The sequence below is a fragment of the Kogia breviceps genome, chromosome 4, assembly GCF_026419965.1.
Source record: "Kogia breviceps isolate mKogBre1 chromosome 4, mKogBre1 haplotype 1, whole genome shotgun sequence".
NCBI lineage: Eukaryota > Metazoa > Chordata > Mammalia > Artiodactyla > Physeteridae > Kogia > Kogia breviceps.
The window spans coordinates 90,468,451-90,712,243 of NC_081313.1; the positions used below are offsets into that span (position 1 = coordinate 90,468,451).

The 243,793-nt window shown below is 37.2% G+C and overlaps 1 protein-coding gene, 1 long non-coding RNA gene and 1 pseudogene across 3 annotated transcripts; 2 read left to right on the plus strand and 1 right to left on the minus strand.

The window, feature by feature from the left end:
• Nucleotides 1–51,948: 51,948 nt before the first annotated feature.
• LOC131754607 (probable ATP-dependent RNA helicase DDX4 pseudogene) lies at nt 51,949–52,843 on the plus strand (annotated as a pseudogene).
• A 48,282-nt stretch (nt 52,844–101,125) lies between these two features.
• On the minus strand, nt 101,126–200,975 carry LOC136794167 (uncharacterized). Its single transcript, XR_010840539.1, has 3 exons — nt 200,893–200,975; nt 198,827–198,934; nt 101,126–103,700 (listed from the first exon to the last, which is right to left on the minus strand). It is a non-coding gene; the product is annotated as an uncharacterized lncRNA (long non-coding RNA).
• A 171-nt stretch (nt 200,976–201,146) lies between these two features.
• Nucleotides 201,147–243,505, plus strand: WDR36 (WD repeat domain 36). 2 transcript variants are annotated; one of them, XM_059060435.2, is made up of 23 exons: nt 201,147–201,433; nt 202,697–202,724; nt 204,336–204,436; nt 205,839–205,956; nt 208,001–208,133; nt 209,637–209,691; nt 210,744–210,876; nt 211,416–211,591; nt 211,919–212,039; nt 212,527–212,592; nt 214,012–214,098; nt 215,306–215,451; nt 220,559–220,673; nt 221,182–221,347; nt 222,140–222,248; nt 224,224–224,303; nt 230,335–230,442; nt 233,118–233,215; nt 233,617–233,762; nt 236,317–236,436; nt 236,623–236,704; nt 238,196–238,383; nt 239,515–243,505. In XM_059060435.2, the coding sequence occupies exons 1-23, from the start codon at nt 201,272–201,274 to the stop codon at nt 239,662–239,664; spliced, it is 2,688 nt and encodes an 895-aa protein (XP_058916418.1). In that variant the 5' UTR covers nt 201,147–201,271; the 3' UTR covers nt 239,665–243,505. The 2 variants fall into 2 exon arrangements, with proteins under 2 accessions (XP_058916418.1, XP_066887533.1); XM_067031432.1 differs by lacking the exon at nt 208,001–208,133 and having other exon boundaries at nt 201,152–201,433; nt 209,612–209,691; nt 239,515–242,319.
• The last annotated feature ends 288 nt before the right edge of the window (nt 243,506–243,793 follow it).

A 243,793-nucleotide genomic window follows, 5' to 3' on the forward strand; every position in this document is an offset into this window, starting at 1 on the left:
ACTGAGAAAATATTTGAAGAGATTATAGTTGAAAACTTCCCTAATATAGGAAAGGAAAGAGTCAATCAAGTCCAGGAAGCACAGAGAGTCCCATACAGGATAAACCCAAGGATAAACACGCCAAGACACATAATAATCAAATTGTCAAAAATTAAATACAGGGCTTCCCTGGTGGCGCAGTGGTTAAGAGTCCGCCTGCCGATGCAGGGGATACGGGTTCGTGCCCTGGTCCGGGAAGATCCCACATGCCGCGGAGCGGCTGGGCCCGTGAGCCATGGTCTCTGGGCCTGTGCGTCCGGAGCCTGTGCTCCGTAACGGGAGAGGCCACGACAGTGAGAGGCCTGGGTACTGCAAAAAAATAAATAAATTAAAAAAATTAAAAAAAAAATTAAATACAAAGAAAACATATTAAAAGCAACAAGGGAAAAACAACAAATAATACACAAGGGAATCCCCAAAAGGTTAACAGCTGATCTTTCAGCAGAAACTCCACAAGCCAGAAGGGAGTGGCAGGACATATTTAAAGTGATGAAGGATAAAAACCTACAACCAAGATTACTCTACCCAGCAAGGATCTCATTCAGATTTGATGGAGAAATTAAACCCTTACAGACAAGCAAAAGCTGAGAGAGTTCAGCACCACCAAACCAGCTTTACAACAAATACTAAAGAAACTTCTGTAGGCAAGAAACACAAGAGAAGGAAAAGACCTACAAGAACAACCCGAAACAATTAAGTAAATGGTAATAGGAACATACATATCGATAATTACCTTAAATGTAAATGGATTAAATGCTCCCACCAAAAGACACAGACTGGCTGAATGGATACAAAAACAAGATCCATATATATGCTGTCTACAAGAGACCCACTTCAGACCTAGGGACACTTACAGACTGAAAGTGAGGGGATGGAAAAAGATATTCCATGCAAATGGAAACCAGAAGAAAGCTGGAGTAGCAATTCTCATATCAGACAAAATAGACTTTAAAATAAAAACTATTACAAGAGACAAAGAAGGACACTACATAATGATCAAGGGATCGACCCATGAAGAAGATATAACAATTGTAAATATTTATGCACCCAACATAGGAGCACCTCAATACATAAGGCAAATACTAACAGACATAAAAGGGGAAATCGACAGTAACACAATCATAGTAGGGGACTTTAACACCCCACTTTCACCAATGGACAGATCATCCAAAATGAAAATAAATAAGGAAACACAAGCTTTAAATGATACATTACACAAGATGGATTTACTTGATATTTATAGGACATTCCATCCAAAAACAACAGAATACACATTTTTCTCAAGTGCTCATGGAACATTCTCCAGGATAGATCATATCTTGGGTCACAAATCTAGCCTTGGCTAATTTAAGAAAATTGAAATCGTATCAAGTATCTTTTCCGACCACAACGCTATGAGACTAGATATCAATTACAGAAAAGATCTGTAAAAAATACAAACACATGGAGGCTAAACAATATACTACTTAATAACGAAGTGATCACTGAAGAAATCAAGGAGGAAATCAAAAAATACTTAGAAACAAATGACAATGGAGACACGACGACCCAAAACCTATGGGATACAGCAAAAGCAGTTCTAAGAGGGAAGTTTATAGCAATACAATCATACCTTAAGAAACAGGAAACATCTCGAATAAACAACCTAACTTTGCACCTAAAGCAATTAGAGAAACAAGAACAAAAAAAAAACCAAATTTAGCAGAAGGAAAGAAATCATAAAAATCAGATCAGAAATAAATGAAAAAGAAATGAAGGAAACAATAGCAAAGATCAATAAAAGTAAAAGCTGGTTCTTTGAGAAGATAAACAAAATTGATAAACCATTAGCCAGACTCATCAAGAAAACAAAGGAGAAGACTCAAATCAATAGAATTAGAAATGAAAACGGAGATGTAACAAGTGACACTGCAGAAATACAAAAGATTATTCGAGATTACTACAAGCAACTCTATGCCAGTAAAATGGACAACCTGGAAGAAATGAACAAATTCTTAGAAATGCACAAGCTGCTGAGACTGAACCAGGAAGAAATAGAAAATATGAACAGACCAATCACAAGCACTGAAATTGAAACTGATTAAAAATCTTCCAACAAATAAAAGCCCAGGACCAGATGGCTTCACAGGCGAATTCTATCAAACATTTAGAGAAGAGCTAACACCTATTCATCTCAAACTCTTCCAAAAAATACCAGAGGGAGGAACACTCCCAAACTCATTCTATGAGGCCACCATCACCCTGATACCAAAACCAGACAAAGACGTCACAATGAAAGAAAACTACAGGCCAATATCACTGATGAACATAGATGCAAAAATCCTCAACAAAATACTAGCAAACAGAATCCAACAGCACATTAAACAGATCATACACCATGATCAAATGGGGTTTATTCCAGGAATGCAAGGATTCTTCAATATACGCAAATCAATCAACGTGAAACACCATATCAACAAACTGAAGGAGAAAAACCATATGATCATCTCAATAGATGCAGAGAAAGCTTTTGACAAAATTCAACACCCATTTATGATAAAAACCCTGCAGAAAGTAGGCATAGAGGAAACTTTCCTCAACATAATAAAGGCCATATATGACAAACCCACAGCCAGTATTGTTCTCAATGGTGAAAAACTGAAACCATTTCCACTAAGATCAGGAACAAGACAAGGTTGCCCACTCTCACCACTCTTATTCAACCTAGTTTTGGCAGTTCTAGCCAGAGCAATCAGAGAAGTAAAAGGAATCCAAATTGGAAAAGAAGAAGTAAAGCTGTCACTGTTTGCAGATGACATGATACTATACGTAGAGAATCCTAAGGGTGCTACCAGAAAACTCCAGAGCTAATCAATGAATTTGGTAAAGTAGCAGGATAAAAAATTAATGCCCAGAAACCTCTGGCATTCTTATACACTAATGATGAAAAATCTGAGTGAAATTAAGAAAACACTCCCATTTACCATTGCAACAAAAAGAATAAAATATCTAGGAATAAACCTACCTAAGGAGACAAAAGACTTGTATGCAGAAAACTATAAGACACTGATGAAAGACATTAAAGATGATACAAATAGGTGGAGAAATATACCATGTTCTTGGATTGGAAGAATCAACATTGTGAAAATGACTGTACTACCCAAAGCAATCTACAGATTCAATGCAATCCCTATCAAATTACCACTGGCATTTTTTACAGAACTAAAACAAAATATTTCACAATTTGTATGGAAACACAAAAGACCCCGAATAGCCTAAGCAATCTTGAGAATGAAAAATGGAGCTGGAGGAATCAGGCTCCCTGACTTCAGACTATACTACAAGGCCACAGTAATCAAGACATTATGGTACTGGCACAAAAACAGAAATATAGATCAATGGAACAGGATAGAAAGCCCAGAGATAAACCCACACACATATGGTCACCTTATCTTTGATAAAGGAGGGAAGGATATACAGTGGAGAAAAGACAGCCTCTTCAATAAGTGGTGCTGGGAAAACTGGACAGCTACCTGTAAAAGTATAAAATTAGAACACTCCCTAACACCACACACAAAAATGAACTCAAAATGGGTTAAAGACCTAAATGTAAGGCCAGACACTATCAAACTCTTAGAGGAAAACATAGGCAGAACACTCTATGACATAAATCACAGCAAGATCCTTTTTGACCCATCTCCTAGAGAAATGGAAATAAAAACAAATGGGATCTAATGAAACTTAAAAGCTTTTGCACAGCAAAGGATACCATAAACAAGTCCAAAAGACAACCCTCAGAATGGGAGAAAACATTTGCAAATGAAGCAACTGACAAAGGATTAATATCCAAAATTTATAAGCAACTCATGCAGCTCAATAACAAAAAAACAAACAACCCAATCCAAAAATGGGCAGAAGAACTAAATAGACATTTCTCCAAAGAAGATCTACAGATTGCCAACAAACACATGAAAGAATGCTCAACATCATTAATCATTAGAGAAATGCAAATCAAAACTACAATGAGATATCATCTCACACCGGCCAAAATGGCCATCATCAAAAACTCTAGAAACGATAAATGCTGGAGAGGGTGTGGAGAAAAGGGAACCCTCTTGCACTGTTGGTGGGAATGTAAATTGATACAGCCACTATGGAGAACAATATGGAGGTTCCTTAAAAAACTAAAAATAGAACTACCATACAACCCCGCAATCCCACTACTGGCCATATACCCTGAGAAAACCATAATTCAAAAGGAGTCATGTACCAAAATGTTTATTGCAGCTCTATTTACGATAGCCAGGACATGGAAGCAACCTAAGTGTCCATCAACAGATGAATGGATAAAGAAGATGTGGCACATATATACAATGGAATATTACTCAGCCATAAAAAGAAATGAAACTGAGTTATTTGTAATGAGGTGGAAAGACCTGGAGTCTGTCATACAGAGTGAAGTAAGTCAGAAGGAGAAAAACAAATACCATATGCTAACACATATATAAGGAATCTAAGAAAAAAATGTCATGAAGAGATTAGTGGTAGGACAGGAATAAAACACAGACCTACTAGAGCATGGACTTGAGGATATGGGGAGGGGGAATGGTGGGTTGTGATGAAGTGAGAGAGTGGCAGAGACATATATACACTACCAAATGTAAATTAGATAGCTAGTGGGAAGCTGCTACATAGCACAGGGAGATCAGCTCGGTGCTTTGTGACCACCTAGAGGGGTGGGATAGGGAGGGTGGGAGGGAGGGTGACGCAAGAGGGAAGAGATATGGAAACATATGTATATGTATAACTGATTCACTTTGTTGTAAAGGAGAAACTAACACACTATTGTAAAACAGTTATACTCAAATAAAGATGTTAAATATATATATATATGAATACATATCATTCATTTATTAGTTCATTCAGCAAACACTTAGTGAGTGCCTACTATTCACCAAGTATTGTGCTGATATCTAGGGATTCAACAGTTTACTGTAGACAAGTGTCAGCCTTCATGGAGTTTTAAGAATTACTAAGAATGTGGAAAGTAAGTAAAATGTTGCAGTAAGTGTGGAATCTATAGAAACAAAAGTTAAATCCATAAAAACAAATATGATGTTCATTGCAAAACTAGTTTTAGTATCAAAAAAACAAACCATGGTAATAAATTCAACAAATTAAATGACCATCAATAAGGAAAGAGTTAAATAAATTTTGATATATCCAAGCTGTGACATACTCTGCATCCAGTAAAAACAATGGAATTAATATATGTCCTGACTAGAAAAGATGTTCTTGGCATGTACATATGTTAAGCAATTACAAGTTGAGATCAAATATAATCATATAATAATGGTTGTATTATCTCTGTCAAGCTATGTATCATGAAAAATCTAGGAGTATTAAAAAGAAAAATATATAGATCATTGGGAATCATTCATGATATGACTGAACTGAGTAGAAGCAGTTCAATAACTGGTCTGGTGACTAGAAAAGTATAACTGGAGAAGACAGCTACCTTATGACATTATTCCTCCAGGACTGATGATGTCAATAAGATTAACAAAGATTCCTATGTATTCACACTCTCAAATCTTTGAGGTGAGCAAGAACCCCTGTTATTGTATTCTAACTGAGATAAAATTTACATATAATGAAATGCACAAATCATAATTATACAGTTCAATGAGTTTTAACAAATATATGCACCCAAGGAACCAACATCCCAGTCATGGTATAGAACATTTCCTGCACTCTGGACATTTCCTTCATTCCCTCTTCTAGTCAAGTTCCCCAACTTACTGCAATAGCAACCAATGTATTCTTCCACCAGAGGTTTTACTTGTTCACAAGCATTATATAAATTGAACCATTCAGTTTGTCCTCTTTTGTGTCTGCTTGTTTCCCTCAACATAACATTTTTGTCATTCTTCCATGTTGTGTGTATGAGTAGTTCAATCTTTTTATTGCTGAAGAATATTCCATTACAACAAGTATTCTACAATTAGTTTATTAATTCTCCATATCCTTACCAAATTTGGTTTGGTCAAGGTTTTTGTTTTTTTGTTTTTGTTTTTGTTTTAATAAAAGCCATTCTAGTGAGATGCAGTGGCATCTCATTGTGGTTCTAATTTTCATAACCCTGATGACTACAGAGAACCTTTTCAAGTATTTATTGGTTTTTCAAATATCACATTTTATGGAGTGTCTTCTAAGACTTCTGTTCATTTTTAAACTGAGCTGCTGTCTTGTTACTTTTATGTTGTAAGATATGTTTATATAGTTTGGATATAAGACCTTCATCAAATATATGTACTATGAATGCTTTCTGCCAGGATTTTTCATTGGCTTAGGAGTATCTTTTCATGAGGAATATTTTCTTAATTGAAGAAGTCCAATTGTATCTACTTATCTTTACTGCTTTTTGACCACTGCAAAGTTGTGAAAACATTCTCTTATTTTTCCTAGAAGTTCCACACTTCTGGTTTTTACATTTAGGTCTATGACGTTTCCAAAATAAAATTTTATATATGGTATGAGGTAGAGGTCAAGATGAATTTTTAAAATAATTTTAATGAATTTATCCAGTTTCTCCAGCATAATGTGCTGAAAGGATTTCCTTACTGCATTGAATTGCATTGGCATTTCTGTCAAAAGTCAACTAACTCTATATATCTGGATTTTGAACTCTGTTCCATTGATCTCATTTCCTATTCTTATGCCAAAATCACACTATCTTGATTACTGAAACTTCACAGTAACTCTTTGTTACTGTGAGTTATTGTTATTGTGAGTCCTCAAAATTTCTTAGTCTTTTGCAAGATCGATTTGACTAGTCTAGTTCTTATGCATTTCCATATACATTTTAAACACAGCTTGTCAACTTCCACAAAAAACCTGATTGATGAGATTTCAATTGGGATTGTGTTCAGTTGATTGCTGAATTTTGAAGAATTGACACCTTAATAAATTTGAGTCTTCCTTTCTATGGACATGGTATATCTTTCCATTTATTTAGGACCACTTTCATTTATCACCATAATGTTTTGTAATTTTCAGTGTAATAGAGTTGAATTTTGTTGTCATTGTTCTTAAATTCATTCCTAAGTATTTTAGGTTTTCAGACAGTACAAGACTGTGATCCTTGAAAGGAGAATCACACAAGCCTAGCTTGATATTTGCTCCAGTTTTCTGTCTAAGGATACTTTTCAGACCAGAGTTTAGAGAGATAGAAGCTTCTCTAAATGGTACTTTGAAATGGTACTTTAAACGTTTTATTTTTTGCTTTATTTCCTCCATTACTGCTCTACATGAAATGTTTCTTTTTTCTCTGGCTTCTTCTAAGATTTTCTCTTTACCTATGATTTTCAGTAGTTTGTCTATGATGACCATAGGTGTGATTTTCTATGTATGTATACTTGCTGGGATTTGCTGAGTTTCTTGGATTTTTAAATTGGTATTTGTCAACATATTTGAGAACTTTGGGGCCATTATTTATCCAGTATTTTTGGCCTTATTCTCTACATCTTCTTTTTATGAAATTAAAATTACACATCTATAAATTGTTTGATATTGTCCTGCAGGTCACCAGAGCTCTAGTGACCTGTACTTTTTTCACTTTGCTCTTTAGATAATTTCTACTGACCTATCTTAAGGTTCACTGATTCTTCTATAGCACATAATCTTCTTTTAAGTCCATCCAGTGAACTTTTCATTTTAGATATTACATTTTTTTATTTCTAGAATTTTTATTTAGTTCTTTTTTATTGTTTGAATTTCTCTATTAGTATTCCATATTTAATGCATTTTGTCTATATTTTCCTTTAAATTCTTGAAGACATTAATATACTTGTTTGAAATTTCTGTATGCTAATTCTAATGTTATTTTACTAGTATTTTGCATGTATAGTAATTTTATATTTTATTACAGATACTGTGAGGTAGGTAGGGAATCTAGATTGATTTCTTCCATCAAGATCTGGAAAGTGGTAAAATTACTGGCTGGTCATCCTGCTTCTATCAAGCTTGGCTTTGGGTATGCAGCCCTTTGTCTTATAGCACAACTATTTGGGAGTCATGTCATGGACTGAATTGTGCCCTCCCCAAAATTTATATGTTGAAGCCCAACCTCTAATGTGTCTATATTTGGGGATAGGGACTTTAAGGATGTAAATAAGGTTAAATGAGGTCATAAAGGTGAGGCCCTAATCTAATAGGACTAGTGTCCTTATAAGAAGTGGAAGAGACACTAGGGTTGTGTGCATATAGAGGAGTGGTTTTGTGAAGACACAACAAGAAGTCAGCCATCTCTAAGTTGGAAAGAGTGGTTTCACCAGAAACCAATCCTTCAGGCACACTGAGCTTGGACTTCCAGGCTCCAGAACTGTGAGAAAGCAAATTTGTGTTGGTTAAGCCATCCAGCTGTGGTATTTTGTTATGGTAGCCCAAGCAGATTAATATAGGTCTTACCTGAATGCTCAATAAACTCAGTAAGTTCTCTCTGCCCTGATTGATTCAAATATTCAACGTTTACCAGCATTGTATGACTACTTGCATTTACTTTCATCTCTCTGCCCATCATCAGCCACTTTCTGCTAGATTCTATGGAGTCTTCTGTGCATACATAGCTCAGCTCATGGCAAAAGGCCAGAAAGCAAAAATTCAAAGACTTTTGGGATTTGTTTCTTGAGAGTTCCCTTTTTGGAGATACCACTCTATTTCAGCTGGACTGAATTCCAACCTTCACCACGTCTGCTCAGTGGCACCATCACCTTCCAGTTTAGCTTCTACCTCCCTGAACTCTGGTCTGGAAAGTACCCTTAAGTAGAAAGCTGAAGGAATGTGGGGCTTACCTTTTTTGTTATACTTTTCTTAAGGATCACAGTCCTGCATGGTCTAAAAAGAGTTGCCATATATATTTTGCCCAGTTTTAGAGTTGTTTATGATGAAAGGGTTAAGTATAGTACCAGCTATTCCAACACATCTAGAAACAGTGACTTCATAGGAATTTACCATTTAAAGGTCATATTATATAAAACATAAGAGATGGAATAAATGTTCTTACTATACCCGGCAGCTCATCATCACAACTGGGAGGTTGAGCAATACGTCCGAATTACTTGGCGGTTCTCATAAGTGCACACACAAAAAACACCCAAACTTTACAAACATTAATTTACACAGTACTACACATAGAAAAAACATTGTGTAATATAATACCACACAAAATGTTTTCAATTTTAAGCAGCTATCACAGTCCTTATATTGTAAAAAATAACAAAGTAACAGTCACAGCTAGATTTAATCTTCAACCATAATTCAGCTATAATAATCCAGCATTATTAAGATTTTGTTTGAGAATTTAAATCATTTTTTTCTTAGTTCATGTGGATACTAGCAAATATTTAATTTATGAAGGAGAGAGGCACTGTGAAGGTGGTGTAAATCTTGGTGTCAACAGATATGAGTTCAAATCCTACCTCTTTCTTCCTTAACTTTGTGACCTTGGGAAAGTTACTTGAACTTACTGAGTCATACTTTCTGCATTTCTGAAATGGGCTAATAAATCTAAAAGGACTGTTTTAAGGCCAAGTAAGTATCACTGGTAAAGAAGTTGACAGGTACTCAATAAATAAGCCTTAAATCTTATAAAGAAAACAAAGAACTGTAATCTTTGAGTATTTTTTAAAATTTTTAAAGTTAAAAAATAAAGCTAACTACTATCTGTTCATAGGGAGCCCAAAGAAACATTTAGTTAACTAAGAAAAGTGAAAGTAATGATTCACATCAAAGAAGTGATTCATACTTTCCTCTCAAAAATGAAGTTTAACAATGGTGAGCTAAGGAATATACTGAAATGCATATAGAAGTTTCAACAGGTTCATATTATTCTGATAAAGTTATGTGTTTACTTTCTCAGGGTAGTGGTTGTGGAGAAATCCATCAGAATCCTAATGCCACTAATATCTGGCTTGTGACATATCACAGTGTCATGATTAGTTTGTTCTTTTGGAAATACCAGACCCAGTACCTTAGAGTGCTTCTAGGTTGGTGGCTTTAATATTGGGTTCTGAGGAATCCTAGAGCTCTGCAGATGTACTTTAAAAGTTAAGTATTAGGGTCCTACATATGATTTCAGTGAAGGAAGGAAGGACTGGGGGGAGGAAGGGAGAGAGGGAGGAAGGGAGGAAAAAGAAGGAACGTTGGGAGAATTATTGCTCTTGCTGAACTCTGTGATATTAACTGATTTTAATAATAGCAACATCAACATTGTTATAGCTATTCAGAACTTAAATATATTCTCAAATAATTCTATGAGGAAAATATTATCCTCATTTTACACATGAAGATATTAAGACTCAGGCAGTTCAAGTTGAAGAACTGGTGTAGGGCTAGGATTAAAATAAGCAATTATGATTTCAATATCTGTTCTCTTTCCAACATGCTACACTGCCCCTTGTCATAGTGGCTTTCATGAGAGGTAGACTGCATAATATAAATTAGCAAGGAAGAAGTCTACGCTCTTGCAGTCACCATTTGTAAAGAATGAAGCAGGACTGGCAAGAGGGGAGAAGTTGGGTTGGAGTGAAGTCAAAATAATGCCTCAGATGACCTTGCAACATCATGTGATGTTGGAATGGCCCATTAGAATTGTCTGAGTTGTAATAAGGGGGCTGAGCCTTCATACTCATGTGTCAATAAGTCATTGAGTATGGTCTGCCCCCAGAAGGGGACTTGAACTTGGGCAAGGCAACTCTCCTCAGAGAAACCATCTCCAAAGAGGGCTGAAGGCTTCTAGTAATGTTGTTTATTCAACAACATTACTAGAAGCTTGGGAAAGAAGTCCTTCAGTCTGAAGGGGCACTGAGTGGCACAGCACAGAAGTACTGCATTATATCTCCTCAAGATACAGCAGTACTTGTTTCCAAATGCAGAGTCATCAAAAAGAAATCTGAGTTGGGGAAAAAAGGATATATTCAGAACAATAAGCCTGTGAGACCTAAAAGAGTTTAATTTAATTGTCTTTGCAGAGAGAAAGGAAACTTCAGAGGACATAACCACAGGGAAGGAAACAGCTAATGCATAATCAATTAAAAAAAGAGAAACATTCCTAGTAGAGAAAGCTTACTTTTTAAAAATCACACTTAGGCACTTTTTTAAGTCCTACAAATAAATAAAATAATATAATTAACATTTGTGTACTTGTGTACTCATCACCTAGCCTTGTTAATTTGAAATATTTTGTTCTTTATACTAAGTATTTAAACTAAATATTCAAACAAAATAGACAGTTGAATCAACTTGTATGTCCCTCCAAGATCCCACATTGCTCTTTGCTTTAGCCTAATTTCTCTAAACATCGGAGCCCTCAGCAAAGCCTCTGTGCTGATGGTTTATTGGAAATTGCAATCCTACAGCAGCTAGAACAAAGGAAAAAGGGCTGTGGGCCTGGCATGGAGGGAAAGAACATGCAGATATTTTCATATTGTCCCTAATTATTTTTAAAAATCTGCTGAATCTGTAGTTACATTCCATTTTCATCTCTATTGTTTATTTGTACCTTTTTTCCTTTAAAATTTTTTAGTCCATACAGTAGAATATCTGTCAATTTTATTAGTCCTAATCAAAGAACTCACTTTTGGCTTTGTTTACATTCTCTAGCATATCTTTGTACTCTCATTAATTTATGCTGATTATTTTTATTCCTTTTTCAATTTTTTGGTTTACTTTGTTGTTCATTTTTTAACTTCTTGAGGTAAATATTATTAATTTTAAGAGTTATTTTCTAACAAGAAATTTAAGGTTATAAATGTTCTTCTATGTACTGCTATAGCTGTGCTCCACACTTCTCCACATGTATTATTTTAATTATGATCTATGGCATTTAAAAATATTTTTGAACTTGCAGAGACTTCATTGTAAACTATCATTATCATTCCTTATAAATAAGCCTTTTCTCTTTATTATTATTTTGTTACTTTCAATTCCTCTCCCCACTCCAGCCACTTCTCCTTTTAGACATCCACTCTAATGTGTTTATATGTGTCTTTCAATATGCATGTATCTTTGGATACAGTGTTTGTAATTATAGTTTTTATTTTACATAGGTGGTACTCTGCTATAAATCTTATTCTCTTATTTAGTTTTGTTTTAGTCATATCTTATTTTTAAGATCTCTGTATGGTGCTATGTGAGTGTCTAGTTCATTTTTTCTCCTATGGAATGTGTCTACCACATATTATCTAGCTATTTCTCTTAAAATGTAAACACCTAGATTTCTTTCAATTTCTATACCCCACTACCATGGGGGTATAGAAGCAGTGTACTGATAAGATTTGTGCTAATTAGAAGAAATAATAAAAGTAATTTATTATTATTAGAGTTGCCTGCTACCCAGTAAGAGCAAAGTGAATGACAACTATTAATATTACTCTTTTTTTTAACTGAAAAACATTTTCATTAGAACTTCCAAGCTCACATGACCAAATGTGCCTCTGGTCAGGAATGAAGTGGAGAGCAACATGATGAATCCCATCCTAAGCACTCCCCAATTCTGTATTGAAGCCTTTTTCTCCATGACGTAGAGCTCCAGATGGGCTCAGAGTACATCAGCCTGCAGCTTGCAGCCCACACCTGAGTTAATTCTCCTGCCAGGAAGTCATGTTCCTTCCTGATTTTAGAGAGGAAGGAACTAGACTCTCTTCAGATAGGTTGCTACAAATCCTCTCCTGGAAGCCGAATTATAGACATCCAGGCTGCTGCTAAACTAACCACATCTCTAACCAAGAGTACACCAGAGAACTAACAAGAAACAATATGAGGGAAATAAACAGGTTAGGTTTTACGTAGCAGGAGTAGTCAATGTAATAAAGCAAACAGAAGAGCAACTCCAGATAGGCTACTCTTTGCTTCCAAAATCCTTTAGAAACTCTGCTGCCTACAAATATATTACACAAAATATAAGATAATGAAATAAGCAGTGGATGGACAGAGTAAATCCGCTGGGTCCTCTTGGGGCTCTGGAACCTCAGGGGTGTAATCTCTGCCACTTCACATTCCTCCTTGTGGCTCACAGTTACCATATCAGTAGCATGAAGAAATTAGATGAGATTTTCTCTATGTCTTCTTCAGAGTCTCAGCTTTTCTTTATTTTAAGGAATTAAGTTTTATGACCCATACTAATTTAAATGATATCTTTCTTTTTGCTTTTAAGTAGCATTTTCCATTAAATTGAAAGAGGAGAAGAAAGGATAGTCATAAAGGGATGCAGACAAATAACTGTTGGCTAACATGTGGTGAAGCACCAGTTGGTCTAAAAACATTTCTTATGTAAGATTTAAACCTTAGAATGAGGAGTTGGAAAAAAGTTTTAGACCATCTAGTCCAACCTCTTCATCTTACAGGTGAAGAGAATATGTGGTATGAAGCCATGAAGATATTGGCTCTATAATGACTGGCTAGTTAGATAAAGGGCCAGCACAAAACTCCAGGATATCTGAATGCCTAGCTGTGGGGTTGCTGCACTATCTCTGGGAAAGATTCAATGTCAGTTCTGTGTTGGATACAAAGATGAATCAGACATAGCTTTCAATTTAGGGGGAGAAAGAATCAGATCAAACATTTCAACATTACCTTCTTCTTATGTTCCCCCAGAGGATGTGCAAATTGGTACAAACCTTCTAAAGGGCAATCATGCCATATCTATTAAAATAAAACACCCATAATTTATGACAAAGCATAATGTATTTACCCTACTCCTTACCTACCATAGAGAAACAACAACATATGTGGACAGAGACTTGTACAAGAATGTTTGATTATAGCTTTATATGTAAGAGCAAACACTGGAAATAACCTCCTAGCCTTGAGCTTGGGTGATATCAGTGGAGGTGGAGGATGAATCAGTGGCAGATGAATTTAAAATCTGTTTTGATGGACACATTTAACAGGATGTGCTGATTGATGAGATACAGGTGGGAGAGTCCTGGATCTCAAACATCTTTGGCCTAACAAACTTGGGAGAATGGCGTTGCCATTTACTGAGATGGGGAAATGTGGTTAGAGCTGATTTGAGATTGGTGGTGGTAGAAGGGAGGAATCAAAAGCTAGTTTTTGGACAAGTTAAATTTGAGATACCTATTAGATATATGCATAGAGATGTCAAGTAGATATATGTTAAACATGTCAAGTGGACATATGAATCTGGAGTTCCAAAGAGAAATCTAGGCTAATGGCATAAATTGGGGAGTAATCAACAATAGATGGTATTTATAGACATGAGTTGGATGAGTGCATCTAGGGAGTAAACATAGAGTCTCAGAATTTAGAGGACAGAAAGACAGTGAAGTCAAACAGGAAGGAAAGGTAAGGTAGCAGCCAGGTAAGGTGGAAATTCAGGAGAGGTTATTATCTTGGAAGGTAAGTGAAGGACGAGGTACAAGGAGGGAGCAATCAAGGTGTTAAACCTTGAAAATGCTAAAAGTAGTGTTAAATGCTGTGTTAAATTTTGAAAACCACTTTTGTGTTTGTTTTAGATCAAAAATTTTTTTAAGTTCTAGCATATGTAAAGAATCTGAAAAATCTAAAGCATTAAGGTGTGGAACCAGTTAATCTGCGCAACCCATTGCCTCAGCAATTTCCCTACTCGCAAAGCAAACTGTGTTGTCAGAATTTTATTAGGGTACTTACAAAATCCATAACATATTATGAAGAAAAGAAAAATTTTCTTTTCATAGGTTTTCATGATTCTGGAACCAGTGTAGTAATTATAGATTAGATTTAAGGTTCCAGTTTAGTTTTTCAGAATGGTTATATAAATGAATCTGATAGCTTGGAGCATGTCTGACATGAGTAAACCTGCTTCTTAGATATTTGGGTGAACTTTGATTATCAGAGCTATAGAGACATTTTTGAAAGCCTTCCAATTTACCTGAATTTAACATGCATTTTCACATGTCAATAGGTAGTCAGTTTGTGCTTTTTCTAAAAGATTTTGATCCTATACCAACTACTCATTTGCTTATTGCTACCGGAGAAAATCATAAAGCTATGAACCTTAATGGCTCTGTAAATTCATATTCTCCAACTATAGCTTCATTTTGATGCTGCCTAAGAATCCTTCTAGGTTTCCCAATTCAGTTACTTTTTCCATTTTTGGTGGTTTCCATCAAATTCCTTTATACATCTTCTATTACTTCTCAAAATTAATAAAAGTCATCTTATGCAAACTTCCTTCCCCACCAGATCTACACACTTACTTACATCCATACCATCCTTTCTTCTCTCCCTCCTGCTTATGGAAATGATCTCCCCCTTCTGTATAAGGTGTACTCTAACAGCTATATTCTGGATGCCCCTTCACTCACATTCCTCAGTCTACCGAATGTTATTTTTCTTTCCTGTATCTTCAACATTTTCCTCTTTATTGGTTGGGTTAAGTTTCTATCATCTTAAAACAAAACACAAAAACAAATCTCTCCACGACCCTGCACTCTCCTCTACCAACTTCCCCAACATTCTCCTTTCTTCACGGATAAAATTCTTATCAACAATGATTCTCCAAACCACCTCCCCCTCAAATTACTATAGTCTACTTTCTGCTCCTGCCACCCCATTGAAATTTATCTTGCCCAAAACAGCAATGACTTCTTTATTCATAAATCCAACGTACATTTTCTTTTAACATAATTGAACCCTTTAGACCACTTTATATTTTTAATGAAATATTACCATCCTTTGTCTTCTGTGACATTGCACTCCCTCCTCTGGTTTGCTTTCTATTTATTTGGTCATTTCTTCTCCATTTGTATGCTGTCTACCTTTCCCTGAAATGTTGGTCTTCCTGAGAATCATCACTCAAGCCTTCCTTCTTTTTGCATGTAATACATACTCCCTGGGCAGTCTCATTCATTTTCATGGTTTCAAATATGTCATAGTGGCATTTACCTTTCAGGCAAAACCAAACTAAAATCATAACTACTACTAACAATAGTAGAGTACAAACATTATGGAAAAAGTGTTGAATTAAGAGTCAAGAGACCTTGATTCCAATATTGTTTCTACTATTATTAATAATATAATTAATAACATGACTTTAAGATAAATAACAAGCCTCTCCTTTAAGATTCAATGATTTTTTGGTAAAATAGAAATTAAAAGAACTCTACTTATACAAAGCACCTTTGGAAATAGAGTAAGATTATGAAAGTACAGTGAAAAGTATATAGAGGTATATGAATATAAATGACTTTTTATGATTACACATAGATTTGTATGTATGTATCTATAATACATGCATATTATACAGCTATAAAATGTGATTCATCATATGGACCATTACTGTGGCTTAGACTTTTGAAATATATCTTTTTCTAACCTGACTGAGTTTATTTTATTCTGTATGTGCGTAGAACATAATATATTTTGGAGAGCTGTGAGGTAGTTACTATATTTTCCATATTATATAAAAGAAAACTATAATAGAGATTAAATAATTTGTCTAAGATTACACATGTAGTAAATGACAGAGGTGTAGTTGGACACAAAACAACACAAAACAAGTCCTCCTTTATTTACAAGAGCCAGGACATGGAAGCAACCTAAGTGTCCATCAACAGATGAATGGATAAAGAAGATGTGACACATATATACAATGGAATATTACTCAGCCATAAAAAGAAATGAAACTGAGTTATTTGTAGTGAGGTGGATGGCTCTAGAGCCTGTCATACAGAGTGAAGTAAGTCAGAAAGAGAAAAACAAATACCGTATGCTAACACATATATATGGAATCTAAGAGAAAAAAAAAGGGTCATGAAGAACCTAGGGGTAAGACGGGAATAAAGACACAGGGCGACTAGAGAATGGACTTGAGGACACAGGGAGGGGGAAGGGTAAGCTGTGACAAAGTGAGAGAGTGGCATGGACATATATACACTACCAAACATAAAATAGATAGCTAGTGGGAAGCAGCCGCATAGCATAGGGAGATCAGCTAGGTGGTTTGTGACCACATAGAGGGGTGGGATAGGGAGGGTGGGAGGGAGGGAGATGCAAGAGGGAGGAGATATAGAAACATATGTGTATGTATAGCTGATTCACCTTGTTATAAAGCAGAAACTAACACACTATTGTAAAGCAATTATACTACAATAAAGATGTTAAAAAAAAAAAAAAAGTCCTCCTTTTTCTCCTGCCACATTTTCAGTCTTCAGTCCTTCTATTCTCCAGAGGTGTCCACTTTTAAACTTTTTTTTTTTTTCTGGTGACTTCTATCAAAATTCTACCCTATGTATTTATGCCTCCGTTACTGGATTTATCAACTTTTGACAATACCTAATGACTTTCCATTAGGAATGATGAAATATTTTAGCTCATTTACAGTTTTTCACTTAATTTTTTCTACTCCTATTTTATTATTTTATTCAATGGCATGGTAAATTAGAAGTTAACTTTTTTTTTTTTTGCGGTACGCGGACCTCTCACTGTTTGTGGCCTCTCCCGTTGCGGAGCACAGGCTCCGGACGCGCAGGCTCAGTGGCCATGGCTCACGGGCCCAGCCGCTCCGCAGCACGTGGGATCTTCCCAGACCGAGGCACGAACCCGTGTCCCCTGCATTGGCAGGCGCACTCTCAACCACTGCTCTGCCAGGGAAGCCCCAGAAGTTAACTTTTTTTGCTACAGCATTCCAGTGTGAGGCAGTTTCCCTCCATTTGTGTGGCATCCCTTCAGTCTTGTGGTTCTATCATCCCAGAGATCTTCACTGTCCTCTGCATGTAGCCAGGAGAAGGAAAAAAGAGTGTGAAAAAGCCACGCTCAGTTCTCAAAACCCTTGGCCTGGAAGGAACATACACATCACTTATGATCTCATGACACTGGCAAGTGCTAGTGATACAGCCACACCAAGAGGCAGAAGACACAAGCAAGGAGGTATAGTCCTAGCCTGAAAGCTGCTTCCCCAAGATAACTCTGTGGAAGGGGAAGCATGGATTTTGGTGAACAGCTAAATGTCTCTGTCCTCACTTATTCAGTAATAGTAAATCTCTTATTGGTATCTTATATAATTTTCATCGCTACACTAGATCCACATTTCTTCATCCTCAGCTTTAGAGTAGCTCTTAAATTTACAATGTTTAAGAGAATGACAATTATGTAAACTTCCTTCATCTTTTCCCCTTCACCTTGAACCTCCCAACTGTCACCAAAACTAGCATTACTTTTACATTTTATAGGATTTTAAAATTTATATTATATTCTAGATACACTGTATTTACATCTTCTGGGCTTGTCTAGGCTGATTCTAAAACTTACAAAGCAGTAACTTAAGAAGCAAGTATGTGATTAGATATTTAATATGCATAGTACTAATCCTGTGCACCTTTAGGAGAAAGTTGTAGGTCTTTGGTCAACTGATTCTTTTTACATGTTATCAAAGGCTCAAAATCAGGCCACCCTTAAATTTGCTTCATACTGAGATCACATTTTCCTTGCGTAGTTTTGAGTATACCTTGTATTTTCTTTGAATTCCTTTTCTCTTGTTGACAAATTTAGGACTTCACCTTACTACTAAGATTATTCAGCTTCTTATTCACAAAATGTGGGTAATGGGGTCCATTTTCTTCTTTTATTTTTCTTGGTACTATGTGACTTCCTTAGAACTCTGGGATGGCTCCCTTAGATTGCTATATAACTAACTTTCTAGATTTTCTTTTGCTTTTTATTCTAATTTAAATCTCTCTACTTAGATCTCATTTCTTCTTTTTTTTAAGTTCCTTTTTCATTTAAATTCAATAATACTTAAGCATTGTGGGGTTTGTCAAAAAGAGTGAATTGTTTGTTTGTTTGTTTCAAAAGAGTGAATTGTAGAAAATTTTCTGACATCTGAAAAAGGCTTTTACTTTGACAACTTATTGACAGCTTGGTTAAGTTGAAAATTCTACGTTCATTTTCTTTTCTTTCCCTCTTTGAAGACATTTCCTTTTTTTCCCACCTAACATTCATAAGGCTGATGTGAAGTCCAAATCTCATTACTTTTGGGGTGATTTGTTTTAGCCTCTGGGTGGTTTTAGGATGGCCCCTCTTTTATCTATAGTGTTCTGAAATTCTGTGAGGCTCTAAAATTTAGATAAGTGTATTTTAAATGTTGATTACTTCTTAAAAATTACACTCATTGTAGTTTTCATCTTTAAGAACCCTTTATTTGAAGCTTCTTTTTGTATCAGCTTTTAAAAATATGGTTGCAATGTCTATTCACATCATTTAGAGAGTGCAAGGTATAATTATTTACAAGTTCTCTTCTGTTTCTCAATATATCTCTACTTTCTACAGTGTCACTTAATCTATCTGTGCATATTGGACTTTCTATTTTGTGATGTATTTTTTTCCAAATGACTCATGGCCCTTATTTTTCTGTTTTGTTAATAAATGAAGGACTGGGTTTATTAATTTTGTTTCCTCTACAAATCAATCTGTCTGCTTTGACAGCCAGCCTCCTGCCTGTTTGGGAGCATTGGCTTTGAATGTTTTGTAGGCGGGGTTTATTTCTGTGACAGTCAGGATACAATCAGGAGGTAAAACAGCCCCACTTATTTTAAGAAAGATTATTTAATATAAAGAATTATTAACCAGATATTATAGAACTAAAAACACAAATAGAGAATACTGACTTATCACAAAGGTAATAACTTCAGTAAGCAGTTATAGTACAGGTGCCGCGAGAGCTCAGAAGAAATTGCTGGGAGCTGGGATTCAGAGGAGGAGGCACTCCTCAGCTTGTTCTGGTGCTTTAGAAGCTCAGAGGAAGGCAGTGTGGAGCCAAAATCCAAAATGTCTGAGGAGGGGATTTACACAGCTGGGGTTGAAGTCTGAGGGCACACAATAAGGTTGATTTCTCTGAGTGTTAGAAAAATTGCAAACTAGAACTGACAGCTACTACTGGAAAAAACTGCTGCAGTCCAGGTGAAGTGCTGCTGGGATGATGCCACCAGAAATCCTTCTACAGCCTCCACTTAATGCCCCCCTATTGGCAGAGCCTAACAGGAAATAAGCCAACAAAGGAGAAACGTGGTTTGCAATACCAGTTCCAGTACCACAAAACAGAGTGGAGATGGGTGGATTTGAAGCCAAGCGATAATAGCTCAATAACCTAGACAATTTAGAGCAGCTGTTTCTTGGCAAATCTCATTCACTTTCATGCCAAAATAAAATATTTCATACCAAAATAGTTTAGGTCTCACATTAGAGACCCTAACCCCCTTTAAACTGTACATCTGTTATGTCCACTCTATTTACTGCCACAACTGCCCTCTCTCTATATCTACAAGGATGGGAGTGGTGGACTACATGCAGGACACTGAAGTTCAGGATATAGGTTTTGAAATAATAACCTCAATTTTCACTGTCCCACAACACAATCCTTTTCCTTACAGTTGCTGATTCTTTGTGGTCCCTCTAGGATACAGATTGGTTTTCATTTCTGCTCATATAAGGAACACCTACTTCATTTGCTTTAGGCCTTCAGACTCTCTAGTCTAATCTATTGATGTCCTACACTTCCTGTTAATTCTACTGTGGATTTGTTTCCTTCAGTGCATTTTCATGTTCACTGCAGTGGGATTCAGGAGGGAGGATCAATAAATGTGTGTGCTTCATCTGTCATGCAGAACTGGAATCCAAACCAATGTCTTTTCAAGGACACAGATACTTAACTGTTCTACAAAAATATTTGCTTGTGGTTGCTTATTTTATTATTTGTCATTTAAACTAGATCTATTAGGAAAATTCTGAAGTGCCATTTAAATTCTAAAACTCAGTATCATTTGATACTATATTATGGTAGTAAGGCAAGCAGGATCATAAAAGGCACCCAATCTAGTTTATCATTTTTGGGTTTTGCTCTTATCTTTTCAAATAAAAAGTAGCATGAGTAAGTAGCTCTATGTCCATCAACTATGATTTTTGTATTTTTATGACCTTCAGGTCATATCAAAATGCTATGCCCTTCTATGCCTTTACTAGATTCCATTGTAATTTGGGCAAATGAGTCCAAATTAGAAAATGAAATTACAAAGTGACTCACATTAAATAGCTCACATTCCATTCAATACCTTACAGGAATGTAGAAGGGAGCCAAATTTGAATGTATGAATGCTTAACAGGAAGCAGTATAAAATGCATTCCTTTACCTGATTATGGCAGAAAAGTCATTCAGAATTTTTTTTCTGAATACCAGTCAGATTTATTTGATTTTATTGAAACTATTAATCTTCCAGTTATTTGGACCCTTTCAAAGAGCTATCAGATACATAAGTGATCTATAAGAATAATACGGGAATGAAGTAACTTCAATAGATAAATTTTGACGTAGGTTAGGAAATTCAGCCCACATCACTATAGTGTCAGAAATTTTAACTTATTTGTCCATGGTAACATAAAAGTTCTATAAATGATTATTACTTTCCTTCTGCCATAATCAACCTAATTTTAAACATTAATTACAGCTTTATCCCCCAACAAAAATTAATATCTTTAAGTAACATGGGCAACCCAATTTGCCATGTAAGAAAAGTGTCAGGCTCCAACTTTTCCCAAGTAAGACAAAGGCAAAAACTAGTATTAAGAGACAAAGACTAAGTAATAATTAATATAATAGAATTAGAAACCAATGATGATTTTAACTAAAGAAATAAGTATATTTTTGTGAGTTCTGCTAAAGTTATTAAAATTCCTGAATCCATACACTACATTGCCTGATTTTGAACCCCAACTTTGCCATTACTAGCTGTGTGTCCTTAGGCAAATTATTTAACATCTTGCTACCTCAGTATCCTCATCTTTAAAATCGGTATAATATAATAATAATACCTGAGTCCTAGGGCTACTGTGATGATTGCATGAATTAATCAAGTAAGCACTTAAAACTATACCTGGAATATGGTGAGGAGCACACAGTAAATATTAGCTGACTATCATGATGGCAATGATGATGATGATGCTATTAAAATTTCAACCCATTAAATATTACAGTTCTAAATCAAGATTTAGATAGCGTTTTGGGGTCTGACTGATATTCAAGTGTTGAAAATAAAGTTGATGTTCATGATACAGTGCTCATGAATTCTGAGATGGACTATGGGTATTGTGTAAGCAACCACTGACCATTCATTACATTGATCACAATCCAGGCTGGGAAATACAAGGTTTTTAAAAATTGCTCCAAAATGCCTCATCTTATTTGTCCATTTGGCTGCCACTTCAATTTGGGCAGAATGAGAAAAACTACTGCAAAGAATACATTGTGGAAAAGGAAAGTGAAATTTAAGATAAGGTGAGTTTGTTGGACTACTTAGGTTCAAACCTCAATATTTCAATTTCATATAAATAAGTTACAGCTGTGAATTATACTGATCCCACTCTGAGCATTAGTATTCTTTCAAGTTATCTTTCTAAAAGTGGTCATAAATTGAAATCCAATCTTTTTCTGGGAATGATGAAAAATTGGTGGTTTACTTTAAAACGTACAGATTCTAAACTACTTGTGTATATAGGTACTGGGTATTACTCAATTAAATAAGTATTAAGTACTTTATTTACATGGTTTTCCAGACATAGAGAGATAATCTAAATGATTTAGATCCAGAGAAGGGCTAAATCAATAAGGACTGCTAAGGCCAGAAAAAAGAGAAATGAAGCTTGAGTTGTGCTTTAGAGGATGGGTAGATAGTTGTAGAGACCTGGAGATGGAATTTGAGATCTTGGGACCAGAATGAGTAAAATATCTGAGTGAGTATAAACAACAGTGAGAAACCTAGGGAGAGTTTGGGATGGTGTAGAGGTGAGGTGATGAGCAGACACTGAGATTCTGGATCTAATATTATAGGCAAGTCAGAGGCGCTCAAAACAAGGGATTAAGAAGATGAAATAAAACATTTAAGATAATTCATTTGGTTAACTAAGCAAAAAACTGAGCACAAGAAGTCCAAGAATGAGAATCCTATCAAAAGTGTGATCATTTAAAGGCTTTGGTTGGGCTAGAAAGGGAGGGATAGAGGGTTTGCTGGAGGAAATAGAGAAATATATTAGGTAACTAAACATAGAAAGGAATTGCTGAGATTTGAGCATGGCTGTTATTGACAGAAGTGGGACAGTTTAGAGAGACAGCAGATTTGTTGGTCTAGATAGTAAGCTCCTTTTTGAATTAGATAAATTTTAAGTGACATGTGCCTGTTGAAATATGAATGTCCTGAAGACAAAAGATTTTTTTTCTTATGCCTCTCAGCATGTAGCTTAGAGCTACAAGCATAAGAAGTAACGATACTTAGATAATATTTATTTTAAAAAACTAATGTGAAGATTTTTATTTGAATTGTGACATTCTGTCATTATGCACATAATTTGCATCATTAAAATGGATTTCTTTTGTGTAAAAATTAAGTAGCCTGTAAACTAATATGCCACTAAGAAATCATTTAATTCCTTATTTTATCAGATTGAGCTTCTTCCATGCCCTTCATATGAAATCATTTCCAGAAACACCACAATTTACACCTACATTCAAGGTTCTAAGACTGCATTCTAACCATTTCTCTTCTGACCATGAAAGATTAAACAGTTTAGCACTGGACTTAACCGCCTCACATAAATAGCTGTATATTTACTAAACAATTCAATAAACAATTTATGACATGTCTTAACTGTCTAGACAAAGAATTTTTGCAGTGACAGGCAGTGACAGTTTTTGGATTCTAGATTGTTTTACTATAATACTCATCAGGACATGGTTTTTAATAATTACATCTCATAACAAAAATCAGATGAGATAGAAATTGGACTGTGGAGAGGTTCCAATGATATCAGACTGTCAGACACAATACAGCATTAGAACTCTATTTAAAGTTTCCTTCAGAAGAAGCATCCTATCATCTTGCCAGCATGGTGATGTTATATATTACTAGTAGTCTAAGCTTGTAGTACATGAATCCTTTGATTTTCTTATGGTCAACTAGCTTGATAATGCCAAATAATATAAATTATTGTCATGTGGAAATCATAAGCTATTCAATAGAATCTAAAACCTGTTACTGTATGTGGGAAAACTTTCCAACAATTCCATGTCTAGACAATTAACACATGTAATAAATCAGTTAAGTTGGCATAAATCTCACAGTGATGCAAGGAATAAAATGGCATATGAAAAAAAAAAACTTGACAAATTTTTTCCATTACTGACATTAAGGAATTGATGACTTACCCTAATACATCTGGAATTAAAGGTTTAAGCAAAAAGTCATTAAACCACTGCTTTAAAAATTGTCTGATTAGAACAATTTAAGTATGTAAGTATGTAAGTGCTTAAGACTATAAAAATTAGAGTATGATTTAGATCCACGGACATTCAGACCAAATGATCTATGGCCAATACTAAGCTCCAGAGCATGGACGTTCTCCCTGATGACAATTTTTAATGGGGTATATCCCTGACTCTTTTAAGGGGATGGTTCTTCCATTTGTAAATTTAGCAAAACATTTTAGTTGAGGCATTTTTTCGTGTTTGTAGTAATTCTTGGATCAATTATTTTCATTTGCATATTATTCGAGAGAAATAGCACTTACTTTCATTAGTTACATTTACCTCACTTCAGTTTCAAATGCTACTTCTTTGAGCCATCTGAAAGTTTCTGTTCACCTTATCCACCTTATTAATTGAGATGTCTAAGTCTCCAGTCATGATACCCTTCTCAGGTTATGGCTACTGCACTTGTCCATTTACCATCAAAACCAGACAGGTATGAAGAAGAATTCTGTGGATAATTTTGTGGATTATGTAGCCACAAAACATACACTTCCCTATTCCCACTATGTAAAAGCAGCCCTAATTCAGGGTCAGTATTTCAATGTGAATTACTCTGCCAGCATGGGGTCTCCTTTAACTGCCAACATTCTAGGTCAGAAGCATGAAGTGTGAAGCAGCATGAGATCTGCATTTTACTCTGAAATAATTCAGGAAAAAAATTCTCTTTTTCTCTTTTCTGTAAAGTTTGTGGTTGTTTCACACACACACATACAGTTTACTCTTGAATAACATGGGTTTGAACCGCATTGCTCCACTGATACATGGATTTTTCTCAATAAATATATTGGGAATTTTTTTGATTTGCATAATATGAAAAAAACTCACAGATGAACCACATAGCCTAGAAATATAAAAAAACTAAGAAAAAGTTATGTATGTCATGAGTGCCTAAAATATATGTAGATACTAGTCCATCATTTATTACCATAAAATATACACAGATCTATTATAAAAGTTAAAATATATTAAAACTTATGCACACACTTACAGACCATACACAAGGTCTTTCACAATAGAGACATGTAAAAAACCATAAAGATGCAGTATTAAATCATAACTTAATAAAAGTAACTATAGTATATACTGTACTACTGTAATAATTTCATAGTCACCTCCTGTTGTTATTTCTATGAACTCAAGTATTATGAGTATCTGCTTAAAACACCATGTGATGCTAATCATCAAAGTGAGCAGTTCGTCTCTCCAATAAATTGTGTGTGGCAATAAAAAGAGATCTCTCACAGTTCTTGCATATTTTTCATGCGTTTAGTGCAACACTGTAAACCTTGAATAACACCTTGGGACCCATATGAATTGCCACTAATGATGCTGGAAGTACTCCTAAGAAGCAGAAGGAGTCGTGACATTACAAGAGAAAGCTGAATTACTTGATGTGTACTGTAGATTGAGGTCTGCAGCTTCAGTTGCCAGCTATTTCAAGATAAATAAATCCAGCCTAAGAACCAATGCAGAAAAAAGAAAAGGAAATTTGCGAATCCATCACTGTAGGTACACTGAGAGGCAGGAAAACTTTGCATTTTTTTTGTTAAATACCTTCTTATCTCATATTGAAAATGCAGCTTTTATGTGAGAGCAGGATTGCTAAAGAAAGGCATACCTATAGACTATAATATGATTTAACAAAAAGTGAAGTCATTATACGACAACTCAAAACAAAAGGAACGTGAAAGATCTAAAGCTAGAGAATTTAATACCAGCAAAGTCTGGTTTTATAATTTTAGAAAGAAGTTTGGCTTAACAAAATATAAAGATAACAGGAGAAGAATTCCCAGATGTCATTAAGAAAGCCATTGAGGAAAAAGGATATCTGCCTGAATAGGTTTTTAATGAAGACAAATATGCCCTATTTTGGGAAAAAACAAATGTCATAAAAGACATTTATTAGTAAGGAGAAGAAGTGAGAACCAGGATTTAAGGCAGGAAGGGATAGATTAAGACTGTGTTTTGTAAAAATACAGTTGGGTTTATGATCAGGATTGCTCTTATCTATAAAGCTGCTAACTCCCAAGCCTGGAAGGTAAAAGATAAACACCAGCTTCCAGTCTTTTAGTTGTACATCAAGAAGACCTGGACAACGAGAACGCTTCTTCTGAATTGGTTCCACCAATCTTTTGTTCTTGAAGTCAGGAAGTACCTTACCAGTAAGGGACTGCCTTTTAAAGTTCTTTGGATTTGGGGCAATGCCCCTGGCCACCCAGAACACTGTGAGTTCAACAACACTGAAGGCTTTGAAGTGGTCTTCTTGCCCCCAAACACTATGTCTCTAATTCAGCCTCTAGAACATGGGGTCATAAAGAGCTTTAAGGCTCATTACACATGGTACTCTATGGAAAGGATTGTCAATGCTACCGAAGAGAACTCTAATAGACAGAACGTTGTGAAAGTCTGGAAGGATTACACCATTGACGATGTCATATTTGTTATAGAAAAAGCTGTGAAAGCCATCAAGCCCAAAACAATAAATTCCTGCTGGAGAAAACTGTGTCCAGATATTGTGCATGACTTCACAGGATTTACAACAGAGCCAACCAAGGAAATTATGAAAGAGATTGTGGATACGGCAAAAAAAAAAAAAAGAAAAGGCCGGGGGGAAGGGTTTCAGAATATGGATCTTAGAGTAATTCAAAAGCTAAAGGAGATCACACCAGAGGAATTAACAGAAGGCGACTTGACAGACATGAGTGCTTCCAAACCACTGCCAGACAAGGAGGAAGAAGATATAGAAGAAGCAGTGTCAGAAAACAAATTGACATAATCTGACAGAAGGGTTCTGGTAATTCAAGACTGCTTTTGACTTCTTTTACAACATGGACCCTTCTTTGATATGGGCACTGAAACTAAAGGAAACGGTTGAAGAAGAATTGGTACTGTATAGAAACATTTTTAGAGAAGTGAAAAAGCAGTAATAACATCAGACAGAAATTATGATGTATTTCCATAAAGTTACACTGAGTGTGTCTGCATCTCCTGCCTCCTCTTTCCCCTCCTCCACCTCTTCCGCCTCTGCCACCCCTGAGACAGCAAGACCAACCCCTCCTCTTTCCTCTCCTCCTCAGCCTACTCAACGTGAAGACAATGAGGATAAAGACCTTTATTATGATCCACGTCCACTCAATAAATAGTAAATAGTCATCATGTCACACATCTAATAAATATATTTGTTGTATATGTGTGTGTCTTCGTGTGAAAATCTAAAAACTGTACAGCAAGACTGCATGACATGTTTTTGTGTCAGCGTCATCATTGCCTAAGTATTCATCATGTAGAACATCATGTGCAAGACTTGTATTGAAGTGGATAGCCTATCCTTACATAGGTATAAGGTGAGTGATATTTAATATAAAATTAACAATGTGTTAGTTTTCTTACTGTTTTATAAATTTGCTTTTAAAAATGAATTACCATACAGTATGCCTCTCCCTCTCATGATTGGAGAAACTGTATATCATCACAGGTAAGTGGATTTTTTTAATATAACAATGTTTCCAGTACTGAACTATGAATTATGAATATGGCTGTAATAATGTATGACATAAAAAATTTGATAGTGATTTAGTCATTAGTGTATAGGCTATGCCATCATGAAACAATAGTATGGATTACACTAGCTTACCATAAAGCAATCGTACTGTTGCTTCTTCATTATCAATGCATGAATCATTATACCTATAAATATGGATTCCTTTTTCACATTATCTTTTCACTTTTGATGTCTAGTACTACTAATACAATATAACATCTACAGTGCTTTGTATCATTTAAGACAATATTGATATAGGTACTGACAGATGATTCATCCTGTAAACAGATGATGTAAATAAACTTATAGTATCAATAAACACAGTTTAATACTGTAAATATATTTTCTCTTATGATTTTCTTAATAACATTTTTTTCTCTAGCTTACTTTATTGAAAGAATACAGTATAGGGCTTCCCTGGTGGCGCAGGGGTTGAGAGTCCGCCTGCCGATGCCGGGGACACGGGTTCATGCCCTGGTCTGGGAGGATCCCACATGCCGTGGAGCGGCTGGGCCCATGAGCCATGGCCGCTGGGCCTGCGTGTCCGAAGCCTGTGCTCCGCAACGGGAGAGGCCACAGCAGTGAGAGGCCCGCGTACCGCAAAAAAAAAAAAGAATACAGTATATAATACATATAAAATACAAAATATGTGTTAACCGACAGTTTATGTTATCGCTAGGCTTTCAGTCAACAGTAGGCTGTTAGCAGTTATGTTTTGGGAGAGTCAAAAGTTATGCTTGAATTTCCAGCGGTGTGGGGGGTCGTTGCCCCTAAACCCTGCATTTTTCAAGGGTCAACTGTATATATTATAAAAGCAAATGTGGATGTCTTGTGGCCTCCTCTATTTTTTGAGAGTTTGTACAAGACTATTATTAATTCTTCTTTAATATTTGTATAAGATTATTATTATATGATAGAATTCACCAGCAAAACTATGAGTCTGGAGGCTACTTCTGAGTAAGGTTACTGGTTTTGAATTCAATTTCTTTTTTTTTTTCCTCCACTGGATTAAATTTATTTAATAGATACAGAACTATTCAGATTGTATATTTCATATTGTGTCAGGTTTGGTAGTTGAGTTTCTCAAGAAATTTGTCCAGTTCATCTAAGTTTTCAAATATATTGGTAGAAAGTTGTTTATACTCTTTTCTTATTATCCTTTTAATGTTCTGCATTATGGACAATTAAGGCATATAGCCTCTTTCGTGGATGTCCCTGAGAGTGTTAAAAGAAAGTTCTCACAGTGGACAACATTCTGACTGTTCATTTTATCTGACAGGAGAGATGACCAGAATTACACTTTTATAATAACTCATGAGCAAGGACTGATGGTTTGGCTGGGAGATTAGACTTGAGAGGAGAATGACTAGAAAAATGATGATAAGGGGACCGGAGGAAATGCTACATGGAAGAAACTTTCCAAGTGTGTATAGACTGTGAAGATATTTCTGAATGCTCACCAAACAGAAATCTGAACAAAGCTGCATCTTAATAATCAGGTGGACAAGATAATCTTTTCTGTGGATATCAATCAGTCTCATTCCCCAGCTACCCCTGTACTTGTTAAGTGGCTGATGAATAAATTGGCCATGCAAGCATGCTCAGAAGTTATGTAAGGGCTCATTAAATTATTTCCTACTCACTAAGGCTGGTTTGGCTACAGCCACTGCTGAGTCCCTAATCTCCCAATAGCAGAAAGCAACAATGAACTCTTGATATGGCATCATTTACCAGGGGGACCTGTAGCAGATTAATTACATTAGACCATTTCCATCACTAAAAGGGCAACACTTTGTTCTCAGTGGAGTAGATATTTACTCTGAAAAGGATTTGCCTTCCCTGACCATATTACTTCTGCCAAAACCACGATCCATAATCCTACAGAATGTCTTCTTTACTGTCAGGTTATTCCACACAGAATTGTTTCTAACCATGGAACTCGTATTTCAGCAATTGAAATATGGCAATCAGCTCATGCTTAGGAAATTTATCATGTTCCTTGTCACTCTAAACAGATGACCTGCGTCAACAGTGAGATATCTTAAAAACTGAACTGTGGTGCCAGCTTGGAGGAAACACTTGAGGGGCTGTAGTAATGTCCTCCATAATAGAGTATATTTTCTGAATCGATGACCATTTTTGTCCTTTTTCTCCCATGGCCAGGATTTCAGAGGCTTAGAGTTAAGACTAGACATGGGAGTGGTTTCCTGTCCTCACAGCTCTAGACTCTGCTTGTTTAGAGGTCTTAATTCACGAAGACGTAATGTTTCGTCTACCAAGAAAGGTAATATGGATTCCATTAAACTAGGAGATGATATTGCCACCTGGTGGATTTAGAATACTCATGTTAATGAACCAACAGGTCAAGAAGGGGTTATTTACTGGTTAGGGTAATTGATCCTGACTGCAGAAATGATGATAGGTTGCTATCACACAACAAGGGCAGGAGAAACTGTGTCTGGAATGCAGAAATTATCTGGATCCTCTCTTAATACTTTCATATTTTGTGGTACAAATTAAGGGAAAATTAAAACACCCATTACAGGCATGAATGCTAATGGAACAACCCTTCACCGATGAAAGCTTAGGTCACCTCTCACAAGACAATAAACTATAACCAACCAAAATTACAATAATGAAGACTTGAGATGTTATGAATATTTATGTCAGGATGAATATAATTGCATATATATTAACAAATTTTTCTTTATTCTCTCTTCTATTCCTTTGCTAGCTAACATAAAATATGTTGTATTTATGATATATATATTACCTATACCATCCCTAATATACAATGCTTTAAATGGTCATATCTTTTAAACAGATTAAGAAGATTAAGCAGATTAAGAAAGAATATATAATAATTTACATTGCTCCACATATTTAATACTTCTGTTGTTTTTTTTATATCTTTCAAGTTTCTATCTGGCTTCCCTCAGTCTTAAAAAATTCCCTTAGCAATCTTTGTAGTGTATATCTACTGATGTCAAAGTCTCTCTGTTTTTGTTTATCTGAAAATGTCTTTTTTTTTTTCAATTTTGAAGAATATTTTCACTGGATATAGTTTCAGGGTTCACACTTTTTTTCTTGTACATTTTAAAGAAGTCCCATTTTTTTCTGACCTCTACTGTTTCTGGTTAGAAGTTATCTGTCACTTATATCAATCCTCTCCTGTATTTAATGTATTTCTTTCCTGTGTATGCTTTCAAGATTTTCTCTTTGTTCTTTCTCTTCAACAGTTTGACTATGATGGGCATGATTTTCTTTATATTTATTCTGCTTGAGATGAGCTGAGTTCATTATATATGTAAGTTCATTATTTGTTTAATATTTTTTGTTTCATTTTCTATTTCTTTTAGGACTCCAGTTACATTTATGTTAGACAGCATTTTAACTTCCCATAGGTTCCTGAGGCCTGGTTTGTTTTTGGCACAATATTTTTTCTTCTATTTTCCAGTTTGGATAATTTCTACTGCTCTATTTTCAAATTCATTGGGCATTTCTTGTTTTGTTTCCAACATTTTTTTAAGCTCATTCCATAAAGTTTTCATTTTTGTATGGTAATTTTAGATCCAGAACTTTGGTCCTTTAGTGGAGTTTTCTCTGCTGAAATTCTCTATCTGTTCAATAATTATAGGCATATTTTTCCTTATTTCCTTGAACATACTTATGATAAATGTTTTAACGTTCTTGTCTACTAATTCCAACAGGATCAGTTTCTTTTGACTACATTTTCTTTTGACTGTGGTTCATATTTTTGTGTTTATACTTATGATTTGTAGTTTTTTATTATATATTGGATGTTGTAGAGAATACATTTTGGACTCATTCTTTTTGTTTTTGAAAATTGCAGAGTTTTGTTTTGGCAAGCAGTTAACTTGGCTGTCTTAAGCTCCAAACTCTGTGCCCTACATCCACATCAACTAAAAATCACTGCTCAGCTGTTGTCTTTATTTATTTTGGTCTGGGCTGCATGAGACTCTATTGTGTCTATGCACTTCAGGGATCACCTAAGAATTCTCACTGAGTTTATATACCTAATTTTGGGCTGCACAATCTGTGGATCTCTTCTTCCCCCAAATTCCCCTTTCTCTTTCCAGCCACTTTAGTAGCCCTGATGTCCATCCGGACTAGTCAAGCTAATAAACGGCCTGAGTTCTTAACTACCTTGTGCCATAAGTCAAAAAGTCATGCATTTTAGAATCTCACCCAGAACAATTACCTCTTTTTCAACGGTCATACTCTATTTTAATCACACTCCAGGGGCATCAATACATATCTTTAAAATTTTGTCTATAGCTTATAATTGTTATCTGTGTTAGGATTAGCCCCATACAAGCTCCTCCACCATTACAAAACTCTTTGGTTTTATTTTTAAATTCTTTTTCTAATTTCCTCACATGAAGGCATTGCTCATTAATTTTCAGTCTCTTTTCTTCTTACTCATACATGTAAAGCTATGGTTATCATTCTAAGTGATGTTTTAGTAAAAACCTACAAGTGTTGATATGTAATATTGTTATATTAAATTAAAATGTTTTTGTTATTCTGTAGATTTTTAAATTGAATCTGTGAATTAAAAGAGAATTTCTAATTTTTTAATTAGAAAATTTTGTTACTGATTTCTATTTTAACTTCAGAGAACATATACTATATGATTTAAGTCTTTTAAATGTATGTGGACTTTTTGTGTAAGTTTTGTGCTTTAAAAGAAAGTGTAATGTGCAATTGTTGGATGAGTTTTCTAATGTGTACTCACTTAAGGAAATTTGTTAAATGCGTTGTTTAAATATTCCTTAAGCTTACTGCCTTTTTGTTTTCCTTTTTTTTTTCCTCCCATATACTGAGAGAATTGTGTCAAAACCTCCCATAATTATTGTGGATTTCAGTATTTCTCTTCAAGTCTCCTTATAGAATTCTCAATCTTGGTTTTACATATTTTGAGGCTATGTCATTGACTGCATATAGATTTAATATAACTTTATCTCTCTGGTAAATTGAAGCTTTTAGTATTATAAAGGATTTTTTAACTCTAATAATTATTTTCTCTTAAAGTCTTTTTTTATGAAGTATTAAGATAGCTATGTAAGCACAGGGAGATCAGCTCTGTGCTTTGTGACCACCTAGAGGGGTGGGATAGGGAGGGTGGGAGGGAGGGAGATGCAAGAGGGAAGAGATATGGGAACATATGTATATGTATAACTGATTCACTTTGTTGTAAAGCAGAAGCTAACACACCATTGTAAAACAGTTATACTCCAATAAAGATGTTGAAAAAAAAAAGAGAGCTAGGTAGCTTTTTTGTTATAATTAGTCATTTTCCATACTTTTAAGATATCTGTATTTTTATGAGTTGTATGTATCTAAGGTAAGTAGCGTATATATTTTTTGGTTTTTCAATCCAGCCTGACATGTTTGTCTCATAACTCAAATATTTCATTCATTTACACTAAGTGTACTAACTGATATATTTGGGTATGAATTTACCATTATATTTTTTGCTTTCTTTATATTCCATCTATTCTCTTTCTTTTTGCTTTTATTTCCTTCTTTAGGATTTTATTATTATTATTATTATTTTGCTTCCTAGTTTGTAAATTATGTATTCTATTTTCTTTCTTTCAATAATTTTGCTCCACAAATAAAAATATTTACAGGTAGCTTATTAATGTCTGTTTTTATCTATTATTTTATCTTCATTCTGGATAAACACAATGACCTTAAAATCGTTTAACTTCATTTGTCCCACTCGTTCCCTTATATGCTAACATTAATTCTCTCTGTATCATGGTATTTAAGCACCATGATACATTACAGTTATAATTTTATACTACCAGTATTATTTGTATTTTCTTACATCTGTACCACAGTGTTTTTTCTTCATTCTTTGCTCATTTCTGACTTAATCTGGAATTATTTTCCTTCTACTTGAAGCACATCTTTTTTATATTTTATAATTTCCTATAGTGTGGATCTTCTGTTGGCTACCTCAGTTATTATACTGTAGATGACATTACATTATCTTCTGACTTTCACTCTACCTGTTGAGAAATCAGCTTCTAATGTTACAGTTAATCTTTTGAAGACAATTCATCTTATTTTTCTGGCGGATTATGAGATTTTTCTCTTCACTTTTTGCTTTCAGCAACTTCACTACTATATTTCTAGGTGTAGATTTCTTTTTATTTGCTTTGCTTTGGATGTTTTCACCTCTGAATTTGCATACTGACATTTCCATCAATTCTAAGAAATTATCAGGCATTTCCTTAAATATTGCCTCTTCCGCATACCCTTTCTTCTGCGCTTCTTAATTTAGTGGTCTACATTTTTTGCCCTCCCTCTCCTATTTTCCATCTTTTTCCTTCTCATGTGCATTTTCCATAGTTTCTTCTGACCCATTGTTGTCCTTCATCTTCTTCTATGTACTTCTGAAAATCACCTTAAATCTATTTTGGAGGGATGTGGGATGAAAATACATAATTCTCCATGTTTCCATGTTTCACAATGTCTTACAAAATTATTATTACTTTCCTCTGGATTTCTGTGAATGTTAATTGAAAAGTAAAGCAGATGCATAGGACAAGAAAAAAAAGCAATAGCTTAAAAAATGGTAGTGTCAGCTTACTCATACACATAAGTATGTGAAGAAAAGCAAAACAGATCAGAAACAGCATAAAGGAAGCAGTGACTTGAGATATGAAAATGTTATCTTACTCAAAATATGAGTAGGGATGAAAAGTAAAAATAGGGAAATCAAAAAAAAAAAAAAAAATAGGGAGATCAAAAAGTACTAAAAAGGAAGAAATAACTGGAAACACAGCAATTTTATCTTAGTGTACAGTGATACAAATTTTACACAAGTGTTTAACAGTAATCAACTTGGAGGAAAATATTTAAATGTTTCCTTTTAAAGTTTTACTCATGATTACAATATCTGGGATGGTTTATGTAGCGCATTCCCTCAATTCCTGATAAGCACAAATTATTTGAATCATTGACAATTTGCTGCTGCCCTCTAACAACAGGTGTTAGTGAGTTATACCACACTGAGTACTGTATGTAATGAAACATATCTATTGAAATACATAATAATGACATAAGAAGATATGTTCTTTCAAATCATCAGATTGGATACTTCACCTTAATGATCAATAACATGCTTGAGGTATGTTTTCCTGAGTACTGAGAAGAGGTTTCTTCCCCACCTTGTCTTTAGCATTTCCCCCTCATATTGAAGGAAAATAGTATAGTGGTTAAATGTTATACTTCCTAAACTTACTGAAATGGGTAGATGTTTAAAATCTATTGTTTACTATCCATGTTATTTCGCCTCTTTAAGCCATAGCTTCTTCACTGGTAGAATGAAAATAAAATGTTCTCACCACATACACACAAAAAAGATAATATATAAGTTGATGGAGATGATAGCTAATGCTACAGTGGTAATCATATTGCAATATATAAATGTATCAAATCAATATACTGTACACCGTAAACTTACACAATATTGTATGTCAAGTATATCTCAATTAAAAAAATAAGACAAAAATCCCCAACTCATAAAAGGATCAATAAATTTGTCTACAATAAAATTTAAAATTTCTGTAAGACAAATAATACCAAAAACAAAATGAAAAATCAAGCCATTGACTAGAACAAGATATTTTAAAATATGTAACTTTCAAAGAATTAGTATTAAAGTATATTTTTGAAAAAATAAAATAATAAGAAACAAGCAATCTAAAGAAAATAATCAAAGTATATGAAAATATAATTAGTAATAAAAAGCCAAATGACTAGTGAAGTTTTTTTTAAGTGCTCAAACTCAGTTATAAAAATAACAACCACTTTGAAATTCTATTCACATCAATCAGAACTGAAAAAATTAATACATCTAATAACAAGTATCAGTAAGAATGTGCAGAAACACAATCTCATATCCTAATGATGGAAATGTAAATTGGTTTAAGTCCTTTGGAGAAATAGTTGGTTATACTTATTAAAGTTAGATGTGCAGATCCTGTGATCCAGCAATTCTGCTTCTATGTATCTGCCCTTAGAAAAAGTCCCACAAAGAAAATGTTTACTAATATATTCATAGCATATGAATATATATGAATATAAAACTATGATGTTCATAGTAGCCAAAAAATTTGATAAATCCTAACTGTCATTCTATAGGGTACTGAATAAATAACCTTTTTTTAACAATGGAAAACTATGCAGTAGTTAAAATATATTAAATGATTATACATACAACACTGGAAGTAACTCTCTCAAAGTAACTTTGATATTAAAAAGTCAAATTGCTAGAAGAATCAGTATGATACCATTTTTAAACTCTTGATTCAAAAAACAATTAGTTTATCTTGTTTATGAAGACAAATATTTATATTCATAGTTCAAAAACATGCATGGATGTGAAATTTGATAATACCAGGATAGTAATAAACTTGTGAGCCACAGAGAAGAAAAGCATGTACTGTTAACAATTAATTTCTCAAAAAGAAATCTGAACCAAATGTCAAAATATCAACTACTTTGTGTTATTTATTAACATATTAGTTTCTGTATTTGTGAACTTTGCCATATGTTCATAATTTATTTTAAAATAAACATTAGAAAGATTGTGCAACAAAACAGTCAAAATCTTCACCAAGATCAGTGCTTTTGGAATCAAAGAGCTTAAAGGAAATGTGCTACTTCTCTTTGATCTGTGAAAGAAGAGATATACAGGCTTAGGAAAGAAGTGATAGGGTAATTGAAAGGGATGAAAAGTGACCTGACAGGCCTCAAAAATCAAACACAAGAAGAAAGAAATGTGAATTTTTTAAATCATGAAAATGTAACAAGTTCATGTTACTGGGAAGTCAGGTAGAGTCACTTTTTATTGAATACGACTAAAGCAGCACTGCCCAACAAATAATGTAAGCCACACGTGTAACTTTAAATTTTCTACTAGCCACATTAAAAAGTAAAAAGAAACTGATAAAATTGATTTTAGTGATATATTCTATTTAGCCCAATATATCCAAAATATTACCATATGATCAATATAAAAGTTATGAATAAATTATTTCATATTTTTTTCTCTAAATCTCTGAAATCTAATGTGAATTTGGCACTTAGAGTACATCATCAGACACATTTCAAGTGCTCACTAGATACGTGAAGAGGGAGAGTCTACTGTATACATAACAACACAATTGTCTAAAAGATTACCTCAAGAAATCAAGGATTAAGCATATTATGAGAATTATAATGGCAATCACTAGATGACCTAAAAAATGGAAACTAGACAAGTCATTTTTTAGTCACTGAGCCAATGAATTGTATCAAACTGATGTTCTTACTGCAGCAGAAGAAAATTTTTCCTCTGCCATTCAAGATTCTTTTGGCTGGTCTAATAATTAAATTGACATAAGAGAGATTAACAGGGGAAAAACAAATTTAATTTTGTACTGATGGTAGCCTCACATAGACATGAGAAGCTCAAAGACAGTCAGGCAATTGAAGCTTATTTGCCATCCTGAGCTAAGAAGAAAAGGGTAGCGGTCTGGGGCTTCAAAGGGAAACAACAGTTCACAGGAAGGTGGGAAGAGCAGATGTTTAGCCAACAAATTTTTGTCATGCCATGTAGAGACACTGAGGATCGAGAGGACCTTGAAGAAACAGGCCCTGCAGAGCTCCCTCCATCTTCCTGTACCTTGCCCATTCTCTTTGTAATTATCCTCTGGTGACAGCCCTATTCTTGCAGCAGGCCCTCTGTCTAAATTCTTTTAGGCAGTTGAATGGGAGGTGAAAAGCTCTGCTTGAGTCTGTTGGGCCTTGGCTGTCTTCAGCTCAAAATAATCCACATGACAAAGTGGCACATCCTGGGGTAGCCTGCCTTGAACCCCATCATACTAAATAGTTACCCAGTATAAAATGTGTGTAAGAAATTCTTTTTTCATTTATTTGGATTATACTTTCTTTTTTTTTTCTGAATAGATTCTTTGGCTATTTTAGGATAGTATTTATTATTGAGGGACCAAACACTCAAGAACTAATGGATCCCATGACGTCATTAACTACCTTCATTACACTTAAAATGGGTGCATTTCATTACATGTTAATAATATCTTATTTGGAAAAAGTGCTTTGTTTAAAATATAGAAGAACTGACACCTTTAAATACGAATACAGTTTTAAGATCCTTTGCATTTACCCTTCCTTATTTTTGGAACATGTTTCTCCCACTTCCTTCTGGCTTTTACTCAAATGTATCCTTTATAGAAAGCTTTCTTTCCCTACCTAATCTAAAATGGCAATTCTGTCAAGCCCTATTCCCCATGTCTTCTTTATTTCTTTATTACTTGCTGTTTCCCTCTGACATACCACACACTTTGTTATTTATCTTGTGTGTTGTCTCTTGCTCCTCTGGAATGTAATTTCTGTAAGGGCTAGGATTTTATTTTTTGACCTGTTTAGTCTACTGTGGTACCTCTAGAGCCTAGAATTATGTCCTGTGTCTGATACTGAATATATACTTGTTAAACTTGTAAATGAATTTGTATATTTATTTCATTATTCTATTTTAACAATTCATTTCTTCATTCAACAAACATTAATTATGTCCTTTGAAGCATTATACTAGGCTCTGGAGAATGGGGGCTTGAATGCAAATACAAGAATAATTTAAACCAGGGGTTGGCAATTGTAGGGGAGCAAAACTTGCCACACTAAAATGTCTTTTTGGCATGCGGATTAATTTAAGCTGAAACAATCAAGAAACAGAAGACTCAGGAAGTCTTTCCTTTTACCTTTCTCTTAGCTGCCTAAAGAATCTGGATAAAGGGAATAGAGCTATCGTCAGAGATACCTGCAAAGAACACGGGCTATAGGGTTGGTGGGGGGCAACTCTAAGCAATTCCTAAAGATCAGAGTCCACTCTGTGTCCCATTGTCTCTGCATGGCCCAGCAAACAGTTGTTTACCAAACATTTGCCTTTTCATCTTCAGGTCAGTTGCCTTCCTCCCATTTGAAGTCTCAAACCTCTACTTGCCAAATCCTCTTCTGTCTTTAGCTAAAGATGGTATATAATGTGAAGCTTTCTGCCATTTTGATAAATTACTCAGTTTTCCTGGGTTTCTCCTATGCATACATCTCATTAAACTTTTGTTTGATTTTCTCCTGTTAATCTTGTCTCAAGTCAATTTAATTCATAGGCTAGCCTAGAAGAACCTAGAAGGGTAGAGGAAGATTTCTTCCTCCCTGACAGAATCTATAGCTCACTGGCCAAATACAGGTGAGAAATAAAATATTGCCTGCCATGTCAGTAAACACAGAATGTCACAGTCATAAGCAATTGCAGCCACTCGTGACGGTGAGCCCCGAGGGAACTCAGGAAGGAAACAAAGAATACCTGCCATCTACCAGTCATCAGACTACAGCCACCCCCAAGGGTGCAGCTTGAGGAAACTCAGGATGTGAAAACACAGGATACTGGCCCCAGAAAGCTGGGGTGCATATCAAAGGAATGACTTCAGTGAGCCTGGGACTCTTGCATCTTCCCATGCATAGAAAAGTGCTAAATTCCATAACCTGAAATATCCGGCTTTCTCTAATTAACAATAATCTTTTGACGTTCAGACTACCTGCCCTTTGTTGCAAAACTCCTATATATCCTGGCTTCCCCCCCTCACCTCCTGGGAGCAGTTTTCTCAGGGTTACTTGAGATGCTGCCTCCCGGGCTTGAAGTTCTAAGAATGTCCTCCGAATTAAACATAACTCTCAACTTTTAGGTTGTGCTTTTTTTTTTCAGTCAACACAGTCTGTAATCTGATTTTGTAAATAAAGTTTTACTGAAACATAGACATGCTCAGTCATTTATGTCTTATCTATGGCTGTTTTCACACTACAGTAGTAGAGTTGTGTAGTTGTGACCAAAACCATACAGCTCTCAAAGCTGAAAATATTTGCCATTTGGTTCTTTATAAAACATTATGAGAGGGCTTCCCTGGTGGCGCAGTGGTTGAGAGTCCGCCTGCCGATGCAGGGGTCATGGGTTCATGCCCCGGTCCGGGAGGATCCCACATGCCGTGGAGCAGCTGGGCCCCTGAGCCATGGCCGCTGAGCCTGTGCGTCAGGAGCCTGTGTGCTCAGCAACAGGAGATGCCACAGCAGTGAGAGTCCCGCGTACCGGAAAAAAAAAAAAAAAAAAACATTATGAGGATCAGGGCCTGATGAACCCTGCGCTAGAGAGGAAAATTCACCTCAACCTCTAAAGCCTTTATGTTTGCAGATCAAACTTTTGATTACTGAAATAGCATTTTTAGCAAACAAATATCTTGGTTTCCTATGAAACCAAGCTTTGAACACATCAAACTGGAAGTTGTATACTTTATTATTGACTGCACTCTAAATGAGTACATAGTCAAATATTTCTTATCTAAATCTGCCTGGACCTCAGCTAAAAGTTAGTGCTAACAGTCAAATTTAATGATTCATATAGTAATTATTTACCAAAATCACTTAATAAACCATGATTCCATTACTAAAACATTATATATAGCTACACATTCTGGGAGAATACTTTGTGGAGTCCAAAGGAGTTTGACATACAAGACTAATAAAATAATAGCAGAACGTGTGAAAAACATGCACTTTAAAAAAAACTGCCTACCAACTCTGTTGTTTACACTTTCCTTTATTCAAATAAATTTTAGATAACTTATTTAGCAAAAATAAAAGTCATTGGTTGAACCTGATTTTGGCTCCGGCTGGAGCCTCCCACTATTTAAAAGCAAAGTTTCAAAAAGTTGTATTTCAAATTCCAATTGAAGTATTACTGTTAGGTAGCTGGTCAGTCATGAGTGGGTCCCCCCCCATCCTGGACAGGGTCATCTTTCCCTCCCCCACCAGGACACTGGTGACCAGAACATGCCCAGAGATCCTCCCTCTTGTGGCCAAGGACCACAGCTAAGTTTCCAGACACAGCAGGGCCAAGCAAGACAAAACCGCCAGCACAGGTTAGCACAAGCGCATCAAGACCTAAAATGTGACTCAAAGTAACCGGGGTTCATGACGCCATATTTGTAATAAATTAGCATTGTGGTTCCCTCCTCCCTGCCCCACCCCCTCTGGTTACACTTGGACGTTTATAGGTAAGAAGCTGCGCATTAGGAGAAAAGTTATATAATCTAAAGCTGTCGATCAACTTGTCAGTCAAATGATGCAGGACACAGGGAAGAACAACCACTCTAAAAAACCCAAACTTACCCCATTGCGGGGTTGCTTCTGGTTTCCAGACAGCCTACTCTCATCCTTTCTCAGGAGCATACTTTCGCTTTGCTTAATAAAACTCTTGCTACTTAAAACTACTCTATGCCTCTCATCTGAATTTTTCCCTCGAGAATATAAGAAGTGAGGAAATCACGTTCGGCCAGTGACATATTTGGTGCTGTGACTCAGATTGCTGCCAAGGTAAACTGCATGTCTCACCTGACTTCACTCTCTCTCTCTCTCATGAGAACTTGCTTGCTCTCAGTCTCTGCTTTGTTTGCATTCCAAGACCCACAGGGCACAATCTCAGTCCACTTACTGTGTTATGGCTATCCCCAATCAAGGGTGGCGGGTGGGTATCCCCCAGGCCGTGCAGATCCAAATAACACTCCGGTGGCAGCTGACGCTGTCCTTGGGACCTGGTGGAAATACAATTTCCAACCATGAAGGAGCTCACTGAGGCCAAGGCTTTTCTCCCCTTGATCTTTCTCCTACTCCTCTATCACTCTATCTCTTTGGACTCAAGAAGATCCACCCGAGATGACCACCAGACATCCAAATTAAGACCGCGCAACAAATAATTGGCAACTTGGTCAGGTGAGTTTCCCCTCTGTGGCTGCTGGAGCCCAATTCCCCCTCTCTACTGAAACCAAGCAGGACCCAGTGGGGCTCCTGGGTAGGGGAGCCTTTCAAACAGTCACTAATCAGGGAAGGGAGGGCATGAAGAGATTAGGGAGGAGCAGCCAAGAAACAATAAAGCAGCCTTGGGGTCGGGTCCTGGTTCCACCTCAAGGGATACATATAACAATATCTTTGAGCTCTTTACAGAACTACCCCCCCCCCCCCCAGCAAATGGAAGTTGTTAGCATTCTTCATTCCAGAGAAGACCACCTGAGGCCAGATTAAAGGAACCAGAAAAGCTCATTAGGAGACTACCTGAGGCCAGATTAAAAGAGTGAAGGCCATGCACACAGCCTGATCCTTATCAGCAACCCCACCCTTGAACCATTGCTATAAAACTCCTCACCAAATCCTCCCAGGTGGGGACACGCAGTTTTGAAGGGCATGAGCTCGCTGTGTCTCCCTTTGCCTGGCAAAGCAATAAAGCTATTCTTTTCTACTTCACCCAAAACTCTGTCTCCGAGATTCAATTCGACACCAGTGCACAGAGGCAAAGTTTTAGGAATCACTACTTGTTCTTAGTCCCAGTCTGGTTCCAGGACACTGGAACTGCATTAGTGGCCCAATTTGGGGGACTCTGTGCATCCTCCTCTAGATTTGCAACCCAGCCCTTAGTGGTCAAGCACCTTTCTCAGCAGGCTTACGAATCTCTCTTGGGAAGCTCATGGCTTCATACCTTCCCTCCTGTCCTGGATTTCTCTTATACCCTCATTCTCTTCTAACTTCTTAGACTGTCTATTGATCCTTGAGCCTCCTTGCCAGCTTTGCCAGCAGGTTTTGGAGGTTGCCTTTTTCACTTCTGTGGAGAGGTAGCCCTCTTCAACAGCACAAGGACCATACCTGAGGGGAACTTTTGCCTTGTATTGTTATCACTGCCTTGTGGCACTCCAGCCCTACCACTACTTGCTTCTTTTTCTTTTGTTTCAATGATAAAGGTAATCCATTTAGTCTGCTCAGGGTCTAGGCCTCCTCCCTCCCCCTTTGAAGAATTTAGGCCCTGGGACTCTGGTAGCTTTTTCTCCCACTGGCTCTTGTTTGTTTCCTTGACTAATCCAAAATTCACCAACACTTTACCACTCCCCAACCCTCCCCTACTTATTTTAAGAGGCTTGTAAGTATTGAGGGAAAAAAAGCAAAGCTTTTTTTCTGGCCTTAAGGAAACAAACAGACATCCTCTTAGGAGGAAGTTGCCTTTCTCCTCCTATGTCTTTGAAATGCAAATGTCCTACCAGGTCTTTTCCTGGAACCCTTATCTCCCCCATCTTTGTAAAATGCAAATTTCGGAAAAGGGGGTATATAATTTAAAACCTGACTTGCCAAGGACCAATCGAAATCTTAAGTATCTTTTCTTAAGTTTGCCAATCAGAAAATGCTAATATAACAGTTCAATGATTTGTTTCTTGGTTTTGTTAAGATCTTTTAAAGGTTAAAAATTATAATACTTAATTAAAGCTGCTAAAGTGATAAGGGAATTATTTCAGTGTGTAAAACTAGTAGGATATGTTGAAGGCAAGAGAAGGTATAAAGACTGGACATATATTTTTGTTGAGGACAAAAGGAGAATAATTTTGCCCTAGGGCTGGTTGCTTAGGTATGGGGAAAAGATGGGACAAATTAATATGGATCCAGAAAGTGATAAAAAGGTTTGTGAAAAAGGAACTTTCAGAAAAGAATTCTGTAAATTGTCAGGATTAAGACTAGACTGAATTTAATTAGGTAATTGAATTTTGTTATTAATAGTAAGCTAATATAACACTGGAATTTGATTTTTTTTTTCCTCTCTCTGTTAAGAGAACAAAGTTCTCTTGGCCACTTCTATGAAAAGCTTAGCTCCTCATTGTCAGACTTTCAGCCTCCTGTTGTCCTTGTAGCATAGCAACAGTCTACACCTAAATCAGAGAATTTACACGGGTAAACAATAACTGTAACTAAAACAGTCAGGGCTATGGGAAATCCAGGATGGCCACTTGGCTTTTCCCAGCTCCCTAGCAAACCTCATTTTTTAATTTGATGGGTTAAAGCCTTCCCTGGCTGCAGGGCGAATGCCCTCACAATGAAAAGGAAATGGTTAGAAAATGTGTTTTCCATCTGGGGTATACTTTCTACAGTCTCAGTGATCAAGGCACCCAGTTCACTGGACAAATCATACAATCCTTAACAGAAATCTCACAAACTTCTTAAAATTATCACTGTCACTATCATCCTCAATCATCAGACAAGGTCAAGAAAACTAACAGAAAAGCTGGACTCAAACAGAACAAAATTAATCACATGGGATTAAATGAACTGCTAAACATGATTATAATTTTTATGACTTTTGTCTTACATATTACCAGTTTCTAATCTTTGTTTTTCTGATCTAGAAAAGCCCTTTTCCTCAAGCTATTTATGATTAACAACAATTTGGTAATTTACCCCTACTGGTAACATTAAAACATTTTTCTTTTCTCTCTGTCTGGTCCCTCCAAAAACTGGAGACCCTTGGGTTATGAACAGCCTTATCAGGTAAATAAAAAAGACTGTCTCCTGACATGTATAGGAATCTCTAAATATTTTGGGGACCTCTAGAAGAGAGAAATTCACCTAGGCAAAATCTGATGGCAAGCATTTGGCGTGGCTTTCTTAGCCTTGAGACGCCTTTTGGGAATTTAATCTCAGACTCCTGAGGAGTTACACCGGAGTCAGTATGGAAGAGCCTATGTGGTCAATGGACCAAACTTATTTTGAAAACAAATTAGTCGTGGCTATGTTTGATGGAGATGAGGGTAATTTAAAAAAATAAGAGAGAGAGAAAATTATGTTTCACTAAATATTAAATCCTGGTTTCATTCATTAAGGTCTGTATTTACTAAGACTCACTTTGAAGATAGTTCCTTGTTGTTCCTTAAGATCGTCCTTAAATGGGGTCAACAGGACTTGAGGAGAGGATGAAATTGGACAGATGCTAAATCCCAGGGACTACATCCCAATCTGGGACCTTTGATGATTGGACATAAGGCATACAGGCAAAGGACTCAGGGAAGCCACAATGGCTTCAGGATGGGGCATGTGGTAAGGTGCACTAGACAGTAGCCCCGGGGTGAGAACTGAAATGTGTTCTGCCCGGCAGGATCAGCGGTAAGGGATGCCTCACCCACAAAAGGCCATAAGGGACTTGAGGGACTCTTCAAGACCCCTATGCACATTTGTCTTTTCTCTTTGAGATGGGCAACCAACTGTCCATCCCTCAAGATTCATCCTTAGGATGTATCCTAAAGAATCTGGCTAAATTTGATCTCTAAACCTTAAAGAGGGAACAATTAATTTTCTTTTGCAACACAACATGGTGCTAATATAAGCTAGGAGAGGGAGAAATCTGGCCTGAAAATGGGAGTTTAAATTACAATACCATTCTCCAACTTGACCTCTTTGTCAAAAGATGGGCAAGTAGAGCAAGGTCCCTTATGTCCAAGTCTTCTTTTCCTTGAGGGAAAACCCCAACTTCTGCAAGACTTGCTGGGTAAACTCTGCTGTCTTGGCAATCCTTAATTTGTCTACCAAAGTTCCCTCCCCCTCTCCTGATGATACAATCATCAGCCAGCCAGTAAGTCCTGTCTACAGGAACTACCTTCTGGGGAAAAAAAGGAGGTTCAACATCATCAAACCCTTCTTCACTATACCCAGAGTTGGACCCCCTGATGCTTTGCCCTCTTACCCAGGATCCCATAACTCCTCAAAACTTTGTCCACTCCAGGAGGTAATAGGGCCTGCCGGGCTTCCCATAAAAGTCAGAGTTCCAATTTCCATGCAGGATCTCAGTCAGATAAAACAAGATCTAGGGAAGTTTTCAGATGACCCTGAAAAATATCTAGACAAGTTCAGGCAACTAACCGTGACCTTTGAGTTAACCTGAAGGAACCACTTTCTCTTCTGCTCAATTGAGGGAATAAACAATGAACAATGTAAACTAACTGTAAGCAGTATAATTGTTAACTAAAACCTGTTAATTATGGTCAGCTGGCCACTTATGACCAAGGACCACAAGAAAATCTCTCCACTTTCTATGAGTGATTGAGAGAAGTGCTCATAAAATACACTAATTTGGATCCTGACTCAGAGGCAGGGAAACTGGTTTTAAATGACCACTTCATCACTCAGGCTGCCCCAGACATAAGGAGGAAAATACAAAAGATGGCCTTGGGACCAAATACCACCTCCACAGAGCTCCTTAGGGCAGCCTCCTCTGTCTTCTACAATGGAGACAGAGAGGATGAGGAGAGGGAGAAAGAAAAACACAAAGTTAAAAGGCAGGCTCAACTACTGGCAACATTACAAGTCTGACAGCCAATACCGAGGCTCCCCCCAGCAAGTGTCATCACTGTGGGAAACCAGAACACTGGAAGACAAACTGCCCAGAGACAAAGGGGCCCCATAAGTCATGCCTCAATACAACAAGTTTGGCCATTGGAAGAGGGACAGCTCCAAAGTCAGAAGGGACCTTTGGTTGGCCCCTGACCAAATCATGGCCTTGAACTGAAGGGGCCCTCAGCTCTGGCCAGCTCCCAAATCAAGGACCATCATCACAGGGACAGAGCCCAGGGCAACTTTGGATGTGGAGGCAATAAAACCTCAGATAGTCCTCAGTTAAGGGTATCAGCCCATCAATACCCAAGAGACAAAATTATTCTACATGGGACCTTTGGATTGACCCCCCAGGACAAGTGGACAGGAACCCAACAGTCAGCAAGAGGAGGGACCCTAAACCCCTCGATGCCCCTTTTCAGCAGGAAGCAGCCAGAGATAGATGAAGTCCATCTTCCCAAAGATTTTAGGGTCCCAACTTTTGATGGGGGAATGTTAGGTAGCTAGTCAGACATGAGCAGGCCCCACCCCATCCTGGATGGGGTCATCTTTCCCTCCCTGACCTGGACACTGTGATCAGAACACACCCAGAGAGCCTCCCTCTTGTGGACAAGAACCACTGCTAGGTTTCCAGCCATATCAGGACCAAGAAAGATAAAACCACTAGCAAAGGTTGGCACAGGCACACCAAGATCTAAAAGGTGACTCAAAGTAACCTGGGGTTCATTATGCCATATTTGTAATAAATCAGCATTGTGGTTTTTGCTGTCGGTTTCGTTTTGGTGCTTATGGGTAAGCACCTGCGCACTAAGAGAAAAGTTATATAACCTAAAGGTGTCAACCAACTTGTCAGTCAAATGATGCAGGACACTGGGAGGGACCACTATTCTAAAAAATCCAACCCTACCCCATTGTGGGGCTGCTTCCAGTTTCCAGACAGCCTGCTCTCATCCTTACTCAGGAGCATACTTTCTTTTTGCTTAATAAAGCTCTTGCTACTTAAAACTGCTCAATATTTCTCATCTGAATTCTTTCCCTTGAGAGTATAAGAACTGAGGAACTCGCCCTTCCACTGGTGACATTACCATGGCTAATTTCATACTTGTAATGAAAAAGAAATACCCTTACTTTCATATTTAAACATTCAAACTGTCATTAAGAATATTTCTATACAGTAATTTCAGGTGTAAATTGCATTGTACAGTGATAAATAAAGAAATCACCCCGTCAAGTGTTCACTTCTACCATGTAACAGCTCCCATTTTGCTATTATTTCTCTCTCTCTTGCTTGTATTTGTGTGTGTGTGTGTTTCCACCAAAAAAAAAAAAAAAAAAAAAAAAAACCACTTGAGAATGAGTCAGTTATTAGGCAACATACCTGAATGAATGAACATTGGTTTACATTCAGCCAGTTGTCCTTATCATTAAGTGAGAAATTTTATCCTGGCATTAGTGGTGGTGGTGAATCAGCCAGTTAACTGGAGCTCTGACTAAACAGTGATCTAAAACTTGCTATGCACATATACACAATCTTTTCACTTGACAAAAAGTTTTGTAAAATAATTTTCTTTTTCATTTTCAAAGAAAAGCTATGTTTTCTCAAAGTAATAGAAGTCACTTAAATCCACAGATGGTATGAATCATTCAGGCTTTATTTTTACAAACAAGAATAAAAAAATAAGTAAAGTTAACCACCAAAGTTAAAGAAATGTTGGTCTTTTTCCTGCTCATGAGCACCCTTGCTTCAAATCTTTTCCGGGACTCAATTTTTGGAGGGGGTTTTGGAGAGAAATGATGAGAGGGTATAGAAAAGAAGAAAATCTGTCCACTGTTTTGAGCCAAAATTATTTAGTTGGGGAGAGAAATTATTATTTCAGTAAGAAACTAATAACTAATTAGACTAAATGAAATACAGTAAAAGGTTGAGTGGGTAAATTAGCATTCTAATCCTTCTTACAATGTCTATTTGTGACCAAGTCTGTTGCCCTGTAATCATACCTCTTCCTCTCCTTCCCCTCCCTTGAATGGAAACCAATTGCTCTTATCTAAGTTTCAGGAGGAAGCTGCAAAGAGAAAAACAAGAACTGGTTAGAACCAACTAGGCCCACGATGGCAGAAGACTTGACTTCCAGTAGACCTTCATCCTCATTATATGCTCACTGTAATATACTAGCATGCTAAATGACACACCAGTGCCAAGACAGTTGACAGTTGCCATGACAACAACTGGAAAAGCTCATACAGGACTGAAAAGGAGTGTTGCATTAGTTCCAGGTTCAAACCATACCCCTGTTCTCAGATAGGTCATGAATATTCCTCCCACTCTTTCCAATTCCCTCCCTTTTACCTCGACCCTCATATGCATATGGTATCTCCATCCCAAGTGGGCTGATAAGTTGATTTGTGAACTAAGTTTCTGCTTCTCCATTCTTTTGCCATTGAATAAAACGTGCTATTTCAGTCTCATCATTGGTTTTGTTATGCTGGCTGTGCGAATCTAGCAGATAAAGAACTTCCCTGGCTAAGACAATGGGTCTCAGCCCTGACTAGGACCCCAGCTCAGGTCCAGGCAACCAACTTGGTAACATTTTGTGTGTGTTTTTGTTTCTTACTGCAAGATAAACACCTTCGTTAAATGCTGTCTCACATCTGCAGGATTTTATGATTTAAATTATTAGGCTGTAATTACCAATGAAAACAATAATCTGTCTACTCAATGAAAAACTGAACATCTCTTATTCCAAAACTTATCTTCCATAAAGCAAAAGCTGCCTGAGATTTCACTATCAGAAATTTACTGTTTTTCGTCTCATTTATTTTAGAAACTTAATAATGTTACCCCTCAAAATTCCTTAACTAGAATCACCTATCTCAGTTCATTGAAATCATCTAGTCATCCAAGCTATAAACCTCTGTGCCAGTTTTCTAAATCATTTCACCTTTATAATATACTACACTTCCTGGATACATGTACATGTATTGCTGAGTTGCCTTGCTGTGCACCTGAAGCTATCACAACATTGTTAATCTGCTATACTCCAACATAAAGTAAAAAGTTAAATAAATATATACTACACTTCCAAACTCCATTAATTATTCTCTCTTCTCCATATACCCAGTTCCAGGCCCCTTAAAAATGCTCAAGTGGAGCATTACAGTTATCTTGTAACTAGTCTCACTCTTCCCAGACTACACCTGTCAAAAACCTCATGCTGCTTCTAAATGATGGACTTGATTAGGACATCTTGACCTAAAGGAAAAAGCAAAACAGACAAACAACAATAAAGAAAAAACCCAGATGGTTCCTGATGTTACCTACAGAATAAGAATCAAACACTACTCACTGAGTGGCTGAAGAGAGTATGGAAAGAGCATTGGTCTTACATCATTGCTGTAGTATTTATTAGCTGATTATTCTTAAAGAAATTATTTAAACTCTCTGATTCTTAAGGGCTACTAATACCTAACCTAAGAAAGTTGCTGTGCTAGTAAAATGAGACTGTTTACATGAGACTGCTTAGCAGAGCAGAAAATTCAGAAATCAGTTTTTCTTCTTTCTTTACTCAATATATTCCCAGACTGCTTTGTAGATTACCTCCTGCCACACCCATCCCCTTGCAATCTGAGCTCTAATATTCCAATTTCTCACAAACATATGCATACCTACGTCTCATTTCTTCCTGAAATTCTTCTCTTAGCCTTTCTCACTTAGCCAACTTCTACTCATCTTTCAAAATGCAGTTCAGGTATTACCTCTCTTGCAACAATTTCCCTAAGCCACCTGCACTCCCTAATCAGAAGAGATTCCTGAGTCCTCTGGCCTGACAACTGTACATTTCAGTGTTTTCACATGCTCTGCGTCAAGAACTGTAAAGGATGTGAATTTTTACCTACTCTCAAGCTAACAAGTTTGCCTGTCACAGTTTCATGCTGGCAGAAGACAAGAGAATCCTGGATGAGAGATGATGGACTTTACTAATCACAGCACAGCAAGCATCATGAGATTTATGTTCAGATTGGTTCTCCTTACTCCCCAAGTCCCAGGGTGTTGAGGCAGAGGTAGCCCAAGTGGATGCAGAGCAGGTGGTGGAATGCTGAGCATAGAGAATGTGAATCTATTTATGGCCTTAGAGCAGAACTGTCAGCCTTAGCCCCAGAGGGAAACATTGGGCAATATGCAAGGCTGTGCTTTGCTCCACGTGGAGACACCAGCTCTATCTTCCAAGGCTTTCCCTCTACAAAATCTGTGAGAAGGGCTTCCCTGGTGGCGCAGTGGTTGAGAATCCGCCTGCCGATGCAGGAGACACGGGTTCGTGCCCCGGTCTGGGAAGATCCCACATGCCGCGGAGCAACTAAGCCCGTGAGCCATGGCCGCTGAGCCTGTGCATCCGGAGCCTGTGCTCCGCAACGGGAGAGGCCACAGCAGTGAGAGGCCCGCATACCGCAAAAAAAAAAAAAAAAAAAAAAATCTGTGAGAAGATAAACTAGAATGAAAGGGCAGTTAGTCCTGCTTACCAATTTTGCAGAAACCTGAGAGATCCATGGGGAACTGTCTCTCAAGAGACAGTTTTCACGGGAGTTTTCCCTTTGTTTCCAAGTTGGAGGAGGAAGATGGACATTGGACAGTCTCCTATTCCCAGCACGACCCCAGTGCCAACAAAAAGGAAATCTGCTAAAGACAGTCTGCTCCAATCTCATTTTCCCAATAGAAAATCTCCAAAGAGGAGTAAATTAGGGTGACAATCCAAAGTAGGCAAGGTAAGCCCAAATTGAAGACTAGTTCCAAATGTACATATTTTTTCATTTTAGCTGAGGTGACTATAAATTATTTAAGTAAATACTTTTGACTTTAGTAAGATCATAAATCCCTAAAATTTTTTCTTCTATTTTTTTTGTTGGAAAAGTACAGGCTTCATATCTACCAAAAATTCAGCTACGAGCTGTGAGTCATAGCTGCGTCTTAATGGCACCTACTGTGAGCCTTACCCTTCATTTACGTCATCTCTAATCCTCATACCAACCATGTGAGGAAATTTCCATATTCCAAATTTTTAGAATGAGTACTTAAGTGCTTTATCCAAAGTGACAGAACTAATAAGTGGAGGACCTATGTTTTTTGAACCCAGTGTATTTGTTTCCAAATTCTATAAACTAAACTTCCTCATGACATTTCTCTTCTGAGATTACTTTCCCTCCATGATCACCAGCTAAGACTGCAGCACTAAGGGAAGTGGAGTTTAATTCTGGAAGTTGGCCCAGACTCAGGTCAGATGTGACCTCATGGGTCGTGCTAAGGGGGAGCCACCTAGCACAGAGACAGAAAAGCCCCTGAGTCTCACCTCACCTACCTTGCAGTTTTGGCTAAAGCCCATCCTCAATGTAGATATAATGAAGCACAGTGTTGCTCTGATCACTTCATAGGAAGTTTGGGGCAGCCTCTCTTTGGCAGAAGAGACAAGAATGCTTCAAAAGGCAGACCAATTTTATAAAGATTCCTATTAGCATTTTTAGTTCTCAGATTAGCATTGTCCATAAAGTCCCAGATGGTTTCATGCCTCTACCACTTAGAAGATAAATTATCTAACCTCTCTGAGCCTCTGTTTCATTGTATGTAAAGTAAAAATAATAATCCCTATCTCTAAGAATGTGTAAGGATAAAAGCAAAGAAGTATGTCAGTTGCCTAGCAAGAGTTCCTGAACCAAGAATGGTGTCCCCTTTTGCTCTCACCCAGACATTACAAGGCTATGATTATTATGTGCTACTCCTGGAAGATGAATGGATATCACAGATAAAGAAAACACTGGTCTCAGATAACTCAAATATTTAATTTTAGATGAAGTTGACTGCATGCTGTATATGGATTCTGGACCAGAAATGAAGAAGCTAATTTCCTGCCCAGCAATCAAAGGAACATCAAACCCTTTTGCTCAGTGCAGTTTTCCCAGAGGAAATTCAAAGCTTGGCTGAGGAGTTGTAAAAGTTAAACTATTTGTTTGTGGCTGTTGGATAAGTGAGCAGAGCACGTAGACATGTTCAGCAGACCACTCTCCCAGCTGGCTAGTACTGAAAAAGAGAAAAACTTGTAGAAATTCTGTAAAACATAGGTGATGAAAAAACTATAGTTTTTGCTGAAACTAAGAAGAAAGCAGATTTTATTGTAACTTTTCTTTGTCAGGAAAAAAATAGCAACATACGTATTCATGGTGGTCTGAAACAGACAGAAAGAGAGCAAACTCTTGGGGATTTTCATTGTGGAAAGCGCCCAGTTTTTGTAGCTACTTCAGTAGCTTCCAGAGGGCTAGATATTGAAAATGTTTGATATGTTATCAGTTTTGATGATGTGTTCACTGAATCCAGTGTACTGGTCATTGTGGAAACGCTGGCAGAGATATTTCCTATTTTGATGCTCAGATAACCATACAGCACAGCCTCCAATGAAAGTACTGCCAGACGCTCAACAGGGTGTTCTGCACAGTTAGAAGAAAGTGCCTTGAGCACATGTGTTCCTGGCTTCAGTGACAGAATGAGAGGAAATGTGTTTGCATCTGATGATACTGAAAAGAATCATCAGGGCAAGAGCACCCTGAACATAGCAAGATTTTCTTTTTCACAAGCTCCCAATCCAGTAGATGATGAATCATGGGATTAAAGCTAAAACACTGAAGTTTGTGGTATAGTTTTGCTGCAAAGAAAACAATTTTAATTTTTGAGTTTTTGATACAAGTGTGAAGTCTGACATTCTGTGTCTCCTGTCTTCCTGTTCTTACTCATACCCTCAAAAAAATTAATCTTTACGGACTAGGTAATGTGAGATGCTAAAAATTACAATATTGCAGTTACTGATACAAATGGTGTTAACTGGAAAAATTAAAGCATTCTAAATGTCTTGAAAAAAAATTTTTTGAAAAGAGCTTACAGTTTACTTGGGGAGAGAATAGAGAATGACCAGAATAGATGACAAAATATTCTTCAGGACCTAAGATGGAAAGAAATTTCACGCAATGGGAGTAGAAGGAAAGCTCTTACTTCCAGCCTGTGAGATTGAGAATTTCATTAAGATGAACTTGCCCTTCCTGAATCAATAGGAATGACCTATGGAGATGTCCTTCCCTCTATCTCATTTACTTGCTCCCTCTTGTCCTGTTCATTGGCTTCAGCATGATTACAGGAAGAGGAAACAGTCACAAGGAAACAAGAAAAGGAACAACACAAGAGAATCAAACTCCTTTGCCCTTTCCAGAGAGAAAGGTATTTATATCAGTTTTCCACCCAAATGTCTACCCTGTGAGTTTGCTTGGCTTTTCTGTGGTATTTGCCTAATTTTCCTTAAAGAAAAATTGCAAATTGCCTCCCAACTAAGGATTACTAAGATCTCTTGGTAAGGAAAATTGAAGCAATGAATATCAGCTAGGCAACTTAGCCTATCTGCCAAAATGAATTTTGCTTTTCTCACTTAACAATACACCTTGCAGTCTTTCCCATGTTAATGCATACCTCATTATTTATTTATTTATTTTTTTTTTAAATTTTATTTTTTTCCGGTACGCTGGCCTCTCACTGTTGTGGCCTCTCCTGTTGCGGAGCACAGGCTCCGGACGTGCAGGCTCAGCGGCCATGGCTCACAGCCCTAGCCGCTCCGTGGCATGTGGGATCCTCCCGGACCGGGGCACAACCCGTGTCCCCTGCATCGGCAGGCGGACTCTCAACCACTGTGCCGCCAGGGAAGCCCTATGTTTTTAAATTAATTAATTTATTTGTATACTTTTGGCTGCATTGGGTCTCCATTGCTGCACACAGGCTGTCTCTAGTTGTGGCGAGAGGTGGCTACTGTTCGTTGCGGTGCTCAGGCTTCTCATTGCGGTGGCTTCTCTTGTTGTGGAGCACTGGCTTTAGGCACACAGCCTTCAGTAGTTGTGGCACACAGGCTCAGTAGTTGTGGCACATGGGCTTAGTTGCTCCACAGCACGTGGGATCTTCCTGGATCAGGGCTCAAACCCATGTCCCGTGCATTGGCAGGTGGATTCTCAACCACTGCGCCACCAGGGATGTCCATATCTCATTATTTTAAATGACTTTTTGGTATTCTATTGTATGGATGTACCACTATTTTTTTTTAACAATTCACCTACTGAGGCACATAGCTATGCTTTATTTTGTTGTCTTTTCAAACAGTGCTAATGTGAGCATCCTTCATTCTTAATTTTATTTTTTTTTAATTTATTTATTTTATTTATTTATTTTTGGCTGTGTTGGGTCTTCATTGCTGTGAGTGGGCTTTCTCTAGTTGCAGCACACGGGGGCTACTCTTCGTTATATTGTGCAGGCTTCTCACTGCAGTGGCTTCTCTTGTTGCAGAGCACAGGCTCTAGGCATGTGGGCTCAGTAGTTGTGGTTCACGGGCTCCAGAGTGCACGGCTCAGTAGCTGTGGTGCATGGGCTTAGTTGTTCTGTGGTATGTGGGATCTTCCTGAACCAGGGATCGAATCCGTATCCCCTGCATTGGCAGGTGGATTTTTAACCACTGCACCACCAGGGAAGCCCCCCATTCCTAATTTTATATTTGTACGTTTGTATTTATCTTCTGATGAAGGGCTCCCCAAATTGTATAAGTTTCAGGCCTCACAATACTTAGAATCTATTCTTTAAATATTTGACAATATCCTATTTTTATTGCCTTCTAAATTTCTGAGTTGATTTGCTTGATATTTTTTTTTTTTTTTTTTTTTTTTTTTTGTGGTACGCGGGCCTCTCACTGTGTGGCCTCTCCCGTTGCAGAGCACAGGCTCCAGACGCACAGGCTCAGTGGCCATGGCTCACGGGCCCAGCTGCTCTGCGGCATGTGGGATCTTCCCGGACCGGGGCACGAACCCATGTCCCCTGCATCGGCAGGTGGATTCTCAACCACTGCGCCACCAGGGAAGCCCTTGCTTGATATTTTAATTGTTATCTCACATTATCCAAAGAGGATATAATGATTTCTGAGTTGATTTGTTTGATATTTCTAATTTTCTAAATTTCTTTTTGTTACCTCACATTATCCAAAGAGGATATAATGATCAATATTAATAATAGTTAATACAGGGCTTCCCTGGTGGCACAGGGTTGAAAGTCCACCTGCCGATGCAGGGGACACGTGTTCGTGCCCAAGTCCGGGGAGATCCCCCATGCCGAGGAGCGGCTGGGCCGGTAAGCCATGGCTGCTGAGCCTGCGCGTCTGGAGCCTGTGCTCCGCAATGGGAGAGGCCACGTACCGCAAAAAAAAAAAAAAAAAAAGCTAATACATATAATTCAGTGATAGGCACTGTTCTACATGCCTTACTTTACAATTAATTTAGTCCTCACAAAGACTCTGTGGGATAGGTACTGTTATTATCTATATTTTACAAATGAAGGAACCTAAATGTAAAAAGATTAAGGCATTAAAAAAAAGACTAAGGCATAAGGCCAACAATTTAGTGGTAGAGGCATTTTCTTCAGTTTAGATAACTATATTCAATATCCTGTGATAAACCATAATGGAAAGTATGAAATAGAATATATATATATATATATATATAACTGAATCACTTTACTGTACAGCAGAAATTAACACAACATTGTAAATCAACTCTACTTGAAAAAAATAAATTTTAAAAAATATGCTGAATGTTGAAACATAGGTGAATCCATCTCATATTACAACTTAAATCTTAATAAGAAATACTATAGGACCAGAAAATGTAATTATATTTTCTTTAGGCTTTTTGGTGTAAATGCAATAATATGGAAACAAATTATTCATTAGATATTATTATTATTCTCTAAAAAACAACTTATTTAGGGTCACTTCAAATGGTGTTATGGTATCAGCTAGAGGTCTGGTCTCAGAATGCCTATCTCTCTACTCTTCTGTGTCCCCCAAACCAAGAAAACAAGAATATTTAGAATTGTGACTATCATAGACATCAGTAAGTAGGTAAGTTCATGAGCTTTTTATTGGGCTTTAAAGAATAGAAATTTGGAGACAACTATTCCAAAGCCTCAGAGGTTGTTTTAGTTAGGCTGGACTGCCATAGCAAAATACCATAGAATGGGTGGTTTAAACAACAAAATGGTTCTGGAGGCTGGAAGTCTAAAATCACGGCGCAAACATGGTTGGGTTGTAGTAAGAACTCTCTTGTCAGGGCTCTCTTCTTGTTTGTAGACGGCCACCTTCCTGCTCTGCTTTACCTGGTGCTTCACACTTAAACTACAACTCAATTTTTAACCAGATTGCTTATATTTAGATGAAAATAGAATTGGTAAATTGGTAAATATTGGGGGTAGGACAACCTTATCATAGCACTGAATGTCTTTTCCCCCATTCTACTCATTTTCTTTACTGTCTCTAAGCTGCCATGGTTTTATATTTGTTAAATAGGAAAAACAATATTTCCTTTTCAACATAATAGTGAAAATAAAATGAGAAAATGGATATAAAGACACATTGTTAAATGCAAAGCATTCCACAATGCTTTGTAAACACAATAAAGTAAAATAAAGTAATATTATTATATTCTATAGCTACTGGCTATGATAACAATTAAAATATGTTAAAGCTTACCAAATATCTTATTTTGAGATTTTCCTAAGCAAATCACATATCCTATATGTACTGTGTGTGTTTTAACTTTCTTGCCAAAGTTTACATAGAAAGGATTCCTGATGTTGTAGACATGTTTATCTTGGAAAGTTTGTGCCCAAGAAAGACTGGCACAGAATACACTTGGTGTCACTGTGTCTTCTGCACACTGTCAGTCCAAGTTGGGCATTAATCACAACAAGAAATTGTGAGTCTTACAAGACACAGTTAAGGAAAAAACAATAAGGAAAGCAAAAATCTGCTACCTCTATACACGTACATTGTGCCAATGCCAAATTCCTGGTTTTGCTATTATAGTATAATTATGAAAGATGGAACCATAGGGAAGGACTGGGTAAAGGGTATATTGTAAACACCTGTGAATCTATAATTATTTCAAAATAAAAGAGTAAAATAAATTTCTGCTACCTCAAAAAGGAAAGAGGCTGGAGCAGAAAGAACAAGAATTGAGAAACAAATTACTGATATCAACTAATGTAAAAGTAGAGATAGGAAGGTAACTATTATATTTTGGCTGTTACATTTTGATAGGACTTGCACTGCCATTGAGGTAAAGTGGTGCCATCTCATAGGTGCTAAGAGTCCATGTTAGCTGCGGTTTGCAAGCTCCATGTGGCTCTCAGGCACACAGTGGTTTTCAAGGGGTCATTACCAAAGAAAAGTCATTGCTCTTTGCCCTTTTACCTCCTTCCATATGGAATGTGAGAAAATGCTGCAGTAGCAGCTATTTTGGAGTCTTTGAGTTGACATGTGTGGGCAAAAGCTACAACTAAGGATAGAAATAGAAAGAGAGAAAGAGCATGGGTTCCTCATGGCATTGTAGATCTTCCTAGCAGTCTTGGACTTTTAATTATTTGATGAAAATAAATACTTAAATGGTTAAGTGATTTATTTTTGAACTTGCAGTTAAAATTAAATCCTAACTGATACATATTGTTTAATCTAGGTATAATACATATTAGAAAAAATAATAAAGGAAAATATAGATGTCTGTGTAAAATTGGCTGAAAAGATGACCAGCAAACTTGGATGTGTAGTTACCACTTGGGAAAGAAGCTAGGTAGAGGGCAAATGCTCCCATTGTGTTCAGTATATTTTGTATACTATTCAAATCTTTGCATTCAAATCTTTTACAATGAATGCATTTATAATTTTAAAACAAGAAATTAGCGTTTTCAATACCTTTATTTGTGTGTGTGTGTGTGTGTGTGTGTGTGTGTGTGTGTGTGAGATAGTGCATTCTGTTTTTCAAGTTATGGTAGGAAAAACAAGTGAACAACTTTGGAAATTCAGGATACAACCTTCATATGATTTTAAAGGTATGTTCTCAAGCCGAAAATAATACCTTACTCATCTTTACCCGGAGCCATCACCATTTAAAAATCCACCAAGCAAGCACACTCTCACACTGAGCCACCTGCTGTGATCTGTGCTGCTCCAATCACTGTGGTTGTATTTAGGGCCATCTGTAGAGGATTGCAGGGTCTAGGATAAGTCACACGTTGTACTCCTCTCCAACATTTTTATTGAGAATAAATATTTGTAAATCATTATCAAGAACAGCATTCAAGGGGAAAACCAGGCTAAATACACAGTGTAAATAAGAGGTTTGTACAGATATGAGTGCTGAGTTGTAGAGCCAAGCTGGTAGCCCCAGATCTGATCTGGAATGCCAGAGATCATTTTCAGTATCATTGCAATCTCTCTATGGGTAGCTGCAGCTGACTCTACAGCAACAAAGGCTGAGAGCACGATCAGCTTTGGCTTAAAAAGAAAACTCCCTATTTCTAAATCATTCTCAAGCATTCAGTAAACCAACAAACACATGTTGAAACCTATGATGTCCCAGGTACTGGACTAGGCTTTGGGTAAAGAGCATGGGATAAGGAAATGGGGGACACAGTGTAATAACCTTCAAGATACATTTCTCCATTGGTCTCTCTAAGCCACAGGGAGCTGGCAAATTTAGTTGTCGGATAGGCATCCATGAGTGGGAAAAAAAAGTAAGAGAGGGAAAGGAGAAAACAGATATCAAGAGTCAGAGGCAGGCTAAGAATAAAAAGCAGAATTATGAGTCCAATTCAAAGTACATCCAAGACATTCATTCTTCTCTCTACCTTCTATTTTATTTGGCAATAACCAAAAGTCTCCTAAGCACAGGCATCATGCTACCCATTGTGAGGAACACACAGATATGAAAACCACAACTCCTGTCCTCAAGGGACTTACAGTCTAATGAGGATGATAAGTATAATCAGATCAGTATGGATTAAATGTCATAACGGAAGTTCAAGTCAAGGGCCAAGAACCCCAAGGGAGTGAGAAGGAAACTCTGGCAGGGAAATTTAAGAAGTCCTCTTGGAAGAGGTAGTATTTGAAAAAGAATAATTTTAACAGGACCAAACAGTGACAGAAGCAGAGGAAGGGCATTTTTAGTTAAGCTACTGGCAGAAACAAGGACATAAAATCACTCAAGAAGAAAGTAGCAGCGCTCAGTGCACTAGAACCAGTGAGTAGGCCACGGACCCAAAAAATAGAGTATCCATGTGACTTCCAACAGATCCTGAGGCAGGGGGACTGAATAGGTTATCTTGACCCAAGCTCTACCAAGGTCTTGTCTTTATTTGATTTGTAACTTGGGTTTCTACAGAACATTTTATTTAGGAAAAACAAGGCTCTGCTTGCTTAAAATATTTTAAAGTCTGAAAACCTCTGAGCTGGCACAGGGATTGGTTAATAAAAGGAATGATAGAAATGCACTCAGAAGAACTTATGGGCCAGATCCTGGGAGGCATTAAGTGCCCGCAAAAATGACTTTTATACAGAGAGCAATGGTAAGGTCTTTAGGGAATTTTTAAACCAGAAAATTAACTACCAGAAAAAAACTGAATTATGAAGTGACTGTTGGGTCCAGGGTCTGGAGGGAGAAGAAACTGAGGCACAGAGACTAATCAGAAGGAGACGGCAGCAGTTCAGGGAAAATACTCAGGGCCTGTGTGACGGAAGAAAGTGAAGGGAAGGGGAAAAAGAATTGTCATAGGACATTTGTGTAAGTAAGTACAGGCAGGCTAATGATTTGCATCTCTTTAAATATTTCTTTAATATTTATATCTGCAAGTGGTACACACACACACATTTTTAATAGACTTTATTTTTTAGAACACTTAGAATCACAGAAAAATTACTGTTTCAAATATGGTACAGAGAGATCCCATATACCGGTTTCCCCTATTTCCCTTATTTCCTGCACCCAGTTTCCCCTAGTAACACCTAATATTAGTACAGTACATTTATTAAAATTGATAAAAAATGTTGACATATTATTATTAACATAAGCCCATACTACATTCATATTTCCTTAGTTTTTATCTAAGGTCCTTTTTTTGTAGGATCCAGGATACTACATTACATTTAGTCAACATATCTCCTTAGGCTGTGACAGTTTCTCAGACTTAACTTATTTTAAATGACCTTGACAAGTTTGAGGAGCACTGGTCTCATATTTTGTAGGATGTCCCTCAATTAGGGTTTGACTGATGTTTTTCTCATGATTAGACTGGGTTATGAGTCCTTAGATGGAAGGTCATAGAGGTAAAGTACCATTTCTCACCATATCACATCAAGGGTACATGCTGTCAACATGACTTGTCACTGATGCTATTAACCTTGATCACTTGGCTGAGGTAGTCATTTGTCAGGTTTCTCCACTGTACAGTTATTCTTTCTCACCCTTTGCAATTTTCTCTTTAAAAGGAAGTCACTGTGTAAACAGAAGCACTGGCTAGCTAAGAAATGCTTTCTTCAATTCAGCTCTGATGGCCACTTAGATACTTCATTCAGTCACATAAGTCCAGAAGCAGTTTAAGTTCATAAGACTTAGAAGTCACTTTAGCAAACATCTGTTGTGACTTGAGTAGGTTCTTGGGGGTGTCACTCCTAAACAGCCTATGAAGTATCAGTTTCAGCCATAAGCAGTGTTCTTTCCAAGGACTTGAGATGGATGCACTTTCTCTCTGTAGTTCCTCACCTTTCCAGTTATTTTTTGGCTCTAGTGATAGTGGAGGACCCTTTTAGACTGACTCCTCAAGTCACTTGGCCAAGGCACACAAGTGAAATCTGAACCCTTCCTAGCGGCCTGCCCCACCCCTCCCAGACACCCCACCTCTGCTCTTACATCCCACAAAACTGCTGCCTTTCCTGCCACAGCTCCACCCCTCAGTCTGAGGTTGGGATCAAGCCTCTACTGCCACCCTGCCTTGGGAACAAAACAATCTCTCCACCATCCTATTTTTAGGCCACAGCTGAATCAAGAGAGGAAAGTTTCAAATTCCTCTCTGCCATGTCTGGGGAACTGTAGGGCTTCTTTTTCTTGGCACACTTGCAGCAAATTGAGCCCATAACCCTTTCTGCCTTGCTGATCATGCAAAACATAAACTCTTCTGATGTTAGAATGAAACCCTTTCTGTCTTAGTTTCAACCTAGGTGCCAATACATTATATGTCATAAATCAAACTCAGGGTGAGACAAATCCCATGCACAAAATTTACAAAGGAAATATGTCAGAATCATTGCACAACTCCTGGAACCATCAACCAAACAAGGATACCATTAGGTATTAGAGTGTGGGGAGAGGGGAAGATTAGTGAAAAGATTTCTTTAGAGACAGCTGCTTTCCTTCTGTGAGTCCCTACTCCCACCTTCAGTTTTTTTTGTTGATTTTTTTTTCTTTTAAAAAATATTTTATTATCATTTAAATTTTATTTTATTTTTTCATACAAGAGGTTCTTATTAGTTATCTGTTTTATACATATTAGTGTATACATGTCAATCCCAATCTCCCAATTCATCCCACCACCACCAACAACCACAGCCACTTTCCCCCCTTGGTGTCCATAAGTTTGTTCTCTACATCTGTGTCTCTATTTCTGCCCTGCAAACTGGTTCATCTGTACCATTTTTCTAGGTTCCACATATATGCGTTAATATACAGTATTTGTTTTTCTCTTTCTGACTTACTTCACTCTGTATGACAGTCTCTAGATCCATCCACAGCTCTACAAATGACCCACTTTTGTTCCTTTTTATGGCTGAGTAATACTGCATTGTATATATCAATATACCACATCTTCTTTATCCATTCGTCTGTCCATGGGCATTTAGGTTGCTTCCATGACCTGGCTATTGTAAATAGCACTGCAATGAACATTGGGGTGCATGTGTCTTTTTGAATTATGGTTTTCTCTGGGTATAGGCCCAGTAGTGGGATTGCTAGGTTATATGGTAGTTCTATTTTTAGTTTTTTAAGGAACCTCCATACTGTTCTCCAGAGTGACTATATTAATTTACATTCCCACCAACAGTGCAGGAGGGTTCCCTTTTCTCCACACCCTCTCCAGCATTTGTTGTTTGTATGATGCCCCTTCTAACTGGTGTGAGGTGATACCTCATTGTAGTTTTGATTTGCATTTCTCTAATAATTAGTGATGCTGAGCAGCTTTTCATGTGCTTCTTGGCCATCTGTATGTCTTTTTTGGAGAAATGTCTATTTAGGTCTTCTGCCCATTTTTGGATTGGGTTGTTTGTTTTTTTTAAATATTGAGCTGAATGAGCTGTTTAGATATTTTGGAGATTAATCCTTTGTCCATTGATGCGTTTGCAAATATTTCCTCCCATTCTGAGGGTTGTCTTTTCATCTTGTGTGTAGTTTCCTTTGCTTTGCAAAAGCTTTTAAGTTTCATTAGGTTCCATTTGTTTATTTTTGTTTTTATTTCCATTATTCAAGGAGGTGGGTCAAAAAAGATCTTGCTGTGATTTATGTCAAAGAGTGTTCTTCCTATGTTTACCTCTAAGAGTTTTATAGTGCCTGGTCTTACATTTAGGTCTTTAATCCATTTTGAGTTTATTTTTGTGTATGGTGTTAGGGAGTGTTCTAATTTCATTCCTTTACATGTAGCTGTCCAGTTTTCCCAGTACCACTTATTGAAGAGATTGTCTTTTCTCCATTGTATATCCTTGCCTCCTTTTTCATAGATTAGTTGACCATAGGTGTGTGGGATTATCTCTGGGCTTTCTATCCTGTTCCATTGATCTATGTTTCTGTTTTTGTGCCAGTACCATATTGTCTTGATTACTGTAGCTTTGGAATATACTCTGAAGCCAGGGAGTCTGATTCCTCCAGCTCCGTCTTTTTCCCTCAAGACTGCTTTGGCTATTTGGGGTCTTTTGTGTCTGCATACAAATTTTAAGATTTTTTGTTCTAGTTCTGTAAAAAATGCCACTGGTAATTTGATAGGGATTGCATTGAATCTGTAGATTGCTTTGTGTAGTACAGTCATATTCACAATATTGATTCTTCCAATCCAAGAACATGGTATATTTCTCCATCTGTGTCATCTTTGATTTCTTTCATCAGTGTCTTATAGTTTTCTGAGTACAGGTCTTTTACCTCCTTAGGTAGTTTTATTCCCAGGTATTTTATTCTTTTTGTTGCAATGATTGTTTCCTTAATTTCTCTTTCTGAGTTTTCATTGTTAGTGTATAGGAATGCAAGAGATTTCTGTGCATTAATTTTGTACCCTGCAACTTTACCAAATTCATTGATTAGCTCTAGTAGTTTTCTGGTGGCATCTTTAGGATTATCTATGTATAGTATCATGTCATCTGCAAACAGTGGCAGTTTTACTTCTTCTTTTCTAATTTGCATTACTTTCTTTCTTTTTCTTCTCTGATTGCCATGGCCAGGACTTCCAAAACTATGTTGAATAATAGTGGTGAGAGTGAACATCCTTGTCTTGTTCCTGATCTTAGAGGAAATGCTTTCAGTTTTTCACCATTGCAAATGATGTTTGCTGTGGGTTTGTCATATATGGCCTTTATTATGTTGAGGTAGGTTTCCTCTATGCCTACTTTCTGGAGAGTTTTTATCATAAATGGGTGTTGAATTTTGTCAGAAGCTTTTTCTGCATTTATTGAGCTGATCATATGGTTTTTCTTCTTCCATTTGTTAATATCCACCTTAAGTTTTTTGATGGGGACTTTTATGGGATCACATGGAACGTTTTGAAATATGCCTGTGTAGTTGAGCGATACAGCATGCAGGAGCCTGTCTCTCAGAAGACAAAATTTAAAAGTGCTCTAGCATCAAAACAGAAATAGTGCACAGAGTTTTACCTGTACTCACAGAGCTTGTCAGTGGCTACGGTGGCAAAGGTGATCACGATTTTATTTTTTTAATAGTCCTCTCATGGAGAGGTAGAGGCTATATTCCTTCTCTTTGAATTTACATAAGCTCTGTGACTGTTCTGATGATAAAATACAATGGGAATGGTTAAGTGCCGATTTCTGGTCCACTTCCTCTCTTTTAGAACATTCTTTAGAAACCCTGCATTTCCTGTAATAAATTGTCCACCCTGAGACCACCATGCTAGAGAAGCCCTGGGAAAACACTCTGGATGACAGCCAACCTCCCAGCCAATCCCAACGAAAGCACCAAACATTTAAGTCTTAGACACTCAAGACCAATCCATCCTCCAGTTGTACCCCTGAGTGACTTCCACCAATGCCACACAGAGCAGAAGAAGTACCCAATGAGTCATTCCTGAACCTCTGCTGCAAAAAAATCGTGAGCTATAATAAAACAGTTGCTGTTTTAAGCCACTAGATTTGGGGGTAATTAGTTATGCAGCAGCAGATAACTGGAAAAGAGGCAAAGGAGTGTTTCTTGTGGGTAATATGGGGGCTCCCAGAAGAGAGTTGCAGCACAGTGTTAGAATTAGGGTTAGGGTTATGCCCAGAGCTGTGTCTGTCCAACAGCCGTTTCTAGAGATGCTGGTGGACCCAAGCATCAGGAAGCTGGAGGTGAACACCAAACTACTCAGGGCTATGGAAGAAGTTGAAAATGCCCACCCAGCATAGAGATTTGTCTGCCTCAGTCACAGGAACTGCAGTTGAATGGGTTTAGCAGTGAATTTTGAAAAGACCATGAAAGCGTTCCGTGGAGCAAGCTTTTCGTGGCCTCTAGACCAGAGAATGTGGCTTGCAGTACACTGCAAAAACAAAACAGGAAAAACCAACAGCCTGAAACTAACTCAAAGTACGCAAAAAGAGACGATTTGCTAACAAATCAACTTCAAACTTTTGAATATTACACAGACCTGGAAACTCCAATTGAAGAACTGAGCTGCTGTTTGTGGTTAAAGTGACTATTACTTAAAAGTCAGCAAAAGTTCATGGGACTGTCAGAGTTTTCCTTCAGTGTCAAGAGACTGTTACTCTTTTCAATAAAGTTTAAGAATATAGAGAGAGATAGAAGTTGTATTCTGTTTGACTAGATCACTGGTTAAGCTTTTCAGTAAATGAGTTATGGTTAATAATCTCATTTATGTCAGGCAATCTCTTCGGCATATACAGTATTTTAGAACTAGATTATTGTAGAACATATATCTGTAAGCAGCACTGTTTTAGGTGTCTAAAGACACCTCACTGTCTTTAGGTACCTTATGGTAACATATGGCCTCAATTTGCAATGCTATGTGGAATAGGATTCAGGGCCCTAAATGTACAGATTTACCTCAATTTGTCTAAGGAAAGCTACAGCTTTCCGACAAGTCCTGTGAGTGATAAATTTGATCATACTTCCTGAATTGCAAAGAAAGAGCTAAATTTAGCTCATATTTTCCCTTCACATACTTTATTCTATGGTATTCGTTTTGAGGAATAACTTTAGTTTTGGTTGCATTTTATGAAAACATGCCTATTTTTGCTCTCTAATATTATCTTTCTATATTTTATGTTTCTTTGAAAGCTTCCATATATACATAGCAGTAGAGCTTAAGTGCGTGGATTCTAGAGCCAGACAGCCTTAGTTCAAATCACAGCTCTGCCACTTCCTCTGTGATTTTTAGACCATAGGCTTTCCATGTTTGTTTTCTCATATGTAAAACACAAATTATAATAGTATCTATCTCATAGGATCATTAAAAGGATTAAGTTAGTGTTCAAGTAATGCATGTAGAACAATGCATAGTACTTAGTTATAAGTATCAACTAATAATAATGATAATTTTATCCTTGTTGGATATTAACAATTAAATGTAAAATAGTAAAAAGTAAAATATTGAATAAACTGAGATATTTGGAAACAGGCAAAGAATAGAATATTGTTTATTTTTTTAGGGATGGGTTCAAAGTGTCAAATTAACAAAATAGAGTATTGTTAATTTTTTTAGAGATGGGTTCAAAGTTCACACTTTTTTAGGGATGGGTTCAAATTTTTTTAGGGATGGGTCTGAAATTTATAGAATTTTTATTTTAAAAAATTACAAATACAAAATCAGAAATGAAAATGGGTGCAATTTGCTAACTTTTCTGAAAACTGATGACAGGTTTTGTGTGTTTTTTTTTTTTTTTAACAACACCAAAAAAGTAATACTGTCTCAGCCTTGTTCAGAGACAATATTATCTGGTCGTAGTGATCTACATTATAATTTATTTCAAAGTTTGAGAATAAAATTACTCTCAGAGATTTTAAAGTAACACTAGGGCTTATGTTGGTTTGTTCATAAATTTTTAGCTCTTATATTGACAGATATAATGACTTCACTTTAGTCATATCTGTTGGGATAAGGAATTAAAACGGCTCTCTGCTATTCCTTACCCCTTACTTTTTAAAGTGGAAAATGAAGGTAACGCAGCCAATTTGCAGAGGCAATTGCATTTATATACACAACTGAGAGTTATAAGAAATCAGTTAGGAACAAGGACTGGCCACCTATGTCCTCAACCAAGTGGGGGACTGTGGTAGATGGCCAGGCCTACTGTACTGAAATAAGTAGATCTAATGGCTCAGTAAGAAATAAAACACAGAAGAAATTAGTTTATCATCCATTCTCTTCAAGGGTCACATAATTATGCAGCTTGGCCCAGAAAAGAGCTAGGAACCCAGATTCCAGATGTTGGGGTACAAGGCTTAAGTAGAATAAAATCATATCCTTCTATGGTATTAATACCAATCCTTAAGGACTACATGGCCACCTTGCTATTCCCACCCACAACCCAGTGTAAAAGTGTAAACAGCATTGAGCCAGAAGTCCTAGGTGCCTCTAAGTGGATCTCTCACTCTATGAAGATGGAAAAGCCTGCTGAACTTTCAAGTGTGCTTCCATAAGCAAGAAGGAAGCAACGGGAGCTGAACCCATGCAAGCCATCAAGTATGCTAGATCTGGCTGTCTTATTTGCATTGCTTCCTCGCTTGATTTGGTAGCTGAACAAAGTGAATGCTGTGTTGCTCAAAACCAAGTCATCATACTTGAGACCAGCCTTGGTGGTATTGCCTTTCTCACCCCTTAATGGTAAAGAAGGTGAATTATATATGATCATATCCAGCTGTAGCGCCTAGCACTGGATCTAGCATGTAGATGACTGAAAAACTGCTCATCAATGGCACTTAGAGCATGTCCATAATTGCATATGTCAAATACAAACACCTAATTGTCCATTCTGGCAGTGGATGGGTTTTATGACCTATACAAAATACATCAATTTCATTAGTCTTCAACTGTAAGCTCCTGAGTAGCAATTATTGGGCCAAGTATTTCTCTTTTATTACTGTCCCATGTACTATAGCATAGTTATCAGTTTAATAATGGAAATGGTCTTGAAATCATTACATTCTGTCAATTATAGACTGAGGCTACATCACATGTAAGAATGCTCCTCCACAACAGGTTGCCATGCTTTGAGAATGCATTATTGTGACTACGTGGGAAATTTTTTGACACATTTCTAGGAAGGGTGGGGGTTTTTCACTTTGATGTAAGAGATGAAGCAGGTATGAAAGGCAAACAGGGCGATATAGGGGAATACCTGCTTCTGCTTCAGGGGAACCTCCCTTGCTCTTTTAATCTGAAAGATTCTATATGCACCATATGGTTGAGAAGTCCCATAAAAAGTGATCAAATCCTAGAAAAAGATGGGATAAGAATTTCATGTTCTAAGGACCTTAGTAGCGTTTAGAAGCAGTACAGGTTTTACCTTGAACAACTTACTCATTGAATATTAAGAAAAGCATCTTAGAGACATGTCCAGCATGTTCCTGGGGATTTTTTAAATAGCATGCAAGATTGATAAGGGAAGTATTAGTTTTTCACATTTGGTGGTTAAATATAAACAGGCTTTGGGATTTATTTTAATGCCGATTATCAAACTGTTGGTTTTACCCATCCATTCAGTCAAGATAATTTCAGAAATTTTTAGAAACCCTGTGGAGCATTCGTCAGGTGATAAAGTTTTATCAAAAATATTCACGAATAACGTCTCATTTTTTTCAGTGGGGTTTCATTGGCTTCATGAGCAAAACATAAATTTATAAAGCTTATAAAACTTTCAGACAGAATTCATAATTAGGAGAATTTGAAGTATTTATGTGTCTTATTAAATCATTGAGTATTCATTTTTCTTTCAGATATTTTTAGATTTAAAAACATTTTCCTTGAGGTTTTGAGGTCAAAGTCTCATGATTAGGTAATATTTGAATCATTTCTGGCAGGATTTCTACATAAAAGCCTCTTGATCTATTTTAGAATTCGACTGTATCTTTGCCTTGTCCTTAGAGCTACTTCCAGAACCTTGGAAACTGACATTATTTTACAGTGAAAGAGAAAGCTGTTTGGAAGCAATAATTTTTAATAAACTTTATTTTGAAATAATTTTAGATTTGAAGAATTGCAGTGGTAGGTCCCATATATTCTTCACCCAGCTTTCCCTAAGTTACACAGCTGTGACACATTCATCAAAACTAAGAAATTAACATTAGTACAATACTATTAACTGAACTTCAGGCTTTATTCTGATTTTGCTATTTTTTTCTAATCTTTACTATTTTCTTCTGTCCCAGGATCCAATCTAGGACTGCCCATTGATTTAGTCACCATGTCTCCTTGGTCTCTTCTGACCAAGAGAGATTCTTGATCTTTCTTTGTCTTCATGTCCTTGAAAATTTTGAGGAGGGCTAGTCAGGTAGCTTGTAGACTGTCCCTCATGTTGTGTCTGATGTTTTCCCACGACTAAACTTGGGTAATGGATTTTGGGGAAGAACACCATAGAAGTGAAGTGCTCTTCCCATTGTATCATTTCAGGGGGTGATGATATCAATATGACTTATTTTAGGTGATGTTAACTTTGATCATTTGATTAAAGTGTTAAGCACCCCATTCTCTCCACTCTACAGTTATCTTTCCTTTTCCATATTCTCTTCCAACCCACCCTCAAGGGGAGGGGAACTAATTCCATCTCCCGGAGAGAACAATATCAAACAATTTGTGGGAATTATTAAAACCACTCCAGTAAACTAATAAATATTTAGAGGAAACATTTTGAGGCTATGCAAATTTTCTCTTTCTTCTTAAAGTTGCATCTACTAATATTAGCATTTATCAGTGGATCTTGCCTGCAGCAGTCATTACTATGGTGTTCTAATGGTGATTTTCTATTTCCTTCATATCTTTTGAACTTATTAATCGGAATTCTTCTGGAAGGAATGTCCCTTCTTCCCCATCTACCCCATCTATTTGTTCATTAATTATTTAGTTACTCAATCATTTATTTTTATAAATATGGATTTATGTATGTTTATTTTATTTCTCTAGGTTATAACTCTATACTATTTTTACTTATTATATTGCTCAAATTATTCCAGCTTTAGCCATTCTAGCTATTTTATATTGGCTCCTGTGTCCTTTTGACATGCCCCTACCTTCCTTTTTTGTATTTTTCTTTTTTGGGGGCCTTACTTTCTGGAACTATATAAGATGCTCTAGAATCTTGTGTTTTCCTTGCCCCAGAATTTGAGTCAGCCATTTCTCTAAGGAGACCTGATTCTTTTTATTGAAGACTAGTATATACAAACCAAGATCTGGGAATTAGATATATTTGTTACTACTGGAGTGTCACTCTTTCTAGGTCCCCTTAGTAGACAGGCCTAAGAAATATATGTATGTATACTACTCCATGTATACACACATATGTATATTTATTTCTGTATTACTGTATAGCTATTAAAATAAATGAGTTCATAATGATATTGCCAACTCTATAATCTACCAACATAGGGTTCATTGTAGCCTTTCCCTTGCCGTCTCTAATTCCTTTGTAACTTCTTTCTCTGATAGTGAGAAATCTGGCTCTCATTATCAACAATATATTAATTTATTTGTTCATCCCTAGTACACCAATAACGTAGTTTCAGAATTGCTGAAATAGTGGTATAAGAAACAAATCTACCAACGAGAGTACTGCTTGTGAATAGTTCTTTTTTGTCTTTAGACTTAGATTATCCAATCAAAACACTACTTTCCAAAGTTCTTTATGTCAGCTCCTTTTATCCCTAACCCCTTACATTTGTTATACAGTTAAATTAATTTGTTACAGTCTGGGTTCTCCCAGTACCTTGGGTTCTCCTAACCCAAAATTCTGGTTGATTTTTTAAAATTTTGCATAAAGTTCACTTTTTATTGTGTACAGTTCTATGGGTCTTAACAAGTATACAGAGTAATCTGCCCAACACCCAAGTACCATACAGATCAACTCAATCACCCTAAACATCACCCCTTGTCAGAGCCAACCATTTTTAAAATCCCTCTAATAGTTCCAGTCTTTTACTTGGACACAGTTTACTAGTACCTTAAACCTCACAGAGTTCTAGAGCTCTAGCAAGCATGCTTCCCAAGAGGAAACAAACCAAAAAAAAAAAAAAAAAAAAAAAAAAAAGAAGAAGAGGAAGAAGAAGAAGAAGAAACAAAAATATTTTATAGGAATAAGGGCCAAGTTTGCTCAAAAATGAACTAAGATTCAATTTAAGGTATTATATTAGCATTGTTCTTATTTATCAGCAGAGAATGCAAACTGCTGAACACAACCTTGTTTGGTACGTATACATTGAGAGAATCACCAGAGATAATGTCAGGGAGAAAAACTTTTCCCTTCTTCCCTTCTAGGCTCTTTGGCTGGTCTAATAATTAAATTGACAAAGACAGATTAACAGAAGAAAAACAAATTTAATTTTCTAGGTACAGGATCCCTTAAAAATAGGAGACTCAAATAAGTGACCAGAGCAGGCAGTTTTACACCTTTTTGATGAGGAGACAATACATTTGTGAAGAGCTGACAAGACAAAGGGGTTTGGGCTTGGGGTAGCAAATGAGTGAAGTAATGTGATTTGTTTATACAGCCTTCTAACACTGAATTCCCTATCTCCAGAGATAAGCATGTCTCTACTTCCTGGTATAGAGAGGTACTTTTAACAAGGGAGACTTATCTCCTGCTTTCAGAGGGACAAAGGAGGTCAGAGTGTCCTCCTCGCACCAGTTGTTCCTTAAGTAACTTTAATTTAAAATAATCAGTATGTGAAAGTGGCATATTTTGGGGTGGCATATTCTGCTCCCCTTCAATAATATTTTGATTGCTATCAGCTTTACCTATTAATGTGTCTGACTGAGTTCTAGGGAAGTGACTCATAAAATCAAACCCTTTAATTTTCCTCTGTTTTCCCATTCTTATTGCTTTGATTCAACTCCTTATCATCTCTCATTTAAACTATTAAAATAATTTCCTAACTGGTTTCCCTCAGTCAAGTGTCTCCTAACTGAAAACCCCTGCCCACAAACTCTCTGAACATATCTTTTTAAAATCCAAATCTGATTATGTTTCTCCCTCAATTAAAAACCTATGTCAGTATACCCAGACAAAACTATAAATCAAAAAGACACATGCACCCCTATGTTCATAGCACTATTCACAATAGCCAAGATATGGAAACAACCTAATGTCCATTGCCAGATAAATGGATAAAGAAGACGTGTTACATATATACAATGGAATACTATTCAGCCATAAAAAAGGATGAAGTAATGCCATTTGCAGCAGCACGGACGCAACTAGAGATTATCATGCTAAGTGAATTAAGTCAGAAAGAGAAAGACAAATACCATATGATATCTCTTATATGTATAATCTAAAATATGGCACAAATGAACTTATCTACAAAACAGAAACAGACTCAACAGACATAGAGAACAGACTTGTGGTTGCCAAGGGGGGTGGGGGCAGGGAGAATGATGGACTGGGAGTTTGGGGTTAGTAGATGCAAACTATTACATTTAGAATGGATAAACAACAAGGTTCTACTGTATAGTACAGGGAACTACATCCAGTCTCCTGGGAGAAGCCATAATGGAAAAGAATATACAGAAAGAATGTATATATGTGTATAACTGAGTCACTTTGCTGTACAGTAGAAATTAGCACAACATTGTAAAACAACTATACTTCAATTATTAAAAAATGTGATAAAAAGCCCTCATAGATGCTCGCTCATGTGTAATTATGGGGCTATGTCATATCAAATTTACCATTGAGCTACCTATGATCATTATTTTAAAGCCTTTTGGCACTACATACTTTTTATTTTTGATTAAATGTAGGAGACACCTCAGTATCATCAGCCACATATTAAAATCATTTCTTAGAATGGGCTACTTTTGGGAAGATTTCAGAAATGACTCGTTTTGTATGTTTCTTATTGATCCAGGCTAGTTTAAACAGAAAATCGTATTTTCCGATCTTATCTCCTAATTATATGAATACATCTATGTTCATCAGTGTTCCCCAGAAAAGTGGAATCAATACAATAAAAATCTATCCATATACATATACCTAGAGAGAAAAAGAGAGAGAGAGGGAGAGAAAGAGATTTATTATAAAGAATTGGCTTGTATGATTATGTAGATTAAAAAAACCCCAGATCTGCATTTTGGAGAACTTAGAACCAGGAGACCAATGGTATAAGTTCTGGTCTGGGTCTAAAAGTCTGAGAACCAGGAGACTCAATGGTTTAGGTTCCAGTATCTTAGAGTGCCTAATTTAGGAGAACAACTCAGACACTCTCAAGAGGAACTTAAGCTCTAAAGGAGAGGCCTCTTGGATTGCAGACTCTGCAAAGGGAGTAGACTAGTAGCACAAAAGGAAAATGAAGAGGGCCATGATTCAACCAGTGACTTCTGCATGGAGAAATGATATGCCTGTCTTCAGGACTTCTCAAATGGTTTGGGACTAGCAGTGTCACCACTGCTTCTGATGGAGACTGCTATACACCAAAAATGCTTTAGATGGGAAAATGACACTATGTGAGATTTGAATTAAAACACAAATTTTGTGATCCATTTAAAACCTAACGGACAGTATTATTTATGTCACAGATGCTATTTGTCAGATTTTGGAGACAGTGTGAAGGCAAGGAACTCGTCCTTGTGCTTTCTACCTTGTCTCCATCCTTTCTCATCTGCAGTTATTACTTTAGAACACTGCTATGTTCAAAATTGCCCATCACGTTTTAAAAAGACACAATGTATTATACTCATCTTGCAGTCACAACAATCAAAATGGCATCTAGCAGAGTAATATAATACATTAGTTATTTGATGACAATTTATTTATGCATGAACCAGTTAACTAATTAATATGAACCAGTGGTTTTATCTGGTATTTGTCTCCAAATCTCTCACATCCTATGAGTTCACTTTTTCCCTTTGTGCAAGAGCTGGGACAAATAAGAGGATAAAAAGGTGGCATCTTTACCCTCTTAACACTTCAAGTGTTCTCCCTTCTTTGCTAATACCCTCCCTACAACATGGACTTCTATGGGGTCATGGTACTCAGAGTGAGTAGAGAATTAAAATTACTTAAGGAAGCTCTGAATGGACCTCAAGATTCGATAGTACCCTTTGCCCATTTAATCCTGGATCTTCAGATGAATTTACATATCAGATAAATGTTTAATTTTTAAAACTCCCATTCCAGGGGCAACTGTTTTCAAACTAAACAGAAAGGAAATCTGAGATCTGATTTCCGCTTTGCTTTTCTACTCTCCCCAACATCCACCCTACTCACAGCTACTTAAAATTACTATCAGGGGCTTCCCTAGTGGCACAGTGGTTAAGAATCCACCTGCCAATGCAGGGGACATGGGTTCGAGCCCTGGTCCAGGAAGATCCCACATGCCACGGAGCAGCTAAGCCTGTGTGCCACAACTACTGAGCCTGCACTCTAAAGCCCGCGAGCCACAACGGCTGAAGCCTGTGTGCCTGGAGCCCATGCTCCGCAATGAGAGAGGCCACCTCAATGGGAGGCCCGCGCACCACAGCGAAGAGTGGCCCCTGCTCGCCCTCATCGCAAGTGGAGGAAGCCTGCGCAGCAACGGAGACCCAACACAACCAAAAATGAACTAATTAATTAATTAATTAATTTAAAAAATTACTGTCAAACATGAAGATTATTAGTGTATATGACTCCGCTTAAATCAAAAAGAACTCTAAACTTTTGAACAGTTGTCCATAAAAGATCTGGAAAAGACCTTTCCTTGGGAATGTTAGTCATCTATTATTATTTTTAAGTAAAATTAAAACATACAAAAGAAAAACCATTTTAAACTATATGGAAATAACCTAGGTGTCCATCAGTGAATGAATGGATAAAGTAAATGTGGTACACACACACACACACACACACACAGAGGAATATTATTTAGCCATAATAAAGAAGGAATCCTGCCATTTGCTACAATGTGGTTAAACCGGGAAGACATTATGCTATGTGAAATAAGCCAGACAGAAAAGAGAAATACTATATGATCTTACTTATATGTGGAATTTAAATACATTGAACTCATAGAACCAGGTAGGTGAACTGTGGTTACCAGGGCTAAAGGGGTGGGGAAAATAGGGATATATCAGTCAAAGGGTACAAACTTTCAGTTATAAAATGAATAAGCTCTGGGGATCTAATGTACAGCATGGTGACTTTAGATAAATAATAGTCTATTTTATACTTGAAACTTACTAAGAGAGCAGTTCTTGAATGTCCTCACCACACCCCCTTCAAAAATGGTAACTATGTGATGGATGTGTTAATTAGCTTGATTGTGCTAATCATTTCACAGTGTATACATAAATCAAACCATTGCGTGTATACCTTAAGTATATACAATTTTTATTTGTCAACTACACTGCAGTAAAGTTGAGAAAAATAAGTTATTTATGTTGCTCTTTCATTAATTTTCAGTGGGCAAAGTTTCTAGTTGGTGATTCTTGGTTTCTATTTCTTTGTTTTCCCAGTTTTCTTCTTTCTATTAGGTACATGAGAGAACTTATTAAAACTTCATTGTTTTTGGAATTAAAAAAACATTTTTCCATTTCTATCTTCTTTCTGATTTTTCCTGGCATTGTCAGAGGGCTTTTAGTAATTTGTCATGTTAAGGAGCTGAGCAGTCCAAATCTGACTTCACACAAACAGTAAAAGGCATGAAACACAGAGACTACGCCATTTGATAAATTAATCATCTCTTATCTACAACTTTCCATAATCCATGTTTATGATAAGGAGGAGCAGAATGTGGAAAAGTCATCTTCACCAAAAATAGTAATACCCTCACACTCTTAATGCTTAACAGTGGAAGAAGTAGCCTCCAATGCACTACTGTGGGGCTGACCATCCAACTGCTCTCTCATTTTGAACACTGCTCCCGTCTTCCCCATTCATATGTCTGTAGGAGTAGCCAATTTATTGCTTAACCCTTGCTTTCGGTGGTTTCTGAGTGTTGATCTGCATCTTAGCATCTTACCCAAGTTGAGCAGTAAGTCCCTACCCTGGGATTTTGCAATGGGACTTAGAATTTGATCATACCATGTACTCCAAATGTCAATTTCCTTCCCAGTTTATTTTTCCCGTCTCAAGTCTATGTGTAAAGGGGTTTTCTTATGTTTTATCTTGTATTGGCCACACAGCCATTACACCACATTCCTCATTGTGGTTCATTCCAATATACCCAGTTCCTCCCTAAGAAAACTTCACATCACTGCTGGTCACCTATTTGTCTGCTGGGACATAGTGACCTCAATAGCATACTGCTCTCTACACTGGCACCAAAAAATGGGATTACTCTGTTTCAGTAAGCATTTCCTGTACTGCCCATTCTTTAATTCCACAAAGTATCGCTACATGAGGTTGAACAGCTGTATCAGTCTTTACAGAGGATTGGGGTAATTAAAGAAGATTACAACATAAAAAGGGAGAAAATTTAACTAAATAATTAATATAACATCTGCCACAGTATTTTGTAACTCTATGTGGATAAGACGTCCAGACCATGAACCATACAAAGCCCATTGTTCAAAAGTATGAGTAAGTGGATTACGTTACAGATGACTTACTTTTGGTCAAACATGTATTCTGCTAAGTTAAATGTGCTTAAATATATCTTAGTTAATAGGGCATTGCAAATACTAATGTGTTTCTGACTCATGCACAAGGGAGGGATATAGATAATAGTAAAGGAAGGTGACGAGGAATTCCTCAGATTTGCAAAAACCTACTCTGGGCAAGTCACTCCACACATCTGATGAAATAGGGTCTCCTGGCTTGGGAATCTCTGCGGGACCAAGGAATAGAAAGGGATCTTCCCTGTATCCTATTTGCTGTACTCTATACCCATGGTGTTGTCACATTGTCTTGTTTTTTCTACAGACAGATATTCTTGAAGCAAAGTAGCTTTCTAGGATGTTATATTTGTTGACTGTCATCTGTTGTGTACAACATCTAAAGGAAAAGCAACCAAGAAGTTAAAAATGGACAGAGTAGCCTCTCATGGATGGTGTATGTCTCTTATCTATAACCTCATGTCCTTCTCTTCAGGTTGTCCCTCTCTGTGTTGCCCTGTATGCTTTTGGGAAAGTATGACGGTAAACTATTTTGCTTTAAGATGCATCTGATTTTTCCCTGCTATATATTCTTGCAGGTCTGAGTTATTCAGTCTGAAATAATAACCCAAAGGGTCTAAAATTCTCTGAAACAGTAGCCATCACAGAACTTGTCTCATTATTCTTCCTATTTCTAACAGGTAATGGTAGAAACACACACACACACACACACACACACACACACACGCCTCCAAAGTAAAAATATCAATTCTTATAAAACAGAATAATCTCAAACTGTAAGGCAGAAGATATTTATTTTTCTTACTAGCCACAGACTTTGTAAAACTATTAATCTCACAATGATGTATTTAATATTCTTACTGTGCAGATCAGTGCTAATTCCTTTCTTTTATCTCCAACTTACACTTTCAATTTTACCTCACCAACCTGCTGGAACTGAAAAAAAAAAGCTCCTTGTCAAAATATGCCTCTTAAAAAAAAATATATATATATATATATATGCCTCTTAGTAGCTGCTTATTTTGCTGTACAAAGCCCCAATAGAGACTCTGAAATTTGTTCTTGTAAGGTCTAAAATAAATTTTTGGTCAAGAGATATCCTACTCAGGTTGTCTTTTTTTTTCCCTTCTTTTTCTTGGCGAGGGGTGGGGAGGCGGGGTATGGCACACAGTTTCTTTCCTCCAATTATAAAATTACACTTAAGGTTCAGTGAGTGGTCATGTTTTCTACCTCATGGAGAAAGCCAATCTGTAGACAGAGGAAAAAGAATTACAGGGCAAAGAAAGAGTCCTGTGGACATTGTAGAGCCTGGGGCTAGCACTCCCCAAGACCCAGTTGAATTCCTGCCCTTCTTAAAGATAACTGGATTGTTCTCTTCCTTTTATCTCACCAGATACCATTTTATTTCTCCAAAGTCCTTACTAAATAAGGCTAATTCAAATTTGCTTTATGTCACTTACAAGTAAAGGAAATCTCACTGGTAGACCAAACTAACCAAAACAAAGAAACAAACAAACAAAAATCTTGTCTCAGATCACCTGGTCCCATTTAAGAAAAGGCAGACATTAACTCTAACTTTATTATTTGCATAGGTGTTGTAGAATGTTAGCTCAAAATATTAGTATGGTTGCTTTGTTAGGATTTCACTCCCTCTTTCACTCACTCTTATTCAAGAGCTAACTTTCCTCCTCCAGCCTACAACAAAACAGAAGCAAACAAATCTGAGAGGAAGATTCTGAGATTTGAGCTTGCAGCGCCAGCTTCCTAGTACAGAAGAGAGAAGTTGGGAGTAGTATGACAGAAAGCAAAGAGTAGTTCCAATATAGCACAAAAATAGATGAGAGGGGGGGAAAAAAAGATGGTAGTCCTTATGGAGGGAAGAAGAAACACCTTCTGTCAGTTTTTCCTCTAGCTCCTGTCGGTGAAGGGATTCTAACTACTTGCTGTTCGGTGCTGCCTGATTCAAACTGATTTTTGTTCAAATACACTCTGAAAAATTTTTAAAAACAAAACAAAAAAGAGAAACACATTTTGTCTCAAATGCCAGGAAGTAGAATAGAAGGGATGACAGTGACCAAATGGACTCAAGAGTTACCATCATCCCATGTCATCACCAAAGGACAACCTACAGTTAAACAAACCTGGAAATTTACTAGCCCTGTAACAGGAGGAGAGGCATTTGTACATCTTGTGTGGGATTGGAGGCATGAAGGAAACATCTTGCCCCTGGCCAGTAGTAAACAGAACAGAACCAATTGGGAATATTTCTATGTGAAACATCAGTAGACCCTGATACAGAGAAAAGCCAGTGACCAGGACAAAAGGAAGAACCCAAGATTTCAACCACATCTCTGTGAAATTAAAACCTCCTACAGGGGGTCCTTCAAGATGGCAGAGGAGTAGACGTGGAGATCACCTTCCTCCCCACAAATACATCAAAAGTACATCTACATGTGGAACAACTCCTACAGAACACCTACTGGACACTGGCAGCAGACGTAAGACTTCCCAAAAGGCAAGAAACTCCCCACGTCCCTGGGTAGGACAAAAGAATAAACAGAGACAAAAGAATAGGGATGGGACCTGCACTACTGGGAGGGAGCTGTGAAGGAGGAAAGGTTTCCACACACTAGGAAGCCCCTTCACAGGGGGAGTCCTGGGGGTGGGTCAAGGGGGAAGCTTTGGAGCCATGGAGGAGAGAGAGCGCAGCAACAGGGGTGCAGAGAGCAAAGCAGAGAGATTTCCACATGGCGGATTGGTGCCGACCAGCACTCACCAGCTTGAGAGGTTTGTCTGCTCACCTGTCGGGGTGGGTGGGGGCTGGGAACTGAGGCTCAGGCTTCCGAGGTCAGATCACAGGGAGAGGACAGGGGTCGGCTGTGTGAACACAGCCTAAAGGGAGCTAGTGTGCCACAGCTAGCTGGGAGGGAGTCCAGGAAAAATTGTGGAGCTGCCGAAGAGGCAACAGACCATTGTTTCAGGGTGCGCGAGGAGAGGGGATTCAGATCACCACCTAAACGAGCTTCAGAGATGGGCATGAGCCGTGGATATCAGCGTGGACACCAGAGACGCGCATGACATGCTAAGGCTGCTGCTGCAGCCACCAAGAAGCCTGTGTGCAAGCACAGGTCACTATCCATGCCTCCCCTCCCAGGAGCCTGTGCAGCCTGCCACTGCCAGGGCCCCGTGATCCAGGGACAACTTCCCTGGGAGAACACACAGTGCGTCTTAGGCTGTTGCGATGTCATGTTGGCCTCTGTTGCCAGAGGCTTGTCTCACATTCTGTACCCCTCCCTCCCCCAGGCCTGAGTGAGCCACAGCCCCCTAATCAGCTGCTCCTTTAACCCCCAACTTTGGGGAAAAGAACAAACGCCAGAGGGTGACCTACATGCAGAGGCGGGGCCAAATCCAAAGCTGAACCCCAGGAGCTGTGCGAACAAAGAAGAGAAAGGGAAATTTCTCTGTACAGCCTCAGGAGCAGTGGATTAAATCTCCACAATCAACTTGATGTACGCTGCATCTGTGGAATACCTGAATAGACAACAACTCATCCCAAAATTGAGGTGGTAAACTTTGGGAGCAACTATAGACTTGGGGTTTGCTATATGCAGTTGACTAGTTTCTGGTTTATATGTTTATCTTAGTTTAGTTTTTAGTGCTTGTTATCATTGGTGGATTTGTTTTTTGGTTTGGTTGCTCTATTCTTTCTTTTTTTAATTACTTTAAAATTTTTTTTATTTTAATATATTTTTTTTAATTTTAATGACTTTATTTTATATTATTTTATTGTTTCTTCTTTCTTTCTTTTTCTCCCTTTTCTTCTGAGCCATGTGGCTGACAGGGTCTTGATGCTCCAGCCAGGTGTCAGGCCGGAGCCTCTGAAGAGAGAGATCCGAGTTTAGGACATTGCTCCCCCAGACACCTCCCAGACCCACTTAATATCAAATGCTGAAAGCTCTCCCAGAGATCTCCATTTCAACACTAAGACCCAGCTCCACTCAACAATCAGCAAGCTTAAGTGCTGGACACCCTATGCCAAACAACTAGCAAGAGAGGACTACAGCCCCATCCATTAGCACAGAGGCTGCCTAAAATCATAAGTTCACAGACACCCCAAAATATACAACTGATGCAGTCCTGCCCACCAGAAAGAAAAGATCCAGCCTCATCCACCAGAACACAGGCACAAGTCTCCTCCACCAGGAAGCCTACAAACCCACTGAAACAACCTTAGCCACTGGTAGTAGACACCAAAAACAACAGGAACTACAAACCTGCAGCCTGCAAAAAGGAGACCCCAAACACAGAAAGGTAAGCAAAATGAGAAGACAGAGAAACACACAGCAGATGAAGGAGCAAGGTAAAAACCCACCAGGCCAAATAAATGAAGAGGAAATAGACAGTCTAACTGAAAAGGAGTTCAGAGTAATGATAATAAACATGATCCAAAATCTTGGAAATAGAATGGAGAAAATACAAGAAACGTGTAACAAGGACATAGAAGAACTAAAGAGCAAACAAACACTGATGAACAACACAATACATGAAATTAAAAATTCTCTAGAAGGAATCAGTAGGAGAATAACTGAGGCAGAAGAATGGAGAAGTGACCTGGAAGATAAAATAGTACAAATAACTGCCACAGAGCAGAATAAAGAAAAAAGAATGATAACAATTGAGGAGAGTCACAGAGACAACTGGGACAACATTAAATGCACCAACATTTGAATTACAGGGGTCCCAGAAGAAGAAGAGAAAAAAAGAGGGACTGAGAAAATATTTGAAGAGATTACAGTTGAAAACTTCCCTAATATGGAAAAGGAAATAGTGAACCAAGTCCAGGAAGCACAGAGAATACCACACAGGATAAATCCAAGGAGAAACATGCCAAGACACATATTACTCAAACTATCAAAAATTAAATAAGAAGAAAAAAATATTGAAAGCAGTAAGGGAAAAGCAACAAACAACATACAAGGGAATTCCCATAATGTTAACAGCTCATCTTTCAGCAGACACTCTGCAAGCCAAAAGGGAACAGCAGGACATATTTAAAGTGATGAAAGGGAAAAACCTAGAACAAAGATTACTCTACCCAGCAAGGATCTCATTTAGATTCAGAGAAATTAAAACCTTTACAGACAAGCAAAAGCTAAGAGAATGCAGCACCACCAAACCAGCTTTACAACAAATGCTAAAGGAACTTCTCTAGGCAGGATACAAAACAGAAGGAAAAGGCATACAATAACAGACCCCAAACAATTAAGAAAATGGTAATAGGAACTTACATATCAATAACCACCTTAAATGTAAATGGATTAAATGCTCCAACCAAAAGACATAGACTGGCTGAATGGATACAAAAACAAGACTAATATATAGGCTGTCTACTAATATATAGGCTGTCTATGAGACACCCACTTCAGACCTAGGGACACATACACACTGAAAGTGAGGGGATGGAAAAAGATATTCCATGCAAATGGAAATCAAAAGAAAGCGGGAGTAGCAATTCTCATTATCAGACAAAATAGACTTTAAAATAAAGACTATTATAAGAGACAAAGAAGGATACTACATAATGATCAAGGGATCAATCCAAGAAGATATAACAATGTAAATATTTGTGCACCCAACATAGGATCACCTCAACACATAAGGCAAATGCTAACAGCCATGAAAGGGGAAATCAACAGTAACACAATCATAGTAGAGGACTTTAACACTCCACTTTCACCAATGGACTTATCCTCCAAAATGAAAATAAATAAGGAAACACAAGCTTTAAATGACACATTAAACAAGATGGACTTAATTGATATTTATAGGACATTCCATCCAAAAACAACAGAATACACTTTCTTCTCAAGTGCTCATGAAACATTTTCTAGGATAGATCATATCTTGTGTCACAAATCAAGCCTTGGTAAATTTAAGAAAACTGAAATCATATCAAGTATCTTTCCTGAACACAACACTATGAGACTAGATATCAATTACAGGAAAATAAACTGTAAAAAATGCAAACACATGGAGGCTAAACGATACACTACTAAATAACCAAGAGATCACTGAAGAAATCAAAGAGGAAATCAAAGAATTTCTAGAAACAAATGACAATGAAAACATGATGACACAAAAGCTATGGGATGCAGCAAAAGCAGTTCTAAGAGGGAAGGTTATAGCAATACAATCCTACTTCAAGAAACAAGAAATATTTCAAATAAACAACCTAACCTTACACCTAAAGCAATTAGAGAAAGAAGAACAAAAAAACCCCAAAGTTAGCAGAAGGAAAGAAATCATAAAGATCAGATCAGAAATCAATGAAAAAGAAATGAAGGAAATGATAGCAAAGACCAATAAAACTAAAAGCTGGTTCTTTGAGAAGATAAATAAAATCGATAAACCATTAGACAGACTCATCAAGAAAATAAGGGAGAAGACTCAAATCAATAGAATTAGAAATGAAAAAGGAGAAGTAACAACTGACACGGCAGAAATACAAAGGATCTTGAGAGATTACTACAGGCAACTCTATGCCAATAAAATGGACAACCTGGAAGAAATGGACAAATTCTTAGAAAAGCACAACCGTCTGAGACAGAACCAGGTAGAAATAGAAATTATAAACAGACGAATCACAAACACTGAAATTGAGACTGTGATTAAAAATCTTCCCACAAACAAAAGCCCAAGACCAGGTTTCTTCACAGGCGAATTCTATAAAACATTTAGAGAAGAGTTAACACCTATCTTTCTCAAACTATTCCAAAATATAGCAGAGGGAGGAACACCCCAAACTCATTCTAGGAGGCCACCATCACCCTGATACCAAAACCAGACAAAGGTGTCACAAAGAAAGAAAAAAACAGGTAAATATCACTGATTATCATAGATGCAAAAATCCCCAACAAAATACTAGCAAACAGAATCCAACAGCACATTAAACGGATCATACACCATGATGAAGTGGGGTTTATCACAGGAATGCAAGGATTCTTCAATATACGCAAATCAATCAATGTGATACACCATATTAACAAACTGAAGAATAAAAACCATATGATCATCTCAATAGATGCAGAAAAAGCTTTGAACAAAATTCAACAGCTATTTATGATAAAAACCCTCCAGAAAGTAGGCATAGAGGGAACTTAGTTCAACATACTAAATGCCATGTATGACAAACCCACAGCCAACATCATTCTCAATGGTGAAAAATTGAAACCATTTCCACTAAGATCAGGAACAAGACAAGGTTGCCTACTCTCACCACTCTTATTCAACATAGTTTTGCAGGTTTTGAAACTTATAACCTTTTGCACAGCAAAGGAAATCATAAACAAGAGAAAATGACAACCCTCAAAATGGGAGAAAATATTTGCAAATGAAACAACTGACAAAGGATTAATATCCAAAATATACAAGCAGCTCATGCAGCTCAATATCAAGAAAACAAACAACCCAATCCAAAAATGGGCAGAAAACCTAAATAGACATTTCTCCAGGGAAGATATACAGATTGCCAACAAACAGATGAAAGGATGCTCAACATCACTAATCATTAGAGAAATGTAACTCAAAACTACAGTGAGGTATCACCTCACACCAGTCAGAATGGACATCATCAAAAAATTTACAAACAATAAATCCTAGAGATGGTGTGGAGAAAAGGGAACCCTCTTGCACTGTTGGTGGGAATATAAATTCATATAGCCAGTATGGAGAACAGTATGGGGGTTCCTTAAAAAACTAAAAATAGAACTACCATATGACCCAGAAATCCCATTACTGGGCATATACCCTGAGAAAAACTTAATTCAAAAAGAGTCATGTACCACAATGTTCATTGCTGCTCTATTTACAATAGCCAGGACATGGAAGCAACCTAAGTGTCCATTGACAGATGAATAGATAAAGAATATGTGGCACATATATACAATGGAATATTACTCAGCCATAAAAAGAAATGAAATTGAGTTATTTGTAGTGAGGTGGATGGACCTAGAGTCTGTCATACAGAGTAAAGTAAGTCAGAAAGAGAAAAACAAATACCGTATGCTAACACATATATATGGAATCTAAAAAAAAAAAAATGTTTCTGGGCTTCCCTGGTGGCTCAGTGGTTGAGAGTCCGCCTGCCGATGCAGGAGACACGGGTTCGTGCCCTGGTCCGGGAGGATCCCACATGCCGCGGAGCGGCTGGGCCTGTGAGCCGTGGCCGCTGGGCCTGTGCGTCCGGAGCCTGTGCTCCGCAACGGGAGAGGCCACAGCAGTGAGAGGCCCGCGTACCGCAAAAAAAAAAAAAAAAAAAAAAAAAAAAAGTTTCTGAAGAACCTAGGGTCAGGACAGGAATAAAGACTCAGATGTAGAGAATGGACATGAGGACACAGGCAGAGGGAAGGGTAAGCTGGGTTGAAGTGAGAGAGTGGCATGGACATATGTACACTACCAAATGTGAAAGAGATAGCAGCTGCATAGTACAGGGAGATCAGCTTGTTGCTTTGTGACCACCTAGAGGGGTGGGACAGGGATGTTGGGAGGGAGATGCAAGAGGGAGGAGATATGGGGATATATGTATATGTATAGCTGACTCACTTTGTGGTTTTGTTGTTGTTGTTGTTGTTGTTTTGCGGTACGTGGGCCTCTCATTGTTGTGGCCTCTCCCATTGCGGAGCACAGGCTCCGGACGTGCAGGCTCAGCGGCCATGGCTCATGGGCTCAGCCGCCCCATGGCATGTGGGACCTTCCCAGACCGGGGCACGAATCCGTGTCCCCTGCATCGGCAGGCAGACTCTCAACCACTGCGCCACCAGGGAAGGTCCTCACTTTGTTATACAGCAGAAACTAACACACCATTGTAAAGCAATTATACTCCAATAAAGATGTTTTTAAAAATGAAATAAAATAAAATAAAACCTCCTACAAGTGAGACCTTAGGGTTTACCCCTGAAAGGTTATAACTTCCCAGAAGAGATAGACCCAAATAGTAGTTGATTTCAAAAGAGAAAGCTATAAGTGAGACTTGGTTTCTGCTTTTTTTTCTCTGCTTTCCCAGTTGTCTTCACTATCCACCATTCTGTAAGAATTAACTCTAATATCAGTTTGCCAGTAGTAAACAGTCATGTGGTACTTCCCTCCCTCATCCTGCCTTTCCTGGGATTTCCCAAGGGCAATTTCTTGTTCGTTTGTCATGTCAAGGATGGTTAACAAAAACACAGGGTTTTGTGAGAGCATTCCAATCCTGTCTTCAGATTCACACCCCAAGAACAGCAAAACCACAGGGAATCTCCCCATTTAAAAATACAAACTTGCACTTATCTATGACCTATGTATATGTATGTACAGTAAACAGAAGATATGACAGCAAAGGTCAACATTGCCGACATTACCAAAAGGCTTGTGTTTCAACATCCTAATTCATTAGTGGCAAGTTCCTTGGAGTTCCAGGCTTTATGCTGGACAACCCCTCCTGCTTTCCAAAGAACACTTCTGAACTCCTTTGTTTACCTCTCTTTTCTGTCATTTACTTTTCTCTACCACCTTCCCTCTTAACTCAGTTTCCCGGAACCATTATTCCATATCAGCAGCCTAAAGACCATGTTTCATTTCTATTCCCAGATATTTGGGGTGGTGGCAAGAAGAGTGAAAAGAATGGGTTAGCTGACCTGATTTTTATATGAGAAAATAAGAGGAAAGATGGCAACATACAGTGTTATTCCCCTGGATTTAAGTGGGGCACATATGGGAAAGCACACTACTCTCTGAGCCAAGAGCTGTGGGTTCTCTTCCTAATTCTGCTACTGACCAGCTGTACGGCCTCCAGGAAAGGATGCACTACCCCTAGGCTCACAGACTCATACATAGTCTGAGCTAGAATGACTACCAATCTCCCATTTGTAAAAGACCCAGAAGTCCAAAGTTACTTACCTGAAGTCCGAGTACTAGACAAAGGGAAAATGAATTTGTTCAGGAACACTGAAGGACTCAGAGGTAAGAAAGAGTCTAACTCATTTGAAAAACAAAATTATAATCCTTCTGGAAACAGTTCACCACCTGAAGTTGATTTAATATGAAAGCGGATCCTCCCAGGTAGCAAATGGGGACGACTGTATTGCTGCATGTGGTGACAGATACAGGGCACTTAATTCACTGATACATTTAATTTTAGGTAGAAGATGAACATTCAGGTAAACTCTCCTGAAGGCAGTGAGTAATTCTAGGTTCTACATGCACATAAGAAAACTGAACCACCAATGTAAATATCATAGATTTAGTAATTAGAATAAAATGGGAAACTGAACCATTAAAGAAAAGAGAAGATCAAGAATAAGTCCAAGATCATACTGAATTTTGAGAGGTAGAAGCAGAAACTGTCAGGAAAACTAGAAGTAGTGATCACAGAAGTAATAGAAAAACCAGATTGGAAGGTCAAAGACCTGAAGAGAAAGGTGGAATCGACATTTGCTGAGCATTTACCAGACGTCAAGTACTATGTTCTGCACTCTGTCATGTTTCCTCATTTAACTTTCAAAGCAACCTAGAAGTACATTTTGTTCATCTCATTTTACAAATGAGAAATCTATATTTCAGAGAGGTAAAGTGATTTCTCTAAGGTCAGGGCTAATATATGGTACAGCCACTGTTCCAATTCAGATTAATCCGTCTGACTCAAAAGCCAGGTGGGGGCTTCCCTGGTGGTGCAGTGGTTGGGAGTCCGCCTGCCGATGCAGGGGACACGGGTTCGTGTCCTGGTCTGGGAGGATCCCGCATGCCGCGGAGCGGCTGGGCCCGTGGGCCATGGCCGCTGGGCCTGCGCGTCCGGAGCCTGTGCTCCGCGGCGGGAGAGGCCGCGGCAGTGAGAGGCCCCTATACCGCAAAAAAAAAAAAAAAAAAAAAAGCCAGGTGGATTTTCATTATAACTCTCTCTCTTTCTTCCACTTACCTGTGTCATAGTTTAAAGCCAGAAGAAGGAGCAGACCTGGTAGAAACAAAATACTGGTTTAGTTCCTTTGATTCCTTATTGATATCCTAAGAATAGAAACATCATACAGCTTTTTTTCAAAATATGTTTATATATTTATCCAATCTTTCTTCTTTTCCTCATCTATTCTCCATCTTCCTAAAACTCACTTGCATTTCTACAGTTTTCCTTCATATTTCTCATCATCTTCCTCCAAAAATTATTCCTTCTTTCTCCTTCTTTACTCATTTAAGGTTAAGTAGCTTGGACACTGAAAGGGTTTTAAACAAAGGAGATCCTATAATCAAACTGACATTTTAGAAAGGACCGTAAATAGAATCATAAAGAGACATTTCTCTCCGGGCTCATCCTGAGTGCAGTTAATCTCTGAATGCTTGAGCTTCATGTTCACTAGGGTAACATCAGCTATTATCCTGGCCACTGGAGAGTCAGAAATGTCCAGAGACCTCCAGTTTGGGGTTTTTGTTTTGTTTTGTTTTTTTGTTTTTTGGGTCACTGCCAATTAGATTTTCAGCCTCCTATATTCTCCTTCCTTTCCTCTTTATATGATTTATTTTCTATGGTCAAAATCCCCACTGATGAACTCACTCCTCAATTCTCCTTTGGGAATTCCCATTCCAAGATTTAAAAACCCATTCATCTTCATATTCTTCACTCAGATTTTTTAAAAATGCTTTTCATTTACTGAAATTCCATTCTCCCCAGGGGAAATGGATTCCCTGAATTTACTCAATCATTTTCCTATGTTTCAATTATATCAAGACCCCAAAATAACATCAGGATCCTCGTGCTCTCCACTGTCACTTCTGGACAATTATGCCCCTCTTTTCCTGTTAAACCCTACCTTCTACCCCTTCTCTTCACTGTCACATGCCAAAATCATTCTCATTTCCTTTTACTAATTGAAGCCTTTGGCCGTTTTCTCATCCCTAACTCCTATCATCACCCTGAGTGACACATAGCTAATCTATCTCAAATTTTTGCTCAGTAGATTTCATTACCTCCTTTCCCTAGGGACCTCTCCTCACTCTAGGTCACGTGCTCATTTCCACGGCCACATCCTGGGGCCTTGTTTTCACATGCAGTTACTTCACCACTGAAATGATAAATGCAACTCCTTTAAAACTACACCTTCGGGCTTCCCTGGTGGTGCAGTGGTTAAGAATCCGCCTGCCAATGCAGGGGACATGGGTTCAAGCCCTGGTCCGGGAAGATCCCACATGCCACGGAGCAACTAATCCTGTGTGACACAACTACTGAGCCTGTGCTCTAGAGTCCGCGAGCCACAACTATTGAGCCCGTGTGCCACAACTACCGAAGCCCACATGTCTAGAGCCCGTGCTCCGCAACAAGAGAAGCCACCACAATGAGAAGCCTGTGCACCGCAATGAAGAGTAACCCCCGCTCGCAGCAACCAGAGAAAGCCTGCACACAGCAATGAAGACCCAATGCTGTCAAAAATAAATAAATTGATAAAAAAATAAGATAAAAAATAAAACCACACCTTCTTAACTTTCCAGCTTGCTTTGTCTACTACACTCAACAGATCCTGCCCATCATCAAGATCTTCAGTAGATGAATACCTCTAATTATGTTTATCAACCATTTTTCTCTTCCCTCACCATTCTCCTTAAATTGAGAGAATTATGTTGACCAGACAGAAAGAAAAAAATATGTAAATTCAAAATGAATTTTATTTCACTGGGAGATTACAAGCTGTTTGGCAGCAACTCCTTCAATTTCTCCCCACCAAATATTCAAAACCATGGGCTCTGAACTCTGTTAGCTGCTTTCTCTCCTGCACAATGCAAGCATTATACATCCCCATCTCTTCTTACCTTTCCAAGGGCTCAATGCCTGTAATTATACTTTTCACTTTTGCATCATCAGTGTCTGCCTCTTCACTAGGTCAGTCCCAACTACAAGCACACATGATCTTCTATTTTTCACCTTTAAACATTTCATTAACATTTAATGCAGCTGACTTCCTTTATCTTCAGACACTTTCTGCTCATGGCTTCTGTGACTACGTAATCTCCTAATTTCCCTTCTATCATCTTTGCTGGAATATTCTCCTACTCTAAGTTTTAAATATTGGAGAGCCTTATGTCTCAGTCCTTGGCCCTCTTCTCTTTTTAACCTACAGTTTCTCATTGGGTAATCTCATCCAATCTCATGATTTTAAATACCTTGTATAAGCTGTATGCACCGAAAACTCCCATAGCCATATTTCTAACCCCTGACATTTCCATTTGGACATCAATGAAGCATCTCAAACTTAAAACTGCCAAACCAGAACTCTTGACTTCCGCCTTGTACAGTAAAAGGTTAAATCAGCAGTCCTGAACTGCCCAAATCCTGCATATTCCAAAGGTCTTCAGGACTGGCTCTTTACTGATCAGGTAAGGCAGTTCACAAGGGTCAGTATTCCATGGTACAGAGAAGGCAGAAGAGGGAAGATAATGGGGGGGAAGGGAGAGAAAAATCAGAACCTTCCATGTCCCTGCCCCACCTCTACACCCAGAATATTAATGTCTCATCAGTTGCTACATGTGATTGATCTTCCTTTTAAATACGCTCTTTAAAAATAAATCAAGTCTTTCCTTTGCAATTCTACTGCCAATACTTTTGTATAAGCCCAGATCACTAAGCTTCTAAACTACTGCCACAATTCCCTCCCTGAAAAATCTTTACCCCTATCATATTAATTTCCTTAAAACTCTTCTTTATGCATGTCATTCCCTCTCTCAAACACTTTTACTGGTTTCCTCTGCCTGGGTCTTCCTGTAACTCACCATCTCACATCAATATATTTTTCTAGTCTTAAATCCCACTAGTAATCTACGTGAATAGCAACAACAACAACACATACTAATTAATCACAATGTCCCAGGGACTGTTCTAGGTATTGGAATTCAAAGCATCCTACTTCCATGGAGCTTTCGTCAAGTAGGAAGAGAAAGACAATAACTAAACACACAAAAATAAGTAAATTACATGGTATATTAGAAGGTAATTAGTGCAAGAGAGAAAAAGGATGTGGAGTGTCAAGGAAGCCTCAAATTATAAATGAGTGATCAGGGCAGGACCCATCAAGTATGTAACATCTGGGTAAAGACTTGACAGAAATGTTTAGAGGAACATCCAGAATAAATATCTACGTGAAAAGTATTTGTAACCAAAGGAACAGCAAAGACAAAGGTCTTTAGGATGATGGATATCTGGAAGGTTCAAGGATAAGTGAAAAGGCAAATGTGGCTGGTGTGGGAATTAATGAGATAGAGACTGACAGGAAATGAGGTCAGAGACGTAATGGAACCCAGATCAGATAGGGCCTTGTAGGCCATTATAGAGAACCCTCAACTCCAACCAAACTGGCCACCACTTACATGTCCCACAGGTACATAACCATTCTTATTGACACAGATTTGCTTAGCAGGTCTCTCTTGCCTAGAAGGATTTTCCTGCTTCAGTCTGCCTACCTAAAACCTACCAGGCCAAGATCATCTCTCCCTTCCTTTATAACACCTCTAGAACTCCTGCAGCCTACAGTGACTTTTCACGTTTTATCACGCATCCAATACTTGACATATTTATCTTTTTTAATATCTCCCTGACTTGTCTATGTCTTTGTAATATCGCATCTTGAGGATGATGATAATATTATGTTAATTCATAATGATGATAATGATTGTACTTATAGCTTTGGTTGATAAGTAATGTTAGCTGTTGCCCCTCTGCCCCACCAATGAAAGATGAAATCATGCATACAATTAGAGTTAATATATGAAAAGTACCTAACATCTAATAGACACTCAATAAATAGCAAATTTTATTATTCATATCCTAAAATTAATTATCCCCATCAATGTTATATCTAACTGGCAAACAAAGAAGACCAACTATCTTTTTCATTGTCAAAAGTATTTGTGGGACTTCCCTGGTGGTCCAGTGGTTAAGAATCTGCCTTCCAATGCAGGGGATGCGGGTTCGATCTCTGGTTGGGGAACTAAGATCTCACATACTGCAGGGCAACTAAGCCCATGAGCTCTAGAGCCCACGTGCCACAACTAGAGAGTGTTCGTGCCACAACCACTGAACCCACGTGCTCTGGAGCCCATGCACTGCAACTACGGAGCCCACGTACAACAACTAGAGGAAATCTCCGCACCACAACAAAGAGACCTGATGCAGACAAATAAATTAATAAATATTTTTTTAAAAAGTATTTGTTAAACATGAGCAATTCTTGACCAACTCATGATGATTTCTTTCTCATACTCACTAAATATCTGAACCACTCAAGTCTCTCTCAATCATATGCAGTCTTGGTACAGCTCTTACATTCTTAATTTACCCTATTTTGTTTTTACAAATTTATCTCTTGTCTTCTCAACTAAATAGCAATCTTGAGGGCAAAATCCTATGTCTTGTGCATTCTTGCACATAACTCAGCATCTCACACCACAAACATTGCAGAATGGGTGTATCGAGAAGGAAGATAATCTTTCTCCAAGCTTTTTATATATTTGCCACATACATTCTTCTCTGTTGAGCAGGGGCCATTTCAATGAACTCTGAAGCATGCCAATTCAGGCACTGACTCAGTATTGTTGTTCTGATCACGGGGTGATGTCACTCCTACATAAGCCAAAGCTGGCTTTTTGCCAGGCAGGTCTTTGAAAGAGCAGGCAGGTTCATGATCTTTGCTTGAAGCAGTGCCTTGTCCTGCCTTAAGCTAGATGACAGAAAGAAGAACAATTCCTCATTTCTATTCCTTATCATAGATCTTTTGGAAGGTGGGACAAGCAAGTGTCACAATTTTTAGAAAAAACAAGAACAAACAAACAAGAATATACAGCTTTCCAAGGAACCAAATAGGAGAATTTCTTTATCTCAGACCCTTAGCATAATCTTGCTAAAAACACAGTATAGAGATGTCTGGTCTACAACTGAGAAACCTAAGGCAGAGAGAAGTCAGAAGCTTGTCAATATCACCCAGTGAGGAGAGGAACCAAGATGGTGGAGTAGAAGGATGTGCTCTCACTCCTCTTGCGAGAACACCACAATCACAACTTGCTGCTGGACAATCATCAACAGGAAGACACTGGAACTCACCAAAAAAGATACCCCACATCCAAAGACAAAGGAGAAGCCACAACGAGATGGTAAGAGGGGCTCAATCACAGTAAAATCAAATCCCATAACTGCTGGGGGGTGACTCACAGACTGGAGAACACTTATACCACAGAAGTCCACCCACTGGAATGAAGGTTCTTGAGCTCCACGTCAGGCTTCCCAACCTGGGGGTCCGGCAATGGGAGGAGGAATTCCTAGAGAATCAGACTTTGAAGGCTAGTGGGATTTGATTGCAGGACTTCAGCAGGACTGCGGGAAACAGAGACTCCACTCTTGGAGGACACACACAAAGTACTGTGCACATCAGGATTCAGGGGAAGGAGGAGTAGTGACCCCAGGGGAGACGGAACCAGACCTACCTGCTAGTGTTGGAGGGTCTCCTGCAGAGGCGGGGTGGGGGGGCTGTGGCTCACCGTGGGGACAAGGACACTGGCAGCAGAAGTTCTGGGAAGTATTCCTTGGCGTGAGCCCTCCCAGAGTCCGTCATTAGCCCCACCAAAGAGCCCAGGTAGGCTCCAGTGTTGAGTTGCCTCAGGCAAAACAACCAACAGGGAGGGAACCCAGCCCCACCCATCAACAGTCAAGTGGATTAAAGTTTTACTGAGCTCTGCCCACCAGAGCAACAGTCAGTGCTACCCACCACCAGTCCCTCCCATCAGGAAACTTGCACAAGCCTCTTAGATAGCCTCATCCACCAGAGGGCAGACAGCAGAAGCAAGAAGAACTACAATCCTGCAGCCTGTGGAACAAAAACCACATTCACAGAAAGACAGACAAGATGAAAAGGCAGAGGGCTTATGTACCAGATGAAGGAACAAGATAAAACCCCAGGAAAAACAACTAAATGAAGTGGAGATAGGCAACCTTCCAGAAAAAGAATTCATAATAATGATAGTGAAGATGATCCAGGACCTCAGAAAAACAATGGAGGCAAAGATCGAGAAGATGCAAGAAATGTTTAACAAAGACATAGAAGAATTAAAGAACAAACAAACAGAGATGAACAATACAATAACTGAAATGAAAACTACACTAGAAGGGATCAATAGCAGAATAACTGAGGCATAAGAACAGATAAGTGACCTGGAAGACAGAATAGTGAAATTCACTGCTGCGGAACAGACTAAAGAAAAAGAATGAAAAGAAAAGAAGACAGCCTAAGAGACCTCTGGGACAACACAATGCTGGTATTATCTCTTGTAAAAATAAAATTATCTGCCACTGTGCTCCCTATTCAGTGTTCTAAAATTAATACAGACCTTAAAATCTCTACCTAATCAGTATATAGAATTCAATTATTAGAGGAAATTAGGAGAGAAAACAACAACTTTCTTTTCAGACACCTTGGCCTTTGATAGTTTTCAAGTTAGTAAAATAGCTAATGGGTAATTTGTATTATTCTGTATATTTTTTCTGTTAGCCTCATTGTCTGCCTTAATCATTCTCCAAACACATGACAAAGAGCAATAATTCATGGGGATTTAGAAGAGGCTGGTGAGTATATATTGTGTTATTTGTCCCCAGATGATAGCATCACTCCCCTTGTTTTGGGAAACTTTTCTTAACTCAGTAATTCCAGTGAGAGGCTTTTATCCCATACTCCTACAAACCATGTGAGATAAACTAATTCCATCAGAGTAGTTTGACTTTCTAAAATTGGAACTAATGAAAACATCTTATCCTTTTTGGTAATAAGCCTTTATATGGCTATTGGCCATAGTTCCAGATACAAGGAAGAAGTTGTCCAAGACAACTCTGAGAGAGAAACAGAAACAGATGAGAAGCTTTCCAGCTCCAAGACAATTGCTGCCCTTCCCATTGTTCATGTAAATCAGCCAGTAAATTGTGTTTTTGTTTTTGGTCTAAGCTAGTTTCACTTGTACTTACTCACCTGCAACTAAAAGCATCAAAACTTTTACCAAGAAATGCCTTAAATCATAATTGCAACATCCTTGAAGACATGAGCTGAATCTTCTGTATATTTTTATCATTATTCTCACTCAGTGAAGCACCAAGCACATAGTAATTGCTTTTTAAAAAATGCTTGCTGGTTTTCACTAACAAATGATTGTAATCATTTGAGGCCTCGAGGCAGATTGGTGCAGATTTAGAGGGACAGGAGATATTTTTGATCAGGAGGAAGTTAGTGTGTCCCTCAACTCATCCTGCACAAGCAAATTTTTAAGCACAGTCCTAGCCCTCATTGAAAAATGCCAGGCCCCACCAAATACAATTTATGGTCTCAAATCACAGTCCTATAAATAAAAAGCTTCTAAAGTATTATTAAATTGGTAAACTTTTCCTTTCTCTCTGACTAAAACTGGCTGTGGTCACGAAGTCTTTACTAATTTGAACACAGATATTTAGGTATTATTTAAAGACTTGGGGTATGTGGTAAATAAATACGGTTGTTGGATGATTTCTCTAACTAGGAATACACAGTCTGATGAACTAATGACCAGGAAATAGTCTCACAAGATCAAATCCTGAAGAGGTCAGTGACCACTGGCCAAAACGTGTTTACAGAGACCATTTATGAACAGGATTTAACTCCAGATCAACATCCTCAGCATCTGACCTTTATTCTTTCTTCATTTCAAAGGCCTGTATCCAGCACTTAGCTTCTTGGCTCTTCACCAAAGGCATGATGATTTTCCAAAAGATAAACATTAATAGGCTAGCAAGCACATGTGCTTTGCAGAATGCAAAAGGCTAAGAGTTAGACATTACTAGTTTGTAAATTTGCTGAGAGTTTCCAGAACTACTTTAAAAGATATAATCCCAACCTCATAACACTTAAGGACAAATAGCGGGGACAAGAACATGTCAGTCACCAGAAAATGAAAGTACAAAAGTGTATTGATGGGGGGCTTCCCTGGTGGCACAGTGGTTAAGAATCCACCTACCAATGCAGGGGACACGGGTTCGAGCCCTGGTCCGGGAAGATGCCACATGCCATGGAGCAACTAAGCCCATGTGCCACCACTACTGAAGCCCGTGTGCCTAGGGCCCGTGCTCCTCAACAAGAGAAGCCACCGCAATGAGAAGCCTGCGCACAGCAACCAAGAGTAGCCCCTGCTCGCCGCAACTAGAGAAAACCCGCGCGCAGCAACAAAGACCAAAGGCAGCCATAAATAAATAAATAAATGTATTAAAAAAAAAAAAAAAAAGAACCCATTAGACTCCAAAATTTTTATTTTAAAGTATACTTGAAATATTTTAAAGCAGGTGATGCTGAAGCATTTGAATAACACTCTTTTAACTTTCCCTCCATGGTGTCACCTCTCTCCACCCCAGTTCTCAGTAAGTTCATCAAGGAAAATCTCACGTACAGAACACCAAAAGAACAGTTCATGAGTAAACTCATGTTACCTTGCCTATAATAAATGTCCATTCTTTCTTGCCTAATAGAAAAATCTATGAATATATAAATTTGTTTCAGGAAAAATAAATATTGTCATTCATGCTTTCATCTCAGAATACAAAAAGTTAGGTGTTTCAAAACATCCTGAATCATAGGTTCAGAAGAAAGAATGGAGTAAATGCTTGGAGGCAGGAAATTTGTCAGTCATACCTTTATGTTATTTTAAAGAGAAAAGAAAGTAAGCCCTTGGCAAGGCATACATCTCAAGGTTGTGGGATGGCAAGTAGGTGGAATTTTTCAAGAAGATGATCAGGTTTTTATTTGACTGTACTGTCAGAAACCTCTTCTTACTGCCCCTCCCTAATTTTATTGAGATATATTTGACATATAACATTGTATTAGTTTAAGGTGTACAACACAATGATTTGATAGATGTATATATTACAAAATGATCACCACAATAAGTTTAGTTAACATCCATCACCTCACATTTAACAATTTTTTTTCTTGTGATGAGGACTTTTAAGATGTACTCTCTTGGCATTTTTCAAATATACTAATATACATTGTTAACTATATTCATCATACTGTACATTATATCCCCAGAACTTAGTTATCTTATAACTGGAAGTCTATACCTTTTAACCACTTTCATCCATTTCCCCTATCCCTCACCACACATTTCTGGCAACCACAATTCTGTTCTCTGTTTCTATGAGTTTGAGAAAACTGCTTTGCTTTTCGTGAAGGCAAATATAGATAACCTGGCATCTTTCTAAAATTTAGTGAAATATTCTGGTTTTGTTTTACTATGACACTTTTTAGGAAGTCTACAATCCTAGTTCAAATAAAACTGAAAAGATAGTTGGAACAGAATGTCTGCTCTGATCTTATAATTCCATAATATAACTCTAGGGCTGGGAGTGCCCCTATGCTAAAAAAATCTGGGTCAAGTAAGCTTGAGCAGCACTATATGATGGACTTTTATTTCCTTTTTTATTTCCTAGGACTCTTACCTTCTTAGGGATCCCTTGGTTTCCATGTTTACACATGTTGTTCATGTATTCATAATATTGACCCCAATATGAAAATAACCCCCTTTTTAAGCTTACACACACACACACACACACACACACACACACACACACACATACACATTCTCTCTCTCTCTCTCTCTCTCTCTCTCTCTCTCTTCTCTCTCTCTCTCTCTCTCTCTCTCTCTCTCTCTCTCTCTCTCTCTCTCTATCTCTCTCTAATTATTTTTGGATGAGCAGATTTCACTGAAGAGAGCAGGATGGGATCATACCCCATACAGAAAGTAAACAACTTTAAAATCCATGTACTGTCTTCCTCTTCTCCATATTCCCTTTCTAAAACTCTGCTCCCACTTCTGCAGGTTCTGCTCTGTAACATCTCCCACAAAGAATCCACCCCCAACCCTTTACTCTCCACCATCTCTCTCACTCCCTCCTCCTGTCATCTTTCTGCTTCAAATCCTATTTCCCAGTTTTTCCAGGGAGCCCTAAATCCTTCCTCATCATGGCAGAATACCTTTTCCCTATCTTTAAAATCTGGTGCCATTTGGATTCCTCGAGGGACTTACCTTCTGCCCCAGGCACTTATCAAAGCATTTAAAAAACAAAACAAGACTCAGTTCTTTTACCAAAAGATATTCTATTCCCAGTTGTGAAGGTAATAACATTTAATAACATTTTTACTTCTCTCTCTCTCTCCCTCTCTCTCAAAACATAAACACACACACACACACACACACCCCACACACCCCTTCATTTTAGCAAGAAACTCTAAATGATTTTAGAGTTAAGCAAATATACACAGTTTTTTACATTTTTTTGTTCAATTCCCTGCTCAAAGGTATTGATATGTTTATTTCAGTTTGGGTTCCTTATTACATTAATCTTAATACTCCTTTCTCCTGACAAAGATAATGAGGAAAAAGGGGTAACACGGATGTAAATGGTACCATCTTGGGTATAGCAGAGAGAAACAAAGTAGCCATGAACCATGAGGGAAGAATTAAGTACATATACATCTCCCTGAACAACTATAGCAGAAAGATGTTACAGAGAGTTGAATATTGAACTAGAGGATCTTTATCAATTTTTTCCTCACATTTCACACTTGGATCTAGTATTTACTGACACTGTGTTTATTAATGACCACAAAGACTCAATTTATATTTTACTTTGATAAAATATTATATCTTCCATTTTAGGATGATCCAAACACCAGGAATAATTCAGGGAGAGAACACCATCACCTTTAACGTTTTCAGAATGTTATATTCACTCAAAGGAGACATAGTGCCATTATGAGATGTAAGATAGAAAAGGTTTTCCCCCTCTGTGTGGGGGAAATAAGTCAGTCAATTACAGATCTAATCGATAACTGATATACTCTGGTTGTAATCACTTATCTTCAATGATTACTACAAAATCCCTGAGGGAAAAATTCGAGGCTTATGCAAAGCAAGCTAAAACTCTTTGGAAAGAACTCATACAGTAGCATACAACTATCACCATGCAGGATTTTAACTCCAAGAACCAAAACATACTAAGAGCTACAAAGTTATTGTGATGGATAAATTGTTATAAAAACACAAAATATAATGCAAATATGAGATTGACCATGCCAATGAGAAGTCCATTTTTCAAAATCACAAGTACAATACATAACCAAAGACCACTGGAAGTAGACACTTTTGGGGGGAGACTGAACAGCTGACAATAATAACCTTTCCTTAACAACTGCTTTCCTCCTGCTCTTCATAGGGTCTGTATCATGTAATCCAAACCCCCTAGTTACCATTGATTGAACCAGGCATGGACACTTGTCCAAAGCTGGGTCACTCATAATCTCTCTCCTAGGAATTTAAAATTGGACTTTAGAAAAAGCCGATCACTTTGGATTTAACTCTTTAACAGAGGAAACAAACTTTCAAGCTGTGAGGTGGCCATTTCTGTGGAAAAGCTCCAAAAACCAGTGTGAGAGAATAAAAAAGAGACGAAAACACAGCCTGGGTGGCTAACTGCTTTCCACTTCTTAGCTGCAATGGAACATTTCCTGCTCTAGGGCTCCTTGCCCAATCTATCCCCCACCCCCAGATATCGACCTAATAATTTCCATCTCTCTGGCTTAAACTAACTTGAGTTATTTTCATTACTTGTGATCAGAAGAAATATGACTAGGATATAATCATTCTCCTGCTCACAGTGCACTTTGTTTTCAGGTCCAGTATAGGAAGGAAGGAAGTAAAACCCCCTGAACTGGAGCTATATATGCCTAAACCATTTTTGTGCCCTTGAACTTTACAATCAGGAAAAAAAGACATATGTCCCATTGATTTTCTATCTGAAGAGCTTAACACAGTTCACGGCACACAGTAGGCCCTTAAAACAATTTTTTGAATGAGTGAAAAGGAATATATTCTCATCAAATTTACAGATAACCCCATGGAGAGAATTCTGCTTCAGACTTTGGAAAGTTGAAATCTAAAGATTGGCTAACTGCATAACTCAATAAAAGAAAAAAGAAGTTATCAGACCAAAAGTCTGTCATGTTACTACCAGCACTGGATCTACAAACCAACCTGAATATACACCTCCAGATTTGAAAGAAGATGAATCCTTGCTATTATAAAACTGAAACCTTCCACTTACCTTCTGGGTCCCTCACCAGTCCTACCTTCTCTCTGAAGTTTTCTACTCTTTAATGAATCTTTAATTTCACACTCTTTACTGGATCATTCTCACCAGCATGCAAACACTCCCTTTTGCCTTAACAAACACACACATGTATTCACATACACTAACTTGACCTCATATCCTTTCCAGTTATTGATCCATTTCTCAATTCTCTTCATGGAGAAACATAAAATTTTCTATCCTCTCTGTCTAACTTTTCACATAGAATTGCATAAACCATTGCAGTAGGGCTTGCATCAACACTGCTCTTTGAAACTGTTCATCAAAATTATCAACAACATATATGTTACCAAATTCAAAGGATGTTGTTTTATCTTTTATTCTTATTAACTTCTTAATAGCAATTCACTTAGTTGACCAATCCCTCCTTCAGACTCTGTGACAGCATACCATTGGTATTTTCCCACCATCCCTGGCAACCCTGAGAAATTTCCTCTACTGGTTCATCTCATCTATCTGATATCTAAATTTTGGACTGCCTTAGAAAGAAGTCCAGTCACTCTTCTTCTTTCAATCTATGAAGAAAAAGATCTAGATTGCCTTGTTCAATGCCTACTTACAATACTGGTCAAGAAGTGTTGGTTAAATGGATAAATTAGTGCCATGTGTGCAAGACCTCCTTCTTTTATCTATTGCCTTTGCCATTAGTTCTTACATTAGTATGTGCCCACAGCTAGTTCTGTGGACACATAGTAATGTAAGAAAGAGGCTTTCTAAATTATGTTTCTAGGGAACACTGATTTTGGGTAACATTGAAGACAGTTTCCTGAGCTCTGACATCTGCATTTACAATGGTTGGCATCAGGACTTTGAGGTAGCAGTCAACATCATCAAAGGTATCCAGAGCCAGAGCAGAGAATTATTGAACGGTCATGACAATTGAGGGACTTGTTCCTAAGCATCCTTGAGATCTCCCTAGGGAAATTCCTGAAATATTTGAAAGAAACCAAAAGAGAAGCTAGAGTGCCAACAATTTCTATGGTAGAGAATAAAAATGGGCAAATGACACTGCTGAAATTGTAACCATCCTTACCTCTTGACTAGCGTGGCCTGAGAAATACAAATGATTTATCCGTTGTCTAGGTACTTCATCATCTGAGCACACTTGAGAATCTCTGACATATACCAAAGTTCTGGTCTATTTGGTTTACCCTACAGTACTTCCAGAAGGCTGAGGTCTAGATAAAATGCACATAGTGACCTTATGTCTATGGCAGGGCAAACATCTCATTACCAAACAGCTGCTCTTCTTATCATCCTATGAATAACCTTCTTGTCCTTGGAAGCCCCAGGCTCCTACCCCATTCCTTAGATAAAGATTGCATATATATACCTCATTTTACCTTTGAGGGGGGGAGGGTGTCTCTGAACCTCTCATGTATGTGGGAGTCCCATACACACAAAATTAAATTTGATTTTCTCCTGTTAATTTGTCTCATATCAATTTAATTCTTAGACCAGTCAGAAAAACCTAGAAGGGTAGAGGAATGTTTTCTTTCTCCCCAACAGAAGATTTTAGGATTTCTCTTTATCCTTGTGTTTTAGAAATGCATGAAAATGAGTTCAAGACTGGGTTTTTGTTGTTGTTGTCATTTTCCCTTTCCTCCTGTTCTATACTCTGTAGAATTTAGCTAAATTCCATAAATACCCTTTTCTTTAGCACTGGGTATTTTTCTATTACTTCTTTAATAATACTATTTTCTTCTCTTATTTTGTAATAAGAATTTTCATTCCAAATATACTGTTTTGACCTTGTGTCTTCTGGATTGATCTTCTAGAGCTCAACATTTTCTCTGTTTTTCATTTTTTTGTGTGTATTTTTTTTGTTTTCATCGTTGTTCTTTGTCTTGTTTTGCTATATCTTCTTGAGGTTTTTCTCAACTTTTTCTTCTGGCCCTTCCATTTCATTTTTATTTAAGTAATAATGTTTTTTAATTTTCAGGAGCTTCTCAGTCTTTGAAAGTTTGCTTTCACTGCAGCTGGTTTATTGTTCTTGCTTTATAATAGTTATATTACCTTCATATATCATTTTGAAACAATTAGTAAAATTCTTATAAATTTAAGAAGACCATATAATATGTTGTCTAAACTGGGACACTTTTGACAGTGAAAGAGGTGTGTTATCAATCATAAACTAGGAAAACAGAAAGCAACATTATCTGGCAAACTGGGAGGTATTATTAGAATCATTTTTATTTTCTGATGACCTATTTCCTCTAAGTTAGATGTTTTGTTTGCCCTTCTTGATATGACTTCTTTGTGCAGCTATTTTTCCCCAAATGTCTGGTTATCTGTTTTAAATTGTTTATAAAAGAGAATCTCTTTGACATAGTTTAGCATATGTAGGTTTTCTCTAACATCATTCACCTTTCCCTTAAATAGGTGAAGTAACCACAAACTCTGTGATCTTGGGTGGGTTTTTTGGCCTGCAAACATCACTATAGGTACACGGTAGGGAAGTGTCAAAGGCCAAAATATGGAGTCCTGTTCAGGAACTCTACCCTCACTATGAAAGCCTTGACCTTCTAGGGCAATTATTCAGTTGCCTTAATATTGTCTGATTTAAGCCTAAGGACAATCAAATCTCTCATTTCCTGTCTCTTCTCGCACACCTGCCATCCTTGCTCTCAGTATTTACTGTTTTGCATTGGTTTTTCTCTGGGGAAGAAAAAAACTGGTTCTCACTTCTGCTTCAGTCATTTATTGTATAGGCTTGGACTTCAGCTCCCTGTTCTGCAGCTTATCCACCACTACAAAACCGTCTACCTATCATCTTCCTGAAATGTACCAAACGCTGACTGACTGATGTCTCTGCTATCATTCTCAGCACTTTTTCGCTATAGTAATTTCTATGTTTTTCAAAAGGAAGAGAACCGTATTTAATGCTCTATTATTCTCAGTGAAAACCTACCATTTAGCAAACATTTCCCAATAATATTTACTGGTGAAATTTATTTCCCAAGTAAATTTAAGCACCAAGAACTATTTTATCATAGAGGTAGGTAGGGATACAATAATAAATAAGACATGGCACCTCAAAGTGCTCCAAATCTACTGAGCATTTTTTTTACTACTCTGAACTTTGATTCTTTAATATTTAAATGAGGAGGTAGGGCTGACTATGAATTTATCACTTTGTATGTATTTTTAGATCAAGAGCCTATAGGATCTTCCTCCAAAGTATCATCTCTCGAGAAGAATCTTCTTTAGGTCAGTGTCCTGCTTTCCAGCCCACTGGAGTTGCAGTCCTGCCCCCACTGTGGGAAGGAGGCAACCCTGCTCCTTCAGTTCCGTGGGGTGACCACAACCCTTCAGCTGTGGGAGGGGGGTGTGATCTGGTTCCTTTGGCTCTCACTGAAGGCCCCACCAATGTGGCCCTCTGCATGGGCCCTGCTCTCTGAAACCAAAGGGGAAACAGCCTTCTCTGCTTGGCCTGTGGTGGGAGTGGCCGCCCTAGGATCTCTGAGTTGCCTTCAGATTCATTCTTTCCCTTATTTGAAGAAGAGCTCACATTTACAGCCATAGAATCCATGAAGTCTGACAGCCTTCCTTCATTCTGTTCTACTTTCTCTGTCCCGTTTTGTTCAAACTGGCAATATCTCTGCTGGTATATTCCCATCTGTATTCCTGGCTTCTGCTTAGATGTCTGTTTAAGTCCATGAGTTACACTCATGATCTTTCTGTCAAACGGTTAATGTTCTCTTCAGAACATGCATTCTCATTTGTTTTTTTATTGTGGGATTTTTTTTTTTTCAATATGGATAGGTTGAGAATTTTCCAAATCTCCAAATTCTGGTTCCTTTTTGATTAACAATTCCTTCTTCAATTCATATGTCTCCTTTAGAATTTTACTGTAACGTAGTAAGGAGGACCCAAGCTACACCTTTAATACTTTGCTTAGAAATCTCTGTAGCTAGATATCCCATTTCATCACTTACAAGTTCTACCTTCTACAAAACAGTAGAACACAATTCAGCCAAGTTCTTTGCCATTTTACAACAAGGAGCACTTTTCCTCCAGTTTCCAACAAACTATTCATCATTTCTGCCTGAGACCTCACCAGAATGCCCTGTAACATCCATATTTCTACAAACAGTTCCTTCAAAGCAATCTCAGATATTTTCTAACAAAGCCTCAAAACTCTTCTAGCCTCTACAAATAACTTTGTTCCATGGCCACTTCCACATTTTTAGGTATTTATTACAGCAGCACCCCACTCTTAATACCGAATATGTCAGCTGGGGCTGACATAACAAAACCCCATAGAATAGACGGCTTAAACAACAGAAACGGATTTTCTCACAGTTCTGGAGGCTGGAAATCCAAGATCCAGGAGTCAGCTGATTCCATTCCTGGTGAGCTCTCTTCCTGGCTTGTAGACAGTTGGCTTTTTGCTCTGTCCTCACTTGATGGAAAGAAATAGAAAGAGAAAGAGAGAGAGCTCTGGTGATTCTTCCTATAAGGACATATCCCATCAGATCAGAGCCCCACTCTTAAGACCTTATTTTAATAATTTAAAACTAATTGGTCCCTGGGACTTCCCTAGTGGCACATTGGTTAAGAATTTGCCTGCCAATGCAGGGGTCACAGGTTCAATCCCTGGCCCAAGAAGATCCCACATGTGGCAGAGCAACTAAGCCCGGGTGCCACAACTATTGAGCCTGTGCTCTAGAGCCCACAAGCCACAACTACTGAAGTCCACATGTCTAGAGCCCATGCTCCACAACAAGAGAAGCCACCACAATGAGAAGCCTGCACACTGCAACAAAGAGTAACCCCTGCTCGCTGCAACTAGAGAAAGCCCAAGTGTGGCAACGAAGAAAGAAGGAAAGACAGAAAGAAAGACGGAAAAGAAAGAAAAGAAAGAAAAGAAAGAAAAGAAAGAAAAGAAAGAAAAGAAAAGGAAAGAAAGAAAGAAAGAAAGAAAGAAAGAAAGAAAGAAAGAAAGAAAGAAAGAAAGAAAGAAAGAAAGAAAGAAATTTATAAAAAATAAAATAAAATTGCTTCCTTAGTCCAAATATAGTCACATTGGTGGTTAGAATTTCAATATATGAATTTTGAGGGTCAGAAATATTCAATCCATAGCAGGCATGTTCAGGGCTTCCAAATAGTATTTCCTCTTGATTCCTCTCATATTGATCCAGTCACAGCTTGCATGCAGTATATAACAGGAATTGAAATACAATACCAAAGAGAGTAAGTTAGATTCTACCTTCAAAGAGAGATCAGAAAAAGAAACAATAACTACAATAAAAGACAATATTTTTTTTTCCTTAAGAGAACTGGAAACAATGTGTCATGAGGTTTCAGTAGAAAGAAAAATCAGTAGAAGGGATTCAAAAAAGTTTTGTGGAGAAGGTCATGCCTAAGTAGGGATTGAGATTTCAGGTGGGAGGATTTCAGGATTGGAGGGACAGTTTATAGTGAAAGGAAACTGCATAAGGAAAGGATAAAAATGAAGAAAGTGTAGACACAATAGGGAAACAAGTAATCCAATATTGCTAAAACACAGTTCGCATAAGAATGGAAGTGAGCAATAAAGCTAGAAAGGAAGTAGGTAACATGTTATGAAAGTCTCGAATGCTAGAGTGAGAAATTCATAATTAATTGAATAGGCAATGTGAAACAACTGAAAATTTCTAGAGAAGAACAATGTGACCAGAGGCAGTGTTCATATTTTATAATTAAGTAGCAAAAATAGGAGCACATCTGCCAATTATAATTCATCAGAGCAATGAAAAGGGTTGCAATTAAAAGTCTTTTTCAATGAAATTCACCTTAAACTCATGAATAACTTAAGTTTTATAAGATTATCCCATAAAGATGAAGCCTAACACCCTCAGTATTACTATTTCCCATTATATTTTAGCATTTAAAGCAGTGCCTGGCACATAGTAGAAATGTAATATATGTCTTCAATGAATAAGTGAACTATGAAACATTTACATAAAACCTTAGTTATTCCTTAACATCACATTTACTTCCCTCAAGAACACCAGATGAGCAGATAAGAAATTGTATTCTCCACTTTATCATAAAGACTTATCTGGTATTATTCATTGAGAAATATTATTTTCCACTATAAAGGTTGATGCAACTGGCTCCTAAAATCTGCCCCTCATATGTGTATTTTAAAATTATAAATCAAGCTAAAAAAACTCAAATAAAATGTCATATTTTCCTACATTAGAATATGTATCTTAATAATAACCTAAAAGTTTAGGTTTGTATTTTAGAAATCCAGATTTCCTTGGGATTCTGTACTGAGATGTGGTTACACAGGAAGAGTCAGCTCTGGCCCTCAGTCCATGGCACCCTCCCTTCTTTTTCCACATCCTGCCCCACAACAGGCCATTTGCTCATGCAGGTGGTCACCCAGCCTTCAAACCTAAGACTGTCATTCTACTTACCACACCTCTAACTGCTGTCCCTAGGCCACCCCTAAAACCAAGGTATGGAAACGCCAGCAGAACAGTCCAGCACTCAACAAGATGGACCAGAGAAGAGAACTGTGCAAACCCAAGAAGAGAGCTTAGGGACATTTGGATGGGAAAGCCTGGGGGTCCAGGTGTTCTTCATGTGTTTTACAAGAGAATGGATAGGCTACTTCTCTTCTGTTGACTGAAAGAAAAATGCACAACGAGAGAGCTGTGACTTAAGTTTTATTGAGGATCTTACTGAGGACTATATTCCCTGGGAGACATTCTCTCATATACCTCTGAGGAACTGCTCCAAAGAGGCAGTGGGGGAAGCCAGTGTATGTTGTAATTTTTTTTGGCTAGGGAATATGTGCAGTCAAGTATACATCTTGGTAAAAGATTATTGTCAATCACAAAGAACAAATATCTGAAGTGAATGATTCTAGTGCTTTTCTATGTTTGGGAAGATGCAAGGAGCTGGGTTCATTAAAATTCTTTCTGAAATACATCTAACTAAGGGTACCGTTTGTCCAAAGCACAGAGCATCCTGTAATTGTCTTTCATTTCCTGTCTAAAGCACAGAGTGCTTCTTGCTGTTATCGCCTTAACCTCTTCCATCTAAAGCACAGAGTGCACTGTTGCTACTGCAGCGGGTTAATCTTTGCAGACTTAATTGGTGAGCAAAATGCTCTTTGCTCTTCTTTGTTTGCACTTCCTATTGGCCCCATAGACACTTAGGCCTGTGGGCCTGAGTCTGGCTGGAAATGACTCAGAGTTGGGCTCTCAACAGCATACAGCCAAGGATAGCAGCCTCTTGCCCAAGTTGCGGAGTAAGTATCACCTGGAAGATAATTCAAATTTCAAAAAATACTTAAGTGGAAGGTAAAAGGAACCTGGAAATGTATTTTAATGGCTATGGTGCCCACAACTTAAGCACTTTAAGGGGAAGCAGAAAAGAGGAACCCTTGTAACAGAACATTTTGGAATTAAGTATTACACAGACGTCAGTTTGGATTACCATGCAGGGTGGGTAGAAAGAAGATCCAATAAATAAAACAGAGAAGAGGTACACTAGATGAAAGTCACCTATTAACTAGAAATATAACCAAAGATTTGTCCATCAATACAATCTTCAGTTGAAGATTTAAGCCAAGGATTCAATTTTTATTTCAAAAGACAAAGCAGTTAGATCAGGCTATATTTCACCTTTTTCAAGGATGCAAAAAGGAAAACAAAAAAATAAAGAAGAGACTTGAGGAGGAAAAAAATGGTGTAAGGTAAAAGGAAATACATCCTGAGGGGCTTCAAAAGGTGTATTAGCAGAATTAGAAGAATGTGTTTGAAACCTGGCTCACACCCTAGAAAGAGTAAAAGATCTGGCCTCTATAAATTGGGAGATGAACATATAAAGGGGAAAATAGTGAAATGAAAAGGAAACAGAAAAATGAAAATTAAATAAAAATTTAAAACAAAAATAAAATAAAAACAATGAAATTGAAACAGGAGGGAAGGGGAGAGGGCACAACCTTTAAAAGAATGACATTGCCATAGAACACAACATAAACTGATTAGAACCAAATGGGTCCAAGATGGTGGACAAGATGACTTCCACTAGACCTTGAGCCTCAGTATATGCTCTTTGTAACACATCAGCAAGTTAAATGACACACCCATGGGCTCCATGACAGTTCCAAAGCCAACCATAAAGGTCAAAACGTGGGCACTAGCCCAATTTCTAGAAATCCCCACCCCTTCCCCCAAAGAGCTGGAATACTCCTCTCACTCATTAGCCTATGAAATTACCCACCCCTATACAAACTGACAACCCCATACCCTGGTGCCACTCTCCCCTTCTGAGATGGTCCACAGTCTGTCGGTGGAGTGTGGTTCTCTCTAAGTAAATTCACTTCTTACCTATCAGTTTGTCTCTCACTGAATTCTTTCTGCAATGAGACATCAAGAACCTGAGCTTCATTAAGTCCTGAGACCAAGTGTGTGAACTCAGTTAAGACGGTGGGTTCAACTCCTAATCTGAGTTGCACAGTTTCAAAATGAAAGGTAACAGAATAAGATGAAAAAGAAGATGAGTGTGATAAAGAAGGATTTCAGAAAATCTAAAACCATAATATAACAACTAACCTAAAATGAAGGAAGTCAAGAGTAAAATCAAAATCTTGGACATGTGAATCACTGAATATGAGAAACTTGCTAAGAATACAGAAGAAAAATGAAAAGAAATTAAAACAATAAAATATAATATTGTTATTCTACTTAATAACTCACTCCTACAGTAAAACTGAGTTAGAAATTATCTAGATGTTAAAAACAATGAAAATGCTAAAACTGAACTCAGGAAAACTCAGAGCACTAAAAGTATTTTTAAATACAGTAAACAGAAAATAAAGAAGTAAATGTTGAGAATAACAGAAGTTAGGTAAAGAAAAACAAAATTTGCCCACAAAAAGCAGGAAAATAAAAAAGAATTAAAATTTAAAATTAATAGTTAATTAGAAAACATAGTAGGGTAAATATGTAAGTTCAAGAGCTGGTTCCTGTGGAGCAAATTACACACTATGAAATGGCAAGAGTAATCTTAAAAAGCGGGGAAAAAGGCACAAATATACAACAATTAGAGTAAGAAATAACGATGAAAACTACTGTCTACTTGATGGCTGTGTGCTGGAAACTTTGTTGACTGATTTATAATCATTAGCACAATCAACCTTATCAGATAGATATCATTTGTATTCCAATTTTCAGGTGAGTAAACAAGCCTCAGAGCATTAACAAATGTGTTCAAGCCACAAGGCAAGCAAATGATAATGCCAGTACTGAAACTCTGCAGATCTGTAGCCTGCAATCCCAACCATTATGGAGCCAAATACCAACTTAGAAAAAATTATTTAAGTTATGACAGAATACTGTGTGCCACTCAACTGAAAAAGACTTCAGAAAGAAAAGGATACATTGCTAAGAAAACATAAATTATCAAAATGTATGAAAAATTCAATAAAGAGACCAGCTGAATTTTAAAAACCAACTTAAAAACCTATACTTCAAAAGCTCTGAATCCAGGTATTTTTAGAAATAAGTTCTAGAATAATTTCAACCAGTAAATTATACCTATCCTACTCATTTTCCAGAGCAGACAAAGATATGAAAAACTACTCAACTGGTATAAAACCAATCTAATTAGCTGATGTCATAGACCAAACATGAGTGCCATGAGGAAAATGAAATCAAAATTTAATTATGAATACCTATATAAAATTTACAAATACGTAAAACGTTAGAAATTGAATCTACCAATGCAAAGCTTTCCCACTAGGAAATGTCCAGAAAATTGTTAATAGCTGTGCTGCAAACTGGATAAAGGTGTGCTGGGGAGCAGTGGTTTCTGTCAGCCCAGGAGACAGCAGGGCAAGGCTTGGGTAGCTCGAGCCCAACACTTTGTGCCCCAGACATTGACAGTCTTGTTGGCGGGGTTAGAAAATCTGAGCTAGGTAGATGAGTGGGGTGAAGGTTAGCCATAGGGGGTTTCCCTGGCAGGAAAATAAATAAGAAAAAAAATTTAAATTAATAGTAACATAGAAAACAAAGAGAGTAGGAGAGAACAACAGATCTGTTGCCTCTGACAGAAAGCAAAATGTGGGATGAGTTCTGCCAGCAATTGCTGTTCTGCTACAACCTGCTGAGAGTTGCCAGAGATGCCACCACCTGGATATTGACTTTAGCAGTCAGATGGCTGCTCAGGGATAGGCAACAGGTTCACCAAGGCAGGACAGAGGTATCCTGGGGGTACATCTCCAAGCTGTGGACCCAGTGTGCTTGTGGCTCAAGTTTCTCATAGGGCTTCAACCCAGTGATGAGGGACTGTTCTTAGAATGGATATATGTTCTTCAAATAAAAGCCTCACCATTATTTTGAAATATTTAATGTTAAAAAGTTTGAATGGATTCAAAATTCACTCTCAATTATCACAAGGAATGTCAACATTATATGTCAATGAAATAAAAGGTAGTAAATCTTTAGCTTGCAAAAAAATTTCAGTTGTTAAAATATAAACATTTTTAAATGAATATTAAATGTTTTAGAATTTAATTATCTACCTGTATGAATAAAGTTTCTGGTAGATGATAGTCTACAAGAATTTAAAGAGAACATCACCAAGCCTTCCTGAGGGAACTGTGTATAAACATTTCAAACATAAATTCCTGAAATATATTTTGCCACATAAATAAGTAGCTCATTTAAACAGCAGCTCATCGAAATAGATAAAATATGATTTACTACTACTTTCTGCCTTCAATTGGCAAAGATTAAAAAGGATAACCACGGGGGGAGCGAGAAGATGGCGGAAGAGTAAGACGCGGGGATCACCTTCCTCCTCACAGAGACATCAGAAATACATCTACACGTGGAACTTCTCCTATAGAACACCCACCGAACGCTGGCAGAAGACCTCAGACCTCCCCAAAGGCAAGAAACTCCCCAAGTACCTGGGTAGGGCAAAAGAAAAAAGAATAAACAGAGACAAAAGAATAGGGACGGGACCTGCACCAGTGGGAGAGAGCCGTGAAGGAGGAAAGGTTTCCACACACTGGAAGCCCCTTCGCGGGTGGAGACTGTGGGTGGCGGAGGGGGGAAGCTTCGGAGCCGCGGAGGAGAGCGCAGCAACGGGGTGCGGAGGGCAAAGCGGAGAGATTTCGCAGAGGATCAGTGCCAACCGGCACTCACCAGCCCGAGAGGCTTGTCTGCTCACCCGCCGAGGCGGCCGGGGCTGGGAACTCTACGTCCGGCGAATCCCAGGGAAAGGTCTGGAGTTGGCAGAGTGAAAACAGCCTGAAGGGGTTAGTGTGCCACGGCTAGCCCGGAGGGAGTCCAGTTGAAGTCCGGAGCTGCCAAAGAGGCAAGAGACCTTTTCTTCCCTCTTTGCCTCCTGGTGCGCGAGGAGAGGGGTTTAAGCGCGCCACTTAAAGGAGCTCCAGAAACGGGCGCGAGCCGCGGCTGTCGGCACCGACAACAGAGACGGGTGTGGGACGCTAGGGTTGCTACTGCCGCCACCAAGAGGCCTGTGTGTGAGCACAGGTCACTCTCCACACCGCCCCTCCCGGGAGCCTGTGCAGCCCGCCACTGCCGGGGTCCCAGGATCCAGGGACAGCTTCCCCAGGAAAACGCACGGTGCGCCTCGGGCCGGTGCACCGTCACGCCGGCCTCTGACGTCGCAGGCTCGCCCCGCATCCGTGCCCCTCCCTCCCCCTGGCCTGAGTGAGCCAGAGCCCCCGAATCAGCTGCTCCTTTAAACCCGTCCTGTCTGAGCGAAGGGCAAACGTCCTCGGAAGACCTACCCGCAGAGGTGGGGCCAAGTCCAAAGCTGAACCCCAGGAGCTGTGCGAACAAAGAGAGGGGGAGGTCTCTCCCAGCAGCCTCAGAAGCAGCGAATTAAAGCTCCACACCCAACTTGAAGTGCCCTGCATCTGTGGAAAACCTGTATAGACAGCGAAATATCCCAAGTTGAGGAGGTGGACTTTGGGAGCAAGATATACTATTATTTTCCCTTTTTTTCTTTTTGTGAGTGTGTATGTGTGTGCTGCTGTGTGAGATTTTGTCTGTATAGCTTTGTTTTCACCATTTGTCCTAGGGTTAGACCAACCCGTTTTTTTTTTTCTTTAATACAAATTTTTCTTCTTAATAATTATTTTTTATTTTAATAACTATATTTTATCCTACTTTATTTTGTCTTCTCCCTTTCTTCCCTCCTTTCTTTCCTACTTCCCTCCTTCCTTCCTTCCTCCCTTCATTCCTTTCTTCCTTCCTTCCTTTCTTCCTTCCTTCCTTCCCACTCTTCCTCCTTCCTTCCTTCCTTCCTTTCTTTCCTTTCTATTTTTTTCTCCCTTTTATTTTGAGCTGTGTGGATTAAAGGCTCTTGGCACTCCAGCCAGGTGTCAAGGCTGCGTCTCTGAGGTGGGAGAACCAACCTCAGGACACTGGTCCACAAGAGACCTCCCAGCGACACGTAATATCAAACGGCGAAAATCTCCCAGAGATCTCCATCTCAACACCAAGACCCAGCTTCACTCAAGGACCAGCAACAAACAGTGTGGGACACCCTATGCCCAACAAAGAGCAAGACGGGACTACAGCCCGATCCATTAGCAGAGAAGCTGCCTAAAATCATAATAAGGCTACCAACATCCCCAAACACACCACCAGATGTGGACCTGCCCACCAGAAAGACAAGATCCAGCCTCATCCACCAGAACAGAGGCACTAGTCCCCCCAACCAGGAAACCTGCTCAACCCACTGAACCAACCTCAGCCACTGGGGACAGCCACCAAAAATAGAGGGAACTACGAACCTGCAGCCTGCAAAAAGGAGATCCCAAACACAGTAGGATAAGCAAAATGAGAAGACAGAAAAACACACAGCAGATGAAGGAGCAAGATAAAAACACACCAGACCTAACAAATGAAGAGGTAATAGGCAGTCTATGTGAAAAAGAATTCAGAATAATGATAGTAAAGATGATTCAAAATCTTGGAAATAGAATAGACAAATTGCAAGAAACAGTTAACAACGACCTAGAAGAAATAAAGAGGAAGCAAGTAAAAATGAGCAACACAATAAATGAAATGAAAAATACTCTAGATGGGATCAATAGCAGAATAACTGAGGTAGAAGGACGGATAAGTGACCTGGAAGATAAAATAGTGGAACTACTGCACAGCAGAAGAAAGAAAAAAGAATGAAGGGAACTGAGGACAGTCTCAGACACCTCTGGGACAACATTAAATGCACCAACATTCGAATTATAGGGATCCCAGAAGAAGAAGAGAAAAAGAAAGGGACTGAGAAAATATTTGAAGAGATTATAGTTGAAAACTTCCCTAATATAGGAAAGGAAATAGTCAATCAAGTCCAGGAAGCACAGAGAGTCCCATAGAGGATAAATCCAAGGATAAACATGCCAAAACACATAATAATCAAACTGTCAAAAACTAAATACAAAGAAAACATATTAAAAGCAGCAAGGGAAAAACAACAAATAACACACAAGGGAATCCCCATAAGGTTAACAGCTGATCTTTCAGCAGAAACTCTACAAGCCAGAAGGGAGTGGCAGGACATATTTAAAGTGATGAAGGAAAACAACCTACAACCAAGATTACTCTACCCAGCAAGGATCTCACTCAGATTTGATGGAGAAATTAAAACCTTTACAGACAAGAAAAAGCAGAGAGAGTTCAGCACCACCAAACCAGCTTTACAACAAATGCTAAGGGAACTTCTCTAAGCAAGAAACACAAGAGAAGGAAAAGACCTACAAGAACAAACCCAAAACAATTAAGTAAATGGTAATAGGAACATACATATCAATAATTTCCTTAAATGTAAATGGATTAAATGCTCCCACCAAAAGACACAGACTGGCTGAATGGATACAAAAACAGGACCCATATATATGCTGTCTACAAGAGACCCACTTCAGACCTAGGGACACTTACAGACTGAAAGTGAGGGGATGGAAAAAGATATTCCATACAAATGGAAATCAGAAGAAAGCTGGAGTAGCAATTCTCATATCAGACAAAATAGACTTTATAATAAAGACTATTACAAGAGACAAAGAAGGACACTACATAATGATCAAGGGATCGATCCATGAAGAAGATATAACAATTGTAAATATTTATGTACCCAACATAGGAGCACCTCAATACATAAGGCAAATACTAACAGACATAAAAGGGGAAATCAACAGTAACACAATCATAGTAGGGGACTTTAACACCCCACTGTCCAATGGACAGATCATCCAAAATGAAAATAAATAAGGAAACACAAGCTTTAAATGATACATTGCAAAAGATGGATTTACTTGATATTTATAGGACATTCCACCCCCAAACAACAGAATACACATTTTTCTCAAGTGCTCATGGAACATTCTCCAGGATAGATCATATCTTGGGTCACAAATCTAGCCTTGGCTAATTTAAGAAAATTGAAATCATATCAAGTATCTTTTCTGACCACAACGCCATGAGACTAGATATCAATTACAGGAAAAGATCTGTAAAAAATACAAACACATGGAGGCTAAACAATACACTACTTAATAATGAAGTGATCACTGAAGAAATCAAAGAGGAAATCAAAAAGTACTTAGAAACAAATGACAATAGAGACACGACGACCCAAAACCTATGGGATACAGCAAAAACAGTTCTAAGAGGCAAGTTTATAGCAATACAATCCTACCTTAAGAAACAGGAAACATCTCGAATAAACAACCTAACTTTGCACCTAAAGCAATTAGAGAAGGAAGAACAAAAAAACCCCAAATTTAGCAGAAGGAAAGAAATCATAAAGATGAGATCAGAAATCAATTAAAAAGAAATGAAGGAAACAATAGCAAAGATCAATAAAAGTAAAAGCTGGTTCTTTGAGAAGATAAATAAAATTGATAAACCATTAGCCAGATTCATCAAGAAAAAAAGGGAGAAGACTCAAATCAATAGAATTAGAAATGAAAAAGGAGATGTAACAACTGACACTGCAGAAATACAAAGGATCTTGAGAGATTATTACAAGCAACTCTATGCCAATAAAATGGACAACCTGGAAGAAATGGACAAATTCTTAGAAATGCACAAGATGCCGAGACTGAACCAGGAAGAAATTGAAAATATGAACAGACCAATCACAAGCACTGAAATTGAAACTGTGATTAAAAATCTTCCAACAAACAAAAGCCCAGGACCAGATGGCTTCACAGGTGAATTCTATCAGACCTTTAGAGAAGAGCTAACACCTATCCTTCTCAAACTCTTCCAAAAGATAGCAGAGGGAGGAACACTCCCAAACTCATTCTATGAGGCCACCATCACCCTGATACCAAAACCAGACAAAGACGTCACAAAGAAAGAAAACTACAGGCCAATATCACTGATGAACATAGATGCAAAAATCCTCAACAAAATATTAGCAAACAGAATCCAACAGCACATTAAAAGGATCATACACCATGATCAAGTGGGGTTTATTCCAGGAATGCAAGGATTCTTCAATATATGCAAATCAATCAAGGTGATACACCATATCAACAAACTGAAGGAGAAAAACCATATGATCATCTCAGTAGATGCAGAAAAAGCTTTTGACAAAATTCAACACCCATTTATGATAAAAACCCTGCAGAAAGTAGGCATAGAGGGAACTTTCCTCAACATAATAAAGGCCATATATGACAAACCCATAGCCAGCATTGTTCTCAATGGTGAAAAACTGAAACCATTTCCACTAAGATCAGGAACAAGACAAGGTTGCCCACTCTCACTACTCTTATTCAACCTAGTTTTGGAAGTTCTAGCCACAGCAATCAGAGAAATAAAAAGAAATAAAAGGAATCCAAATAGGAAAAGAAGAAGTAAAGCTGTCACTGTTTGCAGATGACATGATACTATACATAGAGAGAATCCTAAGGATGCTACCAGAAAACTACTAGAACTAATCAATGAATTTGGTCAAGTAGCAGGGTACAAAATTAATGCACAGAAATCTCTGGCATTCTTATACATTAATGATGAAAAATCTGAGAGTGAAATTAAGAAAACACTTCCATTTACCATTGCAACAAAAAGAATAAAATATCTAGGAATAAACCTACCTAAGGAGACAAAAGACTTGTATGCAGAAAACTATAAGACACTGATAAAAGAAATTAAAGATGATACAAATAGGTGGAGAGATATACCATGTTCTTGGATTGGAAGAATCAACATTGTGAAAATCACTCTATTACCCAAAGCAATCTACAGATTCAATGCAATCCCTATCAAATTACCACTGGCATTTTTTACAGAACTAGAACAAAAAATTTCACAATTTGTATGGGAACACAAAAGACCCCGAATAGCCTAAGCAATCTTGAGAACGAAAAATGGAGCTGGAGGAATCAGGCTCCCTGACTTCAGACTATACTACAAGGCCACAGTAATCAAGACATTATGGTACTGGCACAAAAACAGAAATATAGATCAGTGGAACAGGATAGAAAGCCCAGAGATAAACCCACACACATATGGTCACCTTATCTTTGATAAAGGAGGGAAGGATATACAGTGGAGAAAAGACAGCCTCTTCAATAAGTGGTGCTGGGAAAACTGGACAGCTACCTGTAAAAGTATGAAATTAGAACACTCCCTAACACCACACACAAAAATAAACTCAAAATGGGTTAAAAGCCTAAATGTAAGGCCAGACACTATCAAACTCTTTGAGGATAACAGGCAGAACACTCTATGACATAAACCACAGCAAGATCCTTTTTGACCCATCTCCTAGAGAAATGGAAATAAAAACAAAAATAAACAAATGGGATCTAGTGAAAATTAAAAGCTTTTGCACAGCAAAGGATACCATAAACAAGACCAAAAGACAACCCTCAGAATGGGAGAAAATAGTTGCAAATGAAGCAACTGACAAAGGATTAATATCCAAAATTTATAAGCAACTCAGGCAGCTCAATAACAAAAAAACAAAGAACCCAATCCAAAAATGGGCAGAAGAACTAAATAGACATTTCTTCAAAGAAGGTATACAGATTGCCAACAAACACATGAAAGAATGCTGAACATCATTAATCATTAGAGAAATGCAAATCAAAACTACAATGAGATATCATCTCACACTGGTCAGATTGGCCATCATCAAAAACTCTAGAAACAATAAATGCTGGAGAGGGTGTAGAGAAAAGGGAACACTCTTGCACTGCTGGTGGGAATGTAAATTGATACAGCCACTATGGAGAACGGTATGGAGGTTCCTTAAAAAACTACAAATAGAACTACCATACAACCCCGCAATCCCACTACTGGCCATATACCCTGAGAAAACCATAATTCAAAAGGAGTCATGTACCAAAATGTTTATTGCAGCTCTATTTATGATAGCCAGGACATGGAAGCAACCTAAATGTCCATCAACAGATGAATGGATAAAGAAGATGTGGCACATATATACAATGGAATATTACTCAGCCATAAAAAGAAATGAAACTGAGTTATTTGTACTGAGGTGGATGGACCTGGATTCTGTCATTCAGAGTGCAGTAAGTCAGAAGGAGAAAAACAAGTACCGTATGCTAACACATATATATGGAATCTAAGAAAAAAAAATGTCATGAAGAGACTAGGGGTAGGATGGGAATAAAACACAGACCTACTAGAGCATGAACTTGAGGATATGGGGAAGGGGAAGGGTAAGCGGTGACAATGTGAGAGAGTGGCAGGGACATATACACACTACCAAATGTAAATTAGATAGCTAGTGGGAAGTTGCCGTAACACAGGGAGTTCACATCTGTGCTTTGTGACCACCTAGAGGGGTGGGATAGGGATGGTGGGAGGGACGGTGATGCAAGAGGGAAGAGATACGGGAACAAATGTATATGTATAACTGATTCACTTTGTTGTAAAGGAGAAACTAACACACTATTGTAAAACTGTTATACTCAAATAAAGATGTTTAAAAAAAAAAAAGGATAACCACATATAATTTGGAATCCTAACAACCACAATGACACACCTCTGTGTACAACCTGGAATTCTTAAGAACTGAACTTAAAATAATAGTTGGAAGAGGGAACAGAGATGTATATTCAAGGTTGTTCAACTATCTTTTAACAACAAAAACCTAAAAAAACAAACAAAACCCTCAATGTCCAACAATAGGAAACTGGTTAAACATTATATACCCATAATATTAAAACACTATATAGTTAATTTTTTTAAAAAATACATTAAAAGACTTTTATATGACTTTTAAAAGACTTTATATTTTAGAGCAGGTTCACAGAAAAATTGATCAGAAGGTATAGAGAGTTGCCAGTTACCCCAAAGTCCATGGTTTACATTAGAGTTCACTCTTGTACATGCTATGAGTTTAGATAAATGTATGACATGTGTCCATCATTATAACAGATACATTTAACAGATATTTTCTTATTTTACACAATCATCGGTAATTTCCTTTTTCACTAAATATAAGGAATATAAATATTCCTTCCAAATTTACCTTCCTCAATTCAGATCACCAACATTTCTGGTGGAGAGAAAAGGCAAAGTATTATATATAAATGCTTAGGCAAACTTCCAGCAAATATTACACATTGTGAATTTCCCGGTGTCAAAGAAGTATAGGGTTTGCTCCAGAAGACGACCCTGTGCAGAAACAATGTGCAAACCTCTGGCCTGGCCCAGGCAGAACTGAGTAGTTGGGAAAGTTTGTTTCAGGTGCCCTCCCTCAACTTCTTTGACTGTACTTTTTCACCATGGTCCTTCCTCCTATGACCTCATAGCCCAATGACCACATATTATATGCTTAGAGACCAGGATCTTCCTTGGCACTGCATTTTCTTAATCTGTCTTCCCAGGAAGATTCCCTGATTTAGGATCTTCCCAGCCCAGTTAATCCTTCCCATCACCTCCAACAAACATTAGTTGTCATATGAGTCAGTTTTCACAGGGTCTTTTTCTTTACTCAGTGACATCCAGAGGTAAAAATGAACTCACACCTGTGATGAGTGAGGGGAATTCTTAAACTCCTCACTTATGTCTTCACATTCAACTAGTGTTCATATATTACCTATTTTCCATGTTTAGGAATGGAGACACAGAGTTGAATGAGCCTGGCAGGCAAACATAGTTATAATGCAATTAAAGTACTATTAAGAGATAATTATTAATAAAGATTTATGAAAACAGGGAATGCTTATGTTTTTGGGGAGATATTTTAAAGGTTGAGCTGAAACTGGAAGGATGATTTCTTTTAACTTATTATTTCTATTACATTTCAGCATTTTTTAAATTCTGAGGGAAGGGACTTCCCTGGCAGTCCAGTGGTTAGGACTCCACACCTCCACTGCAGGGGGGCCCAGTTTGATCCCTGGTCGGGGAACTAAGATACCACAAGCAGCGCAGCGTGGTCAATAAACAAATAAAAAGACAAATTCTGAGGGAAGAATAAAATGGACAAGGATATTTAAGGAAGAGAAACTAGTACAGAAGCATGAAATAGTGTGGCATAATCAGTTCATCACAAGTATTCCTGTGTGGCCTGAAGGTATAGATAGAAATCCTGAGAGGTATATAGTAAAGTAGGCTAGAGCTAATGGCATCCTGTTGGACACTACAGGGGTTTATTAGCAGAGGAGTGAAGATGCATTTTTAATTTATTTAGTAAGTGAAGAAACTTAGATATTGGATCCATTGTGTAGGATGAATTGGATGTCACAGTGCCCAAGGAAGAGAGAAATTATAAGAGGCTGATGAAATAATCTGAGTAATAGATGATGTCAGCCTGAAACAAGGCAATGCAGTAGGTGTAGAAAAACAGATTCAAAATGTTCACAACTTGAATTCAAGAAGGCTACTGCCTAATTATATATAGTGGGTGAGGATGAGATAGTCATAGAACATCTTCAGTCTATCTTGAACAATTGAGTAAAATTACTGTTTTTCATGTAAGGAACCCATAGAAAAGAACAAATTCAGAAGGAAGGAGATGAAGAGTTTGGTTTGGACCATGCTGAATTTAACATGCTTCATAGACATTCACATTGACATATCCAGCATGAAGTTGGAAATGTAAGTCAGTAACTTAGGAGAAAAGTTTTTTTGAAAAAATAGGAGATACTCCTTTGAGAATTGATAATCAAGCAAGAGCTGGAACCATGGAACTGGATGATATCGCCAAGGGAAACAAATTGAGAAAACGTCCAAGGAAGAGTTATGGAGAATACCAATATGTGAGAGTGGGAAGAGAAAGGCAAATTAATGAAACATATTGAAGATAGACCAGAAAGATGGGAGGTGATCTAGGAGAGTGTGTGACATGGAGTAACAGAGAGAAGACAATATCAAGAAGGGAATGGCCGGACAGGCTATACTGCCTGAAGACAGAAAAGCATGATAAGAATCAAAGTCTTTGGACTTGGTAACCTGAAAAAAAAAAAAAAAAAAAAAACTTCACTGAGGGCAATTTTTTGCCCTTTTTTTTTTTTTTTTTTTTTTTTTTTGCGGTACGCGGGCTGTTATGGCCTCTCCCGTTGCGGAGCACAGGCTCCGGACGCGCAGGCTCAGCCGCTCCGCGGCACGTGGGATCTTCCCGGACCGGGGCACGAACCGGTGTCCCCTGCATCGGCAGGCGGACTCTCAACCACTGCGCCACCAGGGAAGCCCTGAGGGCAATTTTTTAAGAGATGTTAACAGAAGCCAGAGAATGATGGTTGAGAAGTAAATAAAAGCTGAAGAAGTTGAAAAGGAAAATGTGGATTATTAGTTCAAGATACTTAGTGAATGTAGGATCACAAGGAAAGCTTTTACAATATTGACTCAGGTTTTCTGATCTAGAAAAAAAGGCAATGGAAAGGGGGAGATCAAAATCGAGAAGAGATATAATTGACTGATTAAGATCTTGAAGGAACTAGAAGATAGGTTCAAGAGCTGGGGGGAAAGAAGGGGTAGGTGACAGAGGCAAGGAAATAATAGTTTAGGAACTGAAGAGCAAGAAAAGTTAGGTTATTCAATTCCTGTGGCCTCTATTTTCTCACTTAAGTAAAGGGAAAAGTTAGCTGCTCAGAATGAGATGTGCAAAAGAATGGGGCTTATGAGGTAGTTTGGAATATCCATTAAGGGGCATAAAAAGGGAAGTAACTAGGACCAGGTACAGGATATTCAAAAAGCAGTAGAGTTGAAATTCATTAACATGACGTGTCACCCATCTGCAGATTGTAGAGTTTTTCTTTTTCTTGGAGAAGCCTAAAGCTTTGGATCAAGAACAGAACATTTAAATAGCTCTTGGGAGGCAGCTCTGGGTGTGGCCGAACATTGGCGAGGGAAGAAATTGCGAGTGCTGACAAGTTTTACTGAAGTTATTAATCACGGTGGAAAGATGTTTAGCTTGAGGAGAAAATGATGTCAAGTCATAAAGGAATAACGGATTGAGAGGCTTGAAGAGTCTAAGAACTCAAGAGTTCAATCAATTTCATTTAAGACTTATTTGTTATTCATCTGCTACATCCTGAGGTCTGTATTAAACACGGGAACGAGCAGGGTCCCTCTAGAGATTTATAGTCCAGTAGAAATAAAGTCCGGTAGAAATAAACATAAAGTTCAATGCCAGGATGAAAATATGTTTGGATACAAATTGGGGACCAAAGTAGAGAGCTCTTATTCACCTGGGGAAGAATGAGCAGGAAGGTAGCTTAGTGGGGACAAAAAGAAAAATTTAAAGAACAGCAGTTGTGTTTTAAAGTTTATGTCTCCACAAGGACCTTAAGGAACAAATCTTTTGATGGGATTTCTAGCAGCCTATTGGGAAGATTATTTGAAGTTAGGATCGTTAATATTGTACCACAAAGGTCTAGCTTAAAGGGTCATTGATGCACCCAATATTTCACCAAAGTATCAAAGGAAAAGAATGACAGCTGATAGCTATTAGTATTTACTATATGGTAGGCAAGATTCAGATATATATATATGCAGAAGCTCATTCAAGGTTCACAATATCCTTATAATACTATTATTATTACTCCTACATTATGAATCGGAAACTGATGAACAGAGAGATTAAATAATTTGTCCAAGTTCACACAGCTAGTAAGTGGCAAAGCCAGTGTTCCATCCTAGACAGTTTGGTCCTCACACTGCCTCACAACTCATCATTTTGAAAACTGAGACCATAAAAGATATTTCCAGTTCCAAAGAGGAATTTCCAGGTACTTCAATCTTGATGGGGCTGAACTGAAATTGTTCACTGGTCACCTATTGGTGGTATCTCTGACAGTAGAGAGGAAAATCCTTATCACAATCCTCATTAAGGGGTTTAACTGAGGAAGAAGAGCTAACAGCTAATTGCTAATTTGCTTTCCAAAAAGGATGACTCCTGTTAACTTCAATTAACTTCGCTCTGGTGAGTCGTTGTTGGCAAGTTTACACTAGATTGCAGGAGACAGCTGAATTCTAGAAGTTAAGGGCTGCCACCCATAATTTTCCCTTTACCTTTTTCCCTATTCAGCCCTCAGCCTTCCAACCAAATATGTACTGGAAGAATGGTTTAACATTAGTTTGATGAGGTATCAGATAATTAGCCAACCTGGGAAGCCTATGTATTTCAGCTAAGTCCAGCCTCCATCAAGGACCACAGCTCATGACGGGGCATTTTGTTGGCATGGAAATTGAGTGCTCGGTTGACAGACTGACTTACTGAAAGTGCGCCCACAACACTGATGTCTATCCCTGTGTCAGAGTTCTGCAGCCAGGCTCCTGGCCAATGAACAGGCACCATCGGCCTGAAACAGACTCAGTTCAGGGCTCTGAACCAGAGAAACATGAGAAGAAATGTGCTGTGGGTCTGCCTGCACCAACATTTTCACCCTTCACCTCTCACCTCACTTGTGGGAGGAATACCTCTCTCTTCAGCTCTCTGTGAACCTGATAAAAAACATCTGCTGTCTGAAAGCAACAAAATGCATAACTGGTAGCAGTGCTCTCATCCTCACTCACCTGAATCATCCACCCAGGTGCACATAAGGCAGAGTCAGCCGGGTTAATGGCTATCGTTTGGGTATGTCTGGCTGTGGGGAGCAAAGAAGCAATGCTCAGAGTCTTAGAGTTTCTGGGAGCCTCACCTCTGCTCTCTCCCCTGTGAATTGAGGAGGGGCATCTGGGAGGCACATGGCTGGTCACCCCACCACTCCTCCAGCCTGAGGGATGGAGGGCTGTCCTCTCTCTCCCATATTCCCACTACAGATCATATTTCATTTGCAAGCAGTACTTAAGTTTGCTTTTCTATGAAAGTGCTAGAAGTCATGTAGTTCAAGCATGTTTCTTAGCATTTTCCAGTCAATAATAAGGTGAAAATAGGAATTCAAAATTACAGGGATTTTTCCCAAGAGAAAACAATTTTATATTCAAAAGTAAAACTATTGGCAAGGCATTATTATTTGTTCTCAGGTCATTTTATTTTTAAAATTATTTCACTTACAATAACTTTTTAACTTTTTATATTTTCTTCTCTTTCCTGTCATCTAGACTCAATTTCAGGCCAAGGTTTTGGGGTCACACTACTGAGATAGAACTGTGACAGGGAGAGTAAAACTATAATTTTTTAATTTGACTTCCTTAGTTGGAAGATTTAAAGAAATTATTAGTATTCACGTTTTCTTAACTTTCCCCCCTTACAAGACTTGCTGAGTATGAGGTAATTGTGATGACAAATATCCTTTTTACTATGGTGGCTAATTGCGATAAGAAAGATCCCCTTTTTTTTTCCTGAATTGAGAAGAATTTTCTTGTTGGCCAAAGGCACTATTGTCTGTGACACTGTTGACTATGCCATGGCAGGAGTTAGGCCCCGTGTCCTACAGTGGATCCTACATGACAACGTAGTAACCTGCTAAAAAGGCATTTTGGTTGAGGTTACTGCATATACTCCCAAATAGCCAGAGGGCATAAGTTTGATAAATGATGTAGTTAAAATTTTACTAACCTCTGTGAAAAACCATTTGATATTCTTCATGCTAAGTAGAGACTATAGGTTTCCACTCAGAGCATGAAAAAATTATTCCTTCAATTGCATGTGTATCAACAGAAATTATGAAGACATTGGGAAGAAACCAAAGGAAAAATCATTCTGTTAAGTTCAACTTATTTTCTGAGTTATTTTTAAAATGAATAATGCCTTTTTGAAATTCCCAAATCAGAAGCCATATACTTTGGAGAAAGGAAAGGATGAAGATAAGGATTTAGGAATTTTTCCTGAGTCAGAAAACTTAGAACATTACAGGCAATTAATGAGCACCTCAATAGAGAATGAAGAATACAAGGACATCTTGTTTTTGGAGAACGTATTTTCACCTTAGATGAAAAAATTATATATATATATTTCCAAACCATGCAAATAGAGGAGTTCCTAAAGTGGTCTTCATCATTCCTTTTCTTCTGAGTTCATACAAGAGCCTTAATAAAATTGGTCTATTCTTTCCCCAAACACTTGTTGTACACATTTACTCTCCTTTTCAACTTGCACCCTATACTAGTCCGTTATTCTCTCATTGTTTTGTATGCATACACCTGACTTTCCAAACTTTCAAAACTTTTTAAGGTCAGAGAATGTAGCTTCAATAATTCTCACAGTATCTAATACAAACTACATAATAAGCATTATATTAAATATACTCATGATTCATTAACCAATCTTCCCTCCAGTAAAATCCCTTTTTAATAAACTCCATATCCAAAATGTTGTGATGTTAAGATAAAAATGTGGCAAGAAACTACATTCTAGTCTGAAGACCCTAGGGATAAAATAGTTCCTGATCATCACTGTAATAAATTTAGCAAGGGCAAAGAAGTATACACCCTCTCAATCATTGACAGCTTTAGCATCTGTTTTAATGTCCTACTCTAACCCCAGACTTGCCAGTAACTTGGCAGATACCAGTGTCTACATGAATGACCCACCCAAAGCTCAATATCTGTTTTTTAACCTCTAATTTCCACTGTGTTTATTCTGCATCAGTAAACTACTTCTGTGGCTAGATACTAAAATTTATTATCCTGCATAATTTTCCCCTCTTGAAACACTGTCTCCAGTTGTCTGACCATGACCTCAGACCATTTCAGCCACATCACATATATTTTCCTAATAAACTTTTTTTAATCCTCTGTTTTCTCCCAGTCCTCCCTCTTCTCTTTACCTCCTTTCATATACACCTTTAACTATATCATCCATCCATCTCTTCATTCTCTATCTTGCCATTATCAACTGTCTTGGCCCACTGTTTTTCTGTCACATCTCTGAAAAAAACCCCAAATCTGGACCGTTGCAAAAGTCCATCTGCATTAGAGTTGCTGAGCATTGCTGCTGAAAATCATATAGAATTATATTATAGACTGTAACAACTAGAATTTCATGTTCTTTGACTTCAACCAGCCCTACACACTGTTCAGAAGTTATTTCCCTATTTAATTTTACTTCCTAATTTCCACAGCAGCAATTCTTTGAATAATGTGCTGGGTTTCTATCATTTTGCCTGCCCAGAATAGTATCTTTCCTTCTTCTGAGAAATTCAACTTTGAATGGGAGATGGCACCTTCTTACACATCCTACCATGCTGTCCATTGTGAATAGTCTGGGGTGGGCACCTGGGCCAAGCCTGAGCAGTCCTATCTTCTACTCACCAGCCATCTGTGATTGCTACAGAAATAGAAATGTTATCAAGGTCAGATTAAATTCAATCCTTCTGGAGACATTTTTGAACTGGAACTGGGGAAGGAGAAGGACAAGGGAGAAAGGAAAAAAGAAGAGGGGAAGAAGAAAAAGGAGGAGGAAACACAATTGCAATAGAACCATACAAACATCCACAGTACTCTCTGGGAGTCAGGACCAAAACCTGGATGTGTCTGTGTTGAGCCAAGTTCTTTACCCCCATCAATCAGACTGCCATGTCAGGCATTCATAGCTCGCCCCACACTTCCTGCCCAGTCACCACCCCTCTCATTCAGAGGATGACCTTGATTTCCACTTTGAAGAGAAAATAGAAGTCATAAGAGAAATTCCTCAACTTCCTGCCACCACGACTGCACAAGTTCCTTTCTCTCCTGAGAGGGTACAAGAGGATGTCCCCTCCAAAGTTATCTTTCCCCATGTTCTGGTGCCAGCCCTCCTGGTCAACACAACCTACTCTTTTGCCTCCTCTCCTTTTCTTCTATGTCCTCAGCCTCGTTCTTAATACTGCTTCTTCTTCATCAGTGTAGGATCATACTCAAGTCTTGAAATTCTTAAAAAGTAAAAATAACAAAAATTTCTCCAGCCTGTCCCCTCCAAGTACTATCTTACTGTTTTCCTCTCTACATTATGGTAAAATGTTTTTGCTTTAATTTGACCTCATGTGCACGAATTAATTAATCATAATTCTTGGTTCACGATGATTGGTGGTCATTGCTCCAAGCCTGGTTCACTTTGTTTATGTAGTTGATTCCTTACCTTTAATTCTGTAATAAGCTGTTCTGAAAGCGTCATCTCAAACAAAAGCCAGGTCGCTCAGATAAGCATCCAGCCTCTGCATTCCCATCTCCTTGCCTTCCTCTTTTCAAGGTGTCATCCTCCTGGATACCAGGTTAATCCTTCACTGGCTTTCCTTTTAATATAGTTTACTTGCATCTATGTATTCTTTAAAATGTTATTTTAACCTTATTTAAACGGTCATTAAATATTATAATTTTGAATTATCTATCTTTTTAAATGGCATTATAGTACTTTGGTTTGAGTGCTATATAATGTTTATAAGGTTAAATTCTCATTTACAAAGAGTTTTAAATAATGAATGGGAGGGAAGAGGAACCAAGATGGCGGAGTAGAAGGACATGCTCTCACTCTCTCTTACGAGAACACCAGAATCACAACTAGCTGCTGGACAGTCATCGACAAGAAGACACTGGAACTCACCAAAAAAGATATGCCACATCCGAAGACAAAGGAGAAGCCACAATGAGATGGTAGGAGGGGCGCAATCACATTAAAATCAAATCCCATGACTGGTGGGTGGATGACTCACAGACTGGCAAACACTTATACCACAGATGTCCACCCACTGGAGTGAAGGTTCTGAGCCCCATGTCAGGCTTCCCAACCTGGGGGTCCGGCAATGGGAGGAGGAATTCCTAGAGAATCAGACTTTGAAGGCTAGTGGGATTTGATTGCAGGACTTCAGCAGGACTGCGGGAAACAGAGACTCCACTCTTGGAGGACACACACAAAGTAGTGTGTGCATCGGGACCCAGGGGAAGGAGCAGTGACCCCAGGGGAGACGGAACCAGACCTACCTGCTAGTGTTGGAGGCTCTCCTGCAGAGGCGGGGTGGGGGGGCTGTGGCTCACCATGGGGACAAGGACACTGGCAGCAGAAGTTCTGGGAAGTACTCCTTGGTGTGAACCCTCCCAAAGTCTGTCATTAGCCCCACCAAAGAGCCCAGGTAGGCTCCAGTGTTGGGTTGCCTCAGGCAAAACAACCAACAGGGAGGGAACCCAGCCCCACCCATCAACAGTCAAGTGGATTAAAGTTTTACTGAGCTCTGCCCACCAGAGCAACAGTCAGTGCTACCCACCACCAGTCCCTCCCATCAGGAAACTTGCACGAGCCTCTTAGATAGCCTCATCCACCAGAGGGCAGACAGCAGAAGCAAGAAGAACTACAATCCTGCAGCCTGTGGAACAAAAACCACATTCACAGAAAGACAGACAAGATGAAAAGGCAGAGGGCTTATGTACCAGATGAAGGAACAAGATAAAACCCCAGGAAAAACAACTAAATGAAGTGGAGATAGGCAACCTTCCAGAAAAAGAATTCATAATAATGATAGTGAAGATGATCCAGGACCTCAGAAAAACAATGGAGGCAAAGATCGAGAAGATGCAAGAAATGTTTAACAAAGACCTAGAAGAATTAAAGAGCAAACAAACAGAGATGAACAATACAATAACTGAAATGAAAACTACACTAGAAGGAATCAGTAGCAGAATAACTGAGGCAGAAGAACAGATAAGTGACCTGGAAGACAGAATGGTGGAATTCACTGCTGTGGAACAGACTAAAGAAAAAGAATGAAAAGAAATGAAGACAGCCTAAGAGACTTCTGGGACAACATTAAATGCAACAACATTTGCTTTATAGGGATCCCAGAAGGAGAAGAGAGAGAGAAAAGACCAGAGAAAATATTTGAAGAGATTATAGTCAAAAACTTCCCAAGTTTTGACTATAATCTTCCCAAGTTTTTGACTATAAACTTCCCAAGTTTTTGACTATATGCACTTCCTGGACTTGGGTGGAAACAGCCACCCAAGTCCAGGAAGTGCATCGAGTCCTATACAGGATAAACACAAGAAGAAATACTCCGAGACACATTGTAATTAAATTGGCAAAAATTAAAGACGAAGAAAAATTATTGAAAGCAGCAAGGGAAGAATGACAAATAACATACAGAGGAACTCCCATACGGTTAACAGCTGATTTCTCAGCAGAAACTCTGCAAGCCAGAAGGGAGTAGCATGATATACTTAAAGAGATGAAAGGGAAGAACCTACAACCAAGATTACTCTACCCGGCAAGGTTCTCATTCAGATTCGATGGAGAAATCAAAAGCTTTACAGACAAGCAAAAGCTAAGAGAATTCAGCACCATCAAACCAGCTCTACAACAAATGCTAAAGGAACTTCTCTAAGTGGGAAACACAAGAGAAGAAAAGGACCTACAAAAACAAACCCAAAACAATTAAGAAAGTGGTCATAATAACATACATATCGATAATTACCATAAACGTGAATGGATTAAATGCTCCAACCAAAAGACACAGGCTTGCTGAATGGATACAAAAACAAGACCCATATATATGCTGTCTACAAGAGACCCACTTCAGACCTAGGGACACATACAGACTGAAAGTGAGTAGATGGAAAAAGATATTCCAGGCAAGTGGAAATCAAAAGAAAGCTGGAGTAGCTATACTCATATCAGATAAAATAGACTTTAAAATAAAGAATGTTACAAGAGACAAGGAAGGACACTACATAATGATCAAGGCATCAATCCAAGAAAAAGGTATAACAATTATAAATATATATGCACCCAACGTAGGAGCACATCAATACATAAGGCAACTGCTAACAGCTATAAAAGAGGAAATCGACAGTAACACAAAAATAGGGGGGACTTTAACACCTCACTTACACCAATGGAAAGATCATCCAAAATGAAAATAAATAAGGAAACAGAAGCTTTAAATGACACAATAGACCAGATAGATTTAATTGATATTTATAGGACATTCCATCCCAAAACAGTCGATTACACTTTCTTCTCAAGTGCGCTCAGAACATTCTCCAGGATAGGTCACATCTTGGGTCACAAATCAAGCCTCAGTAAATTTAAGAAAATTGAAATCATGTCAAGCATCTTTTCTGACCACAACACTATGAGATTAGAAATGAACTACAGGGAAAAAAACATAAAAAACACAAACACATGGAGGCTAAATAATACGTTACTAAATAATCAAGAGATCACTGAAGAAATCAAAGGGGAAATAAAAAAATACCTAGAGATGAATGACAATGAAAACACGACAATCCAAAACCTAAGGGATGCAGCAAAAGCAGTTCTAAGAGGGAAGTTTATAGCTACAAACCTACCTCAAGAAACAAGAAAAATCTCAAGTAAACAATCTAAACTTACACCTAAAGGAACTAGAGAAAGAAGAACAAACAAAACCCAAAGTTAGCAGAAGGAAAGCATACATAAAGATCAGAGCAGAAATAAATGAAGTAGAAACAAAGAAAACAATAGCAAAGATCAATAAACTAAAAGCTGGTCCTTTGAGAAGATTAACAAAATTGATAAACCATTAGTCAGACTCATCAAGAAAAAGAGGGAGGGGACTCAAATCAATAAAATGAGAAATGAAAAAAGAGAAGTTACGACACTGCAGAAATACAAAGCAACCTAAGAGACTACTACAAGCAACTCTATGCCAATAAAATGGACAACCTGGAAGAAATGGACAAATTTTTAGAAATATATAACCTTCCAAGACTGAACCAGGAAGTAACAGAAAATATGAACTGACCAAACACAAGTAATGAAATTGAAACTGTGATTAAAAATCTTCCAACAAACAAAAGTCCAGAACCAGATGGTTTCACAGGTGAATTCTATCAGACATTTAGAGGAGAGCTAACACCCATCCTTCTCAAACTCTTCCAAAAAATTGCAGAGGAAGGAACACTCCCAAACTCATTCTATGAGGCCACCATCACCCTGATACCAAAACCAGACAAAGATACTACAAAACAAGAAAATTATAGACCACTATCACTGATGAATATAGATGCAAATGTCCTCAACAAAATACTAGCAAACAGAATTCAACAACACATTAAAAGGATCAAACACCACGATCAAGCGGGATTTATCCCAGGGATGCAAGGATTCTTCAATATATGCAAATCAATCAATGTGATACACAATATTAACAAATTGAAGAATAAAAACCATATGATCATCACAGTAGATGCAGAAAAATCTTTTGACAGAATTCAGCACCCATTTATGATAAAAACTCTCCAGAAAGTGGGAATAGAGGGAAACTACCTCAACATAATAAAGGCCATATATAACAAATCCACAGCAAACATCATTCTCAATGGTGAAAAACTGGAAGCATTTCCTCTAAGATGAGGAATGAGAAAAGAATATCCACTCTCACCACTATTATTCAACATAGTTTTGGAAGTCCTGGCCATGGCAATCAGAGAAGAAAAAGAAACAAAAGGAATACAAATTGAAAAGGAAGAAGTAAAACTGTCACTGTTTGCAGATGACATGACACTATACATAGAGAATCCTAAAAATGCCACCAGAAAACTACTAGAGCTAATCAAGGAACTTGGTAAAGTTGCAGGATACAAAATTAATGCACAGAAATTTCTTGCTTTCCTATACACTGATGATGAAAAATCTGAAAGAGAAATTATAGAAACACTCTCATTTACCATTGCAACAAAAAGAATAAAATACTTAGGAATAAACCTACTTAGGGAGACAAAACATCTGTATGCAGAAAACTGTAAGACACTGAGGAAAGAAATTAAAGATGATACAAACAGATGGAGAGATATACCATGTTCTTGGATTGGAAGAATCAATATTGTGAAAATGACTATACTACCCAAAGCAATCTATAGATTCAATGCAATTCATATCAAGTTACCAATGGCACTTTTTACAGAACTAGAACAAATCATCTTAAAATTTGTATGGTGACACAAAAGACCCCTAATAGCCAAAGCAGTCTTGAGGGGAAAAAAAAAGCTGGAGGAATCAGACTCCCTGACTTCAGACTAGACTATAAAGCTACAGTAATCAAGACAATATGGTACTGGCACAAAAACAGAAACAATGATCAACGGAACAAGAGAGAAAGCCCAGAGATAAACCCACACACATATGGTCACCTTACCTTTAATAAAGGAGGCAAGAGTATGTAATGGAGAAAAAACAGTCTCTTCAATAAGTGGTGCTGGGAAAACTAGACAGCTACATGTAGAAGAATGAAATAAGAACACTCCCTAACACCATACACAAAAATAAACTCAAAATGGATTAGACCTAAATATAAGACCAGACACTATAAAACTCTTAGAGGAAAACATAGGAAGAACACTCTTTGACATAAATCACAGCAAGATCTTTTTTGATTCACCTCCAAGAGTAACGGAAATAAAAACAAAAATAAACAAATAGAACCTAATGAGACTTCAAAGCTTTTGCACAGCAAAGGAAACCATAAACAAGACTAAAAGACAACCCTCAGAATGGGAGAAAATATTTGCAAATGAATCAACGGACAAAGGATTAATCTCCAAAATATATAAACAGCTCATGCAGCTCAATATTAAAGAAACAAACAACCCAATCCAAAAATGGGCAGATGACCCAAATAGACATTTCTCCAAAGAAGACATACAGATGGCCAAGAAGCACATGAAAAGCTGCTCAACTTCACTAATTATTAGAGAAATGCAAACCAAAACTACAATGAGGTATCACCTCACACCAGTTAGAATGGGCATCATCAGAAAATCTAAAAACAACAAATGCTGGAGAGGGTGTGGAGAAAAGAGAACCCTCTTGCACTGTTGGTGGGAATGTAAATTGGTACAGCCACTATGGAGAACAGTATGGAGGTTCCTAAAAAACTAAAAATAGAATTACCGTATGATCCAGCAATCCCACTACTGGGCATATATCCAGAGAAAACCCTAATTTAAAAAGACACATGCATACCAAAGTTCATTGCTGTGCTATTTACAATAGCCAGGTCATGGAAGCAACCTAAATGCCCATTGACAGATGAATGGATAAAGAAGATGTGGTACATACATACAATGGAATATTACTCAGCCATAAAATGGAACAAAATTGAGTCATTTATTGAGATGTGGATGGATCTAAAGACTGTCATACAGAGTGAAGTAAGTCAGAAAGAGTAAAACAAATATCGCATATTAACACACGTATGTGGAACCTAGAAAAATGGTACAGAAGAACTGGTTTGCAGGGCAGAAGTTGAGACACAGATGTAGAGAACAAACGTATGGACACCAAGGGGGGAAAACTGTGGTGGGGTGGGGATGGTGGTGTGCTGAATTGGGCGATTGGTATTGATATGTATACACTGATGTGTATAAAATGGATGACTAATAAGAACTTGCAGTATAAACAAACAAAGAAAAAGAACTAATACTTAACTTTCTTTGGGTTATTTGTATGGAAATATGTTAATATGTTTCAGACATTAAAAAAATAAAAAATAAAAAAATAATGAATGGGTATGCTATCAAATGTTTCCTCTGAATTTTTTTGAGCTGATTCCATGAATTTTTCTCATTTAATCTATTAAGGGGTTATCTATATTTATGGATTTTTCTAATATTAAACCTTCCTTATACACTGGGATAAACCCAAATTGGCTATAGTGTATATCTGTTTTAAACACTATTGGAATTTATTTGCAAATAATTTCTTTGTATTTATAGTAATAAGTGAAACAGACCTATAATTTTCCTTTTTCATAATGTCCTTATCTTATTTTGATATCAGGATTATTCAAGCCTCATGTAAACAGCTTGGAAGTACTTTCTCTTTGCTACTATGTGGAAGAGTTTGTATTAAACTGTGAACATCTGTTCTTTGTTTACCCATTTAAAAATGAAGAATACAGTTTAAAAATGATTTCTTGGATATAATACCAAAAGCGCAGGCAACAAAAGAAAAAATAGATGAACTGGACTACATCAAAATTAAAAACTTCTTTGCATCAAAGGACAAAGTTAACAAAATAAAATGGCAACTCATGGAATAGGAGAAAACATTTGCAAATCATGTATCTGATAAAGTTTTACTAACCAGAAGAGGTAAAAAACTCCTATAACTCAAAAACAATAAAAACAACCTGATTAAAAAATGGAAAAATGACTTTAATAGACATTTCTCCAAAGAAAATATATAAATGGCCAATAAGCACATAAAAATATTCCTTGACGTCCCTAATCTTTATGGAAATGCAAATCAGTACCATAATGAAATACTACCTCACATGCTTTGGGATGGTTATCATCAAAAAAAAAAAAAAAAGAAAAACAAAATAACAAGTGCTAGCAAGGGTGTAGAGAAATTGGAACCCCTGTGAACTGTTGGTAGATATATAAAATGGTGCAGTTGCTGTAGAAAATAGTATGGTTGTTCCTCAAAATATTAAGAATAGAATTACCATATTATTCATCAGTTCCTCTTCTGAGTATATTCCCAAAAGGAATGAAAGCAGGGTTTCAAACAGATATTTGTATACCCATGATGATAGCAGCATTATTTACAACAGCCAAAAGTTGGAAGCGATCCAAGTGTCCTGGGACAGATAAATGATTGAACAAAATGTGGTATATATATATACAATGGAATATTTTTCTGCCTTAAAAAGCAAGGAAATTTTAACACATGCTACACATGGGTGAACCTTCAGGACATTGTTTTAAGCTAAATAAGCCAGTCACTAAAAGACAAATAATGCATGAATCTATATATATAGGGTACCTAGAGTATTCAAATGCATAGATACAAAAATCAGAATAGTGGTTACCAATAACTGTGGGGAGAGAAGAATGGGGAGATTCTGTTTAATGGGTACAGAGTTTCAGTGTTAAAGGCTGAAGGGTTCTGGAGGTAGATGGTGGTGATTCTTGCATAGCAATGTGAATGTACTTAGTATCACTGAAGAATACACTTTAAAATGGTCAAAATGGTAAATTTTATGCTATGTGTATTTTATCACAATTCAAAATATTTTTTAAACAAAGAATACAGATATTATTCTGTGTAGCTGATGTGGCTTTCCTCTGTTTCACAGACAGACTTGGAAGCAATTCCCCTAGTTTCAGCTCTATCTCCCACCCACTGCACCCATAGGACTTGCTAACTCTCAGCACAAACTCTGTGTGACTTCCACTAATACAATCACCTCCTATGTCCTCAACACAACTTCTAGAATATATTCTGTGCAGTGACACTTTTTGCTTTGTTTCATCCATCAACTTCTCTCCAAATACCTCCTTTCAGATCTGTTGAAGTGTCTTATTTGTTGATGTCTTCTGCTCTCATGTTTTTCACTATCTATTAGAACAGAAGATAGTCAGTCTCCATAAGTAAGGACTTTATTGCTACATACTACTGGAGAACATCACTCAACAGATTACACCTTAAACCAAGCACTCCCTTTTGGAATGTGCAATGTTTAGCCTCAGATAGATAAATTCAGGTTTTGTATGCCATGAATTTATATATCCCATGCAGTTACAAGTGTTCTGCAATATATACCACCTTCTTTGTTTAAAAAAGGAAACTCATCTAGCCCACTAGTTGACAAAGCTGAACTTCTGCAAGTAGCTTTTGTAAACAAGAAGAAATACTTTATTTTTTAAACAGCTCCTATAAACCTCAGCCACCCAGGTGTTTAGGGAAGTTCTGAGTTATAAGAAATTTTAAAAGAAAATTACCCTTAGAAGTCTGCCACCCAGCCCCCAAGCATTTCATTAAGATCAGTATTCATTCCCAAACTTTTTGGTAGGAAGGAGAAGGAAATTGGTCATAACTCCAAATTTTTCCTGGAACAATAGTTATGAGGGGTTTTTATTCCCCAATTTGTATTTCCTGTTGTAAAGATCCTAATAGACAGGGGAGACAAATGTCTGTGCTCAGTCTGCAATATTATACTGGAATCTCCTTTATTTTTAATTGGTACCTTATTGGCTTAATAATACTTTCTGATGATTTGTCTATAGTCTCCCTACCACCTGCTATAGAGAATAGAATAGGATACTACACGCTAAGGACATGGATTTATTGTTTGAACTAGGTAGGAATAACCTCACATTAGATTTTACCATTTAATTGCTACAATAAAAACAACAGCAACAAAAACAGCCTTAAAGCCAAGTTCAGCAAAGTCAAAATTAGTATTTTTGGTGGATAGCTTCCAACAAATAGTAGGTATACACCCAACAATCTAATATGGCAAGTCAACTGATTTAGAAATGAAAGGTACATTTTAAATCTAAATCAACTTGAAAGGATCACCAAGAAATTATGATAACTAAAGTTAGCCACTTTGTTCAATTACTTATGACCGTGTAAAGTGTTTTCTACATTCTCTTTTGAAAAGTTAACAGCTAAAATTATTTTAACTGTTCCTGGGATAAAAATCAGGAAACTATTGGCAGCCACTCTCCAAAATGCTAGAATAGACCCAGAACCTAGTTTAATCCTTGGCCAATCTCCATGTGGTGATGGGATGACCACCTACTCAGACATATGTCTTAAAATAAATTACGTAAGTACACCTCTGATTTTTGACAAAAGCATATCCACCTTATATTCTTTTCCATTGATAATACAATGTGAAAATCAACCTTAATGGACAATTTTTACTATCTGCTTGGTTGTGAGCCATAATATTATTGGGTGATTGCCTAAAATAATGTATAACTTATACACTCCTCCAGGTATACTAGGTTTTGTCTTGCATCCAGCAATAGCATTAAAGAGCTATATCTATAACACATTGCTTAGCTACTTGAAAATAATTCTTTCTGTATTATAAGTTCACATCATGTTATCTAGTTATTTTGAGGAATAATGAAAAGTAACAAAATTAATTCTTTCATCACAGTGTTTTGTTGAGAATTTGCCTGTCATACCACTTGGCTTACTGGGGAAGAGTCATGGTAGAAATGCCCTCAAGTATGACATTGTCCAAAAGCCAAATAAACGTGGTCTTCTCAGTACATGATTTGTGTTTAACCCATGAACACTATAAATTTTGCTTCTGGGCTTGTTGCTCTCTTTGCTTTGTTAGAGGGAAGCTCAGAACCACTTTTGTACCACACTTCCTGTCATATATGTAGCATTTTTGTGGTATTTTTTAATTAACTGTATCCCTGGTACATTTCCTATCTTGATTTTACCTTCACTAATACTTATTCACCAGTATTTTTCAATCCTACTATATATAATTTATGTGTATGTATAAATCACCTTTATTCTTTTACATAAAAAAGGTTAATATAAAACAAACAAAACAAATCACTACACAGGGCAAAAGCCAAGCAAATAGTTAAACTACTGCATCCTTTGCCGCACTGTCCTCTCTAACCTGGGACTTGTACTACAGTGGCTATTATAAAAACAGAGATCTGGGGACTTCCCTGGTGGTGCAGTGGTTAAGAATCCGCCTGCCAATGCAGGGGACATGGGTTCAATCCCTGGTCTGGTAAGATCCCACATGCTGTGGAGCAATTAAGCCCATGCGTCACAACTACTGAGCCTGAGCTCTAGAGCCCACAAGCCACAACTACTGAGCCTGAGTGCTGTAGTTACTGAAGCCTGCACGCCTATAGCCCATGCTCTGCAACAAGAGAAGCCACCATAATGAGAAGCCCGTGCACCGCAACGAAGAGTAGCCCCGACTAGCTTCAACTAGAGAAAGCCTGCATGCAGCAACAAAGACCCAATGCAGCCAAAAATAAATAAATTAATTTTAAAAAAATAAAAATTTCTTTAAAAAAATCAGAGATTTCAAAACGTATTCATCTTTCATTTGTTGAACCAGTTAGTGAGAAAATTTTGTGATATGCCTACTTGTGTGTCAGGCACCATGATCACAGGCAAGCTTGCAAAGAAATGTAAGTTATGGTCCTCAATATCCAGGAACCTCAAACTCTAGTAGGAAAAGCAGATAAGTGCCACAGAGCATGGTAAATATAACAGTAATACAGAATTTTTAAAAGTGACATGAAGACATAATATTTACATTACAATTGTCATTCTTAGTTTGATGAATTATAGAATTCAAAATGTACCTGAAAGAGAGGGGGCATGTCAGAAGGATGAAGCATGGAAGGACACAAAGCAAAAGTAACCACACGTGAAAAGATCCTGAAAGATTACTTGGTACATTCAAGGTTTTATAAATGGCTGGAATTTCTTGTGTTTATGTACGTGTGGGGAGAAGGAGCAACATGTGTGTCTCAGGTTGTGCACTGTATAAACCCAGGTAGCACCATTTACTTAGATTACAACATGAATGGTAGCCCCTAGGGAGGTGCAGTGAACCCGCATAATTACATGTGATAGCAGGAGTTTAGAAATGGCAAAGGGAGGAAGTACAATATCCATAAAGATTTGTTACTCACTACAAGGACACTAAAATCACTTCATTTTAATAGTTCATTCTTTGTAACATTATGTACCTTTGTGAAATTTTACCTACACTGCATGGCTTTGTCCATAGGACAAGAATCTCATCTGTTTACCTGATTTTGATTATATATAATCATCTAATCTGGGTGAAGCTGTAAACTATGAGAGAGTTTTTGAAATTTAAAAACCCTTGATGTGAATGCTTAGTCAGGGCCAACCTCCCTAAGGTTATTCCATAAAGGTAAGTCTCATATAGAGGGCACACAGGTAGGCACTAATTCCAGCATAATATATATTTATGAAATCATGTAACGGTCAGCTACATCTCTTTAAATGAAGAGGAGAGTGTCTAAAAACCAGGTCTAAAGATTTGGGACCAATGAGCTGGAAAATAGAATTTTAATAGAAGTACCATCAGAGAAGATGCAGAAATCTATCCTAGATGAGGCCATGAAGGCTTCGTCACAAATCTGGAGAGAACTCTAGGTTTTGTCACTGCTGAAGATCACAGTTGACAAGCAAAAGGAAAGGACTTATACTGTTCAAAGACCAGCATGACTGGGGGCCAGAAAAGAGTCTGGCCAAATGCAGAGAAAGGCACAAATTCATACGAGGATCTCAGGACTGATGTGGATAAGTCGATGAGGAATGTATTTGCAGAGTCATTTGGTGTTTCTAGATAAGCAACCAATAAAGGTATTCATTCCATCATGTTCCTGCAAGTGATAATTAATCATGAACCACCTTAAAACTACATCAAATATGAATGAGAAAAGGTAGGCTTTTTAACTGGTCGGACTTTAATTTTGATCTGTTTAAATCCCTTCTTTTACTTATGAGGAATCAGAAAAGCAAAGGGGTGAAGTGGTCTGGTTAACAGTGAAGAGAATTGCTTGAAAGAACAAAGCTAGAACTCCTTTCAATTTATCAGGCTGACCTTGAAACCAATTTCTATATTATTCAGTCTCTTCTTCCTAAATTTTAGATGGAGCTGAAGTGTAGTTCAAACAACATACGACCAAATATTCTGTCTTATCTCTTAGCAAACAGCCTAGAATCTAAATATCCAAATGAGGAACTGCTTTCTTTGGAGCTTCTAAATTTATCCTTACAACATGCTTGACCTGCATGGCTCTCTGCCCCTGAATTTCTGCAGCCCCTATTATCATATACATGCTGACTCAGCTCTAATCACAAAGAATAAATGTAAATATGCCATGCTAGTTTTGCAAAACTAAAACTAAACATGGTGTTAATGGCACAAGGTTATTAACTCATTCATTCAATAAGTGAATGGTTATTCAGTATCTATTATAAACTTTTTGGGGTGGTGTTGTTTCCCAATATAAGTTTTCCTTTCCTAATAACAATGTGATTTGGGGGGTTAGGAATTATCCCTTTCCTATCTAATATAGCCTGGCTAGACTTTAGTTAGTAAAGTCTAACCAAAGACTTTAGTTAGACTTCCTCGGTGAAATAGCATGAGATCTCAGCTAGGTCTTTCAGATGCTCTTTCCTCTCATTTGCATCTTCAGCAGAGAGTCTAAGAGACTGAAAGTGGTTGGAGCCCCATCCTGAGCAGCAGCAACATTCTGATCATTGACTGGAGGACCACTGCTGTGTTAGCTCCCATCAGCTGCAAGAGCTCCCCAAATCCTTACCGCAATTTTGATTTTGCTTTTATTAGCCACAGTTGTTTTCTCTTGTTTGGAGCCAAAGAACTTAGCTGATAAACTATCTATCATGTAGTCACCACTATGTTAGATGCTAAATACTAAAAACAGAAAGACAATATAAAGTAATTAAAAGGCAGAGCCCCATTTCTCCAAGAATTTTCTACACAGCTGAAAAGGCAAGACATGCGTTTAAGAAACAAATACATAATGCAATAGATCATTTATTACCAAGCTGATTGTTCAGGACAATAAAAGTTATAGGAATCCAGAAAAGAAAGGGGAGATCAGAAAAGGCTGGATTTTAAAAGATGGGTATAAATTCAATAGAGAAAGAAATGACCAGTTAGATGTGGGCAATCAAATCAAGCAGAACTTTGAATCCAGAATGAACAAACTATGTTACAAGAGTAGTAAGAATGGATCCTCAAAAAGATGATAATCTTATTAATAAAACAGGACCATTTTATTGAAGGCAAGTGAGTAGAGAGAGAAAATGAGGACAAATAGCTGTTGTGAGGAATGGAATGCTCACAGGAAAGTGGTAGAAAGGAAGACAGCAAAGCAGAAGCCAGAAAAGTAAGTAGAAATGAGAAAGCAAAGAACAGGACTTGAAGACAAATCCTTACCTTCTCCGGTCCCCAGTTTCCTCATCGGTAGAATGGGGGTAATCATGATACCACCTCATAGAGTGTGGTGATGACGGGATGAGTTATTATATGTAAAACACTTAAAAATATTTGGAATAGATTAACAAATGATACAGATCTGCAGTTTCAATGAGAACGTGATCTCCATCTCAAGCCTCCAAGAAGTTCAATCCAAGAACTGTTCCTGAATTTAGTTACTGGTTCACTGTTGACTGTCAAGAAAACAGTTTTGAGATAGAAGTGAGATTACAGCAGTTTAAAAAGAGAATAAGTGGAGAAAATGTGGAAGATGTAAGCTTTTAATTCAAAAGTTTGGTGGTGAAATGAAAGTCAGAGAAAATGTTTTATAAAAAGCAGGCAGGTTCCACAACATTTTGAAGGCACAGGAGAAGGACCAGTAAGGAGGAAGAGGCAAGGATGAGAATGACATGAGTTTGAGCCTAAGATTTTATTGGGAGTCAGAGAAAGATCTGGGACATAGAGTAGTTTATTTCAGGTAAGTGAATCCTTCCTCTGAATCTGGAGGGGAAAAAAAAGTATACTAAAAAAGAAAATGATACATTGAAGTGGAGAGTAAAGTCCATAATGAAATTCAGGGTCAGTAGACATGACCTTATCAGGAAAGCAGGAGAGACCAAATGAAGTGAAGATTATGAGGTTATGAAAAGCTGTAAAATGCTAGAAAATGACAAATCTTTGCACACTGTATTGAGACTCTCCACTATTTCAATAAGAAAATTATATGGAAACTACCCGTATTGAAAGAGTAAGGTAAAATTTTATTTTAAGTGGCCTGTTAGAATGAGTGTTTAAAATGAAAACCCTAATTCACGAAGAGAGGAGCCGTCACTGGGAGGGCTCAGATTGGAAAAGATATCATATGGAGTAGATTTCTACACAGAGTAAAAGGAAAAAAAAAGAGAGAGAGAGAACCTCCAATTTCCCGTACATTTCTTTGATAGTAAGAATTTCTATCAAGATTAGCAAATAAGATTTTATATCGAGAATACCAAATAGGAAGTCCAGGGAGCCAGGGGCTTCTGCATAATGCGTGAATCACAGGAAAAGGAGACACCATTCCCAGAAGGAGAATGAACTCTTTTTAGTCTCATAGCAATGCTCATATGTTCCTAGATATCCATTACATTACTTTAATCTGACCCATTGAAATGATATAATGCAACTGTCCAGGATTGGCTACTGGAAAGAAGTTTGCCAAAGGATATTGTGGCCAGGATTTTCCTACAGACTACTCTTTCTCTAGGATTCCCCAGCTTAACAGAAATATTGTAAGCCTCTTATCTCCTTCACTTCTATTTGAATGATTGAATTCTTATTTTGGATGTTAGTAGAGAGATGTAAAGATGGTTCTTAATTTTGTTTGGGTCATGGTACCCAATGAACATTTCATGACAGCATTTGAATATCTCCCAGGAAAAATGCACACAAAAAATTATATCAATTTCTTTGAGATCAAAGATTGCCTAAACACTATCCAGGGATTCAGTGAAGAAACCATTTCTATGCAGTTAGGAACCTGGAGAACTGGAAATTCTTCCAGAAATGTATATCCTAAAATTGCTTATGTCAGAAAGGATTTTAGTTGTTGTTTATACATTCGAGTTCCAGCAATATACAGTTAATTTACATAATTCATCCATTAAATTCTCTGCAAAAATAATTATAATAATAATGTAAATAACACAGGTGAAGATTATATCAGTCATACCGTAAGCCTAAGCTGCAGAGCAAGCACAACATGAGAGCTATGAACCTGTTTCCCTCAGTTGGTTTCAAAATGTTTCTCTCAACGTGGAACTCTCATTTTGCTGAATGTTATTCTAGTTCATACAACATGGCCCCTAAAGCCTAGCCAACTTCTCTATTTGGTATTTAACTGGAAAAAAAAACTGATTTTTTTAGGCTGAACTGGCAATATTTGTTGTTTCTCGGCTTCTTGGTATCCAACTGCTCTCCCATCACTTGCTAGTATCCTAGTTTCTCTTTGGGTGGAATTTCCCCATGATTAAGGTTCTCATGGCAGGGCAATTCCTAATTCTTGTTTCTCATGGCATCTCCTACCACAAAAGCCAAGAGAGTCTAATTATTTCTTTGTCTGCCTCTTCATATAACTAAGCAGTGAGCACATAACCTCAGCTTGACCAATCAGAAATTTTCATCATAAGAAAAGGATGAAGGAATGGAATGACTATTTGAAGGCCTAATCCACTGTACTAGAGCACTGAAGCATGGACCATACTATTCTTGCAGCCTAGTCTCCAAAGACCTCTTGGTTTTTGCCCATTTTCCAAATCGAGTTATCCACTGATTCCCAATAAAGTATAATAACCCATAATCTTCTGATGAATAACCGTGTTGCTTAAAAATGCCAGAGCAGTTTCTGTCACCTACAATTAAAAATACTGAAATTCTAGAGAAAATGTAGCCAAGATAGATTTACAAAGAGATGGAACCTCAGTGTCACTTGAGGTGACATTGCACATGGCAACTGCTTAAGAGAATTTCAGATACAATTTTGTCTGAGATTTTGTCTTACATGCTGACTTTAGAACCTAAGCTCCACATAAGTGACTCTAATGCAGTATCACACATCATAGTAAAATACTGGAAGCAACCTAAATGTTCTATAATAGGGGAATATCTAAAAATTAAAAGTTTGTAGGCTGTATATGGGTTATTATTCAACCAGTAAAATCATGTCATAGAAAAATATAAGATTGAAAAATATTACAGGTATATTATTACCAAATAGTTTGGCTAGTATGACTCCATATTTATTCATTCTTATCCTTAAAAAAATGGCTGAAAGTATTTATGTCATGTGGGTTTATGAGTGATTTTTCTTCTTTACACTTATCTATCTTTAAATTTTCTTGCAATTAACATATATTACCTTTGAGATTAGATTTTTAACACTCTTGAAATGTTATTGTAAATAAATAAGGAAAGTCCCTTGTAGTATCCTAGTGCCTAATGCTTTTCTCTTTTGTATTTCCCCAGATGACTCTTTACTTTTCCAATCCATTCAAAAAGGTAAAACCCTGTTTTTTAAAAAATACAGCTCAAGCTATGGAAGAATAAACTTATGAAGTGTCTCTTACAATTTATATTAGTTTGATGTGAATATCTTTCATCAATCTATTGGTTTAAAATTAATTTTTTTCATTCACTTTTATGTTTCAGAAATTAAGTTTCAGAAAAAGCTCAGATTTAGGATAGAAATTCCCCCATTGGATCATTCCTCTTTTCCTAGGTAACAACCCAACTGACACATGTCTTAGTAATCACATGCCCACATATGGAACTCACTTAGAAAATCAGTTAATTATGAAAATGATATTTAGCAATGGCTGGACATAATTTTCAATGGGCCATATCCTCTGTAAATCTCTTATAATCTTACTAATTAATTTTTGTTGTTTTTGATGGGTTTTTTTTAGTATGGGCAATCAACCCAGAGGAATATTCATCTGGAGTCCAGAATGCTCCATTTTATCACTGGTTTTCAGTAGAAAAATTTCTGCATGTAATAATTACCATCTATTAAATGTTTATGTCATGGAGTGGGAAATTTAGTTGATGTTTCTATCCGTTGTGTAGAATTGTCACAAAATCCTTGTCCTCTGAGTACATAATCCCTATTTTAGAGATGAGGAAAGGCAGGATCACAGAGGTCACATCAGTAGTAAGCAGTGGAGTGAGGTCTGCCTATCAGTCTTTCTGCTATAACTTACTGTTTTGCATAAGCTAGTTCTCATAATTTACTACAGTAGTGTAAAGTGGAAATTTGTGGAAGTATGTGTAGTAAAATGTGGGCACAGTTAGCTATACAAGCTGGGTCTTAGAAGGTGACACCTTAGAAATCTCCACCAGGGTCCACAGTTTGGTCTCTCCCACTCACGTGTCTGCAACTTACTAAGGTATCGCCTTCATGTTAAAACTCATACAAAGAAATGAACGCTGCTGGAACCAGCAGAGTTAAACCGAAAATAATATAAAGAATCAACTGCTATAAACCAGAATGTATAATATTATCAGATATTACAAGTCAGTTGATATGATGAGTTGTTTAACATATGTGAGATGTATAGTAAATAATATACTAATTATTCAGGGAAAAGTAGTACTATTTCTATCTCAAAAATATATTTTAGGAAAATTGAGTATCTAAATACTTTAGAAAATTAAGAACTATAAAAGTACTAGAACAAAATATAGATCAATATTTAATAAGTGTGATACGAAAGAGAAGAGAGAAACTGTAAAGTTTAAAATATCTGTAATCAAAAATACAATATACAAGGCAATTAGAGGTTATCATACTAAGTGAAGTAAGTCAGAAGGAGAAAGACAAATACCGTATGATATCACTTATATGTGGAATCTAAAATATGACACAAATGAACCTATGTATGAAACAGAAACAGAATCACGGACATTGAGAACAGACTGGTGGTTGCCAGTGGGGAGGGGCTTGGGGGGAGGGATGGAGTGGGAGGTTGAGGTTAGGAGATGTAAACTTTTATATATAGAATGGATAAACAGCAAGGTCCTACTGTATAGCAAAGAGAACTATATTCAATTTCCTATGATTAATCATAATGGAAAAGAATATATTAAAAAATATATATATATATGTAAACAAATATATATATATGTATAACTGAATCACTTTGTTGTACAGCAGTGATTAATGCAACATTGTAAATCAAGTATACTTCAATAAAAAATTAATTTAAAAATACAATATGCAAAAGAATATGACAAACTGAGTAAAACAACAAACTGGTAGCAAAAGGCTTACTATCTTTATATATAAGAAAATCTATGAAATTATTAGGAAGCAACTCCCAGGTAAGATGAAGCTGTGTGGGCACTTTTCACACACACACACACACACACACACACACACACACACACACACACACACACAATCTTCCTGCTCCCAACAGTAACTGATAAAATATTTTAAAATATAATAAAAATAAGACATAGCCTTAACAATTTTTTTAAGAAGGTAAAATGTCACCATAGTCCAGAAACAGAACTAAATACCAAAGTAGTAAATAGGACTGTAATAAGTAGTAAGCAGGAGCAGACAATTGAAATGATATTCCTGTGGGAAATGAAAACTCAAAGTGACCCATGTAGGCTCAGGAATCAGCATTAGGCTCAATGCTTGGTAACTGGAAATAGGTTAGGGCTCTCCTGTGTGCAAAGAGAAACATTTAAGAAAAAAAATAAAACATAAGAAAAAGCTATTACCACCATGTAGGCTATTGCATATTTTATACACATATATAGCTTTTTAATAAGGGAAGTAGGAGAAAGCAGAGACCTTCTGCTAGCCATGAACTGAATAAAATTACTCTTAACCTAAAAGGGGATAGAATCCTCAAGCCTTGAATATGACCTCATTTGGGAATGGAAGCTTCAATATTCAATATGAAGGAAAAATAGAAGAAAAATTTCTTAATCAAGATGAGCCTGCATATTACTTTTCCATTGCACATGAACAAAATTCATAAAGAAAGATAAGAAAACAAACTAGTAGATTAATGAATCCCAATAAAAAGAAAATAAAGCAACCTGAAAATAACCTTAAAATAAGTGTTTTTGGTCCTTGGGGAGAAAAAATAAAGGGAAATGAAGGAGAATATAAGAAATGAACTACTATGAAATCCAAAAATTGACATAAATATAGTTATCAATTGAAAATAGAACATGAGGGACTTTCCTGGTGGTCCAGTGGTAAAGAATCTGCCTTACAATGCCAGGGATGAGGGTTCTATCCCCCGTCAGGGAACTAAGATCCCAGATGCCGTGGGGCAACGAAGCCTGCATGCCACAACTACTGAGCTTGCACACCTCAACTAGAGAGCCCATGTGCTGCAAACTACAGAGTCCAGGCACCCTGGAGCCTGCGTGCCACAACTAGAGGGAAGCCTGCATGCCACAATGGAAAGATCCTGCACGCCTCAACGAAGATCCTGCGTGCTGCAACTAAGACCCGGAGGAGCCAAAAATAATAAATAAAACAAATAAATAATAAATCTTTTTAAAAAAAGAAAATAGAACATGAACCAAATTCTAAATAGACATCAAAGAGGGAAACATCAAAATAGATTACAGTAATAATGAATTCACAAAGGAAACATCACAGAGATAGAGATTAAAAGTTATGAAAAAGCACTTAAAATAGCTGAGTGAAAAATATTTTGAACATATTTTAATATTCACTCCAAAAGAACAGAACAGAAGGAATATGACAAAGCAACAATATTGAAAAAAAATAGTGCTGAGAATTTTCCACAAGGATATGAATATTCACAATGAAAGTGCATACTAGAAAACCATAAAGGCTACCAAAGAAGAAGAGAGCTTACTCACAAAGGTATGACTTATACTCAGAGCAGACATGTCATCACCAATGAAATAATTTAGAAGGAAATTACTCATATATATTCAAAATGAAGAGTTAAAAAAAAGGGTCAACCTCAAGTTCTTTTTCTGAATAACTATTATTCTCAGTCAAGGGAAAATAAATATATATTTAAACATTTCATGTGAGAGGGTTTATCTCCCACAGAAATTTGCTGAAAGAACAATTAATTACAATCCATCACAGAAATGCTTATTGTAGCATAGTTATAGAAATAAATACTAAAGCAAATGAAGTGTCTATCAACAGAAAAATAGATTAATAAATTTTGTTACATTATGAATATGTCATTGGACACTATGTAGCAGTGAAAATGAATAAGCTATAACTATAGAATCAACTATAATTACAGAACCTCACAAACTGCTAAGTGAAAAAAAAAGTCTCCAAAAATTATATATGTTGTGATTTCATTTTTACAAAAATCAAACAAAACTATATGTTGTAAGGAAATCTGAATGTAAAATCTTTTCAGATTTTTATTTATTCTTTTATCTTTTATAGTTATTTTGCTCATATCAAATTATTCAGTTCATGAGTATCACTATTAATCAAATTCTCTCAAAGTGTTCAACCTAGTTTTCATAGAATTTACATTTTTTTTTGCTCATCTTTTACATAACATTTAATTACATAGTTACATAAGTAAGAATTTGGTACGAACACAACTGATGATTCCCAGTGAGGACAGAGCTCAGCTGGAGGGAGGGGAAATATCAGAAGTCGGCCAATAGTGCTTGTCCAGCACACAGTGGCAACCAACGTTATACTATTTAGAAGGAATAGGGAGCACCAATAATCTCATTCAATGGATCTTCAGCTAAGAAAAAGTCAATTAAGTGATAATCTACTTGAACCTGAAATGATAACAATGGTCATCCTAATGATATTACTTTCATTTAATATATTTTCCTTTTGCAGAATTGTATTTTCTAATTCTGCTGCGATGATAACATAAATTAAACAAATTAATTTTGCCTCAATGAGGTTCAGACCCTGTAAAATGTGTTCCTATGCTTCAAAAATTACTTCTATACTGCCAACAAATTAATCTAAAATGAGAAAAATACCAGTGACAGACTACTGTTGTTCTATATGTAAGTTATTCCCTTCTTGGGATCAAAAATCCCTTCAAACCAAACTACCTGGAAAAGAGTCACAAGTCTTGACTCAGAGTTCATCTAGGCTGCAATAGAGTCTGCTCTACCTCATTGATTTTTATTGATCAAACTGCTCATTTGTGCCAGACCCAATCCTCTCTTACCTTTGTCCAATAATAAATAAACATCGACAAATTCATACTCTTTAAATCTCATTTTCTAGATTTTAGTGGATTTACCTTCCCTGCATGCAATGCTTCTGCCAAAACTACCATCTGTGGACTTATAGAATGCCTTTGCCTTATCCATTGTCATGGTATTCCGCACAGCACTGTTTCTGATCAACGAACTCACTTCAGTGTAGAAGAAGTGTGGCAATGGGCCCATGCTCATGGAATACATTGGTCTTACCATGTTCTCCACCACCCTGAAACAGCTGACTTGACAGAATGCTGCAATGGCTCTTTGAAGACTCAGTTACAGCACCAGGTAAGTGGCAATTCCTTGCAAAGTGGGGGTAAGGTTCTCCAGAAGGCAGCACATGCTCTGAATCAGCATCTGATATATAGTGCTATTCCTCCCAGATCCAGGATTCATAGGGCCAGGAATGAAGGGGTGCAAATGGGAGTGGCATCACTCAATATTACCCCTAGATACCCACTAGCAAAATTTTTTTCCTTCTGTTCCTGTAATCTTATGCTATTCTGGCCTAGAGGTCTTAATTCCAGAGGGAGGAATACTTCTGCCAGGAGACACAGCAGTGATTCCACTGAACTGGAAGTAAGACTACCACTTGGCCACTTTGGGCTCCTCATGCTTCTGAATCAACAGGCAAGGAAGGGAGTTACTGTGCTGGCTGGGGCAACTGATCCTGACTACCCAGAATTTGGATTACTACTCCAAAATGGAGGCAAGAAAGAGTATGTTCGGAGTACAAGAGATACTTAAGGTATCTCCTCCTCTCTCTTCCCTGCTTTTCACACTCTCCCAGCCTATCCTTTAGATCTACCATTTTCAACCATTGCTTTAGACATTCTAGGGAAAAAAAAATCAGAAAATGGAGTTTGTATCCTTATTCCAGAACTTGCAAACTTAGGCACATGTCACTGGTTTAGATGTGCCTAATTCAGACTTAGCTAATTCACAAAGGGTCTGAACTGATGACCACTTTGTCCATCTTAGGAACTGCTAAACATGTGAAGAGAAAAAAACACGATTATTGGTGTTGTGCACCCTGCAGAAGATGACTGTTTTCAAGTTCCAAACGCACTCATTTATTAGCAATATTTTTATTTCCTGAATTATTTATAATCCAGCCCTTATTTATTATAATCAAAATGCCTAAACAGTCTTCTAAAAATTTAGCTTTATACAAATTCAGATTGGCATTTCTTTTCTGCTGTTTCAACATTTGTCTCTTTCTTCTGTTTGTTAAAATTTACACTGCTCCCACCTTACACTGCCACATTTGGTCATGACCAGATTGGAGAGATGGGTGGGTGAGAATGATTCTGTGGTCAAATAAATTTAGAGATTCTAGTTTAAACAAAAATTAGAGGTTTCTCTAATTGCAAAATTTGTCAGACATTTAAAATGTTAGGGTGTACCATCATCCTCCAAAGAGGAGACACTACTGGTTTTGCAAACTCCATTGACCACAAGAGGGAAAACAAATTAAAGAGTACCTTGACAGATTGATATTACACAGAATAAATATGGCTTAGAGTTTTAGCATTGGAGATGATAAAGACAATAATCATGTGAGCCTCAAATGCTCTCCCCAGATCTCCTACCAGAGAATCCTGCAGTCCCAGGAGATTTACATCCTGTTAGCATCCTGCCCATGACCTTCATTGCCCTCTCCTCTCTGGAGCTCTATTTACCTCCCAGGGAAAACTCCACATTTTTTTCACATCAAGAGTTAGGGGGTTTCCCTGGTGGCACAGTGGTTAATAATCCGCCGGCCAATGTAGTGGACACGGGTTCAAGCCCTGGTCTGGGAAGATCCCACATGCCGCGGAGCAACTAATCCTGTGAGCCACAACTACTGAGCCTGCACTCTACAGCCCACGAGCCACAACTACTGAAGCCCGCGCGCCTAGAGCCAGTGCTCCGCAACGAGAGAAGCAACCACAATGAGAAGTCTGTGCACCGCAACGAAGAGTAGCTCCCCTTGCCGCAACTAGAGAAAGCCCACGTGCAGCAACTAAGACCCAATGCAGCCACAAATAAATAAATAAATTTATATTAAAAAAAGATGACTGAAAAAAAAGAATTAGGAAGGTATTAGATATCTTAAGTGGTCCTGCAATTTTCTGCATCTTCTGGTCAATGATGGTGATTAAACGGTACGAGAACATTCTTGTGAGCAGGCAGGGATGACGAGGGGAGACACAAGGTGGTGTTTGATGTTTATGTACCATTTAAATGTATTTATTTATTTTTGAATAGATTTACACTTGCAAATAGTATTAGACTCAAAATATACATAGGAGTACACAGTAGAAAGTCAGTCTCTTCTCTTTTCCATTTCCTCCAGTTACCCTATTTCCCGTCCCCCTTGCAAGAGTCACTGCAGTTACTAGTTTGTTGTGTATTCTTCCACAGATACTCTGTATTTTAGCAAATAAATACTAGATAGATAGATAATCCAGAAATTTTTATAATTTAATTTTTTTAATATTATGACTAAGAAAATCTAGAAAATAATATGATTATTTAATATATAACAGAGGTGGCATTTCAAACTTGTAGCAGTAAATGAGATTATTTAATAAAGAGTATAAGGTCAGCTGGATAGCAAACTGGAAAAATAAACTGATACCAAGCCCCCCAAAATTTAAACTAAAACTACAAAAGTGCTAGAAAATAATGGGTAGGTTTGTGTGTTTATATATGTATATAATTTGCATATATATACAACGTTAGCTAAACAAGACTTCTAGCTTTCCTAAGTCATGGAATAAAAGATTATTAAATGTGAATATGGAAAACTTTTTAAAAACAATATTTATAGACTAAATTCAATTAACAAATTTAAAAGACATATAGCAAATGAAAACTATTTTTAACTTATAAGCAGAAGAAAAGGCAGTTCAATTCAATAAGAAAACACAAATTACTAACAGAAAAATAGTCAAAGTACATATATAGGCAGTTCACAAAAAAATAAATATAAATAGCCAATATACACATGAAAACCTCATGGTCAGAGAAAATGGAATTTTAATAGTGAACTAGTATATTAATGGCAACAATCAACAGAGTGAAAAGGCAAACCAAAGAATGGGCAAAAATATTTGCAAATCATATATCTGATAAGGGATTAATATTCCAGAATATGTAATAAACTCCTACACTCAACAACAAGGGGTTGGGGGATGGGGAAAATAGAGAGAGGTTGGTGAAAAGGTATAAAGTTTCAGCTACAAGATAAATAAGGTCTGAGAATCTAATGTAAAACATGGTGACTATAATTGATAACACTGTATGTATAACTGAAATTTGCTAAGAAAGTAGAATTTAACTGTTCTTGCCCCAAAACGGGAAGAAATAATGTGAGGTGATGTATGCATTAATTAACTAGATGGGAGAAATCCTTTCACAATGTATATGTGTATCAAATCACCACTATGTACACTTTAAATATCTCACAATTTTATATCAATTATACTTCAATGAAGCTGAAAGAGAAAAAAGAATAAAGGAACCAGAACTTGGGGCCAAAAAAAAAATGGGCCAAGGACTTGAATAAACATTTCACCGAAGAAGACATACAAATGGCCAACAAGCATATGAAAAGATGCTCACTATCATTAATCATTAAGGAAATGGAAATCAAAACCACAATGAGATAACAACTATATCCACTAGGATGGCTACTATCAAAAAAAGAAAAAAAGGAAGGAAGGAAAGAAGGAAGGGAGAGAGGGAGGGAGGAAGTATTATTTAAAAAGAAAGAAGGAAGGGCTTCCCTGGTGGCGCAGTGGTTGAGAGTCTGCCTGCCGATGCAGGGGATACGGGTTCGTGCCCCGGTCCGGGAAGATCCCACATGCCGCGGAGCGGCTGGGCCCGTCAGCCATGGACGCTGAGCCTGCGCATCCAGAGCCTGTGCTCCGCAACGGGAGAGGCCACAACAGTAAGAGGCCCGTGTACCACAAAAAAATTTTAAAAAGAAAGAAAGAAGGAAAATAACAAGTGTTGACAAGGATGTATGCTTGTGTTTACCACATAAAGTGCGTGGTCCACAGAAAAAGAGCTCCTGTGTCTGTCTCTATTCCTTCCTACTCCCTTTAAGAAGTTTCTGAGATGCTTATTTACTGAGAAAGTAAAGATGACAGTGTGCTTTCAAATATAGAATCTTATGAACAAGTTACCAAGCAGCTTCATCTTAATCACTCAGTGGTCCTGGGCCTTCTTATCCTTCCTCAGCTCACTCGCACAAGGCACTGGAGTGTGACGGTAATTGATGTGATGATAATTATGCTATCTGGTCACATTAAAATGACTATAATGCATAACAGTCTAGGCCACTCTCTCCACTCCCTCTTCACCTCTCACCTCCCTCAACCACATACAGAGGAATCAATGCATTGTAACGAGTGAATATAAAGCACATGTCCTGTCAGAATTCCTAACAGTGACTAACATGCAAAATCATGACATTTATGAAGATTATGAATGCCAAACAGAAACTCAGAATGAGAAGAACTCCTGGAAGCTCAGCCAATCTTTTTCCTTCTTTACTTCCCAGTAGTACAGTCTTGAACTACCCCAAGAAAAATTTAAAGGTGTTCTTCAAAGTGTTTCAAAGTGTATTAGTCAGGATAGACCATGCACTACCAATGGGAGTAATGGGACCCCCACTGGAACAAAAATTGGTTCTTAGTGAGTGGATAGGTAGTAAAACAATCTTACTCTTCCTATTGAAAAAGCACAGAAACAGATGTACATACATCACATAAACAGAAATACACTATACCTGCAGTATCAAAATTTCATGAAGGGGGCAATTATGAAAAAGAGTCTAATAATTCTACTTTGAGAGGTAATAATAAAGATAATGTCAAGAAACACTGGAGTAGGCTAAACTACTAAAACAAACACCCCCAAAATAGTGGCTTTACAGAACACATTTTTTTTTCTCTAATATCACAGTCTCATGACAGTCAGTGGGGATTGTGGAGTGTGCTCTCCACCACACAGTCATACAGGAACCTAGACTCCTTCCATCTGGTGGCTCCACCATTCCCTAGGGCCTTTGAGAACTGCCAGGATCCTCTGCATCTGGCTGCCCAATGAGCAAAGAAAGAGCAAATAGAAGATAATACAAGATATTTCAGGGGCTAGGCTTGGCAGTAGGTGTAAAGTTTTCTCCTACTTTACTTTGCCACAGACTAGGCACATGGACTCTCCTAAATGCAAGGCAACTGGGAAATACAGTCTAGTGTGCAAGTAAGGAGAGAACAGAAACATGGGAGAAGAACAAGCTGGTTTGCCTCCTAAGACATGGATTTTGAAGCTTTACTGGAGTTTGATAGCGATAGGTTGATGAAAATTGAATTATATTTAACTCCTTCTGCAATGATAAAATATACCCTAGAAAAAAATGGAAAACAGCTTATTTTAATCCTATTCTTCAATTTTGGGTTCTCCTTCAATTCTCTCCAAGCTTTACTAGTAGTTAGCATTTTAATTGGTTAATAAACAGAAGAAAAAAATTAAAAGTTTGTTTACCAACATACTCAATGTTGGAGAGAATATGGAGGAAAAGGTACAATTATTCTTTGTTTAAGTTGTAAACAGCTATGAAGGGCACCTTGACAATGTCTATCACAAATTTGAATGCATACACTGAAAGATAGAGCAATTCCACTTCTGGAAGTTGATCCTACAGATACATTAACTCAAGTAAAAGTAGCTCACCCTTGCATACTGCTTACCTTGCGTCAGAAGACACAGAGTGTGGTCACTTTCCCACTAACTAAAATTGACAGAGCTGGGATTTGAACCCAAGCAGGTCATCTCATGAGTCTCTACCCTTAACCGTTATCTTTCTCACGCACTCAGACACTTCAAAGCAAAGTGTGAAAACAACTTAAATGTCCATCAATATAGGATTGGTTAAGGAAATCATAATAACATCCAAACATCCAATAGATCACTACAAAGCTACTAAAAATAATGAGGCAGTTTTATAGGTATTGATGTGGAACAATCTCCAGGATATACTGTTTAGCAAAAAGATTAGAGTGCAAAACAATATAGTAGGCTATCATTGTGTAAAACATTTAGAAATGAATCTCTTTGGGGAAAAAATCACAAGGAAAGGGTAATATTGATAGTCCCTTAAGAGAAGAACAAAATTCGGTGGGAAACTTTCTCTGAATACCATTTTGTACAACTGGAATTTTTAAATAGGTGCTAATAATTCTCATTTGAAACCATAATAATTACTTTCATTAATGTGCAAAAATATACAAAGCTGATTAAAATTAAGACAAGTATATATGTATTGGCTTAATATTTTCTAACCTATAAACTTCCTTTGCCTAAACCAGATAGAAGCAGAGTTGCTTAATGTCTATTCATTACCTTCTCTTTCCTCCTATTACCTATGAAGTAGCAATTCACAGTTTTATTAAACTAGGGGATGGGTGGGGGATTTGACTACATCAGCACATTACACAAGTCTGACCTATTGACTCAGCATATTTCTCATCCCCTTGGCCATGTTCATTATCCTTGGTACCTGCTCAGACCAAAATCCTAGCTGGGTCCTCTCAAAACTCTTGATTCTAGCTCCTGGGATTTCCCAAGGCCTGATTCATGTTTTACCTAATTCAATAACTTCTTCTTGTGAGTTCTCTATCAGTCTGGATGAAGGCTTTCCCTAGAGTTAATAGGATGTGAATCAGAGCTGGGTAAATCCCCTTTGATTAGAGTAAACTCTTTATTTACACACTTTTCAGCATGTTATTTTTTAAACCCCACAAAAATAGGAAGATGAAACTTTTGCCAGCACTTTCATGAAAGGAGCTCAGTTTTCATAAGGTGGAGACAGAGCAAATAGAAGGTCAACATGAGTGACAGAAGAATTAAGAAGCCCAATAGGGTTGGCCAATTGGATAAGACCTTATGACCTCATTTCTCTCTGTCCTCAAGGATCGCAACATCTGAACTTTCCAAACACGTTGCAAAATTCCTCATCAGTCCCACCTATCTAAATGCATAAGAATCATCTATATTGGATAGGGTACATTTCACCCCCATTTTTTCCATTTAAAGAACGTTATATTGTCCTTCCTCACCAGGTAAGAGCTTCCAGTGGTTTATGCTTTCAGACAGCCTTTTAGAATGTCCTAGCCACACTTATCAAACTTTTATGTACACTTATGGAGATTCTGTTAAAGTGAGGTTTCGATTCAGAGGTCCTGGGTGTGGCCTGAGATTCTGCATTTCTATCCAGTAGTTCAATGCTGCTGACCCACAGGCTGTACTTTGAGTAGGAAGGCCCTAGAGTGATCGTAACGTTAAGAAGAAACCAGAGCAAGCAGTCCCATTCCGAGTATGTGCAAACACGTGTGTGGACCTAAGGAAGAGAAGAATAGTATACATAGGCATATAGTGAAAAGTTGTACAGAACAGCATATGCAGAAGCAGGATAGCATTTTGGTTAAAAACATGAGGTCTGGATTCTGACAAACTTTATTTAAAGCTACCAGTGCCATCACTCACCATCTATGTAACCTTGGAAAAGAAGCATAACCATTTAAAGCGTCTGCTCTTTCAGTAGTTAAGAGTAACAATAATAGGTTGAACCTTATGATATTGTCATTTTTGTAAGTCAGAAATGATCAAAGGTGGGCAATTTTGTATGGTTCAATCTAATAGCACTACCTCCTGGAACAGTTGTGAATATTAAAATGGACAGTGTATGTGATGATCATCACATCGTTCTAGGCACAAAGAACACTATAAATTCTAGCATACACTATTTTATTCTGAATCATATTTTTGTGCATGTGTGCACTTTAAAGGATGAAAATAGGAAGCAAGTGGATATTTCTGTCCCTTGTCCTTTATCAAATGGAGGCTTCTTGAATTTTTTTCTTTCCTATTTTTTAATATCAGTATAATATTGTATTTAAAACCACTGACTCTGGGGCCAAACTACTTGAGTTGCATTCCACCTGGTACTAGCTGTGTAACTTTTGGAAAATGACTTTATCTCTCTATGCCCCAGTTTCTCATCTATAAAGTGGGGAAATAATAGTATCTACTTGATAGGATTGTCATGATACTAAGTGAGCTCATGTTTATAAAGTGATTAAAGCACTGTCTGGCACATAATAAATGTTATATAAGTAGATAGGCAAATAGATAGACACTCTACCTCTGACTATCTGACTACTCTTTCCAAAATTACCTGTTGATAATTGGTTAATTCTAATAAAACAATTATTACTAATTAATAAAACAATTATTACTAATCAATAAAACAATTGGTTAGTAACCAATATAAACAAACCAGTAAAAGTTTGATGTTTTTCCCTTTTCTCTACTCCATTCGAACACTTGTGTAGAAAAAAGACTATAGAAACACAAAATCTGAAATATAGAAGATATCTTACATACAATCTATTAAATTTATGTAAAGAAATTTGAAACATAGGAAAATGAGATATCTTAAAAAATGCCCCTAAGTATCTCAGGGATGGAAGATGTCCATGAAATCACCCTAAAGCTTCTCATCTCTCCTTAGTTATCACTGTCAACTTCCTTCCCAGCAAATCTTTGCCTAGGTGCTATCAAGTGACAGAATTTACTGGTTTTTCAATTTTACTTTTTTCTCTACTTTTACTAATCATTCTCTGTGGAAACAGCAGAATAACCAGTTACAGCCTTTGAAATAAATCTCCTGCAGTTGTATTTCAGTTGACCACACAATTTATACTGATGGACTCAAAAGTGGTCTTGAGATTGTGTAGGACGGCTCCAAGACCTCAGGACTGATGCAGTTTAAAGAACATACTTATATATTGGTGTCTGCAAATGCTCCAAAGAAAGTCTGGACTGGAGTCATGTTGAAATTACAAGAGACAGACTCAGTTATTCAGTACAAACATAGTTTAAGGTATTGGTCAGAACTATTACCTCTTCTTAAATATTTTGTGGTGGGTAATGTGGCTCAGAGAAAAGTAATAGAAAGCAAAATTGATAGGAAGCAAGAGTTGAAGCTGAGGAGGAAAGTTATCTTGGCTTCCTTGGATGTGTTGAGTTGACTGAGTTGTAGATGGTAGCCATGAGACTTGAAAGAAACCGTTGAAGTTGACAATTCTCCAAATAGAATACATCTTACCAAATTATATCAACACATATGGCAGTCTTACTTGGTACAGGAATTATTCTATGCTTGTACTCTGTTTTGGTAGAATGCTACTATGTTAATTAGGGTAGACCAAATGCTGAGCCAGAGATCAGTCACTTAAAGAGTAAAGAATTTATTTTCTTCTTATGTAACAGAGCATAACATCCTCAGCTACTAGGAGAGCTAGGAAATGCAGCCTCTAGCTGGAGAGTCACTTTCCAGTCCCAATTTCATTAACGTCAAGAAGAGAAGAAGAAGTTTTAGAGGACAGCTAGAAGTCTCCATTATATTCACAAATAGGATTTAATGAAATGATACCTAAGTGAATCATAGTGAGAACTTAAAAATCATCTGAAAGATAAGTATCTTTTTTTATTGAAGTACAGTTGATTTACAATGTTGTGTCAATCTCTGCTGTACAGCAAAGTGACTCAGTTTACACATATATACAATCTTTTTAAAAATATTCTTTTCCATTAGATAAGTGCCTTTTAAAATAAATATCTTCTAAGTTTTTTGTGAACTAGTTTATGTCAGATTCCATTATAATGACATTGCATCCAGTAAAACTAATTCCTCCAATCCTACTATTCCACCACTGTCAGAAGCGTTTTTTTCATGAATAATTCCAGTCCACATTGTTCTTCACTTTTTCCTGTACCCAACTATATTAACTCATACTAGTATCTCCAGTGCTTCATTATATATTGATGTCCTGTGCACACTTCTAAAAGACTGCAAACTTCTTAAAGATACCTTAGTATTAGTAGTACTCAGTAAAATGAAAAACTTAGAAGGTACTTAATAAAAATCATTGATTTGAAGCAAATGCATCTGAGCCAGAATCTGTTCATTAATGAATAAAATGGAAGAGCTGCTAACATTCCAATAGACACTAGCTGAATAATTCATTAATAATACTGTACAATTCTGTACTACTAAATAGGAGTGAAAATAAAATGAAGATTAACACCAAGCTGGACCACAGAGCAAAACTGGCCTAGGAAAGCAGCTAAAGCAAAAAGAGAAATGGTAGCAAAAGCAAAGAACAGAAGAAAGTAGATGTGGAATTTAAACAGTAAAAAGCAAATGGCAAAGGAAAATGGTTCAACCCAATGTGAATTTTGTAAAATACAAATCTAATGTTGGCCAAGTCAATCTTAAAGTTAAAAAAATTGCACGAAGACAATGTACATTTCAAGAAAGGAATAGCAGATTTTGGAAAGATAGCCAAATTTAACAGCAACTTGCCATCGCTACTCCCTTTCCACCCACCACTGACTTTTTGGCAGCAGATGGCCATTAGAATCCTATGGAAGGAGGCAGAGACAGAGGAAGGATGACTGTAATGAAGTGACCACAGATGGAGAGAGATAAGGCAGATGAGGCAAAAGGGACTAGAGCAGTCCAAAGCCAGAGTGACAACCAAATCAACAGATCCTCTTCAAACACAAGCTGTCCTATTATTCTCTACACAACATTGAAGCAGTGAAAACAAACAACATCAGCCAACATTTGAAATGAAGTGAAATGAAATAAAGCAAAGCAAGAGAAGAACAGAAACATGAGAACAGAACAAACAACAATGGTTTAACAGTCAATGTTGGAATGAAAAACAAACTGCATTGAGAGAAGAAACTTTTATAATCAAATAGAACAAGATAATAAAGCAGCAATAAGATCAAATTTCTGATTCCAAATATTGAAACTGTGCAGCTCAGATTGGGACTTGAACCCACATGGCCAGGACTCAATCAAGGCCAAAACCTACAGTCTTCCAACTGAGATCACACAGCTGGTTCTAGGACTTAATGAAGCTCAGGTTCTTGATGTCTCATCCCAGAAAGAATTCAGTAAGAGACAAAGTGATAGGTAAGAAGTAGATTTATTTAGAGAGAAACATGCTCCACAGACAGAGTGTGGGCCATCTCAGAAGAAGAGAAAGGTACCAGGGTATGGGGTTGTCAGTTTTTACAGGGGTGGGTAATTTCATAGGCTAATGAGTGGGAGAAGTATTCCAGCTATTTCAGGAAGGGGTGTGGATTTCCAGGAAATGGATCACTGACCACTTTTTGATCCTTATGGTCGGCCTTGGAATGTCATGGCACCTGTGGGTGTGTCAGTTAACTTACTGATGTGTTACAGTGAGCATATACTGAGGCTCAAGATCTAGTGGAAGTCTACTTGCCATCTTGGACCCATTTGGTTCTAATCAGTTTATGTCATGTCCTCGGGCTATGTCATTCTTTCAAAGGTTGTGCCCGGCCCCCTTCTCTCCTGTTTCATTAAATAGAACAAGATAATAAAGCAGCAATAAGATCAAATTTCTTATGTCAAATATGGCAAGGTAACCAAGGAAAGTTGCAATGACCAAGGCAACATAAAACCAAGCTAATCCTTTTAGAAAATTAATATTAAGATGGATGATTTAAGAAAAAATTCTTCAGATACCTTTAAACAAAAAATATTTCTACTTCCCCCAGTAAGGCTGCCTGGAGATGCAGAAAAATACCTGAATTCTAGTTTTAGTTCTGCCATTGGCAACTTGTGCCAACAGTAAGTAATTTAATCTTTTATATATACATATAAAATATTGAATTTGTTATAAAAAATACAAAAGAAAAATTTACATTTACTCAAGGTAAAATGAAAAGTTGCACTAAGATTTATTGAGTCTTCAAAGTGAAAAAGTGATTTTCTTTTACTTTTATCTCTTTTGCACATCTTTAACAAGAAGCTGAATTGGAAAGCTATAAACCTGTTATAATCAAATACAGACTATCTCTGAGAAATCTTTTTTCCAAGTTTTGAACAGTGTGCTTTACTTAACTACATTCTATTAACATTATTCACTACCTCCATTTACTTTTACAGTGGCATTTAAAACTTACCATGTGCCAGGAACTGTGCTAGACCCAAGCAACACTTATTCTCTCAGCCATCCTTCACAGTCATTATTACTGTGATTATTCCCATTTTTCACAAAGTTATTATTATTCCCATTTTACAAATGAGAACATGAGCAAAGAAAATTTAAGTAAGTTTACCAAAATTACACAGGTAGCAACTGGCAAAGCTGGAATTAGAATGCAAGGTTGTGTAACTCCAAGCATGTTTTCTTTATATGGCACTATGTGGGTTCCTCTGGAGCCTTCAGCTGAGAACTGATTGGCAAATGCATGGAAGGTTAATACCAGATGCCAGGAAAAGAATCACCCAAAGGAGCAGTGGGAAAAATCCCTAGGGTTCACACAGGGCTAGGAATAATATGTGAGCAAAATGGAAAAACTCATAATTCATAGGTCATCAAATACTCAGAAAATTGCAGTCATTGTCCCAGGGAAAAATTAGCCCTAGACAGCTCTGATCCTGCTTAACAAAGCTTAAATTCAGGGCCCAAAAGAATAAAGATTTCCTATTAACTATGTCACAGATCACAGCACAAAATATTAATTTTAAAAATCCAACTTTTAACAAGGTAAAATCCACAATATCACTGATCCTATCAAAATTACTAGGAGTATAAGAAAGAAGAAAATGGCACCAATAATGAGTAGAAAAAAAAATCAATCAATAGAAACAGATCCAGAAATAACAGAGATAATGGAATTATTAGAAAGGATATTAGTTAATAGAACTGTATTCGATATGTTTAATAAGATAGAGAAAAATTGAGTTTGCTAAATAGAAGCACAGGATATAAAAACAATTCCAAATCGAATTTCTAGAAACAAAAAATATGCAACAGCTAAAATTAAAAATACATTTAATGGCATTAACAGTATATTAGACTCGGCAGGAGAAAAAAAGATTAACTTGAGGATATGCCAATAGAAACAATCCAAAATGAAACACATAAAAAATGTTTTTAAAAATGTATAAGAAATCACTGAACTTCAGGACAACTTCAAGTGGCTCAACAGATATGTAATTGGTGCTCCCAAAGTAGGAGGAACAAACAAAAATATTTGAAGAAATAATGGCCATTTTCCAAATTTGATGAAAATTACAAACTCACAGATTCAAGTTCAACAAAACCCAAGCACAAGAACCATGATGAAAACTACATTAAGGCACATATCATAACCAAATAACCTAGAAGCAGTGTTGAAGATTTTATTCTTTGCGATGCTATTATAAATGGGATTGTTTTCTTAATTTCTCTTTCTGATAGTTCACTGTTAATGCATAGAAGTGCAACTCATTTTCATATATTAATTTTGTATCTTGTAACTTTACTGAATTTATTTATTCTAATGGTTTTTTGGTGGAGTCTTTACTGTTTTCTATATATAATATCATGTCATCTGCAAATAGAGACAGTTTTACTTCTTCCTTTCTAATTTGGATGCCTTTTACTTCTTTTTTTTATGAAGTTTTTTTTTTTATTGAAGTATAGTTGATTTACAATGCTGTGCCAATCTCTGCTGTACAGCAAAGTGACTCAGTTTTACCCATATATACATTCCTTTTAAAATTTTCTTTTCCATTACGGTTTATCCCAGGGGATTGGATATATTGATAATTTCTTGTGCTATACTGTAGGACCTTGTCGTTTATCCATTCTGAATGTAATAGTTTGCATCTACCAATAGGTATTCAGATTAAAAGGCAAGTGATTGTCAGATTATATAAATAAAAAGAACAAGAGCTACAAGAAACCAGCTTTAAAGGTAAGATGTAAATAGGTTAAAAATAAAAATGTGGATAAAGATATACCATGCTTTCATTAATAGAAAGCTGGGATGGCTCTATTAATATTAGACAAAGTAGATTTCAGAGCAAAAAATATTATCAGGAGTAAATTTTAATATAAAACTGTAATAATATAAAACTATTGTTTTATATTGGCACATATGCATCTAGGTATATGACAAGGTATCTTTTACAATCAATGGAAGAAAATGAATTATTCAAAAGTTAATATTCAGATAACCATCTGTTTAAAAAAATAAAGGTACATACCTGTCTTACACCTAACCCAGAGTAAATTCCAGAGATATCAATGATTTAAATGTAAAAATTGAAACCATGATAGTACTAGTGTGAACAAAAATTGTTTCCTTGTTTTCAACCCAGAATGGGTAAGGGCTTTCCAGCTATGACACAAAAGAAGACATGAGAAAAAATACTGATTAATTCAATCAGATTTTAAAAAATAAACCTGCACAGCAGAAACCATTATAGGCAGAGTCAAAGACAAATCACAAACCTAAAGATAATATTTGCAATTTACATGACAAACAAAGGGATAATTTCCCTTAATTTATAAAGCTCTCTCTCAAATTAATAAGAAAATTACCAACAACAATTTAGAAAATCAGTCAAAGTATTTAAGCACACAGCTCACATAAAAAGGGAAATATAAATGACCCTTAAACCTACATAAACCAGAGATTTTTACAATAAACTTTAAAGCAACCACAAAGAAAAATAATTTTTCACCCATCAACTTGGCAAAATAAGTAATTTTCATAACATCCTATGTTGACAGGGAACCCACATTCTCATATGTTACTGATGTGAGACTATATTATTGGTAACTCTGTAGATAGATAATAGATGATGTAGATAGATAGATAGATAATATCTACCCAAATTACAAATGAATATACCTTTTGACAGCAATTTTACTTGTAGGAATTTATCTTACAGATAATTCACACATGGGCAAAATGTGCTAACTGATGAATGCACAAAGTTATTCACTGAAGCATTATTTCATATAGCAGATTGGAAATAATTTCATAAAAACAGGAAACTTTAAATAAATCTTGACGTTTTCATAGAAATGGAGTACTGTGAAACAACAAAAATTCTAGAAATACTCTTTATGAAATAATTGGAAACAGTGTCTAAGGCATATTATTATTTGAAGAAAAGAGGGCTCATAATAGTGTATTACACTGTTACCATTTCTGTGAGAAAAGAAATAAACAGATACATATAACATTTTGCTGGTATGTATAAACATATGTACATATATATATGTATATAATATCTCTAGAAGAATATATAAAGAATAGTATTCATATAAAGTTTTTAGAAACTAAATTGTTTATGAACATATATATTTGTTTAAAAAATTACAAAACTATGCATGGGAATGATAAAAGCCAAATTCAGAGTAATAATTACTTTGGGAAAGGAATAGTAATTGCAGGAATTATGGAATGATACACAGAGGCTTCAAATGTATCTGTAATTATTTGGCAGGCTTTCATTTTGATATAATTTGAAATTTAGGAAACAGTACAAGACTAGAACAAAGAACTCTCATATATCCTTTCCCTCACTTTATCTATTTTTTCATCTCTATCCTCTCTTATTCTTTTTTCTCTCTTTCCCTACACATACACACACACACACACACACACACACACACACACACACACACACTTTTTTTCTGAATTATTTGAGAGTAGGTTACACACATAGTGCTCCTTTACCCTTAAATAATAACGATGGTATAATGATCAAAATGAGAAAATTTAACATTGATATAATATGATTAGCTAATCCACAGTGCATTGCATCTGTAATGTTGTATTTCTTTTTTAAAAAATCTGAAGCAAATATGGCAAAATGTTAAAACTGTTAGAGTTGATTAGCAGGGATACGGATGTTTTGTTATTCTCTACAATTTCTGTATCTTTAAAATAGTTCCCATTTCCTAAAATACAGAACATAAAGATGATTTGAGTATTATGTCTAATGATTTCATCTAGTACTTTTTAAAAAAATCAGTCATCAATAAATGTGTATTTTTTATCTACCATGGAGACTGAAAAGAAGTAGAAGTTCCTGGCCTCAAGGATCTAGACCCTAGTTTCCAACTAAGGAATGCTTGTTTTCTACAACTTGTCAGATAGATATGCATGTTATAGACTGAATGTTTGTGTCCCCTACCCCCAACCCTGGACAAAAAAATTCAGATATTGAAGCCCTAATCCTCAATGTGATGGTCTTTGGAGATGGGGCCTTTGGCAGGTAATTAGGTCATATGTGTGGATCCCTCATAATGGGATTAGTGTTCTTATAAGAAGAGACACCAGAGAGATAATCTCTCTCTCTCTTTGCCGTATGAGGATGCAGATGTCTGCAAGCCAGGAAGAGAGCTCTTACCAGAAACCAATCTGCCAGCACCTTGATCATGAACTCTCCAGCCTTCAGAACTGTGAGAAATAAGTGTCTCTTGTTTAAGCCACCCAGTTTATACTATTCTGTTATTGAGGCCTAAGCGGAGGAAAACAGACACTTAGCCTCACTCTGCAATTGAAAAATAATGACTCATGAAGATTGTCACTCCAAGCCCTTTGCCAAAAGAGATAAATGGCCATAACTGCTCATTACATAAGCGCTCAGGATCCCTGTTTCTCAGGTGCAGGTGAAGCTGCACACTCGCACTGAGACACCTAGTGGTGTGCAATTTATCTGAAGAAGAGACTTGTGTGCTCATTGTTTTTGCACTTTAACTCATAAAATGCACAACTGGGCCTCTCCCCAAATATTCAAGGGCTTTTGTATATATTAACTCCTCTTTAAATCATCCCAGTGAGGTATAAAGAGAAAAGAGAGTGTGTAAGCAAATTGCCCTGAGTCAAAGTAAGGATCATATGCCCTCATCTCCTGATTCTTGAACTAAGTGACTATTCATTGACCCACTATATTGTTTTAATTATTATATTTCATGTTTCTTTAAAAAATCATTTATTTAGGGACTTCCCTGGTGGCGCAGTGGTTAAGAATCCACCTGCCAATGCATGGGACATGGGTTCGATCCCTGGTCCAGGAAGATCCCACAAACCGCGGAGCAACTAAGCCTGTGCGCCACAACTACTGAGCCCACATGCTGCAACTACTGAAGGCCACATATCTAGAGCCCGTGCTCCACAGCAAGAGAAGCCACCGCAATGAGAAGCCCACACACTGCAACGAACAGTAGCCCCCACTCGCCACAACTAGAGAAAGCCCCCACGCAGCAACAAAAACCCAATGCAGCCAATAATAAATAAATAAAATTTAAAAACAAACAAAAATAAATAAATAAAATCATTTGTTTATAAAACAAAATACCATAGGGCATTATGGAATTATACCATAATAGGGCATTATCTGAATACCATAGGGCATTATCTGAATCTTTGGATTTACTTCAGTGCAACTAGTAGTTGCTTAATAAATATTAAACAGAATTGAGTTACATGAAGATATAATGAGTCAATGTGCTAGGCCCTAAGTTGAATGCAGATATAAGCATTATACTATGAATTCAAATGCATAGGTCTGAAATTATCAACATTATTCAAAAACTACTGTCCTCTAGAAGAAATCTCTTGAAGAAAAGTCACCACTTAAAAAAAAAACAAACTGACTCACTTTATAAAAATATGAGTATAAATGGGAAATAATTCAGTATCAGAAAAGTTTAGGGGTTTCGAGGAAAAGCAAGTATTCTTCACTGAATTAAATTACAATGGAGTTGTACACTGGCACATTCTTCTAAGAGGAATAACAATCAATACAATTTTATAAATCTCTTCTTTCAAACAGGTGAGAGTAGTCTGTATTCTCTGAGATATGGAGTTATCCAGGTTCTTTCCTGGTTTTGCAAAATAACAAAGAATGAAGTACTTATTGTATATCTTGTTTATAGACGTCATCTCTTGTTTTCAAATGCATTTTTGGAAAAACTGTTTTCTAAAAGAGATTTGAACTTTTAAAACTGTTAGAAGTACATGAGAAAGGACTTAGGAACTTGGGAGTATAATCAATATTCCTAGGTACTTAATGTGAATTAAAAGTTCACAGTACAAATTCTGAGGAACAAGGGTAAGAAGTCAGAACAAAAGGGGGAAAATTCCCTTGATTAAAAGACTATAAATCATGGAGAAATTACTGGTTTGGGGCCACAGGATCCTCACACACTGGTGATGATCTTCTTTTTGATAAAAGGATAGTAAACACCATAGAAAGTGAACAACCAAACCTATTAAAAGGCTAAGTGGAATAATTCTCTAAACCAGAAGTCTGCAAACTTCTGTAAAAGGCCAGATACCAAATATTAAGCTTTGCAGGCCAGATGGTTCCTGTCTCAACTATTTAACTCTGTCTTTGCAGAGCAGAAGCAGGCAGAGACAATACTGTAAACACATGGGCATTGCTGTGCTCCAATAACCTTTCTTTGTGAAAATAAGCAAGTGGATAGGATTCAGCCTACAGGCTGTAGTCTGCTGACCACCTGCTCTAAACTGCCAGCATTTTTTCTAGGTGATAGTCCCACCTGGGCACAGGCCCCAGGTCAAATTCTCCATATTTACTTGCTGTCCGTTTATCACCCTCAACTTTCCAGTCTCCTTCTCCTTTTCTTTGTCTTTCTCCCTCCCCACTCACCACGAGTCTGGAATTCTAGAATTCTTTTTTTTAAATGGGGGCAGAGTATATTTTGTTTTTTAAACTCTCAGTAAACATGCATGCTTTATCCCATGATGGTTAGAATATTTGGAAGCTCTAGAGAATTCAGGAAACCCCAGGTTTTAATTACTAGAAATCTGAGTGTTTCTTATGGGAGAGGATTTATTATATTTTTTTAACATCTTTATTCGAGTATAATTGCTTTACAATGGTGTGTTAGTTTCTGCTTTACAACAAAGTGAATCAGTTATACATATACATATCTAGAATTCTTGGGCAACCCTTTCTCAGAAACCCCGACTGGCTCTATGGAAAGAAAGTAGGCCTTAATGAGGCACAACCATAAAATGGTTGTTAGGAGCTTATTATGTTTAAGAGAGAAAATATTTAGAGTGATTGCTTAACTCAGATATCATGACTCGGCGTAGCAGGATTCACTCTAGGGGAGATCTTTGGACGGCCTCCAACATACCGGATAAGAAATAAGCCAATAGCTACCACCTGACTCACATACCACTTGACTCACATAAGGGTCACTTTTCTTAAAACCCTTTTATACATAAACAGTAAGGGTTCAACTATAAAGCAAATTACACAATAGAATCAGTAGATGGGTAGCTTTCTTACAAATCCTGGCTGGTGATATTACTAGAAAGACATGTCATTTGAAAAAAAAATAGGAAAATTGCAGAATTTCTTATAACTCATCTTTCACAGTTAAGAGCAGGAAAAAAGTCTAAATTTTAGAAAAAAAATTAATTACATATCAAGATCCACGATTTCCTGGGCAAAGTTGTAAAACTAGTATGATGCCACAAGGTAGACACAAAAGGTGAGGAAAGGAATGTTAGATGATGGCTTCAGGGTGATGATATACTGGTGATGACTGTAGGTAACTGTTTCTGTCAGGGGGCCCATAGGAAACAAATGGCACATTTAAACTGGGTAATTGTAGGAGAGTTTAACAAAGGAACTATAGGGAAATTGATAATCATATAATTTATTGTTTAAATTGTGCCACTTTTGAGGGTATGAGGAAGATTTATTAATTAATTATGCCAAGACAATGGGTATAAACTAGGTCTAGCCCAGCCAAATCGTAACATTTCAAATAGAGCAGTACCTCCAGGCTAACAAGAATAACAGCTGTTATTACCCCTAGATCTAAAGAGACAGAGAGAGGGAGGGCATGGTTACCAGAACCTGAAACGTAGAAAGATGAAACAGTCAACCAACACAATCTGAGGCCCTCAGGAGAGAAAAGCGTCCCACCTATGAGGAGCTAACAGGGAGAAAGTGAGTGAATTAAAATCTCACCTTTAGTGTACACTGAAGGTGAGATTTTAATATAGCAAGTAATTTAAATATAATTTAAATTAATATAATATTAAATTATAACATTTAATATTATAATAGTAAATATATTATTATATTATAAAATTATTTTTAAAATATTATATTATTATAAAATATAATATTAAAATATAATATAATTTTAATATAGCAAATAATATTTGCTACGCTCTGATCTCTTGTCAATATCTCCCATTGGCTGAACCCAGCCTGAAGCCAGAAGTCAAGGGAGCCTGTTGATACAGTCCTATGGGTCAGCTTCCCTGATGTACCAAGCAGGAGAGGGAAGGGTGAAGAATATATCTGGAGGGGAAAAGAGAAGATATCGAGCCTAGTAAATATTCTTGCAAAGGTATCCAACCCTGGAACTATCCTTCAGCTCTGACCTATTCGACAGCATTTTTGAAGCATTCTAAGAAAGCTCAACTTCTACCTTCTTCTTGAATAATCTTCTCCTTGTTCATTTCCTATTAGAGTGTAGGAAACAGGAAAATAAGCAAGATCTTTTAACTCCAACTGGATGAGGTTTACACTGTTTGTCTCCAGAGGAATGAGCACAAACACTAGGTTTTCATGCATATATTCAGACTTCTTCACTCCCTAATATAAAAATATCTGGCAACATTTCTCGGCCATAGGCTGATTATACAGGTATAACCAGCCTGGGAATAAAATAAGATAAAAGGGATGTCTTTTACATTTGTCACAGGAAACTCCCTCACGTCACTTTCTGGTCTACAAATATCCCCAAAGGATCTTAGAGGAAGTATGGAGTTTGGTGATACCAATCAATGATTCAGACTGACAGCAAGGCTGCTTGAGTACAAGTATATAATGCAAAATTAATGGACAAAATGGATAATATGCTGCAGTTATCACAAATCATACATTGACATTACATACTTCGCATTACATAAATACTATACTATGCTGATGAACAATGAAGGTAGAGTATCAAGAAAGAAAGAATGTTCACCACTGCAAAGTGTGGCCCTTCCTTTCTGCATGAGTATATGAAAACCAAGAGGAGGAGTAATTATATGACCAGCATCCTGGAGAATCTAGAGTAATTCACTTTACTTCCAGGCCCAAAAGAATACCCATCTGCTGGGAAAAGTCCATTGTCACACATGTTAAAATATTACCATGTTTGGTGTTATCCACTTTTCTTACTCCATAGAGGGAGATCTCTCCCATTTCATCAATAACCTATCTGATAATGCTTCCATTTTTTAAAGTCCAATGACACTATGATTTAATAAGGTAAAAAAAAATAGTACCCTTTTTTCCTAACAACTTGGATCTACTTCAAACACAAACTGAATTTCCCATGAGGACTAGCTACGTTAAATACTTTGGATAGTTAAAAGAAGAGGAGGAAAGAAGTAAATTTAAAAGATGGGAGGGAAAAAAATAAGGAAATGAAAAAGAAAGGGAACTATTAATAAAATAAGAAATACAAATATTAAGGAAATACATAAATGACACCTTTTTAGTGAGGGTAGGAGAAAAGAGAGCTGGGTTCTGGGTCATTTTCTGGCCCATCTCATGGGTGAGAGTATTACCTAAGTTCTACGAGTAATCACAGAGTGCTACAAATCATATCACTTTCCTACCACATGGAAGATACCATTCTTGACCTAACCTAAGATTTCCCAAACTATACATGAAGCTACTGTTCACATCTTTAGCACTTGAACAAATGGAAAGAGAAAAAAAAAACTCTTCAGCCTGCTAGGAATTTTCAGAGATGCCCTTTCCTGGGTTGCCCCCGGCAAGGCCTAAGTGGATTCTAGGAGTACAGTAGCATAAAGTTATGAAGAGAAATCTTTATAGAGAGCTTCTTTCAATAGGAAATGATTTGCTTCCTGACAATGATCTTAAAAGAAGATTAACATATACTTCAACTTATTGAGAATTTGAGTATATATTATGTAGCACATAAGCTGAGCTCTACAGTGTTATGATGATAATAGGCATAAGAAAAATTGGCTTCCCCTAATGAACTTGTAGAGTCCATCATATTCTCTCCTTTGCAATGGTTGTTTGGAAGATCAGAATTCACTTTTGAACTTGTCTTAATTCTTCATTTCTTAATAATATTCTTCTATGGCCTTCCCTGTACATGATCCTCACCTTCCTTATTTCTTGGTACCTTTCCTTTGTCTTATCTTGACTGTTTTTTTACCTTCTAGTACCAATGCATTTACAGCAAGCCACTTCAAATGTTTCTGGAAAAATTAAATTGATATGGAACAAATCAATTATTATAAAACATTCCCTGCTTCTAAGGAAGGCACAGTCTAGTAAAAATTTAAGTTTGAAAAACATTATTGATATATTATATAATAAATGGAGGTCATAAGAGGGAAGCCCAAAATAAATATGGCTTAAAAGAAAGTGGGGTCACATCCAGGTAAGAGACCACTTTTGGAGGAGATGTCCAGTGAAATGAGCATTGAATAATAGGAGAATGCCTACACCTGAGGATGTGAGGTTGGAAAGAAGAAAGCTAAGGACACCTTTAGAACATATTACCTTCAGCTGCTGTTTGGCAGAAGCCTAGGAGAATAAAGGAGACAAGGCTGGAAAGACAGCTTGGAGCCAGGTGGGGAAGGATGATTGTAAATGTCAAGGCAACAGGGATTTACCAAGAGTTTTTGAGCAGAAAAGTGATATGATTGAAGTGATCTAAGAGGCCACATAGTAATAGATAAGGAAATTGGGGTCTCCAGGCACAAGTGTTTAGCAGGCAAAGAGACATCTTCCAGGATGTCTGAGGAGGGAGGGGAACACTGTCTGCCCTATCTCAACAAAAACCGCCATAGACACAGTTTTAAAGGAAGAAACAAAGGAAGGGAGGCAGCTCGGTTACACCGTAGAACAGCGGTCCCCAACTATTTTGGCACCAGGGACTGGTTTCGTGGAACAACAATTTTTCCACAGACTGGGGGAGCGGGGGAGATGGTTTCAGGACGATTCAAGCGCATTACATTTATTGTGCACTTTATTTCTATTACTACATTGTAATATATAATGCAATAATTATACAACTCACCATAATGCTGACACGAGGCAGAGCTCAGGCCATAATGTGTGGGGGGGGGGGCAGGCAGCTGTAAATACAGATGAAACCCGCCCACCACTCACCTCCTGCTGAGCAGCGGGTTCCTAACAGGCCATGGACCGCTATCAGCCATGGCCAGGGGCGTTGGAGACCCCTGCCCTAGAAGAATGCAAGTGGAACCTGGGCAAAAGCTGCTTTCCTCTGCCCCTGCCCCCTCAGCATATCCCAACCCAGTGAAGAAATCTATGTCTCAAGATCCTGCCCGCCCACCCAATCTCCAGCTACCGATCAGAAACACCTCTCATTTCATAGCAGATGAATCAGGCTTTGGCATCATCCCACAAGACCCTGAAAAGTTGGTGATGCGGGGAGAGAGAGGCCGAGGAATTCTCTTCAAAGGATACTGCCACGACATTAAACCCTAGACTTGACGTGTTCCAGAAAAGCCCATCTTTGAAGTCAGCGGTGAATCAGCGGCTGTTCTACACTCCTATTAGCGCCACAACCTTTACCCCCAGGCATTAACAAGAGAATCGGGTCCGGCTGTACTGGTACAGCTGTGGAGCGCCTTCTATTAAAAACAAAAAGTTCACTTCTGGCTCGCGTCCTCAACCCCACCCACCACCCCGATTCCGTACTTTTCCTGCTTCGCTCGCCACCCCCTGATGTTCCCAGGCTCGGCGTGGCCTGTGATATTTGCTAGTACTCACGTGGGGCGCCCTGCCTCGGCGGCTCCGGAGATGACTCCTAGGAACTTCCCAAGGACCTGGACTCTGCAGGCTCTGGCACGCAAGGGGGTTGGGGGATGGAAGGGGGGAAAGAGTGGAGTTGGGTGTCAAGAGAGCCCCGGGCAGGGCGAGCCAATCTCGTCCGGAGAGGGGTTCATCCCCCAGCAGCCCCGTCGGTTTGGGTCTTCCTTCCCTTCAACTCCCTGTTGGCGCTGTCAGAGCCCGGAAGGCGGCTAGGCGTCCTCTAGGGCGCTCTCCCTAACTCACTTCGCTGAGTTTAAACTCCCTTTTCTGGATTCACACGAGTTTGCGAGGGCAAATCCAAGCCCTCCATCTCGTTGCTTCTCCCGTCCCTAAAACAGGTGCCGGAGCTCAGGCCCCAGCTGACCGAAATTGTCGAGGCTACGCAGCGTGGGGCTAAGGCTAAGCGCTGGGGCGCTGGGCGCACGAATTGTGCGAGCCTCCGGGAGAGTTGCGCGCTGGACAGCACCTTGTCCCGCGTGCTCCGCTGCGCACTGCGCCGTGCGGTTGGCCGGGATCCTGGAGTCTAGAGTTCCAGTTCCTAAACGTAGCCCTGAAGAGTGGGGCTGTGAAGGTGACAGGACCGTCGACTTTGTGGGTTTAAAAGTTCTTGACACCTACAGAACTTGCTAGAAGGACTGCAGCCCCTAAGGTGCCCCCAGTCACCCAAGAGTAGCACTTTCACGAAGTTGGTAAGTGCTTTGGAAAGAAAGTAAGTTTTTTGAGGGTGAGGCCCATAAGATCTTTTCCCATTCATTTCAGTTTCTTATTGGCCCTGCCCCTATGGTTCTGGTCACTAATGCATATTTAATGCCCTTATCTGGAAGTGCGGTCCAAGTCTGAAGCTGCACCCACCATCCAAAGTATCCCATTAAGTGAGTACATGCGTTTTCTCAGTAGCCACAGAGAAGGAAAAGCACTAGTTGGAGGTGGCCAAAGGAAATGCTCAGACTGTACAGCATGCAGGAGCAGCGGTACCTAGTTTTTACAGTGGTTACTGTTTGGGGTATTTTTCCCAAGAAAGGGGTTTGGTCTTAGAACCAGCCCTGCAGGAGAAAGATGTGGTTATCTCTTTCTTAAAGCACATTCAGGCACATATCAAAGGTTTAGGGCAAAGACAAAAGGAGAAAGGTGAGGGAAATTCCTGATGATTTTACTAATGTTAAAATTCCATAGATTTGGCTAGGCTATTTTTTTCTTTCATGTCATCAATTTAGAATTCTATAAAGGAAGAGAATCACAACAAGGAAAATCATTGGCCTAGGAGAAAAGAGCCCGTAGGCGTTTAGGTGTTATATATGTGGAGCCAGAAAGCTCTAGAGCATCAATCAGGGAGGCTCCAACCTAAGGCAACAGTATGGGTGAATATGGGCTTCGTGTGCACTGGGAATGAGAGGCAACAAGTGGTGCCTGGGCACCTACCCCTAAGGCAGGCCCTGCAGCTCTAGAAGCAATTTAGTGTTGGTGGAAAGAGTTTAGTGTGAAACTGGGGTGAGATTGTGTTTCCAAGTACATTGCCTGATACCTTATTATTTGTTCAGTTTTTTTCAGGAAGATCTTCATCTTGCAACTGGTAGAGCTTGTGCTAACCTACAATTTTACTGACTGTGACTTTAAGAAGATTAAAGATATTTACCAGGACGTCATTCATCCAGAACTGAATATATATATAAATGGGGTAAGTGAAGAAACTTTTTTGAAATGTATTTTTATTGTAAGAGTTGGCACACACACACTACAATTTAACTTTCAAGGAAAGAAAAATAATTTGGAAAATAATCATGGCCCAGCATTTTGTCAAAAAAAAATTTACAAGTGATACTGAAATATATTGGCTTCAGAACTGACTACCTTGAGCTTGCCTGGTGGCGCAGTGGTTGGGAATCCTCCTGCCGATGCAGGGGACGCGGGTTCGTGCCCCGGTCCAGGGAGATCCCACATGCCGCGGAGCCTGCGCGTCCAGAGCTTGTGCTCCGCAACGGGAGAAGCCACAACAGTGAGAGGCCCGCGTACCGCATTAAAAAAATAACCAAAAACTGACTACCTAGAAATTGGCACACTAATTAATGTGCAGATGCTGATGACGAGCAGATATTGATAGGTGTCCAACAAGGTTGTCTACTCTCTGTTAAATCCTCCTCACTAGTGGGGAGGGAAAAAAGACAGTGATTAAGGGCTTGAGAAAGAAAGAGAAAGAGAGGAGGGAATTCTTGTGAGCTAAGCCCTACCCAATGAGGATAGCCTGTGAGAATGTGAGCTTCAGATCTTTCTAGTTTTCTAGATGCTTTAGGATGTCATTGTGGGATAAAGGTACTTCAGATTGTTTAATATACAGTAGTAATCATTTTCCTGATTATTCTAGTTTCTGGATAGAGCATGTATGTGTGAAATGCATGAAGATCTCCCTCTAGGACAGGATCATTCGATATCCAGTTTCAAACACTAGCAGGCACTATCTGAAGACCCTATATGTTTCACTACCTTGTCAAACACAGAAACAGATGCAAAGGAAACAAGTGCCTAAATGGAAACTGCTTTCAGAGCATCTTTAAAACCTGGGAGCAATGGAAGGGGGTGGGGCGATTATTACTCCCGTGAATTTAAGTCTTGATCCTCTTTGTCGTATGCTATTTTTTCTTTCTTCCAGACGAAGAGTATCAGGTTTAACAAGTTCGTCTACTGTGAAGACGCGGTAAGTGGTTAGTGCTTCTGGCTTTCTCCAGAGGGACGCCAGGCATCCTGGGGAGGAGGTATCCTGCGGTGGGTAGAACCCCAGGTGGTGGCTGGGCTCCCAGGTGACGCTGACCCCGTAGAGACGTCTGGGCTGCGGGAAACTTCTGCGCCGGTGCCCAGCTCGGGACGCCACTTCTGTTCCAATATCGGGTGAGGAAGTCTGTCGAATCTGAGCGGGATTCCGGGAGAGGCTCCTCCTCCTTCTCGCCCTCGGGAGGAAAGGCAAATTGGGAACGGGGACCGGGGAACGACGTCAGGGGCACCCCTTGCGGGGTGCGAGCCTCCGCTCTCAGCTGTGCCCCTCGGACCTCGAGACGTGGGCGGAGCGAGCGCGGAGCGAGTCCTTTCTCCTTCAGCGCCGTCTGCAATCTTACACCCCTCCTTCCTTCGCCTTCCTTGGGCTCCTTCTCCTCTGCTCACCCGAGACCTCTTTCCTCCTGCTCGAATCGCCTTTGTAGTGTCTCCCGCTCCTCCCCATTCCCCCGCCCCCGCTGCCCCTTTCGCTCACGTCTTCTCAACTCTCTTTTTTTTTTTTCTCCCTGGCGTTTTCTTCCTTTCTCGTAAACTGCCGCCTGCGTGCAGCCGGATTGCCTCATTAAAATCGAGCACTTTACCTTCAAACCCATTTACGGCTGCGCCTCACTCGTCAAGGAAACCTTCGCCGAGCAAACTAATGCTACGCTCTCCCTCGAGTGCTCAGGCTACTCCGGAATTCAGGTAAACCGATGCATCCGAAGGTCGCATTTTAATATCTTGGAGCTAACCTTGAATTCAACTAGGGCTTCCGTGCAGAGTTGTGATTTTTATTTAGGTTCTGTCTTTCGAAGGGCAAATGAGCGGGTAAAACCTGTAGATTGTCGGTTAGTCCCACGTTGACAACTGGATTGAAACCCACCTGTTTCTAGGGTTCTGATTCTTTTGGCAGAATTGTGTTCTAAACCTTAGGCCAGTATTTCAAAGTATGATCTCTGAGCTTCCTACATCAGAATGTCCTGGCTTCTCGAGCATGGGAGAGTGGTTGCCCAAAAGCCAATTGCCAGAGACCCAGGCTAGACCTTCAAAATCACAGTCCCCGTGTATGGGCTCTTTATGAGATTCTTACCCATTCCAAAGTGTGAGCAGCATTGCTTGGGCTTATCATTTAATAATTGTACACGTCTTTCTTTAAATGTTAAATTATACATTAAATCTCTACCCCATGTTTGCGTAATTGCTTGTATGGGTGCTATTTCTCTCTCTGTACGTAATGGATCTTTTGCATATGCAGTTACATGCATTTGAATGAATGTGTAGCTTTAAATATGGAAACAGTGCAGAGCTAGGGGCAGGAAGTCTGGGCACAGTCTTGCCTGATTTTGAATCCTAGCCCCATAACTTCTGTGAAAATTTGTATAAATTACTTAGCCTCTGTGTGCTCAGTTTCCTCTGCAAAAGGAGGATCATATTAGCAAGTCCCATATAGAGTGTTTATGAGGATTAAATGAGTCAATCTATGTAAAAGCACTTGGAACGGTGCCTGGTATGTAACAAGTTCTCAATAAATATTTATTTCAGCAGGCAAGTAAAGCAGGGAATTTGTCTTCCTGATGACAATTTTTAAAAAGACAAAAAGAGACAGTGCAGATTTGTATAACTGCAGCCTGTTAACTGGTGGACTTTATCAGTCTGCACACTGAGTGTCTGGGTGACCAAGGCTGTTAGTTTTTAAGGACTGAAGATTGAAGCCATAGGGTTCTAGACTTAGCTTGCGTTGGATCTTCAATACCAGGCAGCCATGTGAAAAACCTGTTTGGCTCTATATCTTCTCTTAAGGAGACTCAGGCAAATCTACAGATGGCCACAGTGATGTTCATCCTCATATAAGAATAGCATAGAGAACAGGCTAGATAAGTTTGGACAACATGTGAAAAAAGGAACGTCTGGAGTGATTTATTTCAGCCCTCTCCCAAGCCCAAAGGGAGAGAGCCTAAAACCAATAATATTTAATCATGATTTAGCAGATTGTAGATGGTAAGCCTTTGTAACCATGCTTTGTAACCTGGTGAACTTTATTGGTCTGAATACTGTGTGTCTAGGAGGCCCAGTCAGTCACTACTTGAGAGTAATTCAGGTGAAGGAATATATCAGATGATTGCAATCTTTTTTTGACAGTTAGACTCCTCTTCAGAATAAGCCTTCAGGTATCTGTAGCACATCTAGGAGGTTGGGAGGGACAGAAGGTGGGAGCACTTTGGGTACAAATAATAGGTCTACTGAATTTTACCTATAAAGAGGCATGAGATGACTCCTTTTCTTGAGGAATTTATGATCTTGTCAGGGAGATCATGAAATCATCAGCTATTTATCAATTTAACCATTCAATAAATAGTCAGTGTTTCTTATCTATAAGGCATTGTGCTCAGTGCTATGGGGAATACCCACGATAAAACAGTAGGTAATTGAGAGCCCAGTTAAGTGAAAAATACTCTGAAACACTAGAAGAATTTCCAAAAGAAATATCTGAGCAATTAGCTGAGGCCTTGTGAAGGAGGTGGTGCTTGGCCTTGAAGTACCTGGGTGGAGAGACAGGAGTGCATTCTTCTGGAGAAAGCACATAGGAGCAGTGTGTGGGTATCTTGGGGGACAGACTGAGAGATAGATTTGCATAAAGAAGACAAAATAACCAGCCATTCAAAGATACTGACAATTAATTTTGACTATTGCTTCTCCTATTCCACAGATAAATAATACCCAGACAATGAAGAAAAGGAAAAGAGAAGTCAAAACAGATAAATGCCTAGAACAAGTCTCATATTTGATAGAACTGTGGAGACGTTTCAGTCGCATTTCATAGAAACAAAGTAAACCTTGGGTAAAGTCACATTTCACAGCAACAAAGTTAATCATCTTTTTTAGGTAAATGGAACTGTTAACTCTAACTGTGACATTTAAAAGACCACCAATAGTTTTTTTTTAATTATAAAAGGGTTTCTTAGCTTATTTTTATAAGCTTTTATTGTTTAACATAGGTTTATAATGTGGGGGAAGTACTGTCCTTCAGACGTCAGAGGAGACTTTTTTTTTAGCATTCATGCCTGAGCTACTGAATTTGTGGCAGTAATTCTCAGCTGGAACTACATAAGCCCTGCTCAAAGAAAGAATCTAAAAGTGTAGTAGAAGGAGAACGCTTTCAAGGAAAAAAGTTGAACACTATAGCATGTAAACCTGTGTTTAAAAGGGAGACATTTCTTCCATATGTACTGACACTTCTCTTTTTATACCAAAAATTTACAAAAGAAGAGAATTAAAGCAAAAAGAGTGCACAAAAGTTGTACATATAATGAAGCAATTTGAAATAATTTCCAAGCAAAATATTGTGAAAGTATTCTAAGCCAAATTTTAAAAATTATCTAACAGACAAGAGTGGTGCATGCAAGCCAATCCCGAAGAAGTGCCTTTGTTAGAGCTTAAATATATATATATTTAAATTTATGGAATGTATCTTTAATTTATTTTGTAAGAAGTTTTCTAAATGTACATATTGCTTTGTTAACGACACTATATTTTTCTTAATAAAATAATTCTCAAATTCATTCCTTATGAATGATCCTTTTAATGTAGTAGACAATTTTCACATACATACTTTTCTGAGGGGCATCACTTTTCTACAGTTCTTTCCCTCCCCTCATCCTTGGAGCCACTGACCACTCCCCTTCTGCATTGTGCCTGTTGACCCTACCTATAGAGAGAATATTTGGGGATAGGTGGTTTCAGGATAATTTCCAATCATCCTTTTCTTGAATTTTTTTTGATGCCTAACCTTCAAAATAGACATCTCAATAGGCAGTTAAAGTCAATTGTCTATGTTCTTTGTTTTTAAAAAGTTCCTTTAACTTTGTAGAACTGAATCTCCATTTTCTTATTATAGCCATATCAACGTAAAGGTCAGGGGAAATTTCTCAAATGCTTTACTGAAGTAAAAATATATTAAGTCTCTATCATCCCTCAAATCTGTAAATCAAATAAACTTATCCCAAAAATTAAAGTTTTTTTTTTAATATCTCAATTGTATTTCTTTCTAAATCTTACAAACCAACTGTCTGAGAATTATACCAGAGAATAATATTGAGCTGATCTGGGTTTTTTACTGTTCCTTTCCATTATTCAAAAGTTTTAACTTTTTTCAAATGCTTTTGTTCTAGCTGGCATTGTACTTTTTGAATACAGCTATGCTTTTTGACATCCATTGTTATAGAATATCAACTAATAAAGTTTCACTGATTGCTATTATGTAAAATTATTTATGCCTAAACCTAAGGATAATGATTTATGCATGAGGATAATAGCTAATTAACTTTCTTGAGTCTCAGATTCTACACCTCTAAAAGAAGGATGATGTTGCCTACATTACAGGATTATCATGAGAATTAAAATACACAATAAATATAAAGCCCTTGGCAAATAGTAAGAAAAATATTTCAAATTTAGCTATTTAAATACCTGTTTCATTATAAAGGTGAGAAATAAGGGTTGTTACAGAGTCTACTAAATCTCTTTTTAGTTTTTAATTTTCTGTCTAAGACTTTGTAGTAGTGGAAAGAAGGTTGGAAAGTTTAATCACACAATTGTTGACAACTTGGCAATTTTGTACTTAAAATTTTTGATTGAAGATTTTTGTTTCTGGCTAAGATGGAGTAACAGGGTCTGGATTTACCTTCCTGCCTGAAACAACCTCCCCCAACCCAACACACACACACACACCCCAAGGAAAAATATACATACAAAATATATAGAGCAGTGGTTTTCAAAACACTGGATATCAAGTAATAAAGGACAATAATGCTGAAAGAAGGGAAGCAAATGAGGTGAGCCTCACAGTTACCCCAGCTTACTGGCTTGAGTTGCCTGACCATGGCTCAGGAAGGGGACTCAGGCAGAGCTAGTAGGCTTCCTGAGTTGAGGAGACAGGCTGAGAGTCCAGAGAGACCAAGGCGGTAGAGTTCATATGACAGAGTACCAAGGGAGAGAGAGGTACACAGCGGAGGAAACCTGGAGACCTGCTGAATACTCTAGGGCAGCAGTCCCCCATCTTTTTGGCACCAGGGACAGGTTTTGTGGAAGACAGTTTTTCCGTGGGTGTGTTGGGTGATTCAGGCAGTAATGTGAGCAATGGGGAATGGCAGACCAAGCTTCTCTCGTCCACCGCTCACCTCCTGCCGTGCGGCCGGGTTCCCAACAGGCTGAGGACCAGTACCAGTCTGCGGCCCGGGGGTTGTGGACCACTGCTCCAGGGTGTCCCTAGAGTATTCAGCAGAGTATTGACCAGCACGTGTGTCCTCACGGGCACTGTGAGAAAACTGCGCAAGCCTGGGCAAAGACTCTTCTGAAAAATCAGAGAATAGTGCCCAGTTCTCACTCAGAGCCAGAAAGATTGCTATTCCCACCAGCCAGACAGAAAAATCTCAATTCATTAGGCATTGGGTAGGGTGCTCAGAAGAGTCTTATCTCACGAGTGGAGAATAATTAGCCCAAGCCTAAGTGCTGCAGTGATCCCACCTAACAAATCTTAAAAGCAAGACTTGAAAGGATCAAACAGCGTCCAAGTAACGAAGCTGCATTCCATAACAAACCTCAAGAATATTTATAGGAATAAAAAAGGTCCAACAAGGCAAAATTCACAATGTTTGGCATGCAATTTATCAGACATGAGGAAGTAGGGAAATACAATCCATGATGAAAAGAAAAAATGAAAATTAAACATAACTAACATAGAAGTTAAAATTAGCAGGCAAGGACATTAAAGCAACTTTTTGTAACTATTTTCAATAGGTCTAAAAAGTTAAATAGAGACAATGAAGATATAAAAAAGACCAGAGTTCAACTTCTAGAGATGAAAACTGCAATGTGTGAGATGAAAAATACAGTGATGGTGTTAATGGTAGATTAGATATTGCAGAAGAAAAGATCAGTCAACTTGAAGACATGCCAGTGGAGACTATCCAAAGTAAAACACAGACAGAAAAAATAATTTAGAAATGAAGAGACCATCAGTGAGCTGTAAAACAACTGCAAGTGCCTAATGTATGTATAATCAGATTCTCTTAAGGAGTGAATTGTACAGGTGCAAAAAATATACAGAAAGAAACAATGGAAATTTCCAAATTTGATAAAGCTATAAACCCACAGCTCCAAAAACTCAGTAAGGCACAAAAAAAAAACCCCAAAGAAGACTACTCTAAAATTCATCATAATCAAATTGCTTAAAACCAGAAAATCTTAAAAGCAGCCAAAGGAATTAAAAAGGTCATCAGAATGTCCTTTTAGAACTTCCTCTTTCTTCCTTAGCATTTTGGTTTTCTCTCTTTGACTATTTCCCCTGTACTTCTTATACATTCTTTCATGTTAAAATCATGATATTGTGTATTAAATAGAAATGAATTTAACATTGGATAGCCTTAATTGCTGATTTCTATATGTTAGCTTCTGTTTAAACAGCAAGAGTTGGGAGTATCTTTGTGCTCATTTTCTGCCATTATTGAAGACAAGGATTACCATAAATGAAACATCTCTTTTTGAGTAGCTTTATCATTTACTTTTCTTCTGCCATCTTATTAAATCTTTGCAACAATACTGTTAGCTAGCCACTATCCCCACTTTATAGATGCAAGAAAAGACTTAGGGAGTAAAACACCCAATGTAGCACAACTAGTAAGTGCAGTATCTAGCTGATTCCAAAGTGTGCACTTTTCATTACCTGAGACTGAAACTTGAGATTTCTAAATAAGAAATAACTTCTACCCAGTACGAATTGTGCCCCTTACCTAATAGATGTTGTAATTGACTTCTCAACATGCATTATACCATTTCTCAATTAGGCATCCATTTTCCCCATCCAACACAGAGTTTAGGGATTGATCCCAGATTTTGGGGTGAATACTGATTAACCCAAGCCAGTAGGTGGGCCCCAATATTCTCATTTGGAGTTGACAGAGGTAACCAAGCTAAAATCAAAGAAGCATATGGAATTCTCCCAGTTCAGTTTTGTTAAGGGATAAGCATATCCCACTTTTCATGATGAACAATAAGTGTTAAGTTTTTCTGAGAGCTCTGAAAAATGTTTCTTCACTTTTAAGGACAATAGGATGATAGGCTACCCCTTCTTACAGGATATGAACAAATAAATATGCCACAGCAATTATAATTGGCAATTATCCTAAGACCTGCTTTGAGATAGTGCAGAGATATAAGATGGGAAGAACCTGAGGTTTTAAATGCATAATTGACTGGGTGGGTCAACCAACCTCAAAGGCTACCTTACCTCTTTATTTCCCATTGTGTGAGCTAGCTAAGTAAAGGTTTTGTTGTTTGTTTTTGTTTTTTCCGAGTGTGTAGCTGTTGTTACTTAATGTTTAAAGCTGCAGTTTATCTGAATGCCAACAAAATCTTATCTCCTCCATAAGATTTCACTCTGAACTTGATCATGAAATATATGTAAATTTTTTTGGTTTTTGTTTTTGCCATAATTTCCTGAAACCTTTGGAAATGTATTAAGATTTTTCTTATCACCCTCTACTTAATTAATTTTTATAAATGTTCAAGGGCATTTAACAAATATGTATTCTGTGTGTAACATATGATAACTATCTTAAGCCAATATTTTCATTAAAATTCTCCAAATTCTTGCTTATCTTCTTTAAAATACAAAATCAAATGCTAAAACTTTTCATGATAATTATGCTCATCAGTTTCCTCATGAACATGTATCACCTTTTTATTTATTTTTATGCTGTCACTGAACACATAAAGGTTTATGGAGATTAAATCTTCACTCTAAGCTGTAGCTTTGGTGAATATTAAATTGCTCTTTTTATTTGTTTTGCTGTTTTCTACCTTAAACTGTAATTTATGTTTGCCTGTGGTATTTGTATATAGTTTGTCTACAGTTAATTATTAATAGCTGGGGTTTGGCCTTTGACCCAAATTAAGTTTATTATTACTGTCTTTTACCTGCACAGTTGAGCACATTCATAGCAATTGTCATAAAAGCATGTTTGGTCTGCTAATATCTTCCTGTATGTTTATTTATTCATGTTTCATCTTTTCCTACTCCTATATTCCAAAGAAAAGGGAAATTAGAAGACTAATGTATCTCTTTTTTTAAATCTTTTGATGAGAAATTCTCCTAAAATATCTCTGGACTGAGAACCAAGGCATTTTATAGAAACTACTTATAAAGTCAAAGGGTAGGATGGGTGTGTCATTTTGAATATTCAAAATACCAAGTGCCAAACTTGACTGGGTAGTTATCATTTGACATCCTCAATTCCTTGCAAAGTCCAACATCCATCTACAGCTTTTCAAGTAAATTAAAAAAGGAAAGAACAGAGAAGAAAATACCATCATCTTAAACACAACAATGTAAATCTACATTAACCTAATGAGTTGTACAATATATCACAAGCTCCAAAAAATTAAAATGCAGAATAATTAGCAACTTAGAATTGAGAAATTATGGTACTACAAATTTGAATGTAATTATATTTAAGTGATTATTGTAAGTATTGAGACTACAGTCTATCCCCAATTTTAGGTATTATGTTGTTATTTAATTTTTTTTTCAAAACTGGCAGAAAGGAAAAAACACACAAAGTTGTTTAGGTGGCCATGGTATGAAGAGTTTTCAAAAATGCAAAGTTCTTGTTCCTATAGAGATACATTTTTATTTAAATTAAGATATAGAGGGACTTTCCTGGTGGCGCAGTGGTTAAGAACCCACCTGCCAGTGCAGGGGACATGGGTTCGAGCCCTGGTCTGGGAAGATCCCACATGCCACAGAGCAATTAAACCTGTGAGCCACAACTACTGAAGCCCAATTGCCTAGAGCCCATGCTCCGCAACAAGAGAAGCCACTGCAATGAGAAGCCCACGCACCACAACGAAGAGTAGTCCCCTCTCACCACAACTAGAGAAAGCCAGTGTGCAGTAACGAAGACCCAACACAGCCCAAATAAATAAAATAAATAAATGTATTTAAAAAATAAAAAGATATAGAGCTGACAGTGCTTAATATTTTTCTTGTAGTTATCTCAAGCCTACAGTTTAAACTGATTATTAGTGCCAGTGAATGAAGACTAACACTGCAAATGAAATTTGGGGTTATGAATATTTTTGCTTTAGTAGGTAATGATGCTTTCTTGGTACTGTGAGTCAGAACTCAACCCCACATCTGCAAAATAAAATAATGTCTTGTTCTTTATTGTTTGGTGTGAAAAAGAATGCCAACTGGAAAGCATTATTCATTTTTCCACAGGTAGAATTAATGTAACTTTTTTTTACTAGAAAGAGGAAAAGGGAAAAGATAAATCATATTCAACTCTTCATTTCTGCAAATGAAATTAAGCTATATAAAATATCTCTGTGCTGCTAATACTGACCAATGAAATCTCAGAGTCTGGCCTTAAAATGCAATTTTTATATTATTAAAAGGAGTTTTAGAAAAAGATGAAGGAGCTCTTTCACTTCTGCACCCACAGAGGAAGAGAGATCACTCTTGATCATAAACTATTCCAAAGAATCTGATTTGATAAAACAGCATATTGTAAATTTCCACAAAAATAATCTGGTTTTCCTAAGAAACATTTGGACTTAAATAATCACAAATTTTATCAATTTCTTTTCTGTCTGTTACTATAACTGATTTTGGAGGTGGTTTTTGGTCTGAGGGTTTTTGTAAGATTTTAGATATTGTTGTCAATTCTATGATTATAATTTCTGCAATTAACTTGTAATTCTGATTGGTGCCATGTTCATAAAAGAGGGGTGGGAGATACTAGGAAGGAAAGACAACTAATGTTCATTACAGTTTTTGATAGAACAAGACATTGAAAGTTTAGTGGGATTTTAAATTAATATTGTTGTTAAAGTATTATGATATGTCATTTTAGTTTTAATTTCCTGAGAGGAAAGAGTAGGAAAAAACAGAACAAAGAACTCTTCTGCTAAGATCTTGTCCTGTAAAAAACATAAAGAACTCGACTTTCATGTTTACCTATTATGAGCAGCATCTCTAAGTTGGAAATTTTTAGGCTCTTTGGACAGGAATATGCCAGAGTACAAGGAAATGATCTACTTATGCTTCAAGGTTGCTGCTGTAGCTGGTGGCAGGGACCACCTCCCTCTAGCAATGTTGAAAAATGCCAAACAGTTGTTTCCTCAGCCTCCCCTGCCACTAAAAAGTGAGTGTAGAATGTAGTTTTGGTCAAAAGGACCTGAGGTAAGTCTGCTGTGGGGCTTCTGGAAGACCTTTCCTTCCTTATTCTTTTTCTTCTTCTTTTTTATTTTTTCCTTGTCTATAAAAGATGTTTTATTGAAACACAGTTACACGCATTTATTTACATTCTACTGTGGCTGCTTTTGGCTACAATGACTGAGCTGAGTAGATATGATAGAGACCATATGGCAAATCTAAAATATGTACTCACTGGCCCTTTATACAAGTTTGCCAACCACTGCTCTACAAAAGTGGAATTTTTTTTTTAAACACATATGCTGGGAGTTATACTTTTTTTTAACATCTTTATTGGAGTATAATTGCTTTACAACGTTGTGTTAGTTTCTGCTGTATAATAAAGTGAATCAGCTATACATATACATATATCCCCAAATCCCCTCCCTCTTGCGTCTCCCTCCCACTCTCCGTATCCCAACCTTCTAGGTGGTCACAAAGCCCCAAGCTGATCTCCCTGTGATCTCCCTGAGTTATGTGGCTGCTTCCCACTAGCTATCTATTTTACATTTTGTAGTGTATATATGTGAATGCCACGCTCTCACTTCATCCCAGCTTACTCTTCCCCCTCGCTATCCTCAAGTCTATTCTCTACGTCTGCATCTTTATTCCTGTCCTGACCTTTGATTCTTCAGAACCTTTTTTTTTTTTTTTTAGGTTCCATATATATATGTTAGCATACAGTATTTGTTTTCCACTTTCTGACTTAGTTCACTCTGTATGAGAGACTCTAGGTCTATCCACCTCACTACAAATAACGCAATTTCGTTTCTTTTTATGGCAAAGTAATATTCCATTGTTTATATGTGCCATATCTTCTTTATCCATTTATCTGTTGATGGACACTTAGGTTGCTTCCATGTCCTGGCTATTGTAAATAGAGCTGCAATGAACATTGTGGTACATGACTCTTTTTGAATTATGGTTTTCTCAGGGTATATGCCCAGTAGTGGGACTCCTGGGTCATATGGTAGTTCTATTTTCAGATTTTTAAGGAACCTCCATACTGTTCTCCATACTGGCTGTACCAATTTACATTCCCACCGACAGTGCAAGAGGGTTCCCTTTTCTCCACACCCTCTCTAGCATTTATTGTTTCTAGAGTTTTTGATGATGGCCATTCTGACTGTTGTGAGGTGATACCTCATTGTAGTTTTGATTTGCATTTCTCTAATGATTAGTGATGTTGAGCATCTTTTCATGTGTTTGTTAGCAAACAGTATATCTTCTTTGGAGAAATGTCTGTTTAGGTCTTCTGCCCATTTTTGGATTGGGTTGTTTGTTTTTTAGATATTGAGCTGCAAGAGCTGCTTGTATATTTTGAAGATTAATCCTTTGTCAGTTGCTTCATTTGCAAATATTTTCTCCCATTCTAAGGGTTGTCTTTTCGTCTTGTTTATAGTTTCCTTTGCTGTGTAAAAGCTTATAACTTTCATTAGGTCCCATTTGTTTACTTTTGTTTTTATTCCCATTTCTCTAGGAGATGGGTCAAAAAGGATCCAGCTGTGATTTATGTCATAAAGCGTTCTGCCTATGTTTTCCTCTAAGAGTTTTATAGCATATGGCCTTACATTTAGGTCTTTAATCCATTTTAAGTTTATTTTTGTGTATGGTATTAGGAAGTGTTCTAATTTCATTCCTTTACATCTAGCTGTCCAGTTTTCCCAGCACCACTTATTGAAGAGGCTGTCTTTTCTCCATCGTATATTCTTGCCTCCTTTATCAAAGATAAGGTGACCATATGTGCATTGGTTTATCTCTGGGCTTTCTCTCCTGTTCCATTGATCTATATTTCTGTTTTTGTGCCAGTACCATAATGTCTTGATTACTGTAGCTTTGTAGTATAGTCTGAAGTCAGAGAGCATGATTCCCCCAACTCTGTTTTTCTTTCTCAAGATTGCTTTGGCTACTTGGGGTCTTTAGTGTTTCCATACAAATTGTAATTTTTTGTTCTAGTTCTATGCAAAATGCCATTGGTAGTTTGATAGGGATTGCATTGAATCTGTAGATTGCTTTGGGTGGTATAGTCGTTTTCACAATGTTGATTCTTCCAATCCAAGAACATGGTATATCTCTCCATCTATTTGTATCACCTTTAATTCCTTTCATCAGTGTCTTACAGATTTCTGCATACAGGTCTTTTGTCTCCTTAGGTAGGTTTATTCCTAGGTACTTTATTCTTTTAGTTTCAATATTAAATGGGAGTGTTTTCTTAATTTCTCTTTCAGATTTTTCATCATTAGTGTATCGGAATGCAAGAGATTTCTGTGCATTAATTTTGTATCCTGCTACTAATAAAGCTAATCATATTCATTGATTAGCTCTAGTAGTTTTCTGGTAGCATCTTTAGGATTCTCTATGTATAGTATCATGTCATCTGCAAACAATGACAGTTTTACTTCTTTTCCGATTTGGATTCCTTTTATTTCTTATTCTTCTCTGATTGCTGTGGCTAAAACTTCCAAAACTATGTTGAATAATAGTGGTAAGAGTGGGCAACCTTTTCTTGTTCCTGATCTTAGTGGAGATGGTTTCGTTTTTCACCACTGAGGATGATGTTGGCTGCAGGTTTGTCATATATGGCCATTATTATGTTGAGCTAAGTTCCCTCTATGCCTACTTTCTGGAGGGTTTTTATCATAAATGGCTGCTGAATTCTGTCATAAGCTTTTTCTGCATCTATTGAGATGATCATATGGTTTTTATCCTTCAATTTGTTAATATGGTGTATCACATTGATTGATTTGCATATATTGAAGAATCCTTGCATTCCTGGGATAAACCCCACTTGTTCATGGTGTATAATCTGTTTAATGTGCTGTTGGATTCTGTTTGCTAGTATTTTGTTGAGGATTTTTGCATCTATGTTCATCAGTGATATAGGCCTATAGTTTTCTTTTTTTGTGTGTGGTATCTTTATCTGGTTTTGGTATCAGGGTGATGGTGGCCTCCTAGAATGAGTTTGGGAGTGTTCCTCCCTCTGCTATATTTTGGAAGAGTTTGAGAAGGATAGGTATTAGCTCTTCTCTAAATGTTTGATAGAATTTGTCTGTGAAGCCATCTGGTCCTGGGCTTTTCTTTGTTGGAAGATTTTAAATCACAGTTTCAATTTCAGTGCTTGTGACTGGTCTGTTTCTATTTTCTGTTTCTTCCTGGTTCAGTCTTGGAAGGTTGTGCTTTTCTAAGAATTTGTCCATTTCTTCCAGGTTGTCCATTTTACTGGCATAGAGTTGCTGGTAGTAATCTCTCATGATCCTTTGTATTTCTGCAATGTCAGTTGTTACTTCTCCTTTTTCAAATCTAATTCTATTGACTTGAGTCATCTCCCTTTTTTGCTTGATGAGTCTGGCTAATGGTTTATCAATTTTGTTTATCTTCTCAAAGAACCATCTTTCAGTTTTATTGATCTTTGCTATCTTTTCCTTCATTTCTTTTTTATTTATTTCTAATCTTTATGATTTCTTTCCTTCTGCTAACTTTGTGGGTTTTTTGTTCTTCTTTCTCTAAGGTTAGCTTGTTTATTTGAGATGTTTCTTATTTCTTGGGGTAGGATTGTATTGCTCTAACCTTCCCTCTTAGAACTGCTTTTGCTTCATCCCATAGGTTTTGGGCCATAGTGTTTTCATTGTCATTTATTTCTAGGTATTTTTTTTTTCCTCTTTGATTTCTTCAGTGATCTCTTGGTTATTTAATAGCATATTGTTTAGCCTCCATGTGTTTGTATTTTATACGGATTTTTTCCTGTAATTGATATCTAGTCTCATAGCATTGTCAATGGAAAAGATATTTGAAATGATTTCAATTTTCTTAAATTTACCAAGCCTTGATTTGTGGCCCAAGATATAATCTATCCTGGATAATGTTCCATGAGCACTTGAGAAGAAACTGTATTCTGTTGTTTTTGGATGGAATGTCCTATAAGTATCAATTAAGTCCATCTTGTTTAATGTGTCATTTAAAGCATGTGTTTCCTTATTTATTTTCATTTTGGATATCTGTACATCGGTGAAAGTGGGGTGTTAAAGTTCCCTACTATGATTGTGTTACTGTCGATTTCCCCTTTTATGGCTGTTAGCATTTGCCTTATGTATTGAGGTGCTCCTATGTTGGGTGCATAAATATTTACAATTGTTATATCTTCTTCTTAGATTGATCCCTTGATCATTATGTAGTGTTCTTCTTTGTCTCTTGTAATAGTCTTTATTTTAAAGTCTATTTTGTCTGATATGAGAATTGCTACTCCAGCTTTCTTTTGATTTTCAATTGCATGGAATATCTTTTTCTATCCCCTCACTTTCAGTCTGTATGTGTCCTAGGTCTGAAGTGGGTCTCTTTTAGATGGCATATATATGGGTCTTGTTTTTGTATCCATTCAGCCAGTCTATGTCTTTTGGTGGGAGCATTTAATCTATTTACATTTAACGTAACTATCTATATGTATGTTACTATTATGATTTTCTTAATTGTTTTGGGTTTGTTATTTTAGGTCTTTTCCTTCTCTGTGTTTCCTGCATAGAGAAGTTCCTTTAGCATTTGTTGTAAAGCTGGTTTAGTGGTGCTGATTTCTCTTAGATTTTGCTTGTCTGTAAAGGTTTTAATTTCTCTGTCAAATCTGAATAAGATCCTTGCTGGGTAGAGTAATCTTTGTTGTAGGTTTTTGCCTTTCATCACTTTAAATATGTCCTGACTTACCCTTCTGGTTTGCAGAGTTTCTGCTGAAAGATCAGCTGTTAACCTTATGGGGATTCCCTTCTATGTTTTTTTTGTTGCTTTTTCCTTGCTGCTTTTAATACCTTTTCTTTGTATTTAATTTTTGATACTTTGATTAATATGTGTCTTGGCCTGTTTCTCCTTGGATTTATCCTGTATGGGACTCTCTGCACTTCCTGGACTTGATTATTTCCTTCCCCATATTAGGGAAGTTTTCAAGTATAATCTCTTCAAATATTTTCTCAGTCCCTTTCTTTTTCTCTTCTTCTTCTGGGACCCCTATAATTCGAATGTTGGTGTGTTTAATGTTGTCCCAGAGGTCTCTGAGACTGTCCTAAATTCTATTCATTCTTTTTTCTTTATTCTGCTCTGTGGTAGTTATTTCCACTATTTTATCTTCTAGGTCACTTATTCGTTCTTCTGCCTCAGTTATTCTGCTATGATTCCTTCTAGAGAATTTCAAATTTTATTTATTGTGTCATTCATCATTGTTTGTTTGCTCTTTAGTTCTTCTAGGTCCTTGTTAAACATTTCCTGTATTTTCTCCATTGTATTTCCAAGATGTTGGATCATCTTTCCTATCATTACTCTGAATTCTTTTTCAGTTAGACTGCCTATTTCCTCTTCATTTGTTTGGTCTGGTGGGTTTTTACCTTTCTCCTTCATCTGCTGTGTATTTCTCTGTCTTCTCATTTTGCTTAACTTACTGTGTTTGGGGTCTCCTTTTCACAGGCTGCAGGTTCGTAGTTCCCATTGTTTTTGGTGTCTGCCCCCAGTGGGTAAGGTTGGTTATGTGGGTTGTGTAGGCTTCCTGGTGGGGGGCACTGGTGCCTGTGTTCTGGTGCCTGTGTTCTGGTGGATGAGGCTGGATGTTGTCTTTCTGGTAGGTAGGACTGTGTCTGGTGGTGTGTTTGGGGGAGTCTGTGCACTTTTTATGATTTTAGGCAGCCTCTCTGCTAATGGGTTGGGTTGTATTCCTGTCTTGCTAGTTGTTTGGCATGGGGTGTCAAGCATTGGAGCTTGTTGGTCGTTGAGTGGAGCTGGATCTCAGCGTTGAGATGGAGATCTCTGGGAGAGCTCTTGCTGATTGATATTATGTGGGGCTGGGAGGTCTCTGGTGGTCCAATGTCCTAAACTCAGCTCTCCTACCTCAGAGGCTCAGGACTGACACTCGGCCAGAGCTCCAAGACCCTGTTAGCCACACGGCTCAGAAGAAAAGGGAGAAAAAAAAGCAAGAACGAAAAATTAAAATAAAATAAAATGAAGTTATTTTAAAATTAAAAATTATTAAAATTAAAAAGTAATAAAGAAATAAAAATGTAATAAAAAAAGAAGAGGGCAACCAAACCATTAAACAAATCCACCAATTATAACAAGTGCTAAAAACTATAGTAAAAAAAAGAAAAAAAAAATGGACAGAGAGAACCCTAGGACAAATGGTAAAAGCAAACCTATATAGACAAGATCACACAAAGAAGCATACACACTCACAAAAAGTGAAAAAAGAAGGAAAATATATATATATTTTAAAAAAGGAAGAGAGCAACCAAATCAATAAACAAATCTACCAATGATAATAAGCTCTAAATACTAAATTGAGATGAACATAAAACCAGAAACAGATCAGATGCAGAAAGCAAACCCCAAGTCTACAGTTGCTCCCAAAGTCCACCACCTGAATTTTGGGATGTTTCACTGTCTATTCAGGTATTCCACAGATGCAGTGTACATCAAGTTGATTGTGGAGATTTAATCTGCTGCTCCTGAGGCTGTACCGAGAGATTTCCCTTTCTCTTCTTTGTTCGCAGAGCTCCTGGGGTTCAGCTATGGATTTGGTCCCACCTCTGTGTGTAAGTTGCCCTCTGGCGTTTGTTCTTTGCCCACACAGGACAGGATTAAAGGAGCAGCTGATTCGGGGGCTCTGGCTTGCTCAGGCCGGGGGGAGGGAGGGGTACGGATACGGGGCAAGCCTGCAGTGGCAGAGGCCAGCATGACGTTGTACCAGCCTGAGGCACCCCATGCGTTCTCCTGGGTAAGTTGTCTCTGGATCACGGGACCCTGGCAGTGGCGGGCTGCACAGGCTCCTGGGAGGGGATGTGTGGATAGTGACCTGTGCTTGCATACAGGATTCTTTTTTTCTTTAAAGAAGATGTTGGGGGTAGGAGTTTTATTAATTAATTTATTTATTTTTGCTGTGTTGGGTCTTCATTTCTGTGCAAGGGCTTTCTCCAGTTGTGGCAAGCGGGGGCCACTCTTCATCACAGTGTGCGAGCCTCTCACTATCGCAGCCTCTCTTGCTGTGGAGCACAGGCTCCAGACGCACAAGCTCAGTAGTTGTGGCTCACGGGCCCAGTTGCTCCACGGCATGTGGGATCCTCCCAGACCAGGGCTCGAACCCATGTCCCCTGCATTAGCAGGTAGATTCTCCACCACTGCACCACCAGGGAAGCCCCCACACAGGATTCCTGATAGCTGCAGCAGCAGCCTTAGCGTTTCATGCCTGTCTCTGGTGTCCATGCTGATAGCCGCAGCTCACACCTATCTCTGGAGCTCATTTAGGCAGTGCTCTGAATCTCCTTTCCTCGCACACCCCAAAACAATTGTTTCTTGAAGAAACTTAGGAAGCTCCAGACTTTTCCCAGACTCCCTCCCAGCTAGCTGTGGCACATTAGCCCCCTTCAGGCTGTGTTCACGCAGCCAACCCCAGTCCTCTCCCTGGGATCTGACCTCCAAAGGCCAAGCCTCAGCTCCCAGCCCCCACCCATCCCGGCGGGTGAGCAGACAAGCCTCTCAGGCTGGTGAGTGCTGGTCAGCACTGATCCTCTCTGCGGGAAGCTCTCCACTTTGCCCTCCGCACCTCTGTTGCTGCACTCTCCTCCGTGGCTCCGAAGCTTCCTCCCACCCTACCCTTCCACCCCCATCTCCGCCAGTGAAGGGCCTTCCTAGTGTGTGGAAACTTTTCCTCCTCCACAGCTCCCTCCAGAGGTGGAGGTCCCATCCCTATTCTTTTGTCTCTGTTTTTTGTTTTTCCTTTTGCCCTACCCAGGTACATGGGGAGTTTCTTGTCTTTTGGGAAGTCTGAGGTCTTCTGCCAGTGTTCAGTGGGTGTTCTGTAGGAGTTGTTCCACATGTAGATGTATTTTTGATGTATTTGTGGGGAGGAAGGTGATCTCCGCGTCTTACTCCTCTGCCATTTTGAAGGTCTCTGCCTTATTCTTCTTAACTGGACATTTTGTTTCTGCATATTGTGCTTACAATGACTACATCCACCTTGTGACCACGAAGGGAAGATTATCACTGACTTACTGACAATGGCAAAGTATAAAGTTGGAAAAGTTTCTTGGTCTGTGATGATATTGTTGAGTTAGTGAACCAACTCTGGAACCATACTACCTCTAAATTTCTTGAAACATGAGATAATAAATAGCTTTATTGTTTAAGCCACATTTAATTGAGTACTCTAGGACTTTCAGCAGAAAACAGGATCCATCTCTGTGTGTAATAGAGAACCTCCATTCAGCTGGCTTAAATAATGAGAAAAATGTACTATGTCATATAATAATATGAGAGAAAAGATGGTTTCAGGGTTTGGTAACTTAGTAGTTCAAATATATCATCAAAGACTCAGATTCTTTTTGTCTTTCTGTTCTGTTTTCTCATCATGTTGCCTTTTCCTCGGGATTTTCTCCCCATGGTTGTAAGGTGATTGCAGAATTTTTAGGTTCTGCATATGCATATGCAGATGCAATAACTTTAAGCAGAAGAAAGCCGTTTTCAATTATGTCCCCTCACCTTTTTGTTTAAACAGACAGACCTTTTCCCAAAACCTCCCAAAAGACTTCCCTTAAAATCTAATTGGCCAGAATTAGGTCTCAAGCCTTTGCTTAAACTAATCTCTGGTGAGAAAAATATTAATTACCATAATTATATTAGACTAATTAATATTCACCTACTCAGGGGAGGGGATTAACCCTTAGTGAACCATGAGGCCCTCTGCTATGTGAACATAGTGGGGATTCTGTTAATTAAGAATGAAAAGAAGTATGTGTCTGCCACAGAAAACAAGCACTAAGTGAAGTGATAATTAGGAATTCAGAGAAAAGAGAGCTCCTTATGGACTGAAAAAGTCAGAGAAGGGTTTGCAGAGAGGCAGAACTTGAACTGGGCCGGTAGTAAAAGAGAGAATGTTTGCTATCCAGAGGGAAGCTTTGAGGACACTATGCAGAGAAGAGAGCTTAAGTAATCGCATAACTATTATAACAAGGTATTTAATGTGTTCAAGTTACTATTGCTGTAAAATAAGCCACTCAAAACTTAGTGACCTAAAGTAAACACTGTATTGTGCTATGGATTCTCTGGGTCTAGAATTCAGGAAAGGCACAGCTGGGATGGAGTGTCAGTTGAGAGAACTGAAATCTGGGAGTGACTTGACAGCTATGAGCTGAAATATTCTAGCCCATAATCTCATGCCTGATGGTTCATGCTGGCTGTCAGCTGAGACCACAGCTGGGTGATGGCTGAAATACTGCACATGGCCTCTCCATGTGGTTTCTCCACATGAACTATTTTGGGCTTTTTCTCTGAATGGAGGCTGACTCCAAGAGTGAGCATTCCCAGAGAGCAAGGTGGCAATGCCAGGGATTTTTATCATCTAGTCTTTTTTTTGTTGTTTTGTAATATTTATTTATTTACTTAGATTTGAATTTTATTTAATTTTTTATACAGCAGGTTCTTATTAGTTGTCTATTTTATACATATTAGTGTATATATGTCAATCCCATATGATCTAGTCTTGAGAGTCACATAGTAGCATGCTTACTATACTTTATTGTTTGAAGCAGTCAAAGATCCACCCAGGTTCAAGAGGAGAGGATAGAGATCTCAAGACTCTATGGTAGTAATGTCAAGATCACACTGTATTATGGGCATGTGGGATGGGCAATAATGTCATGATCATTTTTGGAAACGATCTACTACAGAGTGAAACTTTTTCTAAAATCTCAAAGCTGAGAACAATAAATGATAAGTAACTCTCCTCTGCCCATGAACCTTCTAAAGAAAACTTGCAAGACGTTCATTTAGGACATGCTTAAGATATTGCCAGCCTGATCTAGTGACTATAACTGGATCACAGCCAAAGTAACAGAAAGCTATATAGTAATTAGAGGGTTCTTTGAAGAGAATCTGTAGATATAGAGAGAGCTATGGTTTTCTCACCAATCTCACCTAAGAAGGAGGGAAGTGAGTTTCCCAACAATTCCAATTCTCAAGCTAAGTATGTGGCTCCAAAAACAAAACAAAACAAAACAATTATAGAGACTAGGGGTATGTACAAGCATGTGAAATTGACGACTTACTCCAAGTTTGCTGAATTGCATAATCTTGTAGGCTCAAATCCATGCCCACCTAAATGAAATATAAGACAGTTCTTGGAAGATCCTCTTATGCATCTTTGCAGATAAAGCAGAGTGCATAGAAAATAATGCCTACTTCTCATTAGGAGAAGTCTGAGGGAGGGAGATTAGTCAGAATAGCCTGTAATTACTGGGCTCTTGAAAGGGATCAAGAGTTGGTCAAGCTGCATGAGACAGAGGACATTTCACAGTCAAGAAAGTACTACCAAGAGTACCATCTAAATAGGATATTTTCTTCACATCCTCTTCCTTCCCTGATCCCAAAGGAGTAGACTCAAGACGGCAGGGGCAAGGATAGCAAAAATAAAGAAAGAAAGAAAAATTTAAAAATAAAAAATAGGAACTGGTCTGGCTGCTATCCTTTTTGAAGCACCATTCTCTAACTTTTCCTTTAGTGCTATATGCAATCTCATATTGCTCCCATTCTTTTTCCCCCCATAGACTAGGCAGATCATTTTGTTTTCCAGTTTGCTTGTTTTGTTGTGCATCCAACCCGAACATTTCCAACCAATACAGAAATAAAGGGTATGAGGGGAATGAAGGAGGATGGGTAGGGGCAAAACAAGAGTTTTCTTAGGAAAGTCAATTTCTTATTTTTGAAATATTTTGATAAAAGCTTTATGTTAAAAGATAGCCTCCCCTAGGGCTTCCCTGGTGGCACAGTGGTTGAGAATCCGCCTACCGATGCAGGGGACACGGGTTCGTGCCCTGGTCTGGGAAGATCCCACATGCTGCGGAGCGGCAGGGCCCATGAGCCATGGCCGCTGAGCCTGTGCATCCAGAGCCTGTGCTCCTCAACAGGAGAGGCCACAACAGTAAGAGGCCCGCGTATCACAAAAAAAAAAAAAAAAAAAAAAGATAACCTCCCCTATAGTGTTCTGATTTTTTACCTTAGCTTCTCCATCCAAGCTTTTAGGAATAGAACTGTCCTTTCTTGTTTTGCTTTGTTTCTTAAGGACTAGACATCGTGTGACATATTTGAGAATATAAACTATTTTACTCATTTATTTACTCATTCACACACTCATACATTTGTTCATTTATTGCTTTTTTGTTAATTTCTTGATGTGTGGTGGGCAAGCATCTGATTCACAGGAAAATTGGAAAGTAATAGTTACCCAGAGAAACAGTAGCTTAACCAGAATTACAATCCAGGGATCCAATTTGTAATAGTAAAAAATTAGAAATAGCTAAATGTTGTACAATAAGACCTGATTAAAGGTCTTATTTATATGAATAAATTAAAAAGCAAAAGAATGATTATCACAGAATTAGTAACGATTATTTATGATTAGGGAGAATTGGGTATGTAATGTTGAAAAGTTACTTGGGAAACTTCTAAGTTCCTATCAATGTTTAATTACTTTATGTGAATGGTGATTACACGGACATTTGTTTTATTAACATTATTTGAAAATACATATGTTATGTAAGTATTAAATAATATTGTCAATATTAAGTTATATGAGTTTAATATATTTTTTGTATCCTATATACTCATAATGTATGTAGGATACAAAAAATATATTTTATCCAACATATTGTTCAAACATTACCTTTTCTATGAGAATTTACCTGGCAAAGTCTTTAAAATTGTAACTGTGACACTATCTATCCCTCTCTTTGCTTTTTTTCCCCCAGAACACTTATCAACATCCTTCAAAGTTATTATTTACTTCTTTTTTATTGTCTATCTCTCTTTCATGGAAGATAAACTTCATGAGGACAAGTTTTTGTATGTTTTGATTATGTGTATGTCTGAAACAAGTCTTGTATATCTGATTTGATTATGGTGATATCAGAAGCATCTAGAAGTGCCTGGCATTCATTAGATATTGTATAAATACTTCCTGAATAAAATGTAGGTTATTTAGGTGACAGGCATTTTCAGCATGAGATCACCAAATGGAAGCATCTGTAGGTCTTTGCTTTGTAACTGTTCAGTTTTTCTGAGTTTTCCTGCAATCTTCTAGGTGTATACAGGCCTGAAGGTTGGCTTTCTGGGAGCATGGTGTGGAAGAAATTGGAAGCCCAACTGGTCAGTGTGTGACGGTCACTTCATCTGCCAGTCTCAGCTGCAACGTCCTTCTGTGCCTGCTGTCCAAATCTGGATTACTTAGGGTTCACTTCTCTAGAAAATAAACTTTAGTCTCTAGAAGAGTAGAATAATAGTCTCATTATTCTTAAAGGGCTGCAAATAATTCTTAATGAGATTCAGTTATTCCTCTCCCTGGAACTTCCCTGAAGAATTCAGGGTGAATGTAATGAGATTCAGGACCATATATGACAGAGGTTTTCCATCATGCAAGACCATGTAATTTCAGCAAAGCCCTTTCTCAGCTGGTGCCAGAGAGTTTGAAGCCTTGATAGCAAGTACTGGAAGCACACATTCCACGATCTCATGCATTGCCAGTATCCAACAGCATCACTGTTTTCTCACCAGCCATTTCCTCAACAGTCAATAGGTTTCAAAGTGGCTTGTGGACTACTGGTATCAGAATCACTTGGGAAGCTTGTTAAATGCAGATACCTGTAGTCCACCCCTCTCCTTCTGAATCTGAATACTGGGTGGTAGGGCCTCAGTGATTCTTTCACATACTGACCACCACCAGCGACAATAATTTAGTCAGACGTTCAGCCATGTATTGTTATTTAGAATTCTAAACTGATCCATGAATATAGTTTTATATGGCCTTTTGAGATTTATAGCATGATAAATTTTAAAAGGTAAGAAAGAGAACCACAAGAATCCATTATTCTTTTCAAATTTCTAGTTTTGGAGAGGTCTTTGATTGGCAGGGTATTGCTTCTGGGGAGACCATTTTTGCACCAGTGGATGCTAATTCTGTACCAATAACATAAGCATGGGGAATTATGCACTCACAATTCTTCTTACCAATTCTCCAGGTTGGTAGACACCTCTAATCATAATATCCTCATTTTGTGTTTATTATGTACCTAAAATCTGCTCAAATCATATTGACAACAAACCATGCTCACACTGCCCCCTAGATAATTATATTATGAATATCCATTGCAAGTTAAGAACCTCTACGGTAACTGCTGGTTAATTTCTTCCATTTGTTCTTTCCTTTTCTTTTATTTTTTTTTCCCCAGTTCTCTTAGTCTCTTAGTGTCAGGAAGGTCTGATAATGAATGGAGAAGAAAAGTCTCTATTACTATCAGTGTAGCACAGGATATTTTTTAAAATGAGGATAAAAGAAAGACAGTGACCTTACTGTCAATGTGCCTACATGGGTCTAGTCTCATACCAGCTATTCTATTCGGGAAAAGACTTCATGGAATATTTAGGAAAAGCTGCTACATGAAAGGCAATGTCGTTTGGGCAGGTAACATTTTACAAATCATTGTGGGGCCTGGATTTCTGGCACTTGGGTCAGAAAAGTCCTCAAGAGAACAGCAGAACATTGAAGCTTATTTCTACAATATTATCATCTGATGCCGATAGCCCATGTGTCCTCTAATCCTAGCTCATGGCTACGGAGAACTTCAGCTCTGAGTTCCCACTATGACTGAAAAAAGAAGTAAAAGGATATTTAAAATAAAGAGAACCGCTCCAGCCTGACTATGGAAGAGGATAATGTTATGTGGATGCTTATACTGATGGCAAATCCTAAGCATACTCTTTCCAGAGAATTGACTCTTCTTTCAGGCTAAGTGCTACCATAGGCACTATCAAAGAACTGATTCATTTGCTGTTGTTTAATCAGGTAAAATCTTGTTCTAAGTTTTGGAAAGGGATCCAACATCCATTTCCAAGTTACGCTTTCATAAAAGAGGCAACATTAATAATTCTCAGGTCTGGCTCTGTGGCTAGTGCAACATTATTAAAGAAGATGATTAGAGGAGCAGCCAATCCAGATCCGGCCACAGGCAAAACTGTGAAACAGATTAACTTAAATTCTGTATTACCTTGAAAGCAGAGAGTAGTATTTGATACATTTTTTTTTAAAAAAGGATTTACATGAAAAGAGTTGAAAAGAAATGGTTTGTTGCTAAAGAGGTTTCTCTATGCTGCCACATGTAAGTGACATTTCTCAAGGAAGCTGATTAAAACAAATATTTCCTATAGTCTCCAAACTCTAGATCAGAATTGCCATTATAAGATTTTAGTGAAATGTACATGCTTACCTGTAGAACAAATAGATCTGACATATTTAGCAAATCTCTTATTTCTACCCTGGTTAACAATATCTCAGGGCAACATGTATTTTAGTGGTTCTGCTCAACCAGCAACAGACATGTTTGTGTACATTTTCCACCAGCAGAGGAAAAATGGGGGCAGCCAGAATGAACAACTTCCCAAGGTAGAAAGTCTTAGATTGAGAATAAGGAGTACTGATACATGGTGCCTGCTCTTTTATCACCTCATTTCACAGTTGTAGTCCTTAGTAGTTCACTCATCTGTGAAATAAGGGGGCGGACAAGCAATATCTTGAAACCTCCTTGGGTTTCTGACATGCTTCTGCCAATACAATGAAATGAACTATACACATTTCTAAATTTGATTAGCAAGGTAAGTATAAATATACTGGTTATATATTAATGTGTAACAAATTACCCCCAAATTTAGTGGACTAAAACAGCAATTAACATTTATTATGTTAAACAGTTGAGACTCAGGAATTCAGGAGTGGCTTAAGAGAGTGATTCTGGTTTAGAGTCTTTCATGAAGTTGTAGTCAAGATGTCTGCATGGCTGCAGTCATCTGAAGGCTTTACTGGGGCTGGAGAATATGCTTTCAAGATGCTTTACTCACATGTCTAGCAAGGTAGTGCTGGTGGCTGGCAGGAGGCCCTCAGTTCCTTGTCATGTGAAACACTCCATAGGACTGCTTGAGTATCTTCCCAATATGGCTCTTGAGTTTCTGCAGAGCAAATAACCCAAGAAGGAGCAAGTCAAAAGCTTCAATGTTTTTTATGACCTAGCCCTGTTACAGGTCAACCCTATTCAGTGTGAGAGGGGACTACACAAGGGCGTGAATACCAGGAGGAAAGAGTCACTGAGGGCATCTTGGAGGCTGGTAATCACAATACCAGTAACAAAAAAGAAATGGTCTTTATTATATAAACTAATCAGAAAAAGTCATATTTAACCCTTTTTTTAAAGGTAGAAATGACATGACATAGCTATACTTTTAATTTACCTGAATATTCTGAAGTCCCAATGCATTGAATCAAATTGAAAATGATCATTTGCCAATGATCGACTACACCCACCATGTGGCTTGCAGGATCTTAGTTCCCCCACCAGGTATCGAACTCGGGCCCCCTGCAGTGGAAGCCTGGAGTCCTAACCACTGGACCGCTAGGGAATTCCCTACCTTTTCTTGTATTCTAACTTGGGACTACCGTCCTTAGAGGCATCTCTAAGTAAAAAGAGCAGTAGCTAGGTCCTTCTCTCCCACTACACCTTCAAATACTTTGCTGGCAGCTGAATAGCAAGAAACTCAGGGAGGCAACTGATGGGGAGAAATGTACTCTGACCAACTGCTAAAACAGGAAAACTCACAATCAGTCCATAACATAGTCCCTTTAAAAGATCACAGCAAAACAGCTAACATGCACGTCTACTGCTACCATATGACTAGATTTTCCATGACAGTTCTAATTTTTAAACTTTTGTCTCATTGTCCAGATGTAGGTCAAATAACATAAATCTGATTGTCAGATAGGCCTACATTCAAACTGCTACACTACCATTAATTAAGTGACCCTGGACAAGTTAGATAATCTCTGGGAACCTCAGGTTTCTTATCCAATGCGAATACACACCCATCATGTGATCTTGAAAATCAGATTGCTGAATGATTTCTCCCACCCTCCAGCTGCCTCTCAGTGATCTCTCCTTATCCTTTTCTAAACCTTGTGCTAGTCTGGATTTTGGCACTAAATAATCTTGGAACTGAACAAATCATTTAATCCCAATGAACCAATTTCCTCATTTGTAAAACAACAATATAATTTTTGCCCTAAACACTTCACAGTCTTAATTTGAGGATTATATTAAGATAATGGGTGTCATCAAAGGCTTTGTGAACTGTAAAGTCCCAGGAAACTTTTTCAATTTTCTCCCCAAATTGCCAATATAGACAGAAGTCTTTGTGATTATAAAAATAATATGTGCATTATACAAAATTTAGAAAACTCTTAATGTTTATCTAGTAATTAAAAACATTTGTACATATTTCCATGACTCAGGTAAAAATTAATAATCCATTAATATTCCAATTTATATTTTACTTTAAGCAAACTCAGTAAAAAGCAAACAAAAACATTTTTATTATGGGAAATTTTGATTTTAAAAGGAAGCAGAAGGACAGTATTTTGAACACTCACAAACTCATTCCCCAGATTAAATAATTACCAATCTTATGTCACCTAAACCATGCACCTCATTCCCAATTATTTTGAAAACAAATCCCCAGATATATTTCATCCATAAATACATATCTCCAAAAGATAAGGACCTTTAAAAACATAATCACGGGGCTTCCCTGGTGGCGCAGTGGTTGAGAATCCGCCTGCCGATGCAGGGGACACGGGTTCGTGCCCCAGTCCGGGAAGATCCCACATGCCGCGGAGCGGCTGGGCCCGTGAGCCATGGCCGCTGAGCCTGTGCGTCCAGAGCCTGTGCTCCGCAATGGGAGAGGCCACAACAGTGAGAGGCCCGCGTACCACAAAAAAAAAAAAAAAAAAACCAAAAACATAATCACAATACTACTATCACATATTTAAACAATAATGTCTTAATATCATCAAATATCCACTCAGTGTTCAAAGTTTCTTGACAGTCTCATCGTTTCACACGTTTTCAAAACCATACCTTTAACCTGGCTCCATCTGAGTTAAGACTTCGGTTTCCCCTTCACCCTCCTGGCCCTCGTGCTTGCTTCCCCAGTCTTTCCCCTCCCCTAAGGTCCCGCTGAAAAGTGACTCGACTGTCTCCCAAGCCCGGGAGAGCTGGGAGCACCGTCAAACTGCTGGACTGTGGACGGCGGAACTGAAGTCGCACCTCCCCTTCGAGCTCCGCAGGGAGCTCTTTTTCAAATGCACTGAGGACAGTCTCCGCTCACGTGATTGGCAGCGGGGACCGGAAGCGCTTGGGAACCCGGCAAAGGATTGATACACGAGACGCGCAGACGGGCCTCGGTGCACGGTTTACACCGGGATTGGAGCCCAGAGGAAACCGTACCGCGGCAGCAATGGAGCGGGGCGCAGGAGACCGCACTGCCAGCGCCCTTTTCGCGGGGTTCCGGGCTTTGGGGCTTTTCAGCAACGACATTCCACACGTGGTGCGGTTCAGTGCGCTGAAGCGCAGATTCTGTGTGACGACGTGCGTGGGCAAAAGCTTCCACACCTATGACGTGAGTGACTTCTTTCGCCCGCTTCCCGGGGATCACCCTCCCCGGCCCCCAACTCTGTCTGTGGCAATCCGCTCTCCTCCGGCACCTACCAAGGGCTTTCGCCACCGCATTACGTCCACGTGTTGATTTAGCCCTTGAAGTCCGCTTGAGAAGAGTTTCGGAGGCAGTCTGTCTGGGGGAGGTACTAGAGAACATTTCAGTTCAATAGCAATGTATTTTCTCTGTAAATATTTGTTGAAGTTCTCTTGAAGATGTAAATGTGATTAAGAAAAGTCTCTGGCGCCACCACCTTCTTAATGAGAAAGACTTGCAAGCTATTTTATTGTGCAATTCGCGACAAGAGCTAGGCTAGAAATGCAGGCTAAAAAACATTGGGATAACTGGAGGGGGTGAGATTAATTATGATGTAGGGGACAGTCCACATTTGATAGCAAGCTAATTTCCCTAAACTTCCCCTGAGTAACTTTCTCAAAGTCACATAGCTGTATCAGTAACCATAAATTGGGGTCCACAAACTGCAGCCTGCAAGCCAGTTCTGCCAACAGTTTATTTTTGTATGACCCATGACGTTTTTATTTATTTTTCTGGGTATGTTTGTGTTTATTCTAATATAGCAGAATCCAAGTAAAATTAGCATAGTAATAGGATGCAGTATAATTAAATTTTGACGCGGGATGGAGACATCCATCTACTCCTGATTAAGAAACATAGATTATTTAATTCATCTTCAAGGGCTCTTTCAGGCTTACACATCTCTAGGGTTTGAATTTCTCCTTATACCCCTCTGAGCTCTGTGCTTCTGAGATGAACGGTTTTGATGTTTTTAAATGATTGGGAAATAATCCAAAGAAGAATAATATTTCATGGCATATGAAAATTTTGAAAATTATAGTCTATATCCATAAGTCAAATTTTTTGGAATACAGCCGTGCACATTTGTTTTTGTGTCATATATGGCTGCTTTCATGGTACATTATCAGTTGAGTAATTGCAACAAAAAACACACAGCATGCAAAGCGTTAAAATATTTACTACATGACCCATATAGAAAACTATGTGTGACACCTACCCTTCCATCACTGATGAAATAGTAGAAAATATAAACTTTCCTAATAATGAAAATTAGGGTCAGTAAGTGTCTTTTTAAGGAAGAACAGAATAGCAAATTTATGTATGAGGTTAGATCTTAATCTTCAAGTGTTAGATTATTATAGTTGTTTTTGTTAGTAAAAATTTAATCATTTCTTTTTTTTTTTAAGACAGGTTCAGAAACTTAGTCTGGTTGCAGTAAGTAAGTATAGACTTTATCCTGAATTTGTGCATGTTTAATATCTTAAAATTTTTTATAATTTTGACATAATTTAAGACTTGCAGAACAAGCACTCCAGTGTGTATTTATAGTAAACTTACATAACAACAAAAACAACAAAAAGTCCAGGACAGGATCATGTGTTGCCTTCAGTTGTCATGTCTCTTTGGTCTTCTTTAATCTAGACTAATTCATCAGACTTTCTTTGGGTTTTACAACATTGATTTTTTGAAGAGTATAGGCTAGTTCTTTTTGAGAATATTCTTCAATTTGACTTTTTCTAATGCTTCCTGATGACTAGATTCAGGTTATGCAGTATGGCAATAATAACAGAAATGATGCTGAATTCTCAGTGAACCATATCAGGAGGCACATTCCTGGCAGTGAAAACTTTGATCATTTGGTTAAGGTGACATTTATCAGGCAGCTCCATTTTAAAGTTTTACCCTTTGTAACTAATAAATGTAATAAGTGGTAAGATACATTGAGACCATGTAAGTGTCCTTTTACTCTCCAAAGTTTCAACTACTGCTAGTTTTATCATTTAGTGATGATTCTTGCCTGAATCAGTTATTAGTAGGATGATTATCAGAGTGATTTTCTGATTCTATCATTCTTCTGTAAGAAAGAGTTTTCCCTTTTTCTGCATTTTGATATTTTTTTCCAATGGAAGGGATTTTTTTTTTTTAACTCTTTAATAGAATAAAGAGCTTGCCAGGGCTGAGAGATTCTAGTTTCACCATCAAATATGATCTTTGTAAAAGAAACAGAGCTATAAGGAATCCAGTGTGCATGTCTGATAAACTTACATTTTTAAAATTATAGAAGGCAGTAGAAGGGCACTAAAACCTAAGTCAAATACTAAAGCGAATGGTAAACCAATAAAAATAGTATTTTGGAAATGAAATCCCAAAGCAGAATATCAGCATGAAAGATACTTAAAACGATTCTCTATATTTTAAGCCTCCTGCCCCCAAAATAGGAAATAAAAAGAAAAGGCCAGTGTGACCATGGTAGTGAGAGAGGAATCAAGAAGTCCTATCATAAGAAATGGCTAGAGGTGATAGGCATATTTATCTTGGAGAAGACTGAGTGGGAACCATATTATTCACTTGAAAGGTCAGCATGTAGAATATCATATGGAGTTTTTTTTAGGTTACTCTAAAGGGTAGAGTTAGAGTTCTAGGTTTCGATTTACTTTTAAAATTTTCCTGCAGTTATTAGGAACTTGATGTTCCTGAAGGCATTCACATGAAGGCTAGGTGACCATCTGCCACAGTTTTGTGTATTTAGTGAGGATTTTTTTTTTCCAAATAACCTCAAAAGCTTCTTCTCATTTCTTTAGGATTATGTTTTTATGTCTGCAAATACCAGACATTAATTCTCTAGGGACGGTCAAGGTGATATCATATTTTTAGTGTGATAGTTACTATTAGATGTCTAAAATAACATTGAAGTCTAAATTTTATACTCTGATTCTCATACATACATATTTTTAAATTATAGTCAGGAGAAATGTTATACATATACTTGAGGTTTCTATTTGTTTCAAGATCTTAAAAATCCTTACATCTTATATTTCCTTTTTCCTAGGTAACTCCCTTCCACAGGATATCTGCTGTATGGCAGCTGATGGGAGGCTAGTCTTTGCTGCTTATGGGAATGTTTTCTCTGCATTTGCCCGTAATAAAGAGGTTTGTATCACTGAATTATTCTAATCTGTTTGTCTTTTGCAGTCAGTAGTTGATTGTCATGGTAGTTGAGGGAACTTTAACGTTGTTATTCTTCATTTGGGACACTCTGCACATTTTTTTAAAATGTATATTCACTTTTCTGGAGGAAGAGAAAGTTGATTTCATCAAATTCTCAAAATGAGTTAAAACTGGTGCTTTAGTTCAGTTTTCTTTGCCAAGGATCAATGTTAGAATTATTTGGGCAGCTCGTACATTTTTATGTCTGGCCAGGTCCTGTCTCTGGAGTTTTCTATTTTGTTTATTTGGTTGGGATAGGATTTAGTTAAGAGTATTTTGAAAATGTTTTCCTAAGAGATTCGTATTTGCACTACTGCTTTACGTGGATTGACTTTTTCGTTATGAACAACACAGCCCATGACTCATTCTAAGAACCAAGTGCTTGTTGCCTATATAGAGAAAGCTAGATTCTCTGTTTTGTCTACTAAGTTTGTCCTGGGACAACTGACTTGAGAGGCGACCTGGCTCTAGTGGTCCAGAATGAAAAGGGAAAGTGGCCATGGGGATGCCTAGATAGCCAAGTGATAGAATCACTGTGCTTTTCAAAGTTTAACTGGGACTGATGATGTTTGTTCCAACGTTTTCCATCATTACTACCTACAGCAGAGGAAGGCAACTTACCTGTAAAGTTCTTTAATAGGAGTTTTTTTGATTTTTAGAGAGTCAGGAAAAATGTCCTTTTTTTTTTTGCAAAATATTGCAGATTGTAGTTTTCCCTGGGAGATAAACATAGAAAGTAGGGGTAGAAAGGTATCAGAGACTGTCAACTGCAGGAAGTGGTTACCATCCCTAGGGCCAAAGGGACAAGGAGAAGAAATAGTGTTTCTGGAGCCTGGTGGGAACTGAAACCATGGGGGAAGGGACTGTAGTTATTGAGGATGCAGCTGCTGCTGCAAGGGTAAGGGTGTCTATGTCAAGACAGAAAGCTATATGGAAGGAGTATCCTATATCTCTCTCCCTTGTCTCATGTGGAAGCCAGCTGGTGATGGCTGTAGAGGTCAGCCTTCTAGAACATACCACTTTTCTAGGATGCATGGAGTTGCACTGATTGGATGGGGTGAAGGACCCAGCTGTGTGCATGCTTCCTAAGCTTGGTTGAGAAGCTGAGCCTCAGAGATCTCATTTCTGTGTTCCTAGTTTATGTTTCCATATTGGACTGGCTAGGGGAGCAGGTAGAAATGTCTGATTGCTTGCTATTTGTTAATCTAACCGTGGGTAATCAAAAGTCGGACCACAGTTCTTAACATGAGTATCTTCAGGATTAGCCTGTTTTTTGGTTAATATGAATAATAATACATGATGAATGAATAATAATATGAAATTCTTTTGAACTTTGACATTGTAGGTAGTACATACCTTTAAGGGTCATAAGGCAGAAATCCATCTTTTGCAACCCTTTGGGGATCACATTATTTCTGTTGATACTGACAGTATTCTTATTATTTGGCACATATATTCGGAAGGTAAGAACCAATTTATTGCTTTATCTTGGGGTAGTATGTGTGTAGCTAAAATTAAGTATCTATGTAAGCATAACTTCTATACCAGAGGAGTAAAGCAGTAAAAAAATTTTTAAGAAGTTTTAACACATGTAAGGAAAAAGTTTCTAAATAAAAAATGGGTAAGTATCAATAATTTTAGTCAGCTAGTTGAGCTAACTGTTTATAACCTGTTTAATGTGTTTTTCTGAACTAATACTAGGTCAGTATTAGTATAGCAGTTCTCCAAGTTTAATGACGTTATATTATTTTCTCTGTGGGGTGAATTTTGGTGTATGTTCACATCTGAGTAATACTTGGTTTGTATTTTCAACTTTTGGTAAGTGAAATTATAATAGTAAACTTGACGATCCAGTAATCTGAAGGAAAATATACATCCTTTTTCTAAGAATATGAGTCAGTGTCCTTTAACTGTGATATTCTTAAACAGTGTCCCTGAGCTATGTTTATAGGACCATGTTATCTTCGAAGGTTAGGAACTTATCACCAGAATATCCCCAGCTTTCTTCATGTAAAAGACTGTGGGGTCTGTCATGAATTAAAGCTCTTAATTTTTTTGATCTGTTACATTTTTAGCTTTGTTACGTCTTGATTAACTCATTTTTTGATGTAATGTGTTTATTTTTAGTAAAAATCCTAGAGAGATTGCCCTCCTGGGAGTCATTCCATGTTCTTGTTCAGATTAGTTACTGTTTGTTTTGTCTTTGCTCAGATGGAGGGAACAGAATTCCAAAAGTAGTACCTGTGCAGATGGATGTTAAAAGGCCCTTTATAAATTAGAGAACCTGATTCTTAGAGTTCAGTGGGCTATCTTTCTGTTGATCCTTACGTCCAGCTTTTTGTTGCTGTTGCTGCAGCACAGTGTCTTCAGGGAGCTGTTTGTAGTGATCTTAAGTAAAACTGTTAGTTACAAACAGAGGCAAGAATCTTTTAAAATAGTATTTAAGTAAAATTTGTGTAATTCTCACCTGTTAATCTATTCTCTTTAAACTGGTGTACACATACCCCTGGGAGTGTGTAGCAGCCAGATAGTATGTGAAACTAAAGATAAAAGAAATGTACCTTCTCTGATATTCAATTTTATTAGGAAATTTAGTGAAAAATTGTTTTCATCGTGGATGAACTGTGAAGTAGAAAAGAAAATTCACACATAGGAATTTTAAACATATGTGGCATTTCAAAAAATTTTTTTTTTTTTTTTTTTTTTTTTTTTGCAGTACGCGGGCCTCTCACTGCTGCGGTCTCTCCCGTTGTGGAGCACAGGCTCCGGACGCGCAGGCTCAGCGGCCATGGCCCACGGGCCCAGCCGCTCCGCGGCATGTGGGATCCCCCCGGACCGGGGCACGAACCCGTGTCCCCTGCATCGACAGGCAGACTCTCAACCACTGTGCCACCAGGGAAGCCCCTCAAAAAATTTTTTTATCTTGCAGCGAGAGACAGCTGGCTGTGCCATTTACTCCACAGGGCTGTAAGTTCTTTTCCTGTCCTCTGCTAGAGGTTCTCCTGTGGAAATGTGAGAGGCACTGCTCCTTTCACTGAAGTTTGCCTCTGACTTTTTACATGTTTGAGGAGCCAGTCAAGCTCTCTAGATGTTTGGTCCTTCACTCCCTAGAATAGCTCAGCTCAGTGCATGCACTTCACTTGGAACATTTGCTGCCTCTTGATCAAATTATAAAAATACTAAGTCTGATCCCTAGCGTCATTTTTGTTTTTGAACACTTGTTTTCATTCCTGTAAACCAATTTGGCAGTGAGTGAAATTTTAAATAGTATTGATATTAGAACTTTTAGAAAATTCTTGACAGTCAAAGTTAAATTTGCAAGTTGACCCTCATCACATTTGTTTAATTTCTCAGGGAATGTTTATAGGTTAGCATATGTCTTTGATTTATATTAGTACATAAATCTTTGATATGGTAGATTTTAAGTGCTAAATATATGGGTATATGAAAAATATTTTAAACTATTTTATTAAAAAATTACATATTGTTTATAACTTACTTTCGTAGAAGAATACCTGCAGTTGTCTTTTGATAATTCAGTATTTAAAATTTCTGCAATTTTGCATCCGAGTACCTACTTGAATAAAATACTTCTTGGCAGTGAACAAGGAAGCCTCCAGTTGTGGAATGTAAAATCCAAGTAAGCACAATATTTAGAACATAAGTGATTCCTACCTAATCCTCATCACTACTCCCTGATGCATACTTAAGTCTCTCAATTCTCCTTGCCTTTGTATGTTTATTTGGAGGGCTTTCAGTAAATATACCTGTTTTTGGAGTTATTACTCACGGCATCACATATGTGAAAGCTCGGATATGGTCTTGGAACATGGTAGGCAGCTTCATAAATCCTCGTTGAAAAGTATATACTAATGGCCTTAGTCACTGTAAAGAATTCATAAAGCTGTAAAGAAGGCTCTAGTACACAGGATCAGAAGATAATTACGAGATTGTCACTGGGCAGCTTTTAGTTCTCAGTAAACTAAGAAAGGTAAGATGGCAAAGCAAATCAGTGTTAATTTAGAGCTAGCATTTAGGAATGGTTTTCAGGGTAAAAGTACATTGATCATCAACCACAGACATGACGGATATCTACTATAATATTGGTATAGCTTGGGGGCTAGATAAATGATTTGGGGTACCTCTGCCTGTTATTTGAATGTTTATCCAGAGGAAAAAGTGGCAGCTCACTTTACTTTGTATAGCATTAAAAGGGCAAACAAAAATATTTGACCGTCCAAATTGTTCTTTCAAAAGCCCTTATAAATTCGAAAAGGGAAATAAGATTTTCAGAGGTTTAATGTTTATCCTAGTTCTAATTCAATGTTTCTGTTCAATTTAATAAATATCATTGACTACCTACTCTGCACTAGGCTGAGGGATAATGACTGAAATATTCTGTGCCCTAAGGTTATCTCTTTAGGTTCTTTATGTGATGTTTACACTCTTTATTGTACATTAAGTATCCCTTGGATAATCATTGAGTGATCTAATCTGTGCCCCTTAAAAAATTTAACATATGCTTAAATACTTTGTGTTATAACAATTTCATATATCTCTGCTCTATGGATTCTTTATCATTTATGGCTTGATTCTGAAATTTAGAGCACCGTCACTTGTCATATAAGTCATGTAACATACAAGGAGTATTGTAATTATATATTCCCTTTTGTGATGTTTCTAGGAACACATTGCAGTGAAAAATGAGATGTGCCAATATTCTCAGATTTAATTTTAAATTGTATCTGTCATATAACATGGTTACTCATGTATTTTTTTTCTATTTAATTTCTTTTTTTTTTTTTTTCCTATTTAATTTCTTAAAGATGTTGCATAGTAACATAGTTCTTAGCAGCTTAGGATCTGGAATTTGTCTCTCTGGGCTCTGTCAATTTTAGCCATGTGATCTTAGCTTGATTTTTTTCACATAATTAAGTTTCTTAGTTTCTTTATCTGGAAAATGGTGATATCTACCTCATGGAATTGTTTTGAGTATTAAATGTTAATATATATACTTAGAATAGTGTGGGGCAGAGTAAGAACTTAATAAATATCACCTGTTATTATTTCATTTTTTAATATGTAGTTGATTTTGTTTTTCTCCCCCCCAAAAAATAGCTTTCAACTATTTTTCTTGTTTTAGTAAACTTCTATATACATTTGTGGGATGGAAAGTTGGAGTGACAGCGCTTCAGCAGGTTAGTATTTTTCTGTTAAGTCAAAGAAGAAATGAAGCTCATAGTAGCATCTTTCATTTTCAGGGGCCAACCATATTTTTGGACCTAAAGACAAAATAATGTATAGACTAGTATATCTTTACAAATATTACCATAAAAAAATAGTGTTTGGGAAATGTAATTGAAAACAACGTCTTTGTCTATAAACGTTTGTGGAAATTTTTTTGCCTGGAATTAGGCTCTAAATCTGTGGTTGCTATGGAACCATGTTTACCAATCATTTTGTAAGCATGTAGTCCAGTGCCTTGTAAAGAGCAGAGATGAGTTTTTCAGTGAAGCAAGGGAGATTGTAGGTCATTCAGAGAAATTTGTCAGGATGTTGAGATTTGTAGCTTGAGATAATTGGGGCCCAAATCTTAATAATTCATTAAATGCTTGGCTCTTCCAGAAATAACTGCTTTTTGTTTTTATGAGTCTATAGGATATGTATGAATGAATGACTGTATGTCTGCAGAGAATCTTATATCTATTTTGGACACATATACAGCCATGTACCCTTGTCTTTCTAAATATCAGTTGCTTATACCTGCCCAGTTTGTATACATTCCTTTATTCTCTCACACTACTGTCAGCCTTACTCTGCTTTTACCTACCCAGAAGACCCCAAAGGTATCAGATGATTAGGTCTTTTGAGGGCAAGACATCATACTTGTTTTAGTATACACAGCTTCTACACAGGGTCTCATGCTTAGTAGTTACTTGATGACAAATTAATAACATGTTTAGCCTGATTCCATTTTGTAATTGTATTGGACATTGATCTTGTGTGCTAAAATAAATTTATGGAGTCTGTATGTAAGACCATTTATAAAATGAAGATTATAATCATAGACTATTAGATTAGATATTCAATTATTTCTTTTGATAAGACATAAGTAATGATGTAATCATCAGTATTATTAAAGCTATTAATAATTTGATAACACATAAGTAATGATGTAATCATCAGTATTATTAAAGCTATTAATTTAATTTGATTAAGAAAATAAAAAGTTGAGTAATTGAATTTGCAGGCACCAGCTGTGGATGTTGTTGCTGTTGGTCTTATGTCGGGTCAGATTATCATTCACAACATTAAGTTTGATGAAACATTAATGAAGTTTCGTCAAGACTGGGGACCTATTACTTCGATTTCATTTCGCACAGGTAACTTAACTTTTTTTTTTTTTTTGGCCTGTGGTGGGTCTTTGTTGCTGTGCAGGGGCTTTCTTGGGTGTGGCGAATGGGGGCTACTCTTGGCAGAGGTGCAAGGGCTTCTCATTGCGGTGGCTTCTCTTATTGCGGAGCATGGTCTCTAGGTGCACGGGCTCAGTAGTTGTGGCGCACGGGCTTAGTTGCTCTGCGGCATGTGGGATCTTCCCTGACCAGGGCTCAAACGCGTGTCGCCTGCGTTGGCAGGTGGATTCTTAACCGCTGTGCCACCAAGAAAGGCCTTAATTTGTTTATTGATGCAAATTAAGAACACTTGAAATGCATTAGTTTGAAGCTCATAGAAATTTTCTTATAATTTAATCTAATATAAGTGAATGAAATACTGGAATATAAAGAGCCAAAGGAATATTGATAGATTATTAGTGTATAGTCTTTTTTCTAATTTTATGGATTAAAAGGATGGAGAGATAAATTCTTAAGTTTAATTGTTTTATGTTGCATGTTTTTCTTTATGTATTCTATTTTAACAACAGATGGTCATCCAGTAATGGCAGCTGGAAGCCCATGTGGCCATATTGGACTTTGGGATCTAGAAGACAAAAAGTTAATCAATCAAATGAGAAATGCACATTCTACAGCAATTGCCGGACTGACATTTCTTCATAGAGAGCCACTTCTTGTCACAAATGGTGCTGACAATGCTCTCAGGGTACTATGATTCTTATTATCTTTCTTGGCTCATGTGTCCTACCTACGCTTTGGGTTATTATAAGCCTGCTGTACTGTATCAGCCTGGAACCTAGCAGATGAACGGAGTATGGGATAATATATTGATAACAGATGGAATAGAACGCATAGCAGGTTACATGATTTTAGCGAAGTGAGAGAGTTACAGCTCAGCTTTTCCCCAGCCCCGACTCCAGGGTCAGTGGTCTGCACGCACTACCTGGTGCCACATTTGTATAGGAGATGATTTGACTGCTTGCAGATCACTTAAAACATTGTGGAAGAACCGTACTTTTTTATTTCTTGGCAGATATGGATATTTGATGGTCCCACAGGTGAAGGCCGGCTTTTGAGATTCAGAATGGGACATAGTGCTCCTCTTACCAAAATAAGATATTATGGACAAAACGGACAACAAATTCTTAGCGCAAGTGAGTTTCCGCTTTGTGCATTAATTTATTTCAGCAAGTAATGAGAGCAGAGTGTTTAATATTTATTAGGTATTTACACATTTTTAGATTCAAATGTCCCTTTGAGTGACTTGGAAATCTGAATAAAATGAGGTGATTGTTTTTGAATAATTCAGGGAACACTGTAGCTGATATTACTTTTATTTGGAGTGTCATTCTATTTACTAATCCTCAGGGACAGAAAGGGCAAATTCCAGAAATGTGGCCCTTGCCTATACAAATAATCTACTGGCAATTATTGACACCTCATTTTATCCTTTGCTCTTACTAAATGGCATTCTGTGTGCAGTTGAATATGATAAATTAGGTAGTTGCAATCAGCTCACCTTTTAAAGTGCTGCAAACTAACTTCAAGCTTTTTGTAGAATCTAATTTTATAAGAGCTGTGATTTAAATGGTCCCTTGTTTCGATGAAGCTTGATTAGGCATTTTCTCTGTATATCAACAGGTCAGGATGGAACTCTTCAGTCATTTTCCACAATACATGAAAAATTTAACAAGAGCTTGGGACATGGTACGTCATTTGCAAGATGGAAAAAAAGCTGTTGGTCACACACAAAAAAAATCATTTCAAGATTCTGTGAGATAATCAGAGGAGGTCTCATTGATAATTTCCTCTTTCTTCAGATGAAATAAAAATCCTTTGTATGAAAGAGTAGTAGTAAGATACTTAAGATCGATGTTGCTGTAGAAGTGATTGAGGTGCTAGTGTAAGGTTATTGAAGAATTAGATATCTTAGGTGGTAAAAAACATCTTAAGTGGTTAAAACATACTGCTACCACCGAAAAGACATTGATGATCTAACTTGAGCCATCTGCAGACAATAACATTTTAAAGATGGAAGGAAGCTTAGAGAAAGCATCAAAGTAAGAAGTATCCCATCTTTTTGCAAAAAGGGCTCTTTTATTCTGTATCCCTTCCCATGGTTTCTGTTATTTGAAAGAGTTTGTTTATTAAACAAAAATGTTCAGTTTTATTTATAATTACTCTTCTTTGCAAGCTAATATCCTGGCTATTCATGCATGTATATACTAACACATGAATTTCAGGATCATTTTTAAATCAATATCCAAAATAATTCTTCTTAGAATCAAATTGGAGAGATTTGATATTTTTAAGAATCGTTGGGCTTCCCTGCTGGCGCAGTGGTTGGGAGTCCGCCTGCCGATGCAGGGGACCCGGGTTCGTACCCCGGTTCGGGAGGATCCCGCATGCCGCCGAGTGGCTGGGCCCGTGAGCCATGGCCGCTGAGCCTGCGCGTCCAGAGCCTGTGCCCCGCAATGGGAGAGGCCACAGCAGTGAGAGGCCCGCCTAGCACAAAAAAAAAAAAAAAAGAATCGTCACATCTAAGAATATGATATATCCTCATTCAAGTTGTCTTTAATGTTCCTCAGTGAAGTTTTTTTAGTTTTCCACCTATTGGTCCTACATATTTAAGATTATTCAGTGGTATTTTTATTTATTTATTTATTTATTTGCGGTACGCAGGCCTCTCACTGTTGTGGCCTCTCCCGTTGTGGAGCATAGGCTCCGGAATGCAGGCTCAGCGGCCATGGCTCATGGGCCCAGCTGCTCCGCGGCATGTGGGATCGTCCCAGACCAGGGCACGAACCCGTGTCCCCTGCATCTGCAGGCGGACTCTTAACCACTGCGCCACCAGGGAAGCCTTATTCAGTGGTATTTTATATATTTTAATATAATTTGCTAATATTTATTTTTTTGTTAATATTGTGACTGCAGTCTGTTCATTTATATTTCTGTCATCGTTAATACTACTGATAATAGTGGTAATAGCATCATCTTTATTTTGCACCTGACTTAAATGGGAATATCTTGAAGTTTATAGTTATATGACAATGAATAGCTTTTTTAATATATACATTTTTCATTAAGAAGGATTCATAGCTATATTCCCTTCTCCCCTAACCACAGGATTAATAAATAAAAAGAGAGTCAAACGTAAAGGACTTCAGAATGCCATGTCAGTGAGACTTCCACCCATCACAAAGTTTGCAGCTGGTAAGAAACTTCATACTGTGTTTCAAGTTCTGCTCTGTCATTTATTTCCTCCTATGTATTTGTTTATTTCCTCCATTTTAATAAATGTTTTTACAAATATTAATAAGAATCTGGAGGGTAACTCAAATATATTTCTTTATTTCTCCCATTTTAATAAATGTTTCAGCAAATATTAATAAGAATCCAGGATGCATCCCAAGTGCATGCTAGTCTTGTGTGAAGACTGAAAATGAGTTATTTATAATTTGAACTTGTTATCTAATAATTTTAGACTTTGTTCTCTGTAAGCTATTAATAAACAATATTTGCTATTTCATTTTGTAGCTCTTCTATTTATTCTATTATATGCCTGGTATAAGAAAGTCACTAATGTAAAAAGGTGAGAACTTAGAGCTCTGGCTAATTTAATAAAGATCTGAACACACTGAAGTCTTAGTATACTGTGTCATTTGAGCAGTGCATCATTCGAAGAAGTGATTTTAAGAAAAATGTAGATAGGTAATAAGATTGTTGAGCGAAAACTATCATAGAAATAATTGTATAGGCACCATTTCCATTTCAAGATTATTTATAACAACCTGATGACTGGTAATTTTTCTTTTTAACTTTAACCCCCCTCCTGTTTATTTTCTAACTTAGAGCCTGAGTGGTCTTTCTAAAGGATCTGAATCATGTCATTTATATGCTTAAAAATCTTTCATGGCTCCTTGTCACCTTTTGGGTGCAACCTCCTCTCCTTCACATGGCTTTCAAGACCCTTGGTAATGTGACCTAGTGGCCTTGTCCTCCTCCCACCCCTCTCAAGAAAATACTTCACTTACTTGCTGTGCTTAATTTTGTACAAGTTACCCTTGGGCCTGTGTGTGTGTGTCTCAACCCCTCTCTGCCCTAGCACCACCCCCCATTACTTTCTACTTGTTTTACTTTTTTCTAGGAGCCGTTTATTACTCTCCCCAGATCTCTTAGTAAACTCTTCCTGAGTGCTCTTACAAGACACCATCTTACTTTATTGTAATTTGTAATTTCTTCTAATCAGAATCTCTTGTTAGATTGGAAGCTCATTGCTCTCAGGAATTACCTGTTTACCATCCTGTCCCTAGTGCCTAATTACAACATAGAATATTAAATGCTTAATAAATAAAATACGTAAATGAATGAGTGAGGAAATGAAAAGCAATTTGATTTTATGATTTTAATTATGTTTTAGAGGAAGCTCGTGAAAGTGACTGGGATGGTATCATTGCTTGCCATCAAGGTAAGCTATCTTGCTCAACCTGGAACTATCAAAGATCTACAATAGGTGCTTACTTTCTCAAGCCAAAAGAGCTGAAGAAAGATGACATAACTGCAACAGTAAGTGAACTTGTTTTTAAGGGCATTTTCTCCTGTAAAACTGTCTTGTGTTTATCTTATATTCAAGTTTGTTAATGATAATATTCATTGAAAGAACAAAGAACATAGTTTAACATTTTGAAATTTTTCCCTAATAGTGTTAAGTTTTCCAGCTTGGAGAGAATTATTTTAAGTTTTGCTTAATTAGATGTTGTATATTGGTTATTTTAATTTTCTGATTAATATAGGATTACTCAGGATACACTTTGAGGGGGATTTCAGCATTTATCAATATACTTTCATACCTGAATTATGTTGAGTATATAGTACTACATTCAGTGAATGTGAATCTTAAGGTTTCTTCCTTCCTTTTCTTTCTTTCAATGTAGGAGTAAGATTCAGCTAAATCTTTAATGAGTTAAAGATGTAGAAGTTATTTAAATCCTTCATTTCTTATAGTTGTCTGATTGAGTACTGTCTAAGCCTTTTTTAAATATGGTTTTTAAATGCCACTGTAACATAACTTCTTACTCCTCTATTAAAATTTTATTTTGTTTTCTTTTGATAATAATATGTGTCTTCTGTTGGGTTCAGGTTTTAAGGTATAAAGAAATGATGTCAAATTTGGTTTGCAGAATTGTTGCCTCTGCTTTTTCAAAAAAAGTTTTACTGATATATAATTCACATACTATCATATTCACTCATTTAAAGTGTATAATTTAATGGGTTTTAGTGTATTCATAGAGTTGTGCAGTTATCACCAAAATCTAATCAATCTAATTTTAGAGCATTCTCATCACCTCAGAAAGAAACCCTGTACCCACTAGCAATAAGCCCCATCCTCTCACTTTTCCCCTTCGCCATCTCCCCAACCTAGGCAACCACAACCTACTTTCTATCTATAGATTTGCCTATTCTGGGCATTTCACAGATAGAATCATACAATATATGGTCTCTGTGACTGGCTTCTTTCAGTTAGCATTTTTTTTTTTTTTTAACATCTTTATTGGAGTATAATTGTTTTACAATAGTGTGTTAGTTTTCCCTCTACAACAAACTAAATCAGTTATACATACACACATGCTCCCACATCTCCTCCCTCTTGCCTCACCCTCTCTCCCACCCTCCAGTTAGCATTTTTAAGGTTAATGTTTTTAAGGTTCATCCATGTTATAGCATGTATCAATACTTTATTCCTTTTACTGCTGAATAATATTTCATTTTCAACTTGAAATTTTGTTTAGCCATTGATAGTTGATGGACATTTGTGTTGTTTCTAGTTTTTGACTATTGTAAATAATGCTTCTGTGGACATCAGTGCACAAGTTTTTGTGTGGACATATGTTTTTGTTTCTCTACATTTATATCTAGGAGTGGAATTGTTAGGTCATAATGTAACTCTAACGTTTTTGAGGAACTGCCAACCTGTTTTCCAAAGTGGCTGCACAAGTTTATATTCCCATCAGCAATGTATAAAGGTTCCAATTTCTGTATGTCCTAGCCAACACTTGTGCTTATCTGTTCTTTTGATAATTGCTGTCCTAGTGTGTATGAAGTAGTATATTACTGTGGTTTCTGATTTGCATTTCCCCAATGACTTAACCATGTTGAGCATCTTTTCATGTGCTTATTGGTCATTTCTACATCTTTGGAGAAATATCTATTCAAATTCTTTGCCATTGTTTCATGGGGTTATTTATCATTTTCCTCTTGAGTTGAAATAGCTCCTTATATATTCTGGATACAGGTCCCTTATCACATATGTCATTTACAAATATTTTCTCCCATTCTGTGGGGTGTCATTTCCTTTTCGTGTTGGTGACATTTCAGCGTAAGGGGTTTTAATTTTGAAGTCCAACCTTTTTTTTTTTTCTTGTGGTTTTTTGAAAAATATTGCCTAACTCAAGGCCATGAAAAATTTACTCCTGTGATTTCATCTGAGAGTTTCATAATGTTAGCTCTTAAATTTAGATCTGTAATCCTTTTCGAGTTAATTTTTGTGTATGATATCATGTAGGCATCCAAGTTCATTCTTTACATTTGGATATCTAGTTATGTCAGCATCATTTGCCCAAAACACTGTTCTTTCCCCATTGAATGGCCTGGGTACCCTTGCCAAAAATAGTTTGACATGAATGTGAGGGCTTTTTTCTGGATTCTCAGTTTTCTTTAATTGTTCTGTATGTCTATTTTTATGCCAGTACCACACTGTCTTGATTATGGTACCTTTCTAGTAAGTTTTTTGAAATCAGGATGATTGAATCTTCCAAGTTCTTCTTTTTTCAAGATTGCTTTGGCTATTCTGGTCTATTGCATTTCCATATGAATTTTAGGATCAGCTTGTCAATTTTTGCAAAGAAGGCAGTTAGGATTTTGATAGGGATCTTGTTGATTCCACACCTCAGTTTGAGGAGTGTTAACCATCGTAATATTACTTCTGATCCATAAACATGGGATGTCTTTCCACTTAATTAGACTTTTAATTTCTGTTAGCAGTGTTTTGTAGTTGTCAGTATACAAGCCTCATACTTCTTTGGGTAATTTTTCCTAGAATTGTATTCTTTTCAGTACTGTTATAAATAAAATTCTTTCCTTAATTTCATTTTGGATTGTTCATTGGTAATGTATGGAAATATTGATTTTTGCACATTGATCTTATATCTTACAGCCTTGCTGAACTTATCTATCAGCTCTATTAGTTTGTTAGATGCCTCTGCTTTTGAAAATGCATATTTAAAGTATAACCACATTCGATCCTATTTTGTACAAATTTTTTTTGCCAGATGTATGCTCTGTTCTCCATAGTACAAAAATCCACTCTTAAGCTTTTATCTCTAAGCCATAGAGAGTCTATCTTAAACTTCCTTAAGTTTACCTGCAAAGTTTTGAGTAGCTATTGTAATAGTAGTGGTAATAATAATTACAGCTAACATTTTTTGTGTGCTTACCTTGTTCTAGGCTCTGCCTAGCACATATCAATATTATTTTATATTATTTTCATAACAGTCCTATGATATGGAGTATTGTTAGCCTCTTTTTATAGGCAGTAAAACTGAGGCTGAGGCTTACTGTAATTAGTAATATGCCTGAGATCAGTAAAACTAGTAAATGGAAGAGCTGGGATTTGAACCTAGGACCACTCCTTCTAGAACCTATGTTCTTAACTCATAGCCTATAATGATCACTCATAGAACATTTTTTGTGTGTGTGTCACAGACACACACACACACACAATGATACTTAACTGGTGCTGGGTTGGAGTCAGCTATCTGGAGCAAAGCCAGTAGCCAATAAGTAGCAAACCAGTAAGTGTTTATCAGAGAACGCAGGTACTAGAGTACAATTTGTCAATCAGAGGTAACCTTCTTAGCTTATTCATTTTTGCTTTGCTTGTGCTGTCTTCAACAATAGGATAGAATGAATAAATAAATAAACAAAAGGAGACTTCCAGAAGCAGTCCCATTAACAACAATACATTCTATTAAAATAAATGCAAGTTCCAGAAAGTACAGCAGTCCCCCCTTATCCATGGTATCACTTTCCATGATTTCAGTTATCTGCAGTCAACTTTGATCTGAAAATATTAAATAGAAAATTCCAGAAGTACACAATTCATAAATTTTAAATTGCATGCCATCTGAGTAGCACTGTCCCTCTCTGTCGTGAATCATCTTTTTATCTAACGTGTCCATGCTCTATACACTACCTACCCATTAGTACAGGAAAAAACATAGTATATATAGGGTTTGGTGCTATCCACTGTTTCAGGCATCCACTGGGGGTCTTGGAACATATTCTCTGCAGATAAGGGGGACTACTGTATAGCAGGGCCATCAGGGGCCATTACTTGTAGGTTATAGCCTAGTATCTTTATTAGTTCCTGAGAGCATAAATATATAACATAGCATAAACATTTATGAGTTGTTCAAAATAGGTAAATTTATGTTAGTGTTCTATTTGGGAAGATAGAATGCTTTATAAGGTTAGTCCATAATTTCCTATCTAAAACTTTTTTAAAGTAATAAGCTATAATTGTCTAGAAAAATATAGGTGTAAGTGGAGCATACTTCTGTGGATGCTGTGTAAATATATCTTGACTCAGTGGTGTATCAATCTTACGCTGCTTTGCACAGTTAAATATCCTCTGTTGAATATTTTATTTTAGGTCTTAGAAGTCATCTGTTTCGTTAGGCATAAATTCAACAGTCTTTTGAATTAACTGTTGGGTGGGTGACATCTGACTGATGCACAGTGGCAATGAAGGATTTCTCTGGGCATGACCCACCACATAGCCAGTCTCATGTTTTTAACAGAAAAAAAAGACATCTTTTTAATATAATATTGCTACTTTAAGTATTAAAATATGAATTTATTTTACAGAAACTGCTTATAAACTAAATGTTTTCCATGCAGTATCTCATGTATTTCCTTCCTAATACGTTGTAATTAAAGTATTTGGGGCTTTTTCATTGGACATCCCAACTGATATGGTTCCAGTTTTATATCCGCTATAAAAGCAATTACAGGGCTTCCCTGGTGGCGCAGTGGTTGAGAATCCGCCTGCCGATGCAGGGGACATGGATTCGTGCCCCAGTCTGGGAAGATCCCACATGCCGCGGAGCGGCTAGGCCTGTTAGCCATGGCCGCTGAGGCTGCGCATCCGCAGCCTGTGCTCCGCAACGGGAGAGGCCACAACAGTGAGAGGCCCGCGTACCACAAAAAAAAAAAAAAAAAAAAAGCAATTACAAAAGTAAGGTAATGAGAAATTAGGCAATGGAATGCTTTGACTTTAGTACCGTTGTGAATAAATTAAAAATTGAAGACCAGTTGATATACCATTCTCCTGAGTAAATTTCAATTGAGTTAAATTTGGTTATGTTTTGCTGTCTTGGAAGTGTGGATTACTCTATACTTCTTAGAGAATATAGATAGAATCAAACAGATATTTCTAATACACCCAAATATAATTTATATTATGTTTAAGAAAATTAACGAAGCAATTCATTTATCATTCATTTTTTAAACATGAGATAATTAGTAGATTAAAAAAATAATTTGGAAACCATAAAGTACAATAAAAATGTTAGCTATTTTCTGTGTCATTTGTGTTAATTTTTTTTCCCTTAAGGCAGCGGATATAACTTCTTGCGGAAACTTTGCCGTGATTGGTCTCTCATCAGGAACTGTAGATGTATATAACATGCAATCGGGTATACACCGAGGAAGTTTTGGCAAGAATCAAGGTATTGAATTTATTTTTATTTTTCTTATTTTTTAAAAAAAGTAATATAGATAGATAAAAGGCTAATAAATGTCACTGGCATTTATTAAATTCTTGAGTGCTAGTCATTTTGCTAAAGTTGTATATGGGTTATCATCAGCCGTATGTGGCAGATACTACCATTATATCTATTTGAAACACCATGTTGAAATAAAGAGAATGAAGTCATAGTTGTATTAGGGGAAAGTGGATATTATAGAAATTAAAGGTTCTTTCTTTCTTCTCCTTGCATCAAGCAGAAAATCTTAACTATTTTTTGAAACCTTCATGGCATCAACCTGATGGATTTTGTTATTACTCAAGTGGTATAATAATCTCTCTGCTCCCTAAAATCCATATTAATTTAAAGATTTTAGGGGCGTTAAATAGTGGGAACTTAGATATTTAAATAAAGGAATCACTGTTTGTGTAGTGTTCAGAGAGTCAGTTGCAATTCTTATTTCTTTTTTCTTTTAACATATGCTTTAAAGCCCATAAAGGAACTGTTAGAGGTGTTGCAGTGGATGGATTAAACCAGTTGACAATTACAACTGGTAGTGAAGGAGTACTCAAGTTCTGGAACTTTAAAAACAAAGTTTTAATTCATTCTGTGAGCCTTGATTCATCTCCAAATATGATGCTGCTACATAGAGACAGGTAAAGTTTTTCTTTTAATGATAATGGACTTTCTTCTTGATGTTTTTAGTCCTTTATTTAAGTACAGTAGACCTTTGAACAACACAGGTTTGAACTGTGCAGGTGCACTTATACACAACTTTCTTTCACTAAATACTCACTGTAGCACTACATGATCCACTGTTGGTTGAGTCCACAGATGCAGAACCATGGGCATTGGAGGGCCAACTGTAAAGTTAATATCATCTTTTTAAAAAACATTTAGTTTTGACTGCATTGGGTCTTTGTTGCTGCACACAGGCTTTTTTTAGTTGCGGCGAGCTGGGGCTACTCTTTGTCACAGTGCATGGGCTTCTCATTGCAGTGGCTTCTTTTGTTGCGGAGCATGGGCTCTAGACGCGTGGGCATCAGTAGTTGTGGCTCGAGGGCTCTAGAGTGCAGGCTCAGTAGTAGTGGTGCACGGGCTTAGTTGCTCCGTGGCATGTGGGATATTCCCAGACCAGGGATCGAACCCATGTCCCCTGCATTGGCAGGCAGATTCTTACTGTGCCACCAGGGAAGTCCCCCAGCTGTAAAGTTATATGCAGATTTTTTTCTGCAGAGGGGTGGCCCCCTAACCCTCATGTAAAGTGGTCAACTATAGGTAATTTACCAATTGGGAAAAACCAGACTTTTCATATAAAAGAACAGCATTTTGCTTAATTTCCCCCAAAGGTATACTTGATTAACAAAATTTAAATGAATGTGAGATTTTAGTTCGAGGGTTTTTGTTTGTTTGTTTGTTCATTAAAACTGTTGCATTTATCTTGCTAGTGGCATTCTGGGACTTGCCTTGGATGACTTCTCCATTAGAGTTTTGGACATAGAAACTAGGAAGACTGTCAGAGAGTTCTCTGGACACCAAGGCCAAATAAATGACATGGTAAAACAAACTTTAGATGTTTAAATAAAACTTGATTCATTTCTATTTCTGTTTAGGTTTAAAAAGTTCAGATGATTGAAACATCTTTTTAATAACGTTAAACTCATATGAGGAGATGTTCAAAATAAATAATTAGGAGACTAATTTTCAAAAAAGAGATTTTTAAGGAAAATTTAGAATTAATAGAAGTTTAATATTTCTCAGGAAGTTAATGCCATTAAAGTATAAATCCCAGAGTTCATTTTTTTCTCTTTAAACAAGGCCAGAATATACTTTGGAGAGTGAATCATTGAAACATAAGTATTGTTTTTGACTTAATATTAAACTAAGCTGAGAGAACTCATTTCTGTTTTTCTACATTCATAATGAATTAATAGGAGACCTAGAATATCTGATTTTTGGTTCATTCTAGTTTAGTGTTATTTCTGCAGTTTACCTTAACTTCAAAAGAGTTTAATTAATAAAAATGTGTTTTAGCTTACTATTATGTTGTTATAGTGAGAAATATGGTAATAAGTACTCTAGTTTAAAAAGTGTAAGTTGAAGACTTTGCATCAATTGCAGATACCTTTATTTACTTGAAACAGAAAAAATAAAATAAAATAAAATCCTACATAGTGACGCTCGCAACAGCTACTTTTACTTATCACTTCTTACACCAAAAATCTGAATTTGCAATGTTTACCCCCATTTCCTTAAAAATCAGGGGTCAGGGGTTAATGGTCAGGAAATTGTGTTATTCTGCAGATAAGAGATTGGCAGAACTACCCATCAACAGAATTTGTTGTGACAGCATCTATAGAAATGGGGGTGGGAGTGGAGTAATTTTGATGAAATTGCATTTTTGAAAACATCTGTCAATGCCATCTTGCTCTTCCTATTTCTTTCCTTTTCAAACTTTATTTTCAAGTTATACGTGTGGAGTTTCCCCTAGTCAATAACAAATTACTCCTGTTCCATTAAATCTATGAGCATTTATAACATGACTTCACCTATCAAAGTTATTTTCCCATACTTTATTATCTGCACTATCCTGTAAATTGAGTTCTCTGCACCTTAAGGTTTGAGTTTCCATAGTATCATCGCAGCCCCATGACCAAGTTGGAGTTCACTTATCCCACTATTATTTGCTAATATGGTTGGGCATAATCCCTATGGTGTGTTTACACTCCTGGATGAACAATCTACTACCATTATAAACCTTAAAAGTTTTTCCTTTTGGGTCTTCTTTTACATTTGACTTGGTTTAAAGTTCATGTGCTGTAGGTAGAGAGCTATTATTTTTCCATTTTTATCTACAGAGAAGATATAACTTCTTCATGGTGGCATAAGTAGTTTATTATTCAAATTTATTTTGAAAATCTGATTATTGTGGTTTTAATTTATACTTGGGAAATAAAACATCATTAAGGAAGAAAAGACTTTTAACTGAATCTATAAGTACAAGCAGAAGGACTTCTTTAGTAACTTCACTATATTAAGAGAATTTGCGTTCTTCAAAATCATTCTTAGAAAGCCATTCTAATATATAGATGCTTTTCAAGGAAATGTAGCTTTTGTTGCTTTCACAGATTTCTCACAAAATATTTCTAATAGAATGTTCTCAGAACAGCAATTTTATGTTAAAAACAATTAGTAGTCAAACAGTTTGTTAACTGTCTATAAATATAGGAGATTATGGAGTAGAAATTGAAAATTGGGTGAAACTGTTCATTTTTAAAACTTTATAATTCATGTAAAAGCTTAGTCCTTAGCTGTATCCAAATCAATGGTATATAAGATGGTATTTTATGTAACAAGATGTAAATTTTATACTTCGAACATTTTTTAATGAAGCATGCATTATCTTTTCATTTCTTGTATTCTTTAAGCTGTTAAATATACAGACATAAACATACATACAGAAATGCATACATATACACATACACATATATTTATATATGCTTTTTTTTTTTTTTTTTTTTTTAATTTAAAGGCTTTCAGTCCTGATGGTCGTTGGTTAATAAGTGCTTCAATGGATTGCTCTATTAGAACTTGGGACCTTCCATCTGGGTGGTGAGTTTTTAAATCTCTAACCTTATCAGAGGTTTTTATCAGTCATTGTCATTACATGTGACTTTTACCTGTTGTTAATGGATTATGTACTTTTTGAATGTGAATATATTGGGGGATTTTTCTAACCTGACTATATTTTATCCTTGGAGTGTTTTTTATCTCAAACAGCAGAGATTAGTGCCATAAAAGATAATAGGAAAATCCAATCTCTTAGGTTCTCTATTCCTACAAAATTGAGATATAGAAGTGAGTTGCATAAACCTTAAGAAAGCACATTTGGCCTTTTTGATACTCCAAAGTAGAGATCATACTTTAGGACTACAAACTTTTATTTTGAGTATTTTTTTGTTTTTGTTGTTGTTGATACTGAATTTAGTTAAGAGATCAAAACACTTTGCTTTGTGTATATTATATATTTTCTGTCTCTAACATAATTCTTGAAAAAAGACATTTAGGTACCTTAAAGTAATGAAAATGTGTGTCTTCAGATTTGGGTAAAACCCAACAGTGTTCAGAAATCTGTCATAGATTGAAACTTGCTACTAAAACAGCATATGAAGAAAAAACATTAAATCTGTTAAATAATTTGAGAGAGAGAGTACTTTGTTGTTAAAAATTATGTAGGAATATAGATACAATTTGAAATCTTATCACTTAACATAGAATTGCTTAGATTGAGTTTGAAAGGAGTGATGGGAAAAGGAACATACCATAAGGAAAGAGATACATAAGAAAGATGAGAAGAAGCTAGTACTTTTCAATCTCTTGAAATATTCCTAAACTAAGTTTTGTCCAATTCAACTCCTCTTCTTTCTCAGGAATTAGATAAGCTCATACCTGAAAGCAGTTTGACCTTTGGAAAGGAAAAACCCTGATATACTTATTTCCCTTTAAGTTTGATAAAGGAATGAGGCAGAGCTGTCTATACAGCATACATACTGGATTTGGAAATATGCACAGCAAGAGTGTCACTAATGGGTCCAACTCTAATAACTAGGGAATTTGGTCCACAGGTGTGTCTCTTTTGTACTTAAAATACAGTAAAGCAAAATAAAATTAGTTGCCTGTGTCCTTCAGCTTCAAAACGTTCACCTCAAGTTGTTACTTTCTTAATTAAAAAAAAAAAAAACACTTTTTTCTAAAGATACCATTAGAAATATTGATAAGTCTTTTGCTTCTTAGACTTTTGCTTCTATCTAAAAGTGAACATTATAATTTGCATTACTTTACAGTAGGAAAGTTGTACAGAAAATAGAGTTGACACAATGCCCTTTTCATTTTCCTTTTTAGGAAAGTTCATGTTAGATGGGAGAGACAGGTTCAGTAGTACTACATTGGCAAAATATTTTTTTTAAGTGGTAAGGTTTTTTTGGAATGGAAGAATTAGGATCTGAAAGTAGCATTCAAAGCCACCAGTCTTTGACTCAGCATTAGCCTTTTTTGCTGAATTTCTTATTTTAGTAAAAAGATGAACAGATTTAAATCTGATAGATTTTCAACTCTGGTATCTTATTTTTCGGTGAACACAGGCGATTTTAAGTGAATACAGAGGCATTAAGCTGGGAGAAACACCAGAGCAAGAAGTGAGTCACATAGGGATTGTTAAAAGAAATATAATAATTGGACCAAAGTATATTTTTAGTAAAGAAAAAACTTTTTTGGTTAAGATTTGAAGTGGAGCAAATGAGAAAGGTTGAAAAGCAGTATCATACAACTGCTGCTGCCTAACTGCAGCCAAGCTAACATTTACCATGAGCTGCTAGGCACTTTATATGCTTTTATTTTTCATCTTTTCTCATATCCTATTAGGTATAGGTACTGTTTTTTAGTCCTCTTTAACAAATGAGGAAATGGAGGCTCAGAGAAAAGTTAAGTGATTTGCCCAAGGTGACATAGTTTGTTAATGAGATTTTGCCGTAATAAGCATAGGGGAAAGACTTTTTCCAATAGTTGTGATATCAGCCTTGCTTGGGTTGTGTCGTATGTTCTAAGGATGATTTGGTTTTCTTGATGTAGAAGATAGTAAGGAAGTAAGGATCAGTATTTCATCATACAACCATAGGTAACTGTTGGGTTTTTTTGTTTTTGTTTCATTTTAATATTTATTTTTTTATATTTTGGCTGTGCTGGGTCATAGTTGCGGCACACAGGATCTTCACTGAGGCATGTGGACTTCTTAGTTGCAGCACGCGGACTCTTAGTAGCATGCATGCAGTATCTAGTTCCCCAACCAGGGATCGAACCCAGGCCCCCTGCATTGGGAGCGCAGTGTCTTGTGCACTGGACCACCAGGGAAGTCCTCTGTTGGGTTTTTTTATTTCCCCCATTTTTTTAAAACATAATTAGTCTGGCAGCCTTTGGAGAGTCCTAGTTTTTTCTTCAGGAAGCAGTTTTATCATTTACATAACATGTTAAATATGTAAAGAATGAATATACTCATTATGAAGGCTAAAAAGTGATACGTATGAGTACACCTTTGGTGTGTGTGGTAACATACAGATGTATCCATCTGGAATTGTGCCTATCTAAAACAAATTGCAGGGACTTCCTTGGTGGCGCAGTGATTAAGGGTCCACCTGTCAATGCAGGGGACACGGGTTCGAACCCTGGTCCAGGAAGATCCCATGTGCCGCGGAGCAGCTAAGCCCATGCACCACAACTGCTGAGCCTGTGCTGTGGAGCCCATGAGCCACAACTACTGGCTCACGCCCCACAGCTACTGAAGCCCGTGTGCCTAGAGCCCATGCTCCACAACAAGAGAAGCCACAGCAACGAGAAGTCCACGCACCGCAACAAAGAGTAGCCCCTGCTTGCCGCAGCTAGAGAAAGCCTGCATGCAGCAATGAAGACCCAATGCAGCCAAAAAAATAAATTATTAAAAGAAATTGCATAGGTACTGAACTGTTTACTGTAAAGGTTTTTTTGTTTAAGTGCTGAACATTTTCTTGTGTTTGTAGGATTCTCAGATAAGCAGAGTTGAAATTTTTTTTTAATTTCTTTTTTTAAAAATTTATTTATTTATTTATTATTTTATTTTGATAAAATACAGCTTTAGCACAGGCTTAGCAGTTGTGGTAAATGGGCTTAGTTGCTCTGTGGCATGTGGGATCTTCCCGGACCAGGGATTGAAACCCGTGTCCCCTGCATTGGCAGGCAGATTCTTAACCACTGCACTACCAGGGAAGTCCCCAGAGTTGAAATTTTTTTATCCCTGAAATTATCTATCATCCCCTACCACTACCACCTGTAATTTCTGGTTGCTTTTAATCTCTTAGAAGTTTAGGTTGAACTCTTTTGGGGGTGAGAAAAACATAAAATTAAATAGTTTTAATAGAATTTTGCATTTTTTTTTCTGTCTCATCCCCCTGACCTTGCTTTTTGAGGAGCATTACATGAGAATAATTGCAGTAGAACATTGTTTTGTATTTCTCACTGAGGCAAAACTATCCCTTTATTCTATTCATTAAAGTTTCCTTTGTAAGGTGATTCCATCACTTTGGAGATTGAACATCTAGACATTCTCTGCATTTGTTTAGAATGTAATCAGAAGTGGGTTAATGTTACCTGTTTATGAGGAGCTCTGTACTTGAAAATCTGATCCCTTAAAATGGGAATTTTTTTTCAGTTTTTCTCTCAAAAAACATAATTTACCTGAGACTTCATCTTGTAAGATTAGCAGGAGACTATATGGTAGTTAGGTCTGGGATTAAGCCTGTAGACTTAAGCTTTATGAACTAATTTGGCCATGTAAAATATGCAGTGGATGTGGAAACCACCTTCCTCAGTTTGATGCTTTTACATAATGGAAGGCCAGCCTACCCACACACAACAGCTGTGGAAGTCACATTGCACAATGAATTTGCCAAGGCAATTATAGTATCAAGTAAAATTTGCTCAAGCAGTAGATTTCTCTTTTTAACAGATAGATTCTGAACATGTTAGGGAGTTTCACCCCTCACACACTTACACTTGTAGTGAACAAATATTAAGACAAAGAAGAAATAGTAAGATCTGAAATTGCTGAGTTTCGGTTTAATCATCAGTATACATGGAGATAAAGTTTTTGCTCTGGGTTGTTTGCATTAAATGAATTAACAAATAATTTTACAGTCTCTGGTATATAATAAGTGTGTAGCAAACGTCCGTCTCCCCAATTCCTTTGATCCCCAAGAGCAGCTGTTCTTGTGAGTTTCCAAAGAAGGGTTGAGCAGAAATCAGATTATTACTCACCTTTTTTCCCCATAAGTGAAAATTAAACATCAGTCATTGTCCTGAGCACACTTTGGTTTGTTTGTAGTGCTCCTAATTTTAGTCTTGTCCTACTACCTTGCATTCATTAGTTAAGGTTCACATTGTTAATCACTCTGTGAACACATTGAGAGAAATTTTATCATGGATAAGTCATTTAATGCTTCCATTGGAAAGTCTTCACTTTGAGTTGCTCAGAGTGTGCTTCATGAATCACCAGTGTAGGCATCTTTTGGGTGTGTGTGCTATCAAACTGTTGTACCTTTAGTTTCGGTAATGGTTTTACTGAGCTTATAGTGATTAAGTGTGCAGACTGCTTGGTGACAGATATGGCTCAGTTACTTTCTACCTTGAGCAAGTTTTTAAATCTTACTGGGCCTCATTTTTCTAATGTGTATAGTTAGGACAGATCTGCCTCATAAGGTTGTGAGGATTAAATTAGGCACAAGTGCTCAGGATACTTCCTAGCATGGAGCACTAAAAAAAGTGTTAACTCCTGTCATTTGCTTTCTTGAAATAATTTGGTTTATTTAATATAGATTCTGAGCTTCAGTCATCTTGCCATGTCTTCTCATGGATAATGTATTGGCTTCAGTGAGTAAAGTAGTTTTTAAAATATATTGGCTTCAGTGAGTGAAGTAGTTTTTAAAACAGCCCTGATTAAAACCAGTATACTCCTCTTGAAATATACAAGGTATTCACACTCTTAGCCAGCCTAAGAAGCCTCTTCTGCAAGATGCCAATGTGTTAGGCCCTTCTTTTGCTCCTTAAATTCACCTCATTAAACTTCCTGCTTCCACCATCCTAGTTCAAATCTTCACTGCTTGTTAGGTGACTACTACCATAATCTCACTGTTCTTTCTATTCAGATATATTCTACATTCTGCTAGCAGATTTTCTTATGAAAGTGAAGATTACAGCACTATCTGCTCAAAAGCCTGTGGTGACTTCCCATTTATTAAAAGAAAAAAACAAACTCAGATGTTTGGTATTCAAGACGAAACTGCACTCCTCACTAGACACTGTTTTCCCTCACCTTGCCCTCCACATTTCCCTCACCCAGAAGATGCTTTCTTTACCATCAACATCCATTGAATTCCTGTCCATTTGTAAGACTCATCTCACACACTGTTTTCTGAGAAGCCTATTCTGAGTCGTCTTCTTGAATGTGATGGCTCCCTTTTCCCCAGTTTCAACCCCTGCTCACAGCTTTTTGAAGCGGTGAGACTAGTTTCCATAAGCTGCTTTATGATTATGCTCTATAGACTGAATTTTCATGTTTCATATATAGCATGGTTACCAATTTGAAAAAGAGAATTGCTCAAATTTTTTTCCACTACCATTCTCTTATTATTTATAACGATTTTATTACTTTCTTCTATTGCCTACACCTTTTATTACTTTCATTGAAATAACAAATACAGGAGAGTACTGATAATCTATTTTAAATGTGTGACATCTTTAGAATTGTTTCCAAGTCTACCAAAATGGCATTCCAGAAAAACAGCATTTCCTCCTGTATTCTCCCTGTTGTTGAAACTCTTTTTCCAGTTAATTGGTCTATTTAGTGCTCTGCTCTGGATCTTTCTCATTAAGGAGATTATTTTCACATAGTAACTTAGTTAACAAAGCTCTTTGTTAGTGATGACTTTCTGGTGTTGGTGTTTTAAAAAAATAAATTTCTGCATCTCTTACCCTTTGTTTTTTTAGCAAAAATGTATTTTGTGAATTATATCCTTTTCAGTAGAGTTCAAATATTTTAACACCTTGATTCTTTTTATAGCCTTATAGACAGCTTTTTGTTGGACTCAGCTCCTCTTAATGTTACTATGTCCCCTACTGGAGACTTTCTGGCCACTTCCCATGTAGACCACCTTGGAATTTATCTATGGTAAGTTCTCTTTGGGGTAAGAAGGAAAAGGAAGATGATATTGTCAGACAATCATAGTTGCTAACATTGCCCTTTAGGTTTTTTTTTTTAACTTATAAAATGGAAATGTCACATAGTTCACCATAAGTGTATGAGTAAGTCAACATCTGCTTGATAATTTAGATAGCTTTGCTCAAGTGTGTACTCTAAACCACATGATTGATTTTTATCTGTTATACTGTTTGGCTTTTATTTGCAGAAAGGATAAGTTTTAAAAAAAATCTTAGAAAAGGGATATCCCCAGCCAGGCTGGTCTTCCTGCCATTGCCTCAATACCCCTTTATGACCTTGGCTAGTCACTTCTCAACTTCAGACTCCTTTATCTATAAAATAAGGAATAAGTGTGGGCAAAATGCTTTCTACGATTCATTTTAGTTGCATAACTTTTCATAGCCATGTACAGATCTTTATGGTGGTCTTCCAATGGTGATGAACACAGAAGAGTTCAAAATAAATTATCCATTATCTGGGTCTACAAAATTTTTTGTTTCTTTTCTGAGTTTAGATGCCTAATTCTTTTAACTCTTATTAAGGAAGAGGAAAAAATGAATTCCTTTTCTAATTACAAGATTTTCTAATTGGCTTTTTAGGATATGAAAGTAAATTCACTATATAATAGAAATAGATTCTGACCATCTTAGTAAGCAAAATGGAGTATCTCCTGGAATCTTTGAGGCTTGAACAATCAAGAGAAGAATGGTAGCTGTGGTACCTCAGCAATAAGAGCATATAGTACAGCTATTAACTAAGAATCTGATATTTCCAGTTTTTATTTTCCATTCCAGATTCATTATGTTTAGGAGACAGAATCTGATTAGCCCACTTTGGGACAGGTATCCACATCTTGATTAGTCATCCAAGGCCATGGTGCAGGGTCAGGTATAGCACTTAGAGGACCATTCTAGAAAGGAGAAATCCGTGACTGTTCAGCAACCCCCCAAGAATCCGATCAGCATATTCTCTCTCTGACTTAATTCTCTCAGTCCATCTTTACTTCATTTATAATTTCCTTATATGAAGGTTGCCATTTGTCAAAGCAATATAAATATATGGATGTTATGTTACCTTATAAAAGTATTATCCATTACTGATCTCTCAAATAAATATTGGGTTGGCCAAAAAGTGCCTTCAGTTTTTAAGTAAAAATAAAAGACACATTTTTCATTTTTTACCAAGAACTTTATTGAACAATGTATTCATTCACCCTTTGTTCCACTACCTTCTGCCATTTTTCAGGCAACTTCCTAATTCCACCTTCCCAAAGCTTTTTGTCTTTTTGAGCAAAGAATTGTTCCAGGTGCCTTTTCAGTCTTTCAAGGAATTGAAATTTTTTCCATTAAGAGAATTTTGTAAAGACCGAAATAAATGGAAATCCGAAGGTGCATTGTCTGGTGAATACGGCAGATGAATCAGAACTTCTCAGCCAAGCTGTAACAGTTTTTGCTGGTCATCAGAGAAACAAATGCAGTCTTACGTTATCCTGATGGAAGATTATGTGTTTTCTGTTGACTGATTCTGGATGCTTTTCGTCGAGTGCTGCTTTCGGTTGGTCTAACTGGGAGCAGTACTTGTTGTAATTAATTGTTTGGTTTCCTGGAAGGAGCTCATAATAGAGGACTCCCTTCCATTCCCACCGTATATACAACGTCACCTTTGGATGAAGGCTGGCCTTTGGTGTAGTTGTTGGTGGTTCATTTCGCTTGCCCCATGATCTCTTCCATTCCACATTATTGTACAGTTCCACTTTTCATTGCCCATCACAATTTGCTTTAAAAACAGAACGTTTTCATTAATGTTTAAGTAGAGAATCACATGTGGAAATACGATCAAGGTTTTTTTTGCTTAACTTACATGTAACAGAAACATCAAAGCGATTAACATAACCAAGCTGGTGCAAATGATTTTCAACGCTTGATTTGGACATTTTGAATATGTTGGCTATCTCCTGCCTAGTATAACGTTGATTGTCCTCAATTAATGTCTCTATTTGATCGCTATCAACTTCAACTGGTCGACCTGACAGTGGGGCATCATCCAGCAAGAAATCTCCAGCACAGAACTTCGCAAACCACTTTTGACACATTCTATCAGTCAAGGCACCTTCTCCATACACTGCACAAATCATTTTTGCATTTTGGTTGCATTTTTACCTTTCTTGAAACAATAAAGCATAATATGCCAAAAATGTTGCTTTTTTCTTCCATTTTCAATATTAAAATGGCTACACAAAAATTCACCAATTCGCTGTCTTTTTTTAAATGCACACTGATATGACAGCTGTCACATATTATCTAACAAAATTGTTTCGAATGAAGTTGAAGACAACTAAGTGCGACTAGAGCCATCTTAGGGGAAAAAATGAATGAACCTTTTGGCCAACCCAATAGTTTTTTGTGCTACATTAGAAATAAAGACTCCATTAATAATGTGTATGCACACCTTTCTTGTGATGACATCTATGATATGAATCAGCATTTTCAAATTAATATTTTCTATTTTTGAGATCTTTTTTTAACTTACAAGTGATCAGAATTTATAGCCATGTTCAAGATTGTGGAGATTATTACCAGTAATTGAAGTTTCCCTGAACATATTTTTATAAGTTTTACAATATTGCTTATGTTTTTGTTTCTCAGGTCCAATATTTCCCTGTATTCAGTTGTTTCATTACGGCCACTTCCCACAGATTATGTTCCTTCAGTAGTGATGCTTCCTGGTACTTGTCAAACCCAAGGTAATCACAAAATAGTAAAGTATTTTTTGAAGTGTAATATAATAAACCTAACGTGCAGGATATTGCTACTGAAGGCAAAATTTAATGCATTCATTCAAAGTATTTTTTAGCTTATATGAAATATTTTGAATGACTTCATGAATTTATGCAAAGATATAATTGATGTGGTATTGATATCAAATAGTATACCAGTGGAGAAATGTTTTGAGTCTGGTGATGGGAACTGTAGTTAATATGAGAAAATAAGAAGATGAACTAAATAAATAGAAAGATTTTACAAGGCTATATTGAGTGAACATGTTATGAAATACTAATGGATTTAGAATGAACTAATTTGCTTTTATATGATAAAAATCTCATTCAGCATTAATGTGTTTTACCTGAAAATTTTTTGTTTTAAGATGTAGAATTATCAGAAGAAACCATAGAACCAAGTGATGAAATGATAGAGTATGACTCCCCAGAACAGTTGAATGAGCAGCTGGTGACTCTGTCACTCCTTCCTGAATCCCGGTGGAAAAATCTTCTTAATCTTGATGTTATTAAGGTAATACTAAAGTACACTTAATACTGGCCCCTAAAGACACACTCCAAAAGTATTTTCTTTAGTAGAAATAGCTTCCCTTACTTTGAGGGCTTTAGGAGGAGCAGGTGATGCCTAAGGTAGTAAAGAGAATACCATTTGGTTAAATGCTGTTTTATCTAGTATGATTATCGCAAGATTTTCTCTCTATATATATATATCAACTTTGAGGGCAATCAAGGACCTTTGGATATACCAAAAGTATAGCCTGCAACTACAGAGCTATTAGAAATTGGATGTTTTAAGCCCAGCCTAATAAATTACTTTTTTAACTTATGAAATAAAAAAAAAAAATTGCCATAATGTGTGATGTTTCTATTGCTAGACATTTTGGGGATTAGAATACTTTCACTGGTCTTTTTAAAAGTAAGCTTCAGTCACCCTTTATCATACTACATCCTGCTCTGTCAGCTATAAGGAGATTTGCTGTTGGGTTCAGGCACATAATTTAATATGAACTAGGTACTGGGTAGTGTCCTGAGACAGCAGTGGAAAAAAACTTAGGCCCTTTGTCCTTGAGGAGTTTACAATTTTACATTAAAAATGGACAATTATGGCATAAATTATTTTTTTTTTTTTTTTTTTTGCGGTATGCGGGCCTCTCACTGTTGTGGCCTCTCCCGTTGCGGAGCACAGGCTCCGGACGCACAGGCTCAGCGGCCATGGCTCACGGGCTTAGTTGCTCCGCGGCATGTGGGATCTTCCCGGACCAGGGCACGAACCCGTGTCCCCTGCATCGGCAGGCGGATTCTCAACCACTGCGCCACCAGGGAAGCCCAAAATTAATTTTTTAAAAGCATGTTTCATGACCCCTATTTGTGAGTAGCAAAAGCAATTGAAAGGTATAGACTAGAGTAGAAAATTTCAGAGACTGTCCTCTGATAATTAGGGTAAGTATTGTTTTATGCATACAGTCACCAGAGGTTATGTGTGTAGTAAGTCACATTAAGGGCTGGCATTAAAAAAAGTGTAAGGAACACTGACATAACTATGACAAGGTGCAGTAAGTATTTTTGTAACTAACTTAGCATAAGAAAAGTTGTGTGTGTCTTGGGTAAGAAAAGAGAGAGGTTTTCACATGTTAATTTGACTCAGAATTTAAAAGTGCTTCTTTTTACTTGCTCACTTTTTGAAAGATTGGGCATCAGCATAAAGGTATGTTGTCCAGGCACATAGTTATGAAATCTCTCCATTAGTTTGTCTAGTTTGTCGCTGTAAAGGGACTGCTTTATGGAATAGCTTTAAAAGCAATACATTAAAAAGTACAAGTAGGTGATGTGAAGGGAGCAATTAGAGTAATGTCCAATTAATTGAGCTAAATTTGGCGGCCACTCTGCTTCTTGCTCAGATATAGTTTGTTCTACATAAAAACATACAGAAACCTGAGTGAATGCTCTTTATGAGAGAAATATGCTAACACCTCCAATATTTTTATTTCCTTCTGAATGAAAGAGGTTAGAATTATTTTTGTCCTGTGGGTAACTTTTCTACTTTAGGTTTTCTTTATGAAATTAGGTGATTTCCAGAGCCCTGTGGAACTTCTCCAAAGCCCTTTGTTTTTATTTACAACTCAGTGACTGCCTTCTAACTCAAGAACAACAAGTTAGAAGAGTAACTGTGACTTTTACTACACTTTGTACCATCACAAAGAAGGGCTGTGCTTTCATTGCTAGTGGCAGTGCTTTGTTGCCTGGCTTTCATGTAACAACTTTCTTTTATGCTGTGCCTCGAGGAGGCCACAAGTATCCCTGGCTTTCTTTTAAAAAGCACCTCCCCAGGGTTCCTGAAGAATGGAAGAGGAATAGTGTAAGGCAAAATTGTGCGACTCCTTTATTAGGCAGTTTACCATATGCTCCTGAGATAGTGATCTGTAACAATGTAGTCACCAAAACTGAATTCTGTCAGTGGGAATTCCAAGGGAGGTTTTCATGATAGAATTTTGCTAACACTTGAAATATTTTACAAATGAGCAACAGTATTCTTTTTAAAAGCACAAAGTACTAAGGAAAAATTAAAATTCCAACAAAATAGAAGAATGAAGGCCATGCTTCACAAAAAACTTTCACCAAATTACTTCTAATGGTGGAGTCTAACTCTGGCTCCAAATTTCTTTTGGAGAAAAGATATCTGAAAAACTGTTGAGCATTTATGTAAATTTTGCTTTCTAGCCCATTTTGCAGAAAAGGTTATATTTCAGTATAAAAGAAGTTCAAAATTACTTGTTACTTCTTCACGTAAATATTCATGTTTCAGGAAAATGTGCTGTTTTTGCCTTAGAGCTTCTACTGAACCCTGTCATTTTCCTTCTGCCTTATCAGTAGGAATACTGGAGGTTTGCACTGGGAATCCCAGTTTAAGGATATCTGTGGTTTTGGTTGGTTGGGATTTTATTTTAGCATCCTAATCTGAAAAAGTTTCATTCCTTTTTTTACTTTTTGGACTTTTTAAAAATTATGTGTGAATTAAATACTTAATTACTTACTAGTCTTTTTTCCTTTTCTCATTTTCTCTTAATTAGAAAAAGAATAAACCAAAGGAACCACCGAAAGTACCCAAATCAGCACCATTTTTTATTCCAACAGTTCCTGGCCTTGTACCCAGATATGCTGCACCTGAACAAAATAGTGATCCTCAACAGGTAAGAAGCAAATTGGAGGGAACATTCTAAGTATATGGGGTGCGTATTTTGTGTTTTACATTTGCAGTTTTAACGAAGACCCAGTTTTACAGATATAGAGTAAATTACTGATAGCTTTTAATTATAAACTATAAATTTTTGTTACATTTATGGTTTTTGAATAATGTGTATTTGTTTTTGTTTAAGTCTAAAGTGGTAAATCTTGGAATTTTGGCTCAAAAATCAGATTTCTGCTTGAAACTTGAGGAAGGACTGGTAAATAATAAATGTAAGTTAAATTATAAACTATTTTACCAAGTATTTCAGTTTATTTTACTTTATATGTAGAGAATTGAGTGAAATATTAGATTTCTCAGTAGCTGAAAGTAAAACCAGAAGGACTGAAATTTTGGTTTTAATCTTAAGTAGTTTTAGCTTTGTGTTATATTAAATGAGTGACACTAAACTCAGATGATATTGAGATTATAATAATCTTTTGAGAACCTTTCATTCTTTATGGAAAATTGGATTTGTTTTTGCTTTTGTTTTTACTTACAAATACAGTTTACAATACAGCAGACTTTTGTCTTAGATAATTTCAGATATTACCAAATTATCACATAAAAAGGTAATTTTATTGAGTGTTTTAATAGATTTAAACTATGAAAGCTACAGACTAGCTAATAATGATAGTAAGAGCTGTAAGCAATTAACAAAAATCACATTCTCCTGTTTGACTTATCCTCTTGTTTTCTGATCCAAATGCTTTGTTTTCATACCACTGTCACTCGAGTGCACATTGGCAAAAGTCAAAGAATGGTACTGATGGCTAAAGAATAGCAGGATTATACAGGGAGTAACTTGTTATATTTATGGGGGAACAAAGAAAAAAAGCACTACTATTTAATATATACTGAAGAACTGAAAATAAAACGTATTAGACTTTTGTCATTGGTATTGTTCCTTTTCAGAAAGCTAAAAGCATAGTCATTGCCATTGTAATATCAAATACCTCGTATAAAAGTTGTAAGTGTATAGAATATGTTTTTGTAGGATGCATATGAAATAAGAGTGCTTACTTCTAGGGAAAAGAAGTAGATTTGGGGTGGGTAAGATTAAGGTGGAGTCTTTCCCCACATATATTTCTGTAGTGTTAATGTTTCTTAATAATCATGTGGTACTTATATATATATATATATATATATATATTTTTTTTTTTTTTTTTTTTTTTTTTTTTTTGCGGTACGCGGGCCTCTCACTGTTGTGGCCTCTCCCGTTGCGGAGCACAGGCTCCGGACGCGCAGGCTCAGCGGCCATGGCTCACGGGCCCAGCTGCTCCGCGGCATGTGGGATCTTCCCGGACCGGGGCACGAACCCGCGTCCCCTGCATCGGCAGGCGGACTCTCAACTACTGCGCGACCAGGGAAGCCCTATAATTTTTATAACAATACAAAGAAAGAAAAATAAATTCCCTCACCTCATCTTGTTCCCAGTGGCAAATACTATTAATAACTTGGTGTATACCTCTATAGCCTTCTTACATTTGGATTTGTTCTGACTGATTCATGAGCATATTAAAATGTCTGTTGCTAGGTATTAATTAGATTTTAACAGCCTTAATAGGAAAAAAGCTCAAATTACTGAAAATGCAAAACAAAAATTAAGCCATAGAAGTAATTTCTTGTGCAATTTAAGTATATGTTGGGTTTGAAGTGTAAACTAGTTTCCTAAAAGAAATGACTGTAGATAATAACTGGATTCTTATTAAAACTTAATTTAGATGAAGCTGCTCTTAACCTTCTGAAAGAATTAGGCCCATCAGGAATTGAAACAGAGCTGCGAAGTTTGTCTCCTGATTGTGGTGGTTCTGTAGAAGTTATGAAGAGCTTCTTGAAAATGATCGGGATGATGTTGGACAAAAAGCGTGACTTTGAGTTAGCCCAGGCATACCTTGCATTGTTTTTAAAGGTAAGTCTAATATATAAAACAGTACTTCACAGCTTGCCCTCCTCTAGAGTAGTGCTATCTGATAGAACTTGCTGCAAAGATGGAAATGTTCCATATCCACACTTACCGTGTGTGGCTACTGAGCACTTGAATTGTGACTAATGTGACAGAGAAACTGAATTTTTCACTTTATAAAAATTTAATTAATTTAAATAGCTTCCTGTGCCTAGTGACTACCATACCGGATGGCTGGATAGTGCAGCAGCTTGTAATTGTTCTTTATTGGCTTTTGTTTTTTAATACAATTTTGACTCAACCCCCTGACTTTTGTGTGTCATCCATTTGATCAGTATACTAAACTATTAACTTTTTAATGTAGTTACATTTTGGCAGGTTTTTTTTTAATGATCATGAAGAGAGTCAGGTTTTATGTTTATTTTTTGTTTTGTTTTTTCTACTGTTGGAATCAAAATATTTACTTCTGTCCTGGTTGAAGGAGTTTCAAATGATTTGACCATGACAGTTGCTTTTATGACTAATATAATAGAGAACTCATGTTTATCTCAGTAGTATAATGTATTGAAGAAGGTAGATGATGCTGATTTTCAGTAATAGCAGATATGATTCTTCATTTATCCCATAAATATCTAAAACAACTTTTCACTTGATCCAATTATTTTAAATTATTTGAAAAGTAGTATGTAGAATAAAAAAATAGAAATGCCATAAATTGTTTCTATTTCTTTCCCAAATTTACCTTCCTGAATATAAGTTTACTTAAATCTTTAGAAAATAAAGCAAAGGGCCCATAGGTCATTCATTAACAATGGGTTACTATGAAAGGAGAAACTTAAAAGAAGCACAAAAATACAGATTTAGTGTTAGAACTGGGACCTTGTTTCTGGATCTATATCAGGACTGTCCTTACGTGGAGGAGAGTGATGACCACTTGAATTCTATTAAAAGAGTGACAGTACCATAAAGGAACTCATAATAGAGGAGAGGGAGATGGGAGATGGTAATAAACCAGCATTTAAGAAAAAAAATTAAAAATAGTACCTTCTGAGCTTCCTTGGTAAAACAGTTAAATCCAGAATAAACAAAATTTTAATTTTCTTAAATTACATGTTCAACTATCGTTTTTCTTTTCAGTTACACCTTAAAATGCTTCCTTCAGAGCCAGTACTTCTAGAGGAAATGACTAAGTTGTCATTACAGCTGGAAGAAAACTGGATCCATTTACAATCACTCTTCAATCAAAGCATGTGTGTTTTGAATTACATTAAAAGTGCTTTGTTGTAAAAATAAACTTAGGTGACTAAATAAAGACTTTTATATTAAAGAGATTGAGTTTAACTTACAACCTTGTTTTCCAAGTGTCAATGTGAAAAGAAAATAAATGCCAGCACTACCAACTAGTCCGTTGTTCTCCACTTTAAATGCTAAAAATACTTGCTTGAAATAAAATTATACCTATTTTTTGTTTTAAAGACATAAAGAATATTCTCAATTGATTTATTTTCTGAGTCTCTTCACATCAGTTACTTGGATATGACTTCCTTTGAATTGTCTTCACCCAGCTCGTGTTTTTTGAATATTTGTAACATATGAGGTTTGCTTGGTGTTTAATGTAGAATATTGAAATAAACTGAAGATAAAACCAATACATAAAACAGTTATGAAAATGCCTTCATGTTATAAGGTAAAAAGGCATGTTTCCTTCCTTTGTGGCCTTTGATGAAAACATAGTTAGAGCCAGAAGGTGTGTCAGACAGTGCAGCACTCTTGCATTGCACAAGAGAAAACTGCTGAGGTCTGCTCAGGATCTCAGAAACAGATCCAGATTTTCTAACACTGGCCTAGTTAGTGTTCTCTACATTGTAGCCTTTCTAAAGGAACTTATTCTTTTATTCTTTTATATGAGAGGCACTTTCACAAGGCAACTTGCTATAGGAGGCAGTTGAACAGATACCTAAGATAGGTGAGGGAAATTCTGAATTCCATTGAAGATATCTTTCAAAGGTTTTTCTTCCCCACCGATGACCTTTTTATTTGGGAAGAAACTGCTGACTGTACTTTTCTGTCATAACCATTGTGAAACCAGATAGTTGTGGTACTTTTTTTTCTCATTGTCATTGTTTTTGTGGTTCAAGATTTCAATATGTGAATTAAAAATAAGCAATTCTCAAAAGCACACTGTTCTAAAAACTTGCTAGTTTTTACACTCAAAAGTAGTGTCATTCGTAAAATTCAGCTGGTTGTATTTGAACACCAATACTATTCTATTCTAATTAGGATGTAGCTTTACAGAATAATCTCCAGAAGGAATAGTCCTCACAAGGAAATGATCAACGATAACTTTAACTATCAAAGTGTTTTTGTTTAAGGGTGAAAGGTAGAATTAGTAAACGGCTGAGGAAATAAGCCAATCTAGTTTGGTACTTTGTTCTTTTAGAAATGTATATAAACTTAATAAAGCCATCGACTTAAATGTTAATGACTTAAGTTGTAACTTTAAAAACTATTTCCCCTTGCTCAAAATACTATATTCTAAAGATATGGCAAATTTTCAGTATACAATTATGTACTATGTGAAGATTGTAAATATCTAAAACGAGTTCGAAACAAATTGTATTGCTGTGACAAATCTTGAACTGAGCTTTCTTTTTCAGGTGAGAATAGAGGAGTTGAGTGTATTGTTTTTATTGGTGATAGCTTTAGATAGTATTAAAGCATCATTTTGGCAGGTAATCTTCTAAAACCTTTCCTGTATGTTTGCCATTGAGGAAAGGAGGGAGAAAAATACAAAGGATAATTTTTTGTGTATATTTTTTCTTAAAATGTATCATTCTGTGCATATTGCTTTTTCTTGACATTTTAAATTACAAATGTAGTATATGACTACATTTTACTTGTAAAACCATCAAAGACAAGTCTATATTTTATAGTCACCTTCAATCCCAATACCTTCCCTAGAAGTAACAGTTGTTAACTTTCCATCTAGACTTTTTTCTGTGAATGTATATACATGTTATGTATAGCTACAGGAAATAAAATGTGTAGCTTCAGTTTTTACATAAATATATGTATATCATTCTGCAACTTTTCTATGTGATTTATTGAGTATAATCTCACCTGTTTACATTTGTATAGTGTGCCACAAGCTATTTAGTCTATAATGGACACTAGGGTAGTTTCCCTTTCGTTTTTTGTTTACAAACAATGCCGAAAGAATGTCATCCTGTATGACTATGTACATATAGAGATTTCTCTAGTGTATGCCTAAGCTTTGAATTGCTGGGCCAGAGTTAGGCAGTTTTAAAGAGATACTTCATTTGGCTTCCAAAACGACTGGTAGCAATTTACAGCTTCTCCTCAGCAAGGAATGAGTACCTGCTCCCCATATCCCTAAGGACATTTGATTTAGATTCTTAAATTTTTTAAATTAATCTAATAGGTAAAAATTTACCATTTTTATTGTTTATATTAAAAAAAATCTGACACTAGTGAAGATGGGCATCTTTTCATATATTTATTTTAGACATGTGAATTTTCTTTTGCCAACACTGCTCATTTTTCTGTTGAATGATTTGTCTTTTTATCTCATGGATTTGTTAGTCTTTTATGACTGCTGCAATGTTTTCTCCCAGTTGGTCACTTAAGTCTTTAGCTTTACTTTTGGTCTCTTTTAAAGAGATGTTTTTTATATAGTAAAATTTGTAAGTATTTTTATGACTTTTATTTCAAAATATTCTGTATTTTTTTTAGATAATTATGTATGCATCCAGATCTCCATCTGTAATTGATTTCTGTGAAGAGTGCAAGGAACAGAGCTACACTTATTCAAAAGTCCCAAAACCATTTGAAGTTCATTTTTACTGACTTGGGGTGCTGTTTTATTGTGTTAAATTCTCTAATTAAGGTAGTCGATATTCCTAATAAATAATGCATTGCTTATAGTTTTCTGGTATGTTTTCAGAGATGGGGAGTAAAGCATTCCTAATGTTTTTCAAAAAATTTTTGGCTATTGGTGAGCATATCTTTTTGAAGTTTTGATTTTACTTGCAGTAAATTTATAGTATTGATTTGAAAAGACTTACAGTTGACCCTTAAACAGGCGAGGGTGAGGGGTGCCAACCTTCCATGCAGTCAAAATCTGACCATAATTTATAGTTGGCTCTCCATACCTGTGGTTTCTCCATATCTGTGGTTCTGCATGGTGGATTCAACCAACTGCAGATTTTGTAGTACTGTAGTATATACTATTGAAAAAAAACCATGTATAAGTGAACCCACACAGTTCAAACCCATGTTGTTCAAGGGTCAACCATACAATAGTATTTCTTTTTGAGAAAACTCTATATATCTTCATTAAACCAGGAGTGGGCTTCTCTTGATTTCATAAGATTTCTTTATATGATCACACATTTTTTGACAGATTCATTTCTGGGGATTTTATTTTTGTTGTTATAGTGAAATATACCTTTTTTCCTTATATATTTTATAGTTGGCTATTGCTGTCATGGTAAAAGCAATTTTCTTTTTATGTGCTGATCTTTTATGACACTGCAGAACTCAAAAGTTTGTCAGTATAGTCTTAAAAAATCCAAGAGAATCCCATCTTCAATTGATTAGCCTTTATTTTCTATCCAGTACTCATATTTCACTTACTTGTTTTTAGTTAGGATTGCTTTAGCAACCTGGCACAGACTGTTGGATACTGGCAGTGCTTAGCAGAGATTTTTGTGTTGTTACTGACTTGAGTGGAAATGCTTTTAGTGTTCCATCATTAAGGATAATGTATGCTCTGAAATTCTGGTAGATATCCTTGGTTAAGTTCTACTTTATTATTAATTTGCTACCTTAAAAAATTTAAACTAGAGGTAGAGAATTTTATCAAGTGATTTTTTTCAGCATATATTGGAAAATCAATATCTTTAATTGTTGTCATTGGTGAATTTTATTCAACGATTTCTAACACTGAGTCATTTTCATTTCTGGAATAGAACTTTTTATAAGTGAGATGAAACTGGTGCATTTGTTTGCTTCATGGAATTCAGCTATCCTTGATATATTTTTTTAAACTTGTCAAAAGGGAAAAAAGCTTTGCATAGTCTTTATTATATGGTGATTTTTACCTACTTAATTTTTTCTGTGGTTACTGAACTAATTGGACTTCCTGTCTCTTCTCAAGCCAATGTTGGTAAACTATATTTTCCTTACAAATCATGACTTTAATCTAGATTTTCAAATTTATTTGTGTAAATTATATTAGGATTATGCCTTTTTATTAATTACTAGGTTGTAAATTACCAAAACCTAACTCAAATACATGAGTATCTACAAAGTCCAGGGATAAAAATTGGCTTTACCTATTGATGGATCCATGGGTTCCATAGGAATGAGTCCCTTTCTCCATCTCTCCTTTTTT

What these genes read in the sequence shown, in the direction of transcription:
- WDR36 (XM_059060435.2), top strand. Translation starts at nt 201,272, where the DNA reads ATGGAGCGGGGCGCAGGAGACCGCACTGCCAGCGCCCTTTTCGCGGGG. An exon ending in CATTTGCCCGTAATAAAGAG is followed by an intron (nt 204,437 to 205,838) that starts GTTTGTATCACT and finishes TTGACATTGTAG; the next exon opens with GTAGTACATACCTTTAAGGG. An exon ending in ACCTTGCATTGTTTTTAAAG is followed by an intron (nt 238,384 to 239,514) that starts GTAAGTCTAATA and finishes TTTTCTTTTCAG; the next exon opens with TTACACCTTAAAATGCTTCC.